At 47.7% G+C, this 279,348-nt stretch overlaps 12 protein-coding genes and 4 non-coding genes across 23 annotated transcripts; 7 read left to right on the forward strand and 9 right to left on the reverse strand.

The window, feature by feature from the left end:
* Positions 1–17,762: 17,762 nt before the first annotated feature.
* ERAL1 (Era like 12S mitochondrial rRNA chaperone 1) lies at positions 17,763–24,604 on the reverse strand. The gene is made up of 10 exons (XM_056127240.1): positions 24,296–24,604; positions 22,655–22,782; positions 22,346–22,423; positions 20,032–20,078; positions 19,822–19,883; positions 19,557–19,669; positions 19,219–19,467; positions 18,579–18,728; positions 18,398–18,478; positions 17,763–18,299 (listed from the first exon to the last, which is right to left on the reverse strand). Exons 1-10 carry the CDS (start codon positions 24,576–24,578, stop codon positions 18,177–18,179), a joined length of 1,314 nt encoding a protein of 437 aa, XP_055983215.1. The 5' UTR covers positions 24,579–24,604; the 3' UTR covers positions 17,763–18,176.
* An 11,445-nt stretch (positions 24,605–36,049) lies between these two features.
* On the forward strand, positions 36,050–115,953 carry FAM222B (family with sequence similarity 222 member B). Of its 3 annotated transcripts, none has more exons than XM_056127737.1 (3): positions 36,050–36,182; positions 106,665–106,786; positions 114,143–115,953. In XM_056127737.1, the coding sequence occupies exons 2-3, from the start codon at positions 106,705–106,707 to the stop codon at positions 115,750–115,752; spliced, it is 1,692 nt and encodes a 563-aa protein (XP_055983712.1). In that variant the 5' UTR covers positions 36,050–36,182; positions 106,665–106,704; the 3' UTR covers positions 115,753–115,953. The 3 variants fall into 3 exon arrangements, with proteins under 3 accessions (XP_055983712.1, XP_055983714.1, XP_055983713.1); XM_056127739.1 differs by having other exon boundaries at positions 36,165–36,182; positions 114,255–115,953; XM_056127738.1 differs by lacking the exon at positions 36,050–36,182 and adding an exon at positions 73,723–73,943.
* Positions 115,954–121,795: 5,842 nt separating this feature from the next.
* On the reverse strand, positions 121,796–127,192 carry TRAF4 (TNF receptor associated factor 4). Its single transcript, XM_056127740.1, has 7 exons — positions 126,943–127,192; positions 124,486–124,537; positions 123,872–123,976; positions 123,642–123,803; positions 123,377–123,538; positions 123,137–123,292; positions 121,796–122,936 (listed from the first exon to the last, which is right to left on the reverse strand). The coding sequence occupies exons 1-7, from the start codon at positions 127,083–127,085 to the stop codon at positions 122,304–122,306; spliced, it is 1,413 nt and encodes a 470-aa protein (XP_055983715.1). The 5' UTR covers positions 127,086–127,192; the 3' UTR covers positions 121,796–122,303.
* Positions 127,193–128,328: 1,136 nt separating this feature from the next.
* On the reverse strand, positions 128,329–142,206 carry NEK8 (NIMA related kinase 8). The gene is made up of 15 exons (XM_056127748.1): positions 142,129–142,206; positions 136,887–137,092; positions 135,997–136,229; positions 135,680–135,811; positions 134,002–134,210; positions 133,774–133,853; positions 133,511–133,692; positions 133,256–133,406; positions 132,690–132,766; positions 132,240–132,357; positions 129,865–130,015; positions 129,514–129,677; positions 129,268–129,426; positions 128,969–129,127; positions 128,329–128,455 (listed from the first exon to the last, which is right to left on the reverse strand). Exons 1-15 carry the CDS (start codon positions 142,173–142,175, stop codon positions 128,427–128,429), a joined length of 2,097 nt encoding a protein of 698 aa, XP_055983723.1. The 5' UTR covers positions 142,176–142,206; the 3' UTR covers positions 128,329–128,426.
* A 2,204-nt stretch (positions 142,207–144,410) lies between these two features.
* On the forward strand, positions 144,411–147,428 carry TLCD1 (TLC domain containing 1). The gene is made up of 4 exons (XM_056127745.1): positions 144,411–144,781; positions 145,102–145,184; positions 145,278–145,360; positions 145,743–147,428. The coding sequence occupies exons 1-4, from the start codon at positions 144,588–144,590 to the stop codon at positions 146,124–146,126; spliced, it is 744 nt and encodes a 247-aa protein (XP_055983720.1). The 5' UTR covers positions 144,411–144,587; the 3' UTR covers positions 146,127–147,428.
* On the reverse strand, positions 146,760–150,306 carry RPL23A (ribosomal protein L23a). Its single transcript, XM_056127746.1, has 5 exons — positions 150,174–150,306; positions 149,477–149,660; positions 147,842–148,018; positions 147,008–147,077; positions 146,760–146,819 (listed from the first exon to the last, which is right to left on the reverse strand). Exons 1-5 carry the CDS (start codon positions 150,196–150,198, stop codon positions 146,805–146,807), a joined length of 471 nt encoding a protein of 156 aa, XP_055983721.1. The 5' UTR covers positions 150,199–150,306; the 3' UTR covers positions 146,760–146,804.
* On the reverse strand, positions 147,153–147,217 carry LOC130036318 (small nucleolar RNA SNORD42). Its single transcript, XR_008794361.1, has one exon. It is a non-coding gene; the product is annotated as a small nucleolar RNA SNORD42 (small nucleolar RNA).
* LOC130036327 (small nucleolar RNA Z17) lies at positions 148,103–148,173 on the reverse strand. Its single transcript, XR_008794367.1, has one exon. It is a non-coding gene; the product is annotated as a small nucleolar RNA Z17 (small nucleolar RNA).
* Positions 149,768–149,834, reverse strand: LOC130036317 (small nucleolar RNA SNORD42). Its single transcript, XR_008794360.1, has one exon. It is a non-coding gene; the product is annotated as a small nucleolar RNA SNORD42 (small nucleolar RNA).
* Positions 150,307–151,421: 1,115 nt separating the features above from the next.
* On the forward strand, positions 151,422–156,601 carry RAB34 (RAB34, member RAS oncogene family). 2 transcript variants are annotated; one of them, XM_056127743.1, is made up of 11 exons: positions 151,422–151,475; positions 152,137–152,358; positions 152,569–152,660; positions 154,862–154,930; positions 155,034–155,135; positions 155,223–155,287; positions 155,401–155,452; positions 155,618–155,699; positions 155,773–155,863; positions 155,991–156,098; positions 156,185–156,601. In XM_056127743.1, exons 2-11 carry the CDS (start codon positions 152,305–152,307, stop codon positions 156,250–156,252), a joined length of 783 nt encoding a protein of 260 aa, XP_055983718.1. In that variant the 5' UTR covers positions 151,422–151,475; positions 152,137–152,304; the 3' UTR covers positions 156,253–156,601. The 2 variants fall into 2 exon arrangements, with proteins under 2 accessions (XP_055983718.1, XP_055983719.1); XM_056127744.1 differs by having other exon boundaries at positions 151,425–151,475; positions 154,865–154,930.
* Positions 156,602–160,200: 3,599 nt separating this feature from the next.
* On the forward strand, positions 160,201–169,769 carry PROCA1 (protein interacting with cyclin A1). 2 transcript variants are annotated; one of them, XM_056127741.1, is made up of 6 exons: positions 160,201–160,497; positions 164,374–164,460; positions 165,131–165,190; positions 168,126–168,261; positions 168,604–168,753; positions 168,875–169,769. In XM_056127741.1, exons 1-6 carry the CDS (start codon positions 160,407–160,409, stop codon positions 169,569–169,571), a joined length of 1,221 nt encoding a protein of 406 aa, XP_055983716.1. In that variant the 5' UTR covers positions 160,201–160,406; the 3' UTR covers positions 169,572–169,769. The 2 variants fall into 2 exon arrangements, with proteins under 2 accessions (XP_055983716.1, XP_055983717.1); XM_056127742.1 differs by lacking the exon at positions 160,201–160,497 and adding an exon at positions 161,004–161,096.
* Positions 169,770–170,905: 1,136 nt separating this feature from the next.
* SUPT6H (SPT6 homolog, histone chaperone and transcription elongation factor) lies at positions 170,906–215,420 on the reverse strand. 2 transcript variants are annotated; one of them, XM_056126858.1, is made up of 37 exons: positions 215,274–215,420; positions 201,291–201,432; positions 199,486–199,644; positions 199,323–199,399; positions 198,619–198,811; positions 197,952–198,036; positions 196,564–196,837; positions 195,802–195,903; positions 195,081–195,197; positions 194,454–194,543; positions 194,123–194,265; positions 193,540–193,688; positions 193,299–193,397; positions 191,795–191,924; positions 191,559–191,709; positions 191,253–191,407; positions 190,853–191,048; positions 190,272–190,411; positions 190,045–190,162; positions 186,953–187,029; positions 186,627–186,762; positions 186,208–186,345; positions 185,958–186,125; positions 184,174–184,301; positions 182,861–183,068; positions 182,235–182,382; positions 181,398–181,540; positions 179,936–180,076; positions 178,762–178,957; positions 177,528–177,766; positions 176,474–176,587; positions 176,176–176,300; positions 173,963–174,075; positions 173,629–173,706; positions 173,370–173,536; positions 172,638–172,825; positions 170,906–171,719 (listed from the first exon to the last, which is right to left on the reverse strand). In XM_056126858.1, exons 2-37 carry the CDS (start codon positions 201,397–201,399, stop codon positions 171,533–171,535), a joined length of 5,181 nt encoding a protein of 1,726 aa, XP_055982833.1. In that variant the 5' UTR covers positions 201,400–201,432; positions 215,274–215,420; the 3' UTR covers positions 170,906–171,532. The 2 variants fall into 2 exon arrangements, with proteins under 2 accessions (XP_055982833.1, XP_055982834.1); XM_056126859.1 differs by having other exon boundaries at positions 215,316–215,367.
* Positions 205,472–205,598, reverse strand: LOC130036370 (small nucleolar RNA SNORA11). Its single transcript, XR_008794402.1, has one exon. It is a non-coding gene; the product is annotated as a small nucleolar RNA SNORA11 (small nucleolar RNA).
* A 278-nt stretch (positions 215,421–215,698) lies between the features above and the next one.
* Positions 215,699–226,330, forward strand: SDF2 (stromal cell derived factor 2). The gene is made up of 3 exons (XM_056126974.1): positions 215,699–215,925; positions 220,594–220,790; positions 223,779–226,330. The coding sequence occupies exons 1-3, from the start codon at positions 215,775–215,777 to the stop codon at positions 224,064–224,066; spliced, it is 636 nt and encodes a 211-aa protein (XP_055982949.1). The 5' UTR covers positions 215,699–215,774; the 3' UTR covers positions 224,067–226,330.
* Positions 226,331–230,233: 3,903 nt separating this feature from the next.
* On the forward strand, positions 230,234–264,404 carry BLTP2 (bridge-like lipid transfer protein family member 2). Of its 2 annotated transcripts, XM_056126758.1 has the most exons (39): positions 230,234–230,354; positions 231,419–231,542; positions 232,115–232,164; positions 232,902–233,049; positions 233,212–233,330; positions 233,552–233,612; positions 233,903–234,092; positions 234,895–235,018; positions 235,381–235,505; positions 235,747–235,814; positions 236,400–236,545; positions 237,736–237,854; positions 237,966–238,129; positions 238,283–238,541; positions 239,397–239,602; positions 242,814–243,906; positions 245,755–245,946; positions 246,080–246,282; positions 246,554–246,672; positions 246,794–247,014; positions 247,313–247,503; positions 247,638–247,737; positions 247,871–248,073; positions 249,619–249,913; positions 253,141–253,298; positions 254,139–254,345; positions 255,413–255,512; positions 256,244–256,414; positions 257,357–257,478; positions 258,653–258,808; positions 258,892–259,013; positions 260,172–260,352; positions 261,228–261,318; positions 261,658–261,764; positions 262,117–262,252; positions 262,358–262,488; positions 262,664–262,765; positions 263,054–263,188; positions 263,605–264,404. In XM_056126758.1, the coding sequence occupies exons 1-39, from the start codon at positions 230,287–230,289 to the stop codon at positions 263,785–263,787; spliced, it is 6,690 nt and encodes a 2,229-aa protein (XP_055982733.1). In that variant the 5' UTR covers positions 230,234–230,286; the 3' UTR covers positions 263,788–264,404. The 2 variants fall into 2 exon arrangements, 1 of the variants encoding a protein (XP_055982733.1); XR_008794220.1 differs by lacking the exons at positions 262,664–262,765; positions 263,054–263,188; positions 263,605–264,404 and having other exon boundaries at positions 262,101–262,252.
* Positions 264,405–264,594: 190 nt separating this feature from the next.
* On the forward strand, positions 264,595–269,396 carry RSKR (ribosomal protein S6 kinase related). 2 transcript variants are annotated; one of them, XM_056127305.1, is made up of 12 exons: positions 264,595–264,846; positions 265,490–265,732; positions 265,827–265,910; positions 266,015–266,083; positions 266,732–266,801; positions 267,018–267,122; positions 267,475–267,515; positions 267,740–267,767; positions 267,872–267,961; positions 268,047–268,135; positions 268,245–268,355; positions 269,037–269,396. In XM_056127305.1, the coding sequence occupies exons 1-12, from the start codon at positions 264,790–264,792 to the stop codon at positions 269,256–269,258; spliced, it is 1,209 nt and encodes a 402-aa protein (XP_055983280.1). In that variant the 5' UTR covers positions 264,595–264,789; the 3' UTR covers positions 269,259–269,396. The 2 variants fall into 2 exon arrangements, with proteins under 2 accessions (XP_055983280.1, XP_055983281.1); XM_056127306.1 differs by lacking the exon at positions 267,018–267,122.
* The last annotated feature ends 9,952 nt before the right edge of the window (positions 269,397–279,348 follow it).

Here is a 279,348-nt window from a genome sequence, read left to right on the forward strand (position 1 = left end):
TGTATCAGAATTGTTGAGTAACTTTACAGCGGGGAATGGGTATATGAATATAGGGGATAACATCATACAGGACTTAATACACACAGAAATAAGCACAGATTAACCAGGAAATCTGAATAAAATAAATGGATCACATCAGTGTCAACATCATGTAACATTTGACTGTGGTTAGGAGATCCTGTCATTGTGGAAACCATCACCCAGAGAGACTGAACAATGAAGAAAGGGATTTCGCTATATTATTTCTTACAATAGTCTGAATCTGCAAAGCTCGGAATTAAAATTTCAGTCAACACATACAGTGCACATTAAGGGAATGAGAAGAGAGAGAAGGCAAGCCTTGGAGTAATGGGCAAAGATATTTGCAATGTCCATATCTGGAGAAGAAAACCTGGCAGAAGAATATATTTTACAAGCCAGGAAGAGAATAGATAACACAGCAGAAAAGCAGACGACAGACTAAGGTACTACTCGGCATGGCTAAGAGATAGACAAGCGTGGGTGAGTTGATAATCTTCCAGCCCCGTGTTTCTCTTCCAGGAAGATGCTGACAGTCCTTCCAATGAGGGAAGAAATGATAGGGCCTTCCTTGAAACGGGAGTGCACTTGGTCTTTATTTGGGGTCAACAGAAAATGACCCCCAGAAGGGGGGGCTGACCAATAGCACAGCAGGGAGGGGACTTGCCTTGCACACACTGCCAGCCTGGTTTCAATCCATGACATACCATATGTCACCCTGAGCCCCTCCAGGAGGATTTCTGAATGCAGGGGCAGGAGTATGCTCTGAGAACTGCTGGGTGTGGCCCCAAAAGAAACAACAAAAAGAATTAGCAGAAGATCTGGTTAGGTTTTTCTTCATTCGCAGGAAACTCTATAAGCAGTCACCGTGTTGGCCATCTAACTGGTTCTGGCTAGTGCTGGGAGGACAGCACCTGGAGGGGCCTAGGCATCATGGACAGTGTGACATGTCCCACCCAGCCCATCTGAGATCATTTGCAAGAGATCCTGTCAGTTTTGCCCAACTGATCTATAGGTATAATGAGCCCTGAAACAGAATAAAAAGACGTTAGGGGCTGGAGCTATATTACAGGGGGTAGAGTGTTTGCCTTGCATGCGGCCAACCTGGGTTCAATTCCCAGCATCCCATATGGTCCCCCGAGCACTGCCAGGAGTAATTCCTGAGTGCAGAGCCAGGAATAACCCCTGTGCATCGCCAGGTGTGACCCAAAAAACAAAAACAAAAACAAATATAAAAAGAATATTAATGATTTGCGCTTAGGAGTTTGGGACTGACATTACCTAGCAGTGGGCCATGGAAAGAGCATGCCTAGCTGGGTCACCAGGGGAAAGGCAAAGAAAAATCCACAATGAGGGGCCAGACAGACAGTACTGGGTCTAAGATACTTGTCTTGCATGGGACCAGCCCTGGTTCTACCCCTAGTACCACATATGCTCGCCTGAGCACTGTCAAAGATCACTCCTATGCATAGACCCTGAAAAAGCCTCTGAGCACTTGCTGAATGTAGCCTCCAAACCACCCCATAAAATAGTAATATAAAAAGTTGGGGGCAGAGCAACAGTATAGTGTATAGGGCATTTGCCAGGCATATGGCTGACCTAGCACCCCATATGGTCCCCCAAGCCCACCAGGAATGATTCCTACGTACAAAGCCAGGAGTAGGCCCTGAGCACAACTGGATGTGGCCCAAAACAAAACAAAATTCATATCAATCACTATAATCATTTTGTAAGCCTGTTTGGCAGAATCTCCTACTGATAAATAGAAGCATGCGCTTCGACTTGACCATTTCGCTGCCAACAGAAATAAACACAAGGCTGAAGAGATACAATATGACAACAGGTACGGCACTCTGTACACAAGATCTGGGTTCGATTCTTGGCACCTGCTTGGTCCCCTGAGCACCTCCAAGAGTGATCCCTGAGCGGAGTGCCAGGAATAAGCCCTGAGCACCACTGGATGTGGTCCAAAGCCAACAAATGAAGGTTCCTAAGAATGTTGCTTCCCTTTCTATGAGGATTTTGGGCTGCAAGGATGGTTTGGGGGTAAGATCACACCTAGTAATGCTCAAGGGTTAATCCTGACTGTTCTGAGTGATGGTGGGACTTTAGGGACCTCTATGCGGTGCCAAGGATCAAATAGCAGCATGGGCTGCTTGTAAAGCAAGTTTATCTCCCTATACTTTCCTTCACCCCCTCCTTCTTATAAAAAAATTTTTTAGGTATACTCTTCCAAACTTGGGGCTGGAATGATAGCACAGAGGGGAGAGCATTTGCCTTGCACATGGCCAACCTGGGTTCAGTTTCCCCACCTATACCCCCACCCCAGCATCCCATATGGTTCCCTAAGCAGAGCCAGGAGTAATTCCTGAGTGCAGAGCCAGAAGTAACCCCTAAGTGCCACTGGGAATGGCCCGGAAACCAAACAAAACCAAACCAAAACAACAATTCCAAACTTAGTTATTGGGGGCAATTCCAGGAGTGTTTGGGGACCATCAGTGCCAAGGATTCAACCTAAGACATCCACATGTGCTCCAACTCTTTGAGCCATCTCCTTCACCAGTGTACAGTATACTTCAATTAAAAAATTAATTTGTGTGCCAGGGCAACAGTACAGCGAGTAGGGTGTTTGCCTTGAATGCAGCCAACATGGGTTCGATCCCCCAGCATCCCATATGGTCCCCTGAGCAGAGCAGAGCCAGGAGTAAGCCTGTGAACCACCAGGTGTGACTCCGAAACAAGATAAAAGCATGAAAAGTTAAACTGTGGGTAGGCTGAAGGGGGACGCCGGTGAAAGGTATGGTATTGGTATGTTGTATTATGACACCCTATAATTAACAGCATTATGGTGCCTAAAGTTTTCTTTTTTTTTTTTTTTTTTTTTGCTTTTTGGGTCACACCTGGTGATGCATAGGCGTTACTCCTGGCTCTGCCCTCAGGAATTACTCCTGGCGGTGCTCAGGGGACCATATGGGATGCTGGGAATCGAACCCGAGTCGGTCGCGTGCAAGGCAAATGCCCTACCTGCTGTACTATCGCTCCAGCCCCAAGGAGCAAATTATTTTTGTTTTGTTTATGTTTTGGGGCCACATCCTGTGCTCAGGGTTTACTCCCAGTTCTGTGCTCAGGAATCACTCCTGGAGGAACTTGGGGAACCTTCTGGGGTGTCGGGGATCTAACCGGCTCGACTGCATGCAAGACACAGAAACCACTATGCTCGGGTTTTGTAATTAGTATTTAAAGCAGAGACCAGGTGAGAGCAAGGAAGGGATGAGTGTAGGCAGAAAAAAGAAGATCAAGGACTAAGGTCAGGGCCATGTGCCCAAGTCGGGTACAGAGACTGATGACACACACATTAGCCTCCTCAGGCTTGGAGCGTGATAAGAAAGTAAATGTATTATTTGTAAATGTATTATTCGCTGGTATTGTTTCTTTGGTAGTAGGTTTGTAAAGCCCTATAACAGCCATTTTGTTTTCTTTTAAAGGTATTTTTAGGGTCCAGAGTGATAGTACAAAAAATTTTTAAATAATAAATACATTTAAATTTTTAGTCTGAAAATTAAAAATAGAGACTGGAGAGAGAACTTGCAAGGCTGAGCACAAGCTCTGTATGTAGAAGGTCTGGGTTCATTCCCCAGCCCTTAGTGATTCCTGAGTACTCCAGGAATGAACCGGAAGCACTAAGCGAGGAGTAGCCCCTGGTCATCACTTGGGACAGGGCCCCAAAATAAAACAAACAAAAAAAAATCCAAGCGGGGCTGGAGCGATAGCACAGCGGGTAAGGCATTTTCCTTGCACGCAGCCAGCATGGCCGACACAGGTTCAATTCCCAGCATCCCATATGGTCCCCTGAACACCGCCAGGAGCAATTCCTGAGTGCATGAGCCAGGAGTAACCCCTGAGCATCGCCAAGTGTGACCCAAAAAGCAAAAAAAAAAAAAAAAAAAAAAAAATCTAAGCATCTCACCTGCTATATTATCTCTCTGACCCCTAATTTTTTTTTTCTGCCACACCCGATGGTGCTCAGGACTTATTCCTGGCTCTTAGCTCAGGGATCACTGACTCTATGGTAGGGGTCAGGAGACCTTGTGGGGCGCCGGAGAACAAAACCAGGTTAGCAGTGTACAAGGCAAACAACTTACCCATTGTACTCCCTGCCCCTCAGATTTTAATTTTATGTTTCAGCTGATGAACAGAATAGTATCTATGTTTATTAATTTATTTAATTCTTGAGTCAATCCTATGGGAGAGGTACTATAAATGAGAAAATTGGGACCAGGAAGATAGTTCAAATGGTAGAGGGTAAGTCTAGCATGTAGAAGACCCCAAGATTGTCCCTCAGTCACTGCCCCCCCATTCCCATCTCAGCAGTAGCTGTTCCAGCATCCAACCATCAGTCTCCACACCACTGACCCAAGTCTTGCCAGGCACGCTTTAAAAAATAAATTCAGGGCTGGAGCAATAGCACAGCGGGTAGGGTGTTTGCCTTGCACGTGGCTGACCTGGATTTGATTCCCAGCATCCCATATGGTCCCCTGAGCACCGCCAGAAGTAATTCCTGAGTGCAGAGCCAGGAGTAACCCTGTGCATCGCTGGGTGTGACCCAAAAAGCAAAAATAAATAAATAAATTAATAATTTATCAATTTCAGGGCCAGAGAGATAGTACGGAGCTTCAGGCGCTTACATTGCATGTGACCAACCCTGGTGGAATCCCTAGCACTACAGATGGTTCACTGAACACCACCAGTATTGAACCCTGAGCACAGAGCCAGGACCCAAAAGTAAATAAAATAGAAGCTGGGACAATAATACAGCAGGCCGGGCACTTGCCTTACACTGCTGACCCGAATTCAATCCCCGGCACCCTTTGTGATCCCCCAACCCTGCCAGGAGTCATCTCTGAGCCCAGAGCCAGGAGTAAGCCCTGAGCACAGCCAGATGTGGCCCCCAAAACAAATAAGTAAATAAAACAATCAATTGAGGGAGCATGAAAGTAAAGGAACTTGCCCATGTTTATGTGAGTGTCCGAGCCAGAACCAGGACTTGAACCCAGATTCCCAGGCTCTGAGCTTCCTGTTTGCATGACTTCCTCCTTACTGGAGAGACCAGGATGTTTCGGTGAGCTCCAACTAGAATATAGTCTAGACTGGCCTCAGTGCCAGAGACAGTGGCAAGCCGAAGGAGATGGTCCCGGGGAAAGTTAGCGAGAGAGAAGCAGGGCAGTGATGGGAGAGAGGAAAGGCAAGTGATGATGCAGGGATGGAGGGAGGGAACGAAGCATCAGCGCCTGCTCTGAAGACAGCAGACTCAGTGGGGTGCACTAGAATGGGGCAGAGCAGGCCTCTGTGCCCAGAGCCAGGAACAAGCTTGTAAGCGGGTATGGGTAGGACAGGATGTTCTATATAAACTTTAAAACCTTAGCCCAGAGATAGTACAATGGATAAGAGGTTTGCTTGGCCTGTGCTGACCCCAGATCAACCCCTGACACTGCAGAAGATCCTCCAAGCACAACCAGGAGTGATCCCTGAGCACTGAGTTGGGAGTAAGCCCTGAGCACTGCAGGCCCCAAAACAATTGATTTTAAAATCTGCCTAGTTCAGAAAGACAGCTCAATGGACTGACTGAGCACATGCTTTGCAGGAGGCCGGGTTAAATCCCTGGCACCACGTTGTGCCTCTGGCATTACCAGAAGTAGCCCCTGAGCATCAAGCTGGAAATGGTTCCTGAACACCTCTGGGTGTGGTCCAAAACCAACTAAAAAAAAAAAAAAACAGACCTCAGACAAGGACTTAATATCCTCATAAAGGTAAGGTAAAGGTAAAGGCCCTCCCGTTGATCATCGATTTGCTCGAGCAGGCCCAGTAACATCTCCATAGGAGACTTTGTTGTTACTGTGTTTGGCATATTGAATACATCACGGGTAGCTTGCCAGGCTCTGCCTTGCGGGCGAGATACTCTCGGTAGCATGCCGGGCTCTCCGAGAGGGGCGGAGGAATCGAACTCGGGTCGGCCATGTTAGCTGCGTGCAAGGTAAACGCCCTACCGCTGTGCTATCGCTCCAGCCCTCATAGTGAGATGCAACAACTTTCACAAATTTTCTTCTCCAGAAACATCTTTTGTTTAGCCTGGGAGAGGTAACAAGCAATATAAAATGAATTACTGTGTTCCTGCTACGGGGGCAGGCTTGAGGGGTGGTTTGGAAAATGGAGAATGGTGGAGGGAAGGTGACAGGTGGTGAGGTTGGTGTTGGAATATTGAATGCCTGTACCAAATCACCATGAGCAATTTTGCAAACCATAGCGTTTAAATAAAGGGAGGGGAATCAATCAATTAGGAAAAAAAAACAAAAAACACCAGGTAAGCTGCTTGCCTTGCATGCTGTTGATCCAGGTTTGGTCCCCAGCACCACATATGATTCCCCCAACACCAGCCTCACCAGGAGAGATCCCAGAGCACTGCCAGGTGCAGCCCCAAAACAAAACCAAACAGGATCTGGAGAAGATGGTAGAGAGGGTTTGCCTTGCACGCGGTGCACAGGGGGTTCAATCCCTGGTACTACATACAATTCCCTGAGCCTCACCAGGAGTGATCCCTGAGCACAGAGTCAGGAGTAAGCCCTGAGCACTGCCACGTGTGGTCCAAACAGACAAAACAATTGAGGGGAACATAAAATCCGGCTGTCCAGGCACCCGATCTCACCAGAGTCTGCCACAGACCCTGATGAGAGCGCAAGGGCCAGTGTCAGACTGGATTCCTGGAGGGCACAGTGGTGCTGTTCCCTGGATACTTTTGCAAACCAGGAAATGGAGGGCCTGGGTTAAGCTCCTTCCCTACTCGTCCTCATCCCCGGACCTGCTCAGGCAAGAAGTCCTGGGACTGAGCTGGAGAGAACTCCACGGACTGAGCTCTTTGCAGGCAGGAGGCCCATGTTTGATCCCTAACACTGCATGGTTTTCTGAACTCCACCGGGCGTGACCCCGGAGCACTGAGCTAGGAGTAGCCCCTGAGCACCACCAAGTGTGACCCAAAAACAAAAAAAAGAAAAAGAATTTTGAAAGATGGGGCCCAGGTGGTAGTACAACAGGTAGGGTGCTTGCCCTGCTTGCGGCCAACCAAGTTTGATGCCCGCAATCCCATAAGGAATCCTGAGCCCGCCAGGAGTGATCCCTGAGCACAGAGCCAGGTGTGAAACCCTGAACACTACCGGGTGTGCCTCCCCCACCACCCTGCCATCAATTTTAAAAAAAAAAAAAGAAAGAAAGAAAGAAAGAAAGAAAGAAAGAAAGAAAGAAAGGGAGCCCCAAAACTTTGTCAGGGAAGCAGAGCTGAGAGCCTTGTTTGAACTGATAGTGCCTGTAGCTTATCTCACCCCAGCAGCTGCAAGGCGCAGGTTGTTCTACAGGGAGGGAGGAGGTCAGGGCCTGGCTGATGGCGGGAAGGATTGCAGAAGGGAGGGACACTTTTATCACCCCATAGCTACCACAGGACACTGCCTGGGCACTGAAGAGGTCCAGGTTCGAATCAGGACCCGGGGGTCCTACTTACTTAGAGAAGAATTGGGAGCTGATCAGTGTTATTGGTTGCAAAGATCCTCTTCCCAATTTTGATGTGTGCTGTGTGCCTGGGCAGGAGCAAACAGTGGTGAAGGACCCCCAGGGAAGACGAAGAAAAGCCCATTACAAAGTAAAATCCCAGGGGCTGGAGTGATAGCACAACAGGTAGGGCATTTGCTTTGCACACAGCCAACCCTGGGTTCAATTCCCAGCATCCCATGTGGTCCCCCGAGCACTGACAGGAGTAATTCCTGAGTGCATGAACCAGGAGTAACCCCTGTGCATCGCAATGTGACCCAAAAAGAACAAAACAAAAAAAGTAAAAGCCCAGGGGCCAGAGCAATAGTGCAGCAGGTAGGGCATTTGCCTTGCACATGACTAACCCGGGTTTGATGGTTCTGGCACCCTGTGTGGTCCCCTGCTCTCTCCAGAGGCCATCCTTGAGTACAGAGCCAGGAGGAGTGCTCACACCTGAGCAGTTCCAGGTGTGCCCCCTTCAAAAACAAACAGAGAAAACAAAGTTAGAAAGTCCCAAGGGAAGGAGCCGGATGTGGAGTCAGTGCCTGAGCTTGTTACTATGCTCCAGATTAGAAACATTTCACCCCAACTAGCTTATTTCAATATATTATGCTTTAACTTTTTTCTTTTGGGGGTCACACCCAGAGCTTCTTAGGGGTTATACCCAACTCTGCTCAGGGGTCACTCCTGGTAGTGCTCAGAGGACTACCTGTGTTAGGGATCAAGAAGAGTTTGAACCCATGCAGGGCAAGTGCCTTACTCTTTGTGTTATAGCTCCAATACAAAATTTTATTTATTTATTTATTTGCTTTTTGGGTCACACCCAAAGATGCACAGGGGTTACTCCTGGTTCATGCACTCAGGAATTACTTCTGGCTGTGCTCGGGGGACGATGTAGGATGCTGGGAATCAAACCTGGGTCCGTCGCGTGCAAGGCAAACGCCCTACCCGCTGTACTATCACTCCAGCCCCAAAATTTCATTTTCTTAACAATCATGAAGAAGAAGATATCTGTTTGTTTTTGTTTTGGGGCCACATCCAGCAATGCTCAGGGGTTACTTCTGCCTCTGCACTCAGGAATCTCCTGGTGGTGCTCAGGGCATTATATGGGATGCCGGGGGTTGTAACCAGGTCAGCCATGAGCAAGGCAAACACCTTACCTACTATGCCATCACTTCTGCCCTGGAGAATGGTCTTTTAACCCCAATATCACGATCACGATCATCTTGTTGTTCGTCGATTGCCTCGAGCAGGCACCAGTAATGTCTCCTTCATCCTAGCCCTGAGATTTTAAAGTGCCATATTCAAGGCTCTTTCAGGGCTAGGAGAATGAGACGCACCATTGTTACTGGTATTTGGCATATTGGGTATGCCACAGGGAGTTTGCCAGACTCTGCTGTTACATTCAGTAACCTGCCCACACCCCAATATACTATTAAGAATCCAGAGTTCCAAGATCAATGGCGGGACCTAGGCAGACGGACGGTTGAGAGAGCCCAGGTTCTGACAGAATCTGAAGCTGGGCTTGTCCTTTTGGCTCTGAGTCCATTTGGGCAGGTGATTTGGAAAAGCAAGGCCTCTAAAACAACCCCTGCTTCCCCCTACCCCCACCCCAGTGCAAGTGATCCAACCCAGAGCTTCACACATACCAGCCTCTATAACTAAACCTCTCCCTGACCTAAGGCACATTGTGAATTCACAGGTTCGAGCCAAGAATGGCCTGTGGGTCTAGGACCCATCAATTCCAGACAGGCCTGGTTCGTTGGTCACAGGAGGTCAGAAGAGAGGTTGTTTCAAAGGGCTAAGGGCAGAATGTGAAAAAGGTTATTAAAAGGGGTGGGAGGCTGGAAAGATAGTACAGCAGTGTGGCCAACCCAGGTTTAACCCCTGACATCCCATATGGTCCCCCAGAGCCTTCTAGGAGTTATCTTGGAGTGCAGAGCCAGGAGTACACCTTGAGCGACCGCTGAGTGTGGCCCCAAACCAAATAAAAATAAAAGTTATAAAAATAGATAAAGGATTGGGGGCTGAGGGCCCTGGAAAAATAGCACAGGAGGTAAAGTCTTTGCTGCTGACCCTAGTTTGAATCCCTGGCACCACATCTGATTCCCCAAGCATGTTCTGAACAAGAGACAGAAACTAGCCCTGAGCACTGCTGGGTGTGGCCCCCAAACAACAAACAAAATAAAAGCTCAGGACTGGGAAACAGCTCTGAAGGTAAGGCATATGCTATGCATGAACAAGATCCTGTGTCTGACTCCAGCACCACCAGGTGAGGTCCTGGGAGCCCCAACCCCGTAGGGCCTGAGCAGTGCTGCATTGCTTGGTCTGCACCTCTGGGCTGAGCGTCACTGGCCATGATCCTGGTCCCCTTGAGCACTGCTAAAGAATCCACAGAGAAACAAAAAAGGGATCAAGAAAGTGGAAGCAAGATGTGAATCCCGGTGTTGTAAAAAAGCTTCTCACATTTCTTTTTCCTAATAAGTATTTTTTGGTGGGGGAGGCACATCCAGTGGTACACAGAGGCTCCTCCCAGCCTGGTGCTCAGGGGTCACTCCTGGAAGTGCTTAGGAGACTATAAGGTGCCAGGAATCCAACCCAGGCCTCTTGCAAGCATTTAGCCTATTGAGAAATCTTTCTGCTGATATACTGTTTTTGGTTTGGTTCTGGTTTGGGGGTCACATCTTGGTGGTTGTCAGGGATCACTCCTGGTGAAACTCTGGGGGCCATATGGGGTCCTGGGGACCAAACCTGAATCAGGCATGTACAAAGCAAGCATTTTATCAGTTGTATTATCTCTGTAATTCACATAATTCTTTTTTGTTGTTATCATTGTTGTTTTTGGGGGGCAGGGCCACATCAAGGGGTGCTCAGGGCTTACTCCTGGCTCTGCATTACAGGAAGTACTCCTGATGGTGCTCAGGGACCATATGGGATGTTGGGGGTCAGCTGTATGCAAGGCAAATGCCCTACCCACTGTACTATCAATCTGGCCCCAAGCCACATAGTTTTTCTCTAAATATTCCTAAGGATTTTGTAAATTGGGTGGAACTATCATTCCGATTGTATTTATTTATTTATAGCACAGCGGGTAGGGCGTTTGCCTTGCACGCAGCAAACATGGCCGACCCGAGTTCGATTCCTCCGCCCCTCTCTGAGAGCCTGACAAGCTACCTAGAGTATCTCGCCCGCACGGCAAACCCTGGCAAGCTACCCGTGACATATTCGATATGCCAAACACAGTAACAATTGTCACAGTGGAGACATTACTGGGCCCACTAGAGTAAATCAATGAACAACGGGAGGACAGTGACAGTGACAGTAACAGTGCACACCCAACAGTGCACAGGGTTTACTCCTGACTTTGTGCACAGGATCATTCCCAGCGGTGCTCAGGGGATTGAACTCAGGGGATTGTGTACAAAGCAAGAGCCTTACCGGGTGTACTATGTCTTTGGCCTCTTGTTCCTATTTCCATTTTATTTTACTTTTTTTTTTGGAGAGGACCACACCCAGCAGTGTTTAGGGAGACCTCCAGTATTGGGAGACCATATGGGGTGTCAGGTGTTAAACCCAGGTCCAATGCATGCAAAATAAGTGCCCTACTTGTATACTATCACTCATGCCCCTTCCATTTTATTTTTTGTCTTGGGTTTTGATTTTGGTTTGGGGGCCACACCTGGAAGGGCTTACTCCTGGCTCTGTACTCAGGGATCACTCCTGGCAAGATTTGGGGGACTATATGTGGCCCTGAGGATCAAAGCCAGATTGACCACATATATAGTCAAGTGCCTTCCCTCCTGTAGTATGTCTCTGGCCCCTTCTCGTTCTCATTTTAGAGATGAGAGGAGTCTGAGGCTCAGAAAGCAGGATGCTGAGGGTTGCAGTACAAGAAACTGGCAAAACTTCAAAACTGGCAAGTCAAAACTGGGTCTGATTCTACTGCCCCAGAAACCCAAAAGTTGGGCTAGAGCAGTGGATAGGGCATTTGCCTTGCATGCAGCTGACCTGGGTTTGATCCCTGGCACCACATAGGGTCCCCTGAGCAGCATCAGGAGTTGATCCCTGAGCACAGTCAGGAGAAATCCCTGAGCACCACCAAGTATTGCCTTCTCCATTACCCCATCCCCCTCAAAAAAAAAAAAATAAGCCCAAAAGTTCACACAGGAAATGGACCAAAAACACAACATTCACATTCAGGAGAAAGCTTTATAGGCACATACACAGGAACCCCGTTCTGTCCCCTGCGCTGCGTGACCTGAGCACTGCTATGGAGTGACGCCTGAGCACAAGGCTAGGAGTAGCCCCTGAGCAACTCTCGATGTGGCCCCCAAACAAAAGTCCCACAGGGACACACACAAAATCAAGCACATTCACAGCAGTTTGTGCACAGAACTCAGGCTCTGAAGCTTGAGTGCAGAATTGTGTGTCTTTTCCTGATTTTCTCCCAAAGTTTTTCCGTGACAAGACTGGCCTGTTGGAGGCTGATGGGCACGTGCCCACAGGGAGACATTGGTGAGGACCCTGCTACATCTGGGCTCATTGTTCACCAGCTTGTGGGAGCATACCCAGAACTGGAGCATGGACTGTCCACCGCCCCAGGGTGAGCGGTTGTGCCTCGGGAGGCACTCCTCAGCACCCCCAGGACAGGGCCATTGATGGAGTCTCAGGGCCACAGAGAATTAGACAAGGTACCTGCCTGCTCAGGGAGGAGTCGCAGACAAACAAGGAATCTGAGGAGTGATGAGAACAGATCCAAGGTTGGATGCACTGGGCTGAGTGTCAGAGAGGATGAAGTTTTACAGGAACCGGAGCGCTAGTGCAGGAGTTAAGGCACTTTCCTTGCATCACTGCAACGCTGGTTCAAATCCATGGCACCAAATGTTTCCCCTGAGCACCACCCGGAGTGATCCTGAAGCACAGAGCCAGGAGTAAGCCCGAAGCATTGCTGGATGCAGACCCCTCTGCATACTCCACCCCAGAAAAAAAGACAATCACCAGCTGCTGTCAATTCTAACTGACCCTTTTGAATTGAGCCCAGTCTTTCATATGGAGAATAAGGATTAGAGCAGTTTTCTCTTTTCTCAACTTATTTTTATTTATTTTAAAGAACCATGATCTAAGAAGTTATTGATAATTAACTTTTACTTAACTTAATAATATTTCAATACCAAAACCACCATCAGCATCAACTTCCCTCCATCAGTGTTTATTTTTAAATCACACTTGGGCTAGCGGGGATAACTCACATGCTTTGGGTCATTCCCATGGTGTTCCGTGGACCAGGTAATATTAGTAATCAATCCTGGGGTTCCAGCATGCAAAGCATGTGCTCAGCCCTTTGAGCTACCTCCCCACTCCCCAGGCCTTTCCTTTCTCCTTCCCCTTTTCTTTTCTTCTCCTTTCTTTCCTTCTTTTTTATTTGGAGGAGTGGGGAGAACATCTTGCAATGCTCAGGAGTTACTACTCCTGGCTCTGCACTCAGGAATTACTCCTGGTGGTACTTAGGGCACTGTATGGGATGCCAGATTGAACCCATGTTGGCCTCATGCAAAGGCAATGTCCTACCCACTGTACAAATAAGGCTCAGGCCCCTTAAATGTTTATTTATTTATTTATTTAAATGTTAAGCTCCTAGGACCTACTCTCTCTCCTTTGGGTCTCCTGTACCTAAAGAGTCTCCCAGAGGGGCTGAGAATGAGACAAGGAATAAGGAAAATAAAGCTGAGAACAATCACATTATTTGTCCTTCTTTTATCTCATACAAAAGCTCCAATTTTGAGCTGGAGCAATAGCACAGTTGGTAGGGTGTTTGACCTGCACGCGGCCGACCCAGGTTCGACTCCCAGCATCCCATATGGTCTGAGCACTGCCACTGGTAACTGCTGAGTGCAGAGCCAGGAGTAACCCCTGTGGATCACTGGGGGTGGCCCAAAAAGCAACAAAACAAAAAACCCCTCCAATTTCATAATAACATAATAAAGTAGTCACGAAAACTGAACCTCCCCCCCAAAAAAGAGAGAGAGAGCTTGAGAGATATTTGTCCCTCATTGTCCTTCATGCAGCTGACCCATTTATTCCTGCAACCTGATCCCCTAGGCACCACTAAGACCAACTCCTGAGCACAGAAGTGGGAGCAGACCCCCATCATTGCTGGATACGGCCCCAAATCTCAAAAAATATATAAATTTAAAAAATTTGCAGGGGTGAGGTAGTTCAATGATTAAGGCACATGCCTAGCCTACACCTAACTCGGGCTTCATTCCCTGCTCCATGGAGCCCCAAGCATCCCTGGGTTTGGGTCTGAAGTCCTCCCACACTGTTGATGTGCCCCTGGAGGCCCCTAACACCACCAGCGTGGCTCAGGCAATGCCCAGCACCCTTGTCTGAGCTATTAGCCTCCTAAGAAACACATGACAGGCCTTCTAAATCCATGTTGCAATGGCAGGGACTGGAATATGATAAAAGAGAAAAGTCTCTGGAGAGCCATGAAGCTCCAGGTCAGAAGCATAAAACGTTAGAATGCAAGTCTGGGAGCTGCTTGCCTTGAATAGAGCCAAGCCAGCTTGGTCCCCAGCACCCATATGATCCCGGAGTCCAGGAGGAGTGATCCCTTTTGAGTGCAGAGCCAGAAGTTAGCCGTGAGCACCGCCAGGTCTGGCCCAGAATCAAACAAACAGAAAAAACAGGACTCTAGTCTGGGCCCAAAGACTTGGACTGGGTCCCCTGCTCGCCAACATGTCAAAAGACGGGCAGGGCCTCTAAGTGACTAGTAGCAGGGGAGAAGACCCCTATTTTAACTCCCTGCAGAGTTTGCAGAGGAGACAAGCAGAAATGGCAAGTGTCCTCAGGTCCCACTGAGGCCCCTGCAGGCTTCTGATAAGCAGACAAGGTTCCACCCTGATAGCTCCTCATCTCCCTATCAGGGTCCCCAGATCACCCCACCTAAGCTCAGATGCTCCTCCAGGCCACACCCTGATGACAGCATCTCCACCCAGCCCGCGCCATCACCATAGGCTGTCACTGCTGAGGTGACTCCTCTCTCTCCCAGACCCTGGGGGCTCTGGCCATGTTCACCTTGGAACATAACCCCCCAGAGATTAAGAGGAACTCATCCTGTGTGTCACATCTAAGCTGGCTTTCTCACGGAGTTTGAGCTAATTTCTAGAACATTCCATGAGCTTTAATATGTTCAACAACAGGTGAGCCTCACCTGTGGCCTTCAGGAAAGGATGAGTTGAGAATTACATTGTTTGAAACCTTTCTGTCGGCCAACATCAGCTCTGTGTTCCTCCTTGTGTTAGTTCTGGAGCTAAAGGCCTAGCTCTCTCACCACTCTGAGAAGTTGGGACTTTTATTATTACTGTGCAAGGAGAAGCCAGGGAGGATCCAAGAGGGAAATAGACTTATTTGAGAGCTCTAGCTTTGTCTGCGTCCCCAGGCCAGTGTCACTCTGTTCCCTGACACTGTGCTCAGGTTAATGCCAGCCACTGACACAAATATTCAGTCTCTACTGTGGCAGAAGCTCATCGATGAAGACACAAGACCCAGATGATCTGCTTCTAGTGACTCATCTCATGAATACATGGGCCATAACTGAAGATTTGTCATTGTTTTGGGGCTCAGGGTTTACTCCTTGACGTGGCCGGGGGTCCAAATGTGGGATCAAACCCTGAGTCAGGCTATGGGAGGCAAAGCACTCTACCCACTTTACTTTCTCTCCAGCACCTATAATTGAGGGATTTAACTAGTCAGGCAAGTGCAGAGGTAACTCTTGAGGAAGTAGGAATTAACTAGATAGGAAAGAAGGGAAGATCAAATGAAACAAGGTCCTGGGGCAACAGGAAATAGAATGCCCCCAGGTTCCATTCCTCTCCTGGCCTCATCTGAGGGGTTTATACCTGCTTCCTGGCACACTCCAGTGTCCAGGCCAACATTTCTCAGTTGGGGGCCATATGGCCCTAAGGTCACTCCAAGGGATCATAGGTGAAAACTGAGTAAATGTTGAGGGTGTCACTCCACAAGATTAGGGAGTCAACTGGTGGAACAGAGGAGCAACGGGAAGGACACAAGATGGGAAGGGGGCCTGAGTTTTCCAGTCTTGGAAAACACTGGTCAGCTTGCTCTTCAAGCCTGTTTCTCCCTTCAGCACATACCCTAAATTTGGCAGTGGGAAGGGCACACCTGGCAATGCTCAGAGCTTACTCCATTTTATTTTTTGGGGGAAGGGGGTGTCAAACCTGGCAATGTTCAGAGCTACACCTGACTCAGAATTCAAGAATTACTCCTGGCAGTGCTCAGGAGACCATATGGGATGCTGGAGATCAAACCCAGGTCAGACTTGTGCAAGGCAAATGCCCTACCAGCTGTACTATGGCACTAGCCCCCCTTTAAAACATGTCTTGCTTGCTTGCTTATTCCTACTCTGGAGAAGCCTGTTTTCTCTCTTCAACATGTACTTCTCTCATTCCCTCCCCTCACATCGTTCAAAATAAATTTCAATTACAAATAAAAAGAAAGAAACAGAAACACTGGTCAAGTAGAGGCTAAGGGAAGAGAATTAAGAGGCCCCAGAAAGGGGATGCAATCTGCAGAACTCTGGCCTCTACCTTTGGAGTCTCCCCTCTGCAGTGGGGCAGGAAACTGAAAGTTGCCAGGCTCTCACTGTCAGTGCCGTGAGCCCAGAGGTACAGGGCACACAAGTTTAGGGTTCAACTATCCTCAAATCTCCTAGCATTAGAGCAAAATTGAGTACAGCAGGTGAGCGCTTGCCTTGCATGTGACTCACCTGGGTTCGATCCCCACACCTTAGCACTGCCAGGAGTGATCCCTGAGTGCAGAGTAAACCCTAAAAACCTCTGGATGTGGCCAAAAAAAAAAAAATGAAAATGAAAACAAAATCTCCTAGCACAGGACCCCCAGGGAATATGCTAGGTCAGATACACCCCAAACAAAATCAACCCCCTCTGGCAGGGCTCTGAGCTCAGTCACATCCTGAGGGCTAAGGCTGTTCTTTCCCCACCTTGGCTCCCTTCAAGGGGACAGAGGGACCTGAAGGGGTTCTTGGGCTTGCGCAGTGAAGAAAAAGCAGGTGAAGAAAGGCCTGAGAGGGAGAGGGCCTTCCCGCTGGCCTTTGTCCAAGGAATCCAGCAGGGGAAGGGTTAAGAGGCAGGACTATCTAAAACCCAAACCCGGGAAAAGTGCTCCACCCAGGGGAGGGGCCAAGGGATTAAAAGGCAAATAGCCCCAACAGCTCCAGTGGAGAGGTTGGGCCAGGCCTCCCTCCACCCCAGGACCTGGTGCTCTGCTGGGCCAACTCCAGGTAAGGGCCTCCTTACAGGCCAGTCTGAACTGCCCGTGGTCTGGCCAGAGGAACCGACCCCTTTCCTATCACCTAAGCTTCTTTCCCTCTGGCGCTGGGCTCCCAAGGAGATCTCTTAGACTGCAGCTTGGCAGGGTGCTTTGAGTTACTTCTCTTCCTGGAAGGACTTGGGCTGATTTTGAGCAGAATCAGAGTCCCAGAAGGGAAGGAGAAGGTAGGAAGGAAGGAAGGAGGGAGCCAGGGTGGGTGTCCTCTCCCTGCAAATCCCGGGTGGCTGTGCCCCTAGCCCGCTCCCTGCGCCCCTGCAGGGCCCTGGCTGGGATATCATCATATACTGTAAGTTTGCGATGAGACACTACAGTATAGATGATGTACTAGTCCGGGCACCCTCAGCGCTGGAGCGGGGCGCCCTGCTTAGCCTCTTGCAGTCGGCCGACCTCCAAGGCACTTGGGAGTGGCGAGGAAACCGTTACCATTACTGAGTTTAGTAATGGTAACGGTTCTCTTGCTGCACCCAGAAAAACGTGCCAAGAAGACAGCCTGGGACCCTGGAGCAGACGCCTGATAGGAAGCAGACTGGGCAGGGGTGAATGGGAAACGTTCTCTTCTCTCCCCCCTTTTTTTTTGGCGGGGGTTGGTCACGGGGAGGGCAATACCTGGCAATGCTCAGGGCTCATTCCTGGTTCCGCACTCAGAAATTACTCCTACTCCTGGTGGAACCTGGGAACCATATGGGGGTCTGGGGGATCAAACCCAGGTCGACTATGCTCAAGGCAAGCACCCCACCCACTGTGCTATTGCTCCAGCCCATCTTTTCCCTGTTCTTCCAAAATAAAGATGCAAACTAGAATGTTTGTCTTTTCATTTTATTCACCTCTGGGGCTGGGGGTAGTGAGGGGAAGGAAGAGGGCAAGGGCTTGGGGTGCAGCTTGAAATCATTATCTCTTGGAACACTTTCAGCGTTCGTACATGGTCTCAAGGTGGAGAAACTGAGCAAGAGAAATGGGGCTCCATGCCAGCTGGAAGCAGGGTGGCCCGGCTTTGAGGGGAATTGAAAAGCCCAGTACTCAGACCCGCACAGCGGAGCCCCAAGGGGGAGCTCTGGGGCCTGAGTTAAGGTGCATTCCTTCCTCAACCAGGAGCTGGGCAGACTGGGCAAGGCCGGGCAGGCTGGAGTCAGCAGAGCCTGTGGCACTCCCCAGTCTTCTGGTTCCCAGGTCAGCAGCTGGGCTGGCTGGGATTCCTCAGGAGAACAGTAAGCTCCTCACTTGAGGAGCTTCACAGAGAGGCGCAGCCGAACGTCGCAGAGAAAGAGGTCCATGAGGTCCCGGGCCACCTCCTGTGCAATCTGGGAGATCAGCTGTCCCTTGGCCCCAATCAGAAGCCTCTGAGGGCAGGCATGAGACGGGTGTGAGCCAGCCCTCAGAGGGGTAAAAACCCCGCTTCACAGAGCCTAGTGCCCCCTCCAAGCCAAGGCCTACTCACCACATGAGATTCTTTGGGCACCAGAAGCTTCTGCAGGATCACCAGCTCCCCTGCAGGCCCTTCCTCCCACAGCATAGTCTTCTGCACAGGGAGACATGGTTAGTCAGGCCGGCTCACCCCGCCATCTCTCAGGGATCCAGCCACCCCGGTGGAACCCCCAGAGTCCCACACTGGGCTGTACCTGCTGCACACTATAGGGCACTTCCTGGGGCAGGTGTTCTAGAAGCTTCTCCCGGATGATGTTGGCACAGATCTCTTGAGGCGTCTGGCTAGTGAGGACTCCACTGTGGAACTCCCAGGGCCCTGGGCGGGCCTGAGACAGAAGGTACTGCTGCACAGGAAGGAGAAGGCTTTTTGGTCCCAATCATGATTTTTTTCTACTCATTTTCCCTTCCAGTAGGAGCTCAAAGCCATCTCTATTTTGGGGGTAGAGAGATTTAGGCCACACCCACGGTTTTCAGGAGCTGCTCCTGGCTTTGCTCGGGGGTCCCTCCTGGCAGTGCTTGGAAGACCATATGTGGTACTGGAGACTTAACTGGGGTCAGTATGGGAGGCAAGTGCTTTAATCCCTGTCCTCTCTGGCCCTGGGAGGCCCATCTCCATGATAGTAAAAGGGCAAGGTTGGGGTTGAAGCCCTAGTACAAGGGGTAGGGCACTTGCCTTGCAGACAGCCAACCTAGGTTCAACCCCAGGATCCCATATGGTCCCCCAAATCTGCCAGAAGTAATTCTTGAGTCAGGAGTCAAACCCTGAGCACTGTCGGGTGCGGCCCACAAACTGAAAAGATAAAGGGCCAGTTTATGACCAATGGACTTAATGACCTTCAGTGTTTTCACATCCTCTTGGCTCAGGGCTGACAACATGAAAATCTCTCGGAAGTGGGGCCAGCCAGTCCTCTGAGTGCCCCCCACAGATTCTGGGGCTGGGCTATTCGTCACCGGGCTGGGACGGTGTGTGCCCGAGTGTGAGCGGAAGGCTTGTCTCATCTGGAGCTTCTTGCCATTGACCACACCATCGGTGAGGGCTGCTGTGAGCTCCAGAAGGACGGACTTCTGCTTCAGGCAGTCTACCTGGGAGAGTGGGAACACAGAACGTGCAGTCAGCAAGACTCAGGAGCCTGCTGGAAAGCAGAGCTTCTCTTCGGCTCAGTAGTGCTCACCTTGTTCATGACAAGGATGCTGGGGACCTGGGCAAACTGGGTCAAACACTGGAGCAGCTGGGGGCTGAGCTGGTTGCGAGTCCACTTGTCTGAGACATCCACAAGAACCACAACTGGAAGTGGCACAAGAGAATGAGCACTCTTTCCCTCGCCACCCCCAGAAGTTCCCTGGTGTGGACTCTGGTCAACCTCCACCCCTAAACTACCAGGCATGAGAGGCTGTGGCCATGTAAATTGGGCTGCAGGTTCCCATTCGGAGCCTAACCCAGATCAGCAGATTCCATGCTCTTCCATGGGTCTTCCAGCAAAGAGGGCTCCAAGTGGTGCCTACGGGACAAAACAGTGGTCAGAAAGGGTCTAAGACGGAAGCATTCCTAACCAGGGACAGTGGATGCTTTTCCTTCCCCAGGAAGATTCTTCTCACCCACTCTTTAACACCTTCACCCCTCTCACTACCTGTCTCCATTGCTGTTACCTTTTCTGCTTAATGGGGCTGATGAGGCCAGGTGTGTCCAGGAGGATCTACAATCAGGAAAGAGAGCTGGAGCACAAGTGTTGCATGCAAGAGGCCTGAGCTGGATTCCAGGCTCTTCACGGCCCCCTGAGAAAAGCCAGGAATCATCCCCAAGCAGCCCCTGAGCACTGTTCAGTGGGGTTCCATCCCACCCTCCACAAAAACAAACAAAATGACTAAGAACATAGCTCAGTGGTAGAGCATTTGCCTTGCATGCAAGGCTCTGGGTTCAATTCCCAGCACTGCATGACTCACCTGAGCACAGCCAGGAACACCCCCCAAGCAATGAACTGGAAGTAAATGCGAAGCACAGGTAGGTGTGATTCAAATAATAGTAACTCAGAAAAGAGGGCCAGATAGTACAGGAGGTAAGGAGCTTGCCTTACACAAGGACAATTTGGGTTTGATTCCTGATACCACATTGGTCCATAAGTCCCACCAGGAGTTAACTCTGACAGCAGAGCCAGAAATAAGGCCAGAGCAAAAGCTGGGTGTGACCGTTCCCACCCTCATCCCCCCAAAAAACGTGGATTGGGATAGAACTCAGTGAGAGAGCACATATCTCCCAATTATGATGCTGTGGATTTGATCCCAACACCAAAATATCAAATCAAAATAGGAAATGAAGATGCCCAGGTGTCTGGAGGGAAAATAGCTAGGGAGTAAAAAGATGAACCTTACTAGATTTTTTTTTCTTTTTGGGTCACACCCGGCAATGCACAAGGATTTCTCCTGGCTCTGCGCTCAGGAATTACCCCCGGCCGTGCTCAGGGGACCATACGGGATGCTGGGAATCGAACCCGGGTTGGCTGCGTGCAAGGTAAATGCCCTTCCCGCTGTGCTATTGCTCCAGCCCCACCTTACTAGATTTTAAACCTCCAGCTTTATTTTAATTCTAGATGGGATACAGGAGAAAGATGGGAAATGTAAATATATGGAAGACTAGGAAACAGCAAAACAGTATTAAAACACTTGATTTTGGGTGCTGGTGAGATAGGTCAGTGGTAAGTCCTTTGTCCTGTACTAGGTGACTAGGGTTCTATCCCTACCACTGTGTATGGTCACCTGAGCACTGCACCGTAGCACTGTCCTCCCGTTGTTCATCGATTTGCTCGAGCGGGTCCAGTAACATCTCCATCGTGAGACCTGTTGTTACTGTGTTTGGCATATCGAGTACATCACAGAGAGCTTGCCAGGCTTTGCCCTGAGCACTTCCAGGAATAATCCCTGAGCACAGATCCAGGAATAAGCCCTGTGCACTGCCAGGTGTAGTTCAAAGAACAAAACAAGCAAACCAAAACAAAAATATTTTTGATGGGGTCAAAGCGATACTACAGTAGGCGGGATACTTGCCTTGGATATGGTCAACCGGGTTCAATCCCCAGCACCCCTATGGGTCCCCCGAGTATAGCTAAAAGTAATCCTTCAGAAAGTGCCTCCCATCGAGGGAGGCTGGGAATGGGGATTGGGGTGTTGGGGGATGGTGGGGGGAGATGGGGGACATTGGTGGTGGGTAATGTACACTGGTGGAGGAATGGGTGCTGGATCATTGTATGACTAAAAAACCAACCCAATTATGAACAGCTCTGTAACGGTCTATCTCACAGATATTCAATTAAAAATTAAAAAAAAATTAATGTGGAATTCATGCCCAATTCAATCAGCTTAATCAATGGCTGAATAAATAGCAGTACTCTTACAGTTAAAAAAAAAAAAGATCCTTCCGTAAGGAGTCAGGACTAAGCCCTGAACACTATCAGTGTGGTCTAAAAATGAACAAAAATTTTTTTCTTTTTCACTAGATTGTTAGAGAGGAAAGGGAAAGAGAGAACTGAATTGGCCCTAAAAGAAAAGACCCCTTGGGCCAGAGTCACATTGCAGCAGGTAGGGTGCTTACTTTGCATGTGTGACCTGGGTTTGATCCCCAGCATCCCATATGTTCCCCTGATTCAACCAGGATTGATCCCTCAGCACAGAGCCAGGAATCCACTCTGAGCACAAACAGTTGTGTCCCCTCACCCCCCAAAAGAAAGACCCCTGGTCCAGAGAGATAACTCAAAGGACTGGAAAACATGCTTAATATTCTGGAAGCCCAGGTTTAATCCCCAGTCCTGCAGAGAGCAGCTGAAAATTTAAAAAATAAATAAAGAAGACCCCTCTCACCCTTCCTCAGATAAGTGAATCTAAACATCATTTATTCCAGCCTAATAGTAAGGTAGATTCTCTTAGTTTCACCCTCTATCCTGTTTCCTGGATTTTCTTTGCAGGTACCCACCACCTGGGTATCCTTCTCTGTGATGACTCCCAGGGCTTGGCAGCGAGTGGTATGCACCTTCTTGGACACAGGGAATACCTGCCATGAACAAAGAATTACTAAGTGCCATCCCAGATCCTTTTAGGGTAATTCATGAAGGCATAGTAAGAAATGAAAGAGGAAGAAGCCCTTCTCTCACCCCCACACCACCATAGTCCCCCCCCACCTCCAGCCCTTTCTACACGCATACACAGACACACACACACACACACACACACACACATGCGCACAAGATATGAAAAAGGTAGGGTGGTGAAGGATGCAACATACCTTTCGGCCCAACAGCTGGTTGGAGAGTGTTGACTTCCCAGCATTTGGGGCCCCTAGGAGGACAACTCGGAGGACCCGAGGATTCTCAGGCATGTCAGGGGGATGAACCAAGAGGAGATCCTGTTCAGCTGTGTAGGGGGCAGGAATGTGAGCAAGAGAGAATACAATCTTAGTTATCTGCTACATAGTCCCACCCACACACAAAAGAAGCAGGAATATAGACTGACGCACCAAACTGAAGCCAAACCTGGTTCTGAAACCTAGTTTGCCCATTTATTTATCTATACAATTTTCTCAAGTTCTCTAAATTTTCTAAAGAAATCTCTACAGAGATTTTATTAATAGTTCCTACTCACAACTTGGGCTGGAGCGATAGCACAGTGGGTAGGGCATTCGCCTTACACGCGGCCAACATGGCCGACCCAAGTTCGATTCCTCCACCCCTCTCGGAGAGCCCGGCAAGCTACCGAGAGTATTCGATATGCCAGACACAGTAACAACAAAGTCTCCAATGGAGACGTTACTGGGCCCGCTCGAGCAAATCGACGATCAACGGGAGGGCCTTTACCTTTACCTTTACTCACAACTTTCTTTTGACAATTGGCAATTATGTACAAAATTCAGCAAGATACATATTCAATACTCATTATAAAGTGGGTCGAAGCCAGAGGAATGGAATAGTGGGGAGAGGGGCCAGAGTGATAATAAAGTGGGCAGGATGCTTGCCTTGTACATGGCCAACCTGGGGTAGATCCCCAGCATCCCATATGGTCCCCTGAACATTTGCCAGGAGCAATTCCTGAGTAAAAGACCAGGAATAAGTCCTGAGCATCGCTAGATGTGGCCTCCAAATAAAACAAAACAAAAATCAAGAAAGAACAGTGGGGAGGGCACTTGCTTTGCACAGGGCCAACAGGTGTTCAACCCTCAGTACCCCATATAGTCCCTAGTCCACCAGGAAGTAATCCCTAAGCATAGAGCCAGGAGTAAGTCCTGAGCACCGCCAGGTGTGGCCCCAAACCCCAATTATTTTTTTAAAGTTACTGTGGATAAAGTTCTGTTATTCGGCTAGGTAAATGTATGTTTGTGTGTCAAAGTATAGCTGGTCCAAATAAAGATAGAAATCTCTCAAGCTCTATCTCACCCTTGTTAAGGCTGTTCCGAAGGCTCTGTGTTTCTTTATTAGCTCTTTATACTGCACGGTAATCATGATGGCACACCATGTGTTTAGCCTCCCTATTAGACTCTATGTTGTTTTATTACTTGGATAGATGTGGTATTCCTCAGCTGTAACTCAACGGTTTTGCAAGTTTATGGGGCACAATATGCACTTACTACATCCAGTTTGCTTACCAGGTTCTGAGAGCAGAGAGTCACAGCTCTGCTTTGTCCGTGGCCCTACAATCTCTTGCTCTTTGGGAATCTCATACTGTGATCAGATTGGGTCTGTGCTTGGAAAACTCTTGTACCTGCTACCTCTCTTCTACGAGATCCTTCACAGCTCGCCTCTATCAGGTCCTCAAGACCATTGTCTATAAAATAGGGTCAAAGATAACCCTAGAAACGAGAAATTTCTCGGATATGGGACTTCCCATGCAAAACACTGTTGCAGTCCGGATTAAATCTACCTAGGTCTTTTACCTCTGTTGGCGGACACGGAAAGGACGCGAGGAGTCAGAGAACTGTCGGGCTGAGAAATTCCAAGGAAGCGGTCCAGGGCTGAGCTCTGGCCGTAACGGCCACATGCTGATGACAGGTGGGGACCGGAGAAAGCGGCGCCCGTGCCACGAGTCACACATCTCCGCTGACAGCGGCGAAGAGAGGGGAGTCGGGCCAGCCACTCCTTAGCCGGGTCGGGGCCCAGCAGCCTGCACCCTAACGCCGTCCGCAGGAGCAGAGCCCCTGCTCGGCTGGGGGCCGCCATCGCGGCCGCAAGGCACTCTGGGAAGCGGCCCGCCGCGCGCCTCCCATTGGACCCCGCGGCGGAAAAGGCGAACGTGCAGGAGAGAATGGGCTGGACCACGCCGGGGTCGAGGAGTCGGGGAGGGCGGTGGCAGTGCCCTGGCGAGGAACCTAGGCTAAGGAAAAGGGGGAAATGTGTGTTTAGAGTGTGAACTGCCCCGATGATCGTTTTGGACTTCCATACCCAGAATGTTTACTTCTGCTGCCAGAGTTTTGTAGACGGCCCTTCGAGAACCGCCTCCGAGAAAGACTACATCTCCCACAAAGCCATGCGGAGGAAATTAATTTTTTTCTTTTAGATCCTGGCATCACTAAATCGAGAAACCTGAGCTTCCAAGGAGGCGTGGAAGTGGGCGTGGACGTGCCGGCGTCTTTCTCCGGGGTCTCCTTAGACCTCTTCTGCTGAGTAGTGCGGGATTTTCTTCCAGCAGCCTCTGACTGTTCGCACCTTTTCCTTTTTGTAAGGAGTGGTCAGTGAGTCTGGTCCCCTAGAGGCAGCCAACCAGTGGGCTATTTCTCCTGTAAACCTCAACTACTATAAGCACTAAGGCCTCCCTCTCCCCCGCCCCCCCGTTGTGTTGAGTTTCGGTCCACACCTGGCGGTCCACGGGGTTTATTTCTAGCTCTGCGCTCAAAATTCACTTTGGGTGGGCTCGGGGTATTACATGTGGAGCCGAGGAAACTGACCGGCCGCGGGCAAGGCAAACAAACGCCCTACCTGAATTATCTTTTTTTTTTTTTCCTTTTTGGGTCACACCTGGCGATGCACAGGGGTTACTCCTGGCTCTGCACTCAGGAGTAACTCCTGGCGGTGCTCAGGGGACCATATGGGATTGCTGGGAATCGAACCCGGGTCGGCCGCGTGCAAGGCAAACGCCCTACCCGCTGTGCTATCTCTCCAGCCCCTCATCTGAGGCCATTCTTCTCTGGAGAAAAAGGAGGGAGAAGGTGTAACCTCTGTCTCTGTGCTCAGGAATCTCTCCTGGCAGTACTTAGGCTTGAAATCGGGTCTGCTGCGAGTAAGGCAGCGCCCTACCAACTGTCCTATCTCTCGGACCCTAATTTTGTTTTCTAAGCCTTACCCTGCGGTGCTCAGGGATCTTTCCCAGATCTCAGGGTACTAGGGATCGAACGAACTATGATTCTCGGGATGGAATAGCAACACCTCCATGCAAGGCAAGCCCCTTAACCTCTTTTTTTTTTCCTTTTTGGGTCACACCTGGCGATGCACAGGGGAAACACCGCACTCAGGAATTTCTCCTTGTGGTGCTCAGGGAACCATATGGGATGCTGGGAATCAAACCTGGCTCAATGGCATCTAAAGCAAAAGCCCTACCTGCTGTACTATTGCTCCAACTCCTCCTCCCTTAACCTCTTTACTATGCCTCTGGCCCTGAAATGAATAAAGTTACCTTGACTAGTGTGTGTGTGTGTGTGTGTGTGTGTGTGTGTGTGTGTGTTTTCACCTTACTTACCTTTTAAGCTTCCCAAACACTTGAAATTAGAGAATAATATTGTGGGGATATTCATTAAGTATGTAGTATCACTGTCATTGTCACTGTCCCCCTGTTGTTCATTGATTTGCTCGAGTGGGCCCAGTAACGTCTCTATTGTGACACTTGTTACTGTGTTTAGCATATCAAATATGTCACAGGTAGCTTGCCAGACTTTGCTGTGCGGGTGAGATACTCTCGGTAGCCTGCTGGGCTCTCCAAGAGGGGCGGAGGAATCAAACCTGGGTCGGCCGTGTTGCTGCATGCAAGGCAAACGCCCTGCCCTCTGTGCTATAGTATATAATATAAAGGGCCTATCCAGTGACACAAAGAAGAATTGAGAATGATTACAGAAACCAACACATTCATCCAAGAACTGGGTGTGCCACCCTCCCTCAAAAAACAGTGGATTGTGTGTGTGCGCGTGTGTGTATTTAGGATATGACTTTTAAAAAAATTTTTTTTAATTTTTGGGTCACACTGGATGCGCAGGGGTTACTCCTGGCTATGCACTCAGGAATTACTCTTGGTAGTGCTCGGGGACCATATGGGATGCTGGGAATCAAACCCCGGTTGGCCACGTGCAAGGCAAATGCCCTCCCAGCTGTGCTATCACTCCAGCCCCGATATAACTTATTTTGTTGCTATTTCACATTTACGGTTTTGTGGGTCACACACACAGCGATGCTCAGGGCTTACTTTTGTGGCTCTGTGATTAAGGAGAATTATTTCTCAAAATCCTGAGAATAGAGGAATTGTGCAAACACACACGAGAGAGAGAGAGAGAGAGAGAGAGAGAGAGAGAGAGAGAGAGAGAGAGAGAGGAATGGGGTAGAGCTGGAGAGATAGTACAGGGGCTAGAGAACTTGCCATGCACATGGCTGGCCTAGGTTTGATCCTTTGGTCCCCAGCACCTCATATGGTCCCTACTTCTGCCAGCTGGCAGAACTAGAAGTTAATCCTTGAGAATTGCTAAAAACAAATGAACAAAAACAAAAGGAAAAAAGGAATGGGGTAAAGAGAAGAGCATTTGCCTTGCTCACAGCTAACCCAAGATTTGATTCCCAGCGTCTCATATGTTCCCCTGAGCACCCAGGCATAATTCCTGAGTGCAGAATTAGAAGAAACACCTGAGCATCACTGGGTGTGACCTAAAACTGAATTTAAAAAGAGAGGTTTTGGGGGGCTAAAGAAGTAGTACAGGGGCTGGAGCAATAGCACAGCGGGCAGGGTGTTTGCCTTGCACACAGCCAACCTAGGTTTGATTCCCAGCATCCCGTATGGTCCCCCAAGCACCGCCAGGGGTAATTCCTGAGTGCAGAGCCAGGAGTAACCCCTGAGCATCGCTGAGTGTGACCCAAAAAGAAAAAGAAAAGAGGCAGTACAGCAGAGAAGACACTTCCTTTGCATGCCATCAACCCAGGTTCAATTCCTGGCACTGCATATTGTCCCCCTAGCACTGTCAGGAGTGACCCCTGAGCAAAGACCCAGGAGTAATTCTGAGCACCACTGGGTGTGCCACCCTCCCCCCCTCAAAAATATATTTTTAAAGATATGAATTATTTTGTTGTTGTTTGGGGGTCCCACTCAGCAGTGCTCAGGAGCTACTCCTGTCTCTATACTGAAGCGTTGCTTCCAATTTACTTCAGTTGGTTTTGGGGGGTCTGGGAGGGACTATGTAGCGCTGGGGTTTCAACCCAAGCTTCCTGTATACAATTCATGTTTTCAACCTGTCAAGCTATTTCTCCCTCCCCAACACAGAAGTTTGGGAGTCGGTTTTAGAACTAGCTGACAGGTGGAGACAGGATTCACAGAATCTCTGTGACACAGGATTGACAGTCTTTCTTTTTTCTTTGCTTTTGGGGACCCAGAGGACTGTTTTCTTTTTTTTTTTTAATTTTATTTATTATTATTATTATTATTTATTTATTTTTTTTTTGCTTTTCAGGTCACACCTGGCGATGCACAGGGGTTACTCCTAGTTCTGCACTCAGGAATTACCCCTGGCGGTGCTCAGGGGACCATATGGGATGCTGGGAATCGAACCTGGGTTGGCCGCGTGCAAGGCAGATGCCCTACCCGCTGTGCTATTGCTCCAGCCCCGAGGACTGTTTTCTAAGGCACTACCCCTTGTTTGTTTGTTTATTTGTTTGTTTTGGGGGCCACAGCTAGTGGTCCTCAGGGCTTACTTCTGACTGTGCTTAGGGATCAGTCCTGAATAGACTCAGGGACCATATGGGGTGCTGGGGATGGAGCCTGAGTCTGCCACGTGCAAAGCAAACTACCCCATTTGCTATACTATTGCTCTATCCCCTATGCCCCACTTTCTGTGAGGGAATATATGGTGTCAGGAATTGAAACCTGGGGCTTCCACATTCCTGTCATGTGCTCCAGACTTTTGAACTATCTCCTGCCCCTGTTAATCCACAGAGTCTGTGCAGCAAAATGCTGTGATGGTTGCAAATGGCTCCAAGCGCCAGTCTTCAAGCTGCCTTGCTCAACTAGTTAGTGGAAGAAACAGCCTTTTTGGAACATGATATTCTGGATGTTCTTTGGGTGTCCATCTGCCCAAAGAACAAGATGCAGCTAATATAGGGCAGCCTGTAATCAGCAAAATATACAATTTATTTCATGGGCAGTCACATCAAATCAGTCTTCCTTCCTTCCTTCCTTCCTTCCTTCCTTCCTTCCTTCCTTCCTTCCTTCCTTCCTCTCTCTTTCTTTCTTGCTTTCTCTCTCTTTCTTTCTCTTTCCTTCTTTCTTTCCTTCTTTCTTTCTTTCTTTCTTTCTTTCTTTCTTTCTTTCTTTCTTTCTTTCTTGTCTATCTTTCTTTCCCCTTCCTTCTTCCTCTCCTTCCTTTTCTGCTCTTCTCTCCTCTCTTCTCTTCTCTTTTCTCTTTTCTTGCCTTTCTCTTCTTTTCCTTTTCTTTTTTCCTTCTCTCCCCTTTTCTTTATCTTCTTTCTTTTCCCCTTTATTTCTCTTATACTGGACCACACCTGTCTCAGAGACCACAGCCATACTAGGATTGAATCTGGGCCTCCTGCATGCAAAGCATGTGTTCCAGTGCTATTGTGCTATCTTCTGGTTCCATATAGCTTTTACTACAATGGTCTTTGGGGCCTGGGGGCCTTTCCTGGTCATGCTCAGCCCAAAAACCCTTAGTTCAGCTTTATGGACCTGACAGTTTACTGTTTGAGTCAGGAGTCACTAGGGCAATTGACTACAGTGCTTGGGAGCCAATGGCATACACTCTGTGGTGGCAAAAATTGAAACCAGTGTCTCACACTTGCAAGGCAAGTGCTCTACTACTGAGTCACATCCCCATCCCCCTTTTGCATTTTTTTAACTATTTTTGTGGGGTGGGAGGATTTTTGTAGTAATGCTCAGGGGTTACTCCTTGCTCTGCTCTTGGGAACTACTCCTGGTGGTGCTCAGGGGACCATACAGGATGCTTGTGATTGTACCCAAATTGGCTGCATATAAGGCAAGCTCCCTACACACTGTACTATCACTCCAGCCCTGAATTTTTAACTCTAACTCAGTTATAGTGGCCATTCCTGAAACAATCCTAACTTATAAAATTTTTTGAGTCAATTTACCTGGGTCTTAATTTTATCTTCCAAGACTAGAAAGAGTCTTATACAAATTATACACGTGATCTATAATTGGATTAGGTTCTTTGAATGATATTTTTTTTATTGTTTTGGGGCCATACCCAGCTGTGTTCAGTGCTTATTTCTGACTCTGTGCTCAAGGATCACTTCTGGCTAGTTTGGGGGTCCATATAGGGGTGCCAGGATTTAAACCCGGGTCAGCTATATGCAAGGCAAACACCTCATCTTTTGTACTATATTTCTCTGGACCACGAAAAATTTTACTGGATATAGTGAATGAACGCTTGTCAGGAAAAAAAGCCACTCTTTGACCCTTGGAAGGAAATATAAGTCAGATGATGATACAGGAGACCAGTGTGATTCTAATAAATGAAGATGTGCTGATATTGTACAGACTCCAGCAGGGTTCTGCAAAGGCTGCATGTAGTGGTAAAATTAGAGCTCAATCCCAGATGCTTCAGAGTCAGCTATGGTTTTTAGTCATTCATCCATGAGAACACAGTGTTGATATATTTCTTCCTCCTTTCTGGCTCTGCAATTCTCCTGTGATGCCAAATGTGCTGTCATTCTAAGAACAAAGCTGTTTTTGTTTTTGTTGTGGGGGCTATACCTGGCAGTGCTAAGGGCTTACTCCTGGCTCTGTGCTCAGGGATCACTCCTGGCAGTGCTTGGGGAACCAAACAGGGTGCCAGGGCTCAAATTTGGGTCAGTTACATGCAAGGCAAGCACCTTTCCCCTATACTATCTCTTCAGCTCCAAAAGACTTCATTTCTTAGTGAACTCAGAATTCTATTGTAGCCATATATATCATATAATGTATCTATCCCTACCTCCTTTTACAGAAGAATTAGTAATGTTAATAAGAAGCAGATTCTAGTAATTCTAGCGTTTCTGTGAAAATTCATTTTCGTCATTATCAACTTTTTACACCAGGCCTGTTCATTTTGTTTTGTTTTTGTTTTTTTGGACCACACCTAGTGATGCTCTGGGTTTATGCCTGACTCTGTGCTCAGGGGACCACATGGGATACCTGGGATTGAATCTGGCTAGCCGCGTATCTCTTTGGACACACACCAGGCCTATTCTTGCTTTCTTCAAATGTGAGGAAATCAGGCTGTAGAGAGCACAGTGGTTAAGGTTCTTGTTTTGGATGTGACTGTTCTGGGTTTTATCCCTCGGGCCACATGTGGTTTCCTGAGCCCTGCTAAGAGTGATCCCTGGATGCAGAGCCAGAAGTAAGCCTTGAACATGTCTGAGTGTGGGCCCCTCCCCTCATTTATAAAAATAACTTAGGAAATATTGCAGACCTGGGAACTGGGGAGATAGTACAGGGGTTAAAACACTTTCTTTGCACTTGTAAGATCCTGATTTGGTTCATGGTACCATATAATGGTACCCTGAGCACCACTGGGGTTGATTCCTGAAACCAGAGCCAGGAGTAAGTCTTGGCTGTGGTCCAAAAATGACAAACATACAAACAAAACAAAACAAAACAAAAAATGCTGAGGAAATATTTCCTTAACCTCAGGTTAGAAATTCAAGTATGGGTGGGACTGGAGTGATAGTACAACGGGTAGGGCATTTGCCTTGCACTTGGCTGACCCGAGTTCAATTCCCAGCATCCCATATGGTCCCCTGAGCACCTCCAGGAGTAATTCTTGAGTGCATGAGCCAAAAGTAACCCCTGTGCATCATCGGGTGTGACCCAAAAAGGAAAAAAAAAGAAAGAAATTCAAGCATGGGAGCACGGGGGCTTATCCTCTAGGAATCCTGGCAGCCGCCATTTTCTAGAACCCAGGCATGCCAGAACAGAAGCAGCAAATGCCAGGCCTCACAGGACAGGGGAGGAACCAGGCCTTCTCCTTCCCACTGCCCTGATAGGACTCTAAGATGAAGCCCACAAACTGCCCCAAGCTATTTATTAAGCTCCTACATGGCCATGATCAGAGACACACACACAATCTCGGAACCGAGCAGCTCACTGCAGAGATCTCTCCAGAACCCTAATTATTAAAATTCTAGAATTCCTAGACATTATATGCTATCCATAACAAGCAATACAAAACAAATTGTCTAGCATTGCCTTTTCAGTAGGTTTGAGTAGTGATGAGACTGGTGTTGAAATATTGAATGTAATCATACTAGAGAGAGTATTATGGAAATTGTCTGCCATACAGGCAGGGGAAGGGTTGGAATTGGGTGGGGGGTATATTGGGGATTTTGGTGGTGGAAAATGTGCATTGGTGAAGGGATGGGTGATTGATCATTGCACAACCGAAACTCAAACATGAAAGCTTTGTAACTGTATCTCACGGTAAATCAATAAAAAAGAAAAAAAGGAAAAAAAAAAAGAAACTCCAGCCTAGGGACTGCAGTGATAGTACAGCAGGCAGGACACTTGCCTTCTACATGGCTGACCCAGTTTTGATACTCAGCATCCTATATGGCCCCCCAAGGACCACCAGGAGCAATTCTTGAGTGCAGAGCCAGGAGTAACCCCTGAGCATTGCTTGGTGTGGCCCAAAACCAAAAGAAAAAAAAATTTTAACACCCTTCCAGAAAGAATGAAACTTCTCACTTGCCTTCTTCCACCTCCCTTCCTTTCCACCTTTTCTTCCTTTCCCGCTTCTTTTATATCTTGCTCCCTATCACTCCAAACTGAACCCCAGAGGGAAGATATTGGATGAGATGGAATGGAAGAATTACATTGGTCAGGAGAAAGGAGAGCTTAGTCCTAGTCTCTTCTTCCATTTGACCTTAGTACTTGATTGCACTTTCTCTAATATAAGTGAACAATATGGTTGAATTCCCACGGCTCAGTTGGACTGTGCAAGGTAATATATTATCACTGTATTATCATCACTCTGCCCCCCCCCACTCTGTGACATTTTTATTCAATAATGGAGCGATAGCACAGCGGTAGGGCGTCTGCCTTGCACGCAGCCAACATGGCCGACCCGAGTTCGATTCCTCCGCCCCTCTCGGAGAGCCCGGCAAGCTACCGAGAGTATTCGATATGCCAGACACAGTAACAACAAAGTCTCCAATGGAGACGTTACTGGGCCCGCTCGAGCAAATCGAGCAATCTATACAAGGGCTGGAGCGATAGCACAGTGGTAGGGTGTTTGCCTTGTGTGCAGTCAGCCTGGCGGCCGAGCCGGGTTTGATTCCTTCGCCCCTCTCAGAGAGCCCGGCAAGCTACCGAGAGTATCTCACCCGCTCCGCAAAGCCTGGCAAGCTACCCGTGATGTATTCGATATGCCAAACACAGTAACAAGTCTCAAAACGGAGGGGCTGGAGCAATAGCACAGCGGGTAGGGCATTTGCCTTGCATGCGGCTGACCTGGGTTTGATTCCCAGCATCCCATATGGTCTCCTGAGCACGGCCAGGAGTGATTCCTGAGTGCAAAGCCAGGAGTGACCCTTGAGCATCGCCGGGTGTGACCCCCCAAAAAAAAGCAAAAAAAAAAAGTCTCAAAATGGAGACATTACTGGGCTTGCTCAAGCAAATCGATGAACAATGACAGTGACAGTGATAGGCACTTGCTTTGCACGCGGCAGACCCAGTTTCTATCCCTGGTACTACATATGGATCCCCAACGCCACTAGGAGTGACCCCTGAGTGCAGAACTGGAGTAAGTTCTGAGCACTGCCAAGCCTGGACCCCTCCAAAATTTATTTTTTCTATTTTAAGATAGCACAGCGGTGGGGCGTTTGCCTTGCACACAGCCAGCCCAGCTGAGCCGGGTTCGATTCCTCTGCCCCTCTCGGAGAGCCTGGCAAGCTACCGAGAGTATCTCGCCCTCACGGCAAAGCCTGGCAAGCTACCCGTGATGTATTCAATATGCCAAACACACTAACAAGTCTCAAAATGGAGACGTTACTGGGCCCGCTCGAGCAAATCAATGAACACGGGAGGACAGTGCTACAGTGCTACAGTGAATCTATACAAGTCAGATATAAAATGGAAACTTAGGGGCTGGAGCAATAGCACAGCGAGTAAGGTGTTTGCCTTGCATGCAGCCAACATGGCCAACACAGGTTCGATTCCCAACATGGACGACACAGGTTCGATTCCCCGCATCCCATATGGTCCCCCAAGCACCGCCAGGAGCAATTCCTGAGTGCATGAGCCAGGAGTAACCCCTGAGCATCGCCGGGTGTGACCCAAAAAGCAGCAAAAAAAAAAATGGAAACTTAGCAGTGTTCCAGTGCATTCTAGGTGTCATCACCTTTTTTTCTTTTTTTTAATCATACCCAGCATTCGGACCATCTCCGAATGCAACAGCTATGTGTACCTAGGTCGAGAGGTCAACATGACAAATGACCTGGCACCCGAGCTGCGCAGGAGGAAGAGAGCGGCTTGGAACGCCTTCAAGAACGTCGAAGAAATAGCTAAGAGGACGAAGAACCTCCGGCTCCGGGCACATCTCTTTGATTCCACTGTTCTTCCTGCATTAACATATGCCTCAGAAACCTGGGCCCTACGCAAACAAGATAAGAACGCCATTCAGGTCTCCCAAAGAAGAATAGAAAGAGCTATGCTTGGAATATCACGTTTCACTCAAATGAGAGAACGAATCCGGAGTTCTGACATCCGTCGACGATCAAGGATCAGGGACGCTGTCTCATTTGCCAAGGTGTCGAAAATCAGATGGGCTGGTCACGTAATGAGATTTAAAGACGACCGTTGGACTAGAGCTGTTACTGATTGGATTCCACGGGATGTCAAGAGACCGCGTGGCCGCCCACCTACCAGATGGTCAGACTTCTTCGTCAAGATCATGAACGATCGGTTTGAGGCCCTTCATGTTCCCGGAGCGAACAGATGCCATTGGGCTACACTAGCACGCGACAGGGACAAATGGAGACGTTACTGGCGCCCGCTCGAGCAAATCGACGACTAACGGGAAGTTAAGTGATTAAGTGAAGTGTGACCCAGCAGTGCTCAGGGCTTATTCTTGGCAGGAATTACTCATGATGGTGCTTTGGGGACCATATAGGATGCCAGGGTTTGATCTGAGAACCTTATGCAAGGTAAGCACTCTATCTTTTGTACTATCTGATCCAGTCCCACTATCAGCAAGTTAACAATGTATACAGGACTTCTGAGTTCCTCACCTTATGGTACATCCTGAGATGTCAGGGTACTTAGTACTTATACAATTACTCCCAATGCAGTCTAGATGTGGTCATCTTTTATTACTGTTGTTGTAGCACTGTAGCACTGTCCTCCTGTTTTTCATCAATTTGCTTGAGCGGGCCCAGTAATGTCTCCATTGTGAGACTTGTTGCTACTGTGTTTGGCATATCGAATATGTCACAGGTAGCTTGCCAGGCCTTGCTGTGCCAGGGATATACTCTCCGTAGCTTGCCCGGCTCTCCGGGAGGGGTGGAGGAATCGAACGTGGGTCAGCCAGGCTGGCTGCTCAAGGCAAACGCCCTACTGCTGTGCTATCGCTCCAGCCCAATTACTGTGATTATTACTTGTTTCTCGGGTCAGATCTGGAATTGTGCAGGGATTACTCCTGGCTCTGCATTCAGGAATCACTCCTGGCGGTTCTCTAGGGACCATATGGGGTAGTGGCGATGGAACCTGGATCAGTCTCAAGCAAGACAAGTGCCCTATCCGCTACTGTACTGTGCGCACGCGCACACACACACACACACACACACACACACACACCATATATATATATATATTTTTTTTATTGAGGCAATGTTGGTTTACAATACTGTGTATGTTTACATGTTTCACACCTCTTCTAAGTATATGTTTCCACACTTCACCCACTAGCAAAGTGCCAATGCGATCATGTTTTTTTTTTTTCTTTTTCGGTTTGATTTTTTGGGAACACTCCTTGGGGTTCAAGGGCTATGCCCAGCACACAGCTTTGATCTGGGGTGGCTCCCTGCAGGCTCAGGGACCATGCAGTGTTGGAATCTGAGTAGGGGTTCCCGCATACAAAGAATGCACTCCAGCCTTCTGAGCCATCTTCCTTGCACGTGATCGTCCTCTTTTAGGAAATTCATTTTTATTATGGATGGTCCTTCAGGTCACCTGAATTCAGACCTTTATGTGCAAGTGCGATCCAGAATTATGAAAAGTGCCATCAAGTCTATGGCTCCTCATGAGCACCACGGTCCCACCGTTTCATAAGCCGTGCGGGGCTTGACTTCTAAACCTCTGAGCCTAACGAGTCCTCTAGGCCAGCGGCCATGTCCACCTGAGACCCAGGGGTCCAGCGCATCAGGCACTGAGGCAGACGCCCCCGGCGCGGGCTGCGCAGGCGCAGGCGGCCCGAGAGGGCCCCGGCACTCCGAGCTGCGCAGGCGCAGGAGTGGCTCCCGGCGAGTCCCGACGGCGGCGGCGGCGACCGAGGGGCCGGGGCGTGGAGCAGCGGTGGCGGCGGCGGGCGACAACGGAGCAGCCATGAGGGCCGGGCCCAGTCACCGACAGTGAGTGGCGGTGGGAGGGGAGGGGCGGTCGCGGGGAAAGGGCCTGCTGGTGGAAGGGCACTGAGGTTCGGGGGGTGGGCTCTGCCGGTCGGAGTCGAAGGGGCGTGGGGGAGGGACAGTTTGAGGTCGATGGTGGGCGAATTGGGGGCGCGGGTGGTCAGGTCGCCGGCCCGCGGGCCGGACGGCTCGGCGGAGAGAAGGGGTGCGCGCTGCGGAGCCCAGGCGCCCACGGCAGGGGCAGTGTCCCGCGCTCCCCGTTTGTCATCGTCCCTTCCCCCCCAGGCTCTGGAGCTTTCGATCTTCTCTCTCTTTCCGCTCGGTTCAGCGGATGGTCGCGGGGTGGGGGACGAAAGCCGCTCTGGAGCCCAGCGGCCACCTCTGTGCCGGGCAGGACAGCTTCCCCCGAGCGATGGGCGGTCCTGGCCAGAGGATGGGAGTCGGGAAACCCTGCTGAGAGCCGACCGGGGCTGAGCGTCAGGCGGGTTCCCAGGGTCCCCAAGTGGCCCGTGATTGACGAAGCCAATAGATAACCTTGAGCAGGTCCCACTTCACCTTTCGGCGCCGCTGGGGGATTCAGTGCTGCCAGGGGCTGCTGCTGCACGCACGCTGTCTGGGATCCGGATCGCGGATGAAAATCGTACGTGTCCAGTCCCTCTGCCGACGTTACTCTATCCCCCAGCAGTGATCTTGATTTCAGACCTGACCGTGATTTATGGGGATGACTGATGTCTTTGTCAGGGCGAAGCGTATTATTTCTAAAATCTTAAGAGGCAGAGCAGATCAGACCAGGGGCAAAAAGAACCGGTTTGTTCTGCGATGGGGCAAAATTAACCATCGGGAAAATCTCCTCCTCTCAGGCATTTGTACAAATGGTGTGTAGCTCCTTCCCCGGGAGAAGGAACTCGCGAATGGAGGGCCAGAGGGCTAAATGCTTTCTGGACAGAACTCATCCGGCTTCTCTTTTAATCCCATCTGTACTAATGTGCTTTATTACCACCCGAGAAAGCTTGTTTGAAAGCTCGGGCTGGGAGAGCTGCCCAGGGATGGAGGAACAAATACAATTTGTCTTTTCTGGGGGGTTCTTTGATGCTTTGGGGTCACATCATGCGGTGCTTAGGATCTGTCCTGGTTCCGTGCTCTGGTGTTTGCTCCTGGCAGTGTGTGGGGGACCAGGTGGTGCTGGGGATCGAACCCTGGCAGCTGAGCTTTCTTTGCTCAGGGTACAATTTCTTCTTCTTTAAAATGTGGAAAGTTCCTTCGCTTGCAAAGTCTCCAGTTGCCCCTCGTCCCCCATGTCTGTTTTGGAGGTCAGATAAGCATATAGCAGCTCTTCAGCTCCACTTTGTCACCCCGCTGGTGGAGCCTCCACAGTGGAGGGCTTCTCAGAGAAAGGCAGCTCTGCAAGACCCCAAGAGGTCCTTTTCTGACAGGCTGAAGCGGCACTCCTGAGGCTTTGTTGTTGCTCTTGTTTAGGTAGACAAAGCGGGGACAGAGTAAACTGTGTGCTTTCCAAGAGAGAAAATGACTTTATAGCCACAGCTTTTGAAGGTGGGGTGGGGTGGGAGACCTCCTCTTAAAAGCACAGAGACAGATGCTTCAGCTTTGGCAGCTTGGAGGATTGTGTGCTTGAAATGGTGAGGCCTTTTCGAGATCAGTGAGTGATTTTGTCTTTCATCCAAGCAAAGGTAGGGAGTGGCTGTTGTAGATCCTTGAAGATTCACAGATAAGGAGAATGAATTATTTTTGTGGGAATTTTTTTCTAGGAATAAGCCTGGTTGTCTTCCGTTTCTGTCTTGTAGACGAGTTTAACTTCTTGTTCCTAGAAATGCACTGTGCTACATTATTTTCACTGTTGTACACTAGTTCCTTGATACTTTCAATCCATAAAGCTAATTCTTTTTTACAGGATTTTTTTCCCCCCTGAAAGAAATGTGTGGTATTTACTGATCATCTTTGGATACAAAAGTTTCCCACATTTGTTCTCTTAATATGGGCTAGTTTTTAGGACTGGAGCTATAGTACATGGGTAGGGCACTTGTCTCCTATGCGGCCAACCTGAGTTCAGTCCTGGGCATCCCATATGGTCCCCGTCCCTGAGTGTAGAGCCAGGAGTAAGTCCTGAGCACTGCTAGGTGTGACCCAAATGCAAGCTCCAAAAAAGTCTAATTTTACAAAGGAATATGAAAGCATTACTTTCTGTTGACACAGTCATAGTTCATTTACAGAATACATTTTTTCCTTTCCTGTTTTTGATTGCTGCTTGGGAGATGTAATAGAAATACAAAATGTTTTTCATTTTGTCAAAATGGATTTGATCCCTGGTGGCGCAGAAAAAGAAAAAGAAAATTTCATGGGCAAAGCTGATTTAGCCATCTCATTTTAATAATCACCTCAATTTAAGTAATTGGGCCTTTTAAAAATTTTGGTAATGCATTTTCCCCTCTATTGGAAATTTCCATCAGTCCAAATAAGTCCTTAAATGTCACTCATGTTATGTAAAAATTCCAATAGAGGTTTGTTCAGTTGTGATGAGAATTTCCTGTCCTTCTCTGCTTCTATGCTCTTTCCTATTTGTGGTTACTTTTTGTTTTTTTAGTTGTGGAGGCCATATCCTTGGGTGCTCAAGGGGTCAGGGCTTCTGGTAGTGCCTGGTGCCTAACCTGGGCTTCATGCATGCGAGGCATGTTCTCTGCCAATTGAGTCATATTCTCGACCCTTGTTTGTGGCTTCTTTTTTCTGTTTGCTTTTGTTCCACAACTGGTGATACTCTTGAGCCACTCATTTAGTGTTCTGGGGTCACTCATGGCATTTTTCAGGGACCACGCTGTACCTGGAATTGAACTGGGGGTTCCTGCATAGAATCCATATGCTGTAGCCCATTGAGCTATTTCCCTGTCCTTGTGGTTACTTGTGTGTGTGTGTGTGTGTGTATGAGTGTGTGTTGTGTGTGTGTGTGTATGAGTGTGTGTTGTGTGTGTGTGTATGTGTGTGTGCGAGTGTGCATGTGCCGACGTGGGGGTGGGAAGGAGGCTGTGAAGCTGTGCTCAGGGGCACAGGTGCTACTCCCAGCCACCTAACCAGTGCTTCAGTGCTAGGGCCTGAGAATGGGGGGCTGCTTGACAACCAGATTACACTTGGTAATGCTTGGAGGGACCTACTGGTACTGGAGATTGGGTGCTGGTGCCCTAACCTCTGAACTCTCTCCCCAACCTTTGTTTTTTTGTTTGATTTTTGCCACACCCAGCTATTGGAGGAGAGGGGGGCAACTCTCAGCTGTGCTCTTACAGTGCTGGGGATTGAACAGTGGCCTCCTGGGTTGAGCTATCTATTTCAGTGGCCACCTGCGGTTACTTTTCAATGTAGGAAAATAACTCTTACCAAATGAGAAGGCTTCCTCTGGGGCCGGGAAAGGATGGTCAGTGTCTTCCTTGATTGCCTATTGTGGGAGCAGTGATCTAAAGTGAGTGTAAGGAGTCTGGAGAGAGCGTGTGCAGAGTGTAAGGCACTTGCTTACTTCGCATGCATCCAACCCGGATTCGATTTCTGACACCACATACAGTCCCTTGAGTCCATCCTGGCATGATCCCTGAGCGTGGAGGGAGGAGTCAGCCCTGAACCCTGCCAGGTGTGGATCAAAAACCAAGAAAAAAAAAAAGAAAAGTAGATCTAAGTATTTCTGGCAGATCTCTGACTTAACAAGGCTAAAAGAAAGGCAGTAAAGTTTTCTGAGTTTTCTGGCTAATTTTTATTCTGACAAAATGAACAAATTTTCTTAAAAAAGCATTTCACGCCTCAGGGAAAATGTTTTTGTTTTTGGTTGGCACCTGGTGGTGCCTGGGGGCTGCTCTTGGGAGCCCTGGCAGCTAGGGGACCATGTAGTGTAGGTATCTGGGGCACCTACATGTAAAGCATGGTTGTAGCCTGTTCGATTGTATCTCTGACCTTTGTTTCTTAAGACCCTATGAAGAGCTGGCAGTGTAGCTGAATGAGGCACGTACTTGGCCTGTAGGAGCCCCGGGTTGATCTCTAGCACTTCATGATCCCCAAGCACCAGTGGGTGTCACTCACCACCTCTCAGCATTGTTGAGTATGGGACTCCCCCAACCCAGTGCCCTTTCATTCTTTTTTTTTTTTTTTTATTTTCCGCACATCTGGCTGTGCTTAGGTCTTATTCCTGGTTTTGCGCTCAGGGATCATTTCTGGTGGGCCTCAAAGTACCTACCATATGGGATTCCGGGCATCAAACCTGGGTTGCTATGTGTGCAATGCAAGTGTTGTACCATCCTTCTGGTCCCACAACTAAAAGCTAATTATTAGTGGTGTTTGTCAAATGTGTACCTTTTTTTTGTGCCCAAATTTATGTCAGAGATGATTATGTCAGAGCCTCTGTCTTCTGGGAGACCATAGCCTACTGGGGGAAATTCAGGTATACAAATTAAAGTAGAATATAGTATCTTGTTTCATCACATCTATGATAGCAGTTATTCTAAGCCTCACAGTTACATACCACTTGAATGCTGCTAGGATGGGAGCCAGATAGTACAGGAGTTCAGGCACATGTCTAGCATGTGGCGACCTCCAGTTCTGGCATCACATGGTACCCCAAGCACAGAGGTGGGGGTAACCTCTGAGCACAACCAGTTGTGACCAACACCCTCCATCCCCTAGTGCTGCTCAATATGTGTGTGTGAGACAAAGGTCTCAAGTAGTGTGTTTTAGAATTGTTGAAGTACTCTTCTAAAGGGAGGTACAGCTTGTTCTGAGACCTCATAGACTGGGCCCAGGTATTGTCAGTAAAGGCCTCCTGCCTGGTGCCTTGCCTACTGGGCCCTTGCCAATGGGCAGGGAGGATAGGACATTCCAGGCAGGCAGTAAAGTCTGAAACGGGAAAGGATAGGGCATTATTGCTGTGTACCATCATATCAGGGCAGGCAGGAGGAAATGAGCTAAGACTTTGGCAGAGGAACATTGTATATGTAGCAGAGCAGGACAGGAAGCTTGGAACATTTTCAGGGTAGATATGAACCTGATTCTTGGATTTTGAACTCCTAAAATGTAGCAACTTTAAAAAAAGATGATTCTCATATATAAATTAGGAAGCGAGAGTAGATGTGAGAAGCAGTGTGGCCAGGGAAGAGCTGAAGCCTTACAGCTGACCAGAGGGGGAGATAAGTGCAAAGTCAGTGTATTCTTGGTGAGGTGAATATTTTCTCAGCAGAGGCGAGTTTAATATCTATTTCTGTCTTTGCCTCTCGACTCTTGATTATATCCTTTTAGAGTTTTGTAATTCAGAATGAAAAGGAATACAATGCATCAGGAAAAATGCTAAATTTTCTTTATTTATAATACAACAAGGAAGATAATAAGTTACCAGATTTGATAGTTCAATTATAAATTGGTGGATTGATAACTGAATCACGTTGTTTCGTGGGAGAATATAGGTCACTTAAGAAATAATTTAAAACTTGTTGGGCCGGGAATGTGACTGAGCAGTAGATCACTTGCCTTGAATATGTGAGGCTCCAGGGTTGATCCCTGACACTGCAAAAAAAGAAAAGGAAAAAAGTGTGACTCTCTAAAGCACTTATACAAAGATTTACTCAAATACTGATTTCTTTATACAGACCCTGAAGTTAGTGCAAAATGTGGAAAACTAAAAATAACCGTAACTTTTTGGTTTTTGTTTTGGTTATTGGCCCACGCTTGGCTGTGCTCAGGACTTATTTCTGGCTCTGTACTCAGGAATTCTTCCTGGTGATGCTTTTGGGCTATATGGTGTGCTGGGGATTGAACCTAGGTTGGCCATGTGCAAGGCCCAGGAATTTAGCTGCTGTACTGTCTCTCTAGCTTCTAACCATAAATTTGTGTAGAGTGTTTATTCTGATCTGTAGGCCAAAACTAAGTTTAAATCTCTTAAAAGTCTTTTGGACTCCCTGGTCTTTTATTGGTTTGTTTTTGGACCACACCTGCCTCAGGGGCTATTCCTGACTCTGTGCTCAGGAGAGACCTCTGATAGTTTGAACTCGGGTTGGCTGGGTTGCAAGGAAATCACCTAATTTACTGTTCTCTCTCTCTCTCTCTCTCTCTCTTTCTCTCTCTCTCTCTCTCCCCCCGCCCCCTCCGCCCAAGGCTCTGTGATCTTATTAAAAGTTGGGTTTGCTACTTTCATCAGTCAAATTCAGTATTTAAATGCCTAACATGTTAGGTATTGTGCTGAAACACTGATAATTAGAATTGGAATGAGGGCTGGAGAAAGGGTATAGGCATTAAGACACTTGCCTTTCAGCTGCCAACGCTGTTCCATTTCTCACACAGCATAGTATTTAAACACTGGCTGGGCCTGATCCCTGAGTTCAGAGTATGTAGATGGTGAGCACTGCTGGGTGTGGCCCAAAAACTCAAAAAAAAGGAAGAAGAAAAGGTAGTGCATCTGGTAGGGCACTTGACTTAAACACGACTGACATGGATTCAATCCCTGGCACCCCATAAGGTCCCCTGAGCCCAACAGGAGTAATTGTGCAGGGTCAGGAATAAGCCCTGAGCATCACCAGTTGTGGTCTAAGAAAAAAAAAGGGGGAAAAAATTCGAATAACACATTTCTTTGTGTGTATTGGGGATGGAACTCAGGGTGTCATTGCATGCACTCTGCCAAATTACATCCCCATCCATAATCCTGGTTTGTATGTATAAATACTTACAAAGGTACATGCACACACACATGTACGCAAAGCATGTACTGAGTCACCCTGGCCTCAAAAAAATTAAGCAATTTTAGTATATGTGTGTATGTATGTATGTTTGTATTTCTGGGATGGAACACAGAATCTCAGGCATCCAGAGCATGTACTGTACCACTGAGATACAGCCCCACTCTTATAATTCTGGTTTATAATTCTTATTTTCCCCTATCCTTTGTATCCTTTGTTGTAATTACCACTGCCGTGATTAAGGCTTGCACACTTTATTTTGGTTTTTTTGGGGGGTCACACCTAACTGTGCTTAGGTCTTACTCCTGGCTCTGAGCTCAGGGATCACTCCTAGCTGTGCTGGAGAACCATACGAATTGAATCAGGTTTGCTGCACGAAAGGCAAGCAACATACCTACTTTATTATCTCTGCAGCCCCTGTTCTGTTTTATAAAAAAAAAAAAATGGGCTAGAGCACAGCGGGTGAGGCATTTGCCTTGCATGCAGTCGACCAGGTTCGATTCCCAGCATCCCATATGGTCCCCTGAACACTGCCAGGGATGATTCCTGAGTGCAGAGCCAGGAGTAACCCCTGTGCATTTGTGCATCGCTGGGTGTGACCCAAAAAGAAAAAAAAAATCTTAAATTTATTTATTTATTTTTTCTTTTTGGGTCACACCCGGCTATGCTCAGGGGTTACTCCTGGCTCATGCACTCAAGAATTACTCCTGGCGGTGCTTGGGGGACCATATGGGATGCTGGGAATCGAACCTGGGTCGGCCATGTTGGCTGCGTGTAAGGCAAATGCTCTACCTGCTGTGCTATCGCTCCAGCCCCATAAATTTAGTTTTGATTACTTTGGGAGTGAACTCGGGACCTCACGTACAAGAAGGCAAGCATTCTATTGCTGAGTCACATCTCTTGCACCCCAATCTCTCTCCCTTTTTTATTTTTTTTTTGAGCCACATCTGACTGTGCTCAGGAACCACTCCTGGTGGGTTCGGGAGTCTTTAGGGATACCAGGGATTTCAGGTAAGCTCTGTGCAAGGCATGCACCCTATCTCCTATACTATTGCTGTGGCCTCTCAATTTTTTGTTGTTTATTTGTTTTAGGTCCACAACTAGCAGAGCTCAGGACCTACTCCTAACTCATTAGTTGGGAATTGTCCTGGCCTGGGAGGACTTTGTGGTGCTGGCAATTGAAATTGTGCTTCCTGCATGCAAAGCTTGCACTTAGCCCATTGACTTATCTCTCTGACCTCATAATCCTATTTTTAAAATTATTTTTTAATCGGGGCTGGAGCGATAGCACAGCGGGTAGGGTGTTTGCCTTGTGCGCAGCCAACCTGGGTTGGATACCTCTGCCCCTCGCGGAGAGCCCGGCAAGCTACCAAGAGTATCCCGCCTGCACGGCAAAGCCTGGCAAGCTACCCATGACGTATTTGATATGCCAAAAACAGTAATAACAAGTCTCACAATGGAGATGTTACTGGTCCCGCTTGAGCAAATTGATGAACAATGGGAGGACAGTGCTACAGTGCTTTTTTAATTGGGGCACACCTAGGAGTACTCAGGGATCACTTCTGGTGGACTCAGGGAACTATGTGTGGAGCTAGGGATCGAACCTGGGTTGACAGTGTGTAGGGCAAGCATCCTACCTATTGCACTTATCTCTTCAGCCCTGTTTTTCTGAAAGAATTCTTACTTTGGGGGCCAGAGAGAAAGTACAGCAGGCAAGGTGGTTGCCTTGAATATGGCTGACTTGGATTAGATCCCCTGAGCTCACCAGGAATGATTCCTGAGTGTAGAGTCAAGAGTAACCCCTGAACATCCCCTCCAGAAAAGAAAAAAAAAAAAGCTTACTTTGGACCAGAGACATAGTACAGGGCTTAAGCACTTCCCTTACATGCAGTTGACCCTATCCCTGGCACCAGAGATGGTCTGCTGAGCACCATTAGTTGTAATGCCTGAGCACAGAGCCAAGAGTAAGCCTTCATTACCTCCAGATATAACTCCCAAACCAAATATAAACAGACAAATAAATGAGAGAGTAAATTCTTACTTCTCAGTTTATAAAACTTGCATTTAACACAGTTAAAAAAGTTCAAGACCCAGAGACTAGCGAGATTGTTCAGTGGGTAAGGTGTTTGCCTTGCATGTAGCCAACCTGGTTCCATCTCCAGTACCACATATGGTCCCTGGAGTGCCTCCAGTAGTAATCCCTGAACACAGAGCCAAGAATAAGCCCTGAATTCTGTTAGGTTAGACCTCCCCCTAAAAAACCCAAAACAAAAATAGTTAGGGCTGGCTGGCTGGTACAATGGGTTTAAGTACTTAAACTTACATGTCGTCAACTGTTTTCATGCTTGATACCAGATATGATCTCTACCAAGCCAGGATGATACCTGAGCAGAGAGCCAGGAGTAAGCCCCAAGCACAACTGGGTGTGGCCCCAACTCCCTTAAAACAAATTTACCAGGGCTGGGGAGATAGTATGACAGTTAAGGCACTTGATTTGCTTGTAGTTGTCCTATATGCAAGGGTGTAATCCCTGGGACTCCATATGATTCCTGGAGCCTACCAGGGACAATCCCTGAGGATAGGGTCAGACTAAGCCCTGAGCATTACCAGATGTGGCCCAAACACCAGAATAATAAATAAAAGTTTACCAATATACCAGTAGTACAAAATTAAACAGCATTATAAATTATTCTATGGGGTCAGTATGCAACTGACCTGGGTTTAATTCCTGGCACCTCATATGGTTCCCTGAGCCTTGCCACGGCTGGGTGTGGCCGCCAAACAAAATAGTGTACATTGTTCTAACCTTGGGCTGGAGCTATAGTACAGCGGTAGGGCGTTTGCCTTGCACGCAGCCAACATGGCTGACCCGAGTTCGATTCCTCCGCCCCTCTCGGAGAGCCCGGCAAGCTACCGAGAGTATCTCGCCCGCACGGCAGAGCCTGGCAAGCCCCCCGTGACGTATTCGATATGCCAGACACAGTAACAACAAAGTCTCCAATGGAGACATTACTGGGCCCGCTCGAGCAAATTGATGATCAATGGGAGGGCCTTTACTTTACTTACTTTACTATGATTGTCAATGTTTTTTTTTGATTACACCTGGCAATACTTAGGGGTTATTCCTGGCTCTGCGCTCAGGAAATACTCCTGGCGTTGTTCGAGGAACCATATGGGTGGGATCGTGTGGGTTGAATTTGGGTCAGCCACATGCAAGGCAAATGCCCTACCTGTTGTACTGCTGTACTACCATTCTGGCCCCATAATTCACATTTTAATTGGAGACCAACACATAGATAATTATGAATCAGTACAATAAGTGCTGTCATTAAGAAAAATTAAGTGCTATGGGAGCACTGTTCTGAAGATTGGAGAAGACTTCCTAGGGAGTCATTCGGTCCTTAAGAGAAGAAATTAATTTGGTTGTTTCAATAGAAAAGAATTGGACACAGTGTTGTTTTAGGTGCAGAGAACTGGGGCACAAAGTCACCCCAAGTATGGGTGTAGACATGTGGTACAGGTTTTAATGTGGATAATGTAGATAATGGGGTATGAGGAAGGATTGGAAATTAGGTGTAAGATTAAGAAGTTAGGTGTAGGACCATTGTAGTGCCAAGGAGTTATGGGAGAGTTTTAAACCAGGTCATATCAATATTTTTTTTATTGCGATGCTGGAGATGGAAAGAGGAGTGTCATGCACGCATGCACTTTATCATGAGCCACATATCAGACCCTCAGGCTTGTTTCTTTGTTTTTGGGTCACATTGGTGGTGCTCAAGGGGTACTCTTGGCAGTACTCTGGGAACCATATGATCCCCCTCTAGCATGCAGAGTATGTACTCAACTCATTAAGCTCTCTCTAGACCATACATTTTTTTTTCCGTTTTGGGACTGAACCCTGGCCTCCAGAAATTCAGAGCATGCATTCAGTTCATTGAGTTCATATCTGATCCTCACGGCAGGTTTTTTTTGTTTTGAGGGCATACTGGTGATGCTCATGGGTTATTCCTTGGTCTGTGCTCAGGCATCACTCCCGGTGGTGCTCAGGGAACCATAATGGGATGCTGGGTATTGAATCAGGTCAGTGCATGCAAGGCAAACACCCTGCCTACTGTTTTATCTCTTCGGCCCTTTACCACAATATTTTTTTTAATTTATTTTTTTATGTAGGAGTATTGCCGTTTATTCAGCCATTGATGAGCTGATTGAATTGTACCACAATATTAAAAACACACACACACACAATTTTGGGACTAGAGTGAGGTAAGCAACTTGCTTGCATACTGCTGACTTGAGTTTGATCTGTGGTACTGTGTATGGTCCTCCAAGCCCCGGTAGCAGTGATCTCTCAGCACAGAGCCAGGAGTAAACCCTGAGCACTGCCTGGTGATCCAAAATAAAATAGGGGCCAGAGAGATAATACAGCCAGTAAGAACCTTGCCTTGCACATGGCAGGCCTTGGTTTTGATTCCTGGCTTCCCTGAGAACTGCCAGGAGTGAATCCTGAGTACAGAGTCTGGAGTAAACGCAGAGTATCACCGGATGTGGTCCCAAAACAGACAAAACCTACAACCCACCCCAATAAAAGAAATAAAATATCATACGGTGCCATGCATATTAAATACAGCTCTAAGGACTAAAATAGTCCCACTAAAAATTTACAAGCATTTTCTTTTTTCGGGGTGTGCATATTGAACCTAGAGATCAAAGGCCTGTTCTATCCTCCATCTGTGAGCTTCATCCCTGACCTGTAAATGTTTCTTTTTTGTTTGTGTTTTTGGCCACTCCTGCTGATATTCAGGGCTTACTCCTGACTCTGCACTCAGGAATTACTCTCGGCAATGCTCATGGGACCATATGGGATGCCAGGGATCGAACCCGGGTCATCTGTGTACAAGGCAAGTGCCAGACCCTGTGTACTATCACTACAGCCCCTATTTTAATTTAAATTTATTTTTTTCCCCATTCCCCCACCCCCGGCTCCTCTCAGACAAACAAATCCCAGAATGCCCTGCCCTCTAATTTTATTTTTTAGCTTCATTTAAAAATAAATGGGGGCCGAGAGAGAGTACAGGGGGTAAAGCACTTGCACTGGCACTTGCACTGGGTCTTGCACTGGCTAGTCCTCGCTCAATCCATAGTGCCTGAAGTGATTCCTGAGCACAAGCTAGCAATAAGCCTTTAGTACAGCTGGGTATGGCCCACCTCCCATGCCCAGTGTTCTCTTTTGTTGTGATTATTGGAAATTACACATGGGCAATTTTAAAAAATTGTTTTTGGGCCACACCCAGTGGTGCTCAGAGCTTAATTCTGACTCTCTGCTCAAGGATCACTCCTGAGGGGTTAAGGGAACCATATGAGGTACAGGGGATCGAACCTGGGTCAGCCACATGCAAGGCAAGTCCTCTGCCAGCTGTACTAGCGCTCTGACCCCTATTTTTGTTTTATTTTGGGGTCATACCCAGCAGTCCTCAGGGCTTAGTCTTGGTGCTACATCAGGGATCACTTCTGGCAGTACTGGGGCACCATATGGGATGTTGGGGATTGAAGGCATGTTGGCCACATAGAAGGCAAGCACCCTATCCATTGTACTATCCCTCTGGCCTCTATTTTTTAATTATTCATTTTGTTTTGTTTTTGGGGCCACACTTGGCTGTACTCAGGACTAATACCTGGCTCTGTTTTAGGTTATCACTCCTGGCAATGCTTGAGTGAGATTCATATGAGATTCTTGGGATCAAACCTGGTTCAGCTGCATGCAATGCAGGTGCTCTGCCCGCTGTACAATTGCTTTGTCCACACACATGCTTTACTTTGGTATTTGGCACTTGGTCACAGTGCTCACTAGAGGCCACAATTTTTTTTTTCAGGGATTTGAACTTAGGACCTCACATATTCAAGGCAAGTGTTTCATACGTGGCCATCATATATTTTTAGTTGCGAGATTGCACACTTGCTTGCAGGGGCTTGCAGTCTTCAGTCATGTCACAACAGGTTGCATACCTCATCATGGTGGTACTCACAGTGGGATTTGGTATGGTGAAAATCACACTGTTGTCGTATTGGGTTCCCAGACACTTTATTTATTTATTTATTTATTTTTACATTTTTATTAGTGAGACATCATGAGGTACAGTTGTAGACTTACAAATTTTTGTGCTTGGGTTTCAATTATACAATGATCAAATACCCATCCCTCCACCAGTGCCCATTTCCCACCACCATGGATCCCAGTATCCCTCCCACTCCCCATCCCCCCTATCCCCCCCTGCCTCTGTGGCAGGGCATGCCCTTTTGTTCTCTCTCTCTTATTGCCAGACACTTTATTCTTAAATTATTTTTGGTTGTGCGCCACATCCAGCAATGCACAGGGGTTACTCCTGGCTCCGTGCTCGAATCACTTCTGGCCGTGCTTGAGGGATCATCTGGGATTCCAGGGATTAAACCTGGGTGAGCTGCATGCAAGGCAAGCTCCCTACCCACTGTTCTTTAGTTGCTGAGATCACACTGGATTTTTGCAGGCAGCATTAGAGATTTAACTCAGTTCCATGATGCAGGATGGGTGCTTTTGCCACGGAGCCACCCCGTGACTCTCTGTGAGCATTTCCAGTGCACTTGCCATGCACAAGTGAGGCTCCGACTTAATCTTACCAATCTCACCTGTGCTGGAGAGTAGCTCAGTGGGTTGAGTCTGAGTCCGTGCCTTTGCATGCAGGAAGCCTGGGTTCAGGCTCTGCCACCGCTTGGTCCCTCTGGCACTGCCATGAGTGACTCCCAAGCATAGAGCTGGGAGTAGCTACTGAGTACTGCCAGGTGTGGCCCCCAAATAGAAATCAGTCATCTGGTCGGTTTTCATATTTCCAGTGTTCTCAGTAACTTTTCAGTTGTTTGTTTGAAATGGTACAGAACTAAGGTCCATGTCTGCTGTTTTCTTTAATTTTTTTCTTTTTTTGGGTCACACCCGGTGATGCACAGGAGTTACTCCTGGCTCATGCACTCAGGAATTACTCCTGGCAATGCTCAGCGGACCATATGGGATGCTGGGAATCGAACCCTGGTCGGCCGTGTGTTAGGCAAACGCCCAACCCTCTGTGCTATCACTCCAGCCCCTGTTCTGTTTTCTTTAAATCTATCCATTTACCTGTCTATTGGCTGCCAGGCATTGAACCCAGTTGCTCACACTTCAGGTATGTGTTTTACTCTGAGCCATATCCTCGGACCCTGAGATTTCTCTTTTTTATCTGCTTATTATCATTCTTTGATATTTGGTACTTGGTCACAGTGCTCACCAGAGGTCACAATTTTTTTTCAGGGATTTGAACCTAGGACCTCACATATTCAAACCCACTATGTGACACATGTAAGGTAGGTGAACCTGGGTCAGCCACATGCAAGGCCAGCCAGCACCACAACAAGTACTGTGCTGCTGAACTATATCCTCAGCTCAGATTTCTCCTTTATATAAGGTGTTATTGGGACAAGGCATATGGTTTATAATCACACGTGCCTAACGTGTGAAACCCTAGGTTTAATTTCCTAGTACTGAAAAATGAAGTTTGTGCATAAAGGTGTTAGGTCATGCACCTCATATGCCCAAGCCCCAGGTTTGATTCCTGACACTCCCTAAAAGGCCTGATACTAGAAGGTTCGAAGGACTAGCACAGTGACTTAGAGGGCCTCGCCAGCACGTGGTCATGAGTTTGAATCTCCAGTGTCTTATATTTATAGAGCACAATTGTGGCATCTCTGCTGACTCATCCCCAGCCCCACAAGTGGTATTCTACCACACCGATGCCTGGTGTCTGTGCATAGCACAAATGGATTCTGATTTGTGCTGTGGTGAGCTGGGCAACTAAAATGATGTGAGAAACACAGCTAGGAAGAGGGCTGTGGTGAACATACATCTAAGCATCTTGGTGAGCCCTGGCCAGCACCACAACAAGTACTGTGAGTACTTGCCCTAGGGCCAGAGAGATTGTACAGCCTTGCATGTGGCTGACCCAGGTTCAATCCCTGGCAGGTGCTCACAATGTCAGGCACATGTTTAAGCAGCACAACCTAAGCAGTACACTTTCATGAGCACTGTGGCTAGGAGTGCAAGTTCTGTAACCTGATGTGTGACCCTTCGCAAGCACCACAGCCAGCATCTGTGTGACCCTCCGCCCCCCACCCTGGCCCCCAAGTCATCCCAAGGCAGCAACAATGATGAAGCAGGGATCGGAATAACAATAATAAGAGCTACTGTTGCCTTCTGCTCTTGGAGAATTGCTTTTACAGTATATCTGCAAAGTAGGACATCCTCTTTTAGCATCTTCCTTGTCTTGCTGTCATTCAAAACACAGATGTGTGTATTGCCCACTCTAGGAGCTAAGAAGAAAGCAGCTAGTATAGCTAATTCTTGCCTGTTCAGAGTTTTTTTTTTCTCCTGGTGGGAAAAATAAGTAAGCTAAGTCAGTTATGGATTGTTCAATGTTAAAAGTGATATTTGGGCTGGAGAGATAGGGGTTAAAGTGCTTGCCTTGGATCCTGCTGGTGCTTGTGGATCCCAGTGGCCACAGTTTGAATTCTCAGCACTACATATGGTCCCTTGAGCAGTACGCCTGGGTTGCTCTTCAACACAGAGCCAGGAATAGCCCCCAGAACACTGCTGAGTGTCACCCTAACCCACCCACCCTACAACTAAAAGTGATGATGGAGGACCTCAGGTGCAATGGAGGCATTAACTTTAACCCATGTTTGGGGGATTAAGAAAGCCCTGTGGGTGTGTAGGAACCTGGGGAGATGGCTCAGAGGGTAGAATACATGCTCTGCACGCAGAAGCCCTGGGATTCAATCTTTGGCACTGCATGATCTCTCAACAATTCTCAGTCTTTGTACTTTAGAAGACCATTCTTCTATCCAATCTTTTGAGGGAGGGAAACCTCTTAAGCAGTGCACAGCGGTGGTGGTGGGGGTTCCGGGTTACCCCAGATGTTCTTTTAAAAAATTTTGGAGCAAGACTCTTTGGGGTTCAAGGACCACTTCTGGCACCATGTCAGGACTCACACCTGGGGGTGCTCATGGTGCCAGAATTTGAACTTGGCTGAACTTGGCTGCAGTTACATGCATGGTAAGTGCCTTAGTTTTGGCTTCTTCAATTTTTTTTTTTTTAATGAAGCAAGATAATTTTTATTGAGTAAAACTTAGAAAGACTTGAAGGGAAAGAGGAACTATGTGTTCAAGAGAGAACACGGGTTTTTCCAGAGTGGGAAAAGTTGGCAAGAGAAAAGCAAGTGAGATATGTGTTCAAGGGAGAATGCTGGCTTAAAAATCAAGCCCATTTTTCCTTTTATTTAGTGAAGTAAAATAATTCTTTTGTGCATGTGTGTCATGCCTGGCAGTGCTCAGGACTTACTCCTGGTTGTGTGCTCAGGAATTAGTCCTGGTGGTACAAAGGAGACCATTTGGGGTGTCAGGGATCAAACTCGTGTTGGCCATTTGCAAGGCAAATGTTCTCTCTTGTCCCCTTGTTTTGCTTATGTTTGGGCCACAGTGTCCTGGGCTGTGCTCAGAGCTCAGGACTCCTGATTCTCAGTCCAGAGATCATTCCTGGCAGGGTCTGGGATTGGTGCAAGCACCTTACCCATTATATGATCTCTCCAGCCCAGAATAGTTTTATTTAAAGAAATTCACATAGAGAAATGTGTGGGAAGAGATAGAGATTATCATTCATGAGAGAACATGGGCTTCTTCAGGGAGAAAAAGGTGAGAGTACTTATCTCAGGTTGCGATGTTTCCAGGGTGGAGAATGAGTTCCACATGCCTTTACAAAGTGGGTTTGGTATTAGAGTTCTTCCAAACTGCCTTGGCCTAGATATATAAAAGTTTATCTCGGTGTTGTTACAAGGAAAAAGCCATGACTTTTGATTCATTGGAAAAAGCTGTGACAATTCATTATATTTCTTGTACTTAGAGACTATTCTTGCCTTTGTGCTTAGAGACCCAGGCAGTGCTTGGGGGAGTAGGAGGTGCTAGGGAGTCCAACTGGGACCAGCATGATGCAAGGCAAGTGCCTTTTTCTATACTATCTGGCTCTCCATTCTTTTTGGGGGGGAGGGGAGATAGTGTTTGGGCCACATCTGGCAATGCTCAGTGCTCCTGGTTCTGAGTTCAGAAGTCACTCCTGACAATGCTTGGGGACCTTACATGTTGCTGGCAATCAAATCTGGCTTGGCTGCATGCAAGTCTTTCCCACTGCACTATCTTGTGGTCCCTGGAGGAGGAAGGTTTCAGAAATAATTGAGGACTGGGGAATTAGCGCATGCTTTTTTTTTAAAAAAAATTAATTAATTATTATTATTTTCATGCTTTGGGCTCTAGGATTAATTCCTGGTATCGCATGATACCTACGCAGCAAGCCATCACCAACAGGTGTACCTTAAAAACCAAAAATAGAAATATTTGACAAATTAGTTGTGAAATGTTTATGAAAAGTTAAAGGAACTAAAATAGCTAAAACCATTTTGCAAAACGGCTATGAAGTTTTTGATACTACCTGATTTAAACACCTACTGAGTGGGCTATAGAGATGGTTTAAAGGACTAGAGCGTATGCTTTGTGTGCGGGAGGCCCAAGTTTGAGTCCTAGAACTGCTGGGTGTGTACCTCCTCCTCCTAAAAAAGTTTTTTTTAATCTAGCACTAGAAGCAAGAGTTAGAAAAGAAAAGTATTGAGGGTTTGGAGAAACAGTGCATTCATTGCCTTAGAGCATCGACTTTGCAAGTGTTTGATCGTGAGTTCAAATCCCCAGTGTCCCAGGGCCAGGAGTGAGCTCTGAGCACAAGGGGCTATAGGATGTATAACCCCAAATCCCATCGCCACCAAGAGGAGGGGGGAAGAGGGAGAGAGAAGGAGAGAGGGAGGGGAAGAGAGAATATTTCATTAATTCTGATGTTTTTGTTTTGGGTCCTCAGGGGATACTCCCAGCTCTCACTCAGAGATCACTCCTGTTTGGCTTGAGGACCATATGAGATGCTGGGGATCAAATCTGGGGTTGTCAGCATGCAAGGCAAATACTATCCACTGTACTGTTGCTCCAGTCCAGTCCCATTTTATTTTTTTTGTTAAGTTTGCTTTTTGTTGTCCTTGTTTTGTTTTGGGGCCATACCTGGCAGTGCTCTGGGCTCTGCACTCAGGAATTACCCCTGGCAGTGTTTGGGAACCTTATGGGATACTTGGATTGAACCCATGTCAGCCGTGTGCAAGCAAGCTCCTTACCTGCTTATACTTTCTCTCTGGCCCCCAAGTTTGTTTTTTTGGGGGGGGGATTTTTTTTTTTTTTTTTACTTTCTTTATCACACCCGGCGGTGCTCAGAGGTTGCTCCTGGCTCTGCACTAAGGAATGACTCCTGGCGATGCTCGGGGGACCATATGGGATGGTGGGGATTAAACCCGGGTCTGCCACATGCAGCAACTCATGTACTGTTGCTTCAGTCCCCCAAGTTTGCTTATTGTTAAACCTGAATATACTGGCTTTCCTTTCCTACTCTTTTTCCTGCTCTCCAAGGACGCTGCTGTGTCACCCAAAAATGTCTTTCATTTCAGTGAAAAATTATTCCCTAATGAGATTTATCATATTAATTAGGGATATGTGGACTTTATTTATTTATTTATTTTGCTTTTTGGGTCACTCCCAACAATGCTCAGGGGTTATTCCTGGCTCTGCACTCAGGAATTACTCCTGGCAGAGCTGGGGAGACCATATGGGATAGCGGGGATCGAACACGGGTCAGCCGCGTGTAAGGCAAACGCCCTACCCGCTGTACTATCGCTTCAGCCCCAGGAGATGTGGACTTTAGAGTTTAGCTAAGCTATCTCCTTGGGATTGCTTTGTGGACTGAGTGAGTCTTGGACACGTAGATTAGTGTGGCAGGAGTCATCCTTAATATCCTGGAAGTTGTTATCTAGCTCACAGATGAGTATGAATTTTCAGATTTGGGAAGACAGAGATAACATGCTGTGATTTTTGTGATTTTTTTAGTCAGCTGGATCAGCTCCAGTATTGATTAACATCCTTTCCCCTCAACTTGACATCCGTTCTTTTAGCTCTGATACTGCTGTCCTGTGAGAGGCCATTTCAGATATTCCCTGATGTTTCTGGACTTTTGTTCTGCATTTTTTTTTCTTTTCAGGTCACACTTGACAATACTCAGGGGTTACTCCTGGCTTTGCACTCAAGAATCACTCCTGGCAATGCTCAGGGGACCATATGGGATGCTGGGAATTGAACCCATGTCAGCCACATGCTAGGCAAATGCCCTACCCGCTGTGCTATCACTCTAGCCCCTATTCTGCATTTTCATTTCACAAATACATTAAAAAAATTTTTTTTCCAAGAGAGGAAAGGAGGCCTGGGGCCCCTCCACTATTTTGGTTCTGTCAACTGGATTGGTGATTCACTTCAAGGATACAATGCTGTTTGGGCCCTTTAGTGCTGTAGATTATTCAGACCACCCAGTGTGCTGTGGCTCTAAGGCTGTCGCCAGCGATGAACAGGAACATTGTGGTGTCTGGGATCAAACTGGGGTCAGTTGAACTCAAGGTATGTCCCTTACCTCCTGTACTGTCTCTCTGACCTTTTGACTTTTCACCAGATCTCAAATTTCTGAGTTAGGACTGTTATTCAGCTAGAATAAAACTGTATCTGTGTGGGAACCAGCTTACTTGGATTTAACCATCCTTGGCATCCCATTGCCCCCGGAACACTACCAGGAATGGCCCTGGAGGTTCCCAGAGCACCACCAAGTGTGGCCTTGTATACCTTGAGCAGGGTTTGAGTCCTGGGTCTAGAGAATTTTGGGTCTCTGGTTAGTTCCCTGTGTCAGTATTTACCTGTTCTATTTATTTAGGTAGTTAGTTTTGGGGCCACACCTGGCAATATGCAGGGTTTACTCCTGACTCTGAACTCAAAAATCACTCCTAGCAGGGCTTGGGGTGCCACGTGGTGCTAGGGATTGGATCCAGTTTGGTATGATAGTACAGCCTTAACTGCTGTATTATCACTCCAGCCCCTGCATAACTTATTTATCTGAATCTTCAGTCGTTCTTTCTTCAGTCTGTGGTCTGTGCCCACCCTAAATCCAGATACTGTTTATTTTTCTGCTATTAATAAAACTAGTCTTCCCCCTACTTGTTCACTTTCTCACTGCTTATTTATTTGGTTTTGTCCCCACCACTCCACTGAGAGTCCTCCGTTAGTGACCTAATTGTCAGCTCAGACAGTACTTTTTTTTTTTTTTTTTTTGCTTTGTGGGTCACACCTGAAGATACACAAGAGTTACTCCTAGCTTTGCACTCAGGAATTACGAATTACTCCTAGCGGTGCTAGGGGGAACATATGGGATGCTGGGAATCAAACCAGGGTCGGCTGCTTGCAAGGCAAATGCCCTACCCGCTGTGCTGTGGCTCCAGTCCAAATGGTCCTTTTCAATTCTTAGTTTCTTTAAACCATGGTACTGTGTACATTTGATTTTTCTCTTCCCCCTATTCCTGCTTAGTTTTCTTCATAGTCTCATGGTCATTACTTTCATCCAGTCTCTACATGTTGATGTTCCTGTGAATTCTGTTATTAGTCACCACCTTCTTTTTTTATTCTTCACAGGTGATGTAATTCACTACACACACTGATACATCATCTAAATCTCTATATTTAACTCAACTTTTTCTCTCTCCTGGAATCTAGGCGCCCATATATCTGAAATCTACCGGACATTTCATGAGGACCTCAGAAGTCATCTTCTCTACTAATATAAATAAGTTCTTTTGTGTTCTGTTTTGTGTTGTGGTTTTGTTTTTGGAACCTTACCTGATGATGCTTAGGGCTTATTCCTGGCTCTGTGGTACGGAATCACTCCTTGCAGCAGTCCAGGAACCATATGTGGTAGCGGGGATTGAACCTGTGTCGGCTATATACAAAGCAAGTGCCTTATTCGCTGTTATTCTCTCTGCTCCCTGTTGCTTTTATATTAGATTTTTAGTTCTCTCTTTTTTTGGGGGGGGGGTAGGGGCTGTACCTGGTAGTGTTCAGGGTACTACTTTTGGTTCTTTGTTCAGGAATGACCTCTGGCAGTTCTCAGGGGACCAGATGTGATATTGGATCTCACCCTTTGGAGAGGAGGGTGAGATCAGATGAGAACCCTGATCAGCTGTGTGCAAGGCAAGTGTCTTTTTTCTTTCTTTTTGGGTCACACCCGGCGATGCTCAGGGGTTATGCCTGGCTCTGCACTCAGGAATTACTCCTGGTGGTGCTCAGGGGATCATATGGGATGCTGGGAATAGAACCCAGGTTGGCCATGTGCAAGGCAAGTGTCCTACCGGCTGTGCTATCACTCTAGCCCCAAGGCAAGCATCTTATGTGCCATCTTTTCATCCCATTTTTTGGTTGTTGTTGTTTGGTTGGTTGGTTGGTTTTTTATTTTGGATCACACCTGGTGGAACTCAGGACATTTTCCTGACTCTGTTCAGGCATCACTCCTGGAGGTGGGGCCTCAGGAGACCGTGTCTCTCTGGCCCAGCCTTTATTTCCTTTATGTTTTAAAAATCCAAATTTGCATGTTACAGTAGTTTCCCAGTCTTCTGGATTCAGTCTGCATTTAGTGTTGCTTCTTTTTGTTTTATTTTGTTTTGTTTTTGGGCCACACCCAGTGGTGCTCAGAACTTTTTCCTGGCTCTGGGCTCAGGGGCACCATATTGGGACTTGGCATCCAATCCAGGTTGGCCGCTTGCAATGCAAACTCCCTACCCATTGTAGTATCACACTGGCCCCAACATCTGTAAACCTTTCTTTTCCTCCTTTAGGGCTAGCAGGAGACAGCAAAGCTTGGTGACCGTGCAGTATCAGGGATCACACCTAGGGCCCCACACAAACAAGGCAAGTAAATTCTGCCTGAAATAGCCCTGGAGCACTGCTGTACATGATTCCCAACCAGCACACAAAACTTAACAATAGGGATGATTTTATAGCAGCCTAAGTATTTCACGTCCATGAAGCAGGAATCCAGCTTCTGAGCCTGGCAGTACTTCTCACGTGTTTCCTCTTCTCTTCTGGAGCAAGATGAGGGCTAGCCTTTGTTAGAGGCATGTTCTTTGGAGAGGAGGGTGTCACTGCCAGAAAGGACTCTTAGGTTTTGTTCAAGCCATTTTTCTTCCCTCTAAGGACACTCCTCCTAAATAGTTTTGTTTGTTTTGTTTTGGGGAGAGACACATTCAGTTGTACTCATTTCTTAACTCCTGGCCCTGCACTCAGGAATCATTCCCAGCGGTGCATCAGGGGGAACAGAAGGGATGCCAGGGATCGAACCTAGGTTGGCCGTGTGCAAGGCAAGTGCCGTACCCACTTGTAATATCACTTCAGTCCCAAACCTGGCTTCTTTAACTCTGTCTGAATTGTGCAAAAAATATGGCAACAGTTAAAAGTTTTCTGAAACCAAGATGACTAAAAATTAATTCAAGTCAGCCAGGTAATGAATTTGAGTTGTGGTTGGTAGTGGCTACATTATTTGGGTTCATTATTATTATTGTTACTATTTTGCTTAGCCGTTAGTCAGTCTGTAGAATTTTTACACCTGTCAGTCTGCAGGTATAAAAAGGTTGAAGAATCTGGAGAAGACGGAGATTAGCAGATCCAACATTTTATTGCAGAACTCCTAAGGAGAAATGAGTTTGGTTTATTAAAGTAACAGATGTATGACCAGTGGGGTTAGAATATGGTGAATAAGGTACCTGGGGATGTTGTTCAATTGATAGAGAATATGTCTAGCATGTATGAGATCCTGAGTTTGATCTCCACCATCACATGGTACCCTGATCACCTGAAAGGCCTTTATTTATAAATAAATAAATAGTTGTATATTTTGGTGAGGACGAGGGCAAGTTATGCTAGATGAGGAAGGCAATGAGATCGGACCAGGACTGTGGCTCAGTACTTGCCTTGTTTGTGTGGGGCGCTAGGTGTGATCCCTGATACTGCATGGTCACCAAGCACCTCTGGGAAAATTCTGCCTGAAATAGCCCTGGAGCACTGCTGTACGGGACCCCCAAAGCCCTTCCCCCCAATTAAATTTTATTTTTTGTTGTTTGTTTGTCCCCCAATTAAATTTTATTTTTGTTTGTTTGTTTGTTTGTTTTACTTTTTGGGTCACACCCAGAAGATGATCAGGGGTTACTCCTGGCTTCCTGGAGGAGCTCAGGGGATCATATGGGATGCTGGGATTCGAACCCGGGTTGGCCGCGTGCAGGGCAAACGCCCTACCTGCTGTGCTATTGCTCCGGCCCCTAAAATTTTATTTTTATTTAAATACAAAAAGATGGTGCATGGGGGTCTATTTGGGATGACAGGGATTGAACCCCAGTCAGCCACATGCAAGGCAAAACCTTACCTGCTCTACTGTCTCTTTGCCTCACCCTTTATTAAAAAAAAAAAAATGGTGGCCAAAGTGATAGTACAGTGGGTAAGGTAATTGCCTTACATGAGTCTGACCCAGGGTTGATCCCCAGCATACCATATGGTCCCCCCTGCACTTCCAGGAATAATAATTCTTTTTTTTTTTAAATCACACCCAGTGATGTTCAGGGCTTACTCCTGGCTCTGCACTCAGGAATTACTCATGGTGGTGCTTGGGGGACCATATGGGATGCCGGGGATTGAACTCAGGTCGGCCTGGTGCAAGGCAAACGCCCTACCCGCTGTGCTATCACTCCAGCCCCACCAGCAGTAATTCTTGAGTGTGGAGCCAAGATTAACCCCTGAGCACCACTGGGTGTTTCTCAAAAAAAAAAAAAAGAATGTTTTTATTGCTGTATGGAAATGAATTATAGGAGGGTCTGGAGTGGAGGCTGGAGCAGTTTAGAGCAGGTTGGCCCTTTCCAGACTGGTTTGATCCCCAGCACCCTATATGGTCCCCTGAGCACCACCAGGAGTGTCTCCGAGTGCAGAGTCAGAAGTAAGCCTGGAGAATTGCCGGATGTGGCCCAAACTCCTCCACCAAAAATAAATAAATATATATATATATATATATATATATATATATATATATATTTCCAGCCTGCTTGGATCGGAGCTGAGCATCCTCCACCCAGATCCTCCATATTCCAGTAGGCAGGGGTCACACCCACCAACTGGCCCCCTGGCCCCGTGTAATACCATCAATGGCCAAGACCCAGAGACTATAAAACCCAGCTCCCGGAAGCGCGTGGTCGCGCGACATCTTATTATCTCATTCCTACTTTGGACAAACTGGCTGGCTACTGAATGTAACCTGCCCACACAGCAGAGTCTGGCAAACTCCCCGGGCATACCCAATATGCCAAATACCAGTAACAATGATGAGTCTCATTCTCCTAACTCTGAAAGAGCCTTGAATATGGCACTTTTAAAAAAATCTCAGGGCCAGGACGAAGGAGACGTTACTGGGGCCTGCTCGAGGCAATCGACAAATAACAGGATGGTCGTGATTGTCGTGATCGTGATATATATATATATATATATATATATATATATATATATACACACAGACACACACATATATATAATATGGCAGATTATGCTTGTCTGTCAAGAATTCTGTTTTGGGGCTGGGGTGGTAGTACAGCAGGTAGGGCATTTTCCTTGCATGAGGCTCACCCGGGTTCGGTCCCTGGCATCCCATATGGTCCCTTGAGCACCGCCAGGAATGATTCCTGAGTGCAGAGCCAGAAGTAACACCTGAGCATCACCAGGTGTGACCCAAAAAGCAAAAGAAAACAAAACAACTGTTTTGGGGTCACAGCAATAGTACAATAGGACAATGGGTAAGGTGTTTGCCTTGCATGCAACTCACCCTCGTTTGGTCCCCGACACCCAATAGATTCCCTTTAAACTGCTAGGAGAAATCCCTGAGCACAGAGCCAGGAGTAAGTCCTGAGCACTGCCAAGTGTGGCCTCCCCCTCAAAAAAAAAAAACTAATAAAAAAGCTATTGGGTCATGACAAATTAGAAATACTTTTTTACAGAGCAAACTGGAATCAAAAAATAGTTGAATAGGGGCTGGAGCGATAGCACAGCAGATAGGGTGTTTGCCTTGCACGCAGCCAACCCGGGTTCAATTCCCAATATCCCATATGGTCCCCCGAGCACTGCCAGGAGTAATTCCTGAGTGCATGAGCCAGGAATAACCCCTGTGCATCGCCGGGTGTGACCCCCCAAAAAAAAAGTTGAATAGAACAAGTCTGTTGAGGGTCTGGAGAGATTGTCCAGGGAGTCAGATGTTTGCCTTGCACATGGCTGCCCTTGGTACCATCCTTAGCACCCCTTGTGGTCCCCCAGCACAACTAATCTATGATCCCTGAGCACAGAGTCAGGAGTAAGCATTGCCCAGTGTGACACAAAACAGGAAAAAAGGAAAATGTCTGGTGATCTGAGGAGAATCTGGTAGAATTGTATGTAGTCTTGGAAATCATCAACTCATAAATAGAACTTCAAGTCCTAGAATTCAACCGAGAGAATAGCTAAAAGTGATTCATGGAAAAAGAGGTCTGAAAGGAAAGGAGCAGAGACTGGTGTTAAGAATAACTACTCTGGAAAAAAAAAAAAGAATAACTACTCTGGTTTTCAGTACTTTGACAAAACCTCAGGTATGTGGCCTTCTGGCTAAGTGCAGTTTCATAGTGTTGAAGTATTTATTGTTTCCATGAGGCTTGCAGGTTTTTTATGAGATTGCTGTGGCTGAACTAAAAAGAAACTGATGAGGGAATGAAACTGTTTTTAAGTGTTAGATCCCTTGATCTTGGAAAAGCAGCCTGGCTTGACCTTGGCCCTAGGATATATCAGTTTTCCCAGTTATCAAATGAGGATAACAGCACCAGTTTAGCTCAGTGGGTGGTTGTGAGGCATGACTACTAATGAAAATAATTGTAAAACATTTTTGCAAGTTAAAGTGTGATATAAATGCTAAGTAATAGTTCTTTATTGGGATGCTGTGAAAATTAGCAACATGCTGTCTGTTAGAGATCTTAAGTTCTTTTAGAAAAAAGGTGGTATATTTTTATAAATACTATTTGAAGAAAAAATAGCTCAGAATTTGGGAAAATATATTGCAACCCTAATTTTTGGAATGTAACAATTATGAAACATCATGGAACAAATTTTAATTAGAATTTTTGCCAAATTATTTTTATTAACTACTTAAGGGAATTCAAATTTCATGAAGGTCATCCTATGGCAGTTACAGTGCTGACTGTTTAAAGGACTGGTGGAACATGATAGATTGTCTTTATTTAAAATGTCACAGAGTCTGGAGCGATAGTAAGCTTGCACACAGCTAACCAGGTTCAATCCCTGGCATCTCTATTGGAACCCCCTCAAGCCCCTCCAGGAATAAACCTTTAGCACTACTGCATGTGGTTCAAAAGTCAAAACAAAAAGAAAAAGTGTCACAGACAATCAAGGGAATCACCTCACAAGACCTAGTGAAAGAAACTTAACTTAGGGTCGTGGAGCAGCTTGAAAGGCTTTCATGCCTTTTATGCAGCCGACCTAGGTTTGATCCCAGGCATTTCATATAGTTCCCTGAGTGCACTGCCAGGAATAATCCCTGAACATTACTGGGCATACTGCACCCCCCCTCCGAAAAAAACCCAAACAACCAGGTTTAATTTATTTTAGAGAACATTTTAGCTTAGGAGATGATTTAAAATACTTTAGCTTAGGAGATATAGCACTGTAGTACTGCCCTCCCGTTGTTCATCGATTTGCTCAAGTGGGCACCAGTCATATCTCACAACAAATTGTGAGACTTGTTGTTACTGTTTTTGGCATATTGAATACGTCACGGGTAGCTTGCCATACTTTGTTGCAGGGGCAAGATACTCCCGGTAGCATGCCGAGCTCTCTGAGGGGGGGTGGAGGAATTGAACCCAGATTGGCCGCGTGCAAGGCAAAACGCCTTACCTGCTGTGCTATCACTCCAACCCAGCTTAGGAGATGATTGAAGTTAAACTTAGAGGGACATGGTATCGTTTTAGGTAAAACTAACATCCTGTTCCACATCTGATTCTGGTTTTTTGTTATTGTTTTGTTTTGGCCTGTACCCATCTTGGAGCTAGGGAGTTGCTCTTGGTGGTGCCTAGGGGATTGAACTCTGGGTTTCTGCAGGCATAGTGTGCCCTCCAGTCTTTTAAGCTCTGCAAGTCCCTCCCATATCTGATTCTAAACATAGAATTGGTACATTTCTAAGTACATTATTTGTAATGCACTTAGAAAATTCTTGAGGAGGCTGGAGAGAGAGTGCAAAAGTTAAGAACTTGCCTTGTGTGTAGTAGACCTCTGTTTCATTTCTCATACCTCATATGGACCCCTGATCACTTCTGGGTGTGGCCCAAACATCTACCACTATTTGCCACCTCCCCTCCTCCAAGAAAAATTGGTTTGAGAGAAAAATTGTGTGGAGAGTTGGATTGCAGCCTAGCAGTAGAGGACTTGCCTTTCATGGGTGAGACCTTGAGTTTAGTTCTCAGCACCAAAGATAAAGAATAAAAAGGACATGCTTGAAATTCAATCTGAATTTTCAGATTGAAATAAAAAATTTCTCAGCTTTAAGATAATGTAACAATAAAGGAAAATTGAAATGTGGCCTTTTTTGATATTTGAAACTGATAGGGAAAACTGAAATGGTTAAGCAATAGTCAGCTGATATATTCACAGCTTTTATTCTGTTGACCGCTCAGTTGGCATTGGGTGGTGGTTGTGGTGGTGGTGTGTGTGTGTGTGTGTAGAGATCTGTGTCTTCTTGTTTTAGAACAAAGTGACATGAATTTCTTTGTCTTACATAGGTTGTTTTACATTCGGTAACTGAAAAAGGGGATCTCTGAATCGCCTACTTCCACAGCAAAAATAATTAAATTTAATTTATTAGAGATCCTTTACTCTTTGGTTGTATTAAGACTTTAAGAAGTGGGGCTGGCTTTTTGGAAAACAGTATGGACGATTCTCAGAAAAATTTGAAATTGAGCTCCTATTTGATCCAGCAATACCACTCCTGGGAATATATCCCAGAGAGGCAAAAAAGTAGTCGAAATGACATCTACACTTGTATGTTCATTGCTGCACTGTTTGCAATAGTCAAAATCTGGAAAAAAAAACGCAAGTGCCTGAGAACAGATGGCTGGTTAAAGAAACTTTGGTACATCTACACAATGGAATACTATGCAGCAGTTAGAAAGGATGAAGTCATGAAATTTGCAAACAAGTGGTTCTACATAGAAAGTATCATGCTAAGTGAAATGAGTCAGAAAGAGAGGGACAGACATAGAAAGACTGCACTCATCTGGGGAATATAAAGTAACAGAATGGGAGATGAATAGTTGAGATAAGTACCAGGAGGTCTGCTCCACGGCTTGGAAGCCAGCAGCACATGCTGGGGTAAAATGCAGCTCAGATAAGAAGGGAACACCAAGTAAAGGGTTTCTGGAGGACTTGCTCAGGATATGAGATGCACGCTGAAAGTAGACTATAGACCAAACATGATGGTCACCCAATACCTCTATTGCAAACCACAATGCCCTAAAGGAAAGAGAGTGCAAAAGGAAATGCCCTGCCTTAGAGGTGGGGAGGGGTGGGAGGGTGGGAGGGGTATTGGGTTCATTGGTGGTGGAGAATGGACACTGGTGGAGGGATGGGTACTTGATCATTGTATAACTGAAACCCAAAAACAAAAATATGTAAGTCTACAACTGTACCTCATGGTGTTTCACTAATAATAAAAAAAAATAATAAAATGTTACTTAAAAAAAAAGTGGGGCTGGAGAGATAGTACAGAGGGTAGGGCACGGGCTTTGCATGCAGCTGACCTGGCTTTGATCATGGGCATTCCGTTTGGTTTCCTGTCAGAAGTAATGACTGAGCATAGTTGGGTGTGGCCCTAAGATTTAAGACCAGAGAGATAATATAGTGGGTAGGGCTTTTTTTGCATATAGATGGCCTGGGTTCGACTCCCTTGTACCACATATGGTCCCTTGAGTGCTGCCAGGAGCAGTGCAAAAACGAAAACAGAACAAAATAGGTGGGGGGAGGCCTGAGAGTATACAGGTAATGGTATTTGCCTTGCACGTGGTCAACTCAAGTTCAGTTCCTGGCACCATGAATGTGTACCACAGCCCCACTAAGGGTCCGGGGCCAGATAAGCACCTTCCGATGTCCAAAAACAAATTCTTAAAACCAGGAAAGACTTCGGGATAGACAGAGACAGTACAGGAAGGTGCTTGCTTTGCATGAGGCTGACAACCCCCTCCCTCCAATCACTAGCATCACATACGGTCCCTCAGTACCAATCCCTGCCCCCTCAAGAAAAAGTTTTCAAACTAGGGAGATGTGGTACTCCCATGTTTGATATCTGGCACTGCAGAATTTCCTCCCCGGGGGCTCCAGTTCTGCTGGGTGTGGCAACCCCCCCCCAAAAACAAACCCTCCAACTTTCTACTTCTGTGGTTATATTAAAGATAAAGATTTTGAGCTGGAGTGATAGTACAGTGGGTAGGGTACTTGCCTGGCACGCAGCCGGCCCAGGTTTGTTCCCCAGCATCCCATATGGTCCCCCTGAGTCTCTTGAGTGCAGAACCAGGGGTAAGCCCTGAGCACAGCCTGGTGTGGCTCAAAAACAAACAAAAAAGTATAAAGACTTTGTATTACTTGCTTTCATCTTTCTTATTTATTGTGGACTCGGATTGAACTCAACTGTTTTATGTTTGTAAGTAAAGTTTCTTATATTTTTATTTTAGTTCTTTGCATTTGATTTGCAGTTTGCTATTCATTTTACATAGTAATTTCCATCATAGGGGTGGAGCAATAGTACAGTGGATAGGGCACTTGCCTTGCACATGGCCGACTCACACAACAAGATTTTTGTCATAAAATAGATTTTGTTTTTGGAGGAGTCAAAACCAGCAGAGATCTGTGCTTGGGGATGACTCCTATTGAGGCTCTGGGGACCATAGTTGGTGCCAGGACCATACGTGGTACCAGGGATAGAACCCTGTTTGACCTTATTCAAGGAAGGCAGCCTCCCAGCTGTTACAAGCTTCACCCCCCCCTTTTTTTTTTTGCTTTTTGGGTCACACCCAGCGGCAATGCACAGGGGTCACTCCTGGCTCTGTGCTCAGGAATTACCCCTGGCGGTGCTCAGGGGACCATATGGGATGCTGGGAATCGAACCTGGGTCGGCCGCGTGCAAGGCAAATGCCCTACCCGCTGTGCTATCACTCCAGCCCCTTCATCTCTTTTTTAACTTGTAAAAGTTCTTTGGATTTTTTTTTTTCTTTTTGGGTCATACCCAGCAATACTCAGGAGTTACTCCTGGCTCTGCACTCAGGAATTACTCCTGGCGGAGCTTGGGGGACCATATGGGATGCTGGGAATCGAACCTGGGTTGGCCATGTGCAAGGCAAACGCTTTACCCGCTGTGCTATCACTCCAGCCCCTCTTTGGATTTACTAAAGTTCTTTTTTGTTTTTTTGCCCATTAACTTCTTTTCTTAAATGTTACATATATTTTGTGTGTGTGTGTGTGTGTGTGTGTGTGTGTGTGTGTGTGTATGGGCTGACCAATCCAGGGGCTTCACATATAGAAAGTAAGTGCTCTACTACTGAGCTGTATTACCCAGCCCAGCAGGCATTCTTTGTTTTGTTTTGGTGTGTAGGTCACATTGGCAGTGCTAGGGGCTTTGGGGTTGCTCTTGGTGTTGTTCAGGGTACCATGCTGTGCTGGGAATTGAATATTTGCAAAACATGCTCTCTCTCTAGCCCATTGAGTTTTCTCTTTGGTTTCCAGTGTTGCAAATATGTATTTTTTAGAGGGTGGAGGGCTCTGCAGTGTTTTAGGGAACCATATGCAGTGCAGGGATTGAATTAGGATTGACTGCATTGCAAAGGAAGCACCTTTAATCCCTGTACTTTTTCTCCTGTTATTCGTCGATTGCCTCGAGCAGGCCCTAGTAACGTCTCTTTCATCCTAGCCCTGAGATTATATTCAAGGCTCTTTAGGAGAATGAGACCCATCATTGTTACTGGTATTTGGCATATTTGGTACGCCACGGGGAGTTTGCCAGACTCTGCCCTGTGGGCAGGCTACATTCGATAGCCTGCAAGTTTGTCCAAAGTAGGAATGAGATAATAAGATGTCATAAAAAGATGTCCTGATAAGATGTCGCGCAGCCGCGAATGCGGCCGCGCGGTTCCGGGAACTGGATTTTATAGTCTCTGAGTCTTTTTCTCTAGTTGTGTATAAATAGTGAGGGAACTGACTGTTGAATTAATTGCTTGTCTAAGATGATAATTGTTTAAAACATTTGCCTAGGGCCAGGGATGGAGCACTTGCCTTGCATGTATGAAGGTTCAAACCTTGATCTCTTTCTCTCTCTCTCTCTCTCTCTCTCTCTCTCTCATACATACATACACACACACACACACACAATATTGCCTTGGTTATATGAGCAATGGCAAATTTCTTTGTCTCTTTCCCTCCAAAGATGCATAGAAAAAGCTCCTTCTGTCAGAAGTAAAGTGTTGGCTCTGTGTTGGTTATAATTTGCTTTTTCTGGCTGGCAAAGACTTCTTTTTGTTTTCTGTCTTTTGACAGATTATAAGATTGTGGGGAAACATCGTCCAGGGCTTTTTCAGGAACTGTGCCATTTTATCTACAGGAGAAGCCATTGGCTTTGGCACTAGAAAAGAATTGGCTCTGCATTTAAAGATGCCAAATCATGCTTGATTCACAAGTTTGCTGTCTCATTTTGTGTGTGTGTGTGAGAGAGAGAGAGAGAGAGAGAGACTTTTTCAGGATATTGCCTTTTACTTCTCTACCATGAGTGTGAGAAATAAACAATTTGTTCCTTTTCTCTAGCCCCTCATTCCCAACAAATACCCCAAATCATAGCAAAAAATGCAGTAGTCATTTTAATCTTAAAAGCATTAGGGGAAAAATGATATGCATGTTTTTGTTGCCTCATAAAGTGCAACATAAGTGACTTTACTGTCATCACTGTCATCCCTTTGTTTGTCGATTTACTCTAGCGGGTGCCAGTAACATCTCTATTTGTCCCACCCTGAGATTTTAGCAGCCTCTCCTTACTTGTCTTTCTCAACGATTGGAGGCTCTTTCAGGGTCAGGGGAATGAGACCCGTTATAGTTACTGGTTTTGGCATATCGAATATGCCACGGGGAGCTTGCCAGGCTCTGCCCGTGTGGGTGGGATACATACTCTCAGTAGCTTGCCAGGCTCTCCGAGAGGCATATATATATTTCTCTGTATGATTTGTTGCCTACTGTCTGAACTTCATCAAACATGGTGGGTAATCATGCAAAATGGGTAGGAAGTATCTTAAGCCACACGGTCTGGAAAGTGGCCTGGAACGTCGCGGTGGTTGGGTTGTGAAGGTCGGCTACCGGGGCTGGGTCCCATGACCATGCCACCGGACTCCGTTCTAGGTTTTTTCACTCGGAGTGCCCCATAAGGGGGCAGGCAAGAGTCCTCCCCGCCCCAAGGGGCCCATCCCCGTCATAAGTGACTTATTTAAAAAAAATTTGGGGGGGGTCTGGAGTGATAATACAGTGGGCAGGGCACTTGCTTTGTGCACACAGCCAACCTGGGTTTGATCTCTGGCATTCCATATGGTTCCCTGAGCACTGCCAGGAGTGATTCCTGAGTGCAGAGCCAAGGAGTGAACTTTGAGCATTGCTGGGTGGCCCCAAAACAAAACAGAAATTTTTTTTTGAAGTTTTTGGTCCACATGGCTCTCTGCTCAGGGTTCACTCCGAAGGTGCTTGGGACTTAGATGGTGCTTGGGTTTAGGCCTCAGTTGGCCTCAGGCAAGGCAAGCACCTTATCCCCCTGACCTCTCTCTCTCTAGCCTCACTTACGTTAAGTTTTAATTCTGTCACTGTCACTGTCACTGTCCTCCCGTTGTTCATCGATTTGCTCGAGTGGGCCCAGTAACATTGTGAGACTTGTTACTGTGTTTGGCATATCAAATACGTCCTGGGTAGCTTGCCAGGCTTTGCTGTGCGGACGGGATACTCTCCGTAGCTTGCCGGGCTCTTCAAGAGCGGCGGAGGAACTGAACTCGGGTTGGCCATGTTGGCTGCATGCAAGGCAAATGCCCTACCTGCTGTGCTATCGCTCCAGCCCTTAATTCAGGTATATCAGTTAAAGTCTTTTCTTCATTTTTTAGGGGTAGGATGTAGATGTAAGCGTAGATGCCTCTCTCTCATCCTCTCTCCTTTTGGTTTTGGGGTCACACTCAGTGGTGGACTAGGGTGGGTGGTGACCATATGCATTGCCTGGATTCGAGCAGGTGCATAGATTCGAACCTGTGTGTCATAGCTTCGGCAAAAGCTAGGCAAGCACCTTAACCCTTGCACTATTTCTCTGGTCACAAGTTGTCAATTAATAGACACTCTTGGAAGCCATCAGTGAAAGCTAATTGTCAGTATTTAAAAAAAGTATTTAAAAAAAGGAGAAATGCTTCTCCTTCTGCCCTGTCTCAAACTCCATTGTCTTACAAAGACAGTTCTTTTGTATATTCTTTATTATAGTTTGTTTTTTTTAAAAAAAATTATAATGTTTCTTCTCCTTGTATTAATAAGCACCTTAAAGACAGGAATTGTAGCTTCCTTCTGTTTTGTTGTTTTTGTGCCTGGTATCTATTAGAATTCTTACTATGTAAAAGCACAGAAAATGAACATGAAGCTGACACCTAAGGATAGTAGGTACACGGGACAGAAAGATTGCTCCATAGCTGGAAGCCTGCCTCTGGAACAGAGGGGAGACGGCAGCTGGAATAGAGAAGGAATCACTAAGAAAATGATGGCTTAAGGAATCGGTCGGGATGGGAGATGTGTGCTGAAAGTAGATTAAGGACCAAACATGATAACCTCTCAGTGTCTGTGTTGCAAACCATAATGCCCAAAAGTAGAGAGAGAGAGAGTATGGGGAATATTGTCTGCCATGGAGGCAGGTGGAGGGTGGGAATCGGCGGGGGGTGGGGGTGGGGAGGTCGTATACTGGGGACATTGGCAGTGGGGAATGTGCACTGGTGGAGGGATGGATGTTTGATCATTGTGTGATTGTAACCCAAACATGAAAGCTTGTAATTATCTCACGGTGATTCAATAAAATTAAAAAAAAAAAAAAAGATGCCACTGGGGAATGGTCACTATCTTCATGCAAAAAAAAAAAAAGCACAGTAAATGTCATGGGAACGAATGAATTGAAATCAGGAGATGTGGCTTAGTGGCACTGTGTTACGGATCAGACCTAGGTTTGATTTCCCCCAACCCCACCCCAATACACACACACACACACGCCACACCACACACACATACACACATGTGAAAATGGGAGCCAGAAAAATAGTCCAGAGGGTAGGGCACTTGCCTTGCATGTCGCCAACCCAGGTTCAATCCCTGCATCCCATACGTTCCCCTGAACAACAAGGGAAATTCTTGCTTGCAGAAGCAGGAGTAACCCCTGAGCATTGCTGGGTGTGGCCCCCAAACAAACCGAAAACAAAGTGTTTAAGACATCTCTCTTTTGGAAGAGGGTTGGGGCTACTTCCAGTGAGGTGCTTTGAGATTGCTTCCAGCAGCAGTGGTGCACGGAATGCTATGTAGTGCCAGGGTCAAACCTAAGGCTCCTGAATGCAAAAATGGTCTCCAGTCCTTTGGGACATCTCCCACGTCAAAGATAGATAATTTTTATTGTCTTATCTTTGCTCTTTGGGCTACACCCAGCAGTACTCAGAGACTACTCTAGGTCTAATCTTGGGGACCCGCTCCCTGTGGTGCTCAGGGGACCATGCAGTGCTGGTGAATAAATGAGTGTTGGCTGCATGCCAGGGAGGTATCTTAGCCCTATGTTATCTCTTTGACTCTGAGTTTAGTTTAAAAATTTTTTTTGGTGAAGGGGGCTTTGTGTCAGGGATTGAACTCAGGGCTTGTGCCAGGCATCATATCCAGAGCTTATGCATAATTCAAGGCATTAGATTTACTCTCCATCCAAATCCCTGGATAGGGGCCAGAGCGATAAGTGGTGAGAGCACTGCCTTGCATTCCACTAACCGGGGTTTGAACCCTAGCACACCAATATGGTCTCCCGAGCCTGCCAATAGTGATCCCTGAGTGAAGAGCCAGGAGTAAACCCTGTGCACCACCAGGTGTGGCCCCCCCAAAAAACAAAAACACCTCAGTTTCCTGGCTAAGTTTGTATTTGTGGGGGTCACACCCTATGGTGCTTGGGATTTGAGCCATTGTAATGCCCGTGGCCTCATGCATGGCAAATGCTCTACCCACTAATGGCTTAGAGGTGTTGTGTTAAGTATCAGATCTAGGTTTGATCCCCGTAGCCCCACCCCAACACACACACACACACACATACACACCCCACTCTGAACTCTTCAGCTCCTCTCAATTTATATTTAAAAAAATTTACTGGTTTTGGGGCACACTTGGCTTTTCCTGATTGTGCTCAGGGATCGCTCCTGGTGAGGCTAGGGAATCCCATGAGGTGCCACGGATCGAACCCAGGTTAGCAGAGTGCAAGGAAAGCTTCCTACCCATTGTAATATCACTTTGGTCCCCAATTTTAATATTTTTATATAGGAACTGGGCTGGAGCGATAGCACAGCGGTAGGGCGTTTGCCTTGCGCGCAGCCAGCCCGGCCGAGCCGGGTTCGATTACTCCGCCTCTCTCAAAGAGCCTGGCAAGCTACCCGTGACATATTCAATATGCCAAACACAATAAAGGAAACACAAAGTAACACATCTCAAAAAGGAGATGTTACTGGGCCCACTCGAGCAAATCGATGAACAACGGGAAGCAGTGTGTTTGTTTTTATATAGGAATTAGAAGACTGGTTATTTATATTAAATACTTCAAGTGTAAGAAAATACAATGTATAGGGTCTGAGAGACAGCTCAACAGACTGGGTGAACTCAGTGCTTTGTATGCTAGAGTTCCAAACTCGTACCTCTGCTCACCCATATTCTCATGAGCACTACTGCATATTTCTCGAAAAAGGGAATGAGCTACTTAAATTTAAAGGATTGTGTTCGGGGCCAGAGCAACAGTACAGCGAGTAGGGCATTTGCCTTGCATGCGGCTGTCTTGGGGTCAATCCCTGGCATCCTGTATGGTTCCACCTGAGCACCACCAGGAGTAATTTTTGCGTGCAGAGCCCGGAGTAACCCCTGAACATTCCCAGGTGTGATCCCCAAGGCCTCTCCTCCCAAAAAAAACCCCAAGTATTTTGCTTTGTTGTTGGTGTTTTGTGTGTGTGTTTGAGGGGGGTTTAGGGCCACACCCAGCAATGCTCAGGAGCGACTCTTTGCTCCCCATACAGGAATCACTCTTGGTGGTGCTTGGGTGGGGGGCAGGCTTATGAGATTCCGGGGATCAAACCTAGGTTGGTCACATGCTAGGCAAGCACCTAACCTGCTGTACTATCATCTCTCTGACTCAATATTTCGTAGTCTTCTGAAAATCATAGTAGTGCCTGGTACTACACACAATTGGGGAACTTAAGTAGGATATTACATAGGAATTTAATATCAGTTGTAAGAATTTTTAAGACAGCATAGTTTGCCTTGCCCACCCCTATTTAATTAAAGGGGGTGTTATTCAGATAAGTCCCTTGTTGGGCTTCACCAGTATGGCGGAGAAAACACAGTACAACCTTGGGTAGATTTCATCTAACAGTGTTCTGCCCCTCATGTTGGCCTTAGTGAAGTCTTGATGCAGCCTGCCAGCTAGATGATGGTCAAGCAGTTGCTGAGCTTTTTCCCCTTTCCTTAGTATGGATGGCTTGAACAGGAGTTTGGTGTTTGCTTCCTGATTGTATTGGTATTGAAACATGTCCGGTATGTGGCCAGGGTTGGAGCCAACTGTGTTTTAAATCTTCGTTTTAATTAAAAAGATATTATTTACATTTTTTTTGGTTTTGGGGGCCACACCTGGCGGTGCTCTGGGCTTACTCTTGACTCAGTCCTCAGGGACCATATTAAGGGGCGGGTCATCAGACCCACGCCGGCCACATGCAAGCCGGGGCCTTACCTTCTGTACTGTCGGTCTCTCCAGTCTTGGTGCTGTTTTTCTGCTTGTTTTTTAATGATCGATTGATTTATTGCCTCCTCTTTTACCTCCAGCAACTTCGAGGGACACTTTCTCGTATTACAGCCCTCCCTTTCCCATCCCTTGTTTTCTGCGTCGCGGGAAGCGGGAGTTTCCGCCAGGCTGGATGTGCGTAGCTGATCTAATATGCAAACAAATTTATACATGACCAGGAGGGAGTGCCGTGGATTAGTCTGAGAAAAGAAAGGCGCGGCAGAGGCCTGGGGGGCACCTTTTTATTGTCGCGTGCCTCCCCGTGGTTATTGCCGGGACGGAGGAGGCTTTCCGGGGTGTCGCGCCTGGATCGGGGCCATTCCTAATCCTCAGGCGGGGCGGGTGGAGGAGCGGGAAAACGGGGCACGGCATCACCTGGCCCAGCTGCGGGATGCTGGGCGCCCCGCTTCGCGGTGGGGGCCAGGAGCCGCGGGGGCAGCTCTAACAAAGAGGAGCCGCGCCGGGGCCGAGGCCGCGAGTAGCTGGCCTATCCCCGGCGGCTGACCTCCCAGTGGGCCTCCCCAGTTGGCTGTTTGGCGAGTCGCTCCGCTGGCTCCCTGGCTCGCCATTGGCTGTGAGGACAGGAGGGGGGTCGCAGAGGGCCGGGATGGAGTTGGAGGGGGCGGGGCTGGCTTCCGGCGGTGAAGGGGAGCGAGCGGCCGCCGGCTGGGGGAGGGGGTGTCGGCGCACCACGGAGTGCTGTGCTCCGAGAGCCTGGCACCCGGAGCCGCCGCCTCCCCCTCCCCCTGCCGAGACCCCCGCAGCCCCTTCTCCCGCTCCCCGGGCGGGGCCGGGGGGCCAGTGGGCAGAGCTGCCCCTGGCGGGCGGGGCGGAGCTCGGAGCCCCACGGAGCGCCGCGGAGCGAACCTCATCTCCCTTCCAGGGCGCAAGGTGTGTGTGTGTGTGTGTGTGTGTGTGTGTGTGCTTTTTCTAACGCCACCCCGACTTCAGCCGACTTAACCTTGGGGCAAAAGGGACATGGATTGGAACGTAAGAGCACCTCATCCCGTCAGTTTGTTTGCATTTCTCTCTCCTACCCGTCATTCTTCCTTCATCTCACCCCTGCTGCACTCTTACCTTTTACTGATGTGTCAATGCCGGTTGGTTGGCAGTGGAGTGAAAAGAACAGAAGAAAAGCGGAGCTCATTCTTGCGTGGCTTCGGATGCAGTAAACCAAAAAGAAAAGGTTTTAGGGTAGGAACGGGTTTTTGGAACTCTTATTGCACCGGTGTCCATTAAGGCTGCCTTCACCATTTTCTTACTTGGGACTGCTTTAATCAGCAAAAACGTTCCGAAAAAGGAGGGGCCTTGTGGAAAGAGGGAGTGATTCCTGTCAAGTGGTGGATGAAGAAATTCTGGTAGTTGTGAGTGCTTAACTCTGCTCAAGTCTCTTCCCAAGTTAGTTGTCACCGGCTTTGTGTAGTACTGTACCCTGGAGAAACCTAGTGAGCAAGGTTACTGTTCCTGGTTCTCCACTCAACCATCACTCCTAGTGGGGGGCGGGGGGCATAACAAGATGCTGGGGATGGAACTCCAGACATCACATGCTAGGCTAACCCCCTACCCACTTTTCTGTCTTTCCAGCCAGTTAACGGATGGTATGTGGATCAAATTTATCTTGAGGTTGTTGATAAGCAAGGACCTAGAAGGGGTGAATATAAAATTTGGGGGCAGTTCATTGGTAAATATTCATTGGAAATGATTGAGAATTCATTCTTGTAATCCAGCTATAGTTTCCAGTGATTGTTCAGGCTGAAGTCCAATTTTGAAGACAGAATTGATGTACTGCAGCTGTCTTTTCATTATAGTTTTAGCTGGATTAAAGTTTTTTCTTTGCTTGAATTTACTATATTTTTAGCCAATAAAGGTGTACTTTGAGGTGAAACCAAGCATTATAAAGGATAGGGCTGATGGGACAGCTTTTAAAGTTATACGTAGTTCACTTAATTTTTTTATATTTGTTTCTTGACTGATTTATATAATCAATATTTTGCCTGGTACAGTGATTTCCCCAAACAATTCCCCTCAGGAGACAGGCTCTATCTATAGAACTAATCATAGGTATAACTGCACTCATCTCCAGAAATCTAAGGCAGATGAAAATCCTCAAATTTTGTCCACTTTAAGAAAACAATTATATAAAACCATGGCTATCCATAATTTCTTGGATTGAGGGAACATGGTGTTGAGGAGGTTAAAGTAACTGATTTAATATTCTTTAGCAATCTGTCTTTATTCAGTTTGCCTATTTCTGAGTCATAGCTTAGAATGTGTTAAGAAAAAGAGCCCTATGTTCTCTCTGATAGGAGATGTAAGCCCAAACCCAATCCCCCATTCACATTAGAAGTCTAAAATGATCCCCTTGAGAAAGTGAAGGAAAAGATTGGGCCCTTGGCATTGTTTGGTTCTCATAATAACCGTTTGAAGCATTGTAAGGTTTGAAATTGGGAAGATGGTCAAAAAAGGTGCAAAAACATTAAAGGCAACAAGATCTAGGAATGCTGCTCTCTGTGAGAGACTTATTTAGAGACCAAATGTATTCATATGGAGATGTGGCTAGTGGTAGTTTTTAGTCTTGTCTGAGACAGTATTTTGTGTGTTAAAGCATAACCATCTCCCCCAGGATTTGACTCTTAGAAGCCTTTTGAGGAAGTTGTTTATTGTGAGTTGAATGAGAGGGTAGAGGACTTCTTGGAGTCTCTTATCTAAGCACAGATAAGAATTTAGGATTGATTGCTGGTGAGTTTCTGAACCCTTTCTAATGAATGGTTTCTAAGGCAAAGTGCGTCTCAATCAGCTTAGACCTCAATAGTTTACAGGTCGTCCTTTCTAATTATACTGTCCTTAAAAAATCCTTGTTGGGGTGGAGAGAGCACTCAGTAGCTCAGTGGTCTTAATAAGCACAGGCTTTGCCTGCTGGAGGTTGGGGGAGGGGAGTTGGTTCCTGGCACTGCATTTTCTCCTAGTACTGCTGGGTTGTCCTATCTCCCAGGACCCTCAAAAAATTCTTTTGTGAACTGGGGTTGTAGTTTAGTGGTAGAGTATTTTCCTTTCTTGGTGTGAGACCCTGGGTTCGATCCCCAGCATAGGGAGAAAAAAGAATCCTAAAAATCCTCATTGTTACTGAATGACTTGTAAAGCAAAAGAAAAAAAGAAGTATGTACCTCACTTCATCAAAGATCACTTAGCTCTTGTTAACCTGGGTCAGCAATTGTGTTTTCTTCTGGGTGGTGCAACTCTTCAATTTTAAGACACCACTGTATTTGATTATCTTTGGTTTTGTTGCTAGTAATTCAGTGAACTGAAGCACTCATTTTGGAAACATGCCAGTGATAACACTGCCCTTGGGCCTCGATGGATGGAAAAATAGGACAGAGTAAACAATTGAGGGCATAAATAATGAATCTTCCAACTGAGCCCTGGGAGAGAAAAAGGAGATTATCCTCAGAGCTGTTCAATCTGGCAGTGAAAGGCGAAGAGCCCACTGAATTCATTACCCTGACTGTGTTTGATACTGCACTTGTTAGAGCCATCAAAACAAGAGTTGTCTTTAAAGACTTTTACACTGCCCCCCCTTTCTTGGATCTGCTTTGTTTTTATTAAACTGAACCCCACATTGCTTCATTTAATTTTTTAGAATCTAGGCTTTTGCTCCTTCCTGCTACCTTGTTATAATTCTCTTTCTCTTCAGCCAGATTTAAGATTTTTACCTTAAACAAGACACTTCGTTATCTATAATATTTTAATTAAAATTAAAAATACAATTTTTAAAAATGGGGGAGGGGACTACACTGGCAGTGCTCAGATTTACCCTGGCTCTGTGCTCAGGAACCATTCCTGCAGGGCACAGGGGCCCCAGCGGGGTGCCAGGAATTGAACCCTGGCTGCATGCAAGGCAATGCCCTACCCACTGTCCTACTACTCCAGCCCCTGTAAATACAATTTTTACAAAGGAAAAAAGAGAGCCTGAGTCTGCTTAAGGAATTCTTGGTACCTAGAGTATGTATTATGCATTGAAATTAAGTATAAATTGTGGGGTTTAGGGTATAATTTTATAACAACTCACAAAAGACTAAGACAATAGTTTTTTCAATCCAAGAATCATTTCCAGTATTAACATAAATATTTTTACTTTTGAATCAGTTTTCATCCATTGACTTAAATAAGCAGTTCATTGGTGGTATCAGCATTTTTCTCCAAGGTAGGGAAAACTAATGCCCTGAGACTGTCTAAATAAATAACTTGGTGATTTAGTAGTGAAGCCAGATCCAGAGCTCAGGTCTCTGAAGCCTTTTCTTCTCTGAATTTCAAATATATTTAACTCTTTCCCCCAAGGACTCCTTTCACAGTTCCTATTTGCAATGATTTTGAATTTTCCTACCTCTGACCTGAAAAGTGTTTTCTATTTATAATCGTAATTCAGGAATCCAAGAACCAAGATGCCATTATCAGTTGAGAGACGGCTCCGGATGAGCTTTTGGAAGTAAAAGATAGAGATGTAAAGGAAAGTCCAAACTGAAGATTTATATTGTTTAGAGCTGTGGTTGGAGAGATAATACAGGGGTAAAAGCCCTTGCTTGTGGCTGATCCCCAGCATCTCACAGTCCCCCAAATCATGGAGCCAGGACTAGTCCCTGACCACTGGTGGGTATGTCCCAAACACGATCATTTCCTCCCCATTCCCAATTTATTTATTTATTTTTTAAATGTAGGAGTAGTGCTATTTATTCAGCCACTGATTAAGCTGATTGAATTGGGCGTGAATTCCACATTACTTTAAAAATTTTTAAAAAATATTAGATATCTGAGAAACAGACCATTACAGAACTGTTCATAATTGTTTCAGTCTTACAATGATCCACCATCCATCCCTCCATCATTGTACATTTCCCACCACCAATGTCCCCTGTTTCCCACCATCCCCGACCCCCAGCCTCTCTCTAAGGGAGGCACTTTCCTTCTTGCTTTTTCTCTCCTTTTCCTTTTGTGCATTATGGTTTGCAATGCAGGTGCTTAGAGGTCATCCACCCCCAATTTAGTGCTGCTGGATCCTTGGGTGGGAATTTGGGCTGAGTAGATCAGTGAACTGGGTTATTATGTTTTACGAGCAGAACATATGAGGATTCTCTTTCTTGAGGGTGGGGATTGGGCCGCACCCAATGGTGCTGAATTTTCCTCCTGACTCTCCTCAAAGATCACTACTGGTGGGCTGGGGAGACCATATGGGATGCTGGGATTGGGCCTGGGTCAGCTGTGCAAGGCAAGCACCCTACCTGCTTTGCTTTCTCTCCAGCTTCCAAACCACTCTTTATTTTCCTCTCAGCGATGGGGGTAGGGCGGCCACAACCGGGGGTGCTCAGGTCTTATTCCTAGCTCTGTGCTCAGGAATCATTCCTGACAGTGCTCAGGGGACTATATGGGATGCTGAGGATCGAACCTAGGTCAGTTGGTTGCATGCTAAGGTAAACACCCTATCTGCAGTACTATTGCTCCAGCCCTTATGTGCTTTTTAAACTGGGATTTTCTAGCTGAAGAAACTGATTCTAAAGTCGTTCTTTTTCTCTCTGATTAATGAGTACATGATAGCCATGAGCTTGGATTACACTTAGCTTCTTTCTTTTCAATTCCTTCCCCCTTTTAAAAATTTCTTTTCTTGGTGATGTTTTTAAAAATTCCTTCCTCTTATTGGTGATGACTACTACAATAAGGATGGGTTTGCTCATTTTTGTTTTTCAGTTTTTCAGGGGCTACATCTAGTGGTGCTTGGGGGTGGGGGTGGTCCTAGCAGTGCTTGAGGGACAGTGTGGTCCCAGGATGAAACCAGGTTCCCACATACGTGCTTCAGCCCTTTAGGGACCCCCAAGAAATGAAGTGGTGATTAGAGAGCTGTAAGTTGTAACTTTTTGGGGGGAGAGGGGAAGCTGTGCTCAGGCCTTACTCCTGGCAGGACTTGGGGGACCATATATGATGCCAGGGATTGAATCTGGGTTGGTTGTGTGCAAGGCAAGCACGCTACCCACTGTACTATTGTTCTGTTCTCAAGAACAGTTACATTTATTTGTTTTAATTAATTTTTAAAGTTTTAGTTATTTTTGTTTTGGGGCCGTATGCCACAACTTGAAAGCTACAGGTTTTTTTAAATGCTATTTGGTGGGAAATATTTTCCCTCTTTCTTTCTCTTTTTAGTGGAGACCAACACACTAGTATACCAGACTTAAACAGTAAATTTCCAGGACCGATTGCTAATTCTTTATACTTAGAAAGTGGTCTTGAGGATAGGTTGCCAATCTGAGTGAAATCAGATTTTATTCTGCTTGCAATATTAAAATTATTTAGAGAAATTTCTGTTCCTTTAGAGAAGCATAAGCAATATTAGTCACAACTTAAACATTTTTTCTTTCAAAAGCTAAAGCATTTATTGGCATTTCATTTGTCACTTCCTATGTAAGGAATATAGAACTTAATCTACTTTAAAGAAAAAGGATATCGGGGCTGGAGCAATAGCACAGCCGGTAGGGTGTTTGCCTTGCACGCGGCCAACCCAGGTTTGATTCCCAGCATCCCATATGGTCCCCTGAGCACCGCCAGGGGTGATTCCTGAGTGCAGAGCCAGGAGTAACCCCTGTACATCGCCAGGTGTGACCCAAAAAAAGCAAAAAAAAAAAAAAAAGAAAAAGGATATCAAGGCAATAAAATCTTGAAGGCAGCTGATCCCATACTACAGTATATCAGTGGAAAGTCACATTTTCTGGATTCGTGATTGGGCCTTCTGGGTTACGTAACTGTTTACAATTGTGAGGCCACTAATTTTGTAGCTCTGAAGATACTGGTTTAGCTTTTGCTTATCTTATTCTCCCAGAACCACTTTCATTCAATAGAAAGTGGTACCTTTGTGTTAATGAAGAAGCCATATTTTTTTTCCTACCAGGGATCAAACTCAGGGCCTCGGGCATGTGAAGCATGCCTCTGCCCAGTTGTTATTATGCTTTCACTAAAATGCCTTATAAAGGATTTTAGTTCTTAGGCTTTATTTGCTCTCTGAGAGATATGATGCAATTAGATGCCATACTGGGTTAGAAAATTTCCCATATACAAAAATAATCTTTACTTTTAGGAAAGTCTTTGCCTGGGGCCTAAGAGCTATTAAAGCAGGTAAGGCACTTTTCTTTTACACCTGGGATCTTACCTTGATTCCCATGCCACGTATGGTATGGTCCCTTGGGCCTCACCGGTTATGATCCCTGAGCACTGCTGGGTATTGGATCATTAAAAAAGAGGTGGGGGTGCGGGCTGGGGAAGGTCCTTTTCCTCTTTTCCTATATCTGTAGTTGATAGCAAAATTAACTTTAAATAGGTTTTCAGCCTATTTTAAGTTTTGTCTCTTCTCCAAGGTATCCCAACTAAAAGATGTGAAGTTTGTTTTGACCACACCCAGCAGTGCTGTGGGCTACCCAACCCCTAATGTGATGCTCATAGTACCCTTGGTACCCTTGATTTGGTGCCAAGATTGAAACTGGGCCTCCTGCATGCAAAGCATGCACATGGAACTATATCACTGGCCACGTGCACGTGTGTGTGTGTGAGAGTGTGTGTGTGTGTGTGTGTGTGTGTGTGTGTGTGTGTGTGTGATCAAGCAGTGCCAGGGGCCATGCAGTGACAGGGGTGGAGTTTAGGGCCTCACACATCTTAGGCATGTGTCTTACCATGTGAAGCATATCCCCTGCCCCCTAATTGTTTGGTTCTTATCATTTATTTGGGGAGAGTATTCCTTAGGGATCTCAGAGTGAGAGGTTGATGCCACTTGAGTTGGCAGACCAGTTGTTTAGCTTTTAAATTTCTTACTCTCCCACCACCTTCCATTTTTCCATTCCCCTCACTATCCACTATATTCATCTCTCAGTCTCCACAGCTACTGTGCCATTGCTCTACTGTGGAAATGCTAATCTTTGTCAGAGCTTCAGTCATTAATTTTGATAGCAAATTTTTGACATTACTTAGTTGCATTATTACTTGAAGAGTATTTCTATATTCCAGACATAAGAATTTTACTTCTCAAAAACAAATTGATAAGGTGCTTTTTTAAAAATGTGCAAGTTCTGAGTTAAATTTGAAATTAGAGAGAAACAAACTTTATTGTTGTACTTAAAGTGCTTAAAGAATATATCTCTTTGGGCTGGAGTGATAGCACAGTGGGTAGGGCATATGTCTTGTACAAGGCTGACCCGGGTTCGATTTCCAGCATCCCATATTGTCCCCTGAGCACCGCCAGGAATGATTACTGAGTGCAAAACCAGGAGTAACCCCTGAGCATTGCTGGGTGTGACCCAAAAAAGCAAAAAAATATATCTGTATCTATCTGTATCTATATCTATATATATATCTTTGGGGGGGCAGAGTGATAATGCAGTGGGTAGGGCATTTGCCTTGCACACAGCCTGGGTTTTATTCACAGCATCCCATATGATCCCCTGAACACTGCCAGGTGTGATCTCTGAACTTAGAGCCCAGGAGTAAGCCTTTAGCACCACTGGTTGTGGCCCAAAAACAAAAAACAAAAACAAAATCAAAAAACATCTTTAAAAAAAAATAAATTAATTAAAAAACAAGAAAAGAAAACCTCCTTGGGGCCAGAGGGTAGTACAACAGGTAGGACATTTGCCTTGCTTGCAATTCAATCCAGGTTCCATCCCTGACACTCCATATGGCCCACTCAGCACTACCGGAAATGATCCCTCACAAAGAGCCGGGGTGAGACTTGACTCAAAAATCCAAAATCCAAACCAAACTAACCAAAATATCTATTTTGTAATTAAAAGCTGTACTTCTGTTCTGCACTCAAACTAGCAGTGAACTGGAGATACTATTTCTCTGTATGGGTCACTCTCAACTATGCTAAATTGAGTTTTAATACTCCTCTGTCCATATGCTACTTTATTGTTCATATTTATCACCTAAGAGTTTATAACTTACCTATTTATTAATAAACTTTTTCTGACCTTCCCACCACTCAGCCACATCTAGTTCTGTGTTTTTGGGTGGGAATGTTTTCATTCCCAAGTTCCCAATTGTTAAAGCAATACCTTTATATGTAATAGTAAGCATTGGTATAATTTGAATTGAAGAGATATTTAGAATTAGAATTAGAGTCTGTGAAATAAATCATTTCCCTGGAGCTAGTACTAAATTAGGATTTATATTACTTTTTTTGTTTTCTTGAGTGGGGGGCCCACACTGGAAGTGCTTAGGGATTACTCCTAGCTCTGAACTCAGGGATATCTCCTGGCAGTACTAGAGAGTACTAGGGGTGACGGGGGAACAACCATACTTGGTGTCAGGAATTGAACCTGGGTCATTTATGTGCAAGTCAAGCTCCTTCCTTACCTGCTGTACTATTTCCAGCCCTGAGAATCGTATTACCTAACTAGTATAAAGCAAAGAATCTTTTTGTGAAGTTACTCTATATGATTTGCCTATATTAGAGAAATGATATTTTATAGTGCACAGAAGGAACATCACATGAAGACAAATCGTTGTTCACAGGCTCCTGAAAAACTACAATAAGACATGAAAAAGAATCTCTTGATTATTTTTTTTCTTTTTGTTTTTGGATTACATAGGTAATACTCAGGCTACTCCCAGCTCTGTGCTTGGCAGTCGCTTTGACCACATAGTGATGGGGATTGAGCCTAGGCCTGGTTCAGGCAAAGCATAGACTCAACCTGTTGAACTATGTCTCTGACCTGAATTTGAGAAACAAGTGAAACAGTTAAAGTGAAAACATTGTAAGTTGGAAAATCAAATAGGGGAGGGGAAAAAAGGGGCAAACTGAGAAATGTCCATAGATGTAAGCAACTGTTAATGGCTTTATAAAACCATTATTTTTGCAGGGGATTTTGAATCATGCAATATGCAAGTTGGATTTAGTGTTAATCTACTTTTTGATTTGTTTTGTTTTTTTGAGCCACATCTCGTGGTGCTCAGGGCCTCCTGGCTCTACATTCACGAATCACTCCTGACGGACTCGGGGCTTGGGGTGGACTATATGGGATAGCCAGTGTCTACTCTGGGTCTGCTGCATGCCAGGCAAGTGCCCTACCTGCTATTTTTCTCATCCCTCTAGTTAAAAACAATTTTTGGGGGGTCACCCCCAGTTGGTACGCAGGGCTTATTGCTGCCTCTGAATTCAGTGATCACTCTTAGTGGTCTCGGGGAACCATATGGGGTGCTGGGGATTGAACTTGGGTTGGCTGCATGCAAGGCAAAATGCCTTATCTGCTTTACTGTCGCTCCAGTCTCCAAAACAAACTTTTCTCCCCACCACTTGATGATGATCATTGCTTCTGGTTTTGCATTTCTGGTGCTGTGCCATTGTTGAACAGGTCAATTATATCTCTGAAGCTTAGAAGTGAAACAATTCCAGGGCTGAATGTAACCCGAAAAGCAAAAATAGATAAATAAGTGAAACTACTTCCTTCCTTTATATGACAACCTTCCTTTTTTTTTTTTCCTTTTGGGTCACACCCGGCGATGCTCAGGGGTTACTCCTGGCTCATGCACTCAGGAATTGCTCCTGGCGGTGCTCGGGGGACCATATGGGATGCTGGAAATCGAACCTGTGTCGGCCATGTTGGCTGTGTGCAAGGCAAACGCCCTACCTGCTGTGCTCTCGCTCCAGCCCCGGTATATGACAACCTTTTTATGACACTTTTTCTTTATTCTTTTTCTGGGTTTTGGGTCACACCTGTTAATGCAAAGGGTTACTGCTGCCTTTATTCTCAGGAATTATTCCTGGCTATGCTCAGGGGACCATAAGGATGCTGGGAACCCAGTTGGCCGTGTGCAAGGCAAGCACCCTACCCACTGTACTATCACCCCAGCCTCTCTTATAAAACTCTTGTTTGTGATCTCATCTCTCAGTTTTCAGTCACTTTGCTGCCCAACTTACTTCTGCCCTCTCCTATTTGTCTTTCACACTTCTAGGAGGTATATTTAAAATAAACATCTGTTTCATGTTATTCTCCTGAAAACCTGCCTCTAGATCCCCATGGCTTGCTGGGAATAAAGTCTGACATTAGCTAATAATAGTTCTAATGACCATCATTGAGTACAGGCACTGTAGTTAGGCACTTTATGAACATAATCTCATTTAATCATCACAGTTGTTTTTGCAAGTTGTTAGGGCTGCTTTAAGGCTAATTGATCTTAATTTAAAAAACAAAACAAAACTCCATGTTCTTTCTTTCTCTTCATTGATATTAGTGTTATAATGATAACTGGGAATTGCATGCACACCCAGCCCCTGGCCGTGGTGTTTGTCAGGGACTGCACATGAGGTAGTGCTTCACAACGTTTGGCCATGGTGCTCACTGAAGTTTTTTCTTTTTCTTTCTTTTTTTTTTTTTTTTTTTTGCTTTTTGGGTCACACCCGGCTATGTAGAGGGGTTACTCCTGGCTCTGTACTCAGGAATTACTCCTGGAGGTGCTCAGGGGACCATATGGGATGCTGGGAATTGAACCCGGGTCGGCCGCGAGCAAGGCAAACGCCCTACCCGCTGTGCTATTGCTCCAACCCCTCACTGAAGTTTTTTCTTTTAGCTGTGCTTGAATATGTGCTCACTGGGACTTGTGAGAGCTATGGTTATGGTTGTGGGGTTGTGGTGCTCACATGCTCGCATGCTCGCATGCTCTCCAGGATCACATTTTCTGGCTATGGTGTGGCTGGAATTTGTTAGTGGTATTGGGTTACAGAGAGCAGTGCTGGTGATTCCAGGCAACAGAGCTGCCAGGATCCTTCTTGGCTCACATGGGGCACTGGGGATTTGGACTCCGGATCATACGCTTTCAATGCAGGTGTTTTTGGGTGTTTTTTTTTTTTCTTTCTGGATCACACCCAGCGATGCACAGGGGTTACTCCTGGCTCTGCACTCAGGAATCACCCCTGGCGGTGCTCAGGGGACCATATGGGATGCTGGGAATCGAACCTGGGTCGGCTGCGTGCAAGGCAAACGCCCTACCCGCTGTGCTATCTCTCCAGCCCCAGTGCAGGTGTTTTAAGCCACATTGCTCTTCCTCACTTTCAAGCTGATTTAATGGTAAGAATGTTGATCTTTCCTCTTGAGTCGCTGTTCCCCATGCTGACTATCCCCACTCCAATAGATTTTTTTTCTATCTCCCACTCCACAAAAGAACACTGACCTTTAACTTCAACTCAGTTGTTTTGTTTTATTTTGAGTCTCATCCAGCATTGCTCAGGGTTTACTCCTGGCTCTACACTCAGAAATCAGTTCTGTCAGGCTCAGAGGACCTATGTGGTTCAGGGGACTGAACCTGGATCAGTTTTGTGCAAGGCAAATACCTTACTCTCCATACTATTTTCAGTGCTCCCAACTCTGCTTTCTTTTTTTTTTTTTTTTAGTTTTTTAGGTCACACCTGGCCAATGCTCAGGGGTTACTCCTGGCTCATGCACTCAGGAATCACTCCTGGCGGTGCTCGGGGGACCATATGGGATGCTGGGAATCGAACCCCAGTTGGCCGTGTGCAAGGCAAACACTCTACCCGCAGTCCTATCACTCCAGCCCTCTGCTTTCTTTGCTTTCTTTTTAAAAAGAAATTTATTATAAATGTTTTTGGGATTGGGACTAAACCTAGTGGTGCTCAAGGGCTGTTCCAGGCTCAGCACTCAGGGTCCAGGTGTTGCCAGGGAACCTCGGTCTCTTGTATGCAGAGCATTTGCTCTAACACTGAGCTACTGCCTCAGCTTTATTCTTTATCTGCTATTCTCTCTCCCGTGAATTGAAGGCTATTCATCATTTGTCACATCAGGCTCATCTCTGAGTAACACGCAAACCTTTGTGCCCTTCATAGCTGCCCACTTGTAGTTCCCTGAGCATGCCGTTTAGTTTCACAGCCGCATACTTTTCATTGTGCTCGTCTCAATACAGCGTGGCCTAACCTACTAAATCTGGAAAATTCTTACTTGGCCTTTAATGACCCATATTGTTATCCTTTCTCACTCCCTGTTCCTGCAGGCATTTGTTATTTGTTTGGGTTTTCAAACAACTGCATTCAGCATTCTCCCCAGAGCTTTTTTTTATCTGTCATGCACTTTTATTCCTCACGTTTAGTGCTCCCATGGTGCCTGTATGTTGTATCATAGGTGTTCAGTGAATGAGTCCCTACTAAGTTCTTTTTTTCCAGTAGTTTCCCTTTACTATTTGTATTACAGTTACTAGATTTTTTCTTCTTTCCCAAGTAGAACAAGGGGTCTTGCAGGCACCTGGCCCAGATTTGATCCACAGGAACACCTATGATTCCCGAGCCCCACCAGGAGTGAACCCAGAATGCTGAGCTAGGAATAAGCCCTGAACATTGCGGAGTATGGCCCAAAAGGAGGGGGGGAGGTAAAACAAGGACTGGAGAGAGAGTACAAGGTGCTTGCCTTGCACACTTGCATCCGTCCAACCCAGATTTGATCCCCACCACTTCATATGGCCCCTGAGCCCACCAGGAGTGATCCTTAGGCAAAGAGCCCGGAGTAAGTCCTGAGTGCCTCCAGATAACCAAAAAGGGGGAAACAACAACAACAACAACAACAAAGAGGAAGTAGGCAGGGCCAGGGAGAGGGTTTTACCTTCTGGAGTGCATTCTTTGAATGTGGGGGGTCTGGGTTTGATCCTTGACACCATATGGTCCTCTGAGCACCACCAGGAGCAACTCCCCTACTGCCCAGCACCACCAGATGTAGCCCAGAAAACAAAAAAAAAGAAAGAGTAAGCAGAGGGAGCACTTTGTACCTGCTTTTCTTTTTTACCCTCTGTTACCCCAGCAAGTTGCCTGCCTCTGCCTGTTTTACCTATTGGTATTGTATGACGACCACAATTTTCACCTGTAAAACTGAGTGAAATGTAATGCTCTTTGGAATCAGTCTCAGATGATATACATAAAGTTGGTGAAAAGCAGTCTGATACTAAAATCCAGGGGAAAGGGTACAGTTCTGGTTTGAATTGAAGTCAAAGGAGCCAGACAGCAGGAATCTATCAACTCCAAAGTCTATTCAGAAGTGATTTAATCTTGCTATTGAAGCAGACCAATGGTGTCATTTACCTATTTAAAAATGAGATTACCCAGGATTCTTTTACAAGAAGTTAAATTATTAGGATAATAGTAGCTCTCAGCTCTGCACAATGTCTCTTCTTTCTGCTGCTACCTGCTTGTGGCACAGGAAACAATCTCATATGTGGTACTAGAGTGAACATGCTACATAGTTTTATGTAGGGTTTTGTGAGAAATCAAACAATTCTCAGAAACCCCGAAGCCCTAATACTGGCTGTTGTTAAAATTTCTCCTTATCAAAGAAAGCACTGGTTAATGATTTTTTTCCCCTGGCCCAATATGTTGGGCATTAGCTGAAATTGCTGAGTGATTTGCAATGAGGAAACCATGAGAGCAATTTCTTGTTTGTCCACAAATTATCATTAGCAGTTTCATTTGCAGATTGAAGAAGCAGGAGGAGTGGGCTTTTCGCCAGTTGCAGCTTCCCTCCGATTAGGGCGTTAGTTCAATTATGTCCAATTAACTTTTATTGCAGATACTGGTGATAATTACTTGCAAGGCAGTTTTTTTTGGCCGCAGTTATCCTAATGTTGGAGTATGAATGTGATGTATGACCAGAATGACACATTTTACTCTCTTCCTTCCTTATAGTAATTTCTTTATGCACGCTTCTTTTGGACTGGAGGTCAATGCATTGTAAAAATCTACTTTACAATTAAAACATTATCTTTGGAAAATAAAAAATAAAGTAAAACATTATCCTTTTTTTTGAGGGGGTGGGGTCAGGGGGCTCATACCCAGTGCTGCTCCTTACTTTGTGGTCAAGAATCACTTTTGATGGGGCATGGGGGGGACATATGGGGTGCCAGGATCAAATCCAGGTTGGTCGAAAGCACTTAATCCCCTACTATCTTTGCAGGTCCCAGGAATATATTTAAAAGAATCTTTTAGAACAGTCTTTATGACTTTTTTTTAAGTCACACCCAGCAATGCTCAGGACTTAGTCTGTTTTTTTTTTCCTTTTGAGTCACACCCAGCGATGCACAGGGGTTACTCCTGGCTCATGCACTCAGGAATTACTCCTGGCAGTGTTCGGAGGACCATATGGGATGCTGGGAATCAAACCCAGGTTGGCCGTGTGCAAGGCAAATGCCCTACCCACTGTGCTATCACTCCAGCCCCAGGACTTAGGCTTGACTGTGCTCAGGGGCTTAGGGAATCATTTGTGATGCTGGAGATGGAGCAGAGCCTGCCCTGTGCAAGGCAATCACCTAAACCTCTGTACTATCTCTTTGCCTTAATGACCTTTTATATTCTGTGATCATTCACAGCTGTATTTTACAGCTTGTTTATCATAGAGTAGACTGAAGTGAAACTAAAGGTCATTCATAGCAGTATGTGCTGATTATATGATTGTAACTATAAATTGGAAAGGTACAGTATGGTCTCCTATTTGCATTATTTTATTAATTTTTTTGGGAGGGACCACACCCAGCAATGTTCTGGAGTCATTTCTGGCTCTGCTCAGGTAGTATGAGGGCATCAGGGATCAAGAATCTAACCCAGTGGGGCTGGAGTGGTAGCACAGTAGGTATGGTGTTTGCCTTGCACGCAGCCCAACCCGGGTTCGATTCCCAGCATCCCATATGGTCCCCCGAGCATGGCCAGGAGTAATTCCTGAGTGCATGAACCAGGAGTAATCCCTGTTCATTGCTGGATGTGAACCAAAAAGAAAAAAAAATCTAACCCAGGACTCCTGCATGCATGCATACCATGTCCTGTGGCCCTTTCAACCATCTCCCCTGTTTTTAGTTTCAGTCACTTGCAACTTATGATGCAGATACTCTCTTTCTACTACTGAGCTAAGTTCTTCAATGAAAACCACAGCCCACCAGCTGCTGTTGGTGTAAAAGTGAGAAGCTAGTTATAGTGGTACTTTTCAGCAAATCTGGAGATACAGTTTTTGCTGTCATTTGAAACTTTTTGTATAGTGGGAGGAAAGAGTGTCAGACTTTGTTAATTCTAAAAAATATAACAAGGATTTTCATTATGGAGTAGAGGTGCATTGCTGAGGTTCAGAGAATGTGTTTAAGAAAAAGAAAAGCCTTTTGAAAAGCTTTGAACATGGAAGGTAAGGAATGTTAGTGAATTAGAATTCACTAAGCCTGAGGAAAAGAATGATTAATAGTGCTCCTTTAGAAGTTTCCCTTTCTCCCCTGCCACTCCCTTCCCCTTTCCTCTCCTCATCTAATACTTGAACCTCACTAGAGCAAGGTGAGTGCTTTACCACTGAACTGCATCCCCAGCCCAAGACTTTTTTTTTCATACCTGGCAGTGTGGGCTGGAGTGTGGTCAGTTATTGGGCTGGAGTGATAGCATAGCGGGTAGGGCATTTACCTTGCGCACAGCCAACCTGGGTTCAATTCCTCCTCTTCCAGAGAGCCCGGCAAGCTACTGAGAATATCCCGCCCGCCTGGCAGAGCCTGGGAAACTCCTTATGGCATATTCGATATGCCAAAAACAGTAACGACAAGTCTCACAATGGAGACGTTACTGGTGCCCAGTCGAGCAAATAGATGAACAGCGGTAGAACAGTGACAGTGCAGTGCTACCCGGCAGTGCTCAGGAGCTGCACCAAGCTAGTTGTTTGGAGGGGAGGAGAGAGGAACCTTGTCCTGTTAAGGTATCAAACTGGGATTTCCCATAAGCAAAACACGTGCTCCAGCCCACAATATACATTTCCTTTGGATTTTTTCCAAAGGTAAAATTCTCCTTCCTGTAAGAATGTTGCATGAATACATCAGAGAGTGGGATTGGAAGAGAATGTCCAAAGTATAGGCACGTTATCTGGAGTGTTACTCAGATCAGTGTTGAAAAAAGTAATAATTAGAAGGGGGGCAGAGTAATACCAGGGGGTAAGGCTCTTGCCTTGCACACAGCCTGTCGCAGTTCAGTCCCCAGTACCATGTATGTTCCTTCAAGCACTGATAGAAGTGATCCCTGAGTAATACTGGGTATAGTCCCACTCCCTCCCATTACACACCTCCCCACCCCCCCAAAAAAGGTACAGGGGAGACAGAAACTATAAACATAGATAGCAGTAACCCTGGTGTGGGCACTTACTAATTCAGAAATGAATTCACAGGACTGGAGGTATAGTACAGTGGCTAGGGCACTTTTCTTGCTGATACGAGCTCTGACATGAGTGAGCTTTGATCACAGAGCCTGGAGTAAATCCTGAGCACAGCCAGCTGTGGCCCAAAAAGAAATGGAAAGGAGAAAGGAAGGAAAACTGCATATAATAGAGTACAATTAGTGTCTTTCTTCCTTGGATCATTTGAGAATAAGTTGCCAACTTAATGCTTAAGGAATGCTACAATCATCAAAACCAGGAAGTTAACATTGATACATTGTTGCTGCATAATTCTCAGCCCACATCCATCAAATGTTGCTATTTTGTAGCCATTCTCTCCCTTCATACGTTGCTAGCTTCTATTGGTAGAGACCTATATAGTAGAGAATCCAGACTTAGAACAGCTTATTGCATTCATTTATATCTTGGTTTCCTTTGTCTGAATCTGTTCTCCAAGCAGAAGATAACTTTCAAGATGTGCTGCTTACTTATTTTGAGGAAAGTCTTTCAATTTAGAATTGACCGAATGTTCCTTATGTTTAGATTATGCATTTACAGCAGGAATATTACAGGAATTATGCTGTATATTTTATTGGATAATTTCAACAGGTGAAGAATTATTTGTCACATTATAGTAATGTTTGATTACTTGATTAAGGCAATGCCTGCTAAGCATTTCCAGTGTAAAATTATTCTTCGGGGCAGGGCACTTAGTCACTCCTGGTGATGTGTATTTTGATCCCTGGTACCCCATATGGTCAGGGGAGTAGGGATCAAAATTAAGCTAGCTTTTTGCAAGCCCCTTACCTGCTGTTCTATCCAGCCCCTCATGAGGAATTTGGGTGGGGGGTACCCAACTGGCAATGCTTAAGGATTACTTCTGACTCAGAATCAGCCTGGGGGCTGGAGCTATAGTACAGCAGGCAGGGTGTTTGCCTTGCGTGCCGCCAATCTGGGTTCGTTCCCAGCATCCCATATGTTCCCCTGAGCACCTTCAGGAGTGATTTTGAGTGCAGAGCCAGGAGTAACTCCTGAGCATCACTGGGTGTGAGAAATCAACCTGGAGGACCATACTACAGGATGCAGAGGATTGAACCCAAGTCAGGTGCATGCATGGCAAGTGCCTTATCCACTGTAATATCATGCTCCAGCCCCTCGCTAGGAATTCTTATGAGTAATAACTTGTGGTGAGGGCTTCTATTGCCTCAGTGAAAGTTTAGAAAATTGTCCTTGCCATGCTACCGAAACTCATTATAACTTGAAGCTTTATGGTTCCTACCCTTCATATCCAAGGAATTACCCAGTTTCTGAAGCCAGTGGATTTCTGAAAGCAGGAGAAACTGCTAAACTCAGGAACTGAAAGCCTGGTGAGAGAGAGATGCACCCCCTCCTCACCCCCTGCAGATTACAACTCACTAAAAAAAAAATCACAATACTGGCTCCATCTGCAGGAAGAAGAAACAGAGATAGTCCCTGCTGGAAGAATATTTTTATAGCTAGAGTAAACACCCACTGAAATAAGACTCTGAACTCAGCTTCAGGAAACTTCCTCATTCAGGAACTGCCTGTAAAACAAGCCAAAAACTAACAAAGGAGTCCTGTAATCCTTGTAAGGAATCAAACTCATCAGTCTGCACATTTCTTTTGCTCCCTTCCATAGTCCTGAGAAGTTTAACAAGCCATTCAGCATGTTAAATTTGTAAGTACCTGACTGATGATCAGTATGTGACAAGGGGATAGGAGAATTTTCTCTGGCAGGGTTTCTTCGTTGTTGTTGTTGTTTGGGGGCCACACCCAGCAAGGAGGTCCTCAGTGGATCATATGGGATGCCCAGGATCCAAACTAGGTTGGCCTCATGCAATTTAAACCATCGTATTTGCTGTACTGTCAGTAGGCCCTGTGGCAGGATTTCTTGAGAAAGATGACCATTTAGTCGTTACTTGTATTCTTTGATAGTTTCCTGTGTGTGGATGGCAGGACTTTCTCCTGGGGAAATTGGGCAGCTGGATGGGTGTTGGGCGCTCTCTGACTACTTGAACTAATAGCTTCCCTTTGTGTGTGTGTGTGTGTGTGTGTGTGTGTGTGTGTGTGTGTGTAGTCATTTACTCAGTGTCTTCTCATTACTTTTTTAGGTGTTGGAGGTGCTCTGCCTTCCTGTACCCTGAGGATACCACTCTATTCCCAGAGTAGGGTGGGGGTATCTAACCCTGACTTCATAGCCTGGTGCTCAGGGAACCCTGCCAGTTGTGTTGGCAGTTGTGCTAGGAAGGACCCTCCAGAGCTGGGGATCAAATGGGAGCCTCCTGAAAGCACTCTAGTGCTTTGAGCCATCTCCCCAACCCTCTATTGTATTCTTGTTTGTTTGGTTTTGGTTTTGGGCCACACTTGGGAATTCTCAGGGGTCACGTCTGGTGGGCTCGGGGAACCATATGGGATGCCAGGAATGCTGGGTCTGCCAGATGAAAGGCAAACACCCTACTTACTTGCTGTCCAGTCTTTCCAGCCCCTCTCTATTATTATTATGTTCTTATCTTGGTTATGGTTGTTAACTTGGTTCACAGTGGAAGGGTTTTGATTAAATGCTGATTCTAGTTTAGAGAGATACTTCCGCAAATCCATAGGGAAGTCAGTAATTTCATTCACCCTTAAAAATAAAAGTCGGAGTGAATATGGTGCCCCAAATGGTTCCCCCAATTTCTGCTATTGTAAGCTCTGAGTGCAGAGCCAGGAGTAAGCCCTTAGCACAGCTAGCTGTTGTCCAAGAACAAACAAAGTGAGGGGCTGTAATGATATTACTGCAGGTAAAGTGTTTGCGTTGTATGCAGCTGATCCGGATTTGATTCCTGACACCCCATATGGTTCCTGAGCCCCACTGGGAGTAAGTCCTGAACAGGGCCACTTGGGACTCAAAAACAAAAACAAAAGGATTGGTCACAGGGCAAAAGAGATAGTACAGGGGTTAGGTGCTTGCCATCCATGCTCATGAACAACTAACTAATCCCCAGCACCATCAGGAGTGACCCCTAAGTACAAAGTCAGGAGAAAGCCCTGAGCACAGGCAGATTTGAGCGCCCCCCTACCCCGACCCCCAGCAAAAAAATCAAAAAAAGAAAAAAGTCTGGTCATAGCCTGTGGATTTGAGAATACTTAACTAGGGCTGGAGTGGGTAGGGTGCTTGCCTTATAGGATCTGGGTTGGATCCCTAACACTCAGGAGTAAGCTTTGAAAAACCGCCAAGTGTGACCCCCCACAAACCAAAGCAAAGAAGATTTTTGCATAAAGTTTAGATTTTGTTGTTGTAACAAATATAGCCACCTACAGCGATTGATGAATGATTGATAGTATATTACACATCAATTGGAAGATCACATCAGAAAAAAACAGCATAATGCACCATAGTAGAAAAATGAAGTAGCCTGCATTACACGTGTTCAGTATCATAAGTAGGTGCTCAGTAAATATCTGAGTGGTTGGTGAAAGTCATAAGTAGCACAATTTTAATTGCCGCGGATTCTTAAACCTCAGTAAAATACTTGTGTTTTTGTGGGTCAGGGAAACAGCTCTAAGTATGTGCTTTCTATAGTTTTGGTTTTGATTCCTGGCACTAAATGATCCCCTGAGCACCACTGGGTATGATTCAAAAACCAGACAAACAAATCTGTTCCTGAAATCTTTTTAGTAGTTGCTGACATTTCTCCGCCAGACTGGAGAAACTCCGTTGCTCCCTCGCAGGCTTAGATGTTGCTGTTGATCCTGTCTCTGTTGATTTCTTTCACTGCTTTCCTTCATCATTGTTCATCACTGCTCAGCACCTAGTCAGAATTTCATTTAAACCATTTTCTGCAGTTTTGACAGACTACCCTTTATGCAGTGTAAAACATAATGTCTTGAAATCTAAGCACAGCAGTGGACTGGGATCAGGCGCTTGGTACCCAGAAAAGGAAGACACTTGTGAACAGCATAAGAGAAAGCGTGTGATGAGGAAACCCAGACCCCAGACGTTGTTACCTAGACCCGTGTCAGAATAACACCTTGTTGGTGCAGAGAGAGAGCTTAATGGGCTGAGCAGCTGAGCACATGCTTCATGTGAGGGAGCTCCAGGCTTCTTCCCTGGCACCACTGGGAGGGCCCCACCCCCAACACTGCCAGGTGTAGCTGCAAAACAAAAACCCCCAACAGAGTAACTCTTTGTAATTGTGTGCAGAGAATGGAGCTGGCATTCTAAGTGATGTCAGGTTCATTAGATTTCTTTCAGCCTTCTTCTCTAAAGGGTAGACTCCCAGCTGGGGTCATGGTCACGGTCACAGTCCTCCCGTTGTTCATCGATTTGCTCGAGAGGGCCCAGTAATGTCTCCATTGGAGACTTCGTTGTTACTGTGTTTGGCATATCGAATACGTCACGGGTAGCTTGCAGGCTCTGCCATGTGGGCGAGATACTCTCGGTAGCTTGCCGGGCTCTCCGAGAGGGGTGGAGGAATCGAACTCGGGTCGGCCATGTTGGCTGCGTGCAAGGCAAACACCCTACCGCTGTGCTATCGCTCCAGTGGGTAGTGAGGTTGCCTTGCACACAGTTGACCAGGTTCAGTCTTGGCACCTCACATTGTCCCCCAAGCCCACTGGGAGTAATTCCTGAGCACAGAGCCAGGAGTAACTCCTGAACACTGCCAGGTATGGCTCAAAAAATGAAAGGCATGAATAAGCAACTTGTTTACGTCTTCTTTAAACCATTGCTTGCCACAATTGTCAGCAGCATTTTTGTTGCTGTTAATATTGTTGCTTTGCTTTGTTTTGTTTTTTAATAGTCAGTGAGATGTCTTTATTTTTTGGCTGACTACATGCACATATATATTTTTGAATTTTATTTTCATAAAGTTGTTCACAATAATTGACTACATTCAACATTTCAACACCAACCTCACTACCATTATACCTGCCCACCATAATCACTTCAAATTTTCCCACCACCACTCAGGCCTGCCCACAGGCAGATGCTAGACAATTTATTTTGTATTGCTTTGTTATGAAAAGTATGAGATGTCTGTAAGGTTCTATTTCACAGTGATTTGACAGTAAAGCAAAAAAAAAATTATGAGATTTCTTGCGACCACAAATGCAGCCTCACATACACACTCCTGGAATTCTAACATTTTAAATAATTAGGGTCTGGAAACATTTCTGCCCCCAGCTGCTCAGTTCCGAGATTCATTTGTGAGTCTCTGGATCTTGGCTGTTAATGCACTTGAATGGCACCCAGAGGCAGTTCATGGGCATGACAACCAGGACCCCAGAAGACTGGGGAACGTCCCAATCCCTTGAGCCTGGCATTTTGTTGCTTTGCTTTTGGACCATACTATCATACCCAGGGCTTATTTCTGGCTCTGTGCTCAGGGATTACTCCTGGTGGGGCATGGGGTGGGGGGGGAACGCCAGGTATTGAAACTGGGTCAGTTCTATGCAAGACAAATGTTCTGCCTGCTGTTCTATTGCTCCGACCCCCAACCTTTTACAGTTTTATACAATGATTACTTAAATATTATCTAACTTGTTTTGTGCTCAGTCAGAGCCTGTCAAAGTAACTCTGTAGACTGGGGCTGGAACGATAGTACAGTGGGTAGGGCGTTTTCCTTGCATGAAGCCGGCCTGGGTTCGATCCTGGCATCCCCTGTGCACCCCCCCCCCCCCCGGCACCACCAGGAGCAATTCCTGAGTGTACAGCCAGAAGTAACCCCTGAGTATCACTGGGTGTGACCCAAAAAGCAAAAATCAATAAAATCTGCCAAGCTTTAAAAAAATTTTTTTAAAAAAAAAGTAACTGTAGTCGCTTTCCCTAAAAATTAAGAATGGACCTAACTTTATTATTTTTGCTACAGATTTCTCTGTTATAAAAAAGTTTGACTCAGGATTGGGGAGATAGCTCAATGGCCTAGTGTGCTTGCTTTGCTTGTGGAAGGCCTTGATTAGAACCTATGGTCCCCTGAGCTTGCCAGGAGTGACATCCAAGAACCACTGGATCTGAGGGCTCCTCCCCACCTCAACCCGCCCCCTCCCCCCCGCAAAAAAAAAAGTTTGACTCATGGACTGGAGAGGTTGCTTAGAGGTAGAGCCATTTGCCTTGCATTGTGTGTGGCCCTGGGTTCAGTCTCCAGTACCACAAGCAAAAAGTAACTCCATGGCTTTGGTTTCCCCATCTTGATAAGAGATTGGAGGGAGGTTTGGAAATTAAATGTTGTCACATAATTGCAGATTGTTTGTTGAAATATCAAATTTTCTGACTCAGCCTAAATTTTAAAGGAAATTTCAAAGGTGATAAAAATTAAATATTTGTATCTTATCTATAGGAAGCAGAATTGTGTTTTCATTGTTTTGCTAGACACAATTGCAGATACTTAGGAGCAAAATTCTACCATGTTAGTTCTGTTTGCAATTATGAATGTGAGTAAATGCAGAGTTCTACTTTCTAAAAATAGGTCAGATTTTTGTAGGAATCTAGCCCAAATAGGGCTTTAGAAACTCTAGACTGTTATATGTTACTGAAAAAATTACAGATCTTGATGTAGATGCTTGCAACCTGCATTTTTATATCTTGAGCACTGATTTCTACTTAATGTAGCTGTAACTGATACCTGTTTCAGGGGCCAGTGTGGGGTAGAGCACTTTCCTTGAATGTGGCTGACCTGGCTTCAATTCCTGACATCCCATATGGTCCCCGAGCCCACCAGGAGTAATTTCTGATTGCCGAGCCAGGAACAAGCCCTGAGCACTGCTGGATGTGGTCCCCAAACCAAATAAGTGGGTACAATTTTATGTAAATATAAATAAGTCAGTCTAAATAATATAGACCTAGTTGAAAAGACAACCAGAGAAAGTGATTTGTAATTAATGTGACATTCTCACTGTTGTCATAATCAGATTTTTTTTCTCGGTCATATTCTGTAAAATGCTTGGATTTGGGATTTTTTTCCCCCAGTGAAGCAAAATAGTTTTATTGAAAGAAATTTAGAGAGAGGTGGGGGTTGGGGAGAGAGAGATTTAAGAGCCTTCTCCAGAGTGGAAAAGCAGAGACTCGTTCAGAGAGAGAGCACAGGCTTAGAAGTGCTCAGGATTTTCTTTGTTGTACTCGTTGATTTGTTTTTTTAGCTATAGGCTTGGGCACACACGGCAGTGCTGGAGGGAAGGAACATGCTTAGCCGGGATGGAACCCAGAGCCTTACACATGCAAGGTATGTGCTCTGCCGCTTAGCCACATTCCTGGCCCCGATAATTTTTTTTCTCCTCCCTCTCTTCCCCTGCCCTTCATCATAGTGTTCATACAAGTGCTTGCCAGGGGTTCTACTTCCAGGTTGCGTGCTTAAACTTCTTTTCAGTTTCTCTTGTTTGCTGGAAGTTGCACCCTTTGTGGTGCTGGGTGCCAGTGATTCCAGAGAACAGAGCTGCCTGGACCACACTTGGCACATGTGTGACACTGGGATTTTGAACTTGTGCTTTGTGCTGCAAGGCTGGCGGGTGCTCAGCCCCAGTTCTGTTTCTCCTGACACATCTCTAGGATTTTTTTAAAATCAGGTTATATAACAAGAGGCGTTATATTTTCTTCCCTTACCTGGATATTTATTGGACTTCTTCGTCAAGATCCTGAACGGTTTGATGCTCTTCATGTTCCTGGAGCGAGCAGATGCCATTGGGCTACAATAGAACTCGACAGGGATGAATGGAGACGTTACTGGAGCCCGCTTGAGCAAATTGATGAGCAACGGGATGCCAAGTGACAAGTTACCAGGAGATAGTTCTAATCTCAGTATTACTTTTGTATTTGGATGTGTGTCGGGGGAGGGGGGTTGTGCATGTGTGTGATACTCAGTTTTAACCCCAGAGGCTGCACACTTTGTTATAGTGTTGAAGATAGAAAAAAGCTTGGGGCCAGGGAGCTTGAAGCCTCACAGACTGAGAGCCTTGACTGTCCTCCATGTACAAGATTTATTGCTTAGAACCAGTAATCATCAGAAGGATAACAATAGCATTCCATGGTCAAATGCCTCACATCTTAATCTATCTAGGTTAGACTTTCTCACATCAGAGGGCCCTAGTATATTGGGATTTTTTTTTTTTGTTTTGTTTTTTAGGAGTTTTTTTTTTTGTTTTTGTTTTTTGGCTTTTTGGGTCACACCTCGCGATGCACAGGGGTTACTCCTGTCTCTGCACTCAGGAATTACTCCTGAGTAGTCAGGGGACCATATAGGATGCTGGGAATCGAGCCCGGCTCGGCCGTGTGCAAGGCCAGCGCCCTAAGCGCTGTGCTATCACTCCAGTCCCAAGGGCCTTTGTGTATTGGGACAACATCTGTGCAATGGGCTTTCTCAGGGGGGGATTGTCCAGAAAGTGAGTAAGGATAAAGCAGTTACAGGACCCCTGCAGGGGCAGCATTCCACCTGGCACCAGCTTTCTGGGCTGAAGGGTCCCATAACCTGCCCATCCTGGCCTCCTTTATCTGTCTATCTTAATCCTTAGTCCCCAGCATGTCTCTTTTAGGTGGGGGGTAGGTCCATGCCTGTTGGTGCTCAGAGCTCACACCTGGCTGTGTTCAGGGGCTGTAAGTGGTGCCGGGGGTCAAACCTGGACCAGCCTAGTGCACGGCACCTGCCTTACCCTGCTGTGTCTCTCCAGTCTTTAACTTTGCTTTTGGGCCACAGTCAGCAGAGCTTCAGGCTACTCCCAGCTGTGGTGCCAGAGATCAGACCTGAGACACCTGCATGCAGAGCAGCCACCCCGGCCCTCAGAGTATTTCCCGCTCTCTGTTTTTGTTGGTTGTTGTAGGTTCTAGAGTCCCGTTCAGGGCCTCCAGATGATACTTGGTTAACAGTGCAGTGTTGTTCTGGCCCAAAAGTGTTGAGGGCTACCACGGTCACATGTGACAGAGCTTAAGTGACTAGCAGTGCCAAGGATCAAACCCAAACTGCATTCTTTGAGCAACCTCTGTTACTTAGTTTTAAGAATGTAGCGGTTGGGGGGAGGTGTGGAGTGATAATATAGTGGGTAGGGCACGGCTGGCCTGGGCTTCATCCTGGTATTTCATATTGTCCCCTGAGCACTGCCAGTAGTAACTCCTGGGCATTGCTGGGTGTGGCCCCAAAACTAAACAAAACAATGCAGAAGTGGGGGTAGAGGGTCAGGAAGTGCTTTGGAGAGATAGTACAGTGTGTTAGGTGTTTGCTTTGCATGCAACCAACCCAGGTTCAATTCTAAGCACTCCATATGGTCCCCTGTGCATCCTTTCCCCCCCAAAAAAAAATGCAGAAAAGGGACAGGATAGCTAGAACAGGGGTTAAAAGGCTAGTCTTGCATACAGTACAGTAGGTAAGGCGCCAGCCTTGCTAACATGAGTTCAATCCCTAGCACCTATATGATCCCCCAAATACCATCAGGAGTGATCCCTGAGGGCAGAGCCAGGGTAAGCCCTGAGGAGCAACAGATGTAACTGGAAAACAATAGAAAGGACAAAGCGATAGTACAGGGGGTAAGGTGTTTGCCTTGCTTGTGGCTGACCCGGGTTCGATCCACAGCATCCCATATGGTCTCCCAAAGCAACACCAGATGTAATTCTCAGTGCAAAGCCAGGAGTAACCCCTGAGCTATGCAAGGTGTGGCACCCCCAAACAAAATAAGTAAGACCATTAAAAAAGAAAAAGAAAAGAAAGAGAATAGCATACACCTAAGAACCAGAGTGCAGTTATAACCTGAAGAGAGTAGCATTGTTCCTGTGAAAGGCAGTTTGCTAGGAGTACATGTTCACTCTGGAAGTGTGGCCATGTTTTCCAGAGTAAAACATCACCAGGGATGCTGAAACAATCCAGGGGGTGCTGTACTAGCTGTATTAGCCTTCTTTAAATTGGAGGGTGCTTTGTTTGCCTGAAGAAGGTAGATTTCCCTGGGAGCACTGGATCAGCTTCATGCGAGGCAAGCACTTTGACTCGTCTGATCTCTCCAGCCTTTACTAAACTTATATCCACCTGACTTAATCTGGGGGGCAGAGAGGGTTGGCGCCACACCAGTTGTGCTCAGGGGTCACTGCATGCGCTCAGGGGACCACATGCAGTGCCAGGGATCAAGCCAGAGTTGGCCATGTGTAAGGCAAGTGCCTCACCCTCTGTTCCTCCTAGCATTCTAACTTTTTTTTTTTAAACACTATTTTCCCCTTTTCACCACTTCGCTGTTTTGGTGCTTTCCAGGAGCTACACACTTTTTAGTTGCAGGCTGGTATACCCTTGGCTGCAGTGCACAGAGACCCGGAACTGCACAGTGTGCAGGGGAAGGGGCTGATGCTTTGAATCAGGTCCCAGAGACTGATCTCTGGGCCCCCTGGGAGTTTTTCTATTTGAAGGTAAAGGAGATGGCGGCAAAATCAGAGAGAGCTGACATTACTGGAAGCACTTCCAAAACTTTGCAGGAAGTGAACTTTCTAGATCTCTTCACCCCCGCCCCCAACCCACCCTCTGGTTAAACTTTATTAGTGCTTTATGCTTCTCCCCATTTCTCTTCTAGACCAGTTTGAAGAGGAGTCCTTCTCTTCCTATTTTTCCCTACCTTCTAGTGGTCCTAAGTATAACTTAAGTGCCCAAACAGGACTGAGGTTTTCTTAACCTCTTCCCTTTTAAAGGCCTGGAAACCCTTTCTTATGCCACAAAGGAAAGTAGAGTGTGTGACATCACAATCCAAGAAAACCACTGTTTGGGCCAGAGAGAGCTCAAAGACTGGGTGCGCGTGTGCGTGCACGCGCACACACACACAAACACACACACACACACCAAGAAGAACCATACACACACAAACAAACCTGCGCGCGCGCGCACACACACACACACACCAAGAAAAATCCCCCCCCACACACACACCAAGAAAAAAACCCAAACAAAAACCTCTATCAGTTTAGTCCCCGTTCCCCACCCCCTGCAGATTAGAATACTTGAGCGTTTTGCATTTTCCCAGCGGGGACTGGGTTTGTTCCTTGATTAGAGGCAGTCTGGGAAGTGTATATACTAGTGACTCAGGAGAGTTTTAATTTCAGCTTTGTGCTCACTGTGATTCTGTGGTCCCCGCTTAGGAAAGCTGAGTGTCTGCCTTTCTCTCTCCTGATGTCTGCAGCTTACTTCACCTGAGCTTCAGGTTTCTACTTGATTGTATTAGAAGTTAAAAATTTGGGGCCAATGCAGTGACGAGACATGCGGGGCCTCACAGGATGGAGGTGGAGCTGGCCCATGACCTCCCCAACCCCAACGAGACCCCGAGTCGCTGCCCACAAATGGGCCCTCCAAATTACTGATCAAATTGCTTAGTGGCCATGATCCCAGAGACACACAAGTGAAACTCAGAACCCAGCAGCTTTTGGCATATATCCCTCCAGATTTAATTATTAAAATTTCAGAATTCTAAAATCGCACAGCTGCATAGCCTCCATGCGACATCATATGCCAATCATAATCAGCAATAGAAAACAAATTGTCTAAGGTTGCCTTTTCGGCAGGTCTGAGTTTTGGGGGGAAATCTCAAATAATAATGGTAGGTCTGGTGTTGAAATATTGAATGTAATCAAGGTAGAGAGAGAGTAATGTGGAAAATACCTGTCATACAGGTAGGGGGAGGGGGTGGAATGGGTGGGATACTGGGGTTTTTGCTGGTGGAAAATGTTCACTGGTGGAGGGACAGATTTTTCATCATTGTATGACTGAGACTTAAACCCGAAAGCTTTGTAACTGTTCTCATGGTGATTCAATAAATAAATTTACATATATAAAAAAAATCAGGGGCCAAGATACTGAGTGCGTAGGTCTTGCATGTGGCCTACCCAGATTCGATTCCCGGCATCCCATAATGGTCCCCCAAGCAGCCAGCTGTTCCCCCACAAAAAAAAAAAGAAAAAAAAGTAAAAACTTGGAATTGTGAAGCTCAGAAGATAGTACTAGGGCTGATTTTGGAGTCTAATTATGCTTCTGGAGATATCAACCTTAAATTGGAATTTATCTCTCTTTGACTGGCAGCAGCTGGCAGTGCGCAGAGGGAATAAATACATTGGTGCTCAGGGAACTATCCAGTGCTGGAGGTCAAATCCAGCACTCTCACATGTGCAGAGTGCTCTCTAGGCCTTCGACCTATCTCCCCACCTGAGATTTCCTTTTTGGAATATTTGGTTTGTGGTCCATACCTAGCAGTGCTTAGGGGCTTACTCCTGGCTTTGTGCTCAGCAATCACTTCTGGCCATGCTCAGGTGGCCTATATGAGTGAGATGCTCGGATTCAAACTGGGACAAACCACATTAAAGGCAAGCACCTCAGCCCCGTTGTACTATCTTTCTGACCTCCCTGGCTTTTTCTCAAAAGTAAATTTTCAGCAGGGTAGACCCTTGCTTTCATGAGGCTGACTCAGCTCAATTCCTGTAACTGCATGTTAGTGAGTAAGTCATAAGCGTAGCCAGGTGTGGCCCACAAGCAGACACCCAAAAATTTTTAAATTAAATTCAAGGGCTTGAGCAATACATAGTACAAGGGTTAATGTGCTTCCCCAGTTTGAAACCAGGCATTACACATGGTTTCTAGAACATCACCAAGAGTGAGCCCTGAACACCAACTTTTTTTTCGGGAGGCCTTTCCCCCACCAGAAAAAAAGTAAAAGCCAGAAGGGTGCCGGGATGTAGGTCAGTGCTAGAATACTTGCTGCCCATATAGAGGCCCTGGGCTTGATCCCTGGCACCCGAAGGAAAAAAACAAGACAACAACAAAACCCAGCCAGATGGTAGTCAGAATGTGTGGGTGGTTTCAAGTTTTAGAATAAAAGGCCTGTTCTCAGCTGCTGGACCTCTAGAGGGTGTTTTATAAACCACTCATTCCTGCTCTCCAGAATGGTTTGTGAAGTGAAGTTGCTTCCTTCCTGTTCAGCGCTCTCCTGACCTTTAGAGTTCAAGTCTATTCTCTGCCTTTTCTGGCCTAGCAGAGTCCAATTGATTATTGATTTCAATCAAACTGATCAAGGCGCTTGAACATTTCCTTGTTTTGGATGTTCTCTGTCTCTCTCTCTCTTTCGTTTTTGGACCACACTCAGCAGTGTTCAGAACTTACTCCTGGCCATATGCTCAGGGATTACTTCTGGAACACTTTGGGGACCTTATGTGGTACCAGAAATTGAACTTGGGTCAGCCTAATGCAGAGGCAAGCACCCTACCTGCTGTACTATCTCTCGCTCGCTGGAGGTCATTCCGTGGGTCCCTTTTCTCTTCTCTCTCTAACTTACTTTTGGAGGGGGAGCCAAACCCCTCTGCTCAGGGGTAACTCCTGGCTCTGCACTCAGGAATTACTCCTGACAGTGCTCAGGGGACCATATGGGATAACAGGGATCAAATCCGGGTTGGCCGTGTGCAGGGCAAACCCACGGACCCGAGATCCAAGATCCTTTTTCCTTAAAGGAGGGATCACAAATTAGGGTGTAAACTCAGCGATTCAGGTGATGCCAGTGAAAGCTCAAAACTAGTCTAGACTTGCTGAGTTGTTCTTGTTGGGGACAAAATCGTGGAGGGCCCAAGCTATGTAGCTTTCTTACTCATTTATTCCTTTTTTGTCTTTTTCTGAGTCACAGAATTCACCTCTTGTTTTTTTGTCCCTTTGTATTCTGGCAGTCCATTATTTTGCCATAGTTTATCTGGTTTAATTTTCTCTTCTATTTTTCCTGTCAAAATCAGAGTTGAGGCTTGAGGGATAATATGTTGGTTAACTTGTAGGCTCTTACACCCCTGCCCTTCCCACCCCCCAATCTCCTCTTGATTTCAGACATTGAGATTTAACATGAGGAATGTGAGTGATTGTGATTATTCTCAGATCAGTTCCTTCCCAGAAGAACTGGGAGGGAGTGTATTTGCACGGTAAGGGAGGGCAGGTGCTCTTTGTCCCTCCATCATCACAGCACCTGTTGTCCAGTTGAAGTTCAAGGCCACAGTGGGAATGTGTGTGGCAGAGTGAAGGAGGTGCCAGGAAACCACTGGAACCAGACAGAAGTCAGGGCAGCAAGAAGGGCAGGAAGGTCAGAAGATGAAATCAGAAAGCCTTAGGAACAACACATCATAGAAACTATTTATGTTAGAATTTTGAATTTGGCTTGGTGGCACAGTGGGGGTGGGGGCTGTTATGCCCCAAGGGGCTTGAAGTTTGCTCCCAGCGGTGCTTGGGACCAGGCAGTGTCAGTCTCTGGTGTGCAGAATATGCCCTGGGCCCATTGACTTAGCTCTCTGGCCCCATGGTAGGACTTTGTATTTTATGCTAAGTGAGATGGAAAGTCAGTGGGGATTTTGGAGTAGTTATTACTTCCAATTAAAAAAATAAATTACTGCGGCTGCGTGGAGAGTAGCTTGGGTGATCAGGGCAAGGGTAGAACAGAGAGGCCACTTAGGAGGCTATTGCAGTAATTCAGGCCAGAGATGACGAGATGACGTGTGAAATTATTACCTATCTCCAAGAAAGGTTGGGAGCCCTAATTAAGAAAACACGACCAAAGCCTGCATACAGCTGGATTCACAGTAGCGGGCTCCCGTGTTGGTTAATTTCCTTCCTTTCCTTGATGTGTGCCCTCAGCTATATTAAGATTATAAGGGAGAGGTTATTAATTCGAGATCAGCATTCACAGGGGAAGGGATTGTAAACCATACCTGTCATTTGACCTCAACTGAAGACTCATTTCTCGAGGCACGGGAGTTGGCACACCAGCTTCCTTCTGTTATCTCACCCACCAGAGACCCACAAAGATTGCATCTGTGCCAGAACTCCTGGGCAGTTCTCTTCTCATCCAGGCATTCAGTTTTCCTCCATTTGCTATCTTAGACACAGTTGGAGCTGAGGAACTTTCACAAAGTGTCCTTTCAGCTGCCTGGCTTTGCCAGCTGGAGCTTTCTGATACTCATCATGACAGAGTACTTTCACATACCTGAGAGTGCCTGAGAGAAATAAAGAGGTTTTGTCCTCTTTGTTTAACATTCCAGCTTTGTCCCCGCTCCTCTTTTGCTGTGATGTAAAACTGGACATGCCACCTTCTTTGCTGGGCTTTGCAGGATGGGAAAGGAATTTCACGTGACTTACTCTATTACGCCGAGTCGAGAGCAGAATGGTCCATGGCACACGGAAGGTTGCATCAGTGTCTGCCACCCTGCGCAGCACGATTCAGTAACCTCTCCCTTATAATCCTAATATAGCTGAGGGCACATGTCAAGGAAAGGAAGAAAATGAACCAACACGGGAACATGGGAGCCTGCTGCTGTGAATCGTGCCGCCGTTTGTGTCCCTTTGGTGGACATCACTGACGAAGCCATGTTGGTATGGCTGTAGGAACCGCTGCTCAGAGAGCACGGCAGGCAGTCTGCCGGGTCTGTGGTTTTCTTTGGGAGCCATGCAGTTTATTTTTCCCTCTCATTTTCGGATCCAGGAGGTCTAATTGGATGATCGGCAGATGGAAGGGTGAATCCTCAGAACCTTGAAAGCAGAATTTACTTCAGCAGTCATTAGTTTTGCTTCTTTTGCTTTGTGACCCTCTTTAGTTTGGGGGAGTGACCTTGAGTGGTGCTCAGGAGGCATGGTGCTTGTGGGCGATTCTCAGCCAACTGGGCTGTCAGTTCAGTGCAAGGGCCTGAGGATGTGATTCTGCACCGGCCCTGTGTGCAGAGGATATCTGGGCCACCCTTGCAGTGCTTGGAAGCCTGCCAGACTATACTTGGCGATGTTTGGGGGGCCATGTGGTACTGAGAATCGGGAATCAAACCGGGGTCATATACCTGCCATACATGTGGGCAGGCATGCTGGCCCCCTTTTTTTCTTTGAAAAGTAAGTTCAGATCATTTGTCACAAGACAACGATTGGGTGCTTCCGTAGCTCATCCACTGTGCTGCCTCTGGCCCTGTCTGACTGCCCCAGGACCCAGCCTGGGCTATAGAGGAACTTAGCAGTTGTTGTAAGGGCCTGCTCTTTGCAGGAGTACTTCTCTGATTTACCTCAGTTAGAATGGGCCCATATCATTGCATTCTGCCTCAGCTGGGATGCAGGTGAAAGTGCACTGCTAGTCTGGCAGCCCCCTGTGGGCCTGGGAAGAAGGAGTAGAGAGAGGCAGTCTGTAGGACATGCAAATGCCAGTACGTGTGTCTGTAACTCGTGAGCATGAGACTCCAGACGCACCTGTATTGAACCAGATTTCCCAGCATTTTTCGCATTCATACATGTGTGCAGACTAAAAGAGCATTTTTTGTCATAGTATAAGTGAGAGCAACCGGCTGCTGCACTTTAAGATGCAGACACGTTTTCCACCAGCCTGCTGCTAGTTGGTCTCTTACCTCTCTGGCTGCGGGCCTCCACTGCCCACCTCTGGCGTGCCCGGGATCTCTGTCCCTGACCCTGTCTTTTGTCCATTCCAGTGTGAGTGACTGCCTCATGTGGTGTTGATGCCCGTCTGCCATGCTCGCCTGTCTACCAGGGCCAGCTGACCTGTCCTTTCAGCTTCTTTCTCATACGCAGATGAACACTGGACTTCAGAAATGTAAGTAACCCACACCCCAGGGAGGGCCATGTCATCCCAGTCTCTTGTCCCCACATTTGGGCTCTTGTCGAGGGGTGAGCTGTGTGACCCCCCACGCCTACCCAGTTATTCTTCAGTTGAAACCACAGACAGCAGCTATAAAATATGTGAGCATTGTCAGACACTGTAATAATCCGAGATCTTCCTCGATTCCTCAGCGCATCATCATTGTTGCTGGGCGGTCTCTGTTGAGCACTGCACCCTAAGGAACTTGACAGGGTGTGTGTACATATTGCCTCCCAGGAAAGTGTTTGCTGCCACAGACAGCCCCAAGAAGTGAATGAAAATTCTCAATTCAGCTCACTTGCTATATTTCTTAAACTGCTTACACAGTCCTGTGGCTTTGAATCCTCTGAGCACTTTCACAGACACAGACAGCTCCCTTTGGATCTGCTCTCAGTCTTCGGAGCTAGAGCCATAGTACATGCAAAGTTTGCCTTGCATGCAGCCAAACTGGGTTCAATCCCCAGCATCCCATGTGGTCCCCTGAGCACCACCAGGAGCAATTTCTGAGTGCAGAGCCAGGAGTAACACCTGACCATCGTTGGGTGTGATCCATAAATAAGTAAATAAATAAATAAATAGGTAAAGAGACAGGAGACTAGTTATATCGGTCTCTCCTGGCATATTGCTAGTATGTGTGTTTTCCACAAGATTGATCTTAAGAGAACTATTAGGTGCCTGGAATTGGGGCTTTAGGCGTCCTATTTTCTCAGTCTGACAATCTATCCCAATACTACACAGTGTACAAGAGAGATTCCAAGCCCCCTTTTCCCCCCAAATAAAAAGAAGGGGGGCAGAGTGATAGTACAGCATGCTATAGTACAGTGATAGTAAGTCGCATGCTGCCAACCTGGGTTTGATCTCTGGCACCGCGTACGGTAGCTCAAGCTCTGCCAAAAGTGATCCCTTAGCATAGAGCCAGGAGGCTATGCTGAGCCAACCAGGCATTACCCCCAAAGAAACCCCCAAATTTGGGGAGTTGGAGTGTTGGTACAGCAGGTAGGTCATTTTCCTTGCAACCTGGACTCGATCTTCAGCATCCCATGTGGTCCTCTGAGAACTGCCGGTCGCAGTTGCTGATTTCGGAGCCAGGGGTGAACCCTGAGCACAGCCGGGTGTGGCTCCAAGCGAAACAAGCAAAAACAAAAACAAAACCAAAAGGGGGGGGAGAGATTCCATTCCTGGCTCCTCTAGTGTAAAAATAGCCCTAACTTGGGGATTGACAGACCTTTCTTTCCAAGCTGAAAGAAGAAATCAGTGAGGCATTGATTTACCTATTGATTTATAGACTTACCCTTTCATAGAAAAGGCGCTTCAGCACCTTCTTTGAATCCTTTATGATGGAGTTGGCCATGTAGCAAGTATTCTCCTTGTCCTTGGCCAAGAGTCTCCATTTTATTTGTCCACTCTGCTGTTGTTGGGCGGAGGCAGCTATAAAACACATGTAAACAAATGAGTGCGACTGTGTTATAATAAAACATTTCACTAAACCAGCAGCTGGGCTTTGTTCTGCAGGCTGTAATTGACTGGTCCTGCTCTCTGGCATCTACCCCTGCTCAGTGGCACTGCCTGCGGAAGTTAGAAGTTTAGCCTCTTTTTCTAGCCTCTTTTTTTTGTTTGTGTGGTCCCCCCCCCCCACACACACACACACACAACAGTGCTCAGGGCTTACTCCTGACTCTGGGCTCAGGAATCACTCCTGGCAGATTCGGGGCACCATATAGGGTGTTAGGGATCAAACTTGGTCAGCTGCGTGCAAGGCAGGTGCCTTACTCACTGTCCTATCTCGCCTCAGAATTTACCTTCTTGACTTTGAGAGAGAATAAGAGTCAGAGCCCAGCTATTTCTGGAATTTGTAGAACTAACTTGTAGAACAATAAGGTATCTTCCTTCCTTTGTCTTCCTTCTGGAGCTGCCAGCTGCAGTGAGCAAGCTCTGTTCTACCAGTTTTCTCCCCAGATGTTTTCTTAATCAATGATGATCTTACAGTGAAGTTTCACATGTTCATCCCTGCTCACCCAAATCTGCCAATTGCATTCTGACTGGTTCTCAACCTCCAGGTGTACAGTAAGGCTCAATAAATGTTTCTGGGAAAAAGCCTGAAGTAATCAAAAGTCCTTGGTCTATGAACCAAAATTTAGACTATTTTGACCTCCTGGTTATGGTGGTCTTTAAGATTTAGGGGAAATGTCAAAATTTGCCTTTTTTGTTTTTCTTTGTGGACTCATCTGCCCCCTTGTGGAAGAACCTAGAAACGATAAGTTTCCCCGTAAACTAGATAAAACTCATAGAATTATCAGAAATTTGCCAATAGTTGTTGAAAGCTTACTGTATATCATTTTCATTAATTCTTTGTTGTTGTTTTTTGGGTGTTTTTTTTTCTTTTTGGGTCACACCCAGCAATGCTCAGGGGTTACTCCTGGCTTTGCACTCAGGAATTACTCCTGGCGGTGCTTGGGGGACTATATGATATGCCAGGGATTGAACTCGCAGAACTCAGGTTGGCCGCGTGCAAGGCAAATGCCCTACCCGCTGTATTATTGCTCCAGCCCCCATTTTCATTAATTCTTTAGTTACATACGGGAGGTTTCTTATTCTTTTGTTGTGGGGCTTGTCCATCAGTGGTGGAAGCTGCTCTGGGCTGTTTGGGATCAGACTTGAGATTCCAATGGATAAAGCGTGTGTTCAGCCCTTTAAGCCTTATGGTAGACTCTTAGCAGGGTTTTTTTTTGTTTTTGTTGTTTTTTGTTTTTTGGATCACACCTGGTAATGCACAGGGGTTACTCCTGCCTTTGCACTCAGGAATTACTCCTGTTGGCGCTTGGGGGACCAGATGGGATACTGGGAATCGAACCCGGGTCAGTGCGTGCAAGGCAAACACCCTACCTGCTGTACTGTAGCTCCAGCCCCTCTTAGCAGTTTTTAAAGAATGAGACAGAGAGATCAGAGAAGTAACTCAGTGGGATAAGTGTGTGCTTTGTATGCAGGAGACCTGGGTTCCATCCCCAGCACTGCATAGAGTCCCTTAAGCACCTCCGGGAGTGACCCTTAACACTGAGCCCAGAATAGCTCCTAAGCACTGCTGGGTTGGTTTGGCCACAAAACTTCAACCAAACAACCAACAACAAAACCCTGTAGGTAACCAACAAAAAAAAAACCTGTAGTTGTGTGTTATATTGCTGTTTAGTGACTGGGGTTAGATTTCAGACCCTGTGTTTGAACCACAACACCTGTGCCTTTCCAGCTGTGGGTTGAAGTCTCTGCTGCATATAGCACCCAGGTGTCTTTTTGTTTATTTTGGTGGGTGGGTGTGTGCTGGGGAATCTAACAAAAGACCTCACACATCCAAGGCAAGTACTTTACTGCTCACACATATCCATAGCCCTAACCACGTCATGTTTTCTGATTTTCAAAGGGAAGTTCAGGTTCAGGTAATTTCTTCTTCCTTTTTCTGGAATAGACTGTAGTACTTTCTCCTACATTTAACTCAAACTCAAATCCACAGGGGCCTGTGGTTTGGGCTTCCTGCTAAACTAGCTCTGTGTGTCCTGTCTTGGCCGACTCTGCCAGACCTGCTACCCTGCATGATAACTAGCAGCTGACATGCTTCCTGTTAACAGAGCTTTTCTCTACCCATGAAGCCTCTTGATCATCATAGTCCTGTGAGCTAGGACTATTTAGTCTCATCGCTGTTTATAAATGATAAGTGACTTGTCTCTTCAGTCATCAGGCAGTGCTTCTCGACTAAAATGGGAGAAAAGTCCAGTTAAAATGTATAACCCCCCCAAATTTTTTTTTAAATTAAAATGTATAGCCCCTGGGACCAGAGAAAGAGTAGAGGGTAAAGCTGGAGAGATTGTGGGCAGGGAGCTCACGTTGCATGTGGTCTGTCCGACTTCAGTCCCCAGCATCCCATATGATCCCCCGAGCACTGCCAGGAGTGATTCTTGAGTGCAGAGCCAGGAGTAACCCCTGAACTTCACTGGGTTTGGCCTCCCAAACAAACAAATATGTACCCCCTGTTGAGCATCACTACCAAGTGTGTGTGGTTCCCCGGGCACAAATGACAGGGAGGGGATGGAGAGAGAGTACAGCCGGTAGGTGGCTGCCTCATGTGCAGTCAACCCTGGTGCCACCAAGAGTGGTCCCTGAGCACAGAGCCAGGAGCTCACCCTGAATGCAGCCAGGTGTGACCAGAAAAACAGTAAACTATAAAGCCAGGGCTGGGGTCATAGCTCAAAAGACTGTAGCGCATGGTTTATATGGGGAGCCCCAAAAGCAGCCTCTTCCCCCAGGTATGTTCAGAAGCCAAGAAGAGGGTATACTCTCACTGGTTGCTTTAGTTGGCTTAGCACTGCTGTGGGTGGAGGCGGGCAAGAGAATCTGTTGAGTGTCCCCTTCTGTACTCAAGAAGAGTTCAGGCTTGTCCTTTGCCTCTGCCTGTAAAAACCCACCTGAGACTGGAAATTACTTGGAGCAAAGAAACTCCTGTTACCCAGAAAGCCCCTGTACCATTTTTACTTGGCTTTCAGGAAACTGAGGCTGGAGTGGTAGTCCAGCGGGGAGGGCGTTTGTCGTGCATGCTGCTAACCTGGGTTCAATCCCCAGCTTCCCATATGGTCCCCTGAGCATTGCCAGGAGTAAACCCTGGGCACCACTGGGTGTGACCCAGACAACCAAAAGAAAGAAAGAACACTTTTCGGTATGGAGGAACGCCTAGGGACAGACCTTGCTGTCTGCCAGCACCTACGCTGAGGCCCTCTGCTGAATTTTTCACCAGGTCTGCTGTCAGTGGGGCACTGGGCTTCCGAGGGGCTGTTCAGGCAGCTGTAATGGAATTCTGGAGCCTCGATTTTAGAGACCGTGCCAGTGATTCTAGAATTTGTTGTCTAGGAGTATATGGGCAGGGTCCAAAAGTTTGAAGCCTTCAGGGTTAGTAGCTTCTGAAGAGAAGCAGCTGGACTTTGCTGTTTGCACTTTGATCCTGCTCATCAGCCAGTGCAACCTCTTAAGTGAGAGATCTCTGGCCTCCCCTCTCCTGCCTTCAGGTGTCCCTCACATGAAACCATTCCAAGATCTTCCCTAAGTCAGCTATCTTACCAGCACGTTATCAACAGGACATCTGTGGGTTACTTTTCTTTGTTTTGCGGTAGTGAGGATTGGGACCTCACACAGGGGCGCGTCTGTTCTTCACTAAGGAAACATCACCAGCCCTTAAGTGGGTTGGCTTCCCTGCTTGGCTCACAGGCCCTACCTTGCCTTGCCCTTCTTCCCTGAGTTTTGCTTGGATGCGCTTGGGGTGAGTCTCTGCTCTGGGACGTAAGCTTGTCTTTTCCTGCTTCTCAGAACAGCAGTGTCCAGCACTTCCTGCCAGCTAACCAGCAGCGTGCCCCAGCCAGTGCCCCCATGCCCTTCCTTCCAGCGTATGCACTGGCCCTGTTCGATTTCAGATGATGCTAGTGACGTCGCTTAGAACAAGGTCTCCCTTCGGCCAAGCCAGCTGAGGCCCCAAGCCTGGCGCTCAGTCACCTGAGGCCTCGTCTGTCCTGACAGCCTTCTACAAGGGGGTGGAGGAAGGAGGGCGTCACGAGCTATGCCTGGGCTCCCAGCCAAGTCCCTGTCGCTGCGTGCAGGGGCAGTTGTGGACCTGCTCACGCAGCAGGCCTTTATTCAGCACCTCCTTTGTCCACCCAGGGGCGACCCTCCCTCTGAGGAAGGAGAGCAGAGCAGGGACCCCTGGAGAGGGCCTGGCACCCTTAAAGAGCCCTTGTTCTTGGAACCTTTTCCTCTCTGACTGGAAGCCTGACATCCGCTGCAGACCCCCGCTGGGAGGCAACTGGAGATGAGAACAAAGAGATGGTTAATGTTGCTGAGGCCCTCGGAGTGGGCATTTCCGCAGTCCCCAAAGGAAGGCAGGCTTCTTTTCCCTCTTTCATTTTGGAAACTTGACAGCTGACAGGGGCCAAATACAGACTATTTTCGGTTCTCATGACTTAAAGATCCTCTGAGTCCTTTCTTCGCAGTTCCCTCGCTGCTGCCCTGTCAGTATTGTCACATACACCCCCACTCCCAGCCCCAGGAAATGAAGAGAGGCTTCTGATCTTCACACAGCCGGGCACAGAGTCAGCTGCAGACAAAAGTGAACTTGTGAGGGTGGGGGGAGGTTGGCAGCTCAGTTCTTGCTCCTGAGAAAGAAGCATCCTGTACTCCGCGCCAGGCCGCCCGCCCAGTAGGCATGGTGCCCCAGCCACCCCAGCGCGAGAGAGCAGATGCCGCTGGCCCCTGCAGACTCGTATCCACTCTACAGAGTGCCGGAGGGCGAGGCCGAGTGGCCACAGAGAACCCTTTGCTTGAAACCTGCTGTTTGCTGCTCAGGTGTCTGACTGAGCGGGGACAGCCAAACTCAGGAGAAATTTTCTGAAGAAAGGGCAGAGAAATCTGGGGCAGGGAGGCCTGAAGAAAGGTGAAGGCCTTCCCTTTGTGTCTGTGTAATATGTTCTTCTGGCCACGCCCAGCAGCTCAGAGCTTATTTCTGGTCCTGTGCTCAGAGATCACTCCTGGTCCTGTGCTCAGAGATCACTCAGGGAACCACCCGGGGTGCCGGGGATCAAACCCAGGTCGACCACATGCAAGGCAAATGCCCTCCCCACTGTTACTCCCTCTTGGACCCCAGCCTTCTCTTTTTATATTCTCTTAATTAGGAGGCTGGGAGAGCACTGTATACTGGGTTTAAGTCCTGCCAGGCGGTGGGGCAAAGGCTTGGGGCCGGCAGGATGTTCAGAGGATTGCCGTCTGCATATCCTGAATTCCTACCCAGATATTGCCATTCTTCCCTGGGGCCTTTCTCTTTCTAATCTCACCCTGCCTGTTTCCCTCCTGAGCCTTTAGCACTGTTATCGCTCCCCTCCACACCCCCCAGCACTGGCTGACAGGAACCGGGAGGGTCTGTAAGAACTCTGGATTATCTCTGTGAAAACCGGCCACCTCCTCCCATTCCACCCTAAGGGACTTTGCAAGTTTCTCTTCTGTTCTGACCTTCTGTGCCCCTGGGATGGGACCTGCTTCCTGCAGTAGCCGAGGGAGAGCACTTGCTCCTCACGCCAGGCCCAGCCCCTGACAAGACTCAGTGTTCGCAGCGCTTGTTCCATGGAAATGGGGCTGGGTCTACAGCAAAGACCAGGGATGGCAACTTCGCTCCCCTCACCCCCGCACCCCTACTCAGGTTCTCGAAAGAGGACTCTAGAAAGGCTGGTTGGCTTGGCACTGATGAGCTCCCTCTCCTTCTTTGCTCTCCTTCCCCTTCTCTCTCTCTAGGGGACACTACACAGAAAATGAGAACTGCTCACTATCCCACCCCAGCCGAATTGGACGCGTATGCTAAGAAGGTCGCAAACAACCCACTGACTATAAAAATCTTCCCCAACAGTGTGAAGGTTCCCCAGCGGAAACACGTTCGTCGTACTGTGAACGGCCTCGACACATCCGCCCAGCGCTACAGCCCCTACCCGACCCAGGCTGCCACCAAGGCAGGCCTGCTTGCCATTGTCAAAGTGCCAGCCAAAAGCGTACTCAAGGACTTTGACGGCACCCGAGCTCGGCTGCTCCCTGAGGCCATCATGAACCCCCCAGTGGCCCCCTATGCTACTGTGGCACCCAGCACTTTAGCCCACCCCCAGGCCCAGGCTCTGGCCCGCCAGCAGGCCCTGCAGCATGCACAGACCCTGGCCCATGCCCCCCCCCAGACGCTGCAGCACCCTCAGGGTATTCCGCCGCCCCAGGCACTGGCCCACCCTCAGAGCCTCCAGCAGCCTCAGGGCCTGGGCCACCCTCAGCCCATGGCCCCCACGCAGGGCCTGGTCCACCCGCAGGCCCTGTCTCACCAGGGTCTCCAGCACCCTCCCAATCCCTTGCTGCATGGAGGTCGGAAGATGCCAGACTCAGATGCCCCCCCGAATGTGACCGTGTCTACCTCAACTATCCCCCTTTCCATGGCGGCCACCCTGCAGCACAGCCAGCCCCCGGACCTGAGCAGCATCGTGCACCAGATCAACCAGTTTTGCCAGACGCGGGCAGGCATCAGCACTACCTCAGTGTGCGAGGGCCAGATCGCCAACCCCAGCCCCATTAGTCGCAGTCTGCTCATCAATGCAAGCACGCGGGTGTCGACCCACAGCGTCCCCACACCAATGCCTTCTTGTGTGGTCAATCCAATGGAGCACACCCACGCGGCTGCTGCCGCCTTGCCTGCCGCAGGCCCTGTCAACCTGCCCACTGGCATCTCGCGGGCCCCCACTGGCTACCCTAGCGACCTCAAGCCAGTCGCCTGGAACCAGCACCAGCTGGCTCACCTACAACAGATGTGCAGTGAGGCTGGGGGGACGCCGGCCCCGGGCCTGACGGGCAAGCACGCGGCAGGACGCGAGTTGGCAGGGCCTGGCTTTGTGGGCAAGGCCCCTGCCTACCCGCAGGAACTCTGCCTGGCACAGTCCTTCCATCTGAAGCCAGCCCTGGAGAAACCAACCCCATCCCCACCGGTCAACGGCTTGGCGGCCCCCCTGGCCTACCCCAATGGCCACTACTTCCAACCCCTGTGGAACAACATCCTGCCCACTCCCAATAGCGACAGCTCGGGGTCTCAGGACCTCGCCATGCCATTCCATGGTGGGCAGCCCACGGGTGCACCCCTCGACTGTGCAGCGGCTGCTGGGGCCCACTACCGCGCTGCAGGGACCGGGGGCGGTCCGGTGGCGAGCCAGAACAGCTTGATGCAAACAGTGGATTACCTAAGTGGGGATTTTCAGCAGGCCTGCTTTCGAGAACAGAGCCTGGCCATGCTGAGCAAGGCCCACCGCGCTCCTGGCGGCCGAGCCCCTGACCCCACAGATAGTCGGAGTCTTCATATTCAGCACCCCGGGTACAGATAGGGAGCCTGGGGCCGCCCTCCACAAGCCACACGTCAGACATCACCCCTCTAGGTTAGTCTTACTTTCGAGTAATTGGATAGCTTCAAAGTTTCACTGCTCCAATGTGATCATGCTTAGATGTCTAAGAACAGGAATTTGGTGGGATCTACTGTAGATCAGAGGGGGACCCTCTGTGCTCTCCTCCTCCCCTCCACTGCCTCCTACCCCCCCTCCCCCCCAGCAGCTTTGGGTTTATGAGGGCCTGACCCCAGCCCCAGGCTCGCCTTTCTGCTGCCTGCCTCTGTCAGGCCTGCCGCCGCCTCCTGTGATCCCTGGGGCCGCTGTCTCCCGCCCCCGAGCCCCCAGTGAGGGAGCACTTGGCGTCCAGCCCCCTGAATCAGGCCTGCCTCTGTCTGTCCCTGTGTGTGTCTGTCTCTGTCTCTTTGGAACTAAAAAGCCAGGCTTCCCAAGTGCTCTGGAAGTGAATTCCTTATTTTCCCAAAGACTCAAATCAAAACTGACCCAGTCTGCATCTCGTCTCCCTTCCTCAAGGCATCCTTACATCTCCGTGGATCCCAGAGCCACTGCACTTGTCCTTGCCATATGCTTCAAGGGCACCCTGCAGGCACTTGGCCATAGCCTTGAGACACGGGGGGGGGGGGAAGTCTGTCTTTGTATTGGCGTCTTGGTTCCTGAGTCCCTTTTTCCGTCCTAGAGAAATGTGGTGACCATGTAATAGGCCCAGGACTCCTTTCTCACGGTTGCCTCTTTCCTAACTCACCTGTTGCTCTCATCCCCCAACACCCACCTCAAAAAGGAAAGAAAGAAAAAAAAAGTGATGTTACTTGAGGAATTGGTAGGTAAGGGATGATCACATTGGAGTTTGGAGTTTAAGACACCAAAAAAAAAAAACAAAAAAAAACAAAAATCAAAAAAAAAAGTTGAAATGCATTTGGTTCTCTACACTGGCTAGGAATTGCTCTACACTGTAAGTTTTCAATGTCATGTTTCTGTATGAATGTAGTGTGGGTTGAGTAGCGTTGTGTGAGTGGCCCCACAGGTACATTAACCCGCTAGACACCTCCTTTCACAGCCCCCCAGTTTAATGAAGAAAGATAGGAGGGGGGGAAACACAAAGCCTTAAGCTCTTTGAATTCTTCCTTGACCAGGTGGGCACGATGCTAAGCGCTGGGGATGGGCCTGCTCTGGGAACAGCCCCTCCTGCCCCTGCCCATCATTCCACGCTCCACGTGGCTCCTGCCCTCATGATAGTTCGTTGGCTAGAAGTGAAAAACTTAATGCTGTAACCTTAAATTTAGGTTATTATTTGGTGGTAGGGTTTTTTCGTTTAGTTTTGTTTTTTGCTCCCATCTTCTGTTAACAATGCATAATTGGGCTCTTTTTTTTTTTTTAAACCAAATAAGCCCTACCCTTCCTCTTGTCTCTGGGGAATGTGAGCTGATGTTCTTATTTAAACTTTCTATGGTTTACCTATATTATCCACTGTTCTGTAGCCAGAAATTCTCTAGTGATCTGAAGCGATGTGACCGAAGACCAGTTGTTATGTGTTGGCAAGTTGCCTTATATTTAAAAAGAGGAAAGAAAAGGAAAAAAAAATGCCTGATTGTGTTATGCCAAATGATAGCAACATGCAGTCCTAATTTATTGTTCCCGGTAGTTTTCCTGCTGTCTGTGAACACTGGTACCTCCCCACTCTGGAGCCCAGGGGCACCTGTGGCTTCCAGTGCTCCTGCCCCCTCGCTCTGCCCCCTCGGTGCTGGCTGCCCTCCTGCCCCGGGGCCCCTCCCCCTCTTGCTTCTCTGAGTTAAATTTAAAGAGCACCACTATCTGCCCTTATTCCTTGCTTGATTTCCTAGCCAGATATTTTTGCTGAAAACTTTTCCAATGCCTCTCCCCAAAAGGTGAGCTACCATATTAGGAAATTGGAACAGACACCAACTTGGGGGCTTCAAATCAAACAACCTCAAACCCGTCTCTTCCTGTGTAGGGGTGCAAGTCTCTGAAGCTCTTACTCCCACCCCTAGTCTGCATGGAAAATGTACTGTGACACCCCGCTCCCCTTCTCCCCCAAATGCCCTCGCCATTGGTGTGAGGTGTTTCCTAGTTCACCCAAAGCCCCTCTCCTCTGCCAGCCAACCCCTAACCAGCAATAAGGGTCCAAGCCAGGGCCTCCTGTCCACACTCCCTGCCTCCATCCCACACGCCCCTAGGGAACACCGGATCCCCTTGCTGTCCACATACTGTAGCATTCATTCTCCATCTCCCTCACCTTCTCACCTGTGGTGGTTTATGGGTGTGATGGGGTTTTTAAGATTATTATAAATCAGTAAAAAAAGAAGAAAAAAAAACCCTTTTTGTCCTATTCGTTTAATGCTGTGAATGTTTGAGGCAACTTTAATAACGATTTCTGACATCTCACTGATGGGAAGGAAGTCATTTCTTGCGTTTAGCTGCGACCCTCGTTGAGGTATTCCAAGCCCTGACTCCAGGTCAGGCACTGCACCTGATGGGAGAAAGGAGCCTACAGTTTCCAGGGGTCTGACAGGCTTTCCTGGGTAAGTATGGATTGCTGAGCTGCACTACAGGGCCGGAGAGTGTGGCCACTTCCTCTCCAAGGACCACCAAACTGAGAAATAGGAATCTGATTTGCCATTCAGTTGAAGACTGAACTTCCCCTCCCCCAATTCTAACATTTTGGAATTGCAGAGAACCACTGGCAGGTAGAGGTAATAGGCACTGTGTCATGAGAACTGGTGACCTGAATCTGATTTGTTGAATATTGGAAAATATTCCTTAAATTCTGTTAGCTCCTCCCCCACCCCCGTGTTCTTTTAAGTTAGGACTAAGGTGATGGGGGGAAGGAAAGATCCACAGGATGTGGGACTCTGCAGGTAGGAACATCCTTAGTAGAGGGAGCCAGCAAATGACTCTCAGTGTTGGAGTTAAAAACTCCCCAGGGATGGGGGGGCGAGGGGTCAGAGCTGTAGTACAGTGGGTAGGACCTTTGTCTTGCATGTTGCTGACCAGTGTTCAGTCCCTGGCATCACATATGATCCCCCCAAGCATCATGAGGAGTAATTCCTAAATGTAAGCAGTAAACCCTGAGCATCAAATTGATGGATGTAACCCCAGACTATCCCCCTCCGCACCCAAAAAAAACCTTCCCAGTGCCACAGAGATAGAACAAAGGTTAAGGCCTTGCAGTGGGGCTGGCTTGTAAATCCTTGGCAATGCATCTGGTCCCTTGAGAACCACCAGGATTGATTCTCGTATCAGGAGCTAAAAGCACTCTGGTGTGGTCCCAGTATACACAAACCTCCTAAAGAAAAAAATTTAAAAAGTACTCCAGCCTCCAGAAGACCTCTGTGAGACCCTTTGCCTCTGTTGCCAATGTCATCCAGGGACAACCCTCTTCCTGTGTCACATGACTGAAAGTTGGACCTTGGCGTCTGCCTCCACAGTGAGGGATTCCTAAGGTAGGTGCTTGGGGAGTTAGCTCACACTTTAGTGCAAAATCTGGCCTTGCTCGCGGAGAGTGTATCACAGGGTGCATGCCTGGCATACACACACAGGGCTCTGGATTCCATCTCTGGCACCGCATGACCTCCCTCCCACAGCTGGGCATAATCTCCGTGGCCTCCAACACTTCTTGGGAGGTCCTGAAAAAGAACAATCCCCAACAGTCATTTTGACTGCCAGCAAGGGTGCTGAAATGAGGGCCAGGGACCAGAGAGAGCAAAAAGGGTAGGGAGCCAGCCTTGCTGCAGCCGATCCTGCTTCAACCCAAGCCTACCAGGAGTGATCCTTGGGCTAAGAGCCAGGAGTAAGCCCTGAGCACAGCTGAGTGGCACCAAAATCCTTTCGGTGGAATGAGGGAGGGCTGGGCCTAGTTGTGGGATCCACTGTAGGGCCCCATTCTGCACTCAACTCCTAGGAGGCTCTAGTCTGTGATCCCTGTCCTGCCACGGCACAGGCCTGCCAGCAGGGGGAGCCCGAACCTAAAGCAGGGATGTAGTTGGGCTTAAGAGAGCGTTTTTGGGTTTTTTGTTTTTGGGCTTCACCAGGGGTTACTCCTCACTCTTTCAGGAATCAATCCTGGCAGTACTCAGGGGACCATATGAAATGCCGGGGATCGAACCCAGGTCAGCTGCATGCAAAGTAAGCGCCTTACCTGCTGTAGTATCTCTCCAACACCTCCCCTCCCCCATGACACTTTCATTTCCTGTGCCAGCCCATGTGGTTTTCTGCATGGCAACTATACATGGAACTACCAACATGGTTTATCTGGTGAAGGGAACTGTTTTCTCAGCAAGGCCATTGGGGAGGGCCTCATATCCCCCTAGATTGAGACTGGGTTGGTGGCTACTTCCCCAGGCTGTGTCAGGCTGTCATTTCCTATCAGCTTCTGATAAGGGCTCTTTTCACCTCAGCCTCAGTGTGGGAGTGTGAAGGTAAGAACAGAGTGAGTCCTTGAACTTCCGCTTTGTAGATAATAGTTTAGACACGGAGTCACCTCATAGCGGTGAGTCAGAATAAGACACTTCATGCTGATTAATCTTTACAACAGATCCAGGAGGTGAACAAGATTATTCTTGCACCAGTGAGAATAGTGGTGCCCCCTGTAGTCAAGTAAGTTTACCCAAAAACAAACTACAGCAAAGATCCTAACCTTGAGAATGTGGCTCAGTGGCCTAGCTCATGCCTTGCATGTGGATGAGGTGCTGGGTTGGATCTCTGGTATCAAGATCCAAGCCTAAACTAGCACTATAGCACTGTCCTCCCATTGTTCATCTGTTTGCTAGAGCGAATAACATTTGCTCGAACCAGTAACATCTCCATTGTGAGACTTGTTACTGTTTTTGGCATATTGAATATGCCATGGAGAGCTTGCCAGGTTCTGCCGTGCGGGCGGGATACTCTCGGTAGTGTGCTGGGCTCTCCGAGAGGGATGGTGGAATCAAATCCGGGTCTGCCGCGTGCAAGGTAAACACCCTACCCTCCAGCCCAAGCCTAAACTACTGCCCAAAAAAAATTTAAAAGAAAAAAGCTACTGTCCAGATTCAGTGGGGATGGCTTTCTAGGAGCTTGGGGAGCTGGCTCAGAGGGTGGTACATGGGAGCCCTGGGTTCAGCACCCCACATCTCGTGTCTGCTCTTCCAAGCCAGCAACGGCCCAGCAGCAGCAAATACTCAGGCCTTTCCCCCAACTAAGTTTTAGTCTTGCTAAGCAGACTCACTTCTCTATTCCATTGGTCAAATGTGGACACAGGCATCTGAGACCTTGCATGAGAAATTCAGGAGCCTGGAATAGTCTGCAGGGTATTCAGGCCCCTGAAGATCATTTGGTTCAGTTTGATCCTGAGTGTGGGCTGGCCTCTGGAATCAGATAAACATTCAGCCAGTGCTCTTATGCATTAACCATGGTATTAATAACTAATGAGGTCTTTTCAAGTGTGTGATGTTGTGAAATAATGCATGTAAGTTGCTTAGCCATACCTGCCACCTGAAAATACTCAATTAGGTGCCGGATAGTACAGCAGGTAAGGCATTTGCCTTGCACATGGCCAGCCCAGGTTTGATCCCCAGCGCCCCATATGGTCCCCCTTCAGCCCACCAGGGGTGATCCCTGAGCACCACCGGATCTGGCCCCAAAACAGAAAAAAACAACCATGGAGGTGCAAAGTGCTGCAGGTACAGTGCCTTGCATGCGACTGATCTGGGTTCAATCCCTGGCACCAAATACGGTCTTCTGAGCACTGCCAGGTATGGACCAAACATCCCCTTTCCCACTTGAAAAAAGGAACTCAAATGGTAGATGAACCCTAACTGAACAGAGACACTAGTCTTGGTCCAGACCTAGCACCTCCCCATCAAACTTTGGGGACAGAGCAAGGGAGTGAGCAACCCCCCAGAGTCCCAGGTAGTTGTGGTTACCAGAGATCATTCCCAAGGAAGCTGGATCATACAAGTGAGAATTGACACGGTTAGTCTCTGGTTCTTTATCCTCAAGGGCTGGGTCCTACCCACCCAGATGAGCGAGGCTAAAGCGAAGTTAATAAATACAATTCAGGATTTATTAAAAATCGGGGCTCCCCTGCTGTGCTCTCCTGGCACTAAGTAAATAAATAACCAGTGGGGTGCACAGCAGGGGAAACAGGAAGAGGGATCAGATCTCAAAACAGATTCTTGACTTACCCCCTTCCAGGCTCCCTCACCCCCTATGGCTCTTGGACATAGCACCAGCAGACACCTTGGTCCCCGGTAGTGTGGTGGGCCCCAAGGCAGGTTGCATGTCTGCCCTGCCCAAGACAGGCCCTGGGATCACTTGTTTCCAAGCCCTTGATGACCCCAAGACCTGCTACCCCAAGGGACCAGGCTGAAGCACCAATAGGAGGCACCTGAGGGTAACAGGAAGTGTTGGGCAAAGGGGGGAGAATGGGGTAACAGAACCTAGGTGGCACAGCGCTGAAGGGGGTCCAGCCCCCTCTCGGGTTCAGCCCGTGCCAGACTGAGGTCATATCCCACCCCTCTCTTTCTTCTGGAGCCCCCTGTTCAGCTGAGGATCTTCCGGGGCAGTTCAACGGAGGCGCGGATGAAGACCGCATCGTCCCGCACATAGTTCCGCTTACGGATGTCCTGGTGGGAGATAAACTTGGGGTAGCCAAAGCCCAGGGAACTCTCATCCAAGGAGCCCCACCAACTGCCCGGTTTTTGGAAATTCTTCCAGTTGGGGTCAGGGTGGAAGGTCTCGGTGACATGCTGTGGCTTGGCCAGCCCGGGGTCGCTCTGGTCCAGCAGGGAGAAGGTGACACGGCGGGCAAAGGGCCACTCCAGCAGATTGTCAAAGGCACCTGGCAGCACGCGAATGTAGAGCGAGAGATGCGTGCCTTCGCCGCTGCCGTTGCCGTTGAGGAACGCAGACACCTGCAGCTTGTAGCCGTACTTGTGCGTGTAGAAGGCGGGGCTGAAGCACTCCAGGTTGGGCTTGGCCTTGGCCTCCTGGAGCCGCCGTCCGTAGCTGCCGATCTTCCAGATGAGCACGCCGTCGCAGCCCACCGAGAGCTCCTCCAGCTCCCTGCGCAGCTCCTGCAGCTCCTGCCGCTGCTGGCTCACCAGGGCACACATCATGGCCAGATGTGGCTTCACGCTCTCCTCCACGTGCTGTGCCATGGCCAACTTCCGGCACTGTTGACAAAGCCCCAGGCCAGGAGGGAAGGGAGGCCAGTTAACAGCAGAGGCAGCCGTGAAGACAGGGGAGGAGTGGGGAGGAGTAGGGACACGCTGGCTGATGCCCCGCTCTGAATGAGGAAAACGGGACATGGGGACAGGAGGCGATGACTGACGTGGCCAGCAGGGGGGCAGACAGGAAGGAGGAGGGGCCTCACCCTGTGCTTGCAGCCGGAGTCCTTGAACGGACAAAGGACCAGGGCGGTGCTGCAGCTGTCCTTCAGGTGGCCCGGCAGGTCCTCCCGAGCCACGGTGCCCACACCGCACTGGTTGGGGCAGGGAACAGGAAACCGTGGGCACTGGTACTGGTGGCTCTAGGGCCGTGGAGAGGGAGAGAGGTCAGTGCCCTGATTCCTTGTGCCCCCCACCACGGCCCCCCCGCTGCAGGAGAGCCTCACCTGGATAGTGTCAAAGACAAACTCCTTGGTGCAGTAGCTGCAAGGTTGGGTGCGCTTGGGGCACTCGGAAGTGGCGTGCTGGGCCAGCAGCCGGCGCATCATGCGGGCGCCACACTTGTTCTCACAGTACACGCTCTCTTGGGGACACAAGCCCTCGTGGCTCTACAGTGACGAGGTCAAGGGCTGAGTTAAGGCTCCCCAGCCACCAGGACCTCCCCCCCCCCCGCCCCGCTTCTTCCTCTGCCCCCGTCTGGGGCCCACTCACCTCATAGGCCTCCCCACTGAAGTCACAGCCACAAAACTCACACCTGAGGCGCCGCTTGGGACAGTCATGCTGCAAGTGTGCGGGCAGGTCCCGGCGGCTCAGCTTGGTGGGGCAGCGATTGGGACAAGGGACAACATTGAAGCTGCAGGTATTCAGGTGGCCCTGGGAAAGAAGGGCACCGTGAGTGCCTGCCAAGGCAGGGGTCCCCGCCACCCGCCAGCACCCCTCACCTGTAGGTGCCGCAGCGCCCCACTCCAGCGGCAGCCCTCCTCGCTGTGGATGCAGCGGATGGGCAGCCCCAGCACCTGCACCTCCAGTTCTGGGTCTGGGTAGATCTGGAAGCAGGGATGGGGGGATGCTGTAGTCCCCAACTCCCACCTCTTCCATCCTGTGAGGCTGGCTCTGGGGGCCAGCAACAGCCGCTCGGCTCTTCCCCTCTGTGCCAGGAATCAAGGGCACAGCAGGTAGTACCTGCTCCGATGACGGATCCTGCCCCCTCCCCCCCATGCCTTTGCAGTAGCAGGCAACCAGCCCGATCTGCCCCGCTCACACCCGCTGCTTCCTCTTAGGGCTGGCTGGTGACCCAAAGAGGAGGGGAGCACTTCTTACGGGCACAGAGCAGCTCTGTGCACCCCCACAGGCGGGGCATTGTTGGCTGCCCTCTGGGGCAAACAGGGGCCTCATTTGCAAACTGGCATGGTGGGAGGGAACAGGCCACCTTTGTGGGGGCGCACAGTCCCACAGCTCTGGGTTGACATTGGCACTGCGCCACTGGCTGCCGGCAGCTCCAGCCTCCACCAAGGACATCAGCCTATACCCGGGCCTCTGCTGGCACTGGCCTCACCTTGGCATAGTCCAGAGGAAGTTGGTCCTCGGGGCATTTGAAGACTCCTTCACTGTGAAGCGAAGGAAACAGGGTCAAGGAGCCTCTCCATGGCAAGGAGAGCCCAGGCCCCACCCCTCCAGCAGACCAGCCCCCCTCACCAGACCGGTTTCCAACCAGTCCTGAGAGGCAAGCAGAGGCCTCAGGGACCCGCTTCCCCAGGACCCCAGAAGACCACAGGGCTTGTTTGGGGGAGAAGGATTGAGCCAAGTGGAGACAGCGGCAGCTGCCACGGATAGCACTTGGCCAACAGGTGGCAGCTGGCACCCCTCCCCCCAGGATGGCAGCTGGACTATAAGAGAGGACAGTCCCCCACGGCCCTCCTGTCCCCCCCCAGGCTAGCCTTCACTGGCTGGGCTGAGATCTGAAGGCGGGAACCCCAGGGACAGGCAGAGATTAAGCACCAGGCCTGCCCAACCCCGTGTGTATGCCCAGACAAAAACCCAAGGCAAAGGTCAGTTTGGGGCCACCTTATCCTAGCCCGCCCCTCTCGGGAGGGTGTGTCTCCTAAGCAAAGAGAAAAGGGAGCTGCCAGGCAGGGCACAAGTAACACTCTTGCCACCTGCCTCAGGCAGACCCAGCGTCCCCATTATGCAGCTGGAAAGATTCTCCCAGCTCCATAGAACCAGGCTATGTCAGGGGCCACCGTTCACAGCACATAGGAGTGGCCGGGCCAAGGCTCACTATCCATCACTGTCGAGGCAGCCCCAGCCCAGCTTCTGGTCACCTCAGGGCAGGTCACTGAAGCCTTCAGCCCTGGCTGACCAGGGAATGGGTTGCCGGGCCTCTACCCAGGGGCCTCACTCCCCCAGAAGGGTTGAAGGCTGCAGGCCTGGCATTCCAGAAAGGTGTGAGTCAGGGAGGTAGGACAGGCTGGGCCTCTGGTAAGTCTGTCCTGGGGGCTCTCTGCAGTCACGCCTCCTGTCCTGGAAGAATTACGGAAGCTTTCCTGATCCCTGCCATCCCACCAGGGCTACCCTGGCAGCAGCCAAGGTCACAAATGCATGCCCAGACACTGGGGGGTGGGGGTCCCCCACAGGGCAACCTGCCTTGGTCACCCACCTGGGTAACAGCTCTGGCGGGAGGGGGGGCCTGCTCTGCTGCTTCAGGAATGTGCTGACTTAGTGGCACTGGAGACAAGTCCCCAGGCTTCGGTCAGATTAGCGGGCAGCTTGGGGCCCAGCAGGGACAAAGGTTCCATCAGGGCTCAGAACACCATTACTGAGGGGAAGGGGGCGGGGCAGTCCTGTCCCACCCCCAGCCAAGCCCCCTTCCCCCACAAAGCTCAGGCGCTGGGGGAGGGGAAAGCAGCTCGGCTGCTGCTCCTGGCCGCTGCTCCTGGCCGTGCAGAGCAGTGGAGGCCCCGGCCCAGGGGAGAAGACAGGATGGGGGGGAGGAAGAGGGGATTTCCGGGAGGGGGAGGGGCAGAAGAGGCAGCGCGCAGGGCCGCGGAGGTGCGGGAAGCCCAGGCTGACAGCCCGTTCTCCTTCCCCGAGGCAGTCAGGGGGGGTCAGCTGAAAGGGGGTGGGCTCCGTGGGGCTCATCTGGAAAGCAGAGGCTGGGGAAGGGCCGGGAGGAGACAATGGGGCTGTGTCTGCAGGGGTGTGTGTGTGTGTGTGTGTGTGTGTGTGTGTGTGTGTCCAAGGCGGGGGAGGGGCGGGGAGGGGGCGCCGGGCGGGGTGCGCGAGCATATGTGAAGGCAGCGGCAGCGGAGACGGGCGCCTGCAGGATCCGCGAACAAAGGGCCTGCTGGGGTTCTCCAGCCAGCTCGGGGCTGCGGCGGCCAGCAGGGGGGTCCCCTCGCCGCACACACCGGGGCCCGGCAGTGGGGTGTCCCTCCTGCCTCCCCACGAGGGCAGGAGATTTAAGGCGCCCCAAGAGGGTTGGGGATCCAAACAGGCACCGGGCTACTGACCACCCGCAGGGCTCAAGATCCTGAGGGGCGTGGCAGACACCCCCGGGCTGCGGCTTCCGGGGAGCCCTGCAGCGCCGGGCCCTCTATTGTGCGACCCCACGCTCCGGGCCGCAAGTCGCGGCCGTTGTCGACTTCCCCGTTTCAAAGCCTGGGAAATGGGAGAACAATGGCTCGATTCTCGCCACGTTCCCGGGTCAGAGCGGGTGCGACCCCGCGGGATCCAAAGTTCAAGGCTGCGGCCGCGGCGCGCAGGTGAGGGGGCGCCGGCCACCGGGAGGCTTGCCCCCTCGCACCCCGCGGACTCGAGTCCTCCCACCGCTGGCGGACGCCGAAGGGACCCGGGCCCTTGGGGGCCTGACGTCACTCCGCCTCGTGACGTCACGGCGAGCGCCCCTGAGGTCACGGGCCGCAGCGCAGACAAAGGCCTGGTGAGCCGCGCGCCGGGGCCACCCTCCAGCATCCTCCCCACCGCCCCAGCCGGCCCTCGGGGCCCCGGGCCGCACCTGAGAAACTCCTGCAGGCAGGTGTCGCAGAAGCGGTGGCCGCAGGTGGAGACCTGCACGGGCTCGCGCATGGGCTTCCCGCACAGCGGGCACAGCAGCCGCCGCTTGGGCTTCTCCAGGAACTTGTAGTCGAAGCCGGGCATGGCGGGCGGCGGGCCCGGGCGAGTGGGGCTGGGCACGCGGCGGCCCCCCAGCCCGCGCCTCGCTCCGGCTGCGCTCCCGGCTCCCGGCGGCGCCGACTGGCGGCCGCGGCCCGCGCCCAGCCCGCCCGCCCGCCCGCCGGAAGAGGGGGCGGAGCCGCGCCCGCGCGGTCCTGGCGCCCGCCGCTCGGCCGCCCCGCCCGCGCCCCGGGCCGGCGGCGGGCGGGTCGGCCGAGGGCCGGCATCGCCCCCTCCGGCCCGCCAGGGCTCTGCTTTCGCCTGGGGAAGAGATCGCGGCTCCACTTCGCCCCAGCGCAGCGGAGACGGCCGGCTCCGGGCCACCGACGCTTGCTTCTCCGGAGTCCACAGCGCCCCTCTTGGAGGCACGTGTCGCTCAGGGGCCCGGGGCTCCAGCTTGCAGGTGCTAAGCAGCCGCCGAAACCTGGCAACCGGATCCGAGGAGCCTGGCTGGGGCCGGGAGGCCGGGCTGGGCCCTGGGCCAAAGGAACCTCGGCCTCAGCTTCAGGGTGCGCCCACATTCCTCCCGCGACCGCGGCCCTATAGCCGAGATGGGGCCCAGCCCAGCCCCTGGGTGTCGGGCCTCCACCCCCACCCCTCGAGAGACCACGCTCTGGGCAGCAGCTGATGTTTTTATTGGCACGACTTCCCAGTCATCTGGGAAACTGGTCTGGTCCATCTCGCTCCACTTTCCCCCTATCTGCAGTAGGGGCTTAGCACGGAGAGGGGCCTCCTTCCCTGGGGTATCCCTGAAGCAGAAGTCCAGGCGGGCTGATGGGAAAAGGGAGCCTGAGAGATTATGCAAACTCCTGCCTGCAGCGGGTTAGGGGAGTGGGGGCTGAGGCCAGGGCTCCCTCAGACCTCCCTGCCCGGGGCTATCCAGACAGGCGAGGCAGCCAGTATGGCCAGGCAGGTCCTGGCTTGTCCTGCTCCTAAGCACTGAGCTGCTCTTCAAGTGGGCACCAGGGATTCCTTTTCTAAATGAGCAGAGGAAGGGGCAAAGAGCCACCGCCAGCTCCAGCCGTTTTGCCAAGGAGACTTCCATTGCACAGGTGCTTCCTGGCCTCCATTCTGCCAGTCTTGGACACTAGGGATGCTGACTTGAGAGGTCCAAAGGGGTGGGGAAGAAAGAGCAGTGTTGGAAAAAACAGGGTGGACCGAGTTTGCCAAGCCAAGAGCAGGGTAAGGGCCTCCCTGGTTTTTATATGCCCTCAGTGACCATCCCCGGAGTTTGGGGGTGGGGAGACAATGATCACGTCTCAGGCCCCTATGCTTTTTTCCAGAACCTTCAGGGAAGAAGCATTCTCCAGAGGCATCTTCAGGTGCTTAGGGGGGCGCTGGCTCATCTGTGACAGCTAGAGAAAACAAAGAGAAATCCCCATGGGTGCCGGAGGCATCACCTCTGCTCAAACCCCACGGAGCCCTACACTCCAGGTCCAGAGAGCCAGAGTCTGGTTCCTGGAGCAGGAGAGAATGTTTCAGGGGCCACAGTGATAGTACACTGGCAAGGATGCTTATCTTGCAAGCAGCTGACCTAGGTTCCATCCCCAGAGTACCCTGAGCCTGCCAGGAGTGATTCCTGAGTGCAGAGCCAGGAATAAGTCCTGACAACAGCTGGTGTGCCCCCCCCCCCCCAAAAAAAAAACCAATAAAAAGGAATGTATTTGGGCCCAGGGAGCAGGGGAGGCGGGGACAGTGCCCAGCCCAGGCAAAGGACTTGGTTGTAGCCCACAGCTTCAGCTTTCATTTCTCCAGAGGCTGAAGATGCTTTTAGTGATTTGGGCTGTAGCCAACAGCTGGGTGTGTGGTCAGGGCTAGCTGGGTTAACCCTGGCCCAGGTGGGTGAGGTGGGAGAAGTTCAGACTCACGGCGAACAGCCAGAAGAGTGCTTCCGTGGCAGCAGGACACAGAAGTCACAGTGTAGGGGTGTGTCTCATCCAGCTGCACTGGCCGAGGGAGTCCAGCCTCCTCGTCCCTCCTTCCCAGTCGACCACGGGCCCCCTTGCCCCAAGAATATACCTCACCCTCTGCCAAAGAGAACCCCAAGGAGGGAAAGGGGAGGACCCCAGTCAGCAGGGAGCTGTGCTTGCAGATAGCCCTACTGGCCTCAGGTTCCTCAGCCCTGAACATGACCCCCTTTTTTGCCCTTGGAGTACCCTCAAATCACCTGCTCCAATGGCTACAGTGAAAGCATCCCCGCAGGCTACCATCGAGATCTTGATGCCCTGGAGGCCTTGGACTTGAAAAGGTGCCCGGCTGACTCTGCGGGCACTGGTGCCCAGCTGGCCATGCTGGTTGCTGCCGAAAGCATAGCACTGGCCGGAGGCTGAAGGGGTGAGAGCAAGGGCAGCGGAATGCTATGGGCCCACGGAGCCCCCAAGCTCGGTGGAGCGCAGCGCCCGGGGCCCCTTACCAGTCACTGCTGCAGAATGAGCTGTGCCCAGGTCCACACTCAGCAGGGGCTCCTGGTCCAGGGGGGCAGAGCCCAGAGGTGTGAAAATCAGGGCCTCCTCCACTTGCTGATCTGGGACAGGCTCCTCCCCAAGGGAGAGGTGGTCCAGGCCCAGCTTATTGAACCTGAGGACAGAGCCAGAAACCAAATCCCACTGGCAGAATTTGTAAAGACTATCCCACTGCATCTGTCCAGGCAGAACAAGTCCCACCCTGAGCTAAATGCTTGTGCCCCGCCCCCAGATCTGGTCTCACCTGGCACCAGAGACCAGGGAAGGAGGGTGCATGCTGGTCCCATTGGTACTCAGTTTACCTGTTGCTCCCACAGGCCAGGGCCCGGCCAGGCACAGTGAGAATCATGGAGGAGTCAATGCCGCATATAACCCGCTGAGCTTCCTGTCCTGGGGGCACGGACACCTGCTGGGGGCAGCTGTGGGACTCTCTGGTGCCAAGTCCCAACCGGCCTACAAGGAGATGCCACCAGGATGGTTTAAGGGCTGGGGTCCCGGATGAAGAGGACATACAAAGAGGCGGGATTAGCCTGGGTGATCCTAGGCGGGATTAGCCTAGCACTTGTACCTCACAGGCTATCTGCCACCTCACCCACTACAGGCATTCCTCGGGTTCCCACACTTCTGATTACTGGGTGGAGTCCTGAGGCTAGTTGTCCCCTCAGGTGGAGTCCTGAGGCTAGGTGTCCCCTCTGATGCTGGACGGTGTTAATCCCACACACACACTAGACTAAAAAGAACCCCACTGAAGGGACCAGAGGATAATACAAGCGGGTAGGGTGCTTGCCTTGCATGCAGCTGAGCCAGGTTCGATACCTGGTACTCCATGTGGTCCCCTGAGCACCGCCAGGAGTGTTCCCTGAGCACAGCACCAGGAGTAAGCCCTAAGCACTTCTGGATGTGGCAAAAATAAATTTTAAAAAAATTTGGGGGGGGGGGCGCTAGAGTGATAGCACAGCAGGTAGGGCATCTGCCTTGCACGCGGCCGACCCAGGTGCGATTCCCAGCATCCCCTAAGGTCCCCTGAGCACCGCCAGGGATAATTTCTGAGTGCAGAGCCAGGAGTGACCCCTGTGCATCGCCGGGTGTGACCCAAAAGGTAAAGGTAAAGGTAAAGGCCCTCCCATTGATCATCGATTTGCTCGAGCGGGCCCAGTAACGTCTCCATTGGAGACTTTGTTGTTACTGTGTTTGGCATATCGAATACGTCACGGGGAGCTTGCCAGGCTCCGCTGTGCAGGCGAGATACTCTCGGTAGCTTGCCGGGCTCTCCGAGAGGGGCGGAGGAATCAAACTCGGGTCGGCCATGTTGGCTGCGTGCAAGGCAAACGCCCTATTGCTGTGCTATTGCTCCAGCCCAAAAAGAAAAAAAAATTGGGGGGGCCACTCCCAGCGATGCTCAGGGGTTACTCCTGGCTCCGCACTCAGGAATCATTCCTGTTGGTGCTTGGAGGACCATAGGAGATGCTGGGAATCGAACCTGGGTTGGCCACATGCAAGGTAAATGCCCTACCCGCTGTGCTATCGTTCCAGTCCCAAAATTTAAAAATTAAAAAAAAAAAAAAACCACTGGGGACTGGAGCGATAGGACAGGGGTAGACCCGGGTTCTATTCCCAGCATATGGTCCCTGAGCACCACCAGGAGTGATTCTTAAGTGCAGAGCCAGGAGTAATCCCTGTGCATCACCAGGTATGACCCAAAAAGACAAAAAAAAAAAAAAAAGATATCTCTAGTTTCAATGTTAACAGAGAAAACAGCAAAAAATATTGGATGAGAGCCAAAGAGAGGCACCAGGTTCTGGAGTGAAAAGCTATCCTTGTGGGACTCCAGGTTCAATGCCCAGTACCATACAAGCCCCCGAACACCAGAGGATTGACCGCTAAGCACTGCCACTGTGGCACCCCACCAAAAAACATACGGTGTTCTACGAAGTCTCCTTCATAATGTCAAAAGTATATCAATGGATCAGAGAAATAGTACAGCGGGCACTGTACTTGCATTGTACACAGCCAACTCTGTTCAACCTCAGCACCTTTGTAGTTCCCTGAGCCCCTCCAGGAGTGATCCCTGAATGCAGAGCCAGGAGCAAGCCCTAAGCACAGTTAGATGTGGTCTGGAAACCAAAAAAAAGGGAAGTGACTTTTTTTTTTAATTTAGCAGTGCTGAATTGGGAAGGGGGTTGGCTTGTGAATCCAATCCAACTCGGGCCCTCATAACTACACACTAGGCAGGTGCTCTACCTCCTTCAACTATTTCCCTTGCCCTAGGAGGTGATAACATATCCAAGTACCCAGCACAGGATGGACATAGAGTGCGTATATGTCAGCAAGGAAGGTTTGAGTGAATAAAAGAAGACTGAGAGATGAGGGAGCAGGGCACAGGCCATGGAGATGGAAGAAACTAATCAGAGCCAAGAGATAGTTCAGCGGAGAGGACACTTGTCTTGCCTGGGGCTGGCCTGGGTTTTATCCCTGGTATCCCATGTGGTCCAGTGATTTCCACCAAGATCCCTAAGTGCAGAGCCAGTGATCTGTGATCCCAGAACACAGAGCAAGGCGTAAGCCCTGAGCACTGCCAGGTGTGGTCCCCAAACCAAAGGAAACAGAAAGGAGCAAATCATAGTTGGGGGCACAGGGCCATGGGGCCCTGAGGCTAGAACAAGAGCAGGGCACTTACCTCCGTCTCCACGGCCCCAGGAAAAGAGTTCTCGCTCAGTGGACAATGCCAGCACGTGAGAGGCGCCGCAGGCTACCTGCACCATCTCATAGCCCAGCAAGGCTTCCACGATGGTGGGCTAGAGAGGAAGGAAAGGGGCAGCAGTGGGTGAGAGGTTGGAACTGGTCCCACGGCCTCCACAGCCCATGGGGGTGCTCAATCCAAGGCCATGTTTTCCACCTGTCTCAACACCCCCATCTGCATCCCTGGGGAAGGGGAAGTGAGAATGGGGGAGTGGAGGTCGGTGTCTTTGTGCACTTTCCCAGAAACCACCCAGGACAGGTGCAGCCTGGGAGGTAGCAGGACCTGTGGTTGCGAGAGATTTCCCGTCTCCCAACTTGGGTATCAGCTCTCAAAAGTGAACCCTCGCTGGCTCTCCACTTCCTCTTCCCCAGAGACACTGGCACCCACCTGGCTGATGTCATTGAGGCTGCCATGGCCTAGGCAACCGTTGCTGCCACTGCCGAAGGTCATAATAATGCCTCGGTCTGCGGTGAGGAGAGAGAGGCTGGGCTGGAGTCTGTGGCCAGCTTGCTTGGTACCTGGGTGCGGGGGTTCTAAGGCCGGTCTCAGGTATCCCAGGCATGCACTTCACACAGAACCACATCCCCAGCCCTAATTAGGCTGCTGTACCTTAGTTTTCCAGACAAGTAAGGAGCATTTAAGGAGCAAGAAACAAATGGAGGCTAGGATGGGAAGAATAGGATGGAGCAGGAAGGGGTGGGGTCACTCCTCCCCATGAGTGCCAGTCTCAGAACATTAGGTTCCAGATCTGCCAGGTACCACCTACCTTCCAGATAACCACCTACCTTCCAGGTCAGTCCTGAACGATAAAGGAGTTTGTGAAAAAAAAGCCTCCAACAAGCAGTTAGAAGCATTAAATGAGTAGTTTGCAAATGGCCAACAACAGGAGAAGGTTGCTCTGGGGGACCTGGGTGGGCATGGCACCCATAGATATAGCCACCCAAGGGGCTCACCGGTCAGGCAGGCAGTGAAAAGGTCACCACAGGCCACGTGCTTGATGGTCACCCCCGACTGGCCCTCCAGGAAGCGGGAGATGAACTGGGGCTGCGGCTGCTCCACTGCCCCTGGCAGGAGGGCACCCCCTCCAGCGCCTAGGGGTGGGGCCTGCAAGAGGGTAGAGCAGGGGTGCGCAGGGCTCCCACACTCCAGCAACCCCGAGCCCCGCTCCACCACTGGGGCCATCGGGGACCCCCTCCCCGCCTACTCACCTCCCACAAGATGAGGCGTCCCGAGCGCGTGACTCCCGCTTTCTGCGTGCGCCCCGTTGCCACCTGGACCACCTCGGTGTTGAGCATCGGCAGGCGCAAAGGGGTGCTGAGCCCGCCCCCCCAAGCGTATACGGAAGAGAGTGGGGGCGGAATGGCAGGGCGAGCGGGTCCCCGGGGAATGCCTGCGGAGACAGGGCAGGGCAGTGCCTCAGGCCGAGCCACGGGTAAGGACTGGAGGTACAGGACCCCCCCCCCCCACTCACCCCTGCAGCGGGCACTGGTGCTCCTGCTCCCGGTGCTGCTCAGGGCCAGGGGTGGTCCAGTGGTCAAGGGCTTCTCCGCCCTGCCAGGCAAAAGGGGCCTCAGGACACGGCCCTCCGCAGCACCCTCACATGCAGGGGTGGAGAAGCTGCCCCCAAGCACCTCTCTGCCCTAGGCTCCCCGTGTTCCCCCGGGGCTGCCCCGTCCCACCCTGCACGCCCTGCACCCGCCTCCTCATGCGCACGCTGCCCACATCGGTGTGGAGGTTGAGGAGCGCACGGATGCAGAGGGGCTGGGCCATGATGTGACTGAGCGGTGGTCGCTGGGAGGGCTCCAGGCTGAGCAGACTCAGGACAAGCTGGCGCAACTCAGGGCTGTACCGGTCAGAGATGGGGGCAAAGGTGCCACTCATGATTTTCAGCACCAGCGCTGGCAGGTTCTGCCAAGACACCAAGTTTAGGGTTGACGAAGCACTCAAAGTGGGCTCTGGAGGCGGCACAGCTGGCCCATGCCCTGAAGGGGTCAGCCCTGCCTTCAGGAGCCTTAGCTTGATTAGGATGCCCAGCATGACCGGGCTCCAGGTCAGCTCGCTTGCTTACTTGCTTCTTTTGGTTTCTGGGTCACACCTAGCTGGGCTCAGGTCTTACTCTCGGTGGGGCTTGGGGAACCATTATTCAACCTGAGTCAGCCCACATGCAAGGCAAACGCCTTGCTTGCCCTTTGTACTCTCTCTCAGAGAGTATGAAACCTACTTTCTTAACCCCATGGGGCCAGAGAGAGCACGGCGGATAGGGTGACTGCCTTGCACAAGGCTGACCAGGGTTCGATCCCTGGCATCCTATTCGGTCCCCCGAGCACCATCACTCCTGAGTGCAGAGCCAGGAATAACCTGAGCAGTGCCAGGTATTGGAAAAGAAAAACAAAACCAAAAAAACTTAGTCCAGGGGACAGAGCATTAAAACTGAGGGCAGGACACTTGCCTTGATGTGTGCAACCTGGATTAGATTCCCGCTCCCCACCAGGATCTGTGAAGGACTCTGGAGCCAGGAGCGATCCCTGAGCTGCAGACATCAGGAGTTAAGTCCTGAGTACAACTGGGTGTGGCCCAAACACAAAAACAAGAACCCCTAATCTGACTGGGGAGATAACTCGATGGGCTGGAGTGCATACTCCAAGGCGGAAGGCCTGGGTTCCACTTCTCCAACTACATGGTTCCAAGCATTGAGCCATGATGAACTCCTGAGCACACTGAGGTGTGACCCAAACGCCCCCCAAAAAGAACCCCTATCCTGACAGAAGCTGTTGCTAAATCCTTAGAAATTCTGGCTTGAGGGAGTACAGCAGGTAAGGCACTTGCATTGCTCATGGCTGACCCAGATTCAATCCCCGACACCACATCTTGTCTCCCGAGCACAACAGGGTATGAAAAAGAAAAGGAAAGAAAGAAGTGGGCTGGCAAAATAGTGCAGCAGGTAGGGTGTTTGCCTTGCATGCAGCCAACCCAGGTTCGATTCCTGGCACCCCTTATGGTTCCCTAAGTTCCACCAGGAGTGACCCCTCAACGCAGAGTAAGGCCTGGAAAAAACCGAGTGTGGCTCGATAATGACAAAATAAAAAATGGAAAGGGAAGGAATTCTTGCCATTAGGAGAGTTCCCTAATTTGAGGGGAGAGCCCCAACCTCAAGAGCCCTCAGTTTAATGGCGTAACCCAAGCCTAGCCCGCAGAAACCCATAGTCTGAAAGAAACCACAACCCTGCCTTGGGGTGATCTGCCAGTCTGATGAGGGAGGAATGACTCAACCATAAGAGGAAAAACACCATAAGTGGGGGCTGGAGCCTTTGTGGGGAGGGAAGGAGGGAGAGTTCCTCTGTGTCCCTATTTGTCCCCTTGGGGGTGCTTATACTCACTGCAGCCTCGAAGGCCCGCTTGAGGCTGGCCAGCTCATAGAGCACACAACCCAGGGCCCAGATGTCACTCTTCTGGTTGTAGGGCTTGCCCTCGCACAGCTCAGGGGAGATGTAGCATGGGGTACCGACCACCTACAGGAGGGGATCTGAGGTCACTGCACTGGGGAAGGCAGCCCACTGGAGACAGCCTCCCCCTGAAGAACCACCGGGGTTCGGGACAAAGGTTGGGGGACTTGGGGGGTAGGATAACAGAGGAATACAGACAGGCCCTCAGCTCTCCAGCCCTCGCCCCCAGGTCCCTCCCCCTGCCCAGGCACCGTGTAGGCTTTGCTCTTGCTGCTCAGGATCTTGGAGATGCCAAAGTCCCCAATCTTGACAACCATCCGGTGTTTATCGAGAAGGATGTTTTGGGTCTTAAGGTCCCGATGCAGGATGAGGTGGGTGTGCACGTGGTGTAGTGCGAGCAAGATCTGCACGAAAAAGTGCAGGATGGTCTCCTCCTCCAGCAGGGAATTACAGCGCTTCTGGATGAACTCTGCCAAGGTGCCACCTGCAGCACAGGGACCAGTCCACTCCCAGCAGGGGCCAGGGATGAGGCTCAGTGGTAGAGCACTAGCCTTGCACGTGTGAGAACCTGAGTTCCATCCTGGCAGCAAAAGCACACACGTGCACACACAGATACACAGACACACTTATAGACACACACACACACACACACATCTATTAAATATTTGGAACCAAGTTTTCTTCTATGAGATTAAAGGTGCAGAGAACGCAAGAGCTTACTGGTGTCACAAAACTGTCAGAGATCAGGGGGAGAGAGAGAGAGAGAAAGAGAGAGAGCGCCTGATGGGTCAAGCACTTGCTTTGCATGAATAAGGTCCAGGTTTGAACCCTCAGCACCGCATGGTCCTCTCTCAGCACTGCCAAGAGTGATCCCCAAGCACCAAGCTAAGAGTAGCCCCTGAGGGCTGAAACAATAGCACAGTGGGTAGGGCGTTTGCCTTGCATATGGCCAACCCAGGTTCAATTCCCAGCATCCCATATGGTCTCCTGAGCACTGCCAGGGGTAACTCCTGAGTGCAGAACTAGAAGTAACCCCTGTGCATCGCCGGTGTGACCCAAAAAGAAAAAAAAAAAAAGAGTAGCCCCTGAGGACCACCAGTGAAAGATCCTTGGAGCCACAAGTCAATGCTAGAGGTCCTACCTGGTGCATATTCCATAGCAATCATGAGGGCCTTGTCCTCCAGGAAGTTCTCATAGTACTCAATGACATTGGGGTGGTTGAGCAGTTTGAGGACCTGGCACTCATTCTGGGCTGCCTGCCGCTCTTCCTTGGTCATCTGCTCCACTGGGATCTGCTTGATGATCACCAGTTTCTGGTCAGCCTTGCGCAGGCATAGGTGCACGATCCTGATACACAGAGGAAGGGCGTGGGCGCCAGCTGAGCCTCCAGCCATAGCTCAGGAAGGGCTGACACACTGCCCTGATGACTGGATATTCATTTTTTTATATGGGGTGGGGATTAAACTCAGGGACTCACACAAGCTAACTATGTGCTCTACTGCCGAGTTCCATCCCTAGTCCTGCTTACTACTAAGGTAAGTGGACTACATCAGCTCTTAACTGGGTTTGGGAATGGGGAGAAGTGTTCAAAGATATAAAAGACATCCAATAAGCCACAGAACTCTGGATTTTTTTTTCTTTTTGGGTCATACCTGGTGATGCTCAAAGGTTACTCCTGGCTCTGCACTCAGGAATTACTCCTGGCAGTGCTTAGGGAACCATATGAGATGCCGGGGATTGAACCCGGATCGGCTACGTGCAAGGCAAATGCCCTACCAGCTATACTATCGCTCTGGAGTCTGCCACAGAACTCTTCTGAGACTCAGTTTCACCACAGCTCCAGGGGCTAGTCTTTATCTCTCTGGATACCCACAGACTGTAGTTAACTATTCAGGTACAAAGCCTGGCTCCTCCTCATACTAGTTCTCTGGTCCTGAATTATGTGACGTCATCAACTGGAAAACAAAATTGACCTCATATGGTTATGGTGTGGATCAGATGAGAAAATGCCCGTAAGGTTATTTCCACAGGACTGAGTCCATCAAAAGTGCTCCTTCATTTGAAGAGTGATGAGTGGACACGATTCCTATTGTTTTAGTCCAATTCTGGTCAGTGGTCGTAAAACCTGGGCACTTGTTCCTTCTTGCTCTCCCTCCCCATGCACAGCTCCCAGGCTTTAATACAGCAAAGATGCTAAGTAACTGCTGAATGTTTTCTTTTTTGTTCTGGGCTCACTCCCAGTTTGGTGCTCAGGGCTTGGTTCTAGATGAATTCAGGGGACCAAGTGGTGCCTGGGATAGATGCCAGGCCCCCCACATGTATGTACATGCTCTAGCCTTCTGAGCTATCTTCTGACCCAGTAACTGCTGAATGAACCATAAAATGATGATCCAAATCTGTTTTCCCTCCCTCCCTCCCTTCCTTCCTTCCTGCCACACCAGTGGTGATTAGGGCTTAAGGACTCCTGCTCAGGGATTACTCCTGATGGCACTTGGGGGACAACATGGGGTCCTAGGGACTGAACTCAGGTTAGTCATGTGTAAGATAAGCGCCCTACCCACTGTACAAGCTCTCTAGCCCCAAGTCTCAAATTTTATTTTTTTTAATTTTGTTTTTGTTTTGTTTTGTTTTTGCTTTTGGGGGCACACCCAGCCGATGCTCAGGGGTTATTCCTGGCTCTGCACTCAGAAATCACTCCTGGCGGTGCTTGGGGGACCATATGGGATGCTGGGAATCGAACCCGGATTGGCCGTGTGCAAGGCAAACACCCTACCCGCTGTGCTATTGCTCCAGACCCTCTTTTTTAATTTTGGACCATACCTTATCATACTCAGGACTTACTCAGCTCTGCACTCAGAGTTCACTCCTGGTGGGCTCTGAGGATCACAGGGAATGCCAAGAATCAAACCCAGGTTGGCCAGGTTGGCAAGGCAAGTGCCCTACCCACTGTACTACTATTGCTTAGCCCTCCCAAATCTCAAATTGCTATCTCCAACTCAAACCTCCCCAAGATCTAGACTTGTAAATCTGAAACCAGAGAGACAGTACTGCTGGTAGGCACTTGCCTTATACAAGGCTGATCCAGGTTCGATTCCCAGTACCACATATGGTCTCCCAACCCTGCCAGGAGTAAACCCTGAGCACTGCTGTGTGTGGCCCTAAAAATAAAACAACCATGGGGCTGGAGCAATAGCACAGCAGGTAGAGTGTTGGCCTTGCACCCGGCCGACCCGGGTTCGATTCCCAGCATCCCATATGGTCCCCCGAGCACTGCCAGGAGTAATTCCTGAGTGCATGAGCCAGGAGTAAACCTTATGCATTGCAGGTTGTGACCCAAAAAGCAAGACAAAACAAAACAAAAATAAAACAATCAAAAATAACAAAACCAGGAGCCGGAGCAATAGTAGAGTGAGTAGGGTGTTTGCCTTGCTTGAGGCTGACTCAGGTTCAATCCCCAGCATCCCATATAGTCCCCCAAGCACTGTCAGGAGTTAATTCCTGAGTGCAGAGCCAGGAGTAACCCCTGAGTATCACTGGGTGTGACCCATAAAGGAAAAAAAAAAACTAAAACCAGACTTGTATATCCAATTACTCTTTTGGCATCAACATCCAAGCAGCTCACAAGCACTCTAAGAGTAAAAGAGTAAAGAGTAAAGGCCCTCCCGTTGATCGTCGATTTGCTCGAGCGGGCCCAGTAACGTCTCCATTGGAGACTTTGTTGTTACTGTGTCTGGCATATCGAATACTCTCGGTAGCTTGCCAGGCTCTCCGAGAGGGGCAGAGGAATCGAACTCGGGTCGGCCATGTTGGCCGCTTGTAAGGCGAACGCCCTACTGCTATGCTATCGCTCCAGCACAAGCACTCTAAATCTTAGCAAATTAAAAAATAAAACTGTGCTGAAGAGATAGTACAGGAGTTAAGGCTCCTGCTTTGCACAAGGCTGATCCTGGTTTTTTGTTTCTTGTTTGCAAGGCAAGTGCCTTACCTACTATACTATCTCTCCAGCCCCCAGGCTTAAACCCTGAGCACTGCTAGGTGAGTCCCTACCCCACACAAAAGTAAATAAAAAATTAAACTTTTGGCTTGCTCTTTAAGCCCCTTTTCTCCCTTAAACAGGTATCTCACTTGCTTGTCTGTTTCTTTGCTTGCTTACTGAGAGCTTGCCTTCCCTCTTGAACAGGTTCTTTTCCCTTTCTCTGCCTTCAAATGTTTATTTATTTATTTTGCTTTTTATAAAAAACCAGCTCCCGGAATATGCGGCCGTGCGACATCTTATTATGACATCTCATTCCTACTTTGACAAACTGGCAGGCTACCGAATGTAGCCTGCCCAAACGGCAGAGTCTGGCAAACTCCCCGTGGCGTACCCAATATGCCAAATACCAGTAACAATGATGGGTCTCATTCTCCTAAAGACCCTTGAATATAACCTCAGGGCCAGGATGAAGGAGACGTTACTGGGGCCTGCTCAAGGCAATCGATGAATAACAGGATGATTTGTGATTTGTTTTTTGATTTTGCTTTTTAGGTCACACCCAACCATGCACAGGGGTTACTCCTGGTTCATGCACTCCGGAATTATTCCTGGCCGTGCTCCGGGGACCATATGGGATGCTGGGAATTGAACCCGGGTCGGGCCGCGTGCAAGGCAAACACCCTACCCGCTGTGCTATCACTCCAGCTCCTGCCTTCACATCACATCTTTTTAAGTCAGTTTCAAAAAAAAAAAAATAACTACCTTGTTTCACAAAAATAAACTCTTGGGTTGGAAACAGGACAGCAGGTCGGGTGCTTCCTTTGCATGTACTGGACGTGGGATAGATGCCCAGCACCGCCAAGAGTCATCCTGAATGCAGTAAGCCTCCAAGTCCCGAGCACTGCTGGTGTGGCTCAAAAAACCAGAAGCAAATAAATGACTGATCTCCTCCTTCTACTTTTGCAACTTCTTTTGGGGGGTTCTGGCTGACACACCTAGGGGTACTCTGGGGCTACTTTTTAGGGGTCAGGGATCAAACTCTAAGTTCTCACATGCAAAGCATACATTCTACCCTTTTGAGCCATTTCTCCAGTTTTAAATTCACCCTCTTTATCTCAACCATGATTTGGTGCCTGCCCTCTGAAATCATATTTTATATAATAATTCTTACCCATTACTTTCCAACTACTCCTTTTTTTTCTTTTTCTCAGTTCCCTTGAACAGTCGGAATACTTTCCCACAAGAGGAACGTCTCATATCCTGTTTCCTCTGCCTTCACCTTCAAGCTTGTGGCTTTCATTTCTTAACTTTGGCTTGTTTTGTTTTGTTTTGGGGCTACACCCTGCTTTAAGCTCAGGGGTCACTCTTGGTGTGCTCCAGGAACGATGCAGTGTTGGAGACTGGGCCTCAAATCCCGGCCTCCTCAGCACAAAGGATGCACTCACTGAGCACTTTCCAGCCTTTCTTCTTTTTTTTTTTTTACTTTTTGGGTCACACCTGGTGATGCACAAGGGTTACTCCTAGCTCTGCACTCAGGAATTACTCCTGGTGGTGCTCAGGGGACCATAGAGGATGCTGGGAATCAAACCGGGTCAGCCACGTGCAAGGCAAACGCCCTACCCGCTGTGCTATGGCTCCAGCCCCTCTCCAGCCCTTTTCATCCCTTAACTCTTGGATTTGGGGTTTGGGGGACAGGAGTCACAACCGACAGCGCTCAGATATTACTCCTGATTCTGTGCTCAGGGATCACTCCTGGCGGGGCACAAAGTTCCACGTGGGCTGCCCAGAATAAAACCCAGTCAGCCGTGTACAGGACAAATGCCTTATCCCTGTTCATCTCTCCAGTCCCTGTTTCACCTCTCCGGGCTGGAGCGTTCCAAGCCTGGTTCGTTTCCTGGCATCCCATACACTCCCTCCAGGAGTGATCCCTGAGCACAGATATAAGGAGTTAAGTCCCGAGCAATTCTGGGTGTGATCCAATAAACAAAACAAAAACCCACGCCCCGGAGTTTTCCTTGACCGCTTCCAGATACTCCGTGGTGGTGCTTTAGCAATTTGCTTAATTTTCCTATATTCTGTAACCTCCGAGAAAGAAGACCACACCTATTTTGGTCTTAACTGTTTACCCAGCCTGGAGCGCCTGACAGGTAGACTTGGCGCTGTTTGTTGAGTGAGTCAGAGAGCGAAGGCTTGGAACACTGCGGGGGCGCGCGGCTGCGGGGGGGCGTGACCGGCTCAGAGGCGGAGCCGCCAGCGCGGACCGGGAGCGGAAGCCTGGGCGGAGCTACCCGGGGCGAGCGCGAGCGCCACGGGACGCGGCCGGCCGGGCGGGGACTCGGCCGTCAGAGTCGGGGCTTCTTTTCCTCTCCCCGAGCAGCTTCCTCCCCCACCCAGAGCCCCGGCTCACCCGAAGGCACCTCTGCCCACCACTCGGATCCGCTCGTACTTCTCCATCTCATTTCTCAGTCACGTTTCCGGAGCCCCCCAGCCCTGACGTGGCGCGTGCGCGGACACGCCCACCGCGCCCCGCCCACCTCGCGGGCACGCCCACCCGCGCCCGCGCCGCACGCTCTCGGCGGGGCGGGGCGGAGTCGAGGCAGCTGCCTGCGAGTTCCACCTCGCGTCTGTCCGCGCGGATTTGCGCTGCCCTGCAGCGCTGCCCCGCCGCCTTGTTTTCCACAGTCAACGGAGTTTGGGCGACACGCCATTTCCTGGCACGCTCCCTAACGGCCAAGCACCACCGTGCCGGAGACTTGACCGTGCGGGCTACTTTGTCACACGGCGTAGCCGCCACCGGGCCTCCCGGCAAAATTTTCTTAAGACTTGAGGGGTGCCCAGCTCGGGCCAAGAGAGTGTGAGAAACTGAGGACTGACCTCTCTCCGCCCGCCCCTTTGCGAAGTAATGACGCTGTTTCGGCAGGAGGGAGCAGGTTCCTGGCACGCGAATAGGAAACAACCAAAACTGAACCGAGAGTGTCAAGAGTTCGAGCCGGGTTAGTTTCGTGTTTGTCTAGGGAGGAACCGGGGAAATCCCGGGCTGTGCAGGCTGATCCCAGGACGTGCCACTGTCTGCTGGCTGTGCCGGCTAGAGAGCTCGTCGACGCCCCCTTGCACACACACAAAGCGGCTGCAGGGTCAGCCGCCCAACGCTCTGCTAGGCAGCACGCCCTTGGAGGGAAGTAGACTAATGTCCGAGGGCGAAGCGGGAAGAGCCGTTTGGAGTGCTAGGGGCTCAAGGAATCTACCCAGAGGCAGGGGGCTGGTGAGTAGGGCTGTTCGTGCTTGACCCGAAACAAGTTTAATTCCGGTTCTTCACGGGCTCCATAAAAGTTCCTTGGAGAAGCAGCAGGGATATGATTCGGTTAGGGCTAGCGTCAGTCTTTCTGAGTGGGTGGGAGATGTCGGGAGAGGGATGTTTATCGCTGCTCCCATCCCACCCCTCGAAAAACTGCCCAAGTGGAACGACGGCTCGAAAGACCCCAGGAGGACCCCGTGGCCGCTGGCTCAGGCCGGCGCCGGCTGGCGGGCAAAGCTGCTCTGCCCGCTTCGGGAAGCGCAGGGGGCAAAGGCGCTCACCCGGGACACTCGTGCTCTCGCCTAGAAACCGATCGGCCTTGGCTGACCCGGGAGCCCCACAGGGGTTAATGTGTAACCTTGGAGGCATCTGGGGAGGCAGAGCAAACACTCCAGCCGCACGGTGCCTGGCTCTCCGGCGCCTCGCGCTTTCGGCTTGGCCTCCCCTCGCGGGGCGGCTTCGTAGGCCGCCCGTTCCACTCCCTCCCCCCACTCCCCCGAGTGCTCCTCTCTTCCCGCCCTCCCCGACTCTCCCCAACCCCCACTCCCCGCTGCTCCTCCACGGTTCGCGGGAGTCCGGCTAACTCCCTCCTCCCGCCCGCCGCCCCGAGCTTTCCCTTGGAGGCGGGAGATGATGCCGCGCTCCGGCGAGGACAGGCTGACACCTAGTGGCCTCGAGCTGCAACTACTCCGAGGCGCTGGCCTGAAAGAATGAGGGTCAGTCACTTCAGCAGCCTGGGCAAAGGGACCGCCTCCCTCGCCCCTGCCTCCAGGGAGCGGGAGAAGAGAGCAGGGACCGGGAGGGAGGATTGTGACAAACGCTGCGCCTCGGGCGGCCGGGCGCGGGCTGGGGAGGGGCGGTGACGGGTTACTCGGCAGTTTCTAGGCACCGACCCCGTGCGGGCACAGCGCAGGCAGGTAAACAGGTCCGTGCGCGGCCTGAAGAAACTCAAGAGATGCGGGGACCCACGGATCTGGGACGAGATCAAGGTTCGAGGCTGGGCTCCGGCCCCCCTCGGAGACCAGGGCTAGGAGGACGTGGGTGTGTGACGGGTTCCGCCCAGCACTGACCAGAAAGGAGTGGAGGGCGGAGAGTTCTCGTCGTACCCGCCCAGGCGGGGGAGCCAGTGGCCCCGGGGAAAGTGGGGACGCGGGTTTACGAGGCCGGGCAAGCGAGGCGGGACTCCATCGGCGGCCGGGAGGCGCCGGCTAGGGGTGCCCAAGCGGCGGCGCCCGGGGCACGGCCCCTTTTCGCCCGAGTCCGCCGGAGCAAGGCGGGGCCCGGGCGGCCCCCGGGAAAAGGCGCTCGCGCCCCCGGCGCGGCAGAGGCGCCGGAGAGGCGGGGGCAGGCGGCCGGGGCGGGGCCGGGGCGCGGGCGGCGGGGGGCGGGGGCAGAGGCCCGCGGGGAGGGGACGGGAGGAGCCAAGGGGCCTAGAGGGCTCCGCGAAAACCGGGAGGCTGGCGGCGGGCGGGAGAGGCGGCGGGCTCCGAGTGGTCCGAGAAGTCCCATTCTCTGAACTGCCCCAGGAGACCGCCTAGCGGGCGGACAAACGGACGGGCGGGAGGGCCAGCATGCCCCCTCTGTTGCACCCCGCCCTGCCGCTGATCCTGGCCGCCACGCTGACCTTCCGGGCGCTGCGGCGCGCGCTCTGTCGCCTGCCTCTGCCCGCGCACGTGCAAGCCGACCCCCTGCGCACCTGGCGCTGGCATAACCTGCTCGTCTCCTTCGCCCATTCCATTGTGTCAGGGATCTGGGCGCTGCTGTGGTGAGTGAAGGACCGGGGAAGAGTCGGTGGCTTTGGGGATCCCGCGTTCCTTTCTTTATCATTCCCCGGCCGGCCGAAGCCGAGCCATCTCACCTGATTCCCTGTTTGGAATGCTAACCAACCAGGAGTGGCAGTGGCCCGGGGGAGGGGGAACTCATCTGGGAAACGGGAGACACCTGGGTGGCCGCCAAGCCCCTCCTCGATCCCCAGTGAGCCAATCGCGCCAGCCCAGGCTCCCCCGGGACTGGCCAGGGTCACGGGAAAGCGGAGGGTCTCTGGGAAAGCCTGGAAGAGGAGCGCCTGACTTCTTTCCCTTCCAGTATATGGCAGACCCCCGAAATGTTGGTGGAGATTGAAGCTGCGTGGTCGCTTTCCGGCTATTTGCTCGTTTGCTTCTCCGCAGGTAAGTTTTGCCCAAGAAACGTTTCATTTGCGGGAGGAGGGGTACGACACTCTACGACAGTCCCTTTCCTGACCTCTCCCGTCCCTCCGCTAGGCTACTTCATTCACGACACAGTGGACATCGTGGTTAGTCACCAGACGCGAGCTTCTTGGGAATACCTGGTCCATCATGTCATGGTGAGCAGCGGGGATCCTAGCTGCCTAAGCCCTTCCAAGCCCGGAGAGATGCGCGGGTGGTGAGATGCGCCTTTCCCCAACCCCAGTTCCACCCAGTGCCCTACATTTATTTCCTCATCTGGCATGAGCTGCTGCCGTGGGCTCCCTGCTTGAGGCCACTAATGACCTCATTTAGATCACCTCAGACTGGAAACCCCACCCAGAGCCAGAACCTGTGTGTAGGCTGGGACCACAATTGAATGGGGGAGAATCCATATGAACTATTTCAGAAGGAAAGTGAATTCTCTGGCCCTCTTGTGGGAATAGGTGGTACTCCCAGAAACTTTCAGTAGTCAATTCTGATTTTTTTTAAGATTAAACCTTTTTTTCAACTGTTTCCTAGGCCATGGGTGCCTTCTTTGCAGGCATCTTTTGGAGCCGCTTTGTTGGTGGTGGTGTCTTAACACTGCTGGTGGAGGTCAGCAACATCTTCCTCACCATCCGCATGATGATGAAGATCAACAATGCCCAGGATCACCTCCTTTATCGAGTCAACAAGTATGTCAACTTGGTCATGTACTTTCTCTTCCGCCTGGCTCCTCAGGCCTACCTTACCCATTTCTTCCTGCGTTATATTGGCCAGAGGACACTGGGTACCTTTCTGCTGGGTATCCTGCTAATGCTGGATGTCATGATCCTCATCTACTTTTCCCGCCTCCTCCGCTCTGACTTCTGCCCTCAACTTGTCCCCAAACGGCAACACAAAGACAAGTTCTTAACTGAATGAGAGGCACAGAAACTGGGACTGGACTTGTGGCAAGGACAGCAGTAAACCAAGCTTGGGACCTGCCTTCTACCTTTCAAGCCTGCACCCATTATTGAAAACACTAATTAATGAAAGAACGCCTCTGAAGTCCTTGTCCTTTCTTGGGCAAGGGTGAGGGAAGCAGACAGACCGGTTGTATAGAAGGGTGTGGGGACCAGGTCTACTTAAAACCACCCAACCCACACAACCCTGAAAAGGATGCTAATGAAAACTTGGTATTGGTGCCATGGGATGCACACTTTGCTTCCAGGAAGTGAGTGTTCCCCCAAAGCCAGTGGGGGGAGCAACTTGAGTATTGCCTGGGATAAAGGTCCTAACAGCTTAGCACAGCAGATAGGGCATTTGCTTTGACCCAGGTTCAATCCCTAACACCCCAAAAGGGTATCTGGTAAAGTACAAAGCACTGCCAGGTGTCCCCACCCTGCCTCCCCAACAAAAGAACAAGCTCCTACCCTCATGAATTTAACATGTAGGCTGAGGATGGACTGAAATATTCTAAGTGAGAACCAAAGATCCTGCCTTAACTGTTTCTTAAGTGTATATCACGACGGGCTCTCTCCAACCCAACCAGAAATTCACACCAAGAAGCATATATATGGTGGAAAAGAAATTGTATTTAGGATTAGCCAGCTGGACTGTTTAGATGATCCCAATCTGAAAAACAAAAAGGAGCTTTGTTACTGGGAGCTGAGAAAGATGTGAAGATTAAGTTGGAATGTCATGAGAATGAGGACATGGTAAAACAAGGCAGGTGGATAGTTAAAACTGATCAGCAAGTATCAGACTTTGATCATTCAAAGTGGGTAAGATGGTGGGCAATGAGTTTGTATCAGGAAGCTTACTTTGTTGGCAACATCCAAGGCGTCATAATCAGGAGCCAGCCGAACATACGCCTTTTTCTCTCCATCAGGCCTGGGTGGAGAAGAAAACCTTGGTCTATACTAGCCCTTCTGTCCCCGTAGTCCTCCATGATTAACCTTGTCTCCAGCGCATCAGTGGTTCCTTTGTTGATGTCATTCTTTTCCAAATAGCTATTTTTCCATCACTTGCGCAGAGAATAGGAGGGAAGCCACACAGCCATTTATTTCTAGGGCATGGGATGGAACCCAGGGCCTCTTTAGGCAAAGCATAGGCTCCAGCCCAATGTGAGTTATTTAGTAGGAAATAACTTCTAGGAACTTAATATTTGGTTAATTTTATGTAATTTTACTCCTGGAAATAGGGAAACCAAGAAAAATGAGCACCAATTTGTCCTTTTCACCATCAGATAGCTTCACTTAATAAATGCTCTCTTCCAATAAACTTTTATTGAAATTACCAGCAAGAAAAATTTCAACTATACAACAATCTTCTCTTCGCCGTATCACTTTAACAAACTACCGTGCATGTGGTGGTGAAGTCTATCCAGTGTGACATCAAGTACGTGTGAGCCACTGAAGGCATGTGCAGCATCGACCTGTTAACCAAGTCTTGTAATACCTATCACACCATCAAGGAATTTTAAAACTTCAGGTTTCAGGCCAGAGCACATGGGCAACCTGGGTTTGATCCCTGGCATCCTATACAGTATCCGAAGCCATCCAGGAGCAATGCAAGTGCAAAGCCAGTATTAAGCCCCGAGCATTGCCCGATGTGGCCCAAAAACGCGGTGTCTTGTCTCTTGGGGCCCCACTCACCTAATCAGGGTGTTGACCTTGGCTACATCAATGTCATAGAGCTTCTTCACTGCCTGTTTAATCTGGTGCTTGTTGGCCTTGACATCCACAATGAACACAAGTGTGTTGTTATCTTCTATTTTCTTCATGGCTGACTCAGTAGTCAGAGGAAACTTGATGATGGCATAATGGTCAAGCCTGTGAAAGAATTAAAATGGGGTTACCTGGCCTAGGCCTAGAATAAAGGTCCCAATCTCAGAACCCCAAAGTGAGCAGAGGCCAGTTGCATCAGACACTGAGTAGCAATCACTTTTCTCAGACTTTGGTCGCTTAATAGTGTCATCATCTGCACCCTGAAATCAGGGTTCTGAAGCCTCATGGGGGTTGGGGGTGCAGCACGCAGAGCAGGTCCCATTCTTTTACTTCAAGATCTTTCATCCTTTATTTTTTGTCCTGGGAACCATATACGGCCCCAGGAATTGAACCCGGTTGGCCAAATGCAAGGCAAAGTGATCTACCCAATTTACTATTCTCCAGCCCCTGAAGCAATTTTAAATAAAACATTAAACAGCTTACCCCAAGAGCAGAAAGATAGCAAAATCTTGAAACCTGAACTAGGCCTCTAGAGAAGTGATGTTTCAAGGTTAGACGGACCAGTTCTCTTCCCTTTGGTTGCTGCTGCAGGTTGACTTCAACTGAAGCCCATCAATTCTTGGAATCTCCTTGCTTAACGCTCAAAGCATCTCTCAACTAAATTCCCAGTCCAAACTACAAAGAAAAGCTTACCCAGAAATTTTCTTCACAGACACAACCTATTCAACTTCTGAGAAAGCAGTAAGATCTATTCACTGGCAGCAATTAATACCACTGCCATGGCTCTACTCTGCTCATTTTTGGTCGAACCCAGCAAGTGCAAGGAAAGCACCCCATTCACTCTGGCCCAAACCTGGTCAGTTATTTATCAAGGTTTGATAAGTAACCTACTTCCTCAGTATCCTAACCTTTTGTTCATCCCCCCTCAAACTGAACCATTCCTTGTATGTAAAAATTTAGTAGAGTGCAAGTTTCCCATACACTGTTGCAAAGGGCTTCATATCCTACATAGACGGTTTCCCTTATCCTCTTTTTACTCTACATCTTTCTCCATTAAAAGCTACACCTGACCTCGCTACTCAAGACCACAGACATCTTCAAATTTAAAGGCTTAGTTTACATCCCCAAGAAAATTAAGTATAAAATCCTGACCAGTATGATCAAAGTTAATTCCGTAGTAATTCAATAATTAACCTTGAAAGTACTGGGGGCGGGGAGAAAACGTCTCCCGTTCTTAAATGTCAATCTCACACCCCTAGTAAAACATCCTAGAGTAGTTGACACTCCTGGTCACACAAACGAGGCCCCGAGTTCGATTCCCGAGGTAAGCACGCTCTCATACAAGTCCCAGGTACACCAATGTGGTATTAATTTCTGGGCCACACCCAATGATGCTAAAGGTTTACTGCTGGCCGTTCTCGAGGAACCACGAGACGCAAGGGATCGCAATCGGGTCCTCTGCGTGCAGAGCAAACGCCCTACCGCTGTATAATCTTTCAGGCCCCACGATCTACAAGTGTAGACTGCTCAGTAACAAGCTCTTAAGCATGCTGTGATACTGACTTGTTTCTCCTGGGGGCGCTCTTCCGAGGGTATTTGGGTTGCCTTCTCAGCCGCAGCGTCTTGGGTCTTCTGAAGGTGGGTGATGTGCGAATCTTCTTCTTTTTCTGGCTGTGGACGCCTTTCAGCACTGCTTTCTTGGCCTTCAAAGCTTTGGCTTTGGCTTCAACTTTGGGAGGGGCAGGGGCTGAGAGAAGAAAAGAACGTAACGTGACTGAGGGGGTAAGGAGGGAGAAACCCCCTCTTTATCCCCGATTACTTCCTGAAGGCCCGAGAGGGCACCTCCAGCCAACCGTGCATCAGTGGTTCCTTTGAAGACATCACAAGTCTCAGGAGGTTAAATTTTTTCCATCATATGCATGGCACGGGAAGAGCAGATAAACTCTTCTAACATTAAAAAACAAAAACTGGCACCGAAGACACTAACTCCTTAAGGTCTTGAAAACATGGTGTTCTAGTCTTTGGCCGCGCGTGCAGCTCTGCAGAACCGACTCCTGCACTCTCCGCTAAATGAGGCCGGTTGGCCCGGCCCGGCCCATGCGGCCAGGCCCACGCGCACCGCGACGTGGCCCAATTTCGAGAAGCCGCCCCGGAGCTGACACCGAGGGGTAGCTAAGCCCAAACGCTGCCCAGCCAGTTCGCTATTCCGAGGGAGGCCCCCGAACAACTAGTTGTGGACCACCCCGGACCCAGCACACACCTTCCTTCTTGGCCTTCGGCGCCATCTTCGTAGAAAGGGTTTCTTATGGCCGTTCCCACGGGCTTATAGAGCGAAGGCGGGCCTAAGACTCGCGATACTTCCTACTGAAATCTGATTGGAGCATCTGTTGACGTGATGCCCGCCGGGAATGGTAGTTAGGGTTGCTTTCCTGAGTGAGGCTAAGCATGCGCACTCCGCCCCCTCGGGCTCCAAAGGTTTTTGGGAGTTGTAGTTTCTGAGAGACACGTGTCTATATGCTCGGGAGGATGGATGGTGCTGTAGCCCAGTGCCATTCGGGTATGGTCCTGAGTGCTTCCCAGTGTGAACGATTTCCTCTCTCAGGAAAAAAAGTTGCACACTTTAGCACTACTAATTGTAATGAATATAGGTTAATGCCAGGAGAGTGCAGTAAAATTCTAGAACGTCTGAGCAGAATCTGTCTGATCCAAATCCCTCTGGCATCTGTGAAAAAAGGTTGGGAGAGTGGAGGTGGCTAATCAGAAAGTTATCTAGGGAGTGGTAGAGAAAGTGGAGTCAGGCGTCCGGGAGAAGCATAGTGTCAGAGGAGTTGTGGGGGTGGTCACATCTTTACCTGCAATAAATTTCATGCATTACCCCGATCGTCGAGGAAATCCACCAAATCTTCCAATCTCCCAGTGCACAGATTTCTCAGATTCGCTGGTTCAGGTGAAGCTTCAGTCAAGTCTCCTCCCTTCTGACAGCGAGCTGACTTGAGCTTCTCCTAAGTTGGCTTCCCTGAGGGTCTGTGGCTATACACCCAATGACTTTGTCTTTCCTTTCCCCTTTGGAAACCAGATTTCCTCTCTGAGGATCTGTCCTCTGTTGTGCACAGCTACAAGCAGTTCTCGGGAGGCACATTCCCCGTGGGGCCAGATAAGAACGACCCGTTTGAGGGGAGCCCCCTGACCCCGAAGCGCTAATCTCCTCAAAGGCTAGAGCCCGGCCTCCCAGCCTTCCTTTCTCCTCCATTGATGGAGACGGCTTGGTCTTCGCCGCCCCTCACCCCCCGCCCCAGTCTCCACTGCAGAGTTGGGAGCGAAACCTACCAGGCTTGGGGCGTCTCATTCTCGGTGGGCACCCCCTTTCCTCGCCCGCCCCCACCTCACACCAGAAGGGCAAGCGGGGGCAGATTCTGTGAGTCACGGTCTTGGCCTGGAGTTGAGGCGGGAAGCGCCGCCTCTCCTTGGGCCCCTTTTCTCCCCCTTTCCCCTCCCAGTAGTTTCCAGGCGCAGCCAGATGCTGCGCAGCAAATCACCGATTCCCCTTCGCCCAGTCGGCGGGGTAAGGGTCCCGGGAAGGCGCAGCCCCGCACACGGAGGTGTAGGGGGAGCCGCCTGGGGGCATCCCTCTCTGGACTGGTTCCAGCCCCCGCGGAGGCCATCCAGGTGCGGGGGTGAGGCGACTGCTGGGGGAGCGAGAGCCGAGCCCGGGGGAGGAGAGGAGGGGGAGGCCGGGGCGGGCGGCGGGGCCGCGAGCAGCCCTCCGAGGGGCGGGGGGCGGCCCTTCTCCAGGAATTTCCGGGGATCAGGTTACAGCGCCCGAGGAGGGTGCGGCGAGCGGGGCGCTAGGTCCTGCAGCCTCGGGGCCCCTCGCCCCCTCCTCCAGCAGCTCGCGGGCCTGGCGGCGCCGTCCCCGGTCACACAGACCCCCTGTGGCGGGGCCGCCCCGCGCCCCCCACCCCCGGGCCGCTCTGTTATGGTCGGGCCGTCACCACCTCGGGCTGTCGTCGGGGCTCCGCGGCCCCGAGTCATTGTAGGAACGGTCCGGCCCCGCGTTATCGTGGGGTCTGCGCGGGCCCGGCCTCCCCCCGACGAGGCTCCCCGCCCCCATCTGGAGGCGGAGGGGTCTCCTCGTCCCCGAGTCATCTTCGGGACGCCCCGAGCCCGGGTGATTGTGGGTTCGCCCCGGCCCCGGGTGATCGTCTCTTCTCCGTGGCCCGCAGTGGCCGTAGCGTCCCCGAGGCCGCGGGCTCCCGCAGGCTCCCCGTGGCCCCGAGTGATCGTCGGGACGCCTCGGTCGCGGGTGATCGTCGGGTCTCCACGGACTCGGGTCGCTGGGGCGAATCAAGCCTCGCCACCTTCCCCGGGCGCCTCGCAAGGCCGCGGGCAAGATGAACATTCTGGCGCCGGTGCGGAGGGACCGCGTCCTGGCGGAGCTGCCCCAGGTAGGCGCCAGGGCCACGTCGGGCATCTGGCTGCGGTGGGGTGTGGGCGGGGAGGAGCCAGCTTAATCGCTGGGAGGATCGGACCCAGCCCGGCCTTGCAGCTAGGCCTGCTGCTTCTGGGTGGTCCCCTCCGCACCCCTCGCCCGCGGCTACTTGGCGCCGGGACCAGGGCCAGGAGTGGGTGAGCCCGTTCTCTTCCGTGCCTCTCAGTGCCAGAGGAAGGAGGCCGCTTTGCACGTGCACAAAGACTTCCATCCCCGAGTCACCTGCGCCTGCCAGGAGCACCGGACAGGCACCGTGGGGTGAGTTAGAGACGTACAAAGAAAGGGAGGCCCGGAACCCTGCGCTCCAGCACGCGACTACAGCCATCCTGCAGCGGCTCCATTTTAACTTTCTCCCGCTTTTTCAACCCCGCTTTGTTCGTTTTTGGGCCATACCCCGCCGTGCACCGGGTGCACTTCTGGTAGAGCTCAGGGCATCATCCTGGCTGCCAGGGACTGAACTCGTGTCCACTGCGTGCAAAGCCAATGCTCTGCCTTCTGCTCTCTATAAACGCTTCCTCCCCACTTTTTATGCCTGTGTTTCTTTGCAGCAGAGTTGTGGGGAGCCCTATGAGAGCAGGTAGGGAAGAAAGGTGGCACTAAGGTGGCACTAAACTCTAGTGAACATGCTCTGCATGCCCAAGTCTTGAATTCCCTCCCGACACCACATAGTCCCCAAGCACCACCAGGAGCGACCTGGATTTCCATTCCTGGCAACAGATTCCAAAGAGAAAGTGCCCTATAGTATTGGGTGGTCCCCATCTTGGCTTCCCACTGATCACTCTCTTGGACCCTAAGCAGAACCATCAAGGATAAATCTCTTGGGTAAAAATAATAATAACAATAATTTAAAAAATTAAATAAAAAACTCAGGGGGTTGGAGCAGTAGCACAGCGGGTAGGGTGTTTGACTTGCACGCAGCCAGCCCAAGTTCGATTCCCGGCATCCCATAGGATCCCCTGAGCACCGCCAGGAGTAATTCCTGAGTGTAGAGCCAAGAGTAACCCCTGTGCATTGCCAGGTGTAACCCCCCAAAAATAAAAAAACAAAACCACAGGAGCTAGAGCAATAGACTACAGCGGGTAGGGTGTTTGCCTTGCACATGGCTGACACCTATGATCCCCAGCATCCCAAGCACCGCTGGGTGTGACCCAAAAAGTCCAAAACAACCCAAAATAAAACAGTAACACTAATAACAATTGCCACCATTGAGCATCCATATTTCGTTATCATTTGGGGGAAGAGGAGGTATTTTCGCCATATCCAGCTGTGCTCAAGGCTTAGTCCTGGCTTGTTGCTGAGGGGTGAGCCAGGTTCGGCTGTGTGCGAGGCAAGTTCCTTACTCCCTGTGCCATCTCACCAGGCTCTTCATTGTCTTTTAGGAAACACCATCATTTTAAGAGGATTTCTGACTTCAGGGATGTCAAAACATAAGTGAGAAGAGAGGGAATTATCTCAGAATATAGAATACTTGTTTCATATTTAACAACAGCCTTTACAACAGCCAGGAAAAGATATACCAAGGCCAGAGTGGTAGTACAATGTGTAAGGTGCCTGCACATTACACAGGCCTGGGTTTGATCCCTGGCACCACCCCATTTGGTGCCTTGAGCCCCACCAGGAGTGATCCCTGAGCACACCTCTGGGTATGCCATCTCCCCCACCCACCCCCTTTACTTGACAGATGTTGAAAAGGAGACACAAAAAATCCAGTAACTTGTACAGTCACATTAGTACATAAAAGAGCTGCTATTCAAATTCATTCCTATAATATTGAAGCACCAAGCATTCCTCCTCAGTACTTCTGTCCAGGAAAGCTGTTTGGGAATCTGATGTTTATAGTAACCCCAGTGTGGGTTCACCTGCCTTTTTGTCACCAGAAAAAAAAGAGGGGAGTGGATGAAGAGATAACTTAAAGGGCTTAGTTCATAGATTCTTTCTTTCTTTCTTTCTTTCTTTCTTTCTTTCTTTCTTTCTTTCTTTCTTTTTTGCCACACTCATTGGTACTCAGGGTTTACTCCTTGCTCTGTGCTTAGGGATCACTCCTGGTGGGCTTAGGGACCATTTAATGGGGTGTCAGGGATTAAACGAGTTTGACCATGAGCAATGAAAGCAACCTTACCCACTGTGCTCTGGCCCCATGAATGCATGTTTTGCATGCAGGAGACATGGGTTTGATCCCTGGCACTACATAGTATGCTATGCCCACTCTCCACACCCCCCAAAAAGCACTGGACTCAGGTGAATGAATGAGTTGGTGCCCACTTAATATGTGTCCAACCTATTTTTAGTTTGGAGCCATACTTAGCAGTGTTTCAGGGCTTACTCCTGCCTCTGTATTCAGGGATCCTTCTTGGAGGTGCCTGTGGGACCATATTCAGTGCAGAAGATCATAGCCCTGTTGGCTGCATGCAAGGCATGTGCCTTACCCATGTACTCTCTCTCTTTCTGACCCCATCCAGCAGATTTAAGATTTCCAAGGTGATTGTGGTGGGAGACCTGTCTGTGGGGAAGACATGTCTCATTAATCGGTAAGGGCACACGGGAGCTCAACTGGATGAGGATGGGCAAGGAGGGGTGGCCAGGCTTTGCCTGATGGACTGCATTCAAGACCAGAGCACGTGTACCTCTCAGGTTCTGCAAGGACACCTTTGATAAGAATTACAAGGCCACCATTGGAGTGGACTTCGAAATGGAACGATTTGAAGTGCTGGGCGTCCCCTTCAGCCTGCAGCTGTGAGTAGCTCCCCCACCCTTCCAGCCATTCCTTCCTCCAGCCCTGATCCCCACACACAGTGTGTTCCACCCCCTCTTTCCTCCTAGCTGGGATACTGCAGGTCAGGAGAGGTTCAAATGCATTGCATCGACCTACTACCGAGGAGCTCAAGGTAAGCGGGTGGGCAAAGGGGCACACCTGGTTTCTAATCTGGCTGGGGCTGGGCATGTGAGGTGTGGCAGTGAGCGAGTCGTGCCAACACGACTGTTCTCACCTGTCTTCCAGCTGTCATTATTGTCTTCAACCTGAATGATGTGGCTTCCTTGGAGCATACCAAGTAGGTGGAAATGCTGCCATATGCTGGGGGCTCTGGAGAGAAAAGGGCTGTATCGGGGCGTGCCAGGGAGAAGACCACAATTCAACCCGAAGGGAGTGGTGAGCTCATCAGTGTTAGTGGTGGAGGCTGGCGAGCTCCCCCTCCTCGCTGTTTACCCATTGGCAGGCAGTGGCTGGCAGATGCCCTCAAGGAGAACGACCCCTCCAGTGTACTGCTTTTCCTTGTGGGTTCCAAGAAAGACCTGAGTGTAAGTGTGCCGATGGCGGGCTGCCCCCCCGCCCGAGGCGAGCCTCCTGCCCACGACTCTGACTGTCCTGCAGACTCCTGCTCAGTACGTGCTGATGGAGAAAGATGCGCTCCGCATGGCCCAGGAGATGAAGGCGGAATACTGGGCCGTCTCATCTCTCACAGGTGAGTCAGCGGCTTCAAGCCTTCGGCTGTTGCAGTTCTTGCTACTTGCTTCTTTCTCCCCTCTCCGAGCTGTGCCAGGCATTCCGGGCCTGGAACTGCCCATGACCACCTGTCTTCTGTCTGGAAGGTGAAAACGTCCGAGAATTCTTCTTCCGTGTTGCAGCACTGACCTTCGAAGCAAACGTGCTGGCTGAACTGGAAAAATCGGGGGCCCGGCGCATTGCAGATGTTGTCCGTGAGTACCTGCCTGGACAAGGGTGGCGGAGAATGTTAGGGCATCTCTGATGCCAGCTTCCACGTTTTTCCCACTTTTGTCTGCAGGCATAAACAGTGATGACAGCAACCTCTATCTCACTGCCAGCAAGAAGAAACCCACGTGTTGCCCCTGAGATAGGAGGGGACTGTCCAGAGACCATCTAACTCTGGGGCACTGTGTTACCTTAACTCTCTCAGAGCTCAGCCCCAGGACATTGTACAGTTTTGGTTTCCAGACCAAAGAGCTGCGCCTCAGTGACCTGTCCCCAGAAGGGGACCGTGCTAGTCACTTCCTGCCTCAAGGCATCATGCCAAAGACTGGATGCCACTCCCTGTTTCCAGGGTTTTCCAGGCTGCCCAGCACTGAGGAGAAAGCCCCCGTGGCTTTTCTCACCGTGCTGGGCCCTTTAGGTGTGAGGGGGCCTGAGGAGGCCTGATTTCAGCTTCACGCTGTGCCTTATGCATTAAAATCTATTCTTCACAGTTTGGGTCTCAAGTCCTTTGTTGGAAGTAAGGGATGTGGAATGAGCAGATCTGAATGGTTGGTTGTCTTGCATCAACCATTGTCTTGCAGTGTCTTGCTGGAATTCCAGACCTGGGGCCCCTATGCAGGACTTATGCTGACTGGGTGCTATAGAACCAAGTTTTCAAGGCAAGGCTATGCTTATTGGGTGGCTAAGCTTATTACGTTAGCTTTTTTTGGAGGGGGGGTTCACACCTGCCTATGCACAGGGGTTACTCTTGGCTCTGCACTCAGGAATTACCCCTAGTGGTGCTCAGGGGACCCTATGGGATGCTGGCAGTCGAACCCAGGTAAGCCGCATGCAAGGCAAATGAGCTACCAGCTGTGCTACTGATCCAGCCCCAGATTGGGTTAGCTTTGAAAAACCATTCCTTCCCTAAATTTCTACCTTTGTTGTTGTTGTTTTGGGGTCACACCCAACAGTGATCAGTGGTTACTCTTGACTCTACCTATACTCAGGAATTACTCAGGAATTGGCAGTGCACGGAGGACAATGAAGTGCTGGGGATTGAACTTCTGTTGGCTGCATGCAAGGCAAATGCCCTACCCGCTGTACTATCACTCTGGCCCCTAAATTTCTATCATTAAGTCCAGAATGATAATATAGCAGGTAGGGCGCTTACCTTACACACGGCCCACTGGGTTGGATCCTTGGCACCCCACCTAGTTCCCTGAACCCGGTATCCCATATGGTCCCCTGAGCCCACCAGGAGAGATTCCTGAGTGCAGAGCCAGGAGTAAGCCCTGAACACCACCAGATGTGCCCCACAAACAAAACAACACACACACACACACACAAAACCCCATAAAATTACAAATAGTTCTATTTTTATATATTAAAATTTGATTAAAATGGGGCTTGAAGAGCTAGCTTAATGGGCCAAGTGCATGCTCTGCTTGCAGGAGGCCTAGTTTCAGTCCCAAGGCATTGCATGATCCTCTAAGTACTGCACAGATCAACCTTCAAGTGCTCACGGTTGTAGCCCCAAAACTACACACATAAAAATGTCATTAAAAAACTAAGTTGAAAAAGAGAAAAAAGCATTTGGATATTGGGGTTGTTGCTTAGCACTTGCCCTTCATGCATGAGGTCCTGTGTTGCATCCTTCCACTGAAATAAACTTCCCCGTGCCCCCTAAAATAAGCCATGAGAGAGGAGCACCCATGTTTAAAACCATGCTGTCTGCCTGGGGCCATAAGTAAACCAGTTATCCCCTGGGCTAAAGTTTCTTCGTCCGAAAAATGGAGCTGGTATTCTAATGAGGCTTCATGGATAAAATAGCATAAAGCACTCAAAATCCTTAGTCTGGGGCTGGCCAGATAGTCAAGTACGGAAGATGCTTTGACTGTCTCAGGTTCAGTCCTCAGCACCAGACATGTTCCCCCTAGCATCACTAGGAGTTACCCCTGAGTAGTAAGACCTGAACTCTGCTGAGTTTGTCCTCAAAAAGAAAAAGGGGGAAAAAAACTTTGGGGGGTAAATGACCAAGAACCTAACTCACTGTTGCCATCTGGTTTACAGCCAAGGATTGGCTGGAAGAATCTCAGAATAGTGGCTGGAGCCATAGCACAGCAGGGAGGGTGTTTGCCTTGCACGCAGCTGACCTGGGTTTGATTCCCAGCATTCCATATGGCCCCCTGAGCACCGCCAGGAATGATTCCTGAGCGCAGAGCCAGGAGTAACCCCTGTGCATTGCCAAGTGTGACCCCTCTCCCCAAAAAAGAATCTCAGCATCTGACTAGCAATGGAGGGACATATATAGCCTGATGCCATCTGAGAAAGCATGGGTAAACATGTTTGTCTTTTGTTTTGGGGCCACACCAGCAATAATCAGGGGTTACTCCTGATTCTGCACTCAGGAATCACTGCAGGAGGGCTTGGGGACCATATGGGATGCCAGGGATCAATCCTGGATTAGCTGCATGCAACGCAAGTACCCTACCCATTGTACTATCACTCTGGTCCCCCAAGGATGGAATCTTAAAGGATCATCCGTGCTTTGGAGTTTGGTAGAGAAAGTAAAGAATAAAATGTGGAGAATGTTAGTGACGTGGCTCTAACACTTATACACTCTCCTGGAATTGTTTCCTATATGTTACCTCACAGGACTGTGCTCACTACACCTTGTACTTACCCTATAACTCGTGTGTGCCCACACGCATATGTGCATAGGAAGCCTGCCCTCACCGCTGCGGGCTAGTGCTGCATGGGCTGTGGAGAGCAGAGTTGGTTGTGTTCCAGGCAGTGCCTTCGAGGGGCATGTGCCTGCTGCATTCATGTATGGTGGGTGGGATTCTTTTGTATACTGGTTGTGTGGGGAGTGTGTATCCTGTCCTTGGGACTTGTGGTGGGAGGGATATATGTAGGTGATCCTGAATGCAATGACCTTGCTCCTAAAGAGGTACAAGAGGTTGCTCGAATGAAATAAGCATTAGGAGTTAGGATGTTAGCCTAAACAGTTGGAGCACAGGCTTGGCATGCAGGAACCCTCATTCTGCATAGTGCCCCGAGTACTAAAATACTGCATAGTCCTCGTCCTCTACCATCATTGGGAGCAAGGCATGATGTGTTGTCCCCGCCAACAACAAAATAAGAAAACAATAATATCTTGGAATAACTTTTTTTTTTTTTGCTTTTATCCTACCCTTGTTCTGGCTCCTAGAACTTTCATTTTTGTTTCTGAGTGACACCCTGCAGTGTCATGGGAAGGCCCACTTAACAGTGGTGCTCAAACCCTGGATCCAGTGCTTTTAGCAGTCTTCCCTGCCTATACCAACTATTCTGCAAGGAGTGACCAAGACTCTGGCACAGGATTGGTATCTTTATTGGGCAATATTGCCTGGGACTGGGGCTAGGGCAACAGTTCAATGGGTAGGACAATTGGGTAGGACATTCACCTTGCATGTGGCTGATTGGGATTCTAGCACCGGCATCCCAAATGGCTCCCCGGCTCCCCTGCCCCAGTACCATCAGGAGCAATTACTGAGTGCAGAGCCAAGAGTAACCCCTGAGCATCACCAGGTGTGATAGGAAAACAAAACAAAGCAACAACAACAGAAAATACTGTCTGAGACTGGGAGCTCCCTGGATGAGGAGAAGGGGGTCACAAGCAGAGTCAGTTAGGACAGGGCCTAGGTGGGGGAGGCCGGGTGGGGAGGCAAAATGCCACAGGGGACCTAGGAACCTGCATTAGGTCCTTATTGCTGAATCTGTGAGGAGGGGACTCTGGGCGGAGGGGGAAGGAGAGAAGGAGAGAGAAACCGAGACAGAGAGAGAAAACGGACGCTAGATAGCGGGTGATGTCTCCCCCCAAGGACTTCGGTGGGCTGGAGACCGGGAGGGCTCCGGGAAGGTGGGGGAGCGCCGCAGGACCGGGCATCGGTTCCAAACGGCGCAGAGGCGTTGGAGAATCGCAGGGTCGCGGAGGGGCTGGTTAAATCTGGGCCCGGGAGTAGCCGCGCGGGGATGGGGCTGAGGGCCGGAGCAGGGCGGCCGAGACAGGGTTTCAGGCCTGAACTCTACAGGAAGAGCCTCAAGCTCCAAGCGGGAGCCCGGGGCGCCTGGAGGGACCCGGAAGGCCCCGGATGAAGAGCGCGGTTACACTCGGGTTGCCAACAAGGTCTAGAACGTGGGGGGAGGGGTGCGGGGCGGGCAAGCATGAGGCGGAGTTAGGGACCGGGCCCGGGCGAAGCTGAGATTGGGGTACAGGGTCGGCTCCGCCACACATAAGCTCAAGGGCCGGACTTCGGTAAGAGGCTAAAGCCATGTGGGTCAGGACAACACTGACGATCGAAAGATGGACTGAAGAAAACAAGGCCGAGAAGGCGTTGGCCAAAGCCTGGGCCGAGAAGAACGGTACGGCGGGGCGGGGCTCGGCGGCGGGCTCGCCGCCCGCGGTCGAACGGGGAGGCGGGACCCAGGCCGGGGCGGGGCTGGGGCCGGGGCCGGGCTCCCGGCCGCCCCGGGCCAGTGATTGAGTACTGCGGGCCCTGGGGACCCGGGAGTCGGCTCGCGGGGGCGGCTGGGGCGCTCGGTGTAGCCCAAGGGGCCGCCGCGGGCTGCAGGGCAGACAGGCCGGGCGCCGGGCAGCGGCTGCCCGGGAAGTACGGGGCTGGGCTGGAGCCCAGGGTCCGGCGCCCACTCGGCCACCGCGGGTGCACGGTTCCAAGACTCAGAGCTGGGGGGTGGGGGGGTCTTGGGCTTCCACGTGACATCACAATCCCCCTGAACTGGGGGGCGGGGTCGGGGCGGATTTTTCCTAGAGACGCGCCGCGCCTGCCCCGCTCCCCGTTTCCCTCCCGTAGACCTTCCCTCCCTTCCTCCCTTCCTTCTTCCCCCTGTACGCCCGGCTGGTCCGGGAATCCACCTAGAACCTCGTCCCAGGATGCCTCAAAGGCCGGGGGAGCTCGTCCATCCGCAGGGCAGGGAGAGTGCGGTACCAGTGAGCATCTCCTGTGAGTTCTGTTCCCGGCGCCTGATAATGCCTCCTCAGAAAGAGATCACCAGCTTCTCTTAAGTTTGTTTTTGTTTGTTTGTTTTGATCTGGGAGGATCCATCTTTCTTTCTTTAATTTTTATTAGTGACATACCATGAGGTACAGCTGTAGACTTACGAAGTTTTGTGCTTGGATTTCAATCATACAATGATCAAATACCCATCCCTCCACCAGTGCCCATTCTCTTAAGTTTTTCCTCGTCAATCGGAGGAAATTTCTTCTTCAACCTCGTTCCCTTAATGTGTCCTAGTCGTTCTGGGCTCCTGCTCCGGCTGGAGCCCTGCGTCTTGGGGAGAAGGGACAGCCACTATATTCCAGCCCCCGCAAACAACCTCAGGGGGCCTTAGGGGGCTTTGGATGAGTGGGAGTAGAGCCTGCACAATGACCCCCTTTCTTGGTGACTCTGAATAGAGCAAGGACACTGGCCCTGGCCCAGGCTGTATAAAGGAGCCAGTGGAGTTAGGGCTGGGTCAGTCTAGATTCTAGCGGGTAAGGAACTGGCTGGGAGGGAATTCAAAGTAGTGTGATAGGGGACAGGACAGGTTTTGGATAGGATCATTAAGTAGACGCCAAAAGAACATAAGCCAGGGGAACCGGGGTGGTAGTACAGAGATAGGTGCTTTTCTTGCACACAGACGACCCAGGGTTGACCCCTGGCACACATAAGTCCCTGAACCCCACCGTGTGTGGCCCAGAAAGCAAAATAAAATTTTAAAACAGCCCCCCCAAACATTTATTGATCACCCCCATATCCTAGAATCTGTAAAGATAGAGTCAAAAGAAATATGGACCTTGTTCTCAGGTTGCTAAACACAAAATGCGTGAAGGTTACCAAGGCCAGGGAAAGGTGCACGAGATATGACACTACTACTCGATAAGTGGGTAGTGTTTTTTTTTTTTCTTTTTGGGTCACACTTGGCGATGCACAGGGGTTACTCCTGGCTCTGCACTCAGGAGTTACTCCTGGCGGTGCTCAGGGGACCATATGGGATGCTGGGAATCGAACCCAGGTCAGCCGCGTGCAAGGCAAACGCCCTACCCGCTGTGCTCTCTCTCCAGCCCCGTAGGTTTTGTTTTTGAGTTTTTTTTTTCCTTTTGGGCCAATTTGGCAGTGTTTGGCAGGGATTGCTTCTGGTGGCAATTGGGGTACCATATGGGATACCGGGATTGAAACCAGGTTGGCGGTGTGCAAGGCAAGTGCCCTACCTACCTTACTGTCATTTTGGCCCCAAACTGTTCTTTCCAAGATGAACAGGTGTGTCTGGGAGTGGGTGGCAGGAGAAAAGTAGAGGAACGGGTAGGTGGGAGGGACTGATAATTCATGAATCAGAGAGCCCAAGTTCTGTGGGCTGGTCATGTCACAATAAGGAGTTTGTACCTCCTCCTGAAGGCAATGAAATGTCATTTAAGGGGAATAACATGGTGGATTGGCTGGCATTTTCGAAAACTCAAGTCTGACTGCACTGAGGATAGTGAAAGGAGGGAGGACGTCAGGCAGGCTGCTTCTGCTGCTCTCAGCCTTGAACCAAGACTCACAAATGTTAGGGCAGGGAGAAGGCATTATAAGATATGGTCATCATGTTGGTGTAGAAGTAAGGGATGTGTCTGCTGCTCTCTGGAATGGAAGACACAAAAAGGTTGAAGGGAAGGGAGAAGAGGTTTGTGGGGGATTCGGCCAGAGCAATAGTACAGTTGGTAGGGCATTTGCCTTGCATGTGGCCGACCCGGGTTCGATCCTGGACATCCCAAATGGTCCTCCGAACAACACCAGGAGTAATTCCTGATTGTAGAATCAGAAGTAACCCCTGAGCACTGGGTGTAACCTCCCACAAAAAAAAAAAAAAAAAGAAAGAAAATAAAAAGAACAGTCACAGTGTTGGCCAGGGCAGGGAGGGAGCATGTGGTGTGATCCCCGGGGCTCCCACATGCAATGCATATGTTCTAGTCCTTTGAGCCTTGTCCCTGGATCCCAGATTTATGTCACTGTATTGGCAGGTATTGAAACCGTGGAGTGGATGACATCGTCTAAGACAAGCTTAGCGCATCTTCTAAGGCAGCAACACAAGCAGGACCCAGGCAATCACTAGTGTAATGGCTGTGGTAGGGGAAGGAGAGATAGTAGGGAGTTAGGAAAGAACTAAAAAGATAGAGAAGGAAGAAGAAGATCAGAAAGCTCTATCACAGGCACCAAAAGAACAGTTTACAGAAGAGGTCACAGGGACAAGCGAGATGAGATGAAAAGAAGGCAGGAAATGAGTTTCCAGGCCAGTTCCTTGAAGTTTCATTTATTCAGATTTGAGGTACTTACTGAGGTAACCAGGGACCTGTAGGCACATTATCAAATGCCACTGAGGCTGAGCTGAAGTGCCCTGCTTCCTTCTGAAACAGGCCCCGTTTCCAGGGCCCCAAAGCTAACTGTGGGAAGAAAAGGAAAATGGCAGCCTCTGCCCTGGGGGAAGTGCTGACTCAGTTGGAGTTCTGCTCTGATGGCCTCGGACCAGACTCCACATGCCCTGTGATGTGATGACCCTTGGCCCAGACTCTGGCTCACTCCTATTCATTACCGCAGATTTGGCAGTAATAAGGACAGTATCCCCCTGTCCTTACCCATCCCACCAGCTCAGCGGGGGACCTTATTCTCTGCTCCCACGGGTCTTCCTTTGAGTCAGGGTCTGCATCCCACAACTGTCCTCACCTCTTCTGCAAATCTCCAGTTTCCTTCCACTCCCTCCTCAAGCCCCTTGAAAACAGGGACTCCTTTTAAAAACTTCTTTGTTTTGATCCACATCTGGCAGTGCTCAGGGCTTACTCCTGGTGAGGCTCAGGGACCGTATGGGGACCTTATAGGGTGCCAGAGATCCAAGCTGGGTCAGCTGTGTATAAGGCAAGTGTCACTAAGACTCCAACCCTAACAGCAGGGACTCTTCTGGATTTTTTTTGTTATCGTCCTTGTTTTGTTTTTTCTTTCTGAGTCACACTCGGTGATGCACACTCCTGGTTCTGCACTCAGGAATTACTCCTGGCAGTGCTCGGGGGACCATATGGGATGCTGGGAATCGAACCCAGGTCAGCTGCATGGAAGGCAAATGCCCTAGCCGCTGTACTATCGCTCCAGCCCCCTCTGTGGGTTTTTAACCTCTGCATCTGCAGGGTGCAGCTGGGTTCTGAAGTGTCTGGTGAATGAATGGCATGGGGTGGGGGAGAGGTGCTGTTGCTGCTACTCTGTCGTTTCTCAGGTGTAAACAGGTTACCATGCTGGGAGAGAGGAGCCCTGCTGGCTGGTGTGCCTTCTAGCACTGATGCATCTACCCTTTCGGCTGAAGGTGAGTCCAGGGGAACCTCAAACTTCATCAGGTGGAGTGGTCTGGGAGGGAGGGAGAAGGGGGATGTTTAGTCCTAAAAGATTACCTGGCTCCCTCACCCTCACATAGAGGGCCTCTCTGGAATCCACAAACACCCTTTCTCTCTCTTTACATAGCACTTAAAATTAAAAATAAAATTGGTGGGGAGGGGGAAGGTAAGGATGGTGTGTTAACATTTGGCAGTGCTCAGGGATCACTCCTGGTGGTGCTCAGGGGACTCTCTGTGGTGCTGATGTCGAATGTGAGTTAGACACATGCAGGGAAAGTGGGCTGGAGTGATAGTACAGTTGGTAGGGCATTTGCCTTGTACGCAGCCAACCTGGGTTTGATCCCTGACATCCCATATGGTCCCCCAAGCACCACCAGGAGTAATTCCTGAGTGCAGAGCCAAGAGTAATCCCTAAGCATTGCTGAGTATGACCCAAAAAGAAAAAAAAATCAAGTATTTGTTCAGTCACTTGGATGAACAAACCCACAACCTGGGTTAAATCCTGCTGAGTGGCCAGTATGAGGTCTGTTCCCATTCAGGACTCCCCGGGGGTCTGGAAAAATGTACAATGCTCCTGGTCTCTTTAAAGGGAACTGGCCAGTCACAGCACCTCAATTAGTACTCACCAGCTTTTTTCTCTAGGTGGGCACGGTGGGAGTCCAGGAGGGAACTGCAGGAAGATGCCTTGTCCTCTCTGCTCTGGTATGTGAAACCTTGGTCCCAGGGCTTTCGGGAGGGTTAATGAAGCAGTGGGGTGGAGTCTGGGAGATTCCAGTGTGTGAAGGAGGATTTGTGTTAGACTGAGCAAAAGAGTGGGCAGCCGTTCTCTGGGTCATTCACTCAACACCAACCTCCTACTGCTCTGTGAAAAGGAGACATGGTATCTTCTCTCTCTTTCTCTCTCTCTCTCTCTCTCTCTCTCTCTCTCTCTCTTTTCAGTGACAAAATAGTTTTTATCAAACAAAATTTACTTAGACATGGGGAGAAAGAGGAATATGCGTAAGAGAAAGATCCACGTAAGGGAGAACACACCCGGACTGGATTTTTTTTCTTCTTGTTGGGTCACACTAGGTGATGCTCAGGGGTTACTCCTGGCTCTGCACTCAGGAATTACTGCTGGTGATGCTCAGGGGATCATATGAGATGCAGGGTTGGCTATGTGCAAGGCAAATACCCTTCCTGGTGTACTCTCATTCACAGCCCCAAGAACACGAGCTTGAAAGCATAAGCCAGCATCTGTTTTCTTTCTAAGGGTAGAAGGGCTCAGGCTGAGGATGTCACTCAATTTTGTAGCTCTAAGGATGGTAGAGAATGGATGCGGAATGGGAACTTGAGTCAAGAGGCAGGGAAAAAGACAAATGGGCTGGAGACATAGCATAGGAGGTAGAGTACTTCTCTTGCATGCAATTACTGTGGTCTAGTTTAGAGTCCCTGGCACCACACAGTACTTCCCTGAGCCCAGCTGGGTGTGGCCCAACCCCCCCCCCCCCAAAAAAAAGGTGTTATGTGAGGGGATGGAGAGATAGTGCCTTGCATGTGACTGGAGAGATAGTGCCTTGCACGTGGCCTACCCAGGTTTGATCTGCAGTACCCCATATGCCTGCCCCCGTGCCTGGCTATTCCTCGCCGGGGCCCCTTGGAGGGGAGCGGGTTGAGCTTTCCTCCCCGCCCTGACCAGGGCCCCGGCAGCTGAAGACCTCCAAGACCAGCCACCACCATGCTGAGACCACTCTCCGCACACATGAAGGTACTGGCAGAGGGACAAAGCCACGCGGGTTCCGGGGCCGAGATCTCCCAGCCTACTCGGATTGGAGTCGAGCATCCTCCACCCAGATCCTCCAAATTCCAGTAGGCGGGGGTCACACCCACCACCTGGCCCCCTGGCGCCGTGTAATCCCATCAGCGGCCAAGACTCAGAGACTATAAAATCCAGATCCCGGACGAGAACAGTGCAGTCTCTGCCCCCGCGCCTGGGTGTTCCTTCCCGGAGTCCCTTGGAGGGGAGCGGGTTGAGCTTTCCTCCCCGCCCTGACCAGGGCCCCGGCAGCTGAAGACCTCCAAGACCAGCCACCACCATGCTGAGACCACTCTCCGCACACCTGAAGGTACCGGCAGAGGGACAAAGCCACGTGGGTTCTGGGGCCGAGATCTCCAAGCCTACTCGGATTGGAGTCGAGCATCCTCCACCCAGATCCTCCAAATTCCAGTAGGCGGGGGTCAACCCACCAACTGGCCCCCTGGCGCCGTGTAATCCCATCAGCAGCCAAGACACTGAGACTATAAAAACCAGCTCCCGGAACCGTGCGGCCGCATTTGCGGCCGCGCGACATCTTATTATGACATCTCATTCCTACTTTGACAAACTGGCAGGCTACCGAATGTAGCCTGCCCACACGGCAGAGTCTGGCAAACTCCCCGTGGTGTACGCAATATGCCAAATACCAGTAACAATGATGGATCTCATTCTCCTAAAGAGCCTTGAATATAACCTCAGGGCCAGGATGAAGGAGACGTTACTGGGGCCTGCTCGAGGCAATCGACGAATAACAATCGACCCCATATGGTTCCCCACGCCCCACCAGGAGTGATCCCTGAACACAGACAGACCCTGAGCACCATCAGGTGTGACCTAAAACAGTAACAAAGAATGAATGTTGTTTTTTTTTTTCCTTTTGGGTCACACCCAGCGATGCTCAGGGATTACTCCTGGCTTTGCACTCAGGAATTACTCCCTGGCGGTGCTCAGGGGACCATATGGGATGCTGGGAATCGAACCCGGGTTGGCCGCATGCAAGGCAAATGCCCTACCCGCTGTGCTATTGTTCCAGCCCAACAAAGAATGAATGTGGAAAAAGGTGCCAGGAGGGAGAAAAGGAGCTTGGAGAAGGGGAAAGGGAAGGTTTGCAGGCCTGATAGCTAGAGTGGCTCCTGAGGCCCTGGGGGCTGTCCCCAGCCCGCTGCACCTGTGTGGGAACATGAACCGAGGATGCTATGGCTGCTGCTTCTTATTGCAGAGAGTTCGGTGGGGACGCTCCTGTCTTCCATGTGGCTCCAGAGTCTTCCCTACCCAGGCATCCTGTGGAGGGGGGCCGTGGTGCTGTAATACCCCACCTCTGGCTGAAGGGCAGGTGGCAACCAGTGAGGACCAGGCTTTCTTCCACACTTAGTTGGTTAAGGCCAGGGAGGGGATGAGCGAGAGGGAGAGGGACCTGGTGAAAACCTACTGTGACTCAGACATGTTCTGGGGCGGGGGCAGAGAGCAGGCCGACTCATCAGTGAACAGAGGGGCTGGAGAGAGTATAGCGGGTAGGGCACTTGCTTTACATGTGGCTGACTCTGGGATGGGCTCAATCCCCAGCACCCCATATGGTCCCCTCGAGCACCACCAGAGTGATTCCTGAGTGCAGAGCCTGGAGTCACCCTGAACACTGCCAGGTGTGGCCCAGAATAAAGAAAAATCAGTGGACTTAGGGTGAGGCTCAGCATTTCCACTGGACTGAGTTACTTCTACTAAAGAACTCACAGGGCTGCTGTTGGCAGCAAGGTAACTGGGTGAAACTTTTAACTGAGCTGGGCAGGGGAGTGGCAGAGGTCTGCTGCTCCTGCTACTACAGTGACCCAGATCCTACCCCCTCAGGTGACCTCAAAGATGCTGAGAGGTGCTGCTGGCAACATAAGCAATGTGGTGGGCATCTCATCCATCCCTACACTGCAGACTGTGGCCACCACAACCTGCACCTGCATACTGTTGGCCATTGTGACTGTGATACCAGGTAAGGGTCTTTCTCCTTAGGGGAACCTGGGGCCAAGGAGACTCAGGGGTAGAGTTAGGTTCAAAGTTGTACTATGGGGAGGTTTTTTGAAACTCAGGAGCTTTTTTTCTTTTTTGGCTTTTGGGTCACACCCGGTAATGCTCAGGGGTTACTCCTGGCTCTACACTCAGGAATTACTCCTAGCATTGCTCAGGGGACCATATGGGATGCCAGGGATTGAACCTGGGCTAGCTGCGTGCAAGGCAAACTCTGGCCCCCCAGGGCTGTTTCTTATGATTCTTGTTCTGGGGCCCTGGGCAGTCACAGAGGTGTGGGAGCCAGACTGAAACCTCTTTCTGGCAGGCTGAAGGACTGCTCAGAGAAGGTAGATGGCACCAGCTCCCGAAATCCGGGCCCGACCTGCTCCCGAGATGGAGGCCCAACCTGTTTCAACATCATCCAGACCCCTTGCTTTGAAGTTATACCAGAGGAGGAGTGTGCGGACCAATTCTGGTATGACTTGTGAGTTGGCGGGAATATGGGCGAGGGTAGCTGGCTGGGAATCCTGAGCCTGTGGATGGGGCACCGGCCCGTGTGATCTCTGTCAACTTACTCTGCTACTGTCTTCTTCCAGGTGCAAAAACTACAGGCCCGTCTCTGTGGCAGTGATCCACCATCCCTTCCACCATGAATGCGGAGCAGATGACTTAAATGTGGAAGAGGAGGAGGCCGAGGAGGAGGAGGAGGAGGAGGAGGAGGAGGAAGAAGAAGAAGAAGAAGAGGAAGAAGGAAGTAAATCTCCCATCCCCAACCAGACGGGTTCTGCCTCACCCACAGAGACAGGCCCAGTCACAGGCACCGCGGACTCTACAGCTCCCATCACCATCTGGCGCTCCGAGAGCCCCACAGGGAAACCCCAGGGCAACAAGACTATCAAGAAGATCAAGAAGAAAAAGGAAAAAGAGAAAGAAAAGGAGGAGGACACGGATGAGAAGATAAAACCTAAAAAAAAGAAGAAGAGCAAGTTGATAAAGAAGAAAAGCGCTGTTAAAGCGGAATCTTCACCTCCAGACAGCCGATCTCTATGCCCGAGAGAGCTGGCTAGGACGTCTGAGTCCAGCCCTGAAAGCCGGGAAGAGTTGGAGAGTGAGGACAGTTACAATGACCCCAAGCGGGAAATATTCTCCCCCAGTGAAGATATCGTGGAGTCATTGCCCAGGAAGAAAGACAAAAACTTGCCCCAGGCCAAGAAGCCCGGAGCAAAGACCTCATCGACCAAGAAGGTGAGCAAGAGAAAATCTCCCCCAGCATCAAACCCCAATCTCAGTTGAGGCCCAGGAGACCAGGTGAAGAATAAACATGTTCACGCCTGTCGTTGAGCACCCCCTTCTGCTGTTCTCTCTCCCTCTCACTGGGTTCCTTTGGGGGGTTGGGGAGGGCTTTGGGCTTAGCTGGAGCCAAGGGAAGAATGGGCTGCAGGGTTCTTGAAGGCATCCATCTTTGGCGAGAAGTCCATGGAAAGGAGGTAGAAAGGCATCAGAGGAACAGCTTGTTGCTCTGTGCCACCCTAAGCTTGGGGGAGCTGAATACATCTAGCTAGCTGCTGCTGCATGGGAGACCGTTCTATGTGAAATCCAATCCGCTCCAGAAAAGGCAGCATTATCTGCAGTGAAACCCCTAATAAATTGGACCTTTTAACCCAACTCTGTGCCACTGTGCCTGGCCTTTCCTGCCCCTAAGTGGCCCTGGGGAAGGTGCTGGTGGCACCAAAAGGAACATCATCTTCTCAGCTGGTGTCGCCCTGCTCCTGCTGGACCCTTCTAGACCTTTTGTGCTGAAGGGAATGGAATTGAGTCCCTGGCAGAAGGCCAGTCCCCGCCATCCCTCCCTGACTCTTGTCGGCATACAGTCACAGAGACAAGAAAAGCCAGGGGGGAAGCTCCCCCAGCTTTAGACAGTAGTGGACTTTTGTGACTGCTCTGCTGAGCCCCAAGAAGAAGAAAGGAAGGGTTTAGGCAAGCTTCCTTTTTGCAACATGCACTTGGCAAAGTGCATTGGAGGCTTCTTTGAGGAGATGAGGGAGATCAGGAGTCCAGAACAAAGAGGCAGGAGGGCTAGAGGAAGGTCAAGGGCGAGAGCCAGGGGATGGCCTCTCCTGTGGTGCCCTTTCAAAGGTAATATGTGGGAGCGGGTGTGTTTATGAGGCATTCATGAGGGGGGTTCATGAGGAGGGCCGGGCACACTCAGCCTCTTGGTGCTGTCAGATACTGAGGTACAATCTGGCAAAAAGCAAGGAGCGTAGAGGAGAAATTAATTTACTTGTGAGAGGCGGGGGCATGGGCGTGGGTGCTGGACACAAGTCTAATGACAGCCATTAATGCTTACTGAGGCCTTAAGGGGTCGCACCTTCGTCCTCCCAGCTGCTGGGTGGGGCCGGGCTCTGTGCCTTCAGATCAGAGAAGCGAGTGAGCTCTCAGAAAAGGTCACGGGGCTGGCAGACGGAGGGGAGCAGGAATCCGACGCCGGGGCTGTGTGATGCAGAAGCTGTCTGTCTGCTCTTCTGTGAGTCACTGCTACCCCTCATGGTCTGGAGAGGATTCAGGAAAGCCTCAGAGCTCAAGCACTGCTCTGAACGCTTCCCCTCAGGAGTCGGAGAGTTGCACAGAAAGGCACTGCCAGGTGCTCTGTAGAAACACTGTTTATTCAAATGACAGGCAGGAAGCAGTGGCAGCAGGTGGGTGAGGGCGGCCAGGTGGGCTGGGTGGTGAGCGCTGCTTCCCTACGTCCGCTGCAGCCCTGCTCGACAGCCTCCCAGGATGTTGGCATCTGGGTCAGAAATACTTGCCCTTCTCTCCCTCCTGCCCCAAACTGAATAAATAGCATCCCTCTCCCCCCAGGAACGGGGGGGACTCGTGTGCTGAGCTTGGTGCCCCGGTCACAGCTCAGTCAAGTGAGGGCAGAAGCTCGGAATGGCTTATAGGGAGGAGAGTACAGAACTGTTCCACTCTCGTTCTCCTCTTCCTCTTCCTCCTCCCTGCCACACTCCCCCCTCCCAGCCTGGTCCTGGGGCAGGGGGGTCAGTGAGGGCCTGGAAGTGGGAGAATCGTTCCCTAGTGTACACTGAGCTCGAGTTCGCCAGGCCAGGCCAGCCTGTCACCCGTCCAGGCTGACCACCACAGAGAACGTCATCCACGCCACTTTATGGACAGAAAAGGAGGGGCAGGGAGAGAGGCAGTGAGCAGCCAGGCCTCTCTCAGCCTCAGAGGTAACCAGAGTCCTACGAGCAGGCCCCCTACCGGTCCATCTCATCAAGGAGCGGGGTGGCGTCGCCGGCAATGGACATGGGGGTGCTTTCGATCATGGGGCTGGGGGAGGGCCGAGGTGTTAGTCGCTGCTTCTGTTTCCGCCGCTCTGCTTCCTTCTCCTGCAGCCACTGCTCTGCCATTTTTCCCCAGTCGATGGCTGCGTGGCTGTTGGACCTGGAGGGCGAAGAAGGGGCCTTTGAGGTTGGCGCCTGGAGGCTCGGAAGAAGGTGCCTTCCCACTGCTGGCATGAGCTTCCCCTTGCAGCAACGGCCTCCCTCCCTCTGGGCAGCAGGCCCTCCTGCTGGTGAGCGACAGTTGGGAGGGCTGTACAATGATCTGTCTCAGAAAGCAGTTCCTCTGCTCTCAGAAGACCCAGCAGCCCTGTCTACGCCAAGCCTTAATAACCCTTGGCCCTACCTTAGAATGTGCTTTGCACCAACCTCCACATACTATACTTTTGTTTAAAACTTTATTTACTGGGGCCGGAGCGATAATACAGCAGAGAGGGTGTTTGCCTTGCATGCGGCCGACCCGGTCCAATCCCTGGCATCTCATATAGTTCTCCGAGCACTGCCAGGAGTGATTCCTGAGTACGTGAGCCAGGAATAACCCCTATGCATTGCCGGGTGTGACCCAAAAAGCAAAACAAGAAAGAAAAAAAATTTAAAAAATTTGGCATTCGGGCCACACCTGGTGGTGCTCAGGGCTTACTTCTGGGTTGTGTGCTCAGAGGATCATAATGTATTGCTGGGGACTCAACCTGGGTCGGTCACGTGAAAGGCAAGTGCCTACCTGCTGTACAATAGTTTGCTTGGTTGTGGTTATTGGGTCACTCAAGATAGCTCATACTACTGGCTCTGCGCTTATATTACTCCTTGAGGAGCTCGATTCACAAACGCGGATTGGCGGTGTCCAATGAAGTGTCTCACCTACTGGACCATCTCTCCAGCCCCCCCAATACAGTTAATGATAGGGTTTCATGCATATGATGATACACCACACCATCCACCAGGGTCCCCCACTTCACGCCTGCCCTCATTACACGCGGCTCAGTTCTGTAGGCCAGTTCTCAGGTCCACGTGCCATACTTACTTTGGCTGCTGCTGCCGCTGTCGGGAGCTGGACGAGGGCTGAGGCTGGGCCTGGGCAGACTGGGGGGTGGTGCTGGCCTGTAGCTGGTGGTACTGTGGGGTGGTGATGGGTTGACTTGGGGTTGTGTAGGAGTAGCTTGGGGTCATCAGTGGTGTTGCCACTGGCTGCTGAGCTGGTGTGGGGAAAACCTGGAGAAGGATAAACAGTGACATGGGGATGAGTTCTAGGCCTGATTTTACTGTGATTTCTGATAAGCCAAGGGAATTGGGGCTCAACTGACCCTCTGCTACACAGGGCACTGAGATGGAATTTGGTGTAACGGCCTACTAGTCCTGACCCCTAGAGGTTTCTAGTGGGTCAAAAGTTTCAGAGTTCACAAAGGACTCGGTGGAAAGGCCAAAACTCTTCTGTTTGGCGGGGAGGGTCATACCTAGTGGCACTTAGGACTTCTTGCTTTGCACTCAGAGATCACTTCTGAGGGATCACTCACTGGCTCAGGGACCAACTGGGGTGCTGGGGTTTGAATCTGGTTGGCCGCGTGGCAGGCAAGTGCCCTACCTGCTGTACTGTCATTCCAGCCCCAAGTCAAAACTTTTCTTACTCTGGGTCGGGGAGATGGCTCAAAGGGCAGGAGCACACACTGTGCCTTAGATCACTGGCACCACATGTATCCTGGAGTACTATTGTGCACGCCACACAAAAAGACCACTCCCCACTCCTGGCGACACTTACATGGTAAGCGCTGCTTCCGCCTCCACTACCGCCATAACCATACTGGCTAGAGGCCCACTGGGCTGGGGTGGCATTAGGATTCTGTCCTTGGCCTGTCACGGCAGCAATGGCACTGAACATCTGCGAGGTCATGTTCTGGGGCAGGGCATTCACCGCCCGTGTCAGGTCTGTAGGAACACAGAGGTAGGGCACAGTCACGCTGGAGGCAAAAGTCCTCCTGCATCTTCCCGACGCCCAATCCCAGGCCTGAGCTCCTCACCTGCAAGGTTGATGTTGGCTGGGGTGGCGTTGATGGAAGCGGGGGTCCGGGTTCTGCTGCTGCTGCTGGGAGTGATGCCTGGAGGAAATCAGCTGGTGTCTGTTATGTGTCTCCAGAAAGCTATTTCTGGTTTCACTATTTGAGGGCTAGAGAAACTTCTAAGGTGAGTAGTGAAGAAGGGAAACGTGCATAGTTAAGCAGAGGGATTTTCTGGTCCACAGTAAGTTAGTGAGAGAGCTACAATACATCCTCTGCCTTCCCTCCTCCCCCAGAAGGGAGCATCTCAGTGTTTCCCAAAACACATCCTGGAAGTCAGGGAGAAAAGTGCACTCACCTGGTACAGGATCCTGGTAATGATCCTTAAACCACCTGAAAAGTCCATTCACAGTAGGGAAGATCTGGCCCCGGTAGCGGAATCCCTCTGGAGTCACCGTTACATATTCTATCCTGGGAGTTTGGAAGGAAATAGGCATCAGATGCCATGTGGGACGAGCAGTGAGTGGGGAGATCTGACCACCATGTTAAGTAGCCATTCTGGGGGCTGGCAGGGAGAGAAGAGCCAGTCCCTGGCACATACGCGCCCAAGCCCATGTACTGCTTGTGCCCACGTGGTCGAGCACATGTGGTGCCTGAGCACATGTGTCGCCCGCATCTCCCCTCTTGAGATGTATACTTTCATGTCCAATGCTGGGATGTGTGTAGGGTCTCTTTCTGCCCTAAGAGAAGCCTGGGTTCTCTCTTGAGCTTCTCTCTCTCTCTCTCTCTCTCTCTCTCTCTCTCTCTCTCTCTCTCTCTCCCCCCCCCCCTCAAAAACCTCCAAATAAGATCTGTTTTACTTCCAAAAAAAAAAAAATTCAAAAGAGCAAGCCAGCCCCTGATCCTGTAAAAGGAGGTTGCACTCTGGTGAAGAGTACAGACAGGGCCAGGAGTCAGCAGTCCAGGGTGTGCCAGATGAAAGCCCATTGGGCCCAGGGCCTCAGAGCAATGGCAGGCAGTACATGGAGGGAAGGTCACACCGAGCTGGCAGAGTCAGGGTTAAGTGGCTGTCAGGACAGCGAAGCTCAACACCCCATGAATGTGGAAGTCCGGGGATGGAGAGCCTTCTTTATTCAACACTGCAGAGCAGACAGGAGAAAATACAGGCTGTGGGCTCAGAGTCAGTTATGGTTCCAGTCTGCCACTGACCACCTATATGAAAACAACTCACTAAGCCCAAATCTCAGCCTTACTTATGAGTACAATTTGAGTTGCAGGACGGCCATAAGAAAAAGAGGGCTGGAGAGATAGTACAGGGCTTAAGGCGCTTTCAAGCAGTCAAACCTAGTTCAATTCCCAGCACTGCCACGAGTGCTCTGACTGTTGCCTGAAAACCAAAAGAAAAAAAAAAGTGTACATAGACACAACATTTAGGGGCTGGAGCAATAGCCCAGCGGATAGGGCGTTTGCCTTGCATGCGGCCAACCCGGGTTCGATTCCCAGCATCCCATATGGTCCCCCGAGCACTGCCAGGAGTAACCCCTGTGTATCTCTGGGTGTGACCCAAAAAGGGGGAAAAAAAAAGCAACATTTAAAACAGGGTTGCACTCAATAAAGTGACTATCAACAGGTAATAGACGATGCTAGGTAGGGCACACTTATTTTATTAAACCAGTTTCCAAATCATATTCGACTTTTACTTCTGCAGAGCCTGTGCCCCACAGGGAGGTGATCATGTTGCTCGCTCTCAGAAAAGGTCCTCCTGTGTGCTCAAATGTTCCTCATGGGACCCACAGAAGCCCTGGCTGCTTGTTTTGGTGAGTCAGGAAAGACTTCTCAAAAATGAGATAATATTCCAGATGTGCCCAAGATGGCGCAGGGCCTAGGGTCCTTTTCATCTAGCCACAAAGCCTTCCTACACCTAAGACTTGTGTCACATGCAGGCAGTACAGAAACAGGAGCAGAAATTCTCAGACCTTAGTCACAAGTCTAAGGAAGGACGAGGACATGGGGGGTGGGGGGGGTGGGGTGTGTTTTCTCAGTTTAGGCAACAGACAGAAAAAGAGCAGGTCTAGGGGGAGATCAAAATTTCACTTCAGAATAAGCATGGGGCGGGGGAACCCACTTGGAGGAGAAGCGAGGAAGGCCACACCCAGAAGGGAGCATAGCGGAACAGCGGGAAAAAGCAACGCTTTCGGCAAGGCAGAAAGGAGAAAGGTGTGACAGCCACAATGATGCTGGAAACCCTGGGAAGGGTGAAGTTGAGTGTGAAAAAAGCTGGCCCAGCTTTGGTGACAAAATGGAATGTCCAGTCACTTCCCAGCAAGAGAGAACAGGCACTGGAAACTCATTTTTTTAAAAAACTGGATTGATGAAAATTCCTCTGTTGGTGAATCTTCATCTTCTGACACTAAATTATCACCCTTTCCCCACCTCCAACCTCCACCTCCATTCTAAACAGCTAAAAGGAGAAAAGCAGAACCAGAGAGTGGATTACTCCAGGGGCTCTAGCCCCAGTGCTCGCTTCTCCGTGGAGCCCAGTGGCAGCACCTTCTCAGCACCAGTGCTCACCTGGGTTTAGCCCGGGGCTGGTATCCCAGTAGGAACTTGCCGGGCAGTTCCTTGCAGGCACAGATGAAATAAGGGATGAAGGTGGGCTTCTCCTTCTTAGTTTTGATGAGCAGCTCCTCTAATTTCTGGGGGTAGAATTAGGGGGAGATGTTGGGATAGCAGCATGCTTGGCGCACAATGTCTGGTGTGTGCAAGAGGGACACTTCCTTCAGCAGCAGAGAGCATCCCCTACACTGAAGAGAAACCAAACATCCTTAATGATTGAGAGGTGTCATTCCTCCAAGGGCCCTGGTCTCACCTTACGGTCCCCACCACTGCAGTCTTGATAATACTTGTGGTTGAGAAGGTCGCGGGCAAAGGATGCCATGGGCTGAACATAGCGGGCAACAATTTCATCCAAGTCTTCAAATTCCTGTGGAAGGAAGGTAAAGGTCCTGCATGCCATCACGGCCAGGACTGAAACTCCTGAATATGACTGTACATTCTCGGAAACAGATCCAAGGACCTAGCTGTCCTGCAGTAGCTGCACTCTGCTGCGATATGTCCTCATTTCATTTTTTTGTTTCTGTTTTTGGGCCATACCAGCAGTGCTCAGAGCTCACTCCTGGTGGAACTCGGGGGACCTATGGGGTACCAGGGACTGAACCTGGGTTGGCCACATGCAAGACAAACACAATCCACTATACTATTGCTCTGGCTCCCTATGCTCCCATTCACTCTCTTAGAAGACACAAAATTCTACAGCTCGCAGAGAGCGCCTCGCTGACTGCCTGCCTTGCAGACACTTAAGCTTAATCCCTAGTATCAACATATTCCAACCACATGCACAACCCCAGCTGAACACCACAACCAAATGTATGTGAAAGCCACAGCCAACTGTGTGACCCTTGGTGGACTCCCCAACCGAGCATGTGTGACCCTGCAAAAACAAGAGCCACAACCACAGGGAAGGGAAAGTAGGGGAAAGACACAAAATTCTTTGAAGTTTACCGGATTTCCCCTGGTACTTGGGAACTCTGGTGACAGAAAATGTACAGGTACTCAATTCCCCACTGGCTCATTCTAGAGTCTATTTTAACACTTGCAGAGGGAGTAACAAAATACACAAAAGTGGTATCAAATGACGCATTTCACAATCAATCTCCTGTTTTGCTCAGGGGTCACTCCTGACTCCGTACTCAGAAATCATTCCTGGTGGTATGTGGGGAACCATATGGGATGCCGGAGATTTATGGTCCCTACAAAATGTTTTTGTCATTGAAATTTACGTAAGTTATTGATGTCAGGTGAGGGCAGTTAAGAAATCACTTATTTCTGAAGTGGACATGGGAGAGGCCACAGCTGGCACTCACCTCGCTGTTGATCCACAGGTTGGCCCCCAGGCTGAAGGCATTTTCCTTGCCCTCTTCCCGCACATCCACATGCTGGTAGATGCCTTCGCTGACCTTCCAGGTCACAGTCAGGTGATTCTCCCCCTTGCTACTAGGTCGGATGATCACATCACCCTGGTCCATGGTTTCCATCATCTTTTCTGCTTGCTTGAAGTTTATATTATGGAAGGATGGGTGTGCAATTACCCGCTTGATGTACGCTAAGGAGGGTAGGGGAGAAGTACAGGTTAGGTAATAGGGTCTGGAACTGACATCAGTGACACCAAGCTAGGCTGATTTCATTTTTTCCCAGAAAATTCACCCATTTTATTTATTTATTAGATTTTTGGGTCACACTTGGTGATACTCAGAGGTTACTCCTGGCGGTGCTCAGGGGACCATATGGATGCTGGGAACTGAACCCAGGTTGGCCGCGTGCAAGGCAAACACCCTACCTGCTGTGCTATTGCTCCAGCCCTGATTCATTTTACTGATGCATTGCAACTGCTCTGCATTTTATCATATTATGTAGAAAATACTGAAAATATAAGCTACTTTGTAAAACCAAGGAAAACACTGAATCCAAAGATAAACTATATTTTACACAATAGACCCTTTACCCATAATTAGTATTACATTTTAAATATCTATTAATTTTTGTTAAAATGGTTATTTTACATATTCCCTAAGCACATCTGCATTACAAACGTAGCTCAGTAATTCTCAGAAACTTTCTAGAGGCTTGTTGTAAAAGGAAGCGCACAACCAGAAAAGGAAGAAAGGAAAACCAAAAAAAGTTTAAATCACACACATCAACCAGCACATCGAATCACATTTAATCACGTTGGAATTTCACTGCAATATCAAGGGTTCAAAGCAGAAATACTAACATTACATATAATGTACTGCTACGTGTAGAGAGATTATTTTTCAACTGAATCAGAACCACACATTATAGAAAGTCTCCAAGGCTTATTTTTGACTATCAACTTCTGACTCTTTCCTTCCTCTTTGGGCCTGTTGTGAAGGGTCTTTTAAGTTGGGTTCCTAATGTGCTAAGAGAATGACACTTTAGAATATATTAGCCAAGAAAATGTGATCCAAGAATATGAGCACCCATTCCCACCAGGATGCTGAGCAGGGCTATGGTCGTACGCACGTGCACTCCTGTAGGAGAACTGCCAAGACAGGGGAAAAGGACTGGGCACACACTTACTGGTCCGCTGCTGTTTCCGCTTCATGTCTTCTTCCTGCTTGTGGTCAGCTGCTTCGGCATCGAAGTCATAGTAGGTATCCTTAGGCAGTTTCCATTCGTTGTTTCTATCCATGAGGTCTGAGGTGCGGCAAGTCAGATCTGCACTAAACTTCTCGATGTCAATCTTCATGATGCGGCAGTGAACAGTCATTCCCACCTAGATCCACAGAACATTTGAGCTGGAAGGGACAAAGATGATCTAACCCGATGCCCTATTTTACATGTGAAAAAACCAAAGACCAGGCAGAAAGGTGGAGTCACTCGATTAAGTGTTTGGGATTGAGCAGGCTTTATAGACTATAGGCCATGCCTTGCACCCAAATACCTTCCCTTGTAGGCAGAAAAACCGTTGCTGCCTAATGGGATCAAGTTTCTCTCATAAAGTTACCTATATTCTGCTCTCAGGGTGCAATCAAAATCTTGCTGTCCTTTCAGAAAGAGAAGCAGATAATAGCCATTCTCTGTATCTTACACCCCTGACATTTTTTTCGGTCTAAGTAATGGCAAAAGGTAAGTCTCTGTGCATGGCTTTCCTCTTGAAAATTTACCTTGTTCATTTGTCAGATTTACCTTTCCCTAGCCCTCCAGAGTCCATAGTTCTTAGAGGTTCACAATTACCAGATAATCTAGTTACCAGTCATGCCACTAGCTAAATGGTCTTAGGAAAGGCACTTGATTTTCTTATTCCTGGAAAAAAACTTAAGTAATATTTCCTTTCCGACCATGCTGTGAGATGAGACAACACAGTAAATGGAAAGTGCTGGCATCGTGGGGGTGTGTTATAGATGGCAGTAATGGCCAGAGAAGACTCAAGCACAAAAGGAGCACGGCTCTTCCGTTCACAGCATATAATGCTGCGTCCTGCTTCCTGCCGGCTGGGCTAAATAAACTGCTTCCCACACAGGAAGAAAAAACCCTCCCAAAGGGTTGGCAACTTGATGCCATCTCACAAAGGCGGTGAACAAAAGCTGCTACTCATTTACATGCTTCTTGCTCTGGCTTCTTTCACTAGTTATAAATCTTCCTGAAAACTCCTGCCCAACAGGCAGCCACTGGAAATTGAGACTAACTTTGGTGGAAAGAACCCAAAATCAGAGAGACTGCTTCAGGCAGCTTCAGTCCGTTATTCATCTACCTTCACTCGTTCCTCTGGCCGCTTCACCACTTTGTCACTGAGGAATTTGGTGGGAATGAAGCCGGTGACACCATTGTCTAGCCGGGTTTTGACACCGATGGCTTGGCCTGGGCACGAACCGCTATCAAAGTGGTTCCAGACCTAAAGAGGGCATCGGGAGAGGAGCAAGACAGATCATTAAGACTCTGGAGATCACAAATTCAGCAAAGAGCTGCCAAGGGTGTTGTAATTTCTTTTACCATTTATACCTGACACCATGGTCTGACAACACAATGACTCAGACACCCACCAAAATAGAATCTGAATATCCCCAATGTTCCTTGATTCATAACCAGTGCCTGGCACCAATGACCGTCAGCCCTATCATCTATATTAATCTAATCTGTAAATTCCTCTAGCTGCAACTGTGGCGCCTCTCTTCAATTTTGTACTGACTTAGTGGTACAAGATATTATCCATGTCACTCTTCCTGGAACAGGCCACTTCAGCGATCCAGGAGCCTCTCTGCCTTCTTGTTTTTGGGCCACACCTGGTGGTGCTCAGAGATGACTCCTCATGACAGGGCTCAGGGGATGTTGGGGACTGAACCTGGCTGGGCCATGTACAAGGCAAGTGCCCTACTCATGGTACTACCTTTCCGGCCTGCTCCTCAGCTTTCTTATATCCTGTGACATAAGAAATGTGAGCAAATCACATCAGCTTCCTTTATTAGATGAAGCTGAGAAATTTTCTCCTTTATAATCTGCTAGTAATATTTGAAGACACAGAAAAATCTTTTAGGGTGGGTTTAAGGACTTCTACCAAATAGGCAGATATGGAAAATAAGAGTTAAGGGCTATAGTGGAATGAAAGAAAATCCACCATTTTGTACTGTTACTGGGCCACACTTGGCTATACTCAGGATCACCCTTGGTAGTGCTCGGGGTCCTGGAGATTGAACCTCGGTTGGTCATGTCAAGGCAACTATCCTGGCTTGATGCACAATTTTTCTGGTTCCTTCTGTTTTGGGGCTATTAACAAGCAGTGCTCAGGGTTTACTACTGGTGGAGGACAGGGGACTATAGGATGTGCCAGGGATCAAACCACAGTCGGCTACATAAGGAACAAACCTTAAACCTCTTTACTACCACTCTGTTCTCGCGTATCATTTCTGACTAGAATACAGGAGGTCTTCATGCCAGACCTGTATGGATTCTAGCCCTCTCCTTTTTGTTTCTGTGCTATACTCAGCGCTGCTCAGGGATCACTCCTGGCTGGGCTTTGGAAACCATAAGTGCTGGGGATCAAACTGGAGCAGGCCACGGGGAAGGAAAGAACTTAAACCCTGGAATTATCTTTCTGGCCCCAGTTATTCCTTTTTGGTAGAAAGGTCTGATCTAAAATAACCCACTTAGCCTTTCCAGGGAACTGAAATAATTAAATAAAGAATACTCGTTGAGCAAGGTAGTATTGCAGCACCTACCTCACTGAGTTCAGGGAAATTGTCCTGTTGACAGAAGGGGCACTGCCATAGCCCTGTTTCATCATTACGGATTGCTTGGTCATAGCTCTCACCCTGCGGACGCCTGTGGGCGATGCCAGTGACATTGCAGATGATGAGTTTTCCTGGAAGAAGTGAACAGGAAAGAGAAGAGAAGGAAAAAATCTATGAGAACAGACAGGCATTCATTCCAACAACTTTGTTGTGTTTTGGGGCCACACCTGGAGATGCTCAGAGTTTTGGCTCTGGGCTCAGGGATCACTAACTGGCAAAGCTCGGGGACCATATTGAGTGCTGGGAATCAAACCAAGGTCAGCAATCTGCAAGGCAAGTGCCTATCCACTGTACAACTTCCCTGGTCTCTCTGACAACTCCTTAGTGACATCTATTTTATCCTAACCCCAAAGCAGTGTAAAGAACAATTTGACCCGAGGACAGGGTTCAAGTGGTAGAACTGGGTTGGCCTATGCAAACCAAACACCCTGCCCACTGTAGTATCTCTCTGGCCCCCAAGACTGTAGTTTTGTCTGTTGTTTCTGGCTTGCACCCAGCAGTGTTGTCAGGGGTTTGGCGCATGGGGGTTGCTCAGAGCAGTGCTCAGGAGACCATGAAATGCTGGAGACAGAACCCAGGACTCTTACAGGTAAAACATGCCCTCCAGTCCACAAAGCTATCTCTTCTGCCTTAAAATGAAAACAAAACAAACAAAACTTCCCTGATGTTTCGCACTGTAGGGCAAGCCAGCCTTATTCCATGTAGTAAATGGACCCATAACTTCTACATATCCTCCTCCAGGAATAAAAAAGACCCAGAATTTACCAATGTAGAAGGTCTCTGGTGTTTCTTTGGTTAACATATTAAAGACTTCCTCTGTGTTGGGAGACCGGTAGGCTGTCCGGAGATCCTTATACCGGCAGCTCAGCTCAGCGCGAATGTCATACAGTGTGATGTGTTTATCACCATAGCCCTGCAGAAGAAATTCACCAGAAGATCTTTGCAACTGCTCCTCAACTCAAAGAAAGGAGTAAACTAGTTGGTCCCTGACAGAGTTTCACTTCTTTCCCTAAGGCATCTACAAAAAGAGATCTTCAAATTTTCTTAGTCATGGAACAAAATCCTGAAATAAAAATGTTCCATGGAATTTAATGTGTAACATAAAAGTGCGAAGCTGCATTAATGAAAAGAAAAAGAAGCCCACTACACTTTCACTCCAGCCTGTAAACTCCACTTCTGACCTCCTTAGTGATACTTCCTGCTGCCTGTAGTGATTCTAGCAATATTTTATTAGACTTCCTTGGCTTAATGAGCAGACCAAAAACTTCCTTGAAATACCTGGTATCGCACAAAGATAAGAGAAGAGATGGGGGTTTCTCTGGAGACTCATTTTCTGACTTATCAGGCCACTGGTAAGTTTTCTGGAACAAGTCTTCTATATTGTCACTCACCTGCCTCTCTAGTTCTTCTGCAAAAGCATCAAGGTCCAGGTCTTTGAGTCTTTCTGGGTTTTCTAAAATCTCTTCCAGGGCTCCAGCAGGGTTGGCATCCTCAGCTGATTCATCATATTCCAGAGCATCCACTGCCATCTTCCTGGCCCACTCATAGGTCTCAGGATGGACTCGCGAACCATCAAGGACTTCAATGTATGAGTCAGTGCTGAAGGAAAGGCAAAATAGGAGCAGGATATAGATTGAGAAGCTTCTAGAAACAACCCAGTGGGGAAACTAGTTAAATAAATTAGGGAACCTCCACACAATGGAATAGTATACAACCGTTAAAAAGAATGAGGTAGAGCTATGTGTGCTGACATGGAAAGATGGTCATGATATACTGAGTGAAAAATGCACTGCAAAACACTATGAATCTTATGATCCCATTTTTTATAATAAATGGGTAGTTAGTAGATGCATAGAAAAAATAAAATTCAGAAAAGTTGTACTATACAGCAAATTGTTATAGTAGTTATCTGGGGGGTGGGATTATGGGGGACTTCCACTTTCTGTATAATATTTCTGTATGTTGAATTTTATATCATAAACTTATACAAGTCTTAAATAATATTACAAACAAGCCGGGGGAAAAAGACCTCTGAAAATTTGCTGGCAACTATTTTCCCCCATAAAGCCTTCCCAGGCTGGTCTTGCCCGTGCACTCACATGGACCTATGTTATTCGTGGAGTGTTACAGCAAAGCTGGGTGGAAAATGGAGTTTTAGAACTTGAAGCCTATTTCCCCACTGATTTCCATTACTGAATGAGGAGCTATGTGCCCGTGGAAAAGATCCTCCAAAGACTGAGTTGGTAACTTCTGGAGAGGAAGAGGTCAATAGTGAAGTCCAAAGTCCAAGTGAATAGAACTTTCTCTCAATAACATCATCTCAAAACAAACCAAATCTCGTTCCCCCTTCCTATCTCCACATACCCCACACTTTTTTTACACTGTCCCCACTGTACCCTCCCATATCTGGCCATAACAAGACACAGTAACAGAACAAATCTGTACTATGGGAGCATTGTTTTCTGTCCTAGATGTACAGACTAAGTTGGTTCTTTTAATGTTTCTTTCACAAAAAAAGCTTCACATAATTGAACCGATCTTTTCCATAGGTCAGAAGCTCTTGACTGGATAAAAGTTGCTCACCTTCATTTAAAAACATTTCTTAATTTAAGTAATTCTGGTTCTTTGCCAGCCCTAATCCTTCAAATCCCCCAAATGAAGCCTCAGGGAATTCCTCCGGGCCCACCCGCACAGAGGGCATCACCTGTCCCCCAAGGAGGCCGTGTCAATCTTGAGGAAGCCAGCACAATTCATGAAGACTTTGGGACCCATATGGCACATGGTGACCAGTTGGGTCCGGCTCTCGAGCCTGGTGTTGTTCTGCTTCAGGATCTAGGGAAGAAGCCTGGAGTGAGCCAGAGCAGCAGGCAGGACCTGCATTCCGGCGCGCTATCAGGTGTCTGGGAAATCTTTCACTATGAAAACTGTCTCCGTATTATAGTATTTAGCTGAGTACTACACATCACACTACCTGGTAGTTCAAAAAAAAAAGTATATGAAAATACGTATAACTAATAAATGGCTTAAAAGTAAATGATAGGTGCCAGAGAGGAGATAAGGTGTTTGCCGTGCACATGACCGACCTGGGTTCAATCCCTGGCATTACGTGTAGTCCCCTGAGTACTGCCAGACTGTCAGGAGAGATCCCTGAGCATAGAAGCAGGAGTAAGCCCTGGGTTGGAGAAAGTGGTTGCCCCCACCCAAAAACAAAAACAAAAACAAACAAAAAAAAACAAACAACAAAAAGTAAACAATAAAAATATGGAGTTGGAGAAATAGTGCAGTGGGTTAGGTGCTTGTCTTGCATGTACCTGACTTGGGTTCAATCCCTGGGATCCCATATGGTCAACCCAAGCATTGCCAGGAGTAATTCCTGAGTGCAGAGTCAGGAGTGACCCCTAAGCATCGCCAGGTGTGACCCAAAAACTGAGAAAGAAAAAAAAAAAAGCAAATGATAAAATATACATTCATGTGCCCATCCCCCACATAAAAAAAAAAGGAATACTGAATACTACTAAACTCCCTGCATTCTTCCTTCAGAATGAAAACTTTTTTCTTCTTACTGGAAAAACAACAAAAACCCCACTGTCTTGAGGTTTCTTCCTCATCTTCCTTCATCTGCTTAATTTACTATTTTTTTGGCTTCCAAATTGGGTACTGGAGGCCCCGGGAAATTCTTAGGGAACCGGGCCCATGAAAGCTGTGCTGTTTTGCAGAGGATAATTAGGGCCACCCCAGCCATGCTTGGGTGCTAGGACTGCATAAGGTGGTGCTTAGAGGACCATGTGGTGTGGGGGACTGAATCCAGGTCGGCTTCAATGCAAGACATGCTTAGGCCTTAACCCCAATGCTATCTCCCTGCCCCACCTTCACCTGCTTTATAGCACGGCTTCAGGCTATCTTTTTCACAGGCAGCCAGAGTACAGAGAGCGGAGAGCCCAGCTATTCCCATGGGGTTTGAAGTCTGACTATTACTAGCTGGATGACTCTGAATAAGCCATTTTACTTCTGTGACCTGGGCCTTCTTGTCAAATCATACAGGTACAGTGTAAAGGCTCACTGAAGTGAGCGCTTTGCTTCTTTATTTCCCTTTTCTTTTCAGGTCTCCAAAGGAGAACAACCAGGGGTCATTCCTGGTGATCTCAGTCACCGAGTCGGCGGGGTGCTTCTTGCGCCCTACAGCGCCAGGTTTTACTTGGGTCACCCCAGCAGGGCTTGGGGGTCTGTAAGACTGCACTTGGCAATGTTCAAGGAATTATGCAGTGCAGGGGATCCATACCAGGTACTGGCCATATGAAAGGCATATGCCTTACCACTATACTATCCATCTGGACCCCTTTCCTCTTCTTGGGGGTGGAAGGGGCTGCCCACACCAGTGGTGATAGGGACCACACCCAGAGCATCCCCCTGCATGCAATGCATGTGCTTCAGCCCTCTAACTGCTCATTTCTTTATCCTTTTCTTGTACTGATTCAATCCAAATCATACCTTTAGAAGATGGGTCCCTTTCCGAGGTCCCAGACCACAGACATACTGGATTAAGGCCTGGCTGTAAGGGTGAGCAATGGCACGGTTGACGTCGACCCCAACCTCATTGACTCGGTTGATAAATTCACAGTATAAGGCATTGAGCAGCTCCTCTTTCACCACATGCTCCTGTGGACACACCATAGGCAGGAATTACCATTCTGAGCTATTCTGCCCACCCAAGGGCTGCCTCCTGTCAAATCCTACTCACCTGCAAGGGGTGAAACTTGAGACACAGTATATCTTCATCAGAGCTGCACACCTGGGCAAATTCAATCAGAGGGTCTTGGATGCGCCGGGCCAGGGAGACGGCCTGTCTCAGCACTGGAGGGTAATCCCGGAACTCTGCCTACGGTCAAATGAGGGTCAGCAGGCCATAAAATCGCCTCGATTCCATTACCAAGAGGGAATCCAACCCTTCTGGCTTTAAGTTTCTGGCCTCCTCTGGGACTATTTTTCTGGGACCACAATAAAATCTAGAGACCTGAATATGATAGGCAAAATAAAGAATGTGGCCATGGGTAATGAAGAGGGGCAATTCTATCCTCTATAACCTTTTCTTCTGGTCTATCTCACCGGGATTGATAGCTCTGGCCTGTGTAGGCCCCGAAGGATGGGCACCAACATTACCTCTGACTTCTTGCTGTTCATATAAAGAATGGCCAACTCGTTGTCTACCAGCTCCACTCCAATTGAGGATAGCTGTTGACCCTGGTCCAGCTCATGCACAATGCGCTTCACATCCTCAATCAGCATCTGGGCATCCCTGAGTGGTTAAAGGGTGTTGGTCAGGGCTATTTCTGGATAGCTTCTCAGGGATGGATAGTCTCATAACTGACTGGGAAGGTATAGGGATAGGAATATTAAGGGTTTATCAAAGGGTTATACAGGTACATTTATTTTCTTACAGGAAAATGCCACAAAAAGGGACGAGTGACTTGCTTTTTTGTAGTTACCTGTTTTCTCCTGCAATGGTCACCACATGAGGCTTTTTGTTCAGGAGAAATTTCTTCAGTGTTTCAATGTCTTGAGCCTAAAATAAAAGAAAATTGAATCTGATTGGCTCTAATGATGGGGAGTTCCATTTCTTTCTCTCTAAGTAGCTCAAGAAGATCAGACAATAGTAAAAGATAGATTCTTAGAGAAATTCTGTTCTAAGAGACACCTGTCACTGGACAGAATTTTTCTATTTTTTTGGTTTGTGGGCCATACCCGGTGGTGCTCAGAGGACCATATGGGATGCCAGGAATTGAACCTGAGTCGGCCGAATGCACGACAAATGCCCTAGGCACTGTACTACCTCCCTGGCCCTGCCACATGAAGGATGCACAGAAAAATATCTTTCTTTATGGTGAACCTAATCAGTCTCACTACAGTCATTGGTTCTCATTTTGAGCAACAACAACAACAACAACAAAAAACAAAATATTGTCCCTGCACTCTTTGGTAAAAGCCTTTCAAAAAGGTCACATGGTAAGTGTGATTCCCTAAGTTTTTTCTAGCTTAAAGACCCCTAGATCCTACTATAATTCAAAACGACAATTTCCAATTTCCTGCTGTATCCTACTAGTTCATTGATTTTATTTCCAGTGTAACTAGGTATTACACTTAGGTATATACTCCTAAAAACTGGAGTTCAACAGGTCAGGAGGCAATACAAGGTAAGGAGGCAGTACAAAAAGGGTGAAGTATGGCACATAATTTTTTTTTTTGTAGGAGTACTGCTATTTATTCAGCCACTGATTAGCTGATTGAATTGGGCATGAACTCCACAGCATGGCACATAATTAAGACAGATTATTAAATATATTTAGGTCATTGAAAAATTCTCACTGAAATTCCATAAAGTTCCTGAACCTCCATTCACAGATCTCTTATTTTTCTTCTTCCTATAAATTCTGCATGTCTTCCCCTTTCTCGGGCTGTTCCCCACTTTGAAATACCTTGAAAATTTCTTAAGTAGCTAAACTAGCTATCATCCCCCAAATCGAGTAAGGTTTATATGAAGATAACCTCCTATATAACCACATGTCCAGTCAACACCTAAACAAGGTCTTTATTCCCCATGTATGTATGTATGAAATATGCATACCATTATGATTATTATGATTAGGCCATATTTAGTGGCTCTCAGGGACCACATATAGTGCTTATATTTGACCCACTGTCATAACCAGATGCTAAAAGCAAGTGCCTAAACCTCTGTACTATCTCTCTGGCTCAATTATTATTACTGGCTCATTAATAATATATATTTTTTTTTGGGGGGGGAGGTTTGGGCCTCACCAGTGATGCTCAGGGGTTACTCCTGGCTCTGCACTCAGGAATTACTCCTGCTGGTGATTGGGGACCATATGGGATGGATGCAGGACAAGTGCCCTATGCTCTAAACACCCTGACTCCCACTTTTATTACTGTTTTCACCACAGGCAGATGTGAACATAGCGTCCCATCACACAAATCATGCAGACAACTTCCCCACAGCTGGAAGACTGCAGGAGTCAGAACATTTGGAATTGTAGTTGGGTATGTCGGATGAGATCAGGGACTGATCTATGATCTCACTCACACAGGCTCGCAAGGCAGGTGTTTCGCCACTGACCTATCCCTGGGTCTAATCCTTCTGTTTTATACTTGGTTGTGGTTAACATACACACACACACACTTCAGTGTTTTTAAACAGAATCCATTGTTGTTTGCTCTTCAAGCCCATGTTCTTCCTTGGGCTTGTCACTTGCTTGTCTCTGTGTATCTTTACTTGCTTTTCCACTCTGCAGAAGTGTTCTGTCTTGAACATGTTCTTCTCTTTTTCTCTCCCCTCACATCTTTCTATGTAAGTTTCAATAAAAATGATCTTTCTATCACCTCCTCGTCCTCCCAGCAACCCCCCCGCCCCCCGCAAATTAAATATAAACCGCTGTCTAAAGCTCAGGATGACTCTCATCTTCCATTAAAGACTTATTATCCTTTTTCTTTTCTGTGATGTCAGGGACTGTTTTCCTTTTCTTTTTTATTTAAAATTGTTGTTTGTTAAAGATCTGAAATGGGCTCTCTTAACAAAATTGAAAGATCCTATTTTAAAAATCAAAAGCATATATGAGATGAATTCAAATTCTTCTTCCCTTGGAAATAGAGACATTGAGAGGCTAAACAGAGAAAAGGCTGGCTTTATGCCTCAGTGGCTTTCAGCTCCTGGAACAGGCTGACCCAAATGCTGGTAACAACAGAGGCAGTAATGGCAGTTCCCAGAAGCACAGGGGCCTAAACTGGTCTTAAGCCAGAAATCACTTCTGCATCAGAACTTGAGTGCCACCTACTGTCCAAGGAAGGGAGGCTCAATCCAAGGTGAGTGAGAGTGAAGTTCAAGAAAATTAGGATCTTTCATGGAGGTTGCTCAGGCTCTTAGCTGTTTTAGCTTCAATAGTTTTGGGATATACCCTAGTAGTGTTGGGGGTTGTTTCTGGCTGTAATGGGGGGCCCATGTGGTACCAGGCACTGAATCTAAGGCCTCCTGCACGCAAAGCAGTGCTCTGGTTCTTTCAGCTATCTCTGGGACCTGGATTCTAGCTTCTTGAACTGGATGTGACCCTATATGGTGGTTCTTAATAAAAGATGGGGGTGTTTAATATATATATATATATAAATATATGGATATATATATATATTGTCTGAGTAAACGTTTCATTTGTATGCCTATTTTACACTGAGGTCACGTAAAACATTATTTTAAAGGATCTGAGAGTGAAAAAAACTTAAGAGTCCTGACCACAAACTCCATTTTTTGGGTTTATCTTTTTTTTGTGGGGGGCATACCTGCCTACCTTGTGTGCTCAGCGCTTACTCCTAGAGCTCTACTCATGGAATTCTCCTGGGGAGATTCAGGAGGCCTTCTGTGGTGTCAGGAGTCAAACCAGGGTTGGCTTCATACAAGGTAAGCACCCTTTCCTGCTACACCATCTCCCTAGTCCAACCATAAGATCTTACCCCTCCTGACTTATAAGATGTGCTCAATGTGGACAACTGTTAACTCCTGTCCCTGATCACTTGCCTTCTTTTCCCGTTCTTCCTCTCTCCAGGCAGTTCGCCGTTTGGTAAAATGGGGCAGCCGGAGGAAATCTGTCACTTCTCCTTCACCGTTAACCAGGGCACAGAACACAGGGTGGTCTCTGTCAGTCACACAGAGAAACAAGAGTACAACCATTAGCAATGGGAGGGCAAAATCAGGAGACCAGATTAAGAAGAAAAGCACTGATGGTGCTAGGCAGGATCAGTTACCTGGCAGAGGAGAAAGCAATGCCTAGGACTCGGATACCCTTCCCTTGGTTCTCATCCATAAAGTCGTCATCTTCTTCCACTTGCTGATCCGGCCGGTAGGGTGCCACTCTCAACCAATAGTAGAGCTTTCGACTACAGGCCTGCGGAGGAAATACACGGACACCATGGTAGCAGAATTACCAAGAAGGCTAAGGAAAGTGAAGCAGGCACAGATGTGCAAAGGTTGTATTTATATGTGCATATATTCTTAGTTCACATCAGGCTTATGACCTAAAGGCGTACCATGCTTTTGGAAATAGGAAAATACACCAAGGACAGTGATGTTAGTAAAGTCTGGACGGGATGAGAAAGGACTCCTAAAGTGGGGATGTGCTTGCTTTTGCATTCCCTCTCAGAGTATGTTGTACTGCTCCCAGTGTTTCTTCACTAATTATGGGACCACGAATAAGGGGTTCCTTCACACTCACTCCTGGGGAACTCAAGAGGACTACATTTAAGAGTTCTGTTACTTTTCTCTTCTTTTCCCCTTTTCACACGGACTTGTCCCTTGTTTCAGAGGGATAATGAGCTGATGTGCTCACCTTTATGACATACTCTTTGGCTTCAGCCAGCAGCTTGTTCTTGAGTTCTTTGGCCATCTGCACGTAAAGGAACTGCTGCAACGCTCGCTCGATGGCCATTGTGCGCTGCCGGTTCCACTCTTGCACCTGGTGGCTGAACTCATCTCTGTAGTAAAACTGTTTGATCTCTTCAAAATACGTCTGATCACTGCCATAACTGAGGAGAGACAGTGCTGTTGTGTCAGGGATGGAGAGAAAGTGATACCCAAACGTCCATAAACACTCAAAGGGGCAGGGACCAGGACTTGACCAGCTATGAAATGGTGGTTCCTGTTCCCGAGAGACCGCTTCTCCAAGAAATGAGTCGAGACTCTTCACTGAGCCCTCCCCCCAGAGCCTCCCAACTCAGAGCTCTTCTTACCCTTCTACCCCCTTCATATCTATGCTGATATCAATGGTGAGCAGTCCTTCATCTTCCGCCAGGCATATCTTGAGAAACTGGTCATCCCTTAGTTCCTTGACAGGCTTGTTTTTCAAGTACTTGAAGGAATAGGCAAAGTGGGCCTCATCCACGTCCTGTACATACCAAGAAGCAAGCATTAGTTTTCAAGGGAAGTTGGGCTTGACCATGGGCGAGAAGACTGCTTCTCTGGTCCCAGGCAGCAATTCAGCTCAGAAACTCAGAGAGCTGGGCCACAGGCTGGACCAAAACCCTTCAGCAACTCACCTTTCTCCCTTTCTTGGTGGGAGTTATATTTAGCTTGGCTCTCTCCTGGAAAGTCTGCCTGAGCACCTGCCGAACAAGGGGTTCTCGGGCAATCTGCAGGGCTACCATGTAGCGGGCACCTTCTAGCACAGCTTCTGGTGTAGGAAACTGGCTGTGGGGAAGATGAGCAAGCGGCAGGATGAGGGTGTCTTTGCCCATCGGCCCCTTCCCTTCCCAGCCACCTGCTGCAAGCCTACCTGCAAACGTAATCCTTGGCCAACTCCAAGGGTTCTGCAGGGAACTGCTCTGTCTCATGCCGCTGGTAGCTGTCCCGGAGGTTTTCCCCAAATTGCTCTGGAGTAAGCCCAAACTTTTTGGCCAGGCCATCTAAAGTGAAAAGGAGAATGAAAATAAAAGGTGAGGCAGGGTTGAGAGATGTCTCAGCTCTCAGAGTCTAGGGCACTGACTCAGGGCACAGATTTTTTTTCTTTTATCTCTTTCTAAATTTTGAGGTGCTAGGCATTGAACTCAAGTCCTCACACATGCAAGACAAAATGCTCTACCACTGTGCTACATTCTTGGCTCTCAGGACACTAGATTTTTAAATGGGTTACAATCAAGGAGGACCAAGATATCACAGAAAGAACAATGAAGAAACTGACTTTAAACAAATACTTTAGGGCCAAAGAGAGGTCAACGGGCCTCCCACATCGGTTCAATTCATTCCTGGCACCAACTGGTTCCCTAAGCCCTGGAGGAGTGCTTGGGCAGCTCAGAGCCAGGAGTGGCCCCAGAGCACCACAATGTAAGGTTCCCCACCCCCCAAAAAAACCCCCAAATAATAAAAATTTGGGGGGATATAATAAAAAGGCACAAAATAAAAAATCTAAGTATCCAGAGCAATAAGGTAGCAGGCAGGGTATTAGTCTTATATGCAACTGACCCAGATTCAATCCCTGACCCACCATATGGACCCCTGAACACTACCAGATGTGGCCCCAAAACCAATGCCCTTCCCCCACAAACAAATAATAACCAAACAAAAATAAGAAATCTATGAAACGGAGAAATGGTTCAGTCCCTGGAACTGTGGGGTACCCCCAAACACTAAATTGGGAGTAGCTTCTGAGAACTGCTCACTGTGGTCCCCAAACAAAAGTCATTTAAAAATCCAAAACTTGGGGCCAGAGCAACAATAGAGAGAGTAGGGTGCTTGCCTGATATGTATCCAAATGGGATTTGACCCTTGGCACCCCAGATGGCCCCCTGAGGCCCTCCAGGAATGATCCCCCAGTAGCAGAAGCAAGCCCAGAGCACCACCAGAGGTGGCCCTGCCAAAACAACCCAAAACTTTTCCTAAGTAGGGTATTCTATCTTTCTAATCATGCGCGTTTTCTTCAGGAATTTAGAGAGGCTGGCCTCAACTCTGTGGCAGGATGCTGGTCATAAGAATTGGAATTTCATGGGGCCGGAGCGAAAGTGAGTAGGGTGTTTGCCTCATATGCAGCTGACCCGGATTCGATCCTTGGCACCCCATATGATCGCCAGAGCACTGCCAGGAATAATTCCTGAGTGCAGAGCCAGGAGTAACCCCTGAGCATGCTGGGTGTGACCCAAAAAGCATAGAATAGGAATTCATAAATGGACTAACAATCCGCTCAGGTGTCTAGTTAAGTCCTCTTTCTGCATACCAGTGACTATGACGGGAACTACTTTTTATCAGAGCTAGTATGCTAAGGTCACAAAGAAGCTGGCTTTTACCTAGTCCAGCACTCTGGCAGATGGTATACATGTCTCGGCGGGAAGCCTGCTTGAGCTCTGGACCCCTCTGCTCCTCATCTTCTGCTTCATCACCTTCCCCTGGGAAGAATATATGAGTTATTGCTCTAGTTGGCATTCCAGTACCCAAGAATGTGACACGAGTAAGTCCCAAAGGCATAGTCAAAGGTATCCTTGGAGAAACCGGGCCATCAAGGTGGGTGAGTTTTTCCCTAGCACTCACCTTCCTCATCTCCCTCTTCTCTAACACGCTTCAGCTTCTTGCGGCTGGCCTTGGCAGCATTCTGCATCTTGGGGATGTCACGACCATAATAAAGCAAAAAATGGTTGTAGACATCTTTCAGCTCATCCATTGACTGTACATCCTTGAGCCTGGAAGAAAAGGACATCAAGCCCTAAAGATGCCCCTTCAAAAAACCATCTGCTCTGCTTCTATACTTCACTGATTTCAGGCTCACCAAGCTACCTCTTTTACTCCCCACAGAAAATAATGTATAGGACCAACGAATATAAACATTCTTCCAGCAGTAATTTTCTTGGACAATAAATCAGTGCTTTCCTTTTATACGCTAATATGTACAGTAACAAGCCTGTCACAGAGAAAACTTGTTTTTAGGTAGTGCTGAAGATTGAACTGTAGGCTTAACAAATGGGAGGCTACCACTGAGCTACGGAGCTATCTCCCTGGCCCCAATAAATTGGGTTTTAATCCCTATGCTGAGAATTTTCCAGGGAAACACTTCCTGGGAGCGGAACTTATTTTGGTCTGAGGACTCCCTGTAATGGAGTAAACCCTGATAGGCTACCTCTCCATGTCGGTGGTGTCCAGAGCCCGGATGCCATCAGCAAGAGGTTTATCTGGGTCAGCAGAGATCTGCTCGTACTGATAAGCCTGCATCTTCTCAAACAGCCGTGTTAGGTTCTCTTTGCGGATCCTCAGCTGGGTCCACTAGGACAGGTAGGGCAGGAGTGAGGGCTGGTGTTTAGCCATAGAGACCCAGGACTATTCCATTCCTTACCAGGAGTCAGGCTGGGGGTTGTGCTGATACCCCATACATATGGGAGGACTTGGGGACCCAGTAGTAGTTGTGCCCATTCCAGCCCACTGATTCTTGAGGACTGCTGAATCCAAATTACCTTTTCATCCCACTGCCACACCCTCCACAGATCATTGATGTGCAGTTCAGGCTCCACATACTCCTTTCGGTAGAAGGCAATAAAAGGCACCTATGGTGGCAAGGGGACTGCAGTCAACCAGAGAAAAAAATCTATAAGGATCCACTTAGTCAGAGAAATCAAAGCTCCAGGAAATTCAACAGTCTGAAGTCTGGCTTCCCTCACAGGCTTATCTTAGGTTCATGCTCTCCTTCACCATGGAAGATGAGATAATACTGCAGACAGGATAACAGTGCTTTTTTTTTAATGACTAGAAATCTCCTTTGGTTCTCACTGTTTTTTTTTTGGGGGGGGGGGAAGGTTGTCTTTGGGCACACCCAGTGGAACTCTGGAGTTACTCCTGGCTCTGCACTCAGGAATAACCCCTGGTGGATATAGGGGACCAGATGGGATACTGAGGATTGAACCTGGATTGGCTGCATGCAAGGCAAGCGCCTTACCTGCTGTACTATCTCTCCGGCCCTCCTCACACTTCTTAAGTCAAGGAGTAGAGCTGAAGACAGGAGAAAGGGGGTCCCCACCTGACAGGCAGTTCCCAGCCCTCAGCCCTTAGCTCAATCAGTGCGCCTATGAAGCTCGAGGTGCTACCTCAAAATGCTGGTTTCGCATGAAGCCCAGGGCTTCCTTGATCTTCTGAATCGTGCTGGGCCCTTTTCGACTGAAGTTGCTGGTTGGCTGCCCTCGGTCTAGATAATCACAGCTTTCCTAGAGTAGGAAGGAAAAAACAAAACACAGCAATGAAACTGTTATTTGCTTTGTCTTAACACATACAAAACTGTTCCATGTCACAGGATGACCACTGGTTGCTGAAATCTAGGAAAATCTCCTGTACACCTGCATACGCACAGCATTGTATACTAAACATACAGTCAGCCCCCTGGCCTTGAATAAAATGGATTTTCACATCACCAATAAAAACTAAGAAACAAAACAAAACATAGGCACCAGGAACCAGAGAGATAGTTCAGAGAAGAATGCACTTGCATGGTATGCAGCCAACCCAGGTTCAATCTCTGGCACCACATATGGTCCCCCAAGCCCTGCCAGGATTGATCTCTGAGCAGAGTAATGAATAAGCCCTGAGCACTACTAAGTGTGGCACAAAAAATAGACAAACAAGAACAAACAAGCAAAAAGAAAACAGGCACAAACCCAGGATAGCTCAGTCCAGTGATGCAATGCTCATGGATACCACAACGTTGGGGACTGAACTTAGGACCCTGCACATATGAGGTGTGTGTGTGCTCTACCACCTGAGTCATCTACCTGATTGTGCCCCCCGCACCCCAAATTATCTTTTTGTGGGCACCTGCAGAGAAATGGTTGGCGTGGCAAAGGCATTCCTATAGATCCAATCAGCTTCTTCTTCTAGTTCATCATCTTCAGCCCCTTTGACTGCAATGGAGCGTAGCTGCAAGAGATGAAACAGAGATGGATTTTACGTTGGATTCCACACAGAAATGACATACACTCTTAGATAAAAATGAGTGTGCAGAGGAACATTTCTTTTTTGGGGGGGGTGCTTTGTTTTGGGGCCACACCTGGCACTGCTCATGCAAGGCAAGCACCCTACCCATTGTATTATCACTCTCGCCCCTGAGGCACATATTTTTAGTACCCAACAGAGTTTTTGTCCTGGCAATAGCAGATACTTCATATATTGAATAAAGAAAGCAAGCTACTTCAGGAACCCTAAGCCGTCCACCTTTCTGCTCCTAAGAGATGGACTCCTTCTATCTCTGATCAGATGGGGTTCAAAGCCAACTTTCTCTCTATACTTAATGTCAGATTATTGCCACATTAGTACTCTGTTATAACCACTGTAACCAGGAGACTCAGGGCAGGAGGTGACATAGCAGCAAAAGGACAGGGGCTGGAGCAATAGTAGAGTGGGTAGAGCAATTGCCTCGCATGTGGCAGACTTGGGTTCGATCCCAGGCACCACATATAGTTTTCAACTTGCCAAGGCTTATTCGTGGCTCTTAGCACAGAGCCAGGAGTGAAGTCCTGCGCGCGGCTGGATAGGGCCAGAAAAATAAAATAAAAATGAAAACACAAGGTGGTTTCTTACCTGGAATCTCTCAGGCAGATCCGTGGCTCGGATTTCATTGTCCTGATCTGTGAGATGGCTACTTTCCAGTTCACTGGGCTCATACATCTCAAAAATGCTCCGGCGGCTCACACGTTTCTTAGTGGTCTTCTTGGGGCGCACTCTAATTTCGCCCTCGGCCTCATCATCCTCATACTCATACTCTTCCTCTAGTTCTTCATCATACTCATTGTACTTCTCAAATTCGTCATAGTCAAAGTCCACACCAAAAATCTCCTGGGCTTCTTGAAGGGCCCTATGGGTGAGAGCAAGGTATAGTTGGCCCAGATTCTTCCAAACAGAGGAGAGAAATGCAGCCATACATAATCTTCTACTTGCCCCAAACTGAGATAGGTACATAAAATAAGCACATTCACTGTAGAATATGGACTTCACTGTGGATATTCTAAGAAAACTTATTCACCAGGATAAAATGCGGCCATCTCTAGCATATTTCTGTGACAGCTCTGATATGTCCATACCCTGCTCAATAGATCCATCTTTTGCATCATAACACTCTCTTAGTGCTAGTTTTCCTTCAGGGCCGAAAAGATAGTACAGTAAGTAGGGCACTTGTCTTGCACGTGGCTGGACTGGGCTTGATCCCCAGCATCCCATATGGTTCCTGAGCACTGCCAGGCGAGAACCCTGAGTGCAGTGCCAGGAGTAACCCTGATCATCGCCAGGTATGACCCCAAGACAAAACAATAATAATAAAGTTTTCTTCCAACCGAGTTGTATTTAGATGGTCAATATGTAAACTAAATGTGGAGCTGCCGATAGAGGAGACTATCCTCTAGCTACCCACGTGAGTCTATCCTAATTTAATATTAAAATGTCGAAAGCGCTCCACTGTCCCCTTACTCGGTGGCCACCATCATAGATATATGCCACGTGCTGCCTATAAAACTGGCCCGGGTCACCAAGGTACTGGGAAGGACCAGATCGCAGGGACAGTGCATGCAGGTGTGCGTGGAATTCATAGATGACACAAGCCACTCCATCATCCACAACGTGCAAGGCCTGGTCCACGAGGGGGACGTGCTCACCCTGCTGGAGTCAGAGCGAGACCCGGCAGCTGCGCTGAGCTCAGGCCGGTCCTGGATCAATCCGGCTCAACCCCTTGGCCACCCACCTGCAGATGACCTATCACTGTTAATAAACCAATTTCTACCATGAAAAAAATTGTCGAAAGCATTCTTGGGTTTTCCTCGAAAAACCTGAAATTGCTGTCTAGTTAAGATTATATGAAGCAGGGAAGCAAGCTGGGTGAGTGGGAAAGGTCCCATTTTTGGCGAGGCATCCAACATCCTCTGCCCTGAACGGGTTCACCAAGCTTTCCTCACAACCTTGTTCCAGACCCCACTCACGCGTCTGTGTATCCGGGAAGCTTCTTCCTCCATTTAGGCTTTTTCAGGGGTTGTCCGTCATCATCGACAATAAAATCATCAATGTCTAGATAGGAAAGAGAGAGAAGTTAGACCACAGTGGCAGAAGATTATCCAGAACTGAGTGGCTTTAGTTCTTACTAGATGAATAAGAGTAAGGGACTTCTCTATGTCAAAGGGTAGTCTGTAGCTGACCATCCTATTTTTATTTTTTGGCATTTTGGGACACACCCGGTGATGCTCAGGGGTTATTCCTGGCTCTGTACTCAGGAATTACTCCTTGCAGTGCTCGGGGGACCATATGGGATGCCTGGGTTCAAATCCTGGTCAGCTGCGAAAACAGGAAAAACGGAAAATGCCCTACCCTCTGTTCTATTGCTCCAGTGATTTCCATCCTATTCTTCTGTTTTGTTTTTGGGCCACACATGGAGATGTTCAGGGCTTACTCCTGGCTCTGCACTCAGGGATCACTCCTGAAAGGCTCAGGGACCATATAAGGTGCCAGGGATCCAACCCAGGTCAAGTTTGTATAAGGCAAGCACCCTTACCCAATGTACTGTCTCTCCAGTTGACACCCCTGCCCCTATTCTTACGGCAAAAAAATCCCAACACCCACCAAATATTGGCTTCCTTGCTTCATATCACATACCTGATTCTTCATCATCTTCCTCCTCATCTTCTGGAGGAGCCATGGGAGCTTCCACAGTCTCTTGTCCTTCTTCCCCTTCTCCATCCTGGAATATTTCTTCTGCAATAGCCTCTTTTTCATGTTCCTCCTTGCCATATTCCTCCTCATCGTCATCCTCATCATCGGACATTTTTTTGACACGACGGTACTTTTGCTAAGGGTGGGAAAATTTGTCATATCAGAGTCTGAGGTAACTGGCCTTAGTATGCCTGCTTTTGGAGTCTAACCTTCCTCTTCACACTGAAATTTATTTTTTAGCTTTTTTGGTCACACCCAGTGATGTTCAGGGGTTATTCCTGGCTCTGCACTTGGGGATCACTCCTGGTGGTGCTCGGGGGGCGATGAGATGCTGGGGATAGAACCCAAGTGGGCTGCATACAAGGCAAATGCCCTACCTGCTGCACTATCGCTCTGGCCCCCTGTACTTATCTTGAGAAAGAAACCTACCAGTAAGTTTTCTTTCAGTCCCACAGCCAATCTCTGAAACTGGCAAGACCAGTGGGCATCCAAATATGGGACATAAATCTAGGATCTACCAGAAAATCATATAAGCACTTTTTTTTTCTCTGACAATCTCCAACCTCTTCTGCATATCTCCTCTAATAGGAGTCACTGACTTTCAAGGGTTTTTTCTTCCAGCTCCAGGAACAAAGTATGACACTTACTCCTCTTTTGACTTTGACACCCAAATTCTCCTCAATGAGGTCAAAATCATCATCCTCCAGGCGGTCATCAAAAGATGCTGAAGGAAACAGAGCATGATGCACGTTACCCTTCTCTACCGTGTCTCCATCCCAGCCTCACTCGCCCCGAGGACAGACTACTCACTGCGTTTTCTCTTCTTGTGGCCAACATCATCTTCTGAATCACCAGAGTCACTACCCTCATCCTCTTCACCTTCATCTTCATCATCATCGTCGTTGATAAAGCCTTTCAGGTTGCCTTGTTCATCCTGGTCATCTAGGTTCTCCTCCTCTTCCTCCTCATCTGTAAGACATGCATGTTTGAGGCATAGTTTGGAAACCTGACTTGGAGTAGGGCAGGAGCACTTCCTTAACTGTGATTCTCTAACTGCTCTATTCCACCCCACATGCTGCCTCCCCCCCTTCCCCTCCCCCTAGTGCCAGTGACTGAACCAGGGCCCCTCACAAGCAGACCTGCGCTTTACCACTGAGCCACATTTCCAGCCCTCTCATCTGCTCTGAATGTAATGATCTGGGTGATATGTTAACCTGTCTGCTTTATCTGAAGATGCAAAACCAAGACCACTGACTTAGGGCAGTAGCAACTGGGAAGATTTCTTTTCTAAATTTACCTTATCTTTAATCAAGATGATTCCCCTCATTATTCCAGCTCTTCAAAATGATTTACTGGTGGGGGCAGGGGCAGGGATACAGCTCAGTGGTAGAGTACTTGCCTTTACATGTGTGAGAATTCAATCCCTGACACCATTAGCAACAAAAACATCAACCCACTCCCACCACCCCCGCAATCACCACCAACGAAAAAACTAATTAGAAATCTTTTAGAGCTGGGGAGGTGGCTCAATGATTCACACATGGGAGTCCAGCGTTCAGTCCCCGAGACTGCCTGGTCCCCTGAGCATCATTGGGAGCGACCACCTGAGCACAAGTACTGCTGGGAATAGCTCCCAAACCAAAACAAGCAGAAAAAAAATCCAAAATTCAAATAACCATTAGAGGTGTCCGAGGAGACTGGTCAGTGGTAAAGATAAGCCTTGCAAGTATTAAGCCCTGAATTTAATCCTTAGCACTGGTGGTAGGTGAGGGGAATTGCTAAAGGTTTTTCACCTATCAATAATTCACTCTCAATTCATAAACAGCAGATAAATTCCTTCTTTCATACACAATTCCTTGGGGTGGGAAGGAGGTCGGGCCAACCTGGTGATACTCAAGGGTACCTCTTGCTCTGTGCTCAAGGGATCATACTTGGTATATGGGGGAATACATGTGATGCTGGGGGTTGAACTGGGGTCAGTCAGATAGATGCAAAGCAAGTGCCTTAACCCTGGTATTATTTCTCTAGTCCTCCATAATGCTTTTGCTGAAACCTACATTTCCTTTCTGTTTCAAGCCATTTCATGGTTCTATCCTGAGGTACTACAACTGGGTTTAGGTGGGCGAATAAGCACCGATACTATTAGATCTCTGAAGGAGGGAATGGAGGCTGGAGTGATATAGTATAGTGAATAGGGCACTTTGCTTTTATGTCACGGACCCAGGTTTGATCTTCAGCACCCCATTTGGTCCCCTGAGCCCCACAAGGAGTGATAACTGAGAGCAGAGGTAGGGGTTAGCCCTGACCACTACCGGGTGTGGTCCCAAGACAAAACATTTTTTTTTTAAATAGGGAACATTACATAGGTATTTATTTGTTATGGTTTAGTTTATTTAACAGCTGTGTCTTTATTTTGTATTCCTAATTCTAGGCAAAGTGCCTGCCTGGCAGACAGCCAATAGATGCTCAGTAAATAGTCTACGAATGACTGAAAATTCTCAAGCTGGTACCTCATGTGTGATAACTCCTGTGCTGAGCCTGAGCCTCATCAGCAAGAATCCAACTATCCAAAGCTTAGCAATAGTGGGGAGAAGCTTGAGCTGGGGCCTCCTCACCATCATCCTCCTCTTCAACAAATTTCTTAGTGACTCGGGGCACCACTTCGCCTTCATCGTTGTACTCTTCCTCGGACTCCTCAGCCTCACTTTCCACAAAATCAGACATTGCTGCAGCTTCTCACCGCTTGCCTGCAAATGGCTAGGGACAGAAAGGAGATAGGAATGAAAATGGAGACATATGACTTTCTAGAAACGCTTTAAATCTTCTCACAAGGGGCTGGAGAGATACACAGCGGGTAGGGCGTTTGCTTTGCACGCAGCTGACCCGGGTTCGATTCCCAGCATCCCATATGGCCCCCTGAGCACCGCCAGGAGTAACTCCTGAGTGCAGAGCCAGGAGGAACCCCTCTGCATTGCCAGGTGTGACCCAAAGAGAAAAAAAAAACAAACCCCAAAAAAACCCACCAACAAACAAACCTTCTCACAAATAGCTTTTTAGCTATATGCTACTTTTGTATACAATCACTATATGGGGGGAAAAAGAGTAAGAATTAGATGGCTTTTGGTTTTTTTCCGGGGGATTTGGGGGTGCGGGTTGTTCCCATGTAGTGGTCAGGGGCTCTGGGGTATCGTCAGTCCTGGTGATACCTGACAGAGTCATGAGAGCTAGGCTGTTAAATTTGATAACGTGCTTTTAAAGTTAACCCAGCAGTCCTAGGGGAAATGAGGAGGGCAACCCAACAGTGCTCTGGGTACCACATAGTGCTGGGGATTGAATTCATGGCCTCTGCATACCAGCCTTTTGAGCTGTGTTTTGAAACTCAGATGGTTCCCTTTTTTTTCTTTTTTTTTGCTTTTTAGGTCACACCCAGCAATGCTCAGGGGTTACTCCTGGCTTTGCACTCAGAAATTATGCTTTGGCCCTCAGATGGTTCCGTTTTCTATTCTAACAAGGCTGCTACTCAGGCATAATTTATTTATTTATTTTTGCTTTCTTTGGGTCACACCCAGGGATGCACAGGGGTTACTCCTGGTTCATGCACTCAGAAATTACTCCTGGCCGTGCTTGGGGGACCATATGGGATGCTGGGAATTGAACCCGAATTGGCTGCGTGCAAGGCAAACGCCCTACTTGCTGTGCTGTGCTATCACTCCAGCCCCTACTCAGGCATAATTAAAAAAAGTCCCCAGCACTGCCACTGTTCTTGGGGACCAAACTGAGGTAAAGTGCATGCTAAGTATGGACCTTATCCATTGTATAATCTTCCTATCCCCAACACGAAGTTTCTTGAGCCTTAAGAAGAATTAAAACAAAGAAAAATAGCATATGGGCCCAGAATGATAATACAGCAGGTAGAGTGTTTGCACTGCACAGGCATCCCATATGGTCCTCCAAGCACCACCAGGAGTGATTCCTGAGTGCAGAGTCGAGAGCCCCTGAGCATCTTTTGGTGTACCCCCCCCCCCCCAAAAAAAAGACTACAAGCTTCCGGAAGATATGAAACTACATCCAATTAAAGAATAATGACAACCACATAAATATTTAAACAAAACAAACAAACAAAAAAACAAAACAAACACCCTGTGAGAGACATTACAAGTCTTTGTTGTGATTCTCTATCAGGTAAGCTGTATCTTTCTAGGTATTCTGCTCTATTCTGTTCAAAACAGAAATTGCTAAGCCTCTGTTAAATCAGATGTCAGTAGGAAAGGAGAGAAGGGTGTGGTTAATAATTATTTAAAATGCAAAAAAAAAAAAAAAGCTTCAATTGCTAGAAGGAACCTTAAGCTCCCTGGCTTCAATTCTGAAAATTATCCTTACTGACATAAACTGTTATTTTTACCAATTAAAATGAACTGAACTGTGCTGGAATGATAGCACAGAGGACACTTGCCTTGCACGTGGCTGACCTTGGGTCGATCTCTGGCACTCCATATACCCTGGTACTCCCTGAGCCCTGCCAGTAGTGATCCCTGAGTGTAAAGCCAGGAATAAGCTCTGAGCATTGCCAAGTGCAACCCAAAAAACAAACAAAACAAGTCACACAAAAGACCCCCAAATATCTTATTAACCTCTACACTATTTTGTAAATTTCAGCAATCTTCTCTCTCCATTCTATTAAGGAGGATATAGCTAAGATAAAGCCACCTGCTCAAGGAAACACAACTACCAATTTCGAGAATACAAATCTGGGTAAAGGTTGGTTTAACTCTAAAGTCAGTTTTTTCTAGTTCTCAGTGTGGCCCAAAGACCACCCCACCTTCTTTTTCTCTTGACCAGGGAGTGTTTGCAAGAAGATACACGCTGTAACACAACAGAGAAGCAGTTACAAGAAAGTGAGTATAGTCACTCTTTTTGGGTTTTGCGCACACCCAGTGGTAATCAGAAATCATCCCTGGTGGTGTTAGGGACCTATGTGGTCCTGGGAATTGAACCAGGGTCAGCTGCATGTAAGGAAAGTGCATGTGTTAACCCCTATGCTACCAATTCACCCCCTTATTTTTTTTTGTGGGGAGGAGGTCTCATCCAGCAGTGCTCTTTCTGGCTCTGTGTTTCAAGCGTGAACCCTGACAGTGCTCGGAGGATTGGAACAGGGGTCAAGGCCACAGCAACCCCATGTAAGGCAAGTGACTTACTTCCATACTCTCTTCCACTTTGAGTTGGAATCTTTGGATCTATAGTAAAAAGATTCAATTCACTGAGGGAGGGAAGTAAGTCAAAGGGTTTGCGTGCATGCTTTCTACATGGGATACTTGAGGACCCTACTGTGTGCCGTCCATGAACACTGTCAACATGGCCATAAAATTTAAAATAATAAATGACCTACCAACAACAGAATTTCAAACAGTGCCATTATTCACATTTTTTGGTTTTGGAGATGACAGGTGCATTTAAGTATTAATTATGTTTATAGTGGCTGGGGCCAGAGCAATAGTAAAGTACCTGCCTTGCATGCAGCTGACCTGGTTTGATCCCCAATATTCCATATGGAATAAGCCCTGAGCACCATAAGGATTATTTTTCTAGCATTATTGGCATTAACTGGCATATAATTATGTATGGGCTGGAGCGATAGCACAGCGGGTAGAGCGTTTGCCTTGCACGCAGCCAACATGGCCGACCCGAGTTCGATTCCTCCGCCCCTCTCGGAGAGCCCGGCAAGCTACCGAGAGTATCTCGCCCGCACGGCAGGGCCTGGCAAGCTCCCCGTGACGTATTCGATATGCCAAACACGGTAACAACAAAGTTTCCAATGGAGACGTTACTGGGCCCGCTCAAGCAAATCGATGAACAATGGGAGGACTGTGACTGTGACATAATTGTGTATCAGTTTAAGATATATATAATGTACTTGTTTGATGTACTTGCATATTGCAAAGTAATAATTTTGGAAGGAATCCACATCTGGTTGTACTCAGGTGACCATACAGGGTGCCAAAATGTGAACCAGTGTTACAACCACAGCTGCATTCAAGGGAAGTTTCTTAACCTCTGTACCATCTTTCCAAGCCCCCAAAATATATTTTTGTGTGGATAGGTGTTGTTGGTACCACTCATGTTGATGTGGGACCATGTGATGACAGAAAGCTAACCAGGGCTCAACACATGCTAGTTATGTGTGTTACTATTAAAGTCACATCCCCAGTCCCTGTGGGCTTAATACTTTTAATTTAACTTATAAAAATACCTATGTATGTGTATAAAATATGACTATTTGTCAATAAGTCCCATCACCATCCTCCCGTTGTTCATCGATTTGCTCGAGCGGGCCCAGTAACGTCTCCATTGGAGACTTTGTTGTTACTGTGTCTGGCATATCGAATACGTCACGGGGAGCTTGCCAGGCTCTGCTGTGCGGGCGAGATACTCTCAGTAGCTTGCCGGGCTTTCCGAGAGGGGCGGAGGAATCGAACTCGGGTCGGCCATGTTGGCTGCGTGCAAGGCAAACGCCCTACCGCTGTGCTATCGCTCCAGCCCTTGTCAATAAGTATAGAAAAATATCACTGGAGTTTTCTTCTTCTTTTTTTTTTTTAAGTAAAAAGTGATCCTGAGATAAAGTCTGGGAGCCATGATACCAGGCCCTTCCTTATATACACCCTCCAGAGAGAAACATGAAGCCTTGTAGTTAGTGACTGCCCACCACTCACAATGGTTTTTGTTTTGCTTAGCAGTTTTGTTTTTTACTGCAAAGATGAAGAGTTGACAGTTTGCTTTTTAAACCCCCTCCCCCCTTTTTATCTGTAGGGTATTGTTCATAGGAAAGTCACAAGTTTTGTGACCCTCATCAAGAAACCCAGATTCCTGTTTGGTGTGTAATAAACAGAGGAGCCATTTCTTTAGGCCCCCTGCTCTGAGCACACCACACTAAGATCTGAATTCTTTTTGTTTTGTATTTTGGGTCACACCCAGCTGCACTCATAGCTTACTCCTGGCTCTGTGCTCAGAGACCACTCCTGGCAGGTTCTGGGATACCAAGGGATCAAACTAAGGTTGGCTACATGCAAGGCGCTACCTGCTGTACTATGCTCTAGCCCACAAGATCTGCATTTTTTTCCCCTTTTTGGGTCACACCCAGAGATGCACAGGGCTTACTCCTGACTTTGCATTCAGGAATTACTCCTGGCGGTGCTTGGGGACCATATGGGATGCTGGGAATGGAACCTGGGTTGGCCACGTGCAAGGCAAATGCCCACCCACTGCTGTACTATTGCTCCAGCCCCAAGATCTGCATTCTTAAGGTCATTCAGCTTGACGACTGTGCCAAAAGTGATTATCTAAAGCTTCTGCCAATAAAAATGGAACTCTAATTTAAATTTTGACACTGCTCCCCCTCAGCCCTGAACTGACTCATTAAAAATAGATTCAGTACAACCGCCCACACAGTAGCTCACTTTAATTAGGCTATCAGACCCACAAATTCAGTCTTTTAAGGCCTCAACATCTTCACAGTAAATGTCAGCTCCTGCAGACCAGATGCCCTCCAGCCTACTTAACTGATAAACAGACAGCCTACCTGATGGAAACACAGCTTTCCTCTGTCCCAGAGGCAGCTGGTGCTCTGTGCTACACACACTTGTCTCCCATCTCCGAGGTTATCGATAGAGTACATGCTGTGCAATAGCTAGAAAAGGCCTCCTCCAATAGAGTTCAAAACTGTTCAAACTTCCAGTTAAAAGAGTGTGTCATGGGGGGGTTGGCGCTATACTACAGTGGGCAAAGTATCTGCCTTGCACGTGGCCAACCTGGGTTGAATCCTGGACTTCCCATATGGTCCCTCAAGCATCGCCAGGGTAATTTATGAGTGCAGAATCAGGAGTAACCCCTGAGCACTGCCAGGTGTAGCTCCCCCATGCACAAAAAGAGGTGTTGTCAGAAGCAATCTAGCTGGATGTAACTGTGGGAGCTAGATGTGTGAGCAGGTGCTGGGTACATCAGCTGAAGCTGGCAAGCATCAACTACTCCAGAACAAATAAACACAATTTACTTGTCCATCATTATCATTCATGTATGAAGACTAAGATAAGCTTGAGGCAGTATTTATTTTGTAGCTGGTATTATGATCCTGAAAATTTCTCCATCATTAGGGCATTCTTCCCTTGGATTCCCCACCTCAATGTGGGAGTGTTTGATCTTGCGCTCTTTCTCAAATAAAAACTTCATCTCATATGGTGCTGCAGATCAAACTTGGGTTGGGCACATGCAAAGCAAGTGCCTTAACCCCTGCATTCTATCTCCAGATCCTATTTTACTTTGGGGGGGGAGGGGAGAGGTTGTGGCACAAATAGCTATGCTCAGAGTTTACTCCTGCCTCTGTACTCAGGGACAACTCCTGGAGGGCTTGGGGGACCATAGGTGGTGCCGGGAACTGAAGCCAAGTCACCTGCATGCAAAGCAAAAGCATTACTCTCCATATTAACTCTTCAGTCCCTTTTCATTCTTAAGTAAATGCTAGCAATAAACTCAAAACAAGAAAAAAAAAAAGAAAAAAGAAATAAAAGAAGATTTTACCATAATCAGGCTAAAAGTTACATTTGCTACTAAAAACAGGTCAAGAAAGGGAGAGGCGTAATGAAAGAAGATTTTTTTCCAGGTGCACAGCTGCAGTACAAGCTGTGGCTCAAAGGGAGAGGCTGGTGGTTGCCATGACAGTCTCTGAAAGAGGAATGGAGCTGGGATCAGCTGCCACTGGGGAGGCCTCAGCAATCCCTCCCTTTGAACGAGATAAAGGCAATTAAAAGCAAAAAGAGATGTCTGTTAATTCCCTGCACTATCAGCTTCAGTGACTATTAACTGACTTAAAAAAGAAAAAAAAAAGCCAAGCTCTATTCTGGAACTTGGGTATATTAAAGACAAGTAAAATATGCTTTTCCTCCAACTTGGGAGTGGGGGTGGACGACAACTGACAGTTCTCAGGGCTTACTCCTGGCTCTGTGCCAGGGATCACTTCTGTTGGTGCTCAGCAGACCTTATGGGGTGTTGAGGGCCAGGTGAGGGTCAGCCAGGTGTAAGACAAATGCCTTACGAGTGTGTACTATAGCTCTAGTTTAAAAAAATATGCCTTTTTACCCTGAAATTCATTTAAAAATACTTGTAAAAATGATAGAAAAATAATACATGAAGCAGTAATATAGTGGGTTAAGGCACTTGCCTTGCCTGTGACTGAACCAGGTTTGATCCCCGACACCCATATGGTGACCCAAGCCATGATAAAGTGATCCCTGAATGCAGAGTCAGAAGTACATTGTAATACTGCTTTTAATACTGAGTACTTGTAAGAATGTCTGTGAGAAGGGGTGATACTCAAGTTAAGAGTTAAGAAAATAGACTGGGGTCAGAGAGATCCAAGGGCTGAGTACAAACTTTACATGAAAGAGGCCCAGGTTTGATACCCAACACTGCCAGGAGTGACATTCTGGGACTGCCCCTCCCTAAATAAAACAAAACAAAAGATAATGTAAGAGTTAAGGTACCTGCTGGAGCCACATATTCTTGAGCACTGTCAGGGGTGATTTTTTAAGTCTTTTGGGTCACACCTGGCGGCGACGCTTAGAGGTTACTCCTGGCTGTGCACTCAGGTATTACCCGGGGGACCATATGGAATGCTGAGGATCAAACCCAGGTTGGCCGTGTGCGAGGCAAATGTCCTACCCGTTGTACTATGGCTCCGGCCCTAGGAGTGATTCTTAAGCACAGAGCCAGGAGTAAGCCCTGAGCGCAGCAATTTGGATCAAAATCCTTTCTTCCTTAAGCACTCCCACCTCCATAAAAAATTGCATAGTCTGGATAAAGGTTACATGGGCAAAGGCTTATTGGTCTGAAAAGGTCTTCTGGTCTGATGAGTATCCCCACAAGTCTAATGTGGAATTGATACAGTAACTTTCTGCTCTTCATGAGCCTGGAACTATTCCAAATCTGGATCAATAATAAAAATGAGATAATTTAACAGTCTGAGTGCATACTCTGCATGCAGGATGCCTGGATTGCAACACCATACAGTACCTGGAGCATAGAGCTGGGAGAGCCTCTGCACACCATCAGTAGTGGCCCCAAAACAAAATAAAAAGCGTTCAGGTGGGGGGTGTCAGTACAGTGGGTAGAGCACATGCTTTGTACATGGCCAACCCAAGTTTGAACTCCGGCACCCTTTATAGTCCCTGAGCCTACTAGGAGTGATCCCTAAATGCAGAGCCAGGAGTAAGTCCAGAGCATAACTGGGTGTGGCCCCCAACAAACAAACAGGTGCTCAGGGGCCAGAGAGAGAGATATTAAGACCTTGCAGCCTCCTGACTCCAGTTGGTATCCCTGGCACTACATATGGTCCCCCGGGCATAACCAGGAGCAGAGCCAAGAATAGCTCTTGAGCATTGCTGGTTATACTTCCCACCACGTTCTCCCCTCCCCACCCCCACCAAAAAAGAAAGTGTTCAGAGTTCATTTATGACAGCTTAGAAATTCTAAGGGTTGGACAAATGCTCAATGATGGCTGAAAAGTACACTGCATGTTGGAGGCCTGGGTTCAATCCCCTGCACTTTATGGTCCTCAAGTACCAACGGGAACAAACCCCAAGCACTGAGTCAAAAGTAGCTTGATGGGGCTGGAGTGATAGCAGCCTTGCAAGCAGCCAACCTGGGTTTAACCTGGCATCCCACATGGTTCCTTGAATTTTCCCAGGAGTAATTCCTAAGAGCAGAACCAAAAATAACATCTGAGCACTGCCAGGGACCCCCACCAAGAAAAAAAAAATTTCCTGAGCACTATTGGGTGAGGCCCCTAAACCAAAAATCAAAAGATAGTTTCTTTGGGGCTGGAGCAATAGCACAGCGGGTAGGGCATTTGCCTTGCATGCGGCTGACCTGGGTTCGAATCCCAGCATCCCATATGGTCCCTTGAGCACCATCAGGAGTAATTCCTGAGTGCAGAGCCAGGAGTAACCCCTGAGCATCGCCCAAAAAGTAAAAAAAAAAAAAAAAAAAAAAAAAAAAAAAAAAAAAAAAAGCAAAAAAAACCCCCAAAACCAAAACAAAAAAAAACCCTTCTTTTAAATCTGGAACTCAGAACTCTTTGTTACGAAAACACCTAATCATGGGCTGGAGTGATAGTACAGTCAGTAAAGTGATTGCCTTGCATGCAGTGCACCCGAGTTCAATCCCAAGCACCTTATACCGTCTCCCTTGCCCCTCCAGGAGTGATTCATGAGCACTGCTGGATGTGCCCCCCCACCCCTGGCTGCAAAAAGAAAATACCTTATCATACCAAGTATTTCAAAACAAAAAATGTTGATTCTACCTATTAGTTATGATGTGTATTTTAACACACCATAGTTATAGGAAATAGTTTATAATCTTTTCAATGCCACGGTATTAAAATTAGATATTAGTTTAATAATTCTATCACTCTGCCCCACTCGGAGAGCCCGGCAAGCTACCGAGAGTATCTTGCCCGCACGGCAAAGCTTACCAAGCTACCCGTGATGTATTCAATATGCCAAACACAGTAACAAGAAGTCTCAAAATGGAGATGTTACTGGGCCCGCTCGAGCAAATCGATGAACAACGGGAGAACAGTGCTACAGTAATAATTACTGTTTAATAAAACAACATTTACTAGTTAGTAAAAGTTAACCCTTTCCCTCTCTGTTGCCTTCTAGAACGAGATGACGTCAAAAGGAAAGAAATACTGAAGTATAGCAGGCTCTCAAATAATACCTTTTTTGGCCACACCTGGAGACACTCAGGGGTTATTTCTAGCTTTGCACTCAAGAATCACTCCTGGCAGGGCTCAACCAGGGGATCGAACCAGGATCAGTCACAAGCAAGGCAAGAACCTACCTGCTATACTATCTCTCCAGTCCTTCAAATAATATTACTTAATCTAGCACTATTTCACTAAAACATTATTGAGGGGGCAGGGGAAATAGTATAGCAGATAGTGCATTTTGCCTTGCACAGTGCAATCAAAGTTCCGATCCCCAGCATCCTATTCCTCCAAGCATTCCAGGAGTGATTCCTGAGTGCAGAGCCAGAACAACCCAAGCATCGTCAGGTGTGTACCCAAAACAAAAACACAATAGTGAGAAAAAAGAAATCGCTGCTAATGTTGAATGTCATGACTTACATTATATAAAATATTGGTTTCAATGCACACAATTTTCGTTTGAAGCTGCATTTCCAAGACGCTATCATCAAACATCAAAGACAGTGAGAACTTACTCTATATAACCGGATATAAGCTCTTGCAAACCACAGAGGGAGTGACAGTCACTAAGCTCTGTGCTGCTCACATAGAGGAACACATGGTCTCTGCCCAAATGCGGACTGAGAACTTCAGAGGATGAAATATGCCACTGGGATACGAAGCAGATAATTGGTAAATGAGAACAGAGTGGCCTAATTTATCCCCAGGAGCCTTACTTCAGTGACCCCCTAAACAAGAAGTATAGCAGGTCTTCAAAGATGACAAAGATACTACAGAAGCCTGCAACTGAGAACACTGATTTAGTTTTCAATCAGTGACGTTAAATAAAGACCGTAAGAGAGAGGAGAAACTAATTTAGTGGAGGAACTGTCATAGATGTGGTGGTGTTTAGAGTGCTAGAGAAGATCCTGAGCTGCACCAAGCCCACATGCTCTGTGGCAATGAGAGTTTGGGCTATACATGGCAGTGCTTAGGAGACCAAAGGCGGTGCTGGTTACTGAACAGGTTCAGCTTCATGTCAGGTAAGCATCTTAGCCCATGTACTCTCCCTCTGACCTCAGAGAGGATTAGTTTGACTGGAGGGTGAAGTACTAAGGGTTTCTATAGACAAAAAAAAAAAAGAAGATTTAAAATTCTAACCTGTCTGGAAAGTACATGGTTTAATGTGTTTGCCTTGCACATGGCTGAACCAGGTTTGATCACTGGCACCAAAGATAGTCCCCTGAGCACAGAGCCAGGCTTAAGTCTGAGCACCACTGAACATGGTCCAAAAGCCAAAATAACTAAAAATCTATCCTAAATTAGACAGGAAAGGGTCTGGGATGTAGTACAGTGGTAGAACACTTGTCTTGCATGTGTGAAGCCCTAAGAATTAAAAAAAAAAAAAAGGGAGCAGAGATGGCTAGGAAGGAAATCACTGCAGAATTATCATCAGAGAGTTGGTTTCATTTACTTTCATTTCATTTAACCAATATCTATTTTATTTTTAGGGAATCACACCCAATAGTGCTCAGGGCTTACTCCTGGCTCTGTGTTCAGGGATCATTCTTGGTGGGTTTGGGAGACCATATGGGATGCTGGGGTTTGAACCCAAGCTAGCTGTGTGCAAGGCAAGTGACCTACCCACTGTACTATCTTTCTGGCCTCTCAACAAATACTTATTTAATGAGTGCTTATCATATGCCAGGCATGTATAAGACACAAATTCTCTTCCCTGTATTCTTTCATTTTGCTTTCACTGAGGCCCAAATCTTGTACCTACAAAGCAAGTACTTTACTACTTAAGACACATCCTAGCTCTATAACCTCAAGAAATGGCATATTTTAAGCAGGGAAATTACATCTGAACTGACCTGATCCTGCTATGTAGAAAAAGTCTGGAGGAGAATCACAGTGGAAGCAGGGAAAACCAGATACTACTGTAGTAGTTAGTGGCTTATGGAGAAATATTTAGCTAAAATATACTCTGAAGGCAGAAGTGGTAGGTCTTACTGCGGAGAGCAGTAAGGGAAAAATCTCCATGATTATTCCCAGAGTCTGGCTTTGTGCATGCGGATAAGATTATGATTTACAGGGCTGGTGAGACAGTACAACAAGTAGGATGTTTGCCTTGCACTTGACAAACCTGGGGTTCCATCTTCAGCACTCCACATAATCCCTGCTGCATCTCCAGGAGAAATTCCTGAGCGCAGAGGCAGGAATAAGTCCTGAGCATTAAGAGGTGTGACCTCAAAACAAACAAAAAGTACTGGTCCTTAGGGGATGGACTGATAGTATAGTAGATAGGGCACTTGTACTTGGACGTGAATTTGATCTCAGGTATCCTACATGGTTCCCCAAGCACTGCCAGGAATAATTCCTGAGTTACCCCTGAGCATCATGGGGTATATCTTAATAACAACAACAACAAAAGGATGAGTTAGTGAGATAATAAAAAGATCAGGATTGGAACATTAACAACAACAACAAAAAACCACTGCAAAACCCCCAAACCAAATGAAGCTATTAAAAGACATTCAGGACTAGGAGACAGGTGAAGGTAGAGGACAGCCTACCATGTGTGAAGTTTCAAGTTGAATGAGAACTGTCTGTTGTGACCCTTATTACAAGTAAACAAAAATAAACAAAACAGGCAGTCTGATGGATGATTCTGGCACACGGGAGAGAGCATAGGGCTACATATTTAAATTTGGGAATTGCGTGGTTTAATGGCTTTAATTTTAAGCCATTAAAGCTAGATCACCAAAAGGAAGCATGTGCAAAATTTTGTATATTCTGAAAAAAAAATTAAACGTTCAGAAGCCAGATAGAGAGAAAAGGTGGGTTTAGTCACTTGCTGTGCATGTGGTTTACCTTGGTTTGACTTTTTACACCACTTATCCCTGAGCCCTTCCAGGAGTGACCCTTGAGCAGAGTCAGGAATATCCCCTGAAAAATACTGTGTATAGCCTCCAAGACCATAATCATAACTCCCCTCCAAAACAGTGAGCTAGCAAAGGAGACCAAAAAGGCCGAGTGAGACAGGAACATAACCAAAATAAAGATTCAAGAAAGGTGTCAACTAGGACATTGCAGAAACTGAGGAAGATTTAAACAAAGTATCCATGGGATCTGGCAACAAAGTAGTCACTGGTAACTTAAGAAAAATTTCAATGAAAAGGTTGGGATGATAGAACAGGGGGTAGGGCCCCCTATCTGGGTTAGATCCCCAGCATTACATATGGTCCCCCAAGCACTGCCAGGAGTAATCCCTGGGCATGCTGGACTGGCCTCATTCCCCTCTCCCCCCAAAAATTCTCAATAAAGTATTTAGAAGACAGACTGAAGAGTGATTAAAACAGAAAAAGGTGGAAATCTGGCTATGAAGGAAAAGTATAAAAGGGGCGTGATATGGAGGGGGATGTGAGGAATATCAAAACAATTTATGCTGGGCTGGAGAGATAGTACAGCATGTAGGGCTCTTGCCTTGCCCACGGCTGACCCAGGTGCTAAATCAGGCTTAGTCCCCTGGCATCTCATATGGTCCCCAGAGCCGTGCCAGGAGTGAGATCCCTGTGCCAGGACTGAGCCCTGAGCAACTGGGTGTGGCTCCCCCCCCAAAAAAAACAAAACAACGAAACAAAAACCAACTTATTTTGATAACAAATTTTTATGGAGGGGAAGGATCTGGCAGTTTTTATTGAGGATTAATGGAGAGGAAAAGCCCAAGGATTATACATAAAATCCTGACTGTTGTGTGATTTATGGAAACCAACACTATAAGGGCCAGGGCAAATTTATTGGCCTCGGAGGACCATGTTTCCACCATACCAAGTCAGTTTTCTTTCATGTGAAAGTTGACTGAGGGAGAAGTGTAGGATCCATCATTTCCTGATATGATCAACCTCCAGAGGCAAAAATCTTGTAAGGAGTAACAATACTACACTCATCTAATTTCTTAGCCACACAAGCAGAAAGGTAAAAATGGATTCATTAGGGCTGAAGTTATGAAAGCTGAATTCACAGTTGATGAAGAGTAGTTATAATTTTATAGTTGATAGACTGAAAAAATTTTTTAAAATAGTTTTAAGAAAAACAGTCGAACTAAGTCCCCCTCCCCCCAAAAAAAGTTAAAATTCAGTACTGCTTATACTCTCTGTGTTAACTAATTACAAGGGTTTAACTTCTACTTCCTTGATATTACGTTAGTTATAGTGAATTTCCATGGATGAATCTTCGGAGTAGGAATCCTCTTAAAGAAAATGATCAGTTTTTCCGACAGCCCCAGGTTATGAACTGCTCCAACTGGTTTAAGAGAGAACAGCAGAAACGGGAAGAAATAGAGTTTTGACTAACAGCCTACTCTGATGTTTGTGAGTGGCACCTGATAAATGTAGCCATCTAATAGCAGTTCTGATACTAAGACTACAGGAAGATGGAATTTGGCAGCATCCATTTGCCTTATGGCCGAGCTGCTGAAAGCCCAAAGGTTTTACATTCCCAGAACAACTCGATCACCTTATGCTGACTCAGAAGTCCTAGGTGCTTTCCACTCCCAATTCTTTGGCGTGGCCCAATTTTCAGAGGCTGCGAAAGAAAAACCGGATCTCAGGAAGCCTGTTGAAACCACACGCTTCTAGTTCACGGGTTCCGGGTGCACAGGATGGGGTAAGTATTGAGTTTCGCAGCAACTATCTTGCTTTCCTCCTCGTCCTCCTCCCTCACAGCGCCAGGAAGGCCGGCGGGGGAGCCTCCTTCCCGCATTCGGCTCCCCTGTGCCTCGTCCCTTACGGGACCAGGCCCTAGGAGCCAGAGTCCCCAATCGACCACTTCGAGGAACACCTTTTTCCAGCCCGAATTTTACCTGCCAGAAGCGCGCTGCTTCTCCGGTGCGCTATGCCCCTACCGAGGAAAATGGAGGCGTCGAACCGAGACTGGGAAAGGCTAGTACGGACCCACCGCACGGCCCCTCCGCCGCCACCGCCGCCGCCGCTGCTGCGTCAACGTGATACGTCACTTCCGGCTCCCTGTCATTGGGAGTGGGCGGGCCGTTTCTTCCACTTTTGGGTCCGTCCTTCAGGGCTTCGTGAGCAGGGGTGGGGGTGTGAAAAGTGTCAGAAGTGTTAGAAGTGTTTCCAATAGCCACTGCTGTCACAGAAGGCGGACAACAGAATGAGGGGATCGGAAGCGATCGGCCTAGCAAGTTTCGGAAGAGCCATTTAGCCGCTCTAGCCAAAGGAACCATAAAGATCAGATTAGAACGTCTTCATTTCCTCCTCTCTATGGTTCCACTTGTAGCTTCCGGTTCCGGGGAGGAGCCAAGTTTACTTGGACGAGTAGTTAGGGTCTTGTTGAGCTAGCCGCGATGGCTGTGACCCATCTTCTCTTGTTCGGGGGTTTGTGGAGTGTTGTGGAGACGTCCAGTCTGGCTGTCGTTACTTGCGGCTCTGTGGTGAAGTTACTCAATACGCGCCACAACGTGAGGCTGCACTCACACGACGTGCGCTATGGGTCAGGTACTGCTGGACTTCGGGGGTCTGGGAAGGCCTGGTAGGCGCCGAGGGCGGGGCCTAGAGAACATCTGGGGGGCGTGGCCTGGGACGGTTCTGAGGGCTGGGCCGAGGTTCCTAATGTTCTCCTGGGCGGCGAGTCCAGCATTGAGTTCTAGGGCACCTTAAGAGTAATAGAGGTTTCTGTTTAGTGACCAACGTGCTAAGCACATTACACGCATGCTCTTCGCGGTTTTTTATATTCTTGAGAGGCAGAAAATGTTTTTGTTTCACAGAGGCGGACACAAATTCAAGTCGCATCTACAGAGCGATTTGTAGCTTAGTAAATGATAGACAGCGTGCCCTTCAGATCTGGTCAGAGTATGCTTTTCACTACTCAGTGCAGGAGGCAGACTCGTAGAGTTAGAGTGCTGTGTTTCTGAGGTCCTTTGTATAGCACTGTCCTCCCGTTGTTCATCGATTTACTCCAGCGGGCACCAGTAACGCCTCCATTGTAAGACTTGTTACTTTTTTTGGCATATCGAATACTACCCTGGGAGCTTGCCAGGCTCTGCCGTGTGGTGGGATACTCTCCATAGCTTGCTGGGTTCTCTGAGAGGGGTGGAGGAACTGAACCCAGGAAGGCCGCATACAAGGCAAACGCCCTACCCGCTGTGCTATCGCTCCAGCCTGAGGTCCTTTGTATTTGTATAAAATACAAAAGGTCACTTTTGGATTTTTATGACTTTTCTCTCGTTTGTGTTTTACATTTGCTCTTTTACTCTTTTTCTTAGATCCCTTTTTTTATCCTTCTCTTAATCTCCTCTTACAGAACTTAAACGAAAACACTCATTGGACTTTTAACCTGTCAGAGGACTTTATTATTATTTTTTTTTAATTTTATTTTACTGAGGTACTGTAATTTACAAAGTTATGCATAGCAACCAACTTTACAATCTGCCATGATCAAATTCCATGTTTACAGTTTTCTGGACCTCAACCCCATCACACCAGTATTAGAGATCACACCCGCCTGGGCTTTAGGGCCATACAGAGTGCCAGGAATGGAACGTGGATCAGCCGCATTGCAAGGCAAATGCTGTCCTATAACTCTGGCTCCTCAGGGGACTTTTTAATGTATTAAATTAAAATTTTTAGTTTGCAGGTTCATTCATTCAGCACAGATTAAGGCACTCCAACAGTGCCCTTCATATTGCATTGAATAAAGAAATTACAATGGTGAACCCAGTCAGCAAGTTAGAGGAAAACAAACATTGAAAGGAAGGGAAAATATTCCTCTAGTGAAATGTGGCAGTGTGCTAAGATGACTGAAAGGATTCTAGTTTGAATGACTGATAGTGCTGACAGCTGAGAAAAAAGTTCTTCCATCTGGAGGTTAATGGTTCAAATTCCGAAATCTGTTATGTGTCAGACTTAAATATTTTATAATTTTATCCTACCTTGGATCTACTAAATCAGTAGATATCGAGAGTCTGGCAGTAGGAATTTGAGGGTATGAAAGCTCTTTGGGTGTTTTTTTTTTTTCTGATAGGAAGCTGCATTTGAGAACCAGGTTCATTTTGCAATTCCAAAAAGAGATTGTTTCTGAACTGAGTATTGAGAAGAGAGCACTAGTAAAGGAGTAAAGGAGAATGTCCAGAGTGAACAGTGGTTCCTGGTCAGGTGTCAGTTTGGCTCATTTGAAAAATATATTCAAGACAAATGCTTTTGTCCTGTCTTCAAACAAATGTTTAAAACTGCATAAGTGTGAGGGAATAGAACTCTATATAAATTTTAAGGAGAAGGGAGGAAGTGAAGTGTTGAACAGGAAGTGAAAACAGGAGATAGAAAGTTTAGGTCATGATTAATTTATATTTTTGTCTTTTGGGCCATCCCTTGTGGTGCTTGGCAGCTGCTTCTGACTCTATGTTCTGGGGATCTTGCAGAGCCAGGAGTAAGCCCTGAGCATCACCAGGTATGGCCCCAAAACAAACAAACAAAATATTCTTTTTCTCTTTTTTTTTTGGGAGGGGACACACTTGGTTGTGATTTTAGACTACTCCTAATAGTGCTACTCCTAATAGGGGGACTCTTCTGGAAGGGCTGGAGGACCATGTGGTGTTGGGCATCAAATGCTGGATCTCATATTTAACAAAGCAAGTACTCTGCCACTGAGCCTCATCCCTGCCACCCCCCTAGCCCCAATGCTTTTTGTATTTAAATTTGTAGCTTCATACTATCCTTTTTGGTTTGGGTTTTGGGGTTTGGGCCATATGGTGATGCTCAGGGTCACTCCTGACTTTGCACTCAGGAATCACTGTCCTGGATGTGCTTGGGCAGACCGCAGGGTATCAAACCCAGATTGGCTACATACAAGGCAGACGCCTTACCTGCTGTGCTCTCTTTCCAGCCCCTCATTTTTCTTTTTTCCCTTTTTTTTTTTTTGGATGGTACTTGGTATCAAACTCAGGGCCTCACATATGTTGGCACGTTTTAGACTGATAAGCTACATCCCTGGTCCTTAATTGTGAAATTTTTTTATGGTAACACTCTTGGTAATTGTATTACATGTTGAAATTATTTTTTTTTCTTTTCATTTTGGGTCACACCTGGCTATGCACGGGTTACTCCTGGTTCTGCACTCAGGAATTACTCCTGGCGGTGCTCAGGGGACCATATGGGATGCTGGGAATTGAACCCGGGTCGGCTGAGTGCAAGGCAAACGCCCTACGCGCTGTGCTATCACTCCGGCCCCTGAAATTATTTTAAGGCCAGACATTTGGTGTACATGGTAGAGCACATGGTTTTCATGTGTGAGACCCTGGATTGTTTGTTCCCTGGGACCACATGTCCCCTGAGTACAACCAGGTGTGGCCCTGGTGACCCTGAAGCATGGTGAGGTATGCCTCAAAAACCAAAACTGAACAAAAGACACCTGGGAGCTATGAAGCTACTGGATACAGGTTAAAAAAACAAACAAACAAAAAACACTGCTTCAAAAGAAATCACATATTCATGTGGTCATTTATTTAGGGCTCTTTAGTTCAAATTCTTGAACTTTTCTGGTAAATATGATTTAGAATTTTATTTAATTTATTTATTTATTTGTTTGTTTTATCTAGGAGTACTGCTACGTATTCAGCCACTGCTTAGCTGATTGAATTGGGCATGAACTCCACCTTACTTTTTTTTTTTTCATTTTTTATAATTTTATTTATTGAATCACCGTGAGAGCAGTTACAAAGCTTTTGGGTCTAAGTCTCAGTCATACAATGAAACACCCGTACTTTTACCAGTGCCCATTCTCCACCCCCAACAACCCCAGTATACCCCCATCCCATACCGTCCCCCTACCTGTGGGGCAAATGATTTCCACATTACTCTCTCTCTACTTTGATCACATTCAATATTTTGACACCAGACCCACCATTATTATTTGAGATTTTACCCCAACACTCAGATCTGCTGAAAAGGCAACCGTAGACCATTTGTTTTCTATTGCTGGTTATGAATAATATATGATTTCGCGTGGCTGCAGTACTGGCTGCACGATTTTGAAATTCCGAAATTTTAACCCTTAAATCTGGAGGGATTTCTGCCAAAACCTGCTGGGTTCCGAGATTTGCTCCTGAATCTCTGGGATCATGGCCGCTAACCAGCTTGATCAGGAGCCAGAAAGGCCATTCATGGGCGGCGACTCGGGGTCTCTGGGGTGGGGAGGAAAGGGCTGGCTCCACCCCCATTCCACAAGGCCCCGCGTGTCTCGTCACTGAGGGCCCAAACCTGACTGTCCCGTGGCCTCTGGAGGATGACGGCCACCGAGCTGCCAGGGGGAAGCAGGCGGAGGGACAACACCCTTTCCCCCCGGGGTTGCCTGGCGACAGTAACCTACTGCGTGGTCCGGACACATTTCTGCCAAAAGCCCCTGGGTTTCGAGATTTGTTTCTGAGTCTCTGGGATCATGGCCATTAAGCAGCTTGATCAGAAGCCAGAGAGGCCGTTTGTGGGTGATGACTTGGGGTCTCGCTGGCGTGGGGAGGACAGGACCGGCTCCACCCCCAACCCGTGAGGCCCTGCATGTCTCATCACTGTGGTCCCAAACTGGATTGTCCAGTGGCCTCTGGAGGATGGCAGCCACCGGGCTGCCAGGGGGAAGAGGCCAAGGCACAAAACCTATTCCCACCTGGGTTGGCCCAGCACCTGTAACCTACTGCAGGGACCGGATGCATTTCTGCCAAAAGCTGCTGCCTTTCAAGATTTGTTTCTGAGTCTCTGGGATCATGGCCAGTAAGCAGTTCAATCAGGAACCGGAGAGGCCATGCCTCCAATTAGATAGCTGAGCTGGACGTGGTTTGTGGGTGTGTCTCCCACATACCTAACTTTTGGCCGTTTACTTTCTTGGTCAACTTTGCCCCAAGTTTTTGGGGTCTGGCCAAAGGCACAGCAGCAGTTTTGGGGTATCTGGAAGTCTGAAGGCACCATCAGGCTGCTGATGCACTCGCCTCCCAGGTACAGATTGACCTGCTGGCGGCACCATACCCCCATATGATTAGTATTTTAGAAAAGATTACCACAGTGTTTCTCTTTACCCTTCCCAACTTATTTTAGGACACAGGGCACGTTATTTTCCACAGGAAAGAAAAGAATCAAGTTGAGTTCACCCACTCTTTTTCTTTCTTTTTCTTTTGACTGCAGGCAGTGGGCAGCAGTCAGTGACAGGTGTGACCTCTGTGGATGACAGCAACAGTTATTGGAGGATTCGGGGTAAGACTGACACGGTTTGTGAGAGGGGAACCCCTATCAGATGTGGCCAACCCATTCGTTTGACACATGTCAACACTGGCCGAAACCTCCACAGTCACCACTTCACCTCACCTCTTTCTGGAAATCAGGTAAAGTGGTATTCTATGATCATTGTTACGCTGCATTAGTCAGGTTAGTTGTTTGAGATCTTGTTTGTTAGCTTTTTCTTTTCCTGTTGCAGATGTACTCTTTTGTGCACATTTATTGGAAAAATTACTTTTTCTCTTAAGTGGGAGGAAAATTGTTTTTTGGTTGAGCAGTGTTTTGAGTCTTTACATCTAGATCAAATCAAGAAAGGGGGAAGAAAGTATAGGTGTAAGTGTGCAAAACATAATTTATCCTAACAAATTCTGCAATGTAGAAACTCAGCATTTCTCATAATTAAAAATATAAGTACATAAATATATTTAAACTTATGCCAGCTAACATAATACAACTAATTAGGAAGTTAATTAGATGTAAACCTTGGTTTAAAAGAGCTTTTTTGCAGAGTGGCATATCTGCTGCTACTCCAAAAATCATGCACTGCCAGAGACCAAGCGGGAAAAGTCTAAGTCTATATGCAAAGCATCCCTGTCCCGCCCTGCAGTCATGTTTCTGAGCTCTAGTTTTGAGTGTTTAAAGAATTTGAACTCTTAACGACTGTTTCCTTCCAACCTCCACTTTGTATTTTAAATTATTTTTTGGGGAGGGCCAGACCTGGTGGTACTTGGGGGCTAGTCTTGACGAGTATGTAGGGGTTACTCCTGTTGGCTTTAGAGGATTGTGAATTACTGAGAATCAAACCAGGGGCTCCTGCATTTAGAACATGTACTCTAGCCTGCTGAGCTATCTTCCCGGCCCAGTTTTTACTATTAATATCTACATTAGTATGGTAAATTTGTTGCAGTATGATGCATTACTAAAAGCCAAAGTCCATAATTTATTATAAGTTTCTTAGGTTCCTCTTTTATTTTATTTCCCAAAGACTGCTTTTTTTGGGTGGGGAGATGGCTGAAAAGACTAGAATGCATACTATACATATGGGAGCTCCAGGTTCTATCTCCAGCATTGCATGATACTCTCTTTAAGCAACACAATAGGAGTGGCCTTCTCCAAATCTAAACTTCAAATAACTAAATATATTTAAAATGATATAGTTATAATTGTACCAACAACAAAGATAAGGGGAATAAATGAAATATAAGATTATATAGCTATTTGTGTATATTTAATACATATATATATATTTTTTTTTGCTTTTTGGGTCACACCCAGTGACGCACAGGGGTTACTCCTGGCTCTGCACTCAGGAATTACTCCTGGCGGTGCTCAGGGGACCATATGGGATGCTGGGGATTGAACCCGGGTCAGCCACGTGCAAGGCAAATGCTCTACCCGCTGTACTATTGCTCCAGCCCCTATATTTAATATATTTTGGTGCTTGGGAGATGGCACAAAGGGCTTGAGCACATGCTGTACATCCTTGGTACTATCATATGATCCCTTGAGCACTGTTGGGTGTGATCAATAACCAAAAAAGAAAGATTCTGAAATAACCCAAATTCTTTTCACTGTGATTAAAACTGAATATTTAAAGCCAATGGGGTTCAAAAAAGAAGGGCTGGAGAGATATATAGTATAGTGGGTAGGATGCTTGCCTTGTACATGGCTGACTTGGCTTCAGGCCCCAAGCCCTGCCAAGAGTGATCCCTGTACCGTTGGTATGGCCGAATGAAACAAAAAATAAGTTAAAAAAACTGGACAGTAGAATCTGCTATATTTTTGCTCAGTTAATATTTCCTTTAGGGCCATAGCAGTAGTATAGCAGGTAAGGCATGCACTTCCGTTGCATGAAACTGGCCTGGGTTCAATCCCCAACATCCCATATGGTTCATCACGTACCATCAGGAGATCAGGAGTGATTCCTGAGTGCAGAGCCAAGAAAGTAACCCCTGAGTATCGCTGGGCATTGCCAAAAACAAAAAGAAACAAACAAAAAACCCTTTAAAAATTATTCTGTATATATGATTGTAGTAATTTACAGAGGAGAAAATGAAGGATCAGACAAATTACGCAGGAAGAGATGGAGTAAGATTCAAGGTCTGCCTGTCCTGGAGACTGTCTTCTTTTCAACTTGTACTTCTCATAAGTCACTTAAAATTTTAAAAGGGAATGTGGGCTGTAGCTATAGTACAGTAGGTATGGCACTTGCCTTGCATGTGGCCAACCCAAGTTTGACCTGTTGCCCTCCACCAGGAGTAATTCTGAGGTGCAGAGCTAGAAATTACCTCTAAGTATTGCCAGATGTTGCCCCAAAATAAAAACAAAACCAAAAAAAAAATCTTAAAGGGAATGAGGCAAGAAATAAATACAAAAGTTATAAAGCATATTAAGACTATAGAAGAAACTAGGATTATTTGCAAAATGTTTAGATCAATCATATTACAACTAATTTTGTATACTTGTGTTTTATCCCCATGTTTTCTTCTTTTTTTCTTATTTAGTGCCAGGGAACAAACCCAAGACCTCATACCTGTGAGGCATGTGCACTAGTGGGCATTGGATTATTTTATTTATTTTGGGGGACAATATTAGTGCTTAAGGTTTTCTCCTGGCTCTGTGCTCAGGGATCACTCCTGGCAGGGTTTGGGGAACCATATGTGGTGCTGAGGATCAAACTTAAATCCGCTGTGTGCAAGGCGAGTGCCCTACCCACTTAATTGCTCTGGCCTCCGTGTGTGTGTGTGTGTGTGTGTGTGTGTGTGTGTGTCTGTGTCTGTGTCTGTGTGTCTGTGTGTGTGTGTGTGTGTGTGTGTGTGTGTGTAGTACAAAAGTTTGTTTCGAACCTTTTTAGAAAGGTATGAAGAGAGAAAAAGGGAAAAGTACATTTTCCAGAATGGAAATAAGCAAGCAATGACATATGGAGACAAGCAGGGGAGATATGTGTTCAAGGGAGAACACGGGCTTGAAGAGCAAGCCTATATTTAAAAAACAATACTGGAAAGCCTCATTCTTCCCATTGCCTCCCTTCCTCTCTCCCTTTTCCAAACCTATATGTTAGCTGTACTAATGTTGCTATTTTCTGTGTTTTCCAGGAAGTGAGTGCATTTGGTGAGGAAGGTGAAGGTGATTATCTGGATGACTGGACAGTGCTCTGTAATGGGCCTTACTGGGTGAGGGATGGTGAGGTGAGGTTCAAGCATTCTTCCACCGAGGTTTTGCTGTCTGTCACAGGAGAACAGTATGGTCGACCCATCAGTGGACAAAAAGAGGTACATGGCATGGCCCAGCCAAGCCAGAACAACTACTGGAAAGCCATGGAAGGCATCTTTATGAAACCTAGTGATTTGTTGAAGGCAGAAGCCCACCACTCAGAGCTATGAGTCTGGAGGTTGTCAGTCACTGTCACCACACAGTGTTCATAGATGTATGCTGCTGATTTCACCCTGGGATTCCTGCCACAGCATCTCAGGACAGTGGACATGTCACCATTGAGTTGAAGATGCATGACAGAAAACAGTGGCTGTGTATTTGGAAGTTTCGGCTCCACACCTGAATGCTTTTTTCTAAAGGTGGATAATTTTTTTTCTGAATATGGGACTCGCTGGTAAAGGAGCAGATGCTTTTTATTCGCGTTGGTTAAACAAAAACGAGGAGACATCCCTCCTAAAACTGGGAATTTTTTTACTCCTCAAGTTTGGCATCACGGATTATTCATGTGTGTAACTCCCTTTTTCCAAAATGATAAAGAATCCAATTGTTAGCCACTGTTGTATTAGATGTACTATTTCAAAATATGATTAATCCTTGCGTCCTAATAGGTATTGATATCATTCTGAGATGTTCAAAGTCTTGTTACAGCAAAACCTTTTCTTTTTCTTTTTTTCCCAATATTTTGGTTACTCCCAAGTGTTCTTGATGGGGTGAGTAAACCATCCACGTAGTGTTCGGGTGCTCCTGCATGCATGCAAATTATTCACTTTAGCTCTCTGAGCTATCTCCCTGGCCCCACATCTAAACTTTTTTTTCTTTCGCAGCACGGGAGTGGGGTAGTACGAAGGGAGACATCAGAGGAGGCTGGAGGACCCTCCCTGTGATTCTTGGCCAACTGGCTGGAACTTCAGTGTTAGGGTCCTGCAGTGATCAGGGGGATTACCCAGGCCACAGCTCATAGTGCTGTGGGACCTGTGGGGGATATGCAATACTCAGGGTATAATGTGGTACCAAGGATGGCACTGTGACTGGCAGCATGCAAGACACTGACCTGCACCCTGTGCTGTGTCTGGCTAAATTTTTTTTCTTTCACTTAATCCCCCAGCAAATCACCTATCTTACTTTTTTTGTTATTAAATAGCCAATGAAATGTGGTATTCTGGATGTTTCTATAGTTGAGGAAAGGGTAGCAGTAAGTTACTTACTTACTGCTAAATAATTATGTTATCTTAACTATTTAACCTTCGCAGAAGCCTCAGGGTAGATTTAGAAAAGTAATTGATTGAATTCTTAAAGCTAGTAAATAATTTGATGGGCTGGATCGGAGATATAACTCAGTAGTGGAACACTTGCCTTGCATATGAAGCCTGGGTTTGACCACTAGAACTGCAAAAAATAAAGGTGGGGCAGTGTCAGAGGGATTGTACAGCAGGTAGGGGACTTGCCTTACATGTGACTGATCTGGATTTGATGCCTGGCACCCCATATGGTCCCCTGGGCCCTCCAGGCGTATCCTTGAGTCCAGAGCCAAGAGTAAGCCCAGCGTACACCTGGGTATGGCCCCAAAACAAAAAAACAAAGGAATCCAGCCGTCTGCTACATATTCTTTTTACGTACAACAATTATGTTAGTTCCTTTTTACCTACAATGGTTATGTTAGTTCTTGGAAGAAAACTACTTTTTGGAGGGCAAGTGTCGGAATATCTTTCTCTGAAAGCAAGTGTAGAAAACCTCTTTGGGGGACTGGAGTGATAGCTCAGTGGATAGGGTGTTTGCCTTGCACACAGCCGGCCCGGGTTCGATTCCCAGCATCCCATATGGTCCCCTGAGCACCTCCAGGGGTAATTCCTGAGAGCAGAGCCAGGAGTAATCCCTGAGCATCGCCCGGTGTGGACCCCCCCCCCAAAAAAAGAAAAGAAAACTTCTTTGGTCCTTAAAAGAGAACATTTAAATTCCTAGTTGATTCCAGGTTTGCTTCATTGTCCGTCAAGCACAGTCATAGCAAACATTATGTGTCTAGAATCTGCTGGGATTTCAGTGATGGATTTCATCACACGCAAGCGATGCTCAGGGGTTATTCCTGGTATTGCACTCAGGAATTACTCCTGGTGGTGCTCAAGGGACCATATCGGATGCTGGGGATTGAACCTGGTCGGCAGTGTGCAAGGAAAATGCTCTGCACTAATGCTCTGACCTCAGCCGTTTTATTTTAAAGATTTTCTCATCCTTTTTTTTTTCCTTTTTGCTTTTGGGTGATAGCATTGAACATTTGGGGGCCTGAGAAATAGTACAGTGGGTAAGGTGCTTGGGTTCTATCCCTAGCATCGCATATGGACTCCTTAGCCCTGCCAGCAGTGATGCCTGAACACAGAGCCAGAAATAAGCCTGAGCACAGCCTAAAACCATAAAGTTAAAAAAAAAAAAAAAAAGAAAACTGAACATTTGGGTGTACCAAATGTGCCAGACTGGCCCATGACAATAAAAGACTTGATTTTTTGCAAAGACCAGTCTCAATAAATTGAGGCCAAATTAGTTGAGCTCTATTTCTCTCTTCTTCCCCACTATTCCATTTCAGATGCATGCTTCTTGAGATCTCTCCACAAGCAGACAAATGATGAAATCAACATTTCAGGCTATTGAAATAGTTGAAAGTAAGGTGGTAACCGTGGGTGATAGAAGAAAGAAAGTGATAGGAAGGAATCAGAATCAAAGAAAAATTGTACACAATGAAAGGAGACGAGATAGCACAATGAGCTGGAGCACATACTTATCGGAGGCGAGTACGGTTCAATCCATAGCATGGTACCCTGAGCCCTGCTGGGTATGGCCCAAAAACTGAAAAAGAAAAGATGAGGCCAGAGAGATAGTACAGCTGGTAAGGCGTTTGCCTTGCACATGCTGACCCAGGTTTGATCCCTAGCAGCACATATGGTCTCTCAAGTCTATCCCAGAACGATCTAAGCACAGAGCCAGGAGTAAATGCTGAGCACAGTCAGACTGTGTTCTTTCTGTCTCTCTGCAACAACAACAACAAAATGAGTAGGAAAATGACTTGGATAATTTTATTTGGAGATAGGGAGGTTCACATTTATGATATTCAGGGGCTACTCCTGGGTAAGTGCTCAAGGATCCTATGTGGTACAGAGACTCCCAACCCAGATTGGCTGATTGCAAAGCAAGTATTTGACTTCCTATAGAAACTTTGGCCTACTTAGACCAGTTTTTTGTTTTTATTTTGGACCACACCCTGCAATGCTGGGATTACTCCGGGTGGTGCCAGGGGACCATATAGGATGCCTGAGATTGAACCCCAGTTGGCTGCGTGCAAAGCAAGTACCCTCCCTGCTGTACTATGGAGCACATACTTTGCATGTAGGAGACAGGCAGGGTACAATCCCTAGCAGAGCCCTGCTGGGTATGGCCCAAAAACTTGATGGAAAAAAGATGAAGCGCCAGAGAGATAGTATACAGCTGGTAATCTGTATTATTGCTTAGGCCCCCATTTGGACAATTTTAATAGAGTTTACAGGCCTGGGGCTGGAGCAGTCGTATAGCAGGTAGGGCATTTGCCTTGCACATGGCCAATCTGGGTTTGATTCCCAGCATCCCATATGGTCCCCTGAGAACTGCCAGGAGTAATTCCTGAGTGCAGCACCAGGAGTAACCCCTGTGCATCGCCAGGTGTGACCTAAAAAGGAAAAAAGTTTACAGGCCTTCTCTGAGGGTTCATAGATATACCCTGAGAGGAGCCTGCAGATTACAAAGAATGTGACTTGAGTCATCTTTTTTTTTATTTTTAGCTTTTTAGGTCACACCTTGCGTTGCCCAGGGATACTCCTGGCTCATGCACTCAGGAATCACTCCTGGAGGTGCTCGGAGGACCACATGGGATGCTGGGAATCGAACCCGGATCGGCCACGTGCAAGGCAAACGCCCTACCCTATGTGCTATCGCTCCAGCCCCAAGAATGTGACTTGAGAGAAAAAGTTTAATGAAAAGACTAGATATGGAAGGAAACCAAGGGCTCGGGATGTGATCCAGAGGTAGAATGTATGCATTGTATGTGTGAGGCCCAATCCTTGGTACTGCAAAAGAAAAAGGAGTGGGGGGAGGAACCCTTTGGAGTAGTAAAAGTGTTATGGGCCTTCCAAGTGAAAGCTGAAATATTGCTTTAATTGAATAAATAGTAGAGAGTAAAATATTGGAAAGGATGTTTCAGAGATTCTCTGTAACACTTATTTTAAAATCCTGAGACTTAGGGTGAGAGCGATAGTACAGTGGGAGGGCATTTGCCTTGCACACGGCCATACTGGGTTGGAAGGGCATCCCAGATGGTTCCCGAGCACTGGCAGGAGTAATTTCTGAGTGCAGAGCCAGGAGCAGCACCTGAGCATTGCCAGGTGTGACCCTCACACCCAAAAATCCTGGGACTTTTTGTAGTTTGTACTGAAGCTGGGAAAAACATCTGTTTTCTTCTCATTTCACAGAGAAGTAAAGGGACCAATTCAAGTTGATCCTAAGTTGTCTATTTCATGAAATTACATTTGCTTCCTTATTCCTTGCTGAAAAGCAGGAACCATTTTTCTGTAGTTTCCTACCCCACCCAGTCCCAGTTTGCATTTTACACAGTACACACAAATTTTGCCCAATAAAGAGTCCAGAATGTACTTCGACACAGTTGGTCAATACACGGTAAGTGACTAAAATGGTATTTAAAATATGAATGGATTAAAAACTCATCCCTGGGTTGGTGAATAGTACAGAGGTTAAGTAAGGACTTGTCTCGCACGTGGATGGGGCCCAGAACAACTCCGGGCCTGGCACAAAATTAAAAAAGCAAAGAGTGGGGCAGGAGCCTTACTACAGTGGGTAGGGCACTTGCCTTGCACGGGGCTGACCAGGTTTTGATCCCATGCATCCCCCATGGTCCTCTAGCCCTATCAGGAGTGATTCTTGACCACTGGAGGGTGTGGCTACAAAACCAGAAAAAGCTAAAAAGCTCCTCATTGTTAGGAGGCAGGGATGTCACTCAGCCGTACAGCACTTGTCTAGCTAGCATGCTAGCATACGTTAGGCCCTGGGTATTAGAACCCTGCAAAATACAAAATCACTGTCACTGTCATCCTGTTGTTCATCGATTTACTGGTGGACACCAGCAACAGCTCCATTTGTCCCAGCCCTGAGATTTTAGCAGCCTCTCCTAACTCGTGTTTCCCAACGCTGCTGTATTGGAGGCTCTTTCAGGGTCAGGAAAATGAGAAAAAATAAAACCCCTAACAACCCTCTGCCAAAGTTCAAAAAGGAAGATGGAATGCAGGCATATATCTGGGGTCCACGCTTCCTCTATGAGAAACGCTGGTTTTATCCAGGTATCGCAAATCAAAACAAAAATTTCAGTCTTGGGGGTTGGAGCGACAGCACAGCGGGTAGGGGTTTGCCTTGCATGCGGCCGACGCGGGTTCCATTCCCAGTATCCCATACGGATCCCATATCCCCGAGCACCGCCAGGAATAATTCCCGAGTGTGGAGTCAGGAGTAACCCGTGAGCATCGCAGGGTGTGACCCAAAACCAAAGAAAAATAAAATAAAAATTTCAGTCTTTGCGGCCGGCATAAGGTGGACCTTTCGGTTTTCTCATCGATTACTCTGAGGAAAAGGCTTTTGCCTTGCATACCACCAGAATGGTTTCGAACTCGGGTCCCCTAAACTCCGCCAGGAGCAAGATCTAAGCCACGCTGGCTGTGACACGTCCCTTGCCCTCGCCGGCACCAAAAAACTCCAAACCCCTTCCCCCACCAAAAAAAAAAAAAAAGCCACGATTACTCCGACTCTACGGAGATGGCGAACTACTTTCAGGACTGAGTACAATTTCCGTCAGTATGTTCAGTGCAGCCCTCCACGCCCGAGCTGATTCCCTCACTTCCCTGGAAAAGTACTTTCAAACTAGAACTTCCTACAGCTAGACAAAGCCTCGGGGCTCGGCGCCAGGCACGGAGCGCTCGGCGCCGCCGAACCCCGGCTCTGCCCGGGTTCTGCATTTCCGGGTAGCAAAGGGTGCGTCCGGAGGCGGGGCGTGTGCCCCGGGAGCGAGGTCCGCTCCTGCGGCTTCACTTCCCGGAGCCACGCCTTCCCTTCGCGCGAGTCGCGGGTTGGCTCTGCCGGGTCGCAGGCGCCCGGCGGGGCGGGACGGACGGTGAGGAGGCCCCGCCGGCTGGCTGGAGGGCGGCGGGGCGGGGCAGGGCGCAGGCGCGCCAACGCTTCCCCACCCAGCGCTGTTCCTGCGCTCGCGTCTGGTCGGCCCGCGGCGGCGCAGAGCGGAGCCGGCGCGGGGGGTTGGGGGGGGGGTTCCCGGCTGGGTTGGGGCCGGAGCCAGGCTGAGCCGGGGCTGGAATGCCAGTGTACTTCTTCGCGTTCTTGGCCTTGCTGTTGGTTGCGCTCGGCGCCCTCTTCCTCGGCCGGTGAGGGAATGTCGGCTTCCGCGGGGGTGGAGGCAGGGAGGGGAAGAAAGGCTGAGGAGGGGGCGCACGCTGGGGGACGGCGCGCGGGAGGGGAAGGGGGTTGAGCGGGCCGGCGGGCCGGCGCCAAGTGCTAGGGGCCGGCTGGCGAGGGGCGCGCGGCGAGCCGCGGGGTCGAGCGGGGGCGTCAGCTGTCGCTGTCGCGGAGGAGCTAGAGCGAGCGGGAGAGGCCTGAAGAGATGCTGAGGCTGGGAGCTGAGAGAGAGAGAGAGAGAGAGAGAGAGAGTGTGTGTGTGTGTGTGTGTGTGTGTGTGTACGTACGTGTGTACGCGTGTGCGCGCGCGCGTGTGTGTGGTCCCGTGATCACCCTTTCCCGGGCTCCACGCTCCTCGCGATCACCCCTTCCTGGGCGCGAAGGGCACCTGCAGCCCCGCCCTGAGGAGTGGGAGCAGGTCCAGCTGCCCGGGGCACAGTGACATTTGCGCTGATCGGGAGCGACTCCGAGTGACTTCTGGTGGACAGAGACCCTCAGGGGAGTGTGTGACGGCCTGTCTGCCTGTTGGTGCGGCGGGGTGTATTTGGAATACTCTTGGATCCTCTTCTTGCTGTACCTCTGCGGTTCCTACGGATTTGAGGCTTTACTTTCTTTGTCCCCAACTTCAAGGGTGGAGTTGAGTTTGACTTCATCTAGGTGCGTGGAATAATCAAGAAGCTAGAGGGTCTGGTCAGTCTGACTCAAGTGTATGTTTGGGGAAGACAGGAGACTTGTCCTGAAGATTCATGGCCTTTGCAAGTGGCCCGCTGGGGACACTTAGAGGGTGGGAGGCCAGAATTGGGAGAGAGGTCTTTTTTTTTTTTCTTTTTGGGTCACACCCAGCAATGCTCCTGGTTCTGCACTCAGGAATCACTCCTGGCGGTGCTTGGGGGACCATATGGGATGCTTGGAATAGAACCCAGGTCGGCCAACCCAGGTTGGCCTTGTGCGGGGCAAGCGCCCTACCCCCTGTGCTATCACTCCAGCCCCGGGAAGAGGGGTCTTGTAAACGCACAGGAATGTTTTTCTGCAGGTGGCTTGTGGTCCGGTTGGCCACCAAGTGGTGCGAACGGAAGCTGCAGGCAGAGCTAAAGATTGGCTCTCTTTTTTGGATTCAGAATGTCAGTCTTAAGTTTCAGCAACACCAACAAACAGTGGTAAGTCCTGAGGAACTTCCTGGGCATTCTTTTGGGGGAGAGCCAGCAGAATTTCTTCCCTTAATTTCCTTTAAGAAACAAAAAATCCTGGGTGTCTTTTTAAGTTCACGTAGCCGTGATATCTCTTTGCAAAGAAAATTTTGGGGTTAGTTTGGGAACACTATGATTGATGCAAGTTGTTTGATTTTAAATGCTTATAAGGCACAATATGTCCAGGACAAATAAGATACAGAAGTGCAATAGAAAGATAACAAGGGCACTGAAGAGCATACTGTTCTAATATGAGAGGGGAAATAGGGAAACATCCATCTTTCGCCTTTTGCTAAAGATTTCCGTGGAGAGGAACAATTCTGAGTTTTGAACCATAAGAGAAAATTACTAAACAAGTTCAGCTAACATCTCTGTGAGGAGCAAGGTATACTACTGAGGAGAGAAGTTGGTGAAAATGGAATGGAAATTTTTAGTGGAAGGACTGCAAAACTTCCTCCACTTTTTTAGAACCTTTTTTGGCTTGTCAAGTTGCTTGTAACTTAAGAAGCTGGGATACAAAGCTTTCTCCCACACTGTTTTAGGAAATTGATAGCCTGTGGATTTCCAGCAAGCTCCTTAGTCATGATCTGCCGTGAGTATTCTTCTACTTTCAATCTCGCCTTGGGGAATATTTGGGGATTGGGATTTGCAGAATGATAGTCTTTCAAAGAGGCCTCACAATACAAGGAGAGTCGTGGGTTCTTGCTGTGTCTCCCAATTAGTCCAGAAGTTACTATCTTTTCTGAAACATAGTGATAGCCACTATGAGTCTATTTTGCATAGTTTGTTCTACATTTCTTTATATTTTTCCTTTTTAAAAAAATTTTGGGGGAGCTTTTTGGGTCACACCTAGTGATGCTCAGGTCACACCTAGTGATTACTCCTAGCTCTGCACTCATGAACTACTCCTGGCGTTGCACAGGGAGGGACTATATGGGATGCTGGGGGTGGAATCCAGGTCAGCCACGTGCAAGGCAAAAGCCTTACCCACCTGTATTATTGCTCCGACCCTCTCTTTCTTTCTTTCTTTCTTTCTTTCTTTCTTTCTTTCTTTCTTTCAGTGGGGGACCAGATCTCACTATGCTCAGGGCTTATTCCTAGCTCTGCACTGCACTCAGGGATCACTCTTGGCAAGCTCAGGGAACTATATGGGGTGCTGGGGATAGAACCCAGGTCAGCTGCATACAAGGCAAGCCTCCTACCCACTGTACTATCTCTCTAGCCTCTTGTGCTACATTTCTAAGAAGGATGGGAGAGTGGATGTGAGGGATCGGAAGAGACTATTATGGGACAGAGGACTGATGACAGTGAGGTTTTTCTTCTGAGCAGACACTATGTGGCATTGTGCTTTGGAGAGGTGCGTATCAGAACGGACCTGCAGAAGGTTTCTAGCCTGTTTGCCCCGTTCTCTCAGAACACTGGGGTGCATCAAAAGGAGCTGTCCTTTAGTCCATCTTTATTGAAGATCTTCTGCCAGGTGAGACTACTACCATCTTCCTGATTATACTAGAAATGACTGGTTTTAGAATCTTAGCTTGGTTTTTCTACTACTTGGTGGTGTAGTACTAAACTGCTTTTAAGTCTTTTGTCCATAGAAAGAATGCCTTAGTAATTATTTTTTTATCTTTGTTTCTTTCAGTTATTCTCCATTCATGTAGATTCTATAAATATCATGGTTCTCAAGGTGGCTACTTCTGAGTCCCTGTGGCATATCAGAATCAGGAAAAGCAGCTTTCTTTTGGATAGTGATGGGAAAAGGTAAACACTGGGTAACAGAGGTTTGGGTAGTTTCATTCTTGCTATAGAGTTACTTTCAGGTGGGTTGACATCAGGGCCTTTTTATCAGATTATCAGTTTCTTATTCAGTGGTATTTGAGAAGATGTTAAGTTTAGGTGCTTCTTATTTTCTCCCTTCTAGCCAGCAGGAAAAAAAAGATGAGAAAATGGGCCAGAGCTTAATTTTTTTTTCCCTTTCCTAGACTGAAAAGTGAGGTGAGCCTAAGTCAGATCAACAGCAAAGTTCTTAAGAGTGGTCAGTTGGTGAGTATGCCATTCAGATATCTTATTTCCTTCTGGGCATAAGGAGGTGCTGGAGAGAGTGTACAACTATTTAAGTTGTTTGCTTTGCATGTGGCTGATCCTGGTTTAATCCCTGGTATATTTCATCTGGTCCCTAAAGAATCACCAGGAATGGTTCCTAAGCACTTCCAGGTGGGGCCTAAAAGCCTACTGCTCCTCCTTACTCCTTCCCCTCCCCCCATGCCCGATATCAGTGAACTTAGGACTTGGGTTCTCTGTATGTCCACCTAAGTAGTTCATTCTCCTTACAGGAAGACACCTGCCTTGCAGAGCTCTCACTGGCTCTAAAATTGTGTCTAGAGGTGAGCACCAGCAGTTGGAAATTGAAGGCAATCTCTGTGGACGTGTGGACATTGCACGCTGAGCTGCATGAGGGTCTTTTCCATAGTAAGCTGCTGCGCCAGGGCCCTAGCCCGGCACCCACGCCTGTTCCCTATTCAGGTAAAGCTCTAGTCATCGAACATCTTGGTTGCCCTGTTTTTGAGTTATTTTGAAAGTAGAAAAATAGAATGGTCTACCTGCTTATTTAGTTCTGATTTGTTAGTCACCCTCAGTTGATCCTGAGGAGAGTTAGAGGAACGAGGGCATTTACTTGTGGTGAACGAAAAAACTAATATTTAGTAGGTTTTTACTATGAACTAGGTTTCTGTGTTTTCTCACTAAATCTTCAGCATTTCGCAAATGAGGAAACTGAAACCTTAGAAGATTAGATAGCTAGAACTTGACTGAGGTCATGTAGCTAGTCAGTAGCAAAAACAGTGTTTGTTTTTCCCTTTCCCCCCCGAAGATGTAAAGAATACTAAGTCATAAGTAGTTTAAGTTGACTCCTCTCCCCTCATAAAAAAAGAAATTTTAAAAAAAGGGCCAGAGAGATAATATGGGAGGTAAGCATTGCATGCAAATGTGGCCATGACCTACTTCAAATCCCTGGCACCACATATGGTCTCCTGATCTGCCAGGGTCACTCCTGAGCAAAAAATCAGGAATAGACCCTGAGCATTGCTGGTATGGCCCAACTCTTGCCCTGCCCCTTCCCCAAATAAAGATACTAAAACCTATATTCTTTTCACTGTACATCTTGCTTTTCATGTTAATTATTAGTGTGGAGGAGTATATGTTAGTTTCTGGATTTCTGGGCTATTTGCCTTGTAGTCTAAAATTGGTCATGGGAGACATTTGACCAAAGAAGGAAGAGCATTTTGGGAGAATTAAGGATTGATAGCTCTTGCTTTGATATTTTCAGAAGTGGCAGAGGACTTGGCTGAACCAGTTCTGCCTGGGCTGTGCTTTCTTCAGCAGCTGCCAGACCAGGTCAAAGTGAAGATGGAGAGCACAAGTGTGGTACTCTCCATGAACAGTCAAAAGAGGTAAGATCTCAGACCAGGGATGTGGATGTGACTTAATGTAGAGCATTGTCTTTCATGTGCATGTGTGAGGCCTTAGGTGTGATACCTTGTACTGCCTGATTTATTGAGCACCATCAGAAGTGATCCCTGTACACCAAGCTCTGAGAGTTACTGAGTACCACCAAGGTGACCCCCTCCTCACCAAAAAATAAGTAAATAATAAAAAGAGATGAGTTCTCCACTCAGTAATATGGACAGTGATAGTTGGGAGACACAATGCACATAATCAGTCCACTTGCTACAAAAGCTTACCTGTGAGGAGAAAAGGAAGGAAGTATGGCATTCTGTTTCTTTCTGAACCTGAGTCTTATGTCTGTTTTTAGGCACTTGAATTGGACATTGAAGCTGCTTCAATTCTTATACCACCGTGATGAGGATCAATTGCCCCTTCGAAGCTTCACATCAAACTCTGATATGGCACAGATGAGCACTGAACTTCTGCTGAAAGGTTTACGAGTTGGGGTACTGGTACAAAGACTGGGAGGAAAAGACACATTCTTCTTATGTCTAATGTGATCTAAATGTCTTTCAGTGTAACTGGTGAAGCGGGAGGAGGAAAGTATACTGAGTGAAGATAGGTCCAATTCATGAGTGTTGGATGCAGTCTGTTGATCTCACCTGCTTTTGGCCTTTCTGTAGTTTATTTTTTGTCCTCCCAGTGTTCTCAGAGCTGCACTGTGTCTTTACAGATGGGTTATTACTGTCCCAGAGCCGTCAGCGCATTGTCTGCCTCAATTCCCTCAAAGCTAGCATTCAGGTATAGTACCAAAAGTTAATATTTTTCTGAGATTTACAGTAGGTAAGGTGCTTGCCTTGCGTGTAGCCTACTTGGGTTCCCTCCTTGGCACCATGTACGGTCCCTGAGCACTACTAGGAGTGATCCATCAGTGCAGAGCCAGGAGTAAGCCCTGAGCACAGCAGAATGTAGCCCAAGACCTATACCAAAATAAATAAAAACAGAAATTATGAAAAACGGAGCAACAGCATCGGGGATTATTCTTTTCTGGGGCCAGATAGATGGCTTAAAGGTAGAGCACATGCTTTGCATATGGGACTTCCAGGTTCAATTCCCAGCACCCTGTGGTCTCTGAGCAGCCACTGATTTGGCCAAAATAAAATAAGGATTATTCCTTTGTCTGACAATGCTACATCTAAAATGAGCTGAAACATAAAACGTAAGGGACTAGAGAGATAACTCAAAGAGTTTGAGCTCATGCCTTATATGCTAGAGGCCTGTGTTTAATCCCTAGTACCAAATGGTTTCTCTGAGTGCCACTGGAAATGACCTCTAAGCACTCTGGGTATGTCCCAGAAAACACAGATCTGATGTTCTTATTTCCAGGTGACCACCATTGACCTCTCAGCCTCCCTGTTTCTGAATACTTGCATTATTCATTATCGGCACCAGGAATTCTCTCATTGGCTACAAATGCTAGCACTGGAGACACATGGGTCTAATTCATCAGCTCTTAAGAAAAGGGAAAAACGGTCAGTGTAATCTTTTTCATCTCCCTCTTATCAGTAGATACTCTAAAATTTTTTGTGGTCTAAAGTGGCACATTCTAATAATATGTACTTGAGGACCAGAGAGATAGCAGAGGAGGTAAGGTATTTACGTTTCATATACCTGCTTCAGCCATGACTTTGGTTTGATCCCTGACACCAAGTATGGTCCCCTGAGGTCACTCCTGAGCACTGCTGGGTATTGCCGAAAATAACTCTTTCCCGAAAAAAGTATATGAGGACCAGAGAGAAAGCTCAACAGACTGGAGCACATGCTTTGCAAGCAGTAGAGCTGGGTTTAATCCCCTGTACTACATGGTTCTTTGATCTGTCAGAAGGAAGGACGCTCTAGCAACACAAGGTTGTGGCAAAGCCACAAACAAAAGTATATACTTGATTATTTAGTGTCCTTTTTTCTTTTTTCTTTTTTTTGCTTAGTGTCCTTAAATTCTTGTTTCCATAATAATTCTATCATATATATCTTTTTTCATTAGTCTAGATCAATGTTTCTCAACGAGGGGTTATATAGTCCTTTAGGGACTTCTAAGATATTCCAAAGGACAACTGGTGAGAAATCATGTAAATGGAGACTACAGTATGAAACCAAAAGGTCGACTGATAGACCAGGGGCCACAGGAATGACACAAGGTTGAACAGGGGTCATGGTTGGAAAAAAGCTGGAAAACACTGAAGATAAAATGATGCCATTTTATTTTATATACTTGAAGCCCAGCACAAAACTTAATTGTCAAAAACAAACATTTGTTGACATGAACTTTAACCAGTAGCTTTTCTGCCTCAGATTGTAAGGTGACAGGTTTTGGCAGCATGCCATATCTCTGTGTAGTGCTACATTATGTCACAAGTCATTATCTCATACATATGCGTGTGTGTCACAGTATTGTGTTTGTATTAGATTAAATCATATGCTGATGTTCATCATATATGATCTATGAAATCAGCTCCTTATGGTTCAACCTGCTATCACTTCAATGTTTCTGAAGATTCTGATTGGGAGTAATAGCCAAATGAGTTTAGTCTTTTATATTCTAGTTCCATCCCATTCTAAGAGTTACAGCACAACTTGTCCTAACTTTTAAGAGCTTCAGCAACTTGTCCATGAAAATAAACCTAAATTCTTTCCTTGTTAAGCAATGTGTATTCTTCCTATACAGAATCTTCCCCCAGATTCTGGCTCCCATCATCTTTAGCACCTCTATCTCCAATGTCAACATTTCCATTCAGCTGGGAGATACACCACCCTTTGCCTTGGGATTCAATTCCGTCTCTCTGGGTAAGGTTCTGTGATGGAAAAGAAACAAGAATCTGCCCATTAACCTAGTTGAGCCCGATTATTGACCACAGTGGCTCCATAGAATTCCTCTCTTCTACCTCTTTTGTTCAGATTACCAACACTTGAGGCCACAAAGTATCCATCAGCGAGGCGTCCTAACTGTAGATCATCTCTGCTGGCGGGTGGGCAGTGACTCCCACATTCAACGGGCACCCCACCCACCCAATATGCATGTTTGGGGCGAGGCACTTGTCCTGGACTCCTTTGCACTACAGGTATGTGGGGAGTTTCAAGAACAAGGGTCTGTAGAGTTTTCTTGTGCTTCAAAGTACTCAATACTTTGAGTAGGAGCCAGGTAATGTATAAGGGCATTGCAGACCATACATGTGCGTGACTGTTCTTATGGAAACCTGTGCTTTTTTTTCCAGGGTAGCTATAACCAACCTCTGGGCTTATCCAGCTCCCAGTCAGATACCCTCTTTCTTGATTGTACTATCCGAGGACTACAGGTAGAAGCATCAGACACCTGTGCCCAATGTCTCTCTCGGATTTTATCCTTGATGGGCCCACAGTCTGGGAAACCAGCTATTTCTAGGGAATCTTCATTTGGGGAATCTGTGTCGTTATTGTGGAAGGTGGACTTGAAGGTGGAGGACATGAACTTGTTCACCCTTTCTCCCCTGGTTGGTAAGTAGAATAGAGAGTCTAGCGATATATCCTACGTAGTTTTTGGTTTTGCTCTGATTTTTCTCAATGAAGTAAAATTTCTGGAATTTTACTGAATGAGATGCTGGAAGATGCTTGCATAATCATTGTGTAAGTTTTAAGAAAGATAGACAAAGGTAAAACTTACCAACCTTGGGGCTGGAGCAACATAGTGTAGTGGCTAAGGCGCTTGCCTTGCACACAGCCAGCCCGAGCTCATACCCAGCAACACATACGGTCTTTCAAGCATATACTGGAGTGATCTCTGAACACAGCTGGGTGTGGCCCAAAAACAAGAAAGGGAAAAAGACTTAACTAGTCTGATACCTCATCAGGAGAAAGAAATCTGTGCAGCTGTTTAATTTCTTTATGTTCTTAGTTCCAGAGTAACTGCTTGTATCTCTAGGAAATTATTTAATTTGGGGTTTTTGGAGGGGCTACACCGGGTGATGAACAGGAGTTACTCCTGATTTTGTGCTCAGGAATTACTCCTGGTGGTGCTCTGGCAACTACATGGTATGCCAGGGATTGAACCCAGGTCTGTCACATGCAAGGCAAGTGCCCTCCCCATTGTACTATCGCTCCGGCCCCTCTCTGGGCAATTTATTAGAATTAGGGAACTACTTTGTTGCTACCAGATTTAGTTAGGTTGAGAGAAAGAAAGAATTTCCCTAAGATGTAAGAAGTGAGTTTTGAAAAGTGTGGGATTGAGGTTGACTCAAGGGAAAGATATAAACAAGAAAAGAGAAGGGAGACTTTTGAGAACCTTTAGAGAACCAAAAATGAAGACTTTTGAGAAGCCTTTTGAGAACCAAGGCTATTGTTTTTGGGTGTTAGGTGCTTCTGAGATTCGACTTGACACACTAACTGTCCTGGGCAGTGCTGAAACTTCTACTGTGGGTATTCAAGGACTCGTGCTTGCATTGGTGAAGTCGGTCACAGAGAAGATGCAGCCCTGTTGCAAGGCTCCTGACATTCCTGCTCCAGTGCTCTGCCTCTCCATGCTCTCCATCACCTATCATAGCAGTATACGCTCTCTAGAGGTAAAACTTTCTCTTGAGAGACATTGCGGAGGGCGGTGTGGGGCGGGGTAATGTTAGGGTCACGTTGGGCAGTTCTCAGGTGCTATTCCTGCTTGTTTAAAAGTGACCCCTTGTGGTACTCCGGAGACCATTTGTGCCAGGGATCAAATTATGGCTGGCCACATGCAAGGCAAGTGCTTTAATCCCTATATTATCTCTACTGTTTGAGCTAATACTTTTTTTTTTTTTTTTTTTTTGCTTTTTGGGTCACACCCGGCGATGCTCAGGGGTTACTCCTAGTGCATGCACTCAGGAACTACTCCTGGCCGTGCTCAGGGGACCATATGGGATGCTGGGGATTGAACCAGGGTCGGGCCGCGTGCAAGGCAAACGCCCTACCAGCTGTGCTATCACTCTAGCCCCTGAGCTAATACTCTTTTAGGGAAATGGAGTTAGGTTCATTTTTGCCTAGACTTAGAGCATTTTTTTAAATTTAATTTTTTTAAGTTCACAATAATTTATTACATTCAATATTTCAACACCAGTCCTGACACCATTACGCCATCCCACTACCATTTTTTCTTTTCTTTCTTTTTTTTTTTTTCTTTTTGGGTCACACCCAGTGATGCGCAGAGGTTACTCCTGGGTCTGCACTCAGGAATTACTCCTGGCGGTGCTTGAGGAACCATATGGGATGCTGGGAATCGAACCCGGGTTGGCTGCATGCAAGGCAAATGCCCTACCCGCTGTGCTATCACTCCAGCCCCCACCACCCACTATTATTTCTTTCTTTTTTTTTTTATAATGTAATTTGTGATTCCATGAGTTTTTTTTTAATATTAGTTTTGTTTTTTTTTTTTTAATTAGTGAGACATCATGAGGTACAGTTGTAGACTTACAAATTTTTGTGCTTGGGTTTCAATTATACAATGATCAAATACCCATCCGTCCACCAGTGCCCATTTCCCACCACCACGGATCCCAGTATCCCTCCCACCCCCCATCCCCCCATTCCACCCTGCCTCTGTGGCAGGGCATTCCCTTTTGTTCTCTCTCTCTTATTGGGTGTTGTGGTTTGCAAAAGAGGCAGTGGGTGACAATCATGTTTGATCTATAGTCTACTTTCAGCATGCTTCTCCCATCTTGGGAGGATCCTCCCAACACCCTATATTTGGTGTTCCCTTCTCTATCTGAGCTCCCTTTTCCCCTAGCATGTGTGGCTGGCCTCCAAGCCATGGCGTAAAATTCCTAGCACTAATCTCGGCCATTCTTGGGTGTTAGTCTCCTATTTTGTTACTTTATGTTCCCTAGATGAATGCAGTCTTTCTATGTCTATCCCTTTCTTTCTGAGTCATTTCTCTTGACATGATACTTTCCATGTAGTACCACTTGTATGTAAATTTCATGACTTCCTCTTTTCTAATAGCTACATAGTACTCCATTGTTTAAACATTGTGTACCAAAGTTTCTTTAACCAGTCATCTGTTCTCTGGTACTCAGGTTTTTTCCAGATTCTGGCTATTGTAAAGAGTGCTGCAATGAACAAACCGCTGCAGATGTCACTTTGACTATACTTTTTTGCCTCTCTGGGATATATTCCCAGGACCACCACTATTATTTCTAATTTTACCACCACCACTCTAACCTGCCCCAAAATAAGTTATTTTGTATTGCTTGTTATGAATAATTTGCTAAAATGATCCAAAAAAAGTTTCCTTAGAGGAAAGTGTGTGAAGAGATTTGTATCTCACCCTAGAGTGATTATAGGCTTAAAGCACTTCCTGTCTTTTAAGTCATGGGAAACATACCTAGTGACAAATTAGTAATTATCTACTTAAAACCAAGTTATTTCCTGACAGTAGTTGTAACCTCCAGGATTATTTTGAAGCAGAGGTCAGACCTAAATAATTTAAAGTGTAAATATTTTTGATAGACCTGTCAGAAAAACAAAGGCCTTTTGAAGATCATGATCTGACTTCATTTGTCTAAAACAGCCCCTCATTAATAGATTGGAAAGGATCTCTGAAGATCGAAATACTGGTCTCTGAAAACTAAGTTTGTTTGTTTTTTTGTTTGTTTTAAACTTTTGTTGTGTTGGGAAAACCTAGTGGTATTTAGGGTTTAAAGAGGGGATTTCAGAGGAATTTTTCTGTGCTGAAGCTTTTTTTTTTTTTAAGGTATTATGTATTTTTTGTTATGTTTGTTTTTGTTTGTTTGGGTTTGATTTTGGGCCATGCTCAATTGTGCTCAAGGCTTACTCCTGGCTCTGCGTCAGGAATCACTCCTGACAGGCCTGGGAGACTACATGGGGTCCTGAGAATCCAACCCAGGTCTGCCTAGTGAAACTGTACTCTATTTCCAGCCCCTGAAATTAACATTTTCTCTGTCCACTTACTTATTTATATCTGGTTTATTTTTGTGTGTGGGGGGGGGATGTTTTGGGCCTCACCTGGCTGTCCTAGGGCTTACTCCTGACTCTGCACTCAGTGATCACTCCTGGTGGGCTTGTGTGGGGTGCTAGTTCGGCTGCATGCAAAGTAAGTGCCTTACCTGCTATACTATTGTTCTGGCCCCTGACATTTTTTAAAAGCTAATAAGTACTCTGCTGCCTTTTGTTTTTTGTTTTTTGATCATGCCTGACAATGCTCAGGAACTACTTCCAACTCTGTGCTTGGGGGTTTCCTCAGCAGTATTCAGGAGACCCTCTGGTGCGGGAATTGAACTCGGCCTCCTGCATGGGAAGCAGGTGCTCAGCCCATTGAGCTAGCTCTCTGATCCCTCCACTACCTCTGTAAGGTGCATTTTTTAAATACATTAATTACTGTGTAGTCTTGTATTATAACTTTTTATCTCTAACTTTTAAGAAATAAGTAAAGTGCATGCTTTGCATGTTGAAGGCCCTGATTTGGTCCTTAGCACCACATGGTTCCCTACCACCACGAGGAGCTATTCTAGAGCACTAAGCTGGGAGTAGCCACTGAGCATTGCTGGGAGTGACCCCAAAACAAATAGTAAATGCTTTTAAATGTAAAAGAACTACTAAGAACTCTAAGGTCAGCATATTAATACTAAGGGGAAACATGGTAAGAGAGTAATCAATGTGGTTACTAAGGAAAGACTTCTTCTGTGTGGAAATGATTGTTGAGCCAAGTGTGCTTGCAAAATCATTCCTGCCATATCTTTTGTTCTTGCCCAGGGTGATTGACAAATCTTTTTCTCTTATTCCCCAAAGGTTCAGTGTGGTGCAGGGCTCACCTTACTGTGGAGCCCCCCAGATCACATGTACCTATATCAGCACATCCTGGCCACCTTACAGAGCCGAGATCTCCTGAGAGCCACTCTGTTTCCTGAGACTGTTCCACTTATTGAAGACGAGACTTCCAGGACTTCCTGTGAGCTAGAAAGCCAACCCCCTGAGCCATCTCCCCCCAAGCGACTGCTAAACTTGACACTAGAAGTGAGCACGGCCAAACTGACAGCTTTTGTAGCTGAGGACAGGTTCATTACCCTGGCTGCCGAGAGTATATCTGTCAGCCGGCATGGAGGTTCATTGCAGGCTTACTGTCCAGAGCTGGCTGCTGGTTTTGATGGCAATGGTATTTTCAATTTCAAGGAGGTGGAGTTGCAACTGCTGCCTGAGCTGGAGGAGATGATCCTCCACCGGAATCCCTTCCCTATGTTACAGACCCTCCGGAACCGTGTTTGGCTTCTCTCCTTGGGCTCAGTCTCAGTGGAGTTTCCTTATCAGTATGACTTCTCCCGAACTCTTGATGAGGCAGTGGGAGTGCAGAAATGGTTGAAGGGGCTGCATCGAGGAACTCATGCTCAGGCCTCTCCAAGTCCTGCCCCCCTCCCACCTGATCTCCTTTTGAAGATTCAACACTTCTCATGGGTTTTCCTGGATGACATATTTGAGGTAAAGCTTCGTGATAACTATGAACTGATGAAGGATGAAAGTAAGGAGAGTGCCAAAAGGCTACAGCTGTTGGATGCTAAAGTAGCTGCCCTGAGAAAGCAGCATGGGGAGTTACTGCCAGCTCGCAAAATTGAAGAGCTTTATGCCTCTTTGGAACACAAAAACATTGAAATCTACATCCAGCGCTCCCGTCGTCTCTATGGCAACACGCCCATGCGCCGAGCACTGCTCACTTGGAGCCTGGCAGGGTTAGAACTGGTGGCTTTGGCAGACGCGTCTTTCCATGGGCCTGAACGTGTGTTGGAGCAGGTTCGAGAACTTGATCCAGTCAGCCCATTTCCTCCAGAAGGAATCGATCTTGTTATTCAGTGGTGCCGTATGATCAAGTGCAATGTCAAGACATTTTTGGGTAAGTAGTGCTTCCTTATTTGCAAAGCCTGATGTTTCTTCCAAAAGCTCCAGGAGGTCTTTGATTACAGAGGAGCTTGGTTATATGGGGAACTATGGCTATTTTTAGATGGGTGGGCTCCTCTTCCCTTTCTTTGTTCCTGAATTTCACCCTGAAACTGCTCAGTTAACGTAAAGGGCTAACTAACAATCATGTTCAGGATTAGTTTGAATCTTAATGTGTCATTCCTCACTTTCTGTTCAAGATCTTATGATCTTATGCCCTTTCTTTTTTTTTTTTTTTTTTTTTCTGCTTTTTGGGTCACACCCAGTGATGCACAGGGGTTCCTCCTGGCTCTGCACTCAGGAGTTAACTCCTGGCAGTGCTCAAGGGACCATATGGGATGCTGGGAATTGAACCCAGGTCATCCATGTGCAAGGCAAACGCCCTACCCGCTGTGCTATATCTCCAGCCCCCATGCCCTTTCATTTTTTACTTTACTTTTTATACGTACGTTATTTTCCTTTATTATTTTTTTGGTTTGGTTTTTTTTGGGGTCACACCTAACGATGCATAGGGGTTATTCCTGGCTCTGCACTCAGGAATTACCCCTGGCAGTATTTAGGGGACCATATGGAATGCTGGGAATCAAACCCAGGTCTGCTGTGTGCAAGGCAAATGCTCTACCCACTGTACTATCGCTCCAGCCTCCCATTTTTATTTATTTATTTATTTATTGAATCACTGTGGGAAAAGTTACAAAGCTTTCAGGTTTAAGTTTCGGTCATGCAATGATCAAACATATTTTCCTTCACCAGTACTTATTTTTCACCACCAAGAACCCCAGAATACACCCCCTCCCATCCCTCTCAATGCCTGTGAAGGCAGATGAATTCTAATTAGCACTCTCTCTACTTTGATTAGATTCATTGTTTCGACAAAAGATGCACCATTGTTGTTTAGAGTTTACACCCCAAAATCAGACCTGCTGAAAAGGCATTGTGAAATATTTGTTTTCTACAGCTGGTTACAAGAACCAAATGAGGTCGTGTGGCCGCAATAGCCGCTGCATGATTTTGGATTTCTGATATTTGGGCTGGAGCGATAGCATGGCGGTAGGGCATTTGCCTTGCACGCAGCCAACATGGCCGACCCGAGTTCGATTCCTCCGCCCCTCTCGGAGAGCCCGGCAAGCTACCGAGAGTATCTCGCCCGCACAGCAGAGCCTGGCAAGCCACCCGTGATGTATTCGATATGCCAAACACAGTAACAACAAAATCTCCAATGGAGATGTTACTGGGCCCACTCGAGCAAATCGATGAACAATGGGAGGGCCTTTACTTTACTTATTAAGCCTGGAAGTATTTCTGCCGAGAGCCAGATAATTATGAGATTGGTTTCTCTGGCTCTGGAAGCATGGTGCCATGGATTAGAGCATAGTCCATTCACTTTTCTGCTGCAAGCTGCTGGGCTCTGCATTAATTCCTTGTGCTTCTGGAGCCATGGCCGTGCCAGGCAGCCACTCGTGGGTCCCATATTTATTTATTTATTTATTTTGCTTTTTGGATCACACCCGGCGATGCTCAGGGGTTACTCCTGGCTCATGCACTCAGGAATTGCTCCTGGCGGTGCTCGGGGGACCATATGGGATGCTGGGAATCAAACCTGTGTCAGCCATGTTGGCTGCGTGCAAAGTAAATGCCCTACCTGCTGTGCTATCACTCCAACCCCTCCCATTTTTATTTTAAACCAACTGCTAGTTCTTCTGTCAGTGGCTTTGTGAAATAATTGGTAAAGTGGTGATGGAAAAAGGGCCTGAGATTGCTGAGCAAAATCCTTAGTAGCCAGTATCTCTTCTTGCAATAACAGTTCGGATAAGAGATTATCCCCGGTACCTGTTTGAGATCCATGACTGGAGACTGAATGGTCGGCTTGTGGGCACTGAGCAGAGCGGTCAGCCTTGTTCCCGTCGGCGTCAAATATTGCACTTGGGGCTTCCCTGGGGTAATGTGGCAGTGGAAAGGAACATGCCCCCACTCAAGTTCTACCATGACTTCCGCTGTGAGTAGAGGAGGGCAGTTGGTTTGTGGAATGTTTATGACTGAGTGGGGAATGAGCTGAGGCCTTCTGAAGTGAAGAAGACTAGAGGGATGAAGTTGTGTAATGAGCTGTGCTCTTTGTCCCTCAACTCCAGCGGAAATCTTCCAGTATACAGTGATTTGGGGCCCATGCTGGGATCCAGCCTGGACACTGATTGGCCAATCTGTGGACCTCTTGACCAAACCCTCAGCTGACCCTAGCCCACCCTTGCCTTGGTGGGACAAGAGCCGTCTTCTGTTCCATGGAGACTGGCACATGGACATTGAACAGGCCAATCTGCACCAGCTCGCTACTGAGGTGAGGGGTCCAGAGTTGTTTTCTGTTAGGATTGTATGGTTGGGGTTATCCAGACACATGGAGGAAGAGAGAGAAGGACACTGATCAGGGTGCTTGTTTTGTTCACACATATATTAAAATTGGAATACGGAGATCAGCATGACCTTAGTATAAGAATGATACAGAAACTTAAGAAGCATTTTGTGTTGAAAAAAAAGATGAGAGGTACTGATTTGGGAGATGTGAATGATACTTATATTCATGTCTTACCAAGTTCTTGGAATGGTTATAGGACCCATACAACACAACTGAAAATATGCACTGGGAGTGGAACCACCTGTCATTTCACTGGAAACCTGGTCAGTTTGTGTTCAAGGGTGACTTGGACGTCAACGTGAGAACAGCCTCTAAGTGAGTAGAGTAATGGATGAATCCTGAGTAGGTTTTGGGAATCAGGGTGGAGGGAGAGGGGAAGAACTAAGGGGTTGCAAGTGACCAGAGCACTGAGGACTGGGGCTCTTTTGTGAGACAGGTATGATGACTGCTGCTTCCTACACCTGCCTGACCTCAGCATGACACTGGACCTGCAGTGGCTGTGCCATGGGAACCCCCATGATCACCATAGTGTTACTCTGTGGGCCCCAGAGTTCCTGCCTGAGGTGCCCTTGGGCCAACTTCATGACTCCTACCGGGCCTTCCGTTCTGAGAACCTCAATCTTTCCATCAAGATGGATCTGACTCGGCATAGCGGGAGTAAGACTTGGGTCTGGGGCCGTGGGGAGGAATGGCTAAGGAAATGGGGAAGACTTCATCTTGATTCTCTGGGGATGATATAGGAAAATGACAAGGAAGAATGAAGTTAGTACCTTTGGGGTGAGTGGATTGTTGAAAGAAAAGAGCTTGGATCTTTGACAGGACATGACATAAGGTTATATTGAGTGTAAGGGCTTAGTCCCCTGTTTGGGTTTTTAAGTCCCTGAAGCTAGGGAAAGATTTTATTTTATCTCTGTGTTTTAACCATAGTGAGGGATATCAATCCTTTCTTTGGCAGCAATATCCCAGCCCCGAATTCTGCTGTATAGTAGTACGTTGCGCTGGATGCAGAACTTCTGGGCTACTTGGACTAGCGTCACTAGACCTATCTGCAGGGGAAAACTCTTCAATAATCTGAAGCCTAGTAAGAAGAAACTTGGCCAACACTACAAGCAGCTTTCCTATACTGCACTCTTTCCGCAGCTACAGGTCAGACTTTGGTGTCCCTGCTGATCCTGTCAGTTCTGTTTCCCTTCCCTAATTTTGTCGTGGTTTTCTCTTATCAGGTGTCTCAGTCTTCTCTCTCAAGCTCTACTTAATCCAGTGTTATACTCTCTAACCAGGTGCATTATTGGGCCTCATTTGCTCAGCAACGGGGCATCCAGATTGAGTGCAGTCAGGGGCATGTCTTCACTCGGGGAACTCAGCGGCTTATACCTCAAGGTGAGGTCTAACCTCTTTCCTTCTACCCTCATCCTCGTTCTCCTTTCTTTTCTCACTTCCCTTCTCTTCCTCGTTTGGTCCCACACTGTTCAATACAGGTCTTCACTGCGCTCTGCATGTTTCCACTTTTCAGCAGGCACAGTGATGCGGCGCCTCATCTCTGACTGGAGTATAACGCAGATGGTTAGTGACCTAAGTGAGGTGACTGTCCACCTGATGGCCTCACCTACCGAAGAGAACGCTGATCACTGTCTTGATCCCTTGATAACAAAGACCCACCTACTGAGCCTGTCCTCCCTCACCTACCAACGGCATAGCAATCGCACAGCTGAAGAGGTACCGACAGTCTCTTTATTACTATATTTTTATCATTAGGTATTTAGTTTCCTTGGACTGTCATATCAAAATACCATAGACCAGATAGTTTAAACCAAGAAAAGTTGATTTCTCACAGTTCTGGGGGCTGGGAAATCCAAAATCAAGGTGTCAGATGTTCAGGTTCTGGAAAAGGCTCTTTTTTTTGCTTGTGTGTGGCTACCTTCTCTGTGTCTTCACATGCAGGAAAAAGAGAGAACAAGCACACTAGTTGCATGATCTCATGACATCATCGAAACTTGATCACGTCTTTTGTATTTGTTTTTGAGCCAGCCCACTGTGCTTGGGGCTTCCTGGCTGTGTGCTCAAGGATCACAAAACAGGTTCTATGGCAAGGATCGGGGGACTATGTGGGGTGGTGGTGATCGAACCTGGGGTCAGCTGCCTGCAAGGCAAGTGCCCTACCTACTATTGTATCTCCGCAGCCCCTGAACCTGATCATGTCTTAAAGACCTCCATGTCTAAAAGTCATCACACTGGGAATTATAGCTTCCACATAGGGATTTGGGGGATGCAATTCAGAACAGAAGTTTTTTAAGATTTCAGATTAAGTCCGTGGTATATTACTAATTATATTCTATACATAAATGTCATTACTTTTCTGCTGTGTTTACATTATCAGTTGTACCAGCATCCCACCTTTTATTCCTCTCCTGCAAGGTAGTTTCTTGCCCTATAGGAAATAAAAGTGTATATGTGTTTGTCTGTGTATGTTTGTCTCTGTCTAGCTATGTATGTGTCTAGCTGTATGTGTGTGTGTGTGTGTGTGTGTATGTGCGCTATGTGTGTCTATGTCTCCATGGTGTGGGTGGGGGAGCACATCTTGCAGTTCAGGAGAAGGGCGATATCTTGTGCTTCAGTGAACACCAAATGGTGTTCAGAGCCATGCAGTACTGAGGGTTTTGTTTTTCTGGTTTTTTTTTTTTTTTTTTTTTGCTTTTTTTGGGTCACACCCGGCGATGCTCAGGGGTTACTCCTGGCTCTGCACTCAGGAATCACTCCTGGCAGTGCTTGGGGGACCATATGAGATGCTGGGAATCGAACCCAAGTCGGCTGCATCTAAGGGAAACGCCCTACCTGCTGGGCTATTGCTCCAGCCCCAGCTTTAACTCAGAGCTTTTCACATGCAAACCTCTTAAGCCAGATTCTTCACCTAGTGAAAATTCCAAGGTAAAATCTGAGTTAAAATATGGTTGGTATAGTCATTAATACATGTTATGACCTCTTAATTTTTTTTCTAGGGTTTTCTTCAGCATAAGCTTCTTACTCAGACTGTTTCCTTCTCTCTGCACTTGTGGTCAAGGCAGAGTGATGGAAATTTCCATGTCAAACCTGGCAGTGGTTGGGGGCTACTGCAGCCTCAGTCCTCAGAGATTACGCCCAACAGTGCTTGGGGGCCATATAGTCCTGAGGATCAATGTTGAGGTTCTTGCATGCAAGACATGCCCTCTAGTCCTTTAAAATATTTTCTGGCGTCTACCCTGAAGTTCTCTTTCTGTTTCTTAGGATCTCTCTACTCGAGTTGGAGATCCTGCCTTTCATACGCACCAGCTTCACTTAGTAGATTTAAGGGCTTCCTGGACAACCACCAACCGGGACATTGCCTTTGGTTTATATGATGGCTACAAGAAAGCAGCTGTACTCAAGCGTAATCTTTCTACTGAAGCCCTGAAGGGATTAAAGATTGATCCCCAGATGCCAGCCAAAAAGCCAAAGCAGAGTGTCCCGGCCAGTGCCCCTGCCCCACCTCCCGCCAGCACTCCCAGCTTAAGTGGTCGGCCTGATAAGGGGTCATCAGGAGGTAAGCTAGAGACTCCATGGGGGTAAAATAGAGAATATGGTTATAGGTTTGGATAGGAATTTGAGAAGGTCTAAATCATGGCAGTTTCCATCTAGGGAAAAAGGTGAAATTATTATTTGTTCAAATTAGGCTTCCTTCATCTTAACAGCAATGATATAGGGACATTAGAGGATTTGATTTTGTGGCGAGGAAAAGAGGATCAGGAAGGAGTAATGGAACCATAAGAGAATGAACGGGGAAAGATGCCAAGGATGATGTTTTTTTGTTTGTTTGTTTTTTTTGCTTTTTGGGTCACACCTGGCTATGCACAATTTCCAGCATCTACTGAAAATTGAACTGGAAATTGAACCCGGGTCGGCCTCGTGCAAGGCAAACGCCCTACCCACTGTGCTATTGCTCCAGCCCCATGATGTCGTTGTTTTATATTTTGATGAATCAAGTTTTTTAACCAACAAATACTTATTGAGTACTTTAACAGACACAAGCACTCTTCAGTGAGAGATAATAAAAAAATGTGTGACATTCTGCTTGACTCAACAAGTTTATCATCTCTTGAAGAACTAGGCGACTCACACAGTTCTTCATTAACAGATTTACTTTGGCTTTATTGAGAGTTTATAATGTACTTTGGTCCTAGGCTTCAGGTGTACAAAACTGTGGAGAAATTCTGAAACTAGAAAGTAGACAGATAGATTGTTACTTTGTTCTAAAAAAATTTTTTTTGGTTCGATTTTTGTTTTGTTTTGGGGTCTACACCCTGCAGTGCTCAGGGGTTACTTCTGACTCTGCACTTAGGAATTGCTCCTTGCAGTGCTTGGGGGACCATATGGGATGCCACGGAATGAACCCTGATCTGTCACGTGCAGGGCAAACACCCTACTGCACTATTGCTTCAGCCCCTTTGTAAGAATGTTTTAAAAGAAACTGAATCAGAGTAGGTATGTCTAAGAAGGCTTCACAGAGAAGTTCATTGAGATTTTTTTCTTTTTTTTTTTTTGACATGGGTCTTAAAAGATGAATAAATAAACAGGCAAGGATAGAAGAGGGCATTTTAAGGAGAAAGAATAAGTATAGAGAAATGAAACCTAATGTGAGTTTGAAAATAAAGTGAAAAGTGATAAATGTCACAAGAGTTATTAAAGCAGATCTTCTATTGAAGTGAAGAGTGATTGTAATTAAAGAAGAGTTTATTGAGGAAGTAGCATTTGAATTGGACCGTGAAGGCTTAGTATGGTTCAAATATTTGAAATGGGTAAGAAGAGTATTCAAGGCAGAGGGAACACCTGTATAGGAATGGATTTGGTAGGGTCAGTATGTTCAAAGGTTAGTGAATAGGCTGTTCCCATTGACACAGAGAGTAAAGGAGACAAAGTTGCTGGGGTAAAAAGCTGGAGGCCTATCATTGAATGCGTCATAAGGCTAAAAAGTTTTGGTTTCTTATTTATTTTTAATTTTTATTAATGATAGGTAAGACATGATTATTATAATGAGATCCAAGTACAAACCAAAATTTAATGCAACATACTTTGGATTCCAAAGTTGAAAACTTGCTTATTTCAATGAGAATAGGCATTTTATTATATTGTGTTAAATGGTTTGATTTCCTTTTTGGTTCTTATTTAATATATAATGGTGAGCTACTGAAGGTGTTTTAATTGGAGGGTGTCATCATTAAAGTTTTGCTTTTAGGATGGTAAATCTGGCAGAGATGTGTAGGAGGACTGGAGAGAAAGAAACCGGAGGTGGGAGACAAATTAGGAAGCTATTATGGTGTCAACAGAGGCAAGGAAGGAGTGAACTAGAGACAGTGGGAATGGAGATTAGGGGATAGCTAGTAACATATGAAAGTTTGGCAAGTGGTTGGGAGGAGTCAAGACACTGAGAGTGATAGTGACTCAGACTTTGTATCTGGTGCTGGTGTAATGGTTTAGCAGTAATACCAGAAAGAGGAAACCAAGAGGATAAACAGGTTTGGGGAAGTGTAGAACTATTGAGTTCAGATTGGACATGCAAGTGATACCCATCTGTATAACAAACAACTGGACATGAGGATCTAAAAATGCAGGACTAGGGCCGGAGAGATAGTACGGTGGGTAGGACACTTGCATTTCAGCGCTTGCATTTTATTTGGCCATTTGGGTTTGATCCCCGACACTACGTATGGTCCCCTGAGACCTGCCAGGAGTGATCCCTGAGCGCAGAGTCAGGAGTAAGCCCTGAGCACTGCTGGGTGTGTCCCAAAAAACAAAACCAAACAAAAATTACAGGACTAGAGATAAAGATTTAGGAGTTTCAATGTATAGCTAAGAACTAATGCCAAGTATATAATAAGTTTCTTACTATGTGGCAGGCATTCTGTGAAATAATTTGATGCATATTATCTCATTGAATTCTTTCAGCAGCTTCATGAAATAGTTACTGTTCTTTTAAGAACAAGGAAACTGAAATACAGATTAAAGCAAAATGCTAAAGGTCACAATCAAATAACTGACAAGAGATAGAATCTTGAACAGTGGCTGATTAGTCTTGTTTCTGGAGATAGCAGAAAGAGTCAAAGGAGAAGAGAGACTGCCAAGAATAAATCTTAGGAAATAATTTGTTTTTATGATCTGGGAGAAAGTCTTCTTCCTTTTTTCCAGATGGCTCTGGTGGCAAGCGGGTAATTTCATATATAGAGTGGTCAACAAATAAATAACATTTAAAGTAATATGAAATAAGGAGGCTAGAGTGATAGTACAGTAGTAGGTAGGGCTTTTGCCCTGCACTGTGTACTTGATTTCGATCCCTGACATCATATATGGTCTCCAAACACCACCAGGGTAACTACTAGTGCAGAGCCAGGAGTAACCCCTGCATATCACTGGGTATAGTCCAAAAACAAAACAAAAATTTTTTTTAATTTAAAAAAAAAACAGATGAAAGAAGCAGAGATAAAAAGAACTTGAAAACCTAAATAATCCATAAGTGGTTATACATAAGAGGAAAACAATATTAAAGTGCATTTCTAAGTTATCTTTGGTAAAGTTAGTCTTATTCAAAATGAGGGGGAAAATATAAAAAGCAACCCTATTTTTACTCCAGGGGTAGTGGTATGGAATGGGCTAGACTTGAAGATTGGGGGAAATGTATTCTAGTTTTACGTTTACAAAGAAATTTAAGTAGGCTCCCTTGGACTTGGATGTACATTTGAGACCGTGGCTTTTCTTCACTTTCTGTTTTTCTGCTAGGTGCATACATGCTGCAGAAGTTGATTGAAGAGACAGACAGGTTTGTAGTGTTCACAGAAGAAGAATCAGGTGTAAGTGACCAGCTGTGTGGCATTGCTGCCTGCCAGACGGATGATATATATAACCGAAACTGCCTTATCGAGCTGGTCAACTGCCAGGTACCTTCTCTTTACTAGAGCACCCCAGTGTTGGGCTAGATTATGATTGTATTTGTTGCTTTTCTTCCACCTGTAGAAAGAAAGGTTGAAAAGAACTGAAAGAAAATTAACTGCATGAGGGGCCAAAATGATAGAACAGTGGTTGGGTTGCTTGCCTTACATGCTGCTAATGCGGGTTTGATCCCTGAAACCCCATATGATCCCCATACCCTGCCAGGAGAGTCAGTAGTGAACAGTGAGCACTGTGCCTGGCTCAGTGAGGGAGAGGAAGGGAGGGGAGAGAGGAGAGAGAGAAAAGAAAAATTGCAGGAGCAGATGGGGTTTAAGATACAGGGGTTAATTATACGCTTGCCTTGCATGGCTGGCCATCTCCATCTCCAATTTGATCCCCAGCACCACGTATGGTCCCCTGAACACAGAGCCAGGAGTAACTCCAGGGCACTGTGGGTGTTGCTGAAAGCAACCCCTCCAAAAAAACTTTAATTACAGTAGCTATCATGGGTAATCATTTCTATGTTTTGGGGCCACATCTGGTGGTACTCAGGGCTTACTCTTGGCTCTGCACTCGGATCACTCCTAATGGGACTTGGAGGACCATGTGTGGTGCCAGATATTGAAACCAGGTTGGCTGTATGCAAGACAAACGCCTTACCCACTGTACTATCAGTCCAGCCACTCACTTTCATGTTTAAAAAGCTGCTTTTTAAAAAAAAAATAAATGAATAAAACAGCCAGTGGAGTTCATATTAGAAATAGCTGCAGTTATTGGTTCAGTCCTCTCACCTTCATTCACATCTTCCTTAGTGCCCCTGATACTGTAATTCTTTTTTCCTGTCATAGATGGTCCTTCGTGGAGCAGAAACAGAAGGCTGTGTCATTGTGTCAGCTGCCAAAGCCCAGTTGCTGCAGTGCCAACACCATCCAGCCTGGTATAGTGACACATTGAAGCAGAAGACATCCTGGACTTGCCTATTGGATGGGATGCAGTACTTTGCCACTACTGAAAGCAGTCCCACTGAGCAGGATGGTCGACAGCTCTGGTTAGAGGTTTGTGAGCAGGGCTGGAAAGTTCCTATATCATCCCCAGTTTTTCCTACGTGACTTCTACCAGAATAGCTGCAAGACTCTTGACATTATTCTGCACATAATAGAATAATGAAGCTAATAACTTTGTATTGTAGGTATTGTCAGCAGGCTACACTCTCAGCACACACCATTATTTTATTTGTTTAAATCTCATACTATTCTTTTTCATTTCAAGGGAAATTCTCTTTTCCCAGTATTGTAATAACATGGCTTGTTTGTTTGTTTGTTTGTTTGTTTGTTTTTTACTTTTGAAAGAGAGCCCTCTTAATAACACCACCTCTATTTTTATTTGTTTGTTTTTGTTTTTTGCATCACACCCAGCAATGCTCAGGGCTTACTTCTGGCTCTGCACTCAGGAATTACTCCTGGCGGTGCTGGTGGACCATGCTAGGGATTGAACCAGGCCACTTGCAAGGCAAACACCCTACCTGCTGTACTATCGCTCCAGTCACTAACACCACCTCTTAATAACAACACCAGGATTATAATAACCATCAGGCAGCCAGAAAAACTTAGCAATAAGTGAAGAATAATTTTTTTGGTTTGGGGAATTACATCTGGTGGTGCTAGAGACTGTTCCTGGCTCTGCTTAAGAGTGACCCTTGGCAGTGCTTGGGAAACCAGACATGGTACTAAGGAAATTTAAGTGCTTGAGGCCAGGAGAAAGAGACATAAATGTTCTCTACTCTGGAAGATCTTTCAGGCTATTCCAGGTAATAGAACTTTAGATAGCAAATTGTAACTACTTACATCATGGAGATTGTGACCCAGATAGCCATGAGAAATTCCTCTGTCCCAGAGCTAAAGGAGTTTGTTTCTCTATCTTCGGATGAAATGGGAAAACATTTATTTATTTATTTATTTATGGTTTTTATTTATGGTGGTGTTCAGAGGTTATTCCTGGCTCTGCATTTGGGAGTTACTCCTGCCGTTACTTGAGGGACTGTATGGGATGCTAGGTATTGAACCTGGATTGGTCACGTGCAAGGCAAGTGCTCTACCCACTGTACCATTGCTCTGGCCCACAGGTGAAGAATATTGAGGAGCACCGTCAGCGTAGTCTGGACTCAGTGCAGGAGCTGATGGAGAGTGGGCAAGCAGTGGGAGGCATGGTTGCCACTACCACAGGTCAGCTCTCTCTTTCCTATCAGGTAGCTGGGAATTCCAAAGGCATCTCCTTATGTACTCTCTATTTTATTTGGGGGGGCTACATCTGGCAGTGCTGGGGTGAGGGTATAGGCTACTCACAACTTGATGTAAGGGATCAAACCCTGAACTCCTGCATACGGAGCTTGTACATTAGCCTTTGAGCTATCTCCCTAGTCCCCATATATATATATATATTTTTTTTTTTTTTTGGCTGGGGGGTGTATACCTGGCAGGGGCTACTCTTGGCTCATTGCTCAAGGGTTGACTCCAGCACTGCTTGGGGGACCAAAGGTGCCAGGGATCAAACCCAAGCTTCATGGATCTGTGTTTTTTTTGTTGTTTTTGTTTTGTTTTGTTTTGTTTTCAGGGCACACATAGTGGTGCTCAGGACTCACTCCTGGCTCTAAACTCAGGGACACGCCTGATAGGTTCAGGGGGCCATATTGGGTGATAGGAATTGAAGCTGGGTTTGCTGTGTGCAAGGCAAACACCCTACCCACTGTACTATGACCAGCTCCAACACTCTGACCCCTTGAACTATATCTCTGGCCCATGCCTTACTTCTGAATAAAAGCTGTAGTAGATTTATTTCATTTTAGGCAAGTTTAAAAAGGTTTGGAGTTCTCTAGACATCATTCATAGTTGGTAGACTCTCAGCAGTACCTTGGTTGAGAATGTCTTTCTCTTATCTCTTTCTAACCTCCTCCCAGACTGGAATCAGCCAGCTGAAGCACAAGTTCAGCGGATCATTTCACGCTGCAACTGCCGAATGTACTATATTAGTTACAGCCATGATGTTGATCCTGAGCTGGCAACTCAGATTAAGCCACCTGAAGTTCATGAGAACCAGGAAAAGGAAGATCTCCTAAAGAAGCAGGAAGGTATTTAAGACCTGAAAGGATTTTTTTGTGTGTGTGGCTTTTGGATCACACTCGGTGTTGCTCAGAATTTGCTCCTGGCTCTGCACTCAGGAATTACTCTTGGTGTTGCTCGGGGGACCATATGGGATGCCAGTGATCAAACCCGGGTCAACCACCAGGGTCAGCCATGTGCAAGGCGAACACCCTACCCACTGTACTATTGCTCCCGCCCAAGACCTGAAAGGATGTTAAGTGGGGGATTGGGAACTTGTGAAAGTAGTTATTTTCTTGATGTATTTGAGTTAGAAGTGTTATTGAAAGTTGCACTGCACCCTGGGCATTAACATTTCAGTTTAGATTTTGTAGGTTCTGTTTCTTTTTGCTTATTGGGTACACCTGGCAATGTTCAGAGCATACTCCTGGCTCTGTGCTCAAGGATCACTCCTGGTGGGGCTTGGGGGACCATATGGGAATGCCAAAGATTGAACCTGGGTCTGCCACATGCAGGGAAATACTCTATCCACTACACTATCTCTCCTGCCCCTGTTTTTTTTGTTCTTGTCTTTTAAATCTGGGCCACACCCCAGAGGTGCTCAGGGCCTACTCCTGGTTCTGGAGCACTCAGGGATTACTTCTGGCAATACTCAAGGGGCCATATGGGATGCCGGAGATCAAATCTGGGTGGTTGCATGCAAGGCAAGAGCCTTACTCACTGTACTGTCTCTCCTGCCCTACGTTTTCTGAGTTCCAGTATGAGAGGGTAACTGGGAGAGAATTGGAATAAATAAGTATTGTTTGATTTGGAAGTGAGCAAACATGTTTCTAATTATAAGACTCTCTCACCAAGCCCTTTTCTGGTGTGTACTAATGGGAGTGATCCCAAATATGAGTTAGGAGATGAGCTGAAATATTTAAGGTGAAATTTGAAATGCTGGCAACAATTTTGCTGCTTATAATTTACAGGAGCTGTAGATACCTTCACCCTCATCCACCATGAACTAGAAATCTCCACCAACCCAGCTCAGTATGCCATGATCCTGGATATTGTCAACAACCTACTGCTCCATGTAGAACCCAAACGGAAGGTGAGCATGACCCTTTATGGATCCCAGTTAGCTTCACGGGAAACTTCAGACCTTAGGTTTTATTTACGGTATGGTAAGAGTAGTCATGCTTTTTGTACAGCCTCTGTAAGTAGTGGAGTGAAATTTTGCTTACCTAGGAAAGTTCTGAGTGTTTTTGAAAGCGTAGCACTTCTTTCCTTGGTTGTTTTTGTTTTACTTCTTTGGAGGTGTGGAGGTGGCATATGGGGACTATTCCTGGCATTGGTGGTTGTGATTATCACTCCTGGCTATATTGGGGCCTCCTGGCAGTCCAGGGGATAGAACCTGAGGCTCCTGCCATGCAAAGCATGTATTCCAGTACTTCTAGCCCTTTTTCCGAGCCTTCATTATTTTTCCCCCCATTGGTTAGTTCTAGAGACTCAGTTATAAATGTGCTTTAAAATAGTAATGTTACCTCAGAGAGCCAGCACCTGTGTAACCTCAGAGCCAGCATGCATGTGCCATTCCATACATCTAAGCAACAACCCCCACAATAAGGGGATTTATTAATATAAGAGTTATTTTTTAGTGCATGTTGTAACAAGCAATAAAAACTACACAATTTTGTGCCTGCCTAAGGGGCAGGCTTGGGAATAGCTGGGAAACTGGGAACAGTTGTGGAGGGAAGGTCACACTGATGGTGGGATTGGTGTTGGAACATTGAATGCCTGAATCAGCTGTATTATGAGCAAATTTGTAAATCAGGATGTTTAAGTACAGTAAAAAAAAAATAGTAATGTCACCCACCTGCTACCTTTGGTGAAATCCACAATGCCAAATCTTCTGCATTGGTATACCCTTATTCTTCTTACTAAAGGTAACAAATAAGGGGCTTGCGTCATAGTATAGTGGGTAGGGCACTTGCCTTGCATGTGGCTGATCCAGGTTCGAGCCCCAGCATCCTGTATAGTAACTCAAGCACTACCAGAAATAATTCCTGTTGCAGAGCCAGGAGTATCAGTGGGGCTGTCCCAAAAACCAAAAACTAAAACAAAATAAATAAATAAATGAATAAAATTGACAAAATAAGGATGGACCTTCCAAATGAGATCTCCTTTCTTCCTTTTTGTCTTTTTTGAGATCCCGCTTGTTTTTTACTTTACTATAAGCCACCTTGGTTAAAAAGTGTCATTCATTTCTTTCTGCACTCCTTTAGGAGCACAGTGAGAAGAAGCAGCGGGTTAGGTTCCAGTTGGAGATCTCTAGCAATCCTGAGGAGCAACGCAGCAGCATATTACACTTGCAGGAGGCTGTGCGACAGCATGTGGCTCAGATACGGCAGCTGGAAAAGCAGATGTATTCTATTATGAAGGTATTTAGTTACCCAAGTAGTCCTCAGACAGGGAAATCTACAAAAGGGAGATCTCTGCAATTTCTCTTGTCTTGGCTTTGTAGTCTTTGCAGGATGACAGTAAGAACGAGAACCTGCTTGACCTGAACCAAAAGCTTCAGCTGCAGCTAAACCAAGAGAAGGCTAACCTACAGTTGGAAAGTGAAGAGCTTAATATCCTCATCAGGTGCCCCCGCATTCTTCCCCTGTTCTTTTCTCACTTCCCAGCTGGAGTTGATTTCCATTTCTTGCTTGTGTTTTTATAGTGTGATGTTTACCAAAGTGGGTGAGATCACCCTCAAACCCCCACACCACACACTCACCAGGGGCACAGGAATGATGGTGATGAAGGGGCAGTAGTACCTTGTGTGCAAATGGAACTGGGGGGTGATTTTGTTTGTTCACTTAAGAGTTTTTAGGTCTAGTGTGCATTATCAAAGGCTGCTGGTCTAGCAGATCAGAGCATTCCTTTCTGAATGAGTCCTGATGAATTTAGCCAAGAAATTGGGGCTAGAGAGATAGTACAATGTGTAGGATGTTTGTTATGCAGGCAGCCAACCCAGGTTCGATCCCCAGCATCCCATATGGACCCCCAAGTACCGCCAAGAGTAATTCGACATGCAGAGCCAGGAATAACCCCTGAGCCTTGCAAGATGTGGCCCAAAAACCAAAGGGGAAAAAAAAATTGACAATAGGAGGGTCCTTCCTTTGGCTCTTCCATAGAGTACAAGGGAAAGGAGAAAAACAGGTAGTTGGGAATATCACTTTTGTGATCTTGATGCTGTATAGATGAACTGAAAATAAACTCTCTTGAAGTGGATCAGCAAGGAATGCAACTACTGATGTAATCTAGGTGCTCTCAGTGGAAAGAAACTTCTTTTTCAAGAAGATAAATAGGGGCTAGGCTTGTAGCTCAGTGGTAAACCACTGACTTATATATGAGGTCCTGAGTACGATTACTGCTCCTACAATTCCCCCTCAATGCCCCCCCAGACCCCAATACGTATAATACAAATAGAGGATTTGCTTGGAGTCATTAAAAAATTTTGAGGGGCTGGAGTACAGCGGGTAGGGCATTTGCCTTGCACGCGATCGTTCAATTTCCAGCATCCCATATGGTCCCCTAGCACCACCAGCAGTAATTCCTGAGTGCATGAGCCAGGAGTAACCCCTGTGCATCGCTGGGTGTGACCCAAAAAGTTAAAAAATTTGAGGAAATAATTATTTCTGTTTCAGAATAGGGCCATCTCTAGGTTTAATTCCTGCATCATTGAAGAGCTTCCTGTCTCAGTTCAAGCTGAATGCTGTTGCCCTTGTTGATTTTGATGCTCTTATCCATTTATAGGTGTTTTAAGGATTTTCAGCTGCAGCAGGCCAATAAGATGGAATTGCGAAAGCAACAAGAAGATGTCAGTGTGGTTCGTCGCACTGAATTCTATTTTGCTCAAGCACGGTGGCGCCTGACAGAGGAAGATGGACAGCTCGGAATTGCTGAGCTGGAGCTGCAGCGATTCCTCTATAGCAAGGTACTGGATATATCTAGTCACACAAAGCCAGGTGTATAGAGAGATTTGGCTATCTCAGTAGTCTTACTAAAAAAGGGGGACAAAAATATTGATTTTTTTTTCAGCCACACTCGATACTACTTAGGGCTTACTTCTGGCTCTGAATCAGGAACCACTCCTGGCAGGTTCAGAGCACCATAAGTGATGGCCAGAGATCAAACCCGAGTTGGTTGCATGCAGAACCAACACCCTACCTGCTATCCTATTGCTCTGGCCCCAGATTATTGATTTTTTTAACCCAGAGCCTCATACTTGTGAGGTATACATTCTACTACTGAGCCATGTCCCTGGCTGTTATATGATTATTAACAATGATAGAATCATAAGCATAGGTCCTCTTGAACACAAATTTGTATTAAAAAATACAAAAAATATATAAAAAATAAATACACATATATATATGCAAATACACACACACACACACACAAAATTGACAGATGCATCCCTTATTGAATAGTATTAGCCCTAGAAACATTGTCCAGAGGAAGCAATGTTCCAAGCTCATCTTGTATTAATTCTGTACTAACAATTCGGCTTTTCTATAGTTATCCTTGGCATGGAGAAGACATTATTAATCCCTACTCCATTACCCTCCATGCCCTGAACATCTGAAAATTAGCTTTTGAATGTCACACTGACTTGGAAATACGTCATACTGGCCAGTAGTACTTGAAAGAAACATTGAATCATCGTGTGCATTGACTTTCAATTGAAAGAGATACCAGAGGTTGGGATTAGACATATGGAGAAACTGAAACAATTGAGTCTATATTAATTCTCTGACAAACTCTTGACAAAGACTTACTGGATGATGGTGGGGGTGGGTGTTTTTATAGGTGAATAAGTCTGATGACACAGCAGAACACCTCCTGGAATTGGGCTGGTTCACTATGAACAATCTCCTTCCTAATGCAGTGTATAAGGCAAGTCTTCCAATTTCCTAGCCTATTCATATTCTTCTAAGTACCGGGTACTTTTTGAGGGTGGGACCTATGCTCAGGAATCACTCCTTGCAGTGCTCAGGGGACCATATGTGATGCTAGGGGTTCAAACCTTTGTCCGTTGTGTGCAAGACAAGCATCTTACCAGCTATACTCTCTCTCCAGCCCAACACGGCATTCGTAATAGCCCTACCACAGAACCAACTGTGGGGAGCACTGTGGTCGTCTGAGATTGTGAAAACTTTCTCAGCTTAGCAGGACCATTGCTTCTCTTGGTCCGCAGAAGCATTTTTGGTTGATTGATCATTCTCTATCCTATAGGTAGTCCTACGGCCACAGAGCTCCTGTCAGTCTGGGCGGCAGCTAGCATTGCGCCTCTTCAGCAAAGTCCGACCCCCAGTTGGGGGTATCTCTGTGAAGGAGCACTTTGAGGTTAGTAAACAGTCCTTGGCTTTTTTTCTTTTCTTTTTTTTTTTTTTCTTTTTTTGGTCACACCCGGTGATACACAGGGGTTACTCCTGGCTCATGCACTCAGGAATGACTCCTGGCTGTGTACGGGGGACCATGTGGGATGCTGGGAATGGAATCTAGGTTGGCCGCGTGCAAGGCAAACGCCCTCCCCGCTGTGCTATATTGCTCCAGCCCCAGTAAACAGTCCTTTGTGGGGGACCACTAAGAAAGGCCAGTGATAAGTTATGTGTATTATACTATGCTATATTAGGAGTAGGTAAGCTGAGGGATGATGTCTGAGCTTAATTGCTTCTTCAGCTTTTTTCCTCTTTAGGTAAACGTGGTGCCTCTCACCATCCAGCTGACACACCAGTTCTTCCATAGAATAATGGGCTTTTTCTTTCCTGGCCGAAGTGTAGAAGATGATGAGGTTGGTGATGAAGAAGATAAATCCAAACTGGTGACTACTGGTGAGAACTCTTGTGGTGCAGCTCCAGAAGAAAAGAGATAGCACCCCATGAAAGAGCGGAAGCATGAGAAAGAGGATGACAGCTGATGTGCTTGCTTTTTCATAGGAATACCAGTGGTGAAGCCTCGACAGCTGATTGCAACAGATGATGCAGCACCACTGGGCCCTGGGAAGGGTGTGACACAGGGCTTGAATCGGAGTTCTGGGGTCAGAAGGTCATTTCGCAAAGCACCAGAGGTAACAGATGTGCCCCTAGTTATAGAAAAATGGGAGAGTCCTGTTTGATCTGACTGGGAATTTCTTCTATTTTTCTTGGCTTTTATTTTAGAGATAGAAAGGAGGGGGAGATGTTTTAGGGCCTAAGTGTTTCTTCTGATGGTTTCAGGGCTCAGACTCTTTTTGCTTTTTCTAGCACCCTGTGGATGATATTGACAAGATGAAAGAGCGAGCTGCCATGAACAACTCCTTCATCTACATAAAGATTCCACAGGTTCCACTGTGCGTCAGCTATAAGGTCTGTGCCTCCTTGGCACTTTTTAGAATGGGTGGGAAGTTAAGTAGATAAGATCATCAGCGATTAAAGACTCAGGGGTCCAGCTTATGTAACTGATCAGTTGAGTGAAAAATTAGTTAGCTCCTTTGTTCTCCTCTGAAGTCAGTACCTTTACCAGACTGACATGAGGGGAAATCAGTATCTAAGTTACTGATGCAGGAGAGTATTAACTAGACTTGGACTTAAGACTGACTGAAACTAAAAATAACATGCAGTAACCTCACCCCTCTCCTTGTTCTTCTCTTACAGGGCGAGAAGAACAGTGTGGACTGGGGTGACCTTAACCTGGTGCTCCCATGTCTGGAGTATCACAACAACACATGGACATGGCTAGACTTTGCCATGGCTGTCAAAAGGGACAGTCGCAAAGCCTTGGTTGCCCAGGTACCCTGCCAGAGTTCATAGCTGTTCGGTTAACAAAGACTAGCAAGCAGTTCCTCTCACTGACACATTAAGTTGTAGGATTTATTAACAAGGAACCTTGCGAAGGAGAAGGTGACTGGAGTGAGCAGCTTCTAGCCTTGCCTTATCTCTGACTTTGCTGCGATGATTGTCAATGTTTACTGTTTATTACATTTCCTATTTATTTTTAGGGAACTGAGGGTTGACGTGACTTCAAGTTTAGAATGGGCTCCAATTAGACCGTACACTTCTTGAAAACAGATATCCCATTATAAATTGGCCCATTCTGCTTTAATATTAAATAAATATTGTTATTGATTTGGTTCATTCTGATTCCTTCTGCCTGTCTCACTATATTTTCACTAATATTTGACTTCTCTCTTACTCTAACCTATCAGGTAATCAAAGAGAAGCTAAGGTTGAAGCCTGCAACAGGGACTGAAGTCCGGGGAAAACTAGAAACTAAATCAGATCTCAACATGCAACAACAGGAAGAGGAGGAGAAAGCTCGGCTGCTCATTGGTCTAAGTGTGGGCAAAAAGAACCGGAGCAAGAAATCCATCTTCGGCAGGCGCAAATGATCCAGCAAGAGCAACTGCTGCACGGGATCTGACTCTGGCTCATGCTCCAGGGACTGTGGGGTGGGAGGCGTTTCCCTTCATCCAGTAGGGTGTGGGGGTCTGGAGCCCACAGGTGCCTGTAGAGAGGCATTGCTGTTTAGCACCTCACCTGTTCCCTGAAGAGCGTGGTGGACAATAATGCTGAGTTCTACCTCACACTGATCAGCAGGTCCAAGGTCAGAGAGGCGCCAAGAGAGTGAGACCCAGGAAGCAGGCCCAGGGCTAGGGATCGAATTCTCGCGGAATTAGCTGAAAGGGTGGGGAGACAGTCCCGATCAAGTGTGGTAAATTTTTATAAACATACATACATATAAATATATACACATATATATTTCTAAGTGTAACTGCTCTCCTTCTGTGCCAGAAAGCTGAGGGTGGGGGTGGGGGTTGATTTATCCCTCATTCCACTGCCTTGTATGAAAGAGGTATTAGTGTTCTGGGGTAAATCAGCCCCTCCCCAGTCTGCCAAGCTTATTTGGGAGGATGGCAATAACTGCCAGGGCTGGTCATGGGTGTCCCTGGGTTATGCCTTGAAGAATGATAAATGATTTAAAGAGAAAAATATATTTTAAATTTGATGCTGATGCTTGTTTTATTGTGTTGAGTGCGTGATTTCAGCCTTCAGTATTCTTCCCTCTCATCAACCCAAGCAAGTCACATCCTCGAGCTTTCACTCTGCTGAGGGTGACCTTTTTCCCTTCTGCCCGTAGCAGTGTCAGATACTTCCGGCTCTTAAGTGACACTCGCCCCATGCTGATAGATCTCTGCACATTTTAGTTTTGGCTGTAAGCCTTAATCGGGGATAGGATTTAGCATTAGGATGAAGTTTGGTTGCATCACTCAGTCTCTAGTCATGAACAGCAAGAAAGAGGTGGAGCTTGTGTAATGCAGCATCAGGGGGAGGAATTGCTTATGTAACTGGGACAGCAGTTTTAGCGGAAGGAGAGGAGGCACAGGCTGGGGATGGGAGCAGTGAATTGTCGGCAGGGGCAACACGCCCAGGGACCTACTTGTCATAAGGTAGGCAGTGGGGCTCTCTTACCTATTTAGGGAGGTGAAGGAGGCATGGGTTTGAGGCCTGGGGAATAACTGGAGCAAGTGATGTCCCACACACAGGGAGGACAGGAAAGCTATAATGTAAAAACATCCTAGCTCCATACCATAGTATGTAGGATGCAGGCTGTATTTCTGGTGTGTTGAGAAAATATCCAGTGATTGCCATCCTCGGGGCTGGAGCAATAGCACAGCAGTAGGGCGTTTGCCTTGCACGCAGCTGGCCTGGCCGAGCCAGGTTCGATTCTTTTGCCCCTCTCAGAGAACCCGGCAAGCTACCGAGAGTATCTAGCCCACACGGCAAAGCCTGGCAAGCTACCCGTGACATATTTGATATGCCAAACATAGTAACAAGTCTCACAATGGAGACGTTACTGAGCCCACTCAAGCAAATCGATGAACAATGGGAGGACAGTGACAGTGCCATCCTAGAGGATACGAATTGCATTCAGGAAATATAGAGCTTAATACAAAGTAAGAATATTGGCAATTTTTCTGGTATTCAAAAGTATGTTTCTAGGTAGGCTTCACACATGAGGGAGTGCCTGCTAAGATGGGTGGAAATGAATGCCTCAAGCAGATTGAGACTGGCTTCCTTGGTTCTCAGCAGGGTGGCAACATCCGGGGCCCTTTGATCAGAGGCTGGAGATGCCTCTGGTCAGGTATAGGAACCACCAGATCAGGTCTGGAAGAACTGTGGGTACTACAAAGGCATCAGTGTCTGCATCAGGAGTCCTTGAAGCCATCCCCATCACCCGAAGAGAAGCCTCTTCCAGAGTGGCCAGTGCCTCAGTTCAACCTCTTTCTGCCTGAGTTTCCCTTTAGGCCCCACAGGGGGCAGCAGCAGCTGAAGGTAGGTGAACAGAATCCCTGGAAGGAGTCTCAGTCTCGGAGAAATCTAGAAAGTCAAACCAGACTCAGTCCTTTTTTTCTGTTTTTCTACCCAGATTTTAGGCCTTGTGGCTAAAGGCTCCTTTGGAACTGTCCTCAAGGTTCTAGATTGTGGCCAGAAAACACTATTTGCAGTGAAGGTAGGGACTAAACTTATTTTCTAGTTCCTACTTCCAGGCTTGAAGATTGAACAGAATAAACAATAGCAGTATTACCCCCCTCTTGGAGTTGTCTCTCTTTATAGGTGGTGCCCAAGATAAAGGTCCTACAGAAGGACATCCTGAGGCAGTGCAAAGAGGAGGTTAGCATTCAGGTATGTACAGAACCCTGGAAAGAGCTAATTTATAGGTGGAGAAAGGTAGCTTTCTTGTTCAGCTCTACCTGGTTCTGCCCCTCTGTTTCAACCTAGTTTTGAAAATACATAATTTTGGCACTGGAGCAATAGTACAATGGGTAGGGAGCTTGCCTTGCATGTGGCCGACACCCGGGTTTGGTCTCGGTATCCCATATGATCCCTGAGCACTGCCAGGAGTAATACTTGAGTGCAGAGCCAGGAGTAAGCCCTGAGCATTGTTGGGTGTGCTCCCAACAAAAAAATAATTAAAAATTTATAATTTTGTGTGATTAATGCCTGCCAGGGATTAAACCCAGGGTCTCAAACATGGAAGACAAGTGCTCTACCTCTGGGCTACATCTCAAACTAATTAACACCAAAGTAGAACTTGAGAAATGTCACAATTAGGAGTTATTCTAGGTCCTACCAGGAAAATTTCTCCAGTATGTCCCAGTTCCTTAGTACTATGCTAGTTCTGGAATTATCAGGCAGGCAGTTCCAATTATTGGGTTCATTTGAGCTAAGAAGTGGGGCAACCGTTTCATTTCTGCATAAATAGGTAACCTTACTTCTTGAATCCTTTGATTCTCATTGACCCTCCTGAACTTCTTTTTCCTTTATCCCCAGCGCCAGATCAGTCATCCTTTTGTACACAGTTTGGGGGACAGCTGGCAGGGGAAACAGCACCTCTTCATTAGTGAGTGATGACCTCTTACTCCCAAGGTTCTTGTGCTATGTCCTCCTGCAATTATCCATTTGTATTGTTTGTCCTTTACTCTGTTCTCCTTCTCATAGCATTCTCTCTCCTTGGGAGAAAAAACAACAGGTGGTGTCAGTTTGGGTGGAGGCTACAATGTCTCAAACCCAAGCTTAGTAACCCTCAAAAACTGCCCAGACGTCTGTTGCCTTCCAGTGTGCAGCTACTGCAGCACGGATCTGTACTCCCTGTGGTCTGCTGTTGGCTGCTTTGCTGAGGCTTCCATCCGCCTCTTTGCTGCTGAGCTGGTCCTGGTGCTGTGTAAGTTAAACTCGTAATAGAAATAGGGAAGGAAGAATTACAGTGGTGGTCAACAGATTGATGTTAACTCTGAAGATTAAAAAAAAAATGAGGGGCTGGAGCGATAGTACAGTGGGTAGGGTATTTGCCTTGCACATGGCCGACCTGGGTTCGATTCTCAGCATCCCATATGGTCCCCCCAAGCACTGCCAGGAGTAATTCCTGCGTGCATGAGTCAGGAGTAACCCCTATGCATCACCAGGTGTGACCCCCCCCCAAAATAAAGAAAAATTTAAAAAAATGATGGGGATGGGATAGTGGATACCAGGGAAATTGGCAATTCAGCACATCTCTTACTTGCTGTCATCCACAGGCTATCTCCATGATTTGGGCATCATCCACCGAGATGTGAAGGTAAAGTTAGTGCTTTTTTTGCTTTATCTGAATAGGGGACTGAGTAAGGAGTTCAACGTGTTCAGTAAAACAAAGGCGAACTGAAAGCAATTAGCATTGAAGCCCACTAGTTTTAAGGATATGGGCTTCTACCCTCCAAGCATAGAGTAGGGCATCTTCTTCAACTGGGAAGTACGCATAATGAAAAGAATTGAATAAATTACTTCTCACCCGTAATTTTTCAGATGGAGAATATCCTTCTGGATGAACGAGGTAAGTCCATTTCTTTTCCTAATCAGAATGAGAGGTACTTTAATTTGGGAATAAATTATGACTGCCAGAATAGAGGAATGGTGTTGCTGCTTTATCTTTCATAGGCCATCTGAAACTGACAGACTTTGGTCTGTCCCGCCATCTGCCCCGGGGAACCCGAGCTTATACTATCTGTGGTACTCTTCAGTACATGGGTGAGAGAGAAGCTAAAGCTGTGGGGAGCATTGGGAAGGAGGATAGCCAGTAGATGTCTGTGACAAGTATCTTTCAAATCCATAGCCCCAGAAGTTTTGAGTGGAGGGCCTTACAACCATGCTGCTGATTGGTGGTCCCTGGGTGTCTTGCTTTTCTCGCTGGCAACTGGAAAGGTGAGAGAATAGTAGTGACTGTACCACCTTGTGGTGGAAAGAACGAAGACCTAAGCAAATATTGCCTTACTCCTATTAAGGAGTGACACCCTCCCACCTCTTAACTCAGTTTCCAGTAGCTGCAGAGAGAGACCATGTGGCTATGTTGGCAAGAGTGACCCGCTGTGACACTGTGATCCCAGATTCTCTTAACCAGGGGCTCTCCCTCCTGCTCCATGAGGTAAGGGTTATCACTGCTTTCCTTCCTGACGAAAAAACTCATTCTCCTTTTCTCCTTTCTCTATCATTGAAGTTGTATTTCCCTATTCATCTAGGGTTTTTTTTTTTTTTTTTTTTTTTGCTTTTTAGGTCACACCCGGCAATGCACAGGGGATACTCCTGACTCTGCGCTCAGGAATTACCCCTGGCGGTGCTCAGGGGACTATATGGGACGCTGGGAATCAAACCCAGGTCTGCCGCGTGCAAGGCAAACGCCCTACCCGCTGTGCTATTGCTCCAGCCCCTCATCTAGGTTTTTGGTTTTTTTGGCTTGTTTTGTTTTTTTGCAGGAGGGGTAGGTGGCCCGCCAACCTGATAAACTGTACCACCTTCTTACTTGCCCTTTAAAACTTCAGATTTTATTCCCAAGTTCCTAGTCCTATTAATCTTCTGTCTAAAACTGTTCACTTTTGAGAAAGTGGGGCCAGTACTGCTCTCTTATTATTACAATTCTTTTATTCCCACTTTTGCTCTCAAAGTAGCCCAAGCCCTTCCCTTTTTAAAATAAATTAATGTTTAACTGTAGAATTCTTTCTGTCCTCCACAGTTGCAGGAGCTTTTTTTTTCCTCCTCTTGTAGCTTCTCTGTTTAGCCTTTTCCCCTATCCTAATCCATTAACTGTTCATACTCTCCTTTTCTTCAGCTCTTAAGCCAGAATCCCTTCCACCGTCTGCGTTATCTGCATCATTTCCAGCTTCACCCTTTCTTTCGGGGTGTGGCCTTTGACCCAGAGCTCCTACAGAAGCAGCCAGTGAACTTTGCCATGGAGACACAAGCTACCCAACTCAGTCCATTGGAGCCCATGCTCTTCAAGGATTTTGACTGTGATTTTGAGTCCTGCCTGGGCTACCCGAGTCCTGCTTGAGACCCCTGTACTGTATACTGGGGAACATCTGGTAACCTGAAGATCTTCTGCACTGCCAACTTGCTCTCACCACTTTGATGTCATTTTGATGAACCAGTTTATTTTCAGTCTGTAGCCTCATATAGTTCTTCTAGACATTGAATCTTGGACTTTCTACTTCTGGCAGCCACAGTAAACCCTCTGCTTATTCCTCAACATACAACCTACCTCTTAATTCAGTATCTCATATCAGAGTGGCCACCTTTTCCTTTGTTTTGTCTCTCCAGTTCATACCCTGAAGCTTCCAAAGGCATCTTCCACTTTGTCTTTCCTTATGTCTGTCCAGTTTTTTTTTTTCTTGAGCAATAGTAACACATCTTAGGTTCCCAAGGTTTAATTTGTGTTTACTAACCTTGGATTTTGAAGTCTTAAAAGCTGGTATTTCAACCCCATACATGTAGTTAAAAATATATGATCCAGGGGGTTAAAGGCAGATGTAATAAAGTTTTTAAAAAAATTTAAGTGAATTCAATAGCCTAAAATGAGAACAAGAAATGAAACATTAGTGTGTTAATTATTTACTCTAGTGGTCATTAATAGCTCCCCTTTTTCTCCCCCAAACAAAACCTCTTCAGAAGACAGTGATTCTTTTTTGTTTGTTTTGTTTTTTTGGGGGGAGGGTCACACCAGACTCAGGCATTACTCCTAGCAGTCCTTGGGGGCCATATAGGATAACTGGGATCAAACCTGGGTTGACCCGGTGGAAAGCAAGCAAACGATGGTGATTCTTAAACTTATCATTTTCCTAAAAAGCTCAGAACTGGGGCTGGAGTGATAGCACAGCGGGGGAGGAAGGGGAGTTTCTTGTATGCAGCTGACCTGGGTTTAATCCTTGAAATCCCATATGGTCCCCTGAGCACCTCTAGGAGTGATTCCTGAGTATATTGCCAGGAGTAACCCTTGAGCATTGCTGGGTGTGGCCCAAAACCCAAGAAATAAACAAGTAAATAAATAAAAAGCTCAGGATTTAGTTTCTGGTGGGTAAAACCAAGGGATTAGAGTTGTGACATCAACTTTAAGATTGAAGGTTAGAATTGGTAAAGGGAAATGTGTTTGATATTTACATGACTGAGACCTAAACCCGAAAGCTCTGTAACTTTTCCCACAGTGATTCAATAAATAAATAAATTAAAAAAAAAAAAGATTGAAGGTTAGAGAGATTTATATGAAGAATCTTTGCCTTTAATGTTGAGAATCATCTGGACCATAAATTTTTATACATGGTTAGCCTTTGTCTCTTCATTTTTCTTTAACTTCTTAAAAACTTATTTTTTATTATCCTTTGTTTATTATTAGTTTTTAATGGTTTTGAGTCCTCACTAATCTCTCTAGGCCAAAGAGAGTCTGGGAAGTATATTCTGTTCTTTTTATTCATTCTGTTCTTGAATTAAGTTAGATTTTCCTTATACATAGATGGCATTTTATTTAGCTTTATAGAAATTTTATTCTTAGATTGTACTTCAAAGTCCTTATAAAAATTCCTGTAAAACTTAGATGTTATGGATACTACAAAGGATGTTTATCACTATAATTCACTGTCACTGTCACTGTCCTCCCGTTGTTCATCGATTTGCTCGAGCGGGCCCAGTAACATCTCCATTGGAGATTTTGTTGTTACTGTGTTTGGCATATTGAATACATCACGGGGAGCTTGCCAGGCTCTGCCATGCGGGCGAGATACTCTCGGTAGCTTGCCGGGCTCTCCGAGAGGGGCGGAGGAATCGAACTCGGGTCAGCCATGTTGGCTGCGTGCAAGGCAAACGCCCTACTGCTGTGCTATCGTTCCAGCCCATCACTACAATTCATAATTTCATAATGTTCAATTTAAGGATATGTAGGAAGAATATTTTTCTGATCTTTTTTTTCCTGAATTGCTGTTTGGTTTTTACCTCCAAAACACTAAATAATCAACTGTGTTTTTCTTGTTCTTAATCATGTTAGACTACTTAAAGTCCAATTTATGACCCATCTCCAGCAAATGTTTAGGACTTCATGATACATATTTTTTTGTGCTGACTATGTTGATGGAAAGTTTCCTTTTCCTTTTCTACCTTTATTTTTCATTTTTCTGTTTCAATTTTTTTATTCTTTGCATATTTGCAAGCCTTTTTTTGGAATACGTTTAGACATTAAATGAATAAATCAACATATCTTTAATCCATGATTATCTCATTTCTTCCTAGATACTTTTGTAGTTTTACTTCTTTTTTTTCCCAAAAATTATTTATCTTTTGTTTGTTTGGTTTTTGTTTTGGGGTCATACCCAGTGTTGCTCAGGGGTTTCTTCTGGCCCTGTTGTCTCAGGAATTACTCCTGGTGGTGCACAGGGGAGCAAACAGGATGCCAGTGATCGAACCAGAACAGGCTTTGTGCAAGGCAAGTAAGTGTCCTACCCACTGTTCAATCTCTCTAGCCCCAAGAATTTATTTTTAAATTTTATTGATTTTGGTCTGGAAAATTTTTAAATTTATTTTTGCCCGTATTTTTTTTGGGGGGTCACACCCCTCTGTGCTCAGAGCTTACTCTTGGCTCTATGCACAGGAATCACTGTTGATGGGCCTGGGGAACCATATAGGGTGTGGGAAATTGAGCCTGGGTCAACCATATGCAAGGCAAGTGCCTTATCCTCTGTACTATCTTACTGCCTCTCTGTTCCTGGCCTGGAAATCTTTCCCAGAGCTTCATAAAGCATGTGCTCTACCATTAAAAAAAAAAATCCTGAGGCCAGAGGGCAGCGGGTAGGGCACTTGCCTTGCATGCAATGTGATCCCCCACCCCAAAAGAAACATATTCCTTACTGTTCCTTTTTTTTTTAAAGTTGTAGTGATCAGCACTGCATATTGGATAAGATTAAAAACCCAGAATAGTAGAGAAAGAAGCATTTTTTAAAGTAGTTAAGAGTATTAGATTAGGGTCCAGGGAAATAGCTTATGAGCTGGAACACATACTTCACAGGTAGAAAGGAACTCTGGATTGTGTGTTGTTTTTCTTTTCTTTTTGGGTCACACCCGGCAATGTTCAGGAGTTACTCCTGTCTCTGCACTCAGGAATCACTCCTGGCAGTCCTCAGGGGACCATATGGGATGCTGGGAATCAACCCAGGTCAGCTGCATGCAAGGCAAACGCCCTGCCTGCTGTGCTGGCTGTGCTGTGGCTCCAGCCCCCTGGATTGGGTTTGATCCCCAGCCCCAAATGGTCCCCTGAGCCTTGCCAGGAGTGTAACCAAAAACAAACAAACAAGCAATCCACAAAACCCCAAGCATTAGGCTAGAATTTAGAAGACTCAAGTATTTTTACACAAGTCATTTTTTTTTTTACTTTTTTATTGAATCACTGTGAGATAGACCCTTACAAAGCTGTTCATGATTAGATTTCAGTCATGCAGTGTTCCAACACCCATCCCTCCACCAGTGTTTTATTTCCCAGTACCAATGTCTCCACGTTCTCTCCCATCACCCCCTACCCTCTGTCTCTACAGCAGGCGCTCACACTCTCTCCCCCTCTCCCCCCACCCTTTTGGGTATTGTGGTTTGAAATATTAATAATGAAAGGTTATCAAGAATATCCCTTTACCTACTTTTAACACTCAGATCTTATAAAAGTCATTTTAACACATCTTAACAGCTTCAAAATGAGAAGGTTATAACAGTTCTTCATTGTACGGTTGAGATTTCTGTGATTTTTTTTTTTTTTTTTTTTTTTTTGCTTTTTGGGTCACACATGGAGATGCACAGGGGTTACTCCTGGCTCTGCACGCAGGAATTACCCCTGGAAGTGCTCAGGGGACCATATGGGATGCTGGGAATCAAATCTGGGTCGGCCGCATGCAAGGCAAATGCTCTACCTGCTGTGCTATCGCTCAAGCCCTCTGTGATGTTTTATCAAAGATCAGATACAGATTACTTTATGATACAGTATCCAATGTTAATAAATGTTCAGGTTACCCAACATTATATAACCTCTCTGATGAGAGCAACAACCTAGATTAAAATCTTCAGGACAAGGGAGCTGAGGAGATAGTTCAAGGGTTAAAGTGCCTGTCTTTCTTTAAAGTGACTGAACCTGGTTTGACTAGCACTGCAGATGGTCCCCTAAATACTGCTAGTAGTAGCCCCTGAGCAATGGTTGGTAAGGCAACAAACGTCCCCTACCAAAACAAAAGATCTCTAGGAATGGCTAACAAAGATCCCTTTTCTGGGTCATGTAAGACAGCTTCAAGCCCAGATCACATAGGTATAGTTTGGAGTATAATTTGGGCTACTCCTGGCTTTGTGCTCAGGGTTGCTCCTGGTGGTACTGGGAAGACCTTGTGATACTCCGTGAGAAGCATGCATCCAGCCCTTTGAATCATCTTCCCTGGCCTGGAATTATTTTTTTTACTATGAGGACACTTTCAGTATGCTCTTCAGTGGCAAACTGAAGCATGATTTTCAGAGTACAGGAAATAATAGAAACAGGTTTTAGAAAATAATTTTTTGAAAATAGTGTTGCCCCCTGTAAATTTTAATATGTTTATCCCTGAAAGGCTTTTGTGGGTGGGGACTCACACCCAAAGTTATTGTTGGGTAGGGAGTGTGTAGGTGATAATTTTTTTTTTCTTTTTGGGTCACACCCGGCGATGCACAAGAGTTACTCCTGGCTCTGCACTCAGGAATAACACCTGGCAGTGCTCAGGGGACCATATGGGATGCTGGGAATCAAACCCGGGTTGGCCTCATGCAAGGCAAATGCTCTACCCACTCCATCCCCAGAGGGAACAATTCTTGACAGTACTCAGGACAAGATGGTACCAGGAATCAAACCCAGGGCCTCACACTTGTAACTGCTGTACACCTAAGCCTTATCCCTGAAAAGTACATTCTTTTTTTGTTACTGTTTTTGTTGAGGGCCATACCTGGCTGTGCTCAAGAGTCACTCCAGGTGGGCTCGGGGCACCATATGGGAAACTGGGGATGGAACCTGGGTTGGCCATGTGCAAGGCAAACACCCAGCCCTGAAAAGTACTCTTTCCTGCTTTCCTCCACCCCTATTCAGAATTCTTGACCCATACATAATGCCTTTTATATATGTGAAAATTAAAACTTAAAAATAATTTTTGTTTTTTAAGATCACAACTGGTAGTGCGCAGGGGCTCTATGCTTAGGAGTGATCCCTGGCAGTGCATAAGGGACCATAGGTGGTGCCAGGGGTCAGCCATATGCAAGACAAGCACCTTACCTCCTGTTTTATTTTCTGGTCCTTTAAAATAATTTTTCATTTTGGTGGGAGGGGCACCCTAGTGGTACACAATGCTTACTCCTGGCTCTTAACTTAGCGATCACTCTTGGCAGTGTTTAGGGGAACAGATGGGGTGTTGGGAATCAACTGGGTCAGCTGCATGCATGGAAAGTACCTTACTAACTGTACTTTCTCTTCTGCCCACATGGTCCCCAAGTACCATCAGGAGAGATCCCTGAGTGCAGAGCACAGATTCCTTTTGTTTATAATCTGAGAATATAATGTTATTTTAGGTTTCATTAGTCTCTTTATGAGTTTAGTAGTTTTTTCTCTTTTTGTGTGTGGGGAGGATGTGAATGGGTTTCAAGTAGTGCTGGGGCTTAGGGGCCGAGATATTTGGCCTGGTATGACTCGGGCCCAGCAGACTGGGGGCTACCCGTGATGCTTTGGAGACTGTAAAGTGTCAAGAATTGAACCTCAGCCTATAGGACCGATATGTATTCCAGCTCTTTGAGCTATCTCCCTGCCAGAGTTTTGCAAGTGTTTAGTGCTGCCAGCTGGTTAGCAGATGTCACATGCCTTTGTTCACTATTCCATCACATATAGTTGCAGGGTTAATAATGTTACAGTTTGATCCTTGAGTTCACTCAGAAAGTCCCAATATATAGTTTTCAGAGTTGCTGATTTGGGTTTGTAATTCTATTTTAAAGAATCTCTGGGCTGGAGTGATTGTACAACGGGGAGGGCGTTTGTCTTGTCAACCTGGGTTCGATCTCCGGCATCCCATATGGTCCCCCGAGCACTACCAGGAGTAATTCCCAAGTGCAGAGCCAGGAGTAGCCCCTGAGCATTGCTGGGTGTGACCCAAAAAGCAAAAGAATTAAAGATAATAAAAATTAAAAATTTTAAAAAAAGAGTCTTTTTTTGAGGGGAAAGGGGGATGTGGGGGAGAAGACCCAACAGTACTAAGGATTTATTCCTGCCTCTGTATGCTCCTGACAGTGCTCAGATAATCACATTAAGTGCTGGAGATCAAATAGGGGTCAGTTGCATGGAAGGTAAACACCTTAGCCCCTGCACTATCTCTCTGCCTAATCTCCAATCTTAAAATTAAATTATAATTGTTGGCGGGGGATATTACTCAACTAGTTCTGGTGGCCCTTATTGAATAAAGAACCCAAGGGGCCAGACAGGCAGTAAAGTGGGTAAAGCACTTGATTTGGGCTACCTGGGTTTATTGTCTGAGCCCCACCAGGTATAATCCCTGAACACAGAGCCAAGAGTAAGCCCTGAGCATCGCTGGGAGTGGAACATTTTTTTAGAATAATTGGACTTCTACCTCATATATACAAAACTTAATTCAAGATTTGGTGTGACCAACAAAATTATTTTTTTATGCTTTTGTACTATATAGAGTGCCAGGTATTGAATCCCTGGTCCACCATATATAAGACAAGCACTTTACCAGCTATTCTCTCTAGCTCAAAATGAGAAGCTTTTTCCTTTTTTTTTTTTGCCATACCCAACCATGCTCAGAACTTACTCTTGGCTCTGTGCTCAGGGATTATTCCTGGCAGAGATGGGAGACCATCTGGGGTGTCAGGGACTGAACCTGGATCCACTATGTGCAAGGCAAGTACCCTGCCCCACTGTATTATCTCTCCAGTTCCCCAAATGAAAAATTTTAAAGAACATTCGGGAGATTAATACTATAATCAAGAGGGAGAAAAATCTATTTAACCCAAAAAAGAAAATGAAAACCCTATGAAACTTAAAAAAAAAAGGTAATTTAATTAATGTGAGTCCAGTCTCAATGAATGTCTAAATAAAGATGCCTGAAAGGAAAGATAAACTGGGCCAGGGAGTTAAAGCAGCTGGAGCTCACATTTCATGTGCAGGAGGCCCAGATTTGAATCCTGGTACCACACTGCCCATGAGCACCACCGGGAGTGTTCCCTGGTACTGCCAAGTGTGTTGGCCACAGCTCCTGAAAAACAGAAGATAAATATCCAGATGGCATACAATTTTCCCCTTTTTTTGTGTGTGTGGGGGGGTCACACACAGCAGTGCCAGGGGTACTGCAGGGTGTTGCCCCCAAACATAAGTACAATGTTTGCAATGTGATGGAAATTACTGTACTCGATGTACTCAGGGACTACATCTGACTGCTTGGGAGTCATTCCCTGTTGATGACTGAAATCCCATGCAGTGTCAGGGATCAGACTAAATGCAAACATGAGCTCATTGAACCATCTCTGTGGCCTGGAAGTTAATGTGCCACAGATCTCTCATACATAAAAAAAAAAGAACTTTTTTGGGGGGGGATTATTGGGCCTCATCTGTCAGTACAGGGGCTATTCTTGGCTCTACTCAGGAGTGACCCCTTTTAGTGCTCACGGGACTATGTCTGGTGCCTGGGATGCTAACAAGGGTCTTAGCCGATGCCGTTGTGGTGCAAGGTAAGTATCTTACTTGCGCTATTTCTCTGGCCCCAGAAAAGAACCTTTTGGGCTGGAGTGATAGTACAGCAGGTAGGGCATTTGCATTGCACGTGGCCAACCCGGGTTTGATCCCCAACAACCCATATGGTCCCCTGAGCACCGTCAGGAGTAAACTCCCAAGTGCAGAACCAAGAGTAACCCCCGAGCATTGCTGTGTGTGACCCAAAAAGCCAAAATAAATAAATCTCTTTAAAAAAATAAAGAAAAGGAAAGAACCTTTTATGGGGGAGATGGGGGTGTATGACTTAAGTAATACAGCACATAGCTTGTATACATGTGAGGTTCTAGGTTGGACCACTGACACTGCAAGCCTCCCCACTCGATTTCTCTCAGATGGGCAAGGCCCTGGCTTTAGTCTGTACTTTTATGTGAGCTTTCTTCCAGTTTTCTCTTTGGGCAGCTGTTATTGCTAGTGTCCAGGTTATGACCGTTGTGTTTCTAGAACAGTGTTATTCAATAATATAATAGGAGTCATATAAGTAATTTTATGTTGCAGGACCACACCTGGTGGTGCTCAGGGACTATACCTGTTGGTGCTTGGGGGAATATATATAGTGCTGGGTAAAACTGGGTTCAAAGCCAGCTACTCCAACCTCACATAAGTATTTTAAGTTTGCTGGGAGCCACACTATAAATAGGTAAAACAAAACGTGTGTATTTCACTTACCCAAATACATCTAAAATCATTTGAGCATTCTAACATCAATATTTTCATAATTTTTTCACTTATTATTTTTGTTATTTTTTTCAATAATGAAATGAATCCATATCTTTATGGGTTATTTTTTCTTTTTGGGTCACACCCGGTGATGCACAGGGGTTCCTCCTGGCTCTGCACTCAGGAATTACTCCTGGCAGTGCTCAGAGGACCATATGGGATGCTGGAAATCAAACCCGGGTCGGCCGCGTGCAAGGCAAATGCTCTACCCGCTGTGCTATTGCTCTAGCCTTCATTATGGGTTTTTGGTCACACCTGGCCAGTGTTCAGAGACTATTTCCAGGTCTGTGCTGAGAAGTGATTTCTCATACTCAGGGAACCATACGTGGTGCCAGGAATTAGTACCAACTTCTCTGACGTCAACATCAGTGTAATTCTACCCACCCCCCCCACCCCCCCCCACCCCCGCCCCGTGACTTTTGTTGTTCTGGGCCACACCCAGTGGTACTTAGAGCTCACTCCTAGCACTGAACTCAGGGATTACTCCTGGTGGTGCTCAAGGAGTCATATGCAGTGTATCAGGGGATGGGACAGAAAGTGCTTTCCATATTTTATTGCTGTATTTTCTCATAGCATAGCGGCAGGGTGTTTGCCTTGCGCACAGCTGGCTCGGCTGAGCCAGGTTCAATTTCGATGCCCCTCTTGGAGAGCCCAGCAAGCTACCGAGAGTATTTCGCCCGCACGGCAAAGCCTGGCAAGCTACCCATTACGTATTCAATATGCCAAACACAGTAACAAGTCTCACCATGAAGACATTACTGGGCCCGCTTGAGCAAATCGATGAACAGTGCTACAGTGCTAAGGTTTTTCCCCCACTTTTTTTTTTATTATATTTATCTTTAAAATCCACATTTTTTGTGGGGGGAGGCTGTGATTTTGGTTTTGGGGGCCATATTGGCTATGCTAAGGGGTTACTCCTCTTTCTGCATTCAGGAATTAGTTTCTGGCTGTGCTTGGGGGATCATATGGGACACCAGAGATGGAACCCAGGTCAGCCACATGCAAGGCAAACACCATACCTACTATCCTCTATCTACAGCCCCCAGATCCACTTTGTATTTTGCACCTTTTGCATATCTCATTTTGTACTAGCTACATTTGAAGCGTTTAATAGATATAGCTAGAGGCTATTGTTGTATTGGATAATTCTAGATGATTCTGAGAGTTTTGCAGTTGATAAGATTTATAGTTCCAAATGACATCTAATCCAAATTTATAAGGTAAGCTTAGGGACCATGATAATAAGGCAGATAGGGTGCTTATCTTGCATACTGCTGAACCGGGTTTGATCCCCAGCACCCCATATGGTTCCCCCAAACCTGCCAGGAGTTGGATGTTTTCTTCTTGTGGAGTTCAACCATGTTTCACTAATAAAAAAAAAAAATATATATATGGTGGAGGGAAGGAGTAATGGTAGTGGGATTGGTGTTTGAATATTAAATGTAATCAAATATTGTGAACTACTTTATAAAAATAAAATTAAATTAAAATTTAAAAAAAAAAACCCAACAACCTGGGGTATGGTGCCACCAGCAGGTCAGTCTGTACCTGTGAGGCGAGTGCATCAACAGCCTGATGGCACGCCTTCAGACTTCCAGATACCCCAAAATTGCTG

The sequence above is a fragment of the Sorex fumeus genome, unplaced genomic scaffold, assembly GCF_029834395.1.
Source record: "Sorex fumeus unplaced genomic scaffold, SorFum_2.1 ptg000063l, whole genome shotgun sequence".
NCBI lineage: Eukaryota > Metazoa > Chordata > Mammalia > Eulipotyphla > Soricidae > Sorex > Sorex fumeus.

Excerpts from the sequence above, each read along its gene's own strand:
- RSKR (XM_056127305.1), top strand. The coding sequence starts at position 264,790 with ATGGGAGCAGTGAATTGTCGGCAGGGGCAACACGCCCAGGGACCTACT. Across the intron at positions 266,084-266,731 it reads AAGAGGAGGTTAGCATTCAG|CGCCAGATCAGTCATCCTTT; the intron begins GTATGTACAGAA and ends CTTTATCCCCAG. Across the intron at positions 267,962-268,046 it reads TGGTACTCTTCAGTACATGG|CCCCAGAAGTTTTGAGTGGA; the intron begins GTGAGAGAGAAG and ends TCAAATCCATAG.
- TRAF4 (XM_056127740.1), bottom strand. The coding sequence starts at position 127,085 with ATGCCCGGCTTCGACTACAAGTTCCTGGAGAAGCCCAAGCGGCGGCTG. Across the intron at positions 124,538-126,942 it reads TGCCTGCAGGAGTTTCTCAG|TGAAGGAGTCTTCAAATGCC; the intron begins GTGCGGCCCGGG and ends TTCGCTTCACAG. Across the intron at positions 122,937-123,136 it reads ACTCCGGCTGCAAGCACAGG|TGCCGGAAGTTGGCCATGGC; the intron begins GTGAGGCCCCTC and ends CTTTGTCAACAG.
- PROCA1 (XM_056127741.1), top strand. The coding sequence starts at position 160,407 with ATGTGGGTCAGGACAACACTGACGATCGAAAGATGGACTGAAGAAAAC. Across the intron at positions 165,191-168,125 it reads GCCTTGTCCTCTCTGCTCTG|GTGACCTCAAAGATGCTGAG; the intron begins GTATGTGAAACC and ends CTACCCCCTCAG. Across the intron at positions 168,754-168,874 it reads GAGTGTGCGGACCAATTCTG|GTGCAAAAACTACAGGCCCG; the intron begins GTATGACTTGTG and ends GTCTTCTTCCAG.
- SUPT6H (XM_056126858.1), bottom strand. The coding sequence starts at position 201,399 with ATGTCTGATTTTGTGGAAAGTGAGGCTGAGGAGTCCGAGGAAGAGTAC. Across the intron at positions 199,400-199,485 it reads CCACAAGAAGAGAAAACGCA|CATCTTTTGATGACCGCCTG; the intron begins GTGAGTAGTCTG and ends TGTTTCCTTCAG. Across the intron at positions 181,541-182,234 it reads ACCAGAGACCTTCTACATTG|GAAAACTCATCATCTGCAAT; the intron begins GTAAATTCTGGG and ends CACTTCTTCCAG.
- FAM222B (XM_056127737.1), top strand. The coding sequence starts at position 106,705 with ATGCTCGCCTGTCTACCAGGGCCAGCTGACCTGTCCTTTCAGCTTCTT. Across the intron at positions 106,787-114,142 it reads GAACACTGGACTTCAGAAAT|GGGACACTACACAGAAAATG; the intron begins GTAAGTAACCCA and ends CTCTCTCTCTAG.
- SDF2 (XM_056126974.1), top strand. The coding sequence starts at position 215,775 with ATGGCTGTGACCCATCTTCTCTTGTTCGGGGGTTTGTGGAGTGTTGTG. Across the intron at positions 215,926-220,593 it reads CGACGTGCGCTATGGGTCAG|GCAGTGGGCAGCAGTCAGTG; the intron begins GTACTGCTGGAC and ends TTTTGACTGCAG. Across the intron at positions 220,791-223,778 it reads CACCTCTTTCTGGAAATCAG|GAAGTGAGTGCATTTGGTGA; the intron begins GTAAAGTGGTAT and ends TGTGTTTTCCAG.
- BLTP2 (XM_056126758.1), top strand. The coding sequence starts at position 230,287 with ATGCCAGTGTACTTCTTCGCGTTCTTGGCCTTGCTGTTGGTTGCGCTC. Across the intron at positions 237,855-237,965 it reads ATTCAATTCCGTCTCTCTGG|ATTACCAACACTTGAGGCCA; the intron begins GTAAGGTTCTGT and ends TCTTTTGTTCAG. Across the intron at positions 238,130-238,282 it reads TGGACTCCTTTGCACTACAG|GGTAGCTATAACCAACCTCT; the intron begins GTATGTGGGGAG and ends TTTTTTTTCCAG.
- RAB34 (XM_056127743.1), top strand. The coding sequence starts at position 152,305 with ATGAACATTCTGGCGCCGGTGCGGAGGGACCGCGTCCTGGCGGAGCTG. Across the intron at positions 152,661-154,861 it reads CACCGGACAGGCACCGTGGG|CAGATTTAAGATTTCCAAGG; the intron begins GTGAGTTAGAGA and ends GACCCCATCCAG. Across the intron at positions 155,453-155,617 it reads GCTTCCTTGGAGCATACCAA|GCAGTGGCTGGCAGATGCCC; the intron begins GTAGGTGGAAAT and ends ACCCATTGGCAG.
- NEK8 (XM_056127748.1), bottom strand. The coding sequence starts at position 142,175 with ATGGAGAAGTACGAGCGGATCCGAGTGGTGGGCAGAGGTGCCTTCGG. Across the intron at positions 132,767-133,255 it reads TTTCACTGCCTGCCTGACCG|ACCGAGGCATTATTATGACC; the intron begins GTGAGCCCCTTG and ends TCCTCACCGCAG. Across the intron at positions 129,427-129,513 it reads TCATTCTGCAGCAGTGACTG|CCTCCGGCCAGTGCTATGCT; the intron begins GTAAGGGGCCCC and ends TCACCCCTTCAG.
- ERAL1 (XM_056127240.1), bottom strand. The coding sequence starts at position 24,578 with ATGGCGGCCCCCAGCCGAGCAGGGGCTCTGCTCCTGCGGACGGCGTTA. Across the intron at positions 22,783-24,295 it reads TTCCGTGTCCGCCAACAGAG|CTGAACAGGATCTCCTCTTG; the intron begins GTAAAAGACCTA and ends CCCCCTACACAG. Across the intron at positions 19,670-19,821 it reads CATGGAATCTGCTGATCTGG|TTGTGGTTCTTGTGGATGTC; the intron begins GTTAGGCTCCGA and ends TGCCACTTCCAG.
- TLCD1 (XM_056127745.1), top strand. The coding sequence starts at position 144,588 with ATGCCCCCTCTGTTGCACCCCGCCCTGCCGCTGATCCTGGCCGCCACG. Across the intron at positions 144,782-145,101 it reads GGGATCTGGGCGCTGCTGTG|TATATGGCAGACCCCCGAAA; the intron begins GTGAGTGAAGGA and ends TTTCCCTTCCAG. Across the intron at positions 145,185-145,277 it reads GCTCGTTTGCTTCTCCGCAG|GCTACTTCATTCACGACACA; the intron begins GTAAGTTTTGCC and ends TCCCTCCGCTAG.
- RPL23A (XM_056127746.1), bottom strand. The coding sequence starts at position 150,198 with ATGGCGCCGAAGGCCAAGAAGGAAG. Across the intron at positions 148,019-149,476 it reads AGCGCCCCCAGGAGAAACAA|GCTTGACCATTATGCCATCA; the intron begins GTCAGTATCACA and ends ATTCTTTCACAG. Across the intron at positions 147,078-147,841 it reads AAGGTCAACACCCTGATTAG|GCCTGATGGAGAGAAAAAGG; the intron begins GTGAGTGGGGCC and ends TTCTCCACCCAG.